The sequence below is a fragment of the Macaca mulatta genome, chromosome 12 (genome assembly GCF_049350105.2).
Source record: "Macaca mulatta isolate MMU2019108-1 chromosome 12, T2T-MMU8v2.0, whole genome shotgun sequence".
NCBI lineage: Eukaryota > Metazoa > Chordata > Mammalia > Primates > Cercopithecidae > Macaca > Macaca mulatta.
Genome location: NC_133417.1, coordinates 135603188 through 135891545, shown reverse-complemented (window position 1 = coordinate 135891545; position 288358 = coordinate 135603188). Strand labels below are relative to the sequence as shown.

The 288358-nt window shown below is 40.5% G+C and overlaps 3 protein-coding genes and 1 non-coding gene across 73 annotated transcripts; 1 reads left to right on the top strand and 3 right to left on the bottom strand.

Moving 5' to 3' along the window:
- The first annotated feature begins 33937 nt into the window (after positions 1 to 33937).
- Positions 33938 to 52042, top strand: LOC106992761 (nuclear body protein SP140-like protein). 10 transcript variants are annotated; one of them, XM_077957862.1, is made up of 9 exons: positions 33938 to 34036; positions 37174 to 37330; positions 38919 to 39087; positions 40274 to 40348; positions 43531 to 43671; positions 44326 to 44409; positions 48384 to 48464; positions 48740 to 48837; positions 51864 to 52042. In XM_077957862.1, exons 1-8 carry the CDS (start codon positions 34029 to 34031, stop codon positions 48796 to 48798), a joined length of 774 nt encoding a protein of 257 aa, XP_077813988.1. In that variant the 5' UTR covers positions 33938 to 34028; the 3' UTR covers positions 48799 to 48837; positions 51864 to 52042. The 10 variants fall into 10 exon arrangements, with proteins under 10 accessions (XP_077813988.1, XP_077813987.1, XP_077813986.1 ...); XM_077957861.1 differs by lacking the exon at positions 51864 to 52042 and adding an exon at positions 50550 to 50685; XM_077957860.1 differs by lacking the exon at positions 51864 to 52042 and adding an exon at positions 49405 to 49639.
- Positions 36667 to 36770, bottom strand: LOC114671558 (U6 spliceosomal RNA). Its single transcript, XR_003721599.2, has one exon. It is a non-coding gene; the product is annotated as a U6 spliceosomal RNA (small nuclear RNA).
- A 27144-nt stretch (positions 52043 to 79186) lies between the features above and the next one.
- SP100 (SP100 nuclear antigen) lies at positions 79187 to 208265 on the bottom strand. 50 transcript variants are annotated; one of them, XM_077957817.1, is made up of 30 exons: positions 208138 to 208265; positions 206788 to 206862; positions 185831 to 185975; positions 181433 to 181595; positions 180187 to 180355; positions 177645 to 177728; positions 175401 to 175463; positions 174849 to 174998; positions 174301 to 174384; positions 162791 to 162916; positions 161694 to 161777; positions 160074 to 160157; positions 157903 to 157956; positions 157063 to 157227; positions 155194 to 155247; positions 154429 to 154512; positions 151112 to 151228; positions 150105 to 150158; positions 129763 to 129807; positions 125704 to 125778; positions 121012 to 121056; positions 119856 to 119960; positions 117700 to 117842; positions 116120 to 116158; positions 112904 to 112945; positions 85437 to 85552; positions 83827 to 83947; positions 83451 to 83522; positions 82786 to 82929; positions 79187 to 81978 (listed from the first exon to the last, which is right to left on the bottom strand). In XM_077957817.1, the coding sequence occupies exons 4-30, from the start codon at positions 181592 to 181594 to the stop codon at positions 81868 to 81870; spliced, it is 2592 nt and encodes an 863-aa protein (XP_077813943.1). In that variant the 5' UTR covers position 181595; positions 185831 to 185975; positions 206788 to 206862; positions 208138 to 208265; the 3' UTR covers positions 79187 to 81867. The 50 variants fall into 50 exon arrangements, with proteins under 50 accessions (XP_077813943.1, XP_077813961.1, XP_077813971.1 ...); XM_077957835.1 differs by having other exon boundaries at positions 157063 to 157158; XM_077957845.1 differs by having other exon boundaries at positions 151112 to 151168; positions 157063 to 157158.
- A 12679-nt stretch (positions 208266 to 220944) lies between these two features.
- SP140L (SP140 nuclear body protein like) lies at positions 220945 to 286149 on the bottom strand. Of its 12 annotated transcripts, XR_013402222.1 has the most exons (21): positions 286041 to 286149; positions 284556 to 284630; positions 276345 to 276648; positions 259397 to 259559; positions 258230 to 258398; positions 255685 to 255768; positions 253785 to 253901; positions 253110 to 253163; positions 241226 to 241291; positions 239486 to 239566; positions 236095 to 236169; positions 234701 to 234805; positions 232492 to 232634; positions 231266 to 231313; positions 227885 to 227926; positions 224451 to 224566; positions 223632 to 223740; positions 223253 to 223330; positions 222890 to 223033; positions 222284 to 222539; positions 220945 to 221899 (listed from the first exon to the last, which is right to left on the bottom strand). XR_013402222.1 is itself a non-coding variant. In XM_077957808.1 (20 exons), the coding sequence occupies exons 3-20, from the start codon at positions 276353 to 276355 to the stop codon at positions 221801 to 221803; spliced, it is 1704 nt and encodes a 567-aa protein (XP_077813934.1). In that variant the 5' UTR covers positions 276356 to 276648; positions 284556 to 284630; positions 286041 to 286149; the 3' UTR covers positions 220945 to 221800. The 12 variants fall into 12 exon arrangements, 7 of the variants coding, with proteins under 7 accessions (XP_077813934.1, XP_077813933.1, XP_014966804.2 ...); XR_013402218.1 differs by lacking the exon at positions 276345 to 276648; XR_013402221.1 differs by lacking the exon at positions 284556 to 284630.
- Between the last annotated feature and the right edge of the window lie 2209 nt (positions 286150 to 288358).

Sequence of the window (288358 nt, the reverse complement as noted above, 5' to 3'; positions counted from 1 at the left end):
AGGCTGAGAAGTCCATGGTGAAGGGCTGCATCTGGTGAGGGCCTTCTTGCTGTGGGACTCTCCATACAGTCCCAAGGTGGTGCAGAGCATCACAAGGTGAGGGGCCTGAGTGTGCTAGATCAAGTCTCTCCTCTCCTTTTAAAGCCACTAGTCTCATTCTCATAGTAATCCATTCATCCATTAACCCTTTAATCCATTAATCCATAAATGGGTTAATTCATTCATGAGAGCAGAACCCTCATGACCCTATCACCTTTTAAAGGCCCTAATCATGCCACATTGGGGATTCAGTTTCAATAGGAATTTTGGAAGGGGCAAACGCCTAAATCATAGGCAGAAGTTTTATAGTGTTCCATTTTTCCATTTAGGGTTGTGATCTATTTCGAGCTAATTTTTGTGAAGGCTATAAGATCTGTGTCTGGATTCATTTTTTATAAGTGGATTGTATTATTCTGTTCTCACACTGCTATGAGGAAATACCTGAGACTGGGTAATTTATAAAGGAAAGAGGTTTAATTGACTCACAGTTTCTCATTGCTGGGGAAGCCTCAGGAAACTTATAATCATGGTGGAAGGCAAAGGAGAAGCAGGCACTTTCTTCACGGGGCAGCAGGATGGAGTGAGTGCCAGCAGGGGAAATGCCAGAGGCTTCTAAAACCATCAGATCTTGTGAGACTCACTCACTATCAGGAGAACAGCATGGAGGAAACCTTCCCCATCATTTGATTACCTCCACCTGCTCCCACCCTTGACACATGGGGATTATTACAATTCAAGGTGAGATTTGGGGGGGGGACACAGAGCCAAACTATATCATGGATATACTGTTGTTCCAGCACCATTTGTTAAAAAGACTATCTTTGCCTCACTGTATTGCCATTGGAGGATTTTAAGCAAAGGAGTGATGAGGTATAAATCACAGTTTAAAGGATCACTCTAGCTCCAGGTGGAGATGTGAAGTAAGCAGTGGGTGTTCAGGTGAGCGGTCTGGCTAGCTGACGTGGGTTTGAGACTCATCAGCATGGAGCTGGAACCTACAGCTGTGAGACTGGATGAGGTCCCTGAAAAAGAAGTATAGTCAGGAAAGGGAAGAGGTCCAAGAAGTGAGGCCGGGACACCTCCGCATTTAGAGGTCTGGGGTTTAGAGAAGAACCAGCAAAAGAGACTGAAGAAAAAAAAAGTCCAGCTGGTGAGATGGGAGGAATTCAGGAGGGGTGACATCCTGGAAGCCAAATGCAAACAATATGTGAGGAGGAGGGAGTGACTGGGTCTGTCAAATGCTGCCAAGAGCTTCAGTCAGATAAAGGATGAAAGCCAACCATGGGACTCAGCAGTATGAAGTTTGCTCATGACCTTGACAAGAGTGGTATTGGTGAGTGGTGGGAGCAAGCAAGGAGAAGAAGAATTGGAGGAAATAAACAGAGACCTCTCTTGCTCTCTTGGGAGCAGCTGGCTATAAAGGCAAGGAGAGAAAAGGGGGAGGGGCTAGAGAGGGCAAAGGAGCAGGGGAAGGTTTTGTTTTGTTTTGTGTGGTTTTTTTTTTTTTGAGACGGAGTCTTGCTCTGTCACCAAGCTGGACTGCAGTGGCACCATCTCGGCTCACTGCAAGCTCAGCCTCCTGGGTTCAAGCGATTCTCCTGCTTCAGCCTCCCAAGTAGCTGGGACTACAGGCACGTGCCACCACGCCCAGCTAATTTTTTTATTTTTAGTAAAGACGAAGTTTCACCATGTTGGCCAGGATGGTCTCGATCTCTTGACTTCTTGATCTGCCTGCCTCGGCCTCCCAAGGTGCTGGGATTATAGGCGTGAGCCACCTCACCCTGCCAGAAGGTGTTTTTAGGAGGGGAGACTATAATAGCCTGCCACACAGAGCTGCCTGCTCTACAGATGACCGCAAACTGCTGGAATGATTTTCTTTTAAAAATTCATTTCACTGCTCAAGTGTTGCTTACCTCTCTTATTTATCTATTTATTGAGATGGAGTCTCGCTCTGTTGTCCAGGGTAGAGTGCAGTGGCGCAGTTCTGGCTCACTGCAACCTCTGCCTCCCAGGTTCAAACTTTTCTCCTGCCTAAGCCTCCCAAGTAGCTGGGATTACAGGTGTGTGCCACCATGCCCAGCTAATGTTTTTTGTATTTTTAGTAGAGACAGGGTTTTACCATGTTGGCCAGGCTTGTCTTGAACTTCTGATTTCAGGTGATCCGCCCGCCTTGGCCTCCCAAAGTGCTGGGATTACAGGTGTGAGCCACTGCACCTATACTTACTATCTATCTATCTATCTATCTATCTATCTATCTATCTATCTATCTATCCTCACTCTGTCACTCAGGCTGGAGTGCAGTGGCACAATCATAGCTCACTGCAGCCTTGAATTCCTGGGCTTAAGCGATCCTCTTACCTTAGCCTCCTGAGTAACTGGAACTACAGGTGCAAACTACCATGCCTGGCTAATTGAAAAAAAATTTTTTTATAGAGATGGGGTCTCGCTATGTTACCCAGGCTGGTCTCACATTCCTGGACTGAAGTGATCCTCCCACCTTGGCCTCCCCAAGTGCTGGGATTACAGGTGTGAGCACTGCATCCAGCCATGTGTTACCTCGTTAAAGAGATCTTCCCAACCTCTGCAGACTATTAGTCACCCCTTTTTATTGTCTTCCTAGCCCTATTCACCATTTGAAAATAGCTTGTGAATCAATCAATCAATTCTTTGATCTTTCCCTTCTAGAACATATGCTCTCCTAAGGTTATCACCTTGTCTGTTTTGCTCATTGCTCTTTTCTCACTGTCCAAAACAGTGACTGGCCTGTGGTTAGTGGCAAACCAACTCTCTGAGGGGAAAAATGTCCTGATTTGTAACATTTGCCAATTACTATGGTGTCAATATTCCTACCATGGTTGATTTCAAACTGCCAACATGACATCACTAAACGTGGAGTTGGAAAGGAACGTGCACAATTGGTTTTCCTGCACTGGTGCACACTGGCTGGACTGTCCATAGCATGTAGGTGGTGCTCAGTTAATATTGGTTGAATTAAAGGGTGAATGAATAATCATTAACTTGAACCATTATTCCACTAACGGTAGGTCCCTGGATATTCTTGGAAGGTTTATATTTTCCCTGTTGCTCCTTAGCCCTCTATCTTTTCCTCCCCTGGGAAGTTCTGCCTGTCTCCCACACTGCCTTGTTGAAAACTGCCCACAATGCTGCATATACTAAACTTATGCTGAAGGTTCGAGGCAGTGGAGGGGAGTTCTGTCGGGTCCTGAGCCAGGGAGCATCTTCCCAGTTGTTTCTGGATAGAGTGCCAGCTGGCTGGCTGGGTTCCTTCTTTTACTTCTCCACCAGCTGCCTCATATGAAATGAAATGTTTCCTCCAGTTCATCTCTCTTCAGGCCCACCAGACTAAGTGTGGATACCTATCTTTCCATAACCAAAACCCCTTTAATATGTCCCTTCACCCTAAAGTGCATCTCTACTCAGTATCTTCTAGCATCGCAGTGCGTAGGAGAAACCCTGCAATTTTTCGTTTTCTCCTGGGTAAGGTTAAAATTGTCAGCAGGGCTGCTTTCCTGGTTTTCCTCTCCTCACTATTCCTCAGTAATTTTACACAGCTTAGATGACAAAAAGTCTTCAGTGAATTCCTTCCTTCCTTTCCTTTCCTTCCTTCCTTCCTTCCTTCCTTCCTTCCTTCCTTCCTTCCTTCCTTCCTTCCTTCCTTCCTTCCTTCCTTCCCTCCCTCCCTCCCTCCCTTCTTCCCTTCTCCCTCCCTTCCTCCCTCCCTTCTCTTTCTCTCTCTCTCTCTTTCTCTCCCTCTCTCTGTTCCTTCCCTCTTTCTCTTTCTTCCAGGCTTCACTCTTTTGATCAGACTGGAGTGCAGTGGCATGATCACAGCTCACTGAAACTTGCCTCCCAGCCTCAAGCAATCCTCCCACCTCAACCTCCCAAGTGACTACACATGTGAATCACCATGCCAAGCTAATTTTTGTATTTTTTGTAGAGATGGGGTTTCACCATGTTGCCCAGGCTGGTGTCAAGCAATCTGACTGCCTTGGCCTCCTAAAGTGCTGGGATGGCAGGTGTGAGCCACTGCACCCAGCCAAAAAATCTCCTCTTATAAGAAGAAAGAGTGTAAATGGGTTGAGAATGACAGATGCAAAAGCAGTCACTGGGTGTCATATTGAAATGACTTCACAGTTTGGCCTGCAAGTGTTTGATGGTGTCTCTGTCAATATGCCTGTCTTAGCCATTACCTGGAAAGTTTTCTAACTTAAGAGTTTAGAAAGATAACAGGGCCGGGTGCAGTGGCTCATGTCTGTAATCCCAGCACTTTGGGAGGCTGAGGTGGGTAGATCACTTGAGGTCAGGAGTTCAAGACCATCCTGGCCAACATGATGAAACCTTGTCTCTACTAAAAATACAAAAATTATCTGGGCATGGTGGCAGGTGCCTGTAGTCCCAGCTACTCAGGAGGCTGAGGTGGGAGGATCGTTTGAACCTGGGAGGCAGAGGTTGCTGTGAGCTGAGATCACGCACTTCAGCCTGGGTGACAGAGTGAGACTCTGTCTCAAAAAACAAACAAACAAACAAAACAAAAAACAAAAAACAAAAAGGACAACAGAAAATTAGTAGCTATAGGAAGTTCCAAGATGAATTTCTGATTTCTGATTCTTCTTGAGTCAAAACTCGCCTGAGCAGGGCTTTGGAATAGTTACTTCTCTGGTCCCACCTGGATTTCTCTTTCATTCTGTCCCAGTTCAGCCTATTTGGTTCCAGGTGTCCTACAGAGATGCTGCCCTGCCCTGTGTAGCTGCGAACTCCATAACTCAGTTATCAATGGCAGGAACATTTCAGTCTCTCTGCCTGCAGCTGTTCCAAGTGAAATCAAATCCTTTCTCAGCTGTGATGGAGAGTACTTTGTTCTAGTGATTTCTGCAAAAAGATTTGTTGCCAGTTATTTGTAAGCTTGGAAATGAAATGATTTTTTTTCTTTTTCTTTTTTTTCCAGACAGTATCTCTCTCTGTCACCCAGGCTGGAGTGCAGTGGCATGATCTTGGCTCACTGCAACCTCTGCCATCGGGCTCAAGTGATTCTCCTGCCTCAGCCTCCTTAGTACATGGGATTACAGACATGTGCCACCATGCCCAGCTAATTTTTGTATTTTTAGTAGAGACAGATTTCACCATATTAACCAGGCTGGTCTTGAACTCCTGACCTCAGGTGATCTACCCGCCTCTGTCTCCCAAAGTGCTGGGATTACAGGCGTGAGCCACCATGCCTGGCCACAGGCATTCCTTTCTTATGATGTGTGTTTATTACACACAAATATAAAGCCCATTAAACTTCCTGTGTAACTCCCTTAAGCTTCTTCCCTAAGGCTGGGAGATTTTCTGTTTTAGCATTTTCCTCTCATGAGCTGTTAAAGTCCCTTGGCAACTTTATGAACTGATTAAACACTCTCTTCAACTTTTCATTTCTTCTCCAAACAACAGTGAAAATGGAAATACTGGCAAAAATAGTTAACGTTTATAGAGTACTTACCACAGGCCAAGAATTCTGTTCTTTTCACATACTTTTTAAAATGTATCTTTCAGAACACGTTATAGTTATTTATATTCTCATATAAGGAAATAAGCACGTAGAAAGTAACGTGCCCTAGGCCAGGTGTGGTGACTCACATCTGTAATCCCAGCACTTTGGGAGGCCAAGGCGGGTGGATCACCTGAGGTCAGGAGTTTGAGAAACCCAGTCTCTACTAAAAATACAAAAATTAGCCAGGCATGGTCGTAGGGGCCTGTAATCCCAGTTACTTGGGAGGCTGAGGCAACAGAATCACTTGAACCCAGGAGGCAGAGGTTGCAGTGAGCTGAGGTAGCACCGTTGTACTCTAGCCTGGGCAACTGAGCGAGACTCCATTTCAAAACAACAACAACAACAACAACAACAAAAAAAAAAACAAAAACCACACAAACCACACACACACACAAATCAAGTAATGTGCCCTAGGCCACTCAAAGTAAATGACATTTTTAGAAATCTGACCGATGGCTGCCTGACTCTGAGGTGCTTTGCTTCTAACCTCAGTAAATTTTGAGATCTGTCTCTTCCAGGGCTCATTGCAGCCAGAATATTTTCTGGGTTGGAGCGACAGTGACCAGAGCTACATTCACCTTCACTGTAATGAAATTAAGTCAGGGGCTAGCGTTGCCCAGTGAATGGAGGATTGCCACCTTCAGATAGCTCGTGCTCTAGTGACTTCTGTTTCTCTGATCAGTGCCCATTGAGGTTGCCTCTTTAAAAATTATTTACAGGGGCCGGGCGTGGTGCCTCACTCCTGTAATCCCAGCACTTTGGGAGGCCGAGGCAGGCAGATCACCTGAGGTCAGGAGTTCGAGACCAGCCTGGCCAACGTGGTGAAACCCCATCTCTACTAAAAATTCCAAAAAAAATTAGCCAGACGTGGTGACTGGCGCTTGCAATCCCAGTTACTCGGGAGGCTGAGGCAAGAGAATTGCTTGAACCCGGGAGAGGGAGGTTGCAGTGAGTTGAGATCTCGCCATCGCACTCCAGCCTAGGCAACAGAGTGAAACTCCATCTCAAGAAGAAAAAAAAATTATTTACAGGGAGGTCCAAGAGATGTCCAACATCATGGAAAGAATTTATTGCTCTGCATTAGATAGTCTAAGATGACTAATGTCAGTGAAATGGATGCATCTCATGATGATGATGATTTTTTTTAGTTGGAGCTTATTTCTTCACCTTGCAACCAAAATGTCAGAATCTTGGACTTTTCTTAAAAGATGTTTTTATTCCTCTGGTGGGTGCAAGGAGCCGTCTTTCCTGGTTACGCTCTGCTTGTAATGAAAAGCCCTTTTCTCAAAACTTGACTAAACTCCAGATGTACCTTCTTCTTTGGGAACTTGAAAGAAATGCAAATTCTTTGGCCTCGAACCAGATGTACTGAATCTGAGCCTTCGAGGGCGAGGCCCCACAGTCTGTGTTTTGAGAAGCCCTGCAGGTGAGTGAGCTGCACGCTCAAGTTTGAGAAGCACAGGGTCTAGTCACTCACACAGCTCCTCTTACCCACTCACCCTCCCAGGCAACGTCAGCCACCCCCGAGGCTTCGGTGGCTTCCAGATCTGATCTGCAGCCCAGGCTGGCTTTCTTTCTTTTTTTTTTGAGACGGAGTCTCTCTCTGTTGCCCAGGCTGGAGTGCAATGGCATGATCTCGGCTCACTGCAACCTCCGCCTCCTAGGTTCAAGCAATTCTCCTGCCTCAGCCTCCAGAGTCGCTGGGATTACAGGTGTGTGCCACCACACCCGGCTAATTTTGTATTTTTAATAGAAACTGAGTTTCTCCATTTTGGTCAGGCCGGTCTCAAACTCCCTACCTCAGGTGATCCGCCCGCCTTGCCCTCCCAAAGTGCTGGAATTACAGGCGTGAGCCACCGCATCCGGCCCAGGCTGGCTTTCTGAGCTGTAGACGTATTATAAACACCTGTCCAATAACGTTGCTACTTGGATATGTCACAAGAACCTCAAATTCAGCGTCTTAATACGTATTTATGTTTCAACTTAAGTGGTGTTTTCTCATTGGACTAGGTTTGTCCGACTTGCCATCTCTGCCATTACATTTTATTAAAATTCCTTATTTAAACTATGTGTTCCACCATACCAGGAGCTCAGTAAGGGCAGGGATGGGATCGGTTTAGGGATGGCTCACTTAGAATCACAGCTAATATTAACTGTGTGAATGAATGAAAGCTCCTGTATTCTCCCTACCAGAGGTAGACAAATTGTGACCCATGTGCCAAATCCAGCCCATGGCCTGTTTTGTAAATAAAGTTTTATTGGAACACAGCCATGCCCATTTGTTCATATGTGCTCTAAGGCTGCTTTTGTGCTACAGTGGCAGAGTTGAGTAGTTGCTACAGAGACTTTACGGCCTGCAAAGTCTAAAATATTTACCATCTGGTCCAGTGTAGAAAAAGTTTGCTCCCAGGGCCTCCCTGATGTGTCTCCAGGAAGGCCAGGCTCAGGAACTCTTCTGCGTTGCAATTACACTGAACTCTCTCGAATGCCAGCCTGGCTTGCCAGGACTTCAGGCTGCCTCCCAGCTGGCAGAAATGCACCTGGGCAAAACCCAGTGTTACAGGGGAAAAACTACTGATGGGCTCAGAATTTATAAAGGAGTTTTGGCATTTACATAAACCACATTTTCAGAAAGGAGAAGGCTGGAGACCAATGGCCCAGTTTTCCTTAACACATCAAATCCACATACTTTATACATTTTCAAGAACAATTAAGAGATGACTGAGAGGCTGGGCGCGGTGACTCACGCCTGTAATCCCAGCACTTTGGGAGGCCGAGGCGGGTGGATCACCTGAGGTTAGGAGTTCGAGACCAGCCTGGCCAACATGGTGAAACCCTGTCTCTACCAAAAATACAAAGATCAGCCGGGTGTGATGGTGGGCACTTGTAATTCTAGCTACTCGGGAGGCTGAGGCAGGAAAATTGCTTGAACCCAGAAGACGGAGGTTGCAGTGAGCCGAGATTGTGCCACTACACTCCAGCCTGGGTGACAGAGTGAGACTCCATCTCAAAATAAAATAAAATAAAATAAATGACTGAGTATTCCTTCAATGCAGTGGTTGCTATGTAATCTTGATTAACTTTTTATTAGCCAGGGTATTTTACAACTCTAAGAGGTAGAGGTTAACTTGCAGAAAAGGAATAATAATATAAAGATTCTTATCTGAAAGTTTTGTAAATGATTCTAGCCTATAGCAATGAAAATGCATTTTGCATTGGAGAGATATAATTATTTACTGTCTTGTAGAAAAGATGATTTATATAGTTTATTGCCTAGTAGTATATTAACCAGTTTTGCATAGATTAGCAAATTCATTTCAGCATTCCTTTCACTGAACTGACAATGTAAATCTCAATTCTTCAAGTTCTCCTTTGAACTAGTTTTAGCGTATTTCGGCTTCCCTTGTTAATGAAAGATTTGAATCAAACCATTGACATGTTCATTTTACATTTGCATGTTTCTAAAGTTTTTGAAAATTATAAATATAACCTACTAATCCTTCTATGAATTGCTGTGAGGCAGCTGGGCAGGAAGGGCCTCACGGCAGGCAGGGAGGGAAGATGACGCCGTGTGACACTTAGCAGCGGTGGGACGGTGAAGCAATGTGGTCCACAGTCAACATTCTTCAAAAAGGCCAAATGAAAAGAGTACTGACCACAGACATTTGAAAGAGGTCACAGTCTTCATCTAGTAAACATGTCGGATTTATGAACGATTCTGTGTTGGTGCTGGGAAGATGTTAAGATTTCTTTGTCGCTTGTGATTTTTAACTTTCAGGATTTGTGGCATGAAGTTCTCTTGTTTATGGCGGCTGCTTCTCTTCCCATAAAACAGGGAAATGGGCAACTCCAGGTGCTGTTGTACTTGCTGCGAACGCTTAACTGCCCCTGGCAGACGCTATGGCTAGATATTTCCTGGGGCCGGAGCTGTGAGGCCATCTCAGCCATGGCTGTCAGTCTGAGAAGACACATCTTGTTCTGTATATGGGACCCCTCCCAAGTGTTTGAGGTGTTTGATTCTGTGTCTGCCAGAGGGAGCTCCCACTGACAAGGGGCCCTGTCAAAGCCAGCTCTGTCTGAGATCCATTTCCACATCCACCACCTCCAGAGCAACGATCAGATGGCATTAATTCACGCCGTGGGGATGAATCCCCTCCCCGAGATGGCATCCACTTACAACAACCCATTTCTCATCTCCCCTCAAAAAGACAACTGTCTGCCGTAGTTAAGCTCACTCCATAACCCAGTGTTTTCTTCTCTGCTCAGGCCGCCTCTGAGACTCCACTGAAAGAAAGCCCTCACAATGTGAGAGTCTACAGAGCAGGCCACGGAAGCTGACAGACCCTGTGCTCCAGTGGAGGCCGTACAGTTGGGTATCTAGGTGCCACTTTACTTCTCTGCAACTTCAGTGTCCCCTGCATCACTGCTGTGTGCCCTTAGAGTTGCTCTGGAGGCCGCGTTTCAGAGCATTCTAGCCTAGAGAGAAATCTAGGGTGGGCAGAAATACATTGTTCCTGGAGACTCCTAGGTCCCCAGGGACCTAGGAGGATGGAAAGATCATAAAGGGGACGGAAGAGCATCGAAGGCACAGTATCCACGTCACAATTTGAATTAAGTGTTCTCTATGTGGGCCATAATCCCATTTGTGGGCACATGAACTGCCACATATCAAAACCACCTCGTGCACCTATTCTTTATGTTATTCCACCTTCATTTGGAAGTAAATAATAGCACTGTGACCTTGATTTTGTGATCTTCGTTTAGAAGGTTGAGAAGAGTTCTATTTTTCCGGGATGGACAACAGCTTGACTTACAAGAAGAAACGTTACATGATGCTTTGAAAGGAGACTATGCAATAGCAACATTCTGCCACGAGAGGGCAGTGTAGACTTTCTGGAGAATCTGAACAGCGGCATCAGGTTGGGATGAGTATGGGAATTTTAGGGGAGAGAACCCGTGGTCAAACGCAAATTTCAAGTAGAGTTTTACTTGCTAAAATCAGAATAAAAAAACAACCTTTGCAGGAGAGCCCTGCCTTTCATTCTGTGTGCTCCTACTGATCAGAACTGACACATGCAGAAGTCAGAAGCAGGTTCCAGAAGGATTCCTGATGTCAGGTTGTTGACTGGGAAGGTCTAGGGAGGGTGTCCAGGGCAACAGAGGGTGGAGGGAGAACCTTGAAGGGTGTGTGTGGAGAAGAATTTCCCTCTACACTCTAAGGAGTTGGTAGCTGAGCCTATGAAATAAACTATCGGGCCCTGCACGGTGGCTCACGCCTGTAATCCCAGCACTTTGGGAGACTGAGGTGGAAGGATGGCTTGAGCCTAGCTGTTTGAGACCACTTGGGTAACATCGTGAGACACTGTCTCTACAAAAAACAAGAAAATGAGCTAGGCTAGTTGTGCATGCCTGTAGTCCCAGCTATTTGGGAGGCTGATGTGGGAGGATTGTTTGAGACCAGGAGTTCCAGGCTGTAGTGAGCTATGATGGCACCACTGCACTCCAGCCTCAGGAACAGAGCAAGACCCTGTCTCTAAAAAAATTTTAAAAATAGGTTGGAGGCAGTGGCTTGTACCTACAATCCCAGCACTTTGGGAGGCTGAGGTGGGAGGATCGCTTGAGCCCAGGAGTTTGAGACCAGCCTGCGGAACATAGTAAGATCGCTTTTTTAATAAAAAAATAAATAAAGTTATCTGGGCGTGGTGGTGGCGTGCTGTAGTCCCAGGTACTCAGGAGGCTGAGGCAGGAGGATCACCTGAGCCTGGGATGTTGAGGCTTCAGTGAGCTGTGATTGTGCCACTGCACTCCAGCCTGGGTGACAGAGCAAGACCCTGTCTCAAAAACAAAAGCAAACAAACACCAGCCAGGCTCACACCAGTAGTCCTAACACCTAACACTTTGGGAGGCTGAGGGTGGAAGATCGCTTGAGGCTGGGAATTTGAGACCAGCCTGGGCAACAAAGTGAAACCCCATTTACACACACACACACACACACACACACACACACACACACACAGCAGGCCAATTACATGAGCAAAGGCACACAAATTTATTATGTGCACTGGGGCATCACAGGAAAGAAAAGGGAACACTTTCAAACCAGTGAGACTGAGGAACTTGAATACCCTCTTCATAGTAGAGAGGGGCGGGGAGGTGCAGGCAGCTTAGAGGGGAATAAATGGTTTTGGGGAGAGATGAATGGGACCTCAGAAGCAGAGATAATGGTTTGTGACAAAGTTTGTCCAGCTCTGGGGTATTCTTGTCTCCTCTCCTGAGATAGAAGTTAATCCTCCCTAGTCCCTATTTATTTATTTATTATTCTTTAAGTTCTGGGATACATGTGCAGAACATGCAGGTTTGTTACATAGGTATACACGTGCCATGGTGGTTTGCTGCAGCCATCAACCCATCATCGACATTAGGTATTTCTCCTAATGCTATTCCTCCCCCAGCCCCCAGCCCCTAACAGGCCTTGGTGTGTGATGTTCCCCTCCCTGTGTCCATATGTTCTCATTGTACATCTCCCACTTATGAGTGAGAACATGTAGTGTTTGGTTTTCTGTTCCTGTGTTAGTTTGTTGAGAATGATGGTTTCCAGCTTCATTCATGTCCCTGCAAAGAACATGAACGCATCCTTTTTTATAACTGCATAGTATTCCATGGTGTATATGTGCCACATTTTCATTATCCGGTCTATCATTGATGAGCATTTGGATTGGTTCCAAGTCTTTGCTCTTGTGAATAGTGCTGCAATAAACATACATGTGCATGTGTCTTTTTTTTTTTTTTTTTTGAGACAAAGTTTCACTTTTGTTGCCCAGGCTGGAGTGCAGTGGCACGATCTCAGCTCATTGCAACCTCTGCCTCCTGGGTTCAAGCAATTCTGCCTCAGCCTCCTGAGTAGCTAGGATTACAGGGATCCACCACCATGCCCAGCTAATTTTTTATATTTTTAGTAGAGACGGGGTTTTACCATGTTGGCCAGGCTGGCCTTGAACTCCTAACCTCAGGTGATCCACCCGCCTCGGCCTCCCAAAGGTGCATGCGTCTTTTTAGTAGAATGATTTATAATCTTTGGGTACATACCCAGTAGTGGTATGACCCAGTAATGGCTGAGTCAAATGGTATTTCTGGTTCTGTATCCTTGAGGAATCGCCACACTGTCTTCCATAATGGCTAAACTAATTTACAGTCCCACCAACAGTGTAAAAGCGTTCCTATTTCTCTACATTCTCTCCAGCATCTGTTGTTTCCTGACTTTTTAATGATCACCATTCTAACTGACGTGAGATGGTATCTCATTGTGGTTTTGATTTGCATTTCTCTGATGACCAGTAATGATGAGCCTTTTTTCATATGTCTGTTGGCTGCATAAATGTCTCCTTTTGAGAAGTGTCTGTTCATATCCTTTGCCCACTTTTTGATGAGGTTGTTTTTTTCTTGTAAATTTGTTTACATTCTTTGTAGATTTTGGATATTAGCCCTTTGTCAGATGAGTAGATTGCAAAATTCTTCTCCCATTCTGTAGGTTGCCTGTTCACTCTGGTGGTAGTTTCTTTTGCTGTGCAGAAGCTCTTTAGTTTAATTAGATCCCATTCATCAATTTTGGCTTTTGTTGCCATTGCTTTTGGTGTTTTAGTCATGAAGTCTTTGCCCATGCCTATGTCCTGAATGGTATTGCCTATGTTTTCTTCTAGGGTTTTTATGGTTTTAGGTCTTACATTTAAATCTTTAATCTGTGTTGAGTTAATTTTTTTTTAAGGTGCAAGGAAGGGGTCCAATTTCAATTTTCTGCATATGGCTAGCCAGTTTTCCCAACACCATTTATTAAATAGAGAATCCTTTCCCCATTGCTTGCTTTTGTCAGGTTTGTCAAAGATCAGATGGTTGTAGGTGTGTGGTGTTATTTCTGAGGCCTCTGTTCTGTTGCATTGGTCTATATATCTGTTTTGGTACCAGTACCTTGCTCTTTTGGTTACTATAGCCTTGTAGTATTGTTTGAAGTCAGGTAGCGTGATGCCTCCAGCTTCGTTCTTTTTGCTTAGGATTGTCTTGGCTATATGGGCTCTTTTATGGTTCCACATGAGATTTAAAGTAGCTTTTTCTAATTCTGTGAAGAAAGTCAATGGTAGTTGGATGGGGATAGCATTGAATCTATAAATTACTTTGGGCAGTATGGCCATTTTTATGATATTGATTCTTCCTATCCATGAGCATGGAAGTTCTTCCATTTGTTTGTGTCTTCTCTTATTTTGTTGAGCAGTGGTTTGTAGTTCTCCTTGAAGAGGTCCTTCACATCCCTTGTAAATTGGATTCCTAGGTATTTTATTCTTTTTGTAGCAATTGCGAATGGGAATTCACTCATGATTTGGCTCGCTGTTTGTCTATTATTGGTGTACAGGAATGTTTGTGATTTTTGCACATTGGTTTTGTATCCTGAAACTTTGCTGAAGTTGCTTATCAGCTTAAGGAGATTTTGGGCTGAGACAATGGGGTTTTCTAAATATACAGTCATGTCATCTGCAAACAGAAAATTTGACTTCCCCTCTTTATTAGAATACACTTTCTTTCTTTTTTTTTTTTTTGAGATGGAGTTTCACTCTTGTTGCCCAGGCTGGAGTGCAATGGCATGATCTCGGCTCACTGCAACCTCCAACTCCTGGGTTCAAGTGATTCTCCTGCCTCAGCCTCCTGAGTAGCTGGGATTACAGGCATGCACCACCATGCCTGGCTAATTTTGTATTTTTTTTTTAGTAGAGACGGGGTTTCTTCATGTTGGTCAGACTGGTCTCAAACTCCCAACCTCAGGTGATCCGCCTGCCTTGGCCTCCCAAAGTGCTGGGATTACAGGTGTGAGCCACCGTGCCTAGCTGAGTACCCTCTATTTGTTTCTCTTGTCTGACTGCCATGGCCAGAACTTCCAATACTATGTTGAATAGGAGTGGTGAGAGAGGGCATCCTTGTCTTAGGTTGGTTTTCAAAGGGAATGCTTCCAGCTTTTGCCCGTTCAGTATGATATTGGCTGTGGGTTTGTCATAAATACTCTCATTGTTTTGAAATATGTCCCATCAATACCTATTTTATTGACAATTTTTAGCATGAAGCGGTGTTAAATTTTATCGAAGGCCTTTTCTGAATCTATTGAGATAGTCATGTGGTTTTTGTCATTGGTTCTGTTTATGTGATGGATTATGTTTATTAATTTGTATGTATTGAACCAGCCTTGCATCCCAGAGATGAAGCCAGCTTGAGTGTGGTGGATAAGCTTTCTGATGTGCTGCTGGATTCGGTTTGCCAGTATTTTATTGAGGATTTTTGCATCAATGTTCACCAGGGATATTGGCCTGAAATTTTCTTTTTTTTTTGTTGTGTCTCTGCCAGGTTTTGGTGTCAGGATGATGCTGCCCTCATAAAATGAGTTGGGGAGGAGTCCCTCTTTTTCTCTTGTTTGGAATAGTTTCAGAAAGAATGGTACCAGCTCCTCTTTGTACCTCTGGTAGAATTTGGCTATGAATACATCTGGTCCTGGGCTTTCTTGGTTGGTAGGCTATTAATTACTGCCTCAATTTCAGAACTTATTATTGCTCTATTCAGGGATTCGACTTCCTCCTGGTTTAGTCCTAGGAGAGTGTATGTGTCTAGGAATTTATCCATTTCTTTTCGATTTTCTATTTCATTTGTGTAGAGGTGTTTAGAGTATTCTCTGACGGTAGTTTGTATTTCTGTGGGATCAGTGGTTATATCCCCTTTATCGTTTTTTATTGTTTCTATTTGATTCTTCTCTGTTTTCTTCTTTATTATCTGGCTTGTGGTCTATCTGTTTGTTGATCTTTTAAAAAAATCAGCTCCTGGATTCACTGATTTTTTGAAGGATTCTTCGTGTCTCTCTCTCTTTCAGTTCTGCTGTGATCTTAGTTATATCTCGTCTTCTGCCAGCTTTTGAATTTGTTTGCTCTTCTTTAGTTCTTTTAACTGTGATGTTCGGGTGTCAATTTTAGATCTTTCCTGCTTTCTCCTGTGGGCATTTAATGCTATATATTTCCCTCTAAATACTGCTTTAGCTGTGTCCCAGAGATTCTGGTGCCTTCTGTCTTTTTTCTCATTGGTTTGAAATAACATTTATTTCTGCCTTAATATCGTTATTTACCCAGTAGTCATTCAGGAGCAGGTTGTTCAGTTTCCATGCCATTGTGTGGTTTTCAGTGAGTTTCTTAATCCTGAGTTCTAATTTGATTCCACTGTGGTCTGAGAGACTGTTTGTTATTATTTCCATTTTTTTTGCAGTTGCTGAGGAGTGTTTTACTTCCAATTATGTGATCAATTTTAGAATAAGTGTGATGTGGTGCTGAGAAGAATGTATATTCTGTTGATTTACAGGTGGAGAGTTCTGTAGATGTCTATTAGTTCTGCTTGGTCCAGAGCTGTGTTCAAGTCCTGAATATCATTGTTAATTTTCTGTCTTGTTGATCTGTCTAATATTGACAGTGGGGTGTTAAAATCTCCCACTGTCATTGTGTGGGAGTCTAAGTCTCTTTGTAGGTCTGTGAGAACTTGCTTTATGATTTTGGGTGCTCCTGTTTTGGGTGCATATATATTTAGGATAGCTAGCTCTTTTTGTTGCATTGATGCCTTTACCATTGTGCAATGCCCTTCTTTGTCTTTTTTGATCTTTGTTGGTTTAAAGTTTGTTTTATCAGAGACTAGGATTGCAACCCCTGCTGTGTTTTTTTTTTTTTTTTTTTTGCTTTCCATTTGCTTAGTAAATATTCCTTCATCCCTTTATTTAGAGCCTATGTGTGTCTCTGCACATGAGATGGGTCTCCTGAACACAGCACACCAATGGGTCTTGACTCTCTATCCAATTTGCCCATCTGTGTCTTTGAATTGGGGCATTTAGTCCATCTACATTTAAGGTTAATATTGTTATGTGTGAATTTGATTCTTTCATTATGATGCTAGTTGGTTATTTTGCCCATTAGTTGATGTAGTTTCTTCATAGTGTCGATGGTCTTTACAATTTGATATGTTTTTGCAGTGGCTGGTACCAGTTTTTTCTCTCCATATTTAGTGCTTCCTTCAGGAGCTCTTGTAAGGCTGGCCTGGTGGTGACAAAATCTCTCAGCATTTGCTTGTCTGTAAAGGATTTTATTTCTCCTTCACTTATGAAGCTTAGCTTGGCTGGATATGAGATTCTGGGTTGAAAATTCTTTTCTTTAAGAATGTTGAATAATGCCCCCCACTCTATTCTGGCTTGTTGGGTTTCTGCAGAGAGATCTGCTGTTAGTCTGATGGGCTTCTCTTTGTGGGTAACCTGACCTTTCTTTCTGACTGACCTTAACATTTTTTCCTTTATTTCAACCTTGGTGAATCTGACGATTATGTGTCTTGGGGTTGCTCTTCTTGAGGAGTATTTTTGTGGTGTTCTCTGTATTTCCTGAGTTTGAATATTAGCCTGTTTTGCTAGGTTGGGGGAAGTTCTCCTGGATAATATCTTGAAGAGTGTTTTCCAACTGGGTTCCATTTTCCCTGTCACTTTCAGGTACACTAATCAAACGTAGATTTGGTCTTTTCACATAGTCCCATATTTCTTTTCATTCTTTTTTCTCTAATCTTGTCTTCACGCTTTGTTTCATTAATTTGATCTTCAATCTCTGATATTCTCTCTTCCACTTGATCGATTTGGCTATTGATACTTGTGTATGCTTCTCGTGCTGTGTTTTTCAGCTCCATCAGGTCATTTTTGTTCTTCTCTAAACTGGTTATTCTAGTTAGCAATTCCTCTAACCTTTTTTCAAGGTTTTTAGCTTCCTTGCATTGGGTTAGAACATGCTCCTTTAGCTTGGAGGAGTTTGTTATTACCCACTTTCTGAAGCCTACTTCTGTCAATCTGTCATACTCCTTCTTTGTCTAGTTTTGTGCCTTTGCTGGTAAGGAGTTGTGATCCTTTGGAGGAGAAGAGGCATTCTGGTTTTTGGAATTTTCAGCCTTTTTGCTCTGGTTTTTCCTCATCTTTGTGGATTTATCTAGCTTTGGTCTTTGATGTTGGTGACCTTTCCATGGGGTTTCTGTGTGGTTGTCCTTTGTGTTGATGTTGATGCTATTGGTTTCTGTTTGTTAGTTTCCTTCTAACAGTCAGGTCCCTCTTCTGCAGGTCTGCTGGAATTTGCTAGAGGTCCACTCCAGACCCTGATTGCCTGGGTATCACCAGCAGAGGCTGCAGAACAGCAAAGATTGCTGCCTGCTCCTTCCTCTGGAAGCTTCGTCCCAGAGAGGCACCTGCCAATTGCTAGCCAGAGCTCTCCTGTATGAGGTGTCTGTCGACCCCTGCTGGGGGATATCTCCCAGTCAGGAGGCACAGGGGTCAGGGACTCACTAGAGGAGACTGTCTGTCCCTCAGCAGAGCTTGAGTGCTGTTCTGGGAGATCTGCTGGTTTCTTCAGAGCCAGCAGGCAGGAATATTTAAATCTGCTGAAGCTGCACCCACAACCGCCCCTTCCCCCGGGTGTCTATCCCAGGGAGGTGGGAGTTTTATCTATAAGCCTCTGACTGGGGCTGCTGCCTTTCTTTCAGAGATGCCCTGCCCAGAGAGGAGGACTCTAGAGAGGCAGTCTGGCTACAGTGGTTTTGCTGAGCTGTGGAGGGCTCCACCTATTCTGAACTTCCCAGTGGCTTTGTTTACACTGTGAGGGAAAATCCACCTACTCAAGCCTTAGTCATGGTGGACACCCCTCCCCCCACCAAGCTTGAGTGTCCCAGGTCAACTTCAGACTGCTGTGCTGCCAGCAAGAATTTCAAGCCAGTCAGTCTTAGCTTGCTGGGCTCTGTGGGGGTGGGATCTGCTGAGCTAGACCACGTGGCTCCCCGGCTTCAGCCCCCTTTCTGGAGGAGTGAATGGTTCTGTCTCACTGCTGCTCCAGGTGCCACTGGGTTATGGAAAGAAAACTCCTGCAGCTAGCTTGGTGTCTGCCCAAATGGCTGCCCAGTTTTGTGCTTGAAACCCAGGGTCCTTGTGGTGTAGGCACCTGAGGGAATCTTCTGGTCTGTGGGTTGCAAAGACCGTGGGAAAAGTGTAGTATCTGGGCTGGAGTGCACTGTTTCTCATGGCACAGTCCCTCATGGCTTCCCTTGGCTAGGGGAGGGAGTTTCCTGACCTCTTGGGCTTCCCAGTTGAGGCGACACCCCACCCTGTTTTGGCTCACCCTCTGTGGGCTGCACCCACTGTCTAACCAGTCCCAGTGAGGTGAGCCAGGTACCTCAGTTGGAAATGCAGAAATTACCTGCCTTCTGCGTTGATCTTGCTGGGAGCTGCAGACTGGAACCGTTCCTATTTGGCCATTTTGCCAGCCACCCCCACCTAGGCCCTATTTTTAATTTTTTGAGGAAACTTCACACTGTTTTACAGAATGGCAGCACCAATTTACATTCCCACCAACAACACATACGTATTTTCTCTACATCCTTGCCAACACCTCTTACCTTTCACCTTTTGATGCTAGCTGTCTAACAGGTGTGAGATGGTACGTCACTGTGGTTTTGATTTTCATTTCCCCAAAACTCCCTGGGAGGGGATTGGGGATCTGTCTTTAGGCAGATGGGGGAGTTCAGGGAAAACATCTCTCTGCCTTTGATCTTTCTCAAGTGTCTTCAGCTCGAAGTGATCAGCACACCAAAGCGGCATATTTTGGGGTGGCATTTCCTCAGTTCTTTCAAGGGGCTCAGGGCAGTGGCTTTTCCCCAACTGGGTTAAAAGCACGTTAATGCTTCAGTTCTGTGTAGGGCTTTAGTGCAGCACCCTAGCTGGACATCGGCCCCACCAGGTATGGGTGGGGTTCTGGGAAAGGGCCCGGGCTCTCAGGAGGCTGCACTTGTGACAGCAGCTGACTTCCTGTAAGTGCACTGGTGCAAGAAGAGTGAACCCTGCTTCCTGTGTTGCTGGGGGTTGGGGGTGGGGGAGAACAGAGGGGAAGCCAGGCCCTTGAACTTGACCTTTTGTCATGCAGGCACTGCAGCTGGGGGTTGGAGGCTTCCTGGAGGGTGCCTGAAATGGACTGTGACAGCGCAGCTCCTTCCTCCGGGCAAGAACCCCGAGCTGGGGCAGTGATTTCCCTCCCCTTGATTTCCTCACTTTTGTTTTGCTTTCTCTTTTTTTTTTTTTTTTTGAGATGGAGTTTTGCTCTTGTCACCCAGGCTGGAGTGCAGTGGCATGATCTTGGCTCACTGCAACCTCCGCCTCCTGGGTTCAAGCGATTTTCCTGCTTCAGCTGCCTGAGTAGCTGGGATTACAGGTGTGCACCACCACGCCTGGCTAATTTTTGTATTTTTAGAAGTGATGGGGTTTCACCATGTTGGTCAGGCTGGTCTTGAACTCCTGACCTCAAGTGATCCACCAGCCTTGGCCTCCCAAAGTGCTGGGATTACAGGTGTGAGCCACTGTGCCTGGCCTCATTTTCTCTTAAACCATTAAATTGGACAGGTGCGGTGGCTCACACCTGTAATCCCAGCACTTTGAGAGGCCGAGTCAGGAGGCTCACTTGAAGTTAGGAGTTTGAGACGGCCAACATGGTGAAACCCTCATCTCTCCTAAAATACAAAAATTAGCTGGACTTGGTGGCGGGGCCTGTAATCCCAGCTACTGGGAAGGCTGAGGCAGGAGAATCGTTTGAACCCGGGAGGTAGAGGTTGCAGTGAGCCAAGATCACATCACGGCACTCCAGCCTGGGAGACAGAGCGAGACTCGATCTCAAAACAAAAAACAAAAAACAAAAACCCCCAAACTCCCCAAACTATTAAGTTTTGCAGCCAAACGTCATTCACCCTGGGTGTGGCTGAATCCAGGGAGGAGGGGAAAGCTCCATTACGCGGGTTTCAGGCCCACACCTGTGCGACTGTTTTGCAGTCACCTGAAACCAGCAGAAAAAGCAGCTCAACTGTGGCTCTGAGAAACTTCTGATATTGGTCATGTTCATTCTCTACAAAATCTCACTCTCAACTAAGCTGAGTCCCCCCACCCCTGCCAATTTGTTTTTCTGTTCCCAGTTATGCTCAGCGCTATCGTCTGTCCCCACGCTCCAGAGAGCAGCACGTGATAGGTTAGTTGGACGAATTAACACGAAGCTCCACATTCAAATAACGTGAGTCCCCTCCCATTATCATTATTATTTATTGTAGCAAAGTATACATAGTAGTTATTTCATCGTTAATGTATCAATTATTTATCATTATCAATTTCTCATTTAGTCTGCCTGCCTTGGCCTCCCAAAGTGAGCCACCATGCCCGGCCTGTATTTTTAATTTTTTGAGGAACCTTCACACTGTTTTTCAGAATGGCTGCACCAATTTACATTCCCACCAACAACATTTAAGTGTTTTCTTTACATCCTTGCCAACACTTGTTATCTTTTGGCCTTTTGGTGGTAGCCATCTAACAGGTGTGAGATGATGTCTCATTGTGGTTTTGATTAGCATTTCCCTGATTAGTGATGTTGAGTACCTTTTCATATACACTTTAACCATTTGTATATCTTTTTTGGAAAAATGTCTATTCAGGTCCTTTGCCCATTTTTCAATTGGGTTATATATATTTTTTGCTATTGAGTTGCATGAATTCCATATATATTTTAGATATTTAATCCTTATCATATGCCATAAATACCCCTACTATGTACTCACAAAAATTAAAATAAATATATTTTAAAAAAGATATTAAAACTAAAGAAAAAAAAACACTTATCAGATACATGGTTTGCAAATATTTTCTCCATTCCATAGGTTGCTTTTTCATTTTGTTTTTTCCTTGACTGCTCAGAAGTGTTTTAGTTTGCGGTAATTCCCCTTGTCTATTTTTGCTTTTGCTGCCTGTGCTTTTGGTGTCATACTAAAAAAAACCTTTGCCAAGACCAATGACATGGAGCTTTTCTCCTCTCTTCTTCTAGAAGTTTACAGTTTTAGGTCTTACATTTAACTCTTTAATCTATTTTGAGTTAATTTCTATGTATTGTGTAAGGTAAAGATCCAGTTTCATTCTTCTGCATTTGGATATTTCATTTTTCCAACATGATTTATTGAAGATACTATCATTTTCTCATTGTGTATTCTTGGTGCCTTTGCTGAAGGCTAGTTGACCATGTATATATGGGTGTATTTCTGAACTTTCTATTGGGTTCAATTGGTCTATGTGCCTGTTTTTATTTATTTATTTATTTATTTGAGACAGAGTCTCACTCTGTTGTCCAGGGTGGAGTGCAATGGTGTAATCTTGGCTCACTGCGACCTCTGCCTCTCGGGTTCAAGTGATTCTCATGTCTCAGCCTTCCAAGTAGCTAGGATTACAGGTGCCCATCACCATGCTCAGCTAATTTTTGTACTTTTAGTAGAGATGGGGTTTCATCATGTTGGCCAGGCTGGTCTCAAACTTCTGACCTCAGGTGATCCACCTGCCTCAGCCTTCCAAAGTGCTGGGATTATAGGCATAAGCCACCATGCCTGGCCTATGTGTCTATTTTTAATACAAGTACTATACTGTTTTAATTACTGTATCTTTGTAATATACTTTGTATGAGCCACCATGCTTGGCCTATGTGTCTATTTTTAATACAAGTACAATACTGTTTTAATTACTGTATCTTTGTAATATACTTTGAGATCAGGATGTATGATGCCTCTATCTTTATTCTTCTTTCTCAAGATTGCCTAAGCTATTTGGGGTCTTTTTTGGCTCCACACAAATTTCAGGATTTAAAAAAAATTTCTGTGACATACATCATTGAATTTTCATAGGGATTGCCTGAATCTGCACATCACTTTGTATAGTATGAGCATTTTAATGGTATTAATTATTCTATTTGTATCTTCTACAATTTCTTTCATCCGTGTTTTATGGTTCTTATTGTACAGATCTTTTACCTCCTTGGTTAAACTTATTCTTAAGTTTATTCTTTTTGATGCCAGTTTAAATGGGAATGTTTTCTTAATTTCATTTTCAAGCAGTTTGTTGTTAGTATATATTATAGAAATGCAACTAATTTTTTATTTTATTTTTTCTTTTTCAAATTTTATTTTAGATTCGGGGGGGAGGTATAGATGTGCACATTTGTTTCAAAGGTCTGTTGTGTGATGCTGAAGTTTGCAGTATGATCATACCTGTCATCTAGGTAGTGAGCTTAGTATCCAATAGGTGGTTTTTTTAACCCTGGCCCTCCTCCCTCCCCTCTCTTTAGTCCCCAGTGTCTACTGTTCCCATCTTTATGTCCATGTGTATCCAATGTTTAGCTCCTACTTATAAGTGAGAATATGTAGCATTTGGTTTTCTGTGTCTGCATTAGTTTGCTTAGGATAATGACCTCCAGCTGCGCCATGTGGAGAATCATTTTTTTATTGCTGTGTAGTATTCCATGGTGTATGCATACTACAGTTTCTTTATCCACTCCATCACTGATGGGCACCTGGGTTGATTCCATGGCTTTGCTATTGTAAATAGTGCTGCAGTGAACACATGGGTGCATGTGTCTTTTTGGTAGAATGATTTATTTTCCTCTGGGTATGTACGCAGTAATGGGATTTCTGGGTTGAATGTTAATTCTGTTTTTAGCTTTTTGAGAAGTCTTCAAACCACTTTCCAGAGTGGCTGAAGTAATTAACATTCCCAAGAACAGTGTGTAAGCCTTCTCTTTTCTCTGTAGCCCTGGCTGACATCTCTTATTTTTCTTTTTTGTGTAATAGCCATTCTGACTGGTGTGAGATAGTATCTAATTGTGGTTTTAATTTGCATTTCTCTGATGATTAGGGATGATGAACATTTTTTCATATGTTTGTTGGCTGCTTGTATGTCTTTTTTTGAGAAGTGTCTGTTCATGTCCTTTACCCACTCTTTAATGGGATTATTATTATTTTAAAAATATATTTATTTATTTGAGACAGTGTCTTGCTCTTCACCCAGGCTGCTGTGCAGTGGCACAATCTCAGCTCACTGCAGCCTCAACTTCCCGGGCTCCAGCCATCCTCCTGCTTCAGCTTCCTAGTAGCTGGGACCACAGGCGCGTAATGTTATTTTTGTCATTTCTGATTGTGCTTATTTGAATCTTCTGTTTTTCTTTGTTAATCTAGCTAGCAGTCTATGTATCTTGTGTATCCTTTCAAAGAACCAATGTTTTGTTTCATCAATCCTTTGTATGCATTTTTGGATCTCAATTTTGTTTGATTTTGCCCTGATTTTAGTTATTTCTTTTCTTCCTCCAGCTTTGGGGTTTCGTTCTTGTTTTTCTAGTTCCTCTAGGTGCAATGTGAAATTGTTAATGTGAGCTCTTTTTAAATTCTTAATGTAGGTGTTTAGCATAATAAACCTTCTTAATGCTGCTTTTGCTGTATTCCAAAGATTTTGGTATGTTGTGTCTCTGTTTTGATTAATTTCAAATACTTTTTTGATTTCTGCCTTAGTTTTGTTGTTTACTCAAAAGTCATTCAAAAGCAAGTTGTTTACTTGCTATGTAATTGTGTGGTTTTGAGATATCTTCTTGGTATTGATGTATATTTTTGTTCCACTGTGATCTGAGAGTCTGCTTGGTATGATTTTAATTTTTTTGAATTTATTGAGACTGACTTTATGGCCAAACGTGGTTAATCTTTTTTTTTGTTTGTTTGTTTGAGACGAAGTCTCACTCTGTTGTCCAAGCTGGAGTGCAGTGGCACAATCTTGGCTCACTGCAACCTCCACCTCCCGGGTTCAAGCGATTCTCCTGCCTCAGCCTCCTGAGTAGCTGGGACTACAGGCGTGTGTGGCCATGCCCGGCTAATTTTTGTATTTTTAGTAGAGATGGGGTTTTACTATGTTGGCCAGGCTGGTCTTGAACTCCTGACCTTGTGATTCACCTGCCTTGGCCTCCCAAAGTGCTGGGATTACAGGCATGAGCCACTGCGCCCAGCCATGGTTAATCTTAGAGTATGTTCCCTGTGCAGATTAGAAGAATGTATACTCTGTGGTTGCTGGGTAGTGTATTCTGTAGAAGTCTGTTAGGTCCAATTGGTAAAGTGTCAAATTTAAGTCTAGAATTTCTTTGTTAGTTTTCTGTCTTGATGATCTGTATAAAGTTGTCAGTGGGGTGTTTAAGTACCTCACTGTTATTGTGTGACTGTCTACATCTTTTTGTAGGCTAGAAGTACTTGTTTTGTGAATCCTGGTGCTCCAATGTTGGGTGCATGTATATTTAGGACAATTAAGTCTTGTTGTTGAATTGAACCCTTTATCATTATGTAATGCCCTTCTTTGTTCTTTTTTACTTTGTTGCTTTAAAGTCTGTTTTGTCTGATATGTGATAGCAACCCTTGCTTTTTTGTTTTCTGTTTGCGTGATAGATCTTTCTCCATCCCTTTACTTGGAGCCCATGGCTGTTGTTGCACGTAATAGGGGTCTCATGGAAACAGCAGACAGTTGGGTCTTTTTTTTTTAATCCAAATTGCCACTCTGTGACTTCTTTCTTTCCTTTTTTTTTTTTTTTTTTGAGACAGAGTTTCACTCTTGTCGCCCAGGCTGGAGTGCAGTGGTGCGATCTTGGCTCACTGCAACCTCTGCCTCCCGGGTTCAAGTGATTCTCCTGCTTCAGCCTCCTAAGTAGCTGGGATTACAGGCACACGCCACCATGCCTGGCTAATTTTTGTATTTTTAGTAGAGACAAGGTTTTGCCATGTTGACCAGGCTGGTCTCGAACTCCTAACCTCAGGAGATCTGCCTGTCTTGGCCTCCCAAAGTACCGGGATTACAGGTGTGAGCCACCATGCCTGGCCCACTCTGTGACTTTTAAGGAGGGACATTTAGACTGTATACATCCAAGGTTAATATTGATATGTGAGATTTTGTTCCTGTCATGATATTGTTAGCTGGTTGCTTTATAGTCTTGATTGTGTAGTTGCTTTACAAGGCCTGTGGGCTAAGTATGCAAGGGTGTTTTTGTAGTAGGAGGTATTGTTCTTTCATTTCCGTGGTTAAAACTCCCTTAAGGATCTTTTGTAAGCTTAGTCTACTGGTAATGAATTCCCTTTGCAATTGCTTGTCTGCAAAGGATTTTATTTCTCCTTTGCTTATGAAGTTTAGTTTGATGGGATATGACATTCTTGGTTGGAATTTCTTTTCTTTAAGAATGCTGGGCCGGGCGCGGTGGCTCAAGCCTGTAATCCCAGCACTTTGGGAGGCCGAGATGGGCGGATCACGAGGTCAGGAGATCGAGACCATCCTGGCTAACACGGTGAAACCCCGTCTCTATTAAGAAATACAAAAAACTAGCCGGGCGAGGTGGCGGGCGCCTGTAGTCCCAGCTACTCGGGAGGCTGAGGCCGGAGAATGGCGTAAACCCGGGAGCTTGCAGTGAGCTGAGATCCGGCCACTGCACTCCAGCCTGGGTGACAGAGTGAGACTCCGTCTCAAAAAAAAAAAAAAAAAAAGAATGCTGAAAATAGGTCCCCACTCTTCTGGCTCGGAAGGTTTCTGCTGAGAAGCCTGCTGTTAGACTGATGGGGTTCCCTTTGTACATGATCTGACCCTTTCCTCTAGCTGCCTTGAAGGTGTTCATTTTTGCGTTGACCTTGGAAAGTCTGACGACTATGTGTCTTGGGTATGGTTGTCTTGTATAATATCTTGCAGGTGTTCTCTGAATTTCTTGAATTTGCATATTGACCTCTCTAGTGAGACTGGAGAACTTCTCATGAACAGTACACTGAAATATGTTTTCCAGGTTGCTTACTCTCTCTTCTCTCTGAGGAATGCCTATGAGTTATAGGTTTGGTCTCTTTATATAATCCCACATTTCTCAGAAGTTTTGTTCATTCAAAAAAATTTTTTTTTCTTTATTTTGTCTGACTGTGTTGATTCAAAGGGTCAGTCTTCAAACTCTGAAATTCCTTCCTCAGCTTGGTGTAGTCTATTGTTAATGCTTCCAATTGTATTTTGAAATTTCTGTAGGAAAATTTTCAATTCTACAAGTTCAGTTTCGTTCTTTCTTAAAATGACTGTTATTTTTCAATTCTTGGATTGTTTTACTGGCTTACATGGATTGGGTTTCAACTTTCTCTTGAATCTTGTTAAACTTCTTCGCCATCCAGATTCTGAACTCTATATCTGTTATTTCAGACATTTCAATCCATTGCTAGGGAGCTAGTGCAAACCTCTGGAGGCAAGGAAATACTCTGACTTTATGAATTGCCAGAGTTCTTGTGCTGATTCTTTCTCATTGGAGAAGGCTAGTGTTTCTTTATCTTTTTGAAGGTGCTGTCATCTGGATAGGGCTTTTGTTTAGATATTCTATTTTTCCCATGAGGGTTTGAGTGTGGTGTATGTTGTGTGCAGTTGATGGACTTTGTTTCTGGGTGCCTCCATGGGGCCAAAGCTCTGTACTCGTTTCTTAGTTGTGGCTAATTTTCTGTCTTGTGTTTCACAGGCGATGTGTGTTGAAGGAATTTATTTTTGTGTGGTGGTGTAATTCAGGCTGTGATCCAGTCAATGGTGTTTAAGAGTAAGGACCAGCAGACAGGTCTTACTCAGCTATGTGCTTTTTTTTGTTGTATTTCAGTGTGTTTGCTGCAGTGCTCTGGGGAAGGGGAGTTGGGGGGATGAGAAATGGTTCTCTCACCAAGTTTATTCCTGGGCCTTGGCCAAGTTTATTTCTGGGCCTTGGCTCCAAGGCCCAGGAGGGCTGTACTTCCCCCTTAGGGGCAGTCCAAGCTAAAGGTTAGGTCACCGGGAGACCTGGAAACTTCCTGGGGACCTGTTGGTTCTCTGTGCTTGGCAGAATCAGGATGGGTTGTAGGGTATGTCTGTGGGTCATCTGTTGGTGCACTGGGTCAGGGTGGAGGATTCCCTGGGCAGGGTGGTGGTGCTGTGGGTGGGCAGCTGGTTGGTACCTGTGGCCTGGGGTTTTTTACCCAGCAGACTGTTGTGGACCATGTAGCTCATTCTCCCCCAACTGGATCACCCACCACTGTCTGCCCCTGGGGTAGGCCTGACCAGCTAGTTTTACCCTTAGCCTTTTGTGCCTGGATCATTGGGCTATTAGGTGTTCTGGGCCATGGGGCTCCCTTGGGCAGAGGCTGCAGCTGACCTACACCCTACCTGGATGGGTCTTGTGAGGGATACATGCCAAGCTCCTGCACCAGCACATGAACCCGTGCCTTCCTCTTCTCAGTGTCTGAGAGTGGGGGCTCCTCTACTGCTTGAGCTCAGGCTACAGATCCCAGCTCAATACCCCTGAGCAGTGTACACAAACCCTGGGCAATTGGGACTAGGACCGTGGCTTTGTTCTCTAGTCCCTCTAGGTTGAGCACTGGCTGTGCTGGGGGCTGAATTGCTCCCAGGCCACCAGCCAAACCTTCAGACAGGGCAGTGGAGACCATACTCTTGGCGGGAGCAGTGAGGCAGGGGCCCTGGGAGGGGCTGGTGTACAGAGCGGCATGTAGATCAGATGCACCTCGGTCCTGCGGAAAAGGCCCTGCTCTCTCCCAGGCTGGCGGTCCTCAGGGGCTACAGTCATTCAGAGCAAGACCGAGAGCCTCGGGGGATAGGTGCCTATGGTTGTGTATCACTGCAGCTGCCCCACGAGCAAAACCTGGACTCCACAGAGGTTCCAACTCTGCCTCTGCCTGCTCTTCAGACATTCCCTCTGCCATTTCAAATGTCTGTGGGGGTCGCTGGGTTCTCCTGTAGCTGGGATCCCAGGGGCCTGCGACAGGAGAATGGTGCCTCACAGTTCCTCCCTTAGGTCCTGTTCAGGACTAGGATCTGGTCCTAGCACTCGACAATCCCGTGCAGGCTTCCCAGCTTCCTCCATCTTCAGCCTCAATGTCTGCGTTGCCTCTCTATCCAGTTTCAGTATTTTCTCTCAGAAGATCAATCCAAGGTGTGATGGTTTACTTGGTAGACTGGTTTCTCTCAGTGGGAGAAATGTTTCCCGGCTGCACCTAGTTGGCTGTCTTGTCCTGCCCCCGATAATGCACTTTTTAATGTTGATTTTGTATCCTGCAATTTTATGAAATTCGTTTATTAGTTCTAACAGGTTTTTGGTGGTGTCTTTAGGGCTTTCTATATGTAAGACCATGTCATTTACAAACAGACAATTTTTCTTCTTCCCAAGCCTGGTTCTTAAACGGATCCTATTTTTTCCTGTTTCTTTTTATTTCTTCCCAAACCTCTTCTGTTCACATAATAAATTCTGAAGATTTTTAAAGTTAGGATCTACAAGTTAACAAATATCTTGACTCAAATTGGCCTCAATAAAGAGAATATGTTCACCCTGAGGTTGGTGGTTCCTCTCATGGCCATAAGATGACTGCTGGCAGCAGCTGGGAGACGAGGCCTTGTTTAGAGCCACAGGGTGAGGAAGGCTGGCTGGTTTTGCACAGAAGCTCCAGGAAAACTGTCCTTGCATGTCATCGGTGCAAACTGGCTTAGTCCTGACCATCCATGAGCCAGTGACCAGAGAGGCAGAGACATGACCACAACTGGTTTGGGGGAGTCATCTGAGGCAGAGGGGATTTGCAGAGCCAACCAGAGTGTCCTCTCTCTTTAAGCCAAATGCTCTGACATAGGTTCTTTAATCACCTTACCACTTAGGTTTGTGTTTATTCTGAATCTTAACCAAGAAACTGATATGTTCCCCAGTGTAGAGATCCTCATTCCTTTTATTTTGAGATGGAGTCTTGCTCTTGTCGCCCAGGCTGGAGTGTAATGGCACGATCTTGGCTCACTGCAACCTCCACCTCCCGGGTTCAAGCGATTCTCCTGCCTTAGCCTCCCAAGTAGCTGGGACTGTAGGTCTGTGCCACCACACCTGGCTAATTTTTTTTTTTTTTTTGAGATGGAGTCTTACTCTGTCTCCCAGGCTGGAATATAGTGGCACAATCTCGGCTCCCTGCAACCTCCGCCTCCTGGGTTCCAGTGATTCTCCTGCCTCAGCCTCCTGAGTAGCTGGGATTACAGGCATGCATCACCATGCTTGGCTAATTTTTGTATTTTTAGTAGAGATGGGGTTTCAACGTGCTGGCCAGGCTGGTCTCGAACTCCTGACCTCGTGATCTGCCTTGGCCTCCCAAAGTGCTGGGATTACAGGAATGAGCTATCACACCCAGCCAAATTTTTATATTTTTAGTAGAGACAGGGTTTTGCTATGTTGGCCAGGCTGGTCTTGAACTCGACCTCAGGTGATCCGCCCATCTTGGCCTCCCAAAGTGCTGGACTTACAGGCGTGAGCCACCATACCCGGTCTCTGATTCCTTTTTTTTGAGACGAAGTCTCACTCTGTCCAGGGTGGTGTGGAGTTGCATAATCTCAGCTCACTGCACCCTCCACCTCCTGGATTCAAGCAATTCTCCTGCCTTACCCTTCCTAGTAGCTGGGATTACAGGCATGCACCACCAGGCCTGGCCAAGATCCTCGCTCCTTTCAATCTTCCCAGTAAGAAGTCCACTACACAGTTGGGTCTGAAATAAGGAAAAGTTCCTTGCAACTCACTACCACGGTGAGGCCTCCTTCAGTGGGGAGATATGATTTCAGCGGAAGAGGAGGGAAGATGGGGATTGAGATAAACTGCACCTACAGGAGGCCTGCCAAGGTTCACCTGGATGGAATTCCAAAGAAAAGAAAGACAAACAGGCTGGGCGTGGTGGCTCATGCCTTAATCCCAGCACTTTGGGAGACTGAGGCAGGCAGATCACGAGGTCAGGAGATCCAGACCATCCTGGCTAACGCAGTGAAACCTCGTCTCTACTAAAAATACAAAAAAAAAAAAAAAAAAAAAAAAAAAAAAGCCGGGCATGGTGGCGGGTGCCTGTAGTCTCAGCTGTTTGGAAGGCTGAGGCAGGAGAATGGTGTGAACCCGGGAGGCGGAGGTTGCAGTGAGCCGAGATCCTGCCACTGCACTCCAGCCTGGGCGACAGAGTGAGACTCTGTCTCAAAACAAAAACAAAACAAAACAAAACAAACAAAAAAAGAAAGACAAACAGAAGTTGAGACTGTTAGCTTTGAAGTATCTAACAGTTCCTGGCTCTAATAGCCCAAAGGTCAAAGGAAGAATGTTTCTCAAGGTGAGGTCTCCTGATCACTCTATTGGAGTCAGTCGGGTTGCACAAACACTGAGACACTTGGTCTGTTAAAAGAAAAACTTAAGCTGAATTAAATTTAAAGGAGTTATTTTATTTATTTATTTGAGATGGAGTCCTACTCTGTCGCTCAGGCTGGAGTATAGTGTGGTGCAAACTCAGCTCACTGCAACCTCCGCCTCTTGGGTTCAAGTGATTCTCCTCCCTCAGCCTCCCAAGTAGCTGGGATTACAGGTGCGCACCACTGCACCTGGCTAATTTTTGTATTTTTAGTAGAGACAGGGTTTCACCATGTTGGCCAGGCTGGTCTTGAATTCCTGACCTCAAGTGATCCACCCACCTCAGCCTCCCAAAGTGCTGTGCCTGGCCTGGAATGATTTTTTTTTTTTTTTTTGAGACAGAGTCTCGCTCTGTCACCCAGGCTGGAGTGCAGTGGCCGGATCTCAGCTCACTGCAAGCTCCGCCTCCCGGGTTCACGCCATTCTCCTGCCTCAGCCTCCCGAGTAGCTGGGACTACAGGTGAGACTCCAGGAAGGCCAGGTGCGGTGGCTCCTGCCTGTAATCTCAGCACTTTGGGAGGCCAAGGTGGATGGATCACCCGAGGTTAGGAGTTTGAGACCAGCCGCCAACATGACGAAACCCCATCTCTACTAAAAATACAAAACTTAGCTGGGCTGGTGGCACGCGCCGGTAGTCCCAGCTACTCAGGGGCTGAGGCAGAAGAATTGTTTAAACCCAGAAGGCAGAGGTTGCAGTGAGCTGAGATCATGCCAGTGTACTCCAGCCAGGGTGACGGAGTGAGACCTTGGTCTCAAAAAAAAAAACAAAAAAAAGACTGGGAGATGGGAACTCAGTTATGGTGTGTTATTAGCAGCTAGGGTACGACATTGCAATGCAGGTCTTTCTATTGACTAGGGCATGGGGTATAGAATCAAAGGGTTATTTCTGAACCACAATAGTTCTAATCCTCCCAACAACCATCCGAGGAACACCAAAGTGCTTTGTTCTTGCCAAGGGAGTCAGAGAAGTCAGCACATTTGGGCCACTCTCTTGCTCAGGTTAACTTGCCCCATAATGGTTGGGAGCAAAAGAGAGCAGCACTCTGGAGAGATGGCTCTGCTCAGAGGGAGCACATCCTGCCTCAGTGAAACGTGTGACACACAAGTGACAAGTCAGAGCCAGAGCGAGAGGGTGGGGGAAGGAGGGAGAGGGAGAGGGAGGGAGAAGGGAGAGAGAGGGAGAGACCCACGCATGTGCAGGACCTGCGTGTGCCTGTCCACCGGTGAAGATGTCCTCCATTGGGGTGCTAGGATGTATGCCCAATTTGTGTGGAGAGAAATGCAAACCAGGGTGGGGGGTGCAGGAGAAGAAGGACAGAAGCCTCGTTGACCCACATTTTTTATTACTTGGGCACAGAACCCTTATGTCCTGAGATTCTTCTTAAACAGTCAGCTGGGTGCAGTGGCTCACACCTGTAATCCCAGCACTTTGGGAGGCTGAGGTGGGCAGATTGCCTGAGGTCAGGAGTTCGAGACCAGTCTGGCCAACATGGTGAAACCCCATCTCTACTAAAAATATAAAAAAATTAGCGGGCGTGGTAGCGGGTGCCTGTAATCCTAGCTACTTAGGAGACTTAGGCAGGGGAATTGCTTGAACCAGGGAGGTGGAGGTTGCAGTGAGCCGAGATCATGCCACTGCACTCCAGCCTGGGCAACAGAGCGAGACTCCATCTCAAAAACAAAACAAAACAAAACCAAAAAACAAACCAAAAAACAGTCAGAAATCAGATTCAGTGGAACATGCTTTGGAAAGCATCGTTCTGGAGCACGGTCCCCCTGGGGCCCCTGAATCCTCCCCCCCTTTTGGGCTCTGCTCACCTCAAACCCTGGATTCCAGCATCCCTGGGGTTCCCAGCTGCCTCCCTGTCTCTGCTCCACAGTTCTGCTCAGAGTTCTGGTCCCCGGTTTTAGTTCATGTCCCACTTTCATTCTCTCTTTGCTCCAATTTATCTTTAACTTTGTACTGATACATTTTCAAAAGTATTTTAAAAAGTCACTTCAAATCTTTGTTGAATAATATCAGAGTATGAGTAAAAAAAATCACTGTGTACACACAAAAATGTAGCTGGATCTTCATCTCACCCCTTAAGACCTAGATAATCTTGGTTCTCATCCCCTTGGCCCATCCCATGAGAAACCTTTCTGAGCTCCACTGCCTGGACCTCTCTAGGTCATTGATTTTGCTGGGTACATTTTCTACTTCCCCATGACTGCCGGTGAGAGTTTCACAGAACTTTTACCACTACATAACAAGGGTCTCCTTCCTCCAGATTGCACTAGTGTTTCTTCCGCTTTCCCATACACTGCACTGACGTCTTCTGGAACACCTTTAGGTTTCCATCCACTGCTCTGTCCCACAGCCAAATGCCCCATGTTTTATGTTTTTGTTATAACTGCATCCTACTTCAAAATCTGTTCTAGTTATACTACTGTGAAATAAAAAACTACCCTACAGCAGTGATTTAAAACAATAAGTCTTATTTTATTTTGTGATACACCTGCAGTTTGGGCAGAGCTCAGTGGAGATGGTGTGTTTCTGCTCTAGATGGGTATCTCCTGGCAGCTTGACCAGGGCTGCAGCATCAACTACCAATATGGCGCACTATATGGCCGGCTGGCTGGGGCCCTCCTGTGGTTTAAGGCCTGGTCCTAAAATCAGCATAGCATTGCTTCTGCCATATTCAAACATTCTGTTGGTCAAGCAGTCACAGATCCCAGATTAAAGGAAAGGGGACATAGACTCCACCTCTCAATGGGAGGAGTGTCAAATTCCGGGGGTATTTTTTTTAAAGCCTCATATCTGTACTCTCTTTAAAAGGTTGGCTATTTTATCAACTTGACTCCTGCCTCTGGCCCCAGTGGTCCAGAGGTTTCTCTTTTTCCTCCCAGGCTGTTTTTTAGAAACTCTAAGGGCATTCCCCCAACTTTATGATGTAGAGCATTTCAGCTTCCTCCAACCTATATCCAAATGCTTGGGGTCTAACTTGTCCAGTCAAGGTCACAGTGTGCCCTGCCAACTCATAGGCCTGAGAGAGGCTTGGAAGTTTCTTTCTGTCTTTCCGTTTTGTTTTTTTTTTCCCCCCATGGCCATGTCTGCAAGGGGAGGAGGCAAACATAGAGGTTTATTTCTCTCTAACATAACTATGTTACTTCACCTAGAAATAACTTCAGTCAACTTTGGTCAAATAGACTTTTCCGCCCTCTTTCCTTTGCATAAACACATGGTTCCCTGACTTCCATGGACTCCTCGGAGTTGGCCTCCTGTTCCTCCTCCTTGGGCTGCACCCTCTTCTGGTCCTCCAGACATGATTCTGTAAGTCCTTCTTAATTCCCTGCTACCGTATTTTCACAAGAGTTGAGAAACTCCAAGTATCTGTGGCCTGGTTTTCACAAATACAGAGGCATTCATAAATATTAATACTTCCACTTCCCTTTTCTACTTTCTGGGTGAGACAGTTCAGACTTTTTGTTCTGGTCCCTGGGAGCCATGTTGGAAAGCCCAAATTGGGCCTGAAAGTGCATAGATGCTGGCAGATGGTGCATCAGCCCCCATGGGGCACTGCAGCCTAGAAAGTAGCAGGAACAGGAAGGCAGCAGGTGAACAGAAGATATGCGTCTTTTTCTCCCTTCCTTTGTCATCTTTCTCCATGTGGGTTTTTATATGTATTTACTTGTACTCAGTTTTATTCCAAAACTTCTTTGAACTGGGTCATAAAACCAACTGCATATTGTAAAGTAGAAGAAACTAAACTCTGAGAAATCAGGTAAAAAGTGGCAAGTGATAGCTGGTGATGGAATGCTACCTATCGTAACTTACCCTTTTGCAAATGTTACCTAGGTGAGACAAAGACATTTGAACCCTGACGTTTCTTTTATTGGTTTTGCTTTGTTTTTCTTGGTATAGACCTGGGAGTGTAATTGCCTGGTCATAGGGTGGCTTTAGTAGACACTGCCAGTTTTCCAACGTGGGTGTACTAATTTTCACTCCACTAGCAATGTATGAGTGTTTCAAATAGCATATTCCTCTCAACATTTGATGCTAGGTTTTTTTTTGTTTTGTTCTTTTTTTTTTTTTTTTTTTTTTTAAATCTTAGTCATTTTGGTGAATAGATAGTGATATCTTGGCATAGTGGTATCTCATTGAGCTTTTACTTTGCTTTTCCCTGAAAAACAATGCTTTTGAGCACTTTTTGATATGTTTATTGGTCATTCGAGTATTTTGTTATGAAATGCCTGTTATTTTGCCCATTTTTTAAAAAAATTGGGGATTTTTGTGTTCTTCTAATTACTAGACATTCTTTCTACATGTTCTACATAGAAGTCTTCTGTTAGATATGTGTTGTGAATATCTTCACATATTCTGTGGCTTTTTTTCACTCTGTTAATAGTGTCTTTTGATGAACAAAAGTTCTTAATTTTAAGTAAGTCTAATTTGTCAGTGGTTTTGTTCATAGTTAGTGTTTTGGGATCTTTTGCGAGAAATCTTTGCCTACCTTGAGCCAAGAAGATATTATACTACCTGCTCTAGAAGCTTTACTATTTTATCTTTCACGTTTAGGTCTATGATTCATTTGAAATAAAGTTTTGTGCATGGTATGAGGTAGGGTGTTCAATTGCTTCAACACCATTTCATGAAGAGACCATCCTTTTCCCCGCTGAAATGTGGCAGTGTCTTTGTTGTAAATTTGGTGACCTTATGTGTGTGTTTCTCTTTCTTGTAGTCTCTGTTGATTTATATGCTTGTCTTTATGCCCATATCATGTTGTCTTAGTTATTGTAACTTTATATGAAGTTAAAACATTGTGATTCTTTTTCAAGACTCTTTTGGTCTTTTGCATTTTCATTTATATTTTAAAATCAGTTTGTCTGTTTCCACAAACAATTCCACTTGAATTTTATTAAAATTATATTGAATCTGTGAATCAGTTGGGGAGAATTTACATATTAATATTTAGTCTTCAATCCACAGATATACCTTTCCATTTATTTTGGCTTTCTTTAATTTCTCTCAGCAAAAGTTCTATGATTTTCAGTGTAGTGTTCTTGAACATCTTTTGTTAGATTTACCTTTATTGTTAGTGGTTTTGATGCTTCTGAAAAGGATATTGTTTTTCTATTGTTATTTAAACTTGTAATTTGCTAGTATACAAAAACACAATTTATTTTTGCATATTAACCTTGAATCCAGATACTTTACTGAAATTACTAATTAATTCTAATAGTTTATTCATTCCTTTAGATTTTCCAAGTATATAGTCATCTGCAAAATATGGTAGTTATATTTCCTCCCTTTTGGGTTTATTCTTTTTATTTCTTTTTCTCACCTTATTGCATTGTCTAGGATTTCTAGTAAGTGTTAAATGGAAATGGTGACAGTAGACATTTTTGTCTGGTTCTCAAATTGAGTGGGAAAGTATTTAGTATTTCACATTTAAGTATAGTGTTAGTCATAGGGTTTTGTTTGTTTATATACTTCATTATATTAAAAAAGTTACTTTCTATTCTTAGTTTTCTGTGAGTTAAAAATCATGAACAGATATTTTATTATATTTTCACTTTTTCTGGATCTATTGAAATTATCATTTTTTTCCCTTTATTTTGTCAATCTGGTGATATTTAGTTCCTGATTTTTTTTTTTTTTTTTTTTTTGAGACAGAGTCTTGCTCTGTTGCCCAGGCTGGAGTGCAATGGCACAATCTTGGCTCACCACAACCTCTGCCTCGCAGGTTCAAGTGATTCTCCTGCCTCAGCCTCCTGAGTAGCTGGGATTACAGGTATATACCACCATGGCATGCCCGGCTAATTTTTGTATTTTTAGTAGAGATGGGGTTTCATCATATTGGCCAGGCTGGTCTCGAACTCCTGACCTCGTCATCTGCCCGCCTCAGCCTCCCAAAGTGCTGGGATTATAGGCGTGAGCCACAGTGCCCGGCCTCCTGATTTTTTTTAATGGTATGTTTTACAAATTTGTGTGTCATCCTAGTGCAGGGGCCATGCTAGTCTCTGTATTATTCTGATTTTAGTGTATGTGCTGCCGAAGGAAGCACCATTTCCTGATTTTTAAATGTTAAAAAATTCTTGCATTCCTGGAATAAGTCCCACTTAGTCATGATGTATTATTCTTTTTAACTATTGCTGGATTTGACTTGCTAATGTTTTGTTGCTGTTTTCCCATCTCTGTCCATGGGAGATAGTAACCTGTGCTTTTCATTTTTGTAATGTCTTTGTCAGGTTGTGTATCAGAATTATGCTATCCTTCTCTAGTGAGTTAGAGTGTGTTCCTTTTTTCTTTATTCACTGGAAGAGTTTGTGTAAGATTGGTTATATTCTATCTTAAATGTATGTTTTGAAGAACTTGCAAGTGAAGTCATCTGGGTCTGGAATGTTTTGGCTGGGAAAGGCATCTTGAAATCTTGATGTTTATTTTCTCATTGTACTTTTTTTCCTTAGGATGTTTGCAGTGGTCCAGAAGAAGGAGATTTCCTGTGAGATCTTTGTCAATCACTTCAAGGAAAATAAGGTGGAGATAGCAAATGCAATAACAAAGCCATTTCCTTTTCTTGAAAGCCTCAGAGACAATTCTTTTATCACTGAAAAGATGTATGCTGTAAGTGAAGTTTATTCCATCACCCACTGTGGTCTGGCCCCCACATTCATTTATATTTGGCATCCTGGATTCAAAGTTTAGTATATTGCTAACTGCCTGAAAGGCCTTTTATGCCTTTTGTGGGAAGGCCCTTTTCTGCTGGTTAATTATTGTATAAGGTAGAAGGTAATGGGGTAAACAGATGTCATTAAAGACATTTCTATTTCTTTTTCTTTTGTTTTCTTTTCTTTTTGTTTTGTTTTGTTTAGAGACAGCATCTCACTCTGTGGCCCAGGATGGAGTAAAGTAGCAAAATTATGGCTCACTGCAGCCTAGATCTCCTGGGCACAAGCAAACCTCTTGCTTCAGCCTGCTGGGTAGCTGGGAGATTACAGGTGCATGCCACCACACCTGGCTAATTTTTTTTTTTTTGGTAGAGATGGGGTCTTGCTGTGTTACTCAGGCTGGTCTCGAACTCCTGGCCTCAAGTGAACCTCCTAACTCAGCCTCCCAAAGTGTTGAGATTACAGGTGTGAGCCACCTTTCCTGGACAAGGCACTCTATTTCTAACTGAAGCCCCCCCGCCTTTTTTTTTTTGAGATGGCGTGTTGCTCTGTCACCCAGGCTGGAGTGCAGTGGCACAATCTCAGCTCTCTGCAGCCTCCACCTCCTGGGTTTAAGCAATTCTCCTGTCTCAGCCTCCCGAGTAGCTGGGACTACAGGCGCCCACCACCATGCCTGGCTAATTTTTGTATTTTCAGTAGAGACGGGGTTTCACCATATTGATTAGGCTGGTCTCGAACTCCTGACCTCAAGTGATCCACCCACCTTGGCCTCCCAAAGTGCTGGGATTACAGGCGTAAGCCACTGTGCCCGGCTGCCCTGTTCTTTTATAGCAAGTATTGGGGTGGGAGTGGACGGTAATGGTGACATGGATGGAGTGAAACTGATATGCTCTGCAAATATGTAGTGATTTATGCAACATACAAGAATAAAACAAAATTAAGATAACTAAGACAATGGAAGCAGTATTTCTTTGTCATGTCTACGTGTGTCAGATGAAACCCCCAGAGATTTTGTGCCATTATAATTGTTATCAAACAAATTTCTGCCTTGCTGTTGTCTCGTCTAAAGTGTTTAAATTTTGTTGGGTAGTTCTGGAGCCTTGGAATTCAGGTATTTTGAACAGTGCCCTGGAGGTACAGAGAAGGAAGCCATGTCTTCAGTGTGCGATTTTGCTCTTCCTGTTGTGTTCTTCTTGGCAAGGGAAGAACCATCTCCCTGTCTCCCGGAGCCTGTTCAGGACTTCTCATACCATAGCGGGAAGGTGGGGAGTGTGGGGGCAGTGATTACTGTGTAGTCAACAAAATCACCGTAAGATTTATTCCCAAGGCATCCTGGGCAGGATGAAAACTCAAAAGTCAAGAGGAAGGGTTGACTTGTTTTTCTAACACAGTGGATCAAATATTTAAGAAGTTCTAGAATATTACATGAAAAATAGTAACCTACACTGAGAACAATGGAAGTATTCTATGCAATTACATTGTCGATCTTTGTTTAACTTTAAAGCTATTATTTTGTTTACTTTTTCCATTGACTTTTTTAACAGGATTCTCAAGAAGCTTGTATAAACTTGATTCCTGTACAGAGAGTTGTGTACCACGTTCTCTGCCACCTGGAGAAGGTGTTTGATTGTTCAGTTCTGTCAGTCCTGTTCAGCAGGGTTAACTTGAAGGAGTATCCTGATTTAATTGAGATTCATAAAAGCTTCAAAAAGGGTAATCAATTCTTTCTCCTGTCTTTTGGGGTCTAGGTCTGCTTTTCTTTCTTTCATTTGGTCAGTCATTCATTGAACAAGTATTCATGAAATGCTCACATGCGGCCGCGGCGGTGGCTCACGCCTGTAATCCCAGCATTTTGGGAGGCCGAGGCAGGTGGATCACCTGAGGTCAGGAGTTCGAGACCAGCCTGACCAACATGGAGAAACCCCATCTCTACTAAAAATACAAAATTAGCCAGGCGTGGTGGCACATGCCTGTATAAATCCCAGTTACTCAGGAGGCTGAGACAGGAGAATTGCTTGAACCTGGAAGGTGGAGTTTGCAGTGAGCTGAGATCACGCCATTGCACTCCAGCCTGGGCAACAAAGAGTGAGACTCTGTCTAATAAATAAATAAATAAATAAATAAATAAATAACAAAAAAAATAAAGAAATGCTTACATGTCCCAGGCCCTGTGATAGGCGGTGTGAATATAACTAACCTATGCCCTGGCCTCCCTTTGTTGGCAGACTCCGGGGTCCTTGGTCCAGGCGTTTCAGGACATTTCCCAGTGTGGCAATATTTGCTCCCTGCTTGTAGCCTTCACGGAGTCCTCCCTTTGTTCCTTGGGTCTGGGTCACCCCTGAGGAACTCTGTCTAGTTCCTCCACCATGTTCTCTCTTTGGGAACCACTCATCTTTCCAGACCCAATTTAGCCAAAACTCTGCTGTTTTCTAGCCCCACATTTAAGGCTGTTGGGCTTCTCTTACCTACAGGCATCTCTCTAGGATCTTAGCTCTTCTCCTCAGGAAACCCCTTTGTTTCTTCCGGAAGATTTGCACAGGTCACGAGACATTCCACTTACGGAATTTGTATGAGATACGCTTTCGCTCCTCTCTGATCATCTTGTTGGATGATTAATTATGGTTTACAATTTTTCTACTGCTCCGTCATCCTTAAAACCTGAGAGGCTCATCACCTATAGGATTTCAGTGGTTATGTGTTGTGTTATTTTCTTTCGTGGCTGCCTCAGAGGAAGAAATAAGCAACACCAAGTCACAAGTCACTGAGATTCAGAGTGACTGAAGGCCTAGGAGTTTCCCACTGAATTGTAAGAACACACGGGTGCTGTATTCATGTGGTCACGAGTTGGGGTTCCTGGTCACTTGCTTGCAGACTCTAATTAATTCTTTTCTTTGTTCAGCGCTCCCCTTTTCCCAGAAAAGGGACGGAAAAAAGACACCCAAAATGCCCAGCTTTCAGCCAAGCTGTAAACAAGGTAATAATGTCTGGATGAAAACTTTGTTTTCTGGTCTACTAAGAAGAAGAGGAGACAGGAAACTGAGGTCTGAGGGAAGACTACACTGCTGGGGATGGTGGCAGAGCTGGTTGAGGGTCACTTTGTGTTGATTCCAAAGTGACCTGACTCCAGTTGGAATCCAAGAGCACTCTCAAGAGGTGGCAAAAACAGACTTTCTCCCCAATAACCTGGAGGGTAGAGTGAGGATCTGAGTGTGAATGACTAGTTTATAGGAGACTTTCAGTGAGAAGCCCTGAAGGGCTAAGAAGGATGTGCCTATGGCCACCAACGTCAAAGAAGATACTCTTGGTGATGCCAGAAGAAGGGGCCGATTTAAACGGGGGCATGTTGTTCAGCAGCAGGAATATTCAAAGAGAAAGGCAGTCACACAGAAAGACACAGAGAGGAAGTGATGCATGTGCTGAGAAGAGGATGAGGGTATTTTGAGAGAGAGAGGAAGAAGGAGGGGAATTGAAAGACGTTGAAGGTCAACAATAAAAATAACCGTGTTATGAACAGCTCACTGTGATTGAATGCCTGCTCTGTGGCAGCTCTGGGTTTAGTGTTCATGGATGCCTTTGGAGAGTAGTATTATTTATGTGCCCATTTTGCAGATTAGGAAACCGAAACCCAGAGGGACAATGTATGGGGTTGCCTAGATCAGGTGAGAAAAGATGAACCCAGAGCCTTTGTTATTTTTTGGGAGGGAAGGAGGTAAAATTCAGATGTTAACCATTTTAAAGTGTGGAATTCAGTGACATTTAGTATATTCACAATGTTGTACAACCATCACCTGTCTGTAGTTTCAAAATGGTTTAATCATCCCAAATGGAAACCCTATGCCCATTAACCAATCATCTAATTTCCCTCTGCCCCTAATCTCCGGCAATCAGTAATCTACTTTCCGCCTCTACAAATTTGCCTATTCCAGACAGTTCATGTAAATGGAATCACACAATACGTGGCCTTCTGTGTCTGGGCTTCCTTCACTTAATATGATGTTTCCAGGTTTTTTCCACGTGGTAACATGAATTATTATCTCAAGTCCTTTTGATGGCTGAGTAATATTCCATCATGTCTCTACCGCATTTTGTTTATTCATTCATCAGTTAATGATGGGCTGTTTCTGTCTTTCTGCTACTGTGACAGAAGTTACGTTCTTCCTGTTACCCAGGGAATCTAATGGAAAAGACAGAAACATGAAACAAAAGTGGGGAAACACATGCAGAAAAAAAGGTCCAGGGAAAAAAGAATACAAAGAGCTGGAGGGAGGGGAGGTGACCCAAACTCTGAGTCCTCATGGAAAGGCCAATGAGAAAGCATGAACAGATGTGGAGAGGGAGGGTGTGGTGTAAAAGGAGGTGGGCATGAGGCAACCAGGACTTCGCAGGAAATGAGCTAAGGGCCCTGGGCAGGGTAGCTGTGGGGACAAAGGCAGGTTCACTCTGCCATCGCCAGTTACCAGAATGTCTCATGGAGGATACTCAGCGGGGTTGTCTGGCCAAGACCCTCTCAGCCAAGGGTGCAGTGACCCAGTCCCCCACTCTCAGGGCTGGAGTCTGACTTCGAGAATCAGGTGGGGCTGGGCACAGTGGCTTACGCCTATAATCCTAGCACTTTGGGAGGCTGAGGTGGGCAGATCGCTTGAGGCCAGGAGTTCGAGACTAGCCTGGCTGACATGGCGAAAACCCATCTCTACAAAAAAAAAAAAAAAAAAAAAAAAAAATTAGCCAGGCATGGTGGCACATGCCTGAAGTCCCAGCTACTTGGGAGACTGAGGCATGAGAATTGCTTGAACCCAGGAGGTGGACGTTGCAGTGAGCTGAGATTGCGCCACTTCACTCCACCCTGGGCGACAGAGTGAGATTCTGTCTCAAAAAAAAAAAAAAAAAAAAAAAAAAAAGGATCAGGCGGCCAGCTCCAGATGGTGAAAACTCTCTCTCTCTCTATTTTTTAAAGGCAGAGCCTCCCTCTGTTGCCCAGGCTGGAGTGCAGCAGCACAGTCATAACTCACTGCAGCCTTGAATTCCTGGCCTGAAGCGATCCTCTCATCTCAGTCTCCCAGTAGCTGACACCATAGGCATGTACCACCACGCCCAGCTAATTTTTAATTGTTTGTAGAGATAGGGTCTCACTATATTGCCCAGGCTGGTCTGAACTCCTGGGATCAAGTGATCCTCCTGCCTCAGCCTCCCAAAGTGCTGGGATTACAGGTGTGAGCCACTGCACCTGGCTGTGAAGACCCTTTTCAAAGCCTGACCTGGTCACGCTCAGATTCCTCATCTCCTGTTGGTCTGTTCCTCTTGATTGTGCTGTGATCCTCTGCTGTTCTTGCCCCATTCTGGAATGTGCTGGGGGTAAGGGAAGAGAGGGTTGCCTCTGTTTATGATTGTCCCGAATTTTTAGTGTTTGCATCTACATTGTCTCCAAGTTCAGGATTTCAATAACAAGTCCTTATCCTCCAGGTTGCCTGGGAGGACTTCTTCCTCCTACACCCCTTAAGCACACTCGCTGCTGGTTCCTGCTGGTGCTGAGCCTGCTCATTTTACCCATGTGTCTGCTTCACTGTTTTTCTGCCTGCATCTGCTTGAATCTGGCTGCTGCCTTGGTACTTTGAGCTTACATCCAGTGATGGCCCGTGCTGTGGTGGCTGGAGGGAAATGATGGGCATGTTCCTTCTGTGGGACAGGCTATCTTCCCTGTTGGGTCTTTCACATAGGACCACGGCACCACTGTGCCTCCCATACAAACCCTCATCCATCATCCCTGGGGCATGCAGCTAGGAGCTACCTTTCAGATACCAGATGGGCCTTTTCAAAAACCCTTTAGTACTTTTGTGCTATAACTAGCCTCTGTTTCTAGATTCTTGGTCTTCTTCTTTTTTCTATTTTTCCTAATATCCCTCATCCTTAGACCGTAATGTCCATAACAAATTTTATTTCTTTGTTCAGCATTTCATGATCACTTTTTCTGATATGAATGACATAGAAGAAATATTAGAGAACTCTCAGAGCTGTGGAAGGTCATTCTGATGTCACTGATAATTGGGATACATGATAAAAAGGATATTTGATTAATTTATTAATGCATTTAAATAAAAACTTTAGGTTTTGATTTATGACATCACAGTGCCATATTTATGAAATCATAATGTCATCTAGGGGTCATCCATTCTGGAACCAGAACAGAAACCTCTGAGCCTGTCCGGGATGTGAAGTCAACATATATAAAGCCAGAACATTCTATCCTTGGCCCAGGTGATGCTCTTGGAACACAGCAAGCAAACACAAGCACCCAAGTAGGTAAGGCTGATGACGGCCAGGTGTTTGCATGGGTGACTAGTGGTAGATGTCTGTAGCACACACAGAAGGGGGAAGGCAGTGCTGTGTCAAATGATCATTATCTACAGGGAGACCCCAAGGAGTCCTGAATGACAGTAGAAGGATAGACCAGTGTCCACTGCAGGTAGACATTGACGTAACGGAAAGGTATGTCTTCTAGTTGAAGTGAGGAACGCAGAAAAAGACACGGAGAGACAGAGAGAACAGGACTGGGGCCTGATATGTAGCTTGGAAGAGATGTAGAAGAAGAGAGTTGGGAAAGGAAAACGGAGAATGAGGAATGCGTCCTCCTGCAGCATTGCTGGAGGAGAGAGACAGATGCACCGGGAGACAAGAGAGAAGCTGGCTAAGTCCACGATGCAGAGATGCCTTCCTAGGGCAGAAGCCTGGGGACTGGATCCTGGTGGGAGGCTGAGTAGGAGAGAGAGAACAAGGTCTGACAAGATGGGAAGAGGTAGAGCAGGACTTGGCTGGACAGCAGGGGTCCTCGGAGAGGGGCATCACCTCCCTAGGAGCAGTTCACTTCCGCTCCCAACTGCAGTGCTCAGTGTGGTCATATCTCAGTCCTTTTCCCGGCCACTGGATCTGGTCTCTCATTTTATATTCTCTCTTCAGAAACCAGGGAACTCAAGGATCTCCAAATAAAAAAGGAGAGAGGGTCAGAAGAGATGCCCAGTGGACGGCCACATGGTAGACAAGGTACTGCAATTGAATCCTGCCTTTTAAGTGACCAATTACCTGATTAGCTCGGTGTGGAGGGAGGAAGGGCTTTTCTTCCCACCTCCCTCTCTGACAGGAGCCCAACCTCCAGCCGCTTTCAAATTTGTGAGGGAAGCAAGCAGGATGAGGCATGTGATGTGCCTAGGCTGCAACACTGTGAGAGGCACTCACTGGCAGGACCCCTAGAGTATGCGCCCTAAGTCTTCCAGGCAGGAGAGAAAGGAGAGCTGAACGCCTCCCTGGAGCATGGCATCCTGGGTGGAGAAGCTGAGGAGCGTGAATATGGAAGAGGTGGACGATTGGGCCACAGAATAGCAAGTTTTAGGAGTGAGCCCAGTTTTACCTAAGTGGACATGATGTCTAAGCTTTCCTAGGTTGGTGGAGGATTGACAAGGAAATAATTTTGTCCTGCTTGCTGGAAGTTGCCACAAGATCAGGCAAACAAGGTGTGCGACCATCAGATTTGCAAGGAAGAAAGGTCATTGGAGACAACCTTCAGAATGGGGAGGGTGAGGGAAAAGGCCCTGGGGGTAGAGTTAAAGCCAAAAAAGGAATGAAGGGACATGACTTTTTGAGACAAGAACAAGACATAGGAAGAAAATGCTTGGAGGGGTCGAGGCAGACAGAGGATCAAGGGAAGCCCCGGAAACACAGAGACAGAGGGGAGGAAGTGAGAGACATGGCAGAGGAGAGATAAACTGAAAACTCAAATGAGGGACAGTGAGAAAAATCATATGGAGAGAGAAACATGAGGTCAATGTAAATACCAGGAACAGAGAAAGCGGGGGAGAGGCACGAAGAAGCCAGGAAGAGAGTGAATGTAAAGAGCAAATAAGAAATTGGTGGAGATCAGTGTGGCAGTGAGAGAGGAGACACATTCTTCCATGAAACCACATCCTCCTCCTTTTCCCCTTCCTCCTCCTCTTCCAGAACTCCCTTTTTGGTAAAGTGGCCATTACTGTCAAGTTTTCTCAAGCAAGAAATTCAGGAATCTTGCCAGGTACAGTGGCTCACGCCTGTAATCCCAGCACTTTGGGAGGCCGAGGTGGGCGGATCACCTGAGGTTGTGAGTTCGAGACCAGCCTGACCAACATGGAGAAACCCTGTCTCTACTAAAAATACAAAAACTAGCTGGGCGTGGTGGTGCATGCCTGTAATCCCAGCTACTTGGGCGGCTGAGGCAGGAGAATTGCTTGAACATGGGAGGCAGAGGTTGCGGTAAGGCGAGATAGAGCCATTGAACTCCAGCCTGGGCAATAAGAGCTAAACTCTGTCTCAAAAACAACAATAACAACAAAAAAACCAGAAAGGAATCCTCCTGAGTTCTTCCCTCCCTCAACCCCCATGCCCTATCAGCCATCCAGCCCCGTGCACTGTACCTGGTAACATTTGCCACCTGATCATTTTTCTCTATCCCTAATGCTGTGATGCTAATGAGATCTCTGATAACTCTCTCATGAACTTCAGCTGCCACATCATACCAAAGTTCGGGTGTGTTTGTGCTGTCTTCCTACCTAACCTTCAATGACTGGCATGACACCTGCGTTGAAGTTGATCTCTTTACTAGACTTTCAAAGCTGGGCAATGAGGACCCTTCCTATTTCTCCAGCCTCTATTCTCTCACTCCAAGAAGTCACGTTGGCTTCTTATAGTTATTCAAATTACTTTGCCCATGCTCTGTCTTCTATCAGGGTCTGTTTTCTTGGCCTCTATCCTTCTCATCTCCTCCCTAATCTGGCTACCTCCTGCTCACGTGATATTTCTTCCCATAAGCCTCTTCCTGTTTCCTGGACTGGCCTGTCTGTTCCAGAGCACTTCTTGCTTGCTGTGAGATAAAACTCCTGCCTTGTTGTGATCGTGTGCTTAGCACGTGCTCTCTCTGGACCACAGCTGCTTGTTCTCACTGTGTCCTTCGAACCTAGCATGACAGTGTCTGGCACATAATAAAGAGCATACTTCATATTGTCAGGAAATGAAAGTATTCGTATTTTTGTGCCCTAAAAACTAGACACATATTTTGGCAAACTATGACATCACTGATGTATTTGTATGGAAAGCATCACAAAAATAGTTCTAAGAATTGTATGTATTTATTTATTTATATTTATTTGTTTTTGAGACGGAGTCTTGCTCTGTCATCCAGGCTGGAGGGCGAAGGCAGTGGTGCGATCTCAGCTTACTGCAACCTCTGCCTCCTGGGCTCAAGCAATTCTACTGCCTCAGCCTCCTGAGTAGCTGAGATTACAGGCATGCACCCCCACACCTGGTAAGTTTTTGTATTTTTAGTAGAGATGGAGTTTTGCCACGTTGGCCAGGCTGGTCTCAAACTCCCTACCATGGGTGATCTGCCTGCCTTGGCTTCCCAAAGTGCTGGGATAACAGGTGTGCACTACCGCACCTAGCCTAAGAATTATATTTATATGTACATGTACATGTACATGTAATAAGCTACTTTTGTGGAAATAAGTATAAGAATTAAGTTAAGAACTTAAGGTCTTTATTTATTTATTTATTTATTTATTTTTATTTATTTTTATTTTTTTGAGAGGGAGTCTCACCCTGTCGCCCAGGCTGGAGTGCAGTGGTGCGATCTCAGCTCACTGCAAGCTCCGCCTCCCAGGTTCATGCCATTCTCCTGCCTCAGCCTCCCAAGTAGCTGGGACTACAGGTGCCCACCACCATGCCTGGCTAATTTGTTGTATTTTTACTAGAGACGGGGTTTCACCCTGTTAGCCAGGATGGTCTCAATCTCCTGACTTCATGATCCGCCTGCCTCGGCCTCCCAAAGTGCTGGGATTACAGGCGTGAGCCACCGTGCCTGGCCCTTAAGGTCTTTATTAATGATTAAGTTAATTAAGTGAAGAACACAAAATTCAGCCAAGACATTTATCAGTTAGTAAATAAGAATGACAGGTAAAGGGAAAAGAGAAAAACAAAATAGAGTTCAAGGTAAAAAGATAAACACAGAGAGAAAAACAGAAAGTAAGAAATGTATCTGCAGTGAGGCAGTATGGAAGAAGGTGAAATTTAGTGCTAGAGTGATCCTCTGAAGTCAACTGGGGAGAGAGAGAGGAAGAGGGGTACCATAAGGCTTTTTTGAGGGAAAAAGATGGAAATTCTTCAAAGATCACTATTTGTTCTAGGGGCAAAGCTATCTAGATCCCAAAATTGGGTGCAACCTAGTTTTGTGCTCCTGGAAGACATCCAGATGGCAAGGAAGGTGTGTAACCAAGCCCCTGAAATAATCTGTAAGGCTGGTGGAGGGTATAATAATCAGTAAGGTTGATGTGGTGACACTGTGTGAGTCACAGCAGAGGTGACAGGCTGGGTGTGTGGTCAGAGTCCCACATGGTGGCCCAGGGAGCTCGGATGAATGCTGGGAGACGTGGATTCTGGTGCTTAGTTCAGGGAGCTTCTGCATGACACAGGAAAGTCAGTGGGGAAATGGAAAAGTACAGAGAGACCTGGGAGTGGGAGAAGTGGCTCAGAGGAGACGTGGAGGGTAGGTATGTAGAGCAAGAAAGCCAGGGGAGAGTGATAGAGGTGCAAGGAAGTAAAAGAGGCAGAAACAGAAAATGCCAGAGTGAGGACAAACAGATTAAGAAACAAAGAGGGAGAAGCTGCAAGAAAGAAGCAGGAGTGGAGAAATGGACAGAGACAATGGGAAGGGGAAGGAGAGAGAGGGGGTAAGGAAATGGAGAGCAAGACACTCAAAGCTGGCCACTGTGGCCATTTGTCCCCAGCCTCAGGGTCTAGTTTCAGTGACTGGAGCACCAGGACCCTGCGTCTCAGCATTCCGCAGGAGCACTGTAACTGTGCTGGGTAGGGACATTCCTACCTGCAAGTCACACAAGCTCCCGGGTCTTTCCTGGTGTCCCTAATTGTGTGTTTCCTGCTGTGTTGGCTCCTGGGTCCCACACTGAGACCCTAAGGGATTTTGTTCCTTTGTGCAGTGATCAGCAGTGAAGACTCTGATTCCTGTGAGGGCGAAGAGACCCTGGAAGCCTCCAGCTCAGCATCAATGCCCAGGCCTGGTGAGAAGGACAAGGACCATTTGTGCGGGGCTCCAGGACCTCAGATGTCTGAGTTCAGAGCATCTGCTTCCTGATGCGTTTCAACTGGAGTACACTCTGTAGATCCAGTTATCTCTTTTTCAGCTCTCACCTCACCTGGCACTTTGGGAAATGGGGGAGGCAATCTTCATTGACTATGGGTGCTCTGGTATTGACATTAGGTTAGAAAGAAGCCAGGATATTTTGTTGTTTTTCCCTTTCACATTAATCTGGTTTGAATTTGTGTCCCCACTCAGGTCTCATGTGGAATTGTAATCCCCAGGGTTGGAGGAGGGACCTGGTGGGAGGTGATTGACTCATGGTGGTTGACTCCCCTCTTGCTGTTCTTGTGATGGTGAGTGAGTGCTCATGAAATCTGGTTGTTTAAAAGTGTGTGGCACTTCCCCCTTCACACCCTGTCTCCTGCTCCATCATGTGAAGATGTGCCTGCTTCCCCTTCACCTTCTGCCATGATTGTAAATTCCCAGAGGCCTCCCCGGCCATGCTTCCTGTATAGCCTATGGAACTATGAGTTAATCAAACCTCTTTTCTTCATAAATTACCTAGTCTCAGGTAGTTCTTTATAGCAATGGGAGAACAGACTAATACAGAAAATTGGTACTGGGAGAGGGGCATTGCTATAAAGATACCTGAAAATGTGGAAGCAGCTTTGGAACTGGGTAATGGGCAGAGGTTGGAACAGTTTGGAGAGCTTAAAAGAAGACAGGAAGATGAGGGAAAGTTTGGAACATGCTAGAGACTTGTTAAATTGTTGTGACCAAAATGCTGATTGTGATATGGACAGTGAAGTCCAGGCTGAAGTGGTCTCAGACGGAGATGAGGAACTTATTAGGAAATGGAGTAAAGGTCACTCTTGCTATGCTTTACCAAAGAGACTGGTGGCATTGTGCCCCTATTCTAGGAATCCGTGGAACTTTGAACTTGAGAGAGGTGATTTAAGGCATCTGGCGGAAGAAATTTCTAAGCAGCAAAGCATTCAACATGTGACCTGGCTGCTTCTAACAGCATATGGCCATATGTGTGAGCAAAAAGATGATCTGAAATGGGAACTTATATTTAAAAGGGAAGCAGAGCATAAAAGTTCGGAAATTTTGCAGCCTGACCACGTGGTAGAAAATAAAAACCCATTTTCTGCAGAGGATTTCAAGTTGGCTGCAGAAATTTGCGTAAGTAAAGAGGAGCCAAATGTTGATAGCTGAGATAATAGGGAAAATGCCTTGAAGGCATTTCAGAGACCTTTGCGGCAGCCCCTCCCATCACAGGCCTAGAGGCCCAAGAGGGAAGAATGGTTCTGTGGGCCAAGTCCAGGGCCCCACTGCTCTTTACAGCCTTGGGACATGGCATCCTGCATTGCCACTGCACAGTTCCAGCTGTGGCTAAAATGGGCCAAGGTACTGTTCAGGGCGTTGCTTCAGGGGGTACAAGCCCCAAGCCTTGGCAGCTTCCATGTGATATTAAGCCTGCGGGTATACAGAGTGCAAAAGTTGAGCCTTGGGTGCCTCCACCTAGATCTCAGAGGATGTATGGAAAATCTGGATGTCCAGGCAGAAGTCTGCTTCAGGGGGCAAAGCCATTATGTAGAACCTCTGCTAGGGCAGTGCAGAGGGGAATATGGGGTTGGAGCCCCCACAAAGATTTCCCACTGGAGCACTGCCTAGTGGAGCTGTGAGAAGAAGGCCACCATCCTCCAGACCCCAGAATGGTAGATCCACTGACAGTTTGCACCATGCACATGGAGAAACCACAGGCACCCAACATCAGCCTATGAAAGCAGCTGAGGGTGTTGTACTCTGCAGAGCCACAGGGGTGGAGATGTCCAAGGCCTTAGGAGCCTACCCCTTGTATCAGTGTGGCCTGGATGTGAGATATAGAGTCAAAGGAAATTATAGGTTTGAGATTGAATGACTTTCCTGCTGGGTTTCAGACTTGCACGGGGTCATAGTCCCTTGTTTTCACCAATTTCTCCCATGTAGAATGGGTGCATTTACCCAATGTGTGTACCCCCATTGTATCTTGAAAACGACTAACTTGTTTTTGATTTTACAGGTTCATAGGCTGAAGGATCTTACCTTGTCTCATGAGACTTTTGATTATGGACTTTTGTGTTAATGCTGAAATGAGTTAAGACGGGGGGTCTGTTGACTGTTGAGAAGGGATAATTTTATTTTGCAATGTGAGAAGGACATGAGATTTGGGAGGGGCCAGGGGAGGAATCATGTGGTTTGGATTTGTGTCCCTGCCCAAATCTCATATTGAATTGTAATCCCCCGCGCTGGAGGAGATGCTTGGAGGAAGGTGATTGGATCATGGGGGAGGACATCCCCCTTGGTGTTCTCTTGATAATGAGTGAGTTCTCATGAGATTTGGTTTTTCAAAAGTGTGTAGCATTTCCCCCTTCACTCTTTCTCTCCTGCTTCACCATGGTAAAATGTACTTGCTTTCCTTTTGCCATCTTCCATGATTGTAAGTTTCCTGAGGCTTCTTGGCTGTGCCTCCTTTAGAGCCTGTGGAACTGTGAGTCAATTAGACCTCTTTTCTTCATAAATTACCCAGTCTCAGGTAGTCCTTTATAGCAATGTGAGAACAGACTAATACACACGTGATCAGCCCTACTGTGGTATACTTTAAAAAATACATAGTTGATCTTTGTCCCCAGTTCCTGGCACAAAGTCCCTAAACTCTTGGAAATTCCAAAATGATGGGTGTTTTATAAGTACCAACCACGTGACTAGAAGATTAGAATTTTCAACCCCAAACCTTGACGTCTGGGGAGAAGAGAAGGGCAGAAGATTGAGGTCAATTGCCAGTGGCAAGTGATTTAATCAATCTTGCCAACATAATGAAACCTTGATAAAAACCCCTGAACGACAGGGTTCAGGGAGCTTCTGAATTGGTGAATGCATTTATGTGTTGGGAGGTAGGGTTGAGGCTCACCTGGAGAGGTCATGAAAGCTCTGTCCCTCCTTCCCCACCTTGCCCTATATTTGGTTCTTCCTGAGGTTTTATTTTTTTCCATGCAACAAAACCTTTATTAACATTTTGAGCAGGTTTAACTGTTTACTGAAACTGGTAATTTCCAAACTTAAGTTGGGGCAAATGGCTATAGTGCAGAGTAGTGCCATCATTGGGCACTGCGAATGCACGAGTGAAGAATTAATGTGGATCACTTGAAGTCAGGAGTTTGAGGCCAGCCTAGCCAACATGGTGAAACCCCATCTCTACCAAAAACAAAATACAAAAATTAGCCAGCTGTGGTGGTGCACGCCTGTAATCCCAGCTACTCAGGAGGCTGGGGATGCCTTCTTTATCCTGGATCTTGGCCTTCACATTTTTCATGGTGTCCCTGGGCTCCACCTCCAGGGTGATTGTCTTGCTGATCAAGGTCGTCATGAAGATTTTCATTTTGACCTGTGAATGGATATGAGGATGCTGCAAATTGCCAATCACAACCAGCCACCAGAATGCCTCCACACGCTCACTCAACAAAGCCAGTCATCCCTCAGTTGTGTTCTTTATAATAAAACTAATCATAAGTAGAATACTTTCTGAGTTCTGTGAATCATTCTAAGGAATTACCCAACCTGAGGGAAGTCCTGTGAACCCCCAAAGTTGTAGTCTTCTCCACAGAAATGTGGGTGGCCTGGTCACCCCATTCATGGCTGTTATCTACAGTAGGGCAGTCTTGTGGGACTGACATCTTAGCCTGTGGGGTCAATGCCAGCTCTGGCTAGTGCCAGAGTTGGCATTGATCCCAACTTTCAGAGATTTGGGTAGGCTGTGTTACATTAAATAGACTCTGAACATTTGTAATTGCTAAAATAAATAATTAAATTGAATTGTTGGATACTCAGTTGGTTTCAGAGAAGTTAAAGAACTGATTGGTTTCGGAAGAATACGTTTGTTGTTGGAAAAGATGCCACACATTTGGTGTCAGAAAAAAACACATACCTATTCATATTGAGGCACTTCTTTTATGTATTGATTTCCACCCCAAACAACCCTCATCATCTAAAGATCACAAAAAAGTAATTTTTGATTGCTTGATATATAATATTATCATCAAAAAATTGAAAAGACAGGCCAGGCGCGGTGGCTCAAGCCTGTAATCCCAGCACTTTGGGAGGCCGAGACGGGTGGATCACGAGGTCAGGAGATCGAGACCATCCTGGCTAACACGGTGAAACCCCGTCTCTACTAAAAAAAAAATACAAAAAAAAAATAGCCGGGCGAGGTGGTGGGCGCCTGTAGTCCCAGCTACTCGGGAGGCTGAGGCAGGAGAATGGCATGAACCCGGGAGGCGGAGCTTGCAGTGAGCTGAGATCCGGCCGCTGCACTCCAGCCTGGGTGACAGAGCGAGACTCCGTCTCAAAAAAAAAAAAAAAAAAAAAAAATTGAAAAGACCTGAAATACCCAAATAATAGTCTTTCTGATAGGTGTTCAGCATGCCATTGGCTTATCTACAAACTTTTTTCAAAACAATTTTGGAAATAACATCTTTTTGTATCTTTACAACACTCATAACGGGTAGGCAGAGTAACTTGTCATTATCCTTGTTTTATAGATGCGGAAACGTAAGCACATAAGTGTTTAAAGATCTTTTACAAAGTCACATGGAGAATTGAGGACAGAGCTAGTACCAGAAACAGATAGGCCTGAATCTCAATTCAGCGGATAACTGTTTTCTTTAGAAAGAAGAGAGGAAAATAGTAATCAAACATGTTTGCAGTGTTATTTGTTACAGGATTTATAACTTTATTTTTTATTTACTATTATTTTTTATTTTTTTTTAGATGGAGTTTCACTCTTGTTGCCCAGGCTGGAGTGTAGTGGTGCGGTCTTGGCTCCTTGCAACCTCCGCCTCCTGGGTTCAAGCGATTCTCCTGTCTCAGCCTCCCGAGCAGCTGGGATTACAGCTGCCTGCCACCACACCTGGCTAATTTTTGTATTTTTAGTAGAGATGGGGTTTCACCATGTTGGCCAGGCTGGTTTTGAACTCCTCACCTCAGGTGATCCACCCACCTCGGCCTCCCAAAGTGCGGGGATTACAGGTGTGAGCCACCGTGGCCAGCTGATTTATGACTTTATTAACCAGCAACTGTTTCTCTTCCATGGATTTTATGAACAAAATTAATTTGGAAATAAATACTAGGTATGATGTCAAATAAGGTACGTCAATGTAAAAATGTACATATTTTTCTTACAAAAGACTCATTTTAATTGTTTGCTACATTTTTGATAAGTAAAAAAAGCATTTTTTAAATGGGAGTTCCCACCATGTATTTTTGTTTTTGTTTTTGTTTTGAGACAAGGTCTTCTCTGTCACCCAGTCTGGAGTGCTGTAGAGTGAACATGGCTCACTGCAGTCTTGACCTTCTGGGCTCAAGTGATCCTCCCATCTCAGCCTCCTACATAGCTGGGACCGAAGGTGCACGCCACAACACCCAGCTAATTTTTCAAATTTTTGTAGATATGGGGTCTTGCTATGCTGCCCAGGCTAGTCTCAAACTTCTGGGCTCGAGGTATCCTCCCACCTTAGCCTCCCAAAGTGTTGGGATTATAGGCCTGAGCCACTGCCCCTGGCCTTTACCATCTAGTTTTAAGAGCTGTAGAATGTCTTAAACACTAGAAGTCTATTTGTTACATATGAAAACCATTCAAACAGGTTCTATTCTGGGTTAAGGGAGGTTGAGTGGGACTGGAGGCAAAGAGGGAGGAGGAGAGATCCCCATACCCATTCAGGGATCCATCTTCAAACATTGCCCCAGGCAAGAAATAGAAGCAGAAGAAATGTGTGTGATTTTTGACAGCAAGTTTCCTTAAAGAGTAAGAAAGTGTTCATTCATAAAAGAGGATTCTGGGTAAGCATATTTGATAAAAAAAAATAAAAAGGAGGATTGTTATGATTTTTTTTTCTTTGCCGCACAGTGTTTTATTTTCTGAAATCCCCACAGTGGGGGGTTGTGACTTTATATAGCTGAAGCAAGTTCTTTTTTTTTTTTGTTTTTTTTTTAGGTGGAGTCTCGCTCTGTAGCCCAGGCTGGAGTGCAGTGGTGCCATCTTGGCTCACTGCAACCTCTGCCTCCCGAGTCCTGGTTCAAGCAATTCTCCTGCCTCAGCCTCCTGAGTAGCTGGGATTACAGGCATATGCCACGATGCCCAGCTAATTTTTGTATTTTTAGTAAAGACGGGGTTTCACCATGTTGGCCAGGTTGGTCTTGAACTCCTGACCTCATGCTCCGCCTGCCTTGGCCTCCCAAAGTGCTGGGATTACAGGCAAGAGCTACCGTGTCCAGCTTAGCTACAGCAAGTTCTTAGGAGAAGTATTGTTTCCTGTTAACTTTGCAGCTGACTTTGTATCTATTAATCAAGTCTCATGAATAGCAGGGCAGATTTTTACTTTATATTTTCTCATTTTACTTTTCATTTGTCATTGAACACATGGTGGTTTATCAAAGCGTTTTGCAAAAAAACTCTGTAACTTTACAACAATCATGAAATGTAAGCAGAATGAATTACTGATTGCCCTGTTTTATACATGACAAAACCAAAGCCCACAGATGCTTAAGGTGACTTTTCCCTCCTCTTTTTACAATGCCAAATAGGAAATTAAAGGAAGAGCTGGAATTACCAGCTTTGATTGCTAGGATTCATTTTTATAGCTGTCATTTTCCTTAGAAAGGTAGAGATACACAGAGAGAAATGACCATCACATGATCTTGTTTCTGTTTTCCTCTCATTGCTTTGTAATTACCTGGCTATTGGGGAGAAATCTCTGAAAATGCATGTTAGGAAAAGAAGTATGTCCAAATCAGAATTCTTGGTATACAAATGAACTTAAAAAAATTTCTATGAAACATTAAATATGATTGTGAAATCATTCACAAGTAAAACAAAAAATTCTAAACAGTCTAGATTAATCTTTTTTGTTAGGGTATGCTATGTTATATTAAATAGACCCTGAACTTTTGTAATTGCTAAAATAAATAGGAATTAATTCTTGCTTTGTGGACAATCTACAGTGTTCCAGGTCATAAGTGGAGTTGTGGGGGGCATTGGGAGAGAGGTTAGGGGTCTGTGACCCCCATAGTCATTTAGACACCTAGGATGCTGGAGGCTCTGGCATTTTTGACATTTTAACACTTGTCTTCCAAGATGATCCAGGGAGAGAAAAAGAATAAGAGTCAGAAGAGGTGTGTAGAGACAAGTAGGAAGGGTAAGTAGCAGAATGGCAGTGAGGTGTAGGAACATGGCAAGCAGGATGACAAAGCGGAACTGCCCGTGGTAGGTAAAGTTTTCTCTGTCTCTCGCAATAGTGCTGCTGCCACATTAACCTCTGCTGGTGAGATGCGTCTGAGAGTCACACCAGAGTGGTATCAGGTGGGCCTGGTCCTACTCCTGAGCTCCTGGAGCTTCCCAGGTGTCCCTAGTCTTGTTACGTGATTTCCTTTTGTGTTGGCTCCTTGGGCACCACTTAAAACCTCCGAGGGGTTTTATTTCTCTGTTTAGAGTTTATTAGGGGTTACTCTGCAAGTGACTAATAGAGTAATAGGAAACCTCTAGCTCAGCACCAAGAAGTGGTCCAGGCAAGGAAGATGCCAAATGTCCACAAACAGGGCTTGAAATTAGAATTACTGTTTCCTGATTAAATTTACTCTGATTGCAATTCATTTTATCCGGGTATCTCAGTTTTTTTTTTTTTTTTTTTTTTTTTTTTTCTTTTTTTCCTGCTGCTATAAAAGAATACCTGAGACTAGGTAATTTGTAAAGAAAAGAAATTTATTTCTTAATTCTGGAGGCCAGGAAGTCCAATATCAAGGTGCTGGCATCTGGTGAGGGTCTTCTTGCTATGTCATTCTGTGGTGGAAGGCGGAAGGGGAAGAGAATGTGAAAGAGAAAGGGGACGTAAGCAGAAACTGTGCTATTAGGAACCCACTCTCAAAATAACTAACCCACTCCCAGGATAACAGAATTAATCCACTCATTAAAAACAGAGCCTCACGACCTAGTTACTTCTTAGAGATCCCAGTTCTCAGTGCTGTTGCATTGGGGTTAAGTTTCCAACACATGAACTTTGGGGAACACAGTCAAACCATAGTACTAGGTGTTTGGAGGAAATAATGATAAACAATCAATAACTTCAAACTCATGTTAACAGAATGATTTCTATTGTCATTTAGTCACAACCTTGAAAAGACCTCGAAAGACAGCTGAAATTACTACCTAGAATTTACAGAAAGAAATGTTTTAGATGAATCACTTTCAGACAGATATAATAGTTTTTATACATGTCATATAATAATTTTAATAATTTAAAAATTTGTTTTGCCTTTTAAAAAACACATTTTTTATTGAAGTATAACATACTTACAGAAAAGGTACAAACCATAAGCCTACAGAATAATTATCACACAATGAACATACCCATGCTACCACTATAGAAATCAAGATAGAAACTGATCACCCCAGAAACCACTTGGTGACCCCTCCCAACCACCAGACTCCCCCTCCTTTCCAAAGACAAAAACACTATCCTGATTCTCAACAACAGAAGCCTGCAACAATGTGGATGAATCTCACAAATGTTAAGTTCAAGTGAAAGAAGTCAGACATAGAGATTACTTTTTATAAATTCCACTTATATATTAAAATGTACCACAGTGTTTTTACCCATTCTACTGTTGATAGACTTTTGGATTAATTTCAGTGCTGAGGTATTATGAATAGTGTTGTTATGAATATTTGCAAACATGCCTGCCTTCCTGTTGACTATGTATGCCTGAGTGAAACTGCTGAATTATTGAGTATATACATGTCTGACTTTAAAAGAGTATGCCAGTTTTCCAGTGTGATTGCACCAACTACTGACACTACCACTATCAGTTTATAGAAGTTGCAATTTTTTCATATCCTTGCCAACATTTGGTGTTGGCAATTTTTTTTAGCCAATTTAGGTGTGTAGTGATATTTCATTGTGATTTGAATTTGCATTTCCCTAATTGCTAATGAGATAGAGCACTTTCATGTGTTTAGACTGACCTTGGGAATATCCACTTTTGTGAAGTGCCTATTCAAGTATCTTTACTTTTGGGGTTGACTGCGTTTCTCATATTGAAGTATAAGGGTCCTTTAGATACTCTGAATATGAGCCTTTGTTTGGATAAATAGGCTTCAAAAAATCTTTGTCTACTCTTCGATTTGCATTTTCATGGTCTTAATGGTATTTTTTAAGGACATTTTTTTCTTTTAGTGTAGTCCCGTATATAAATTATTTCCTTTATGGTTAAGTACTTTTTGCATTCTGTTTAAGAAATCTGGCCAGGTGCAGTGGCTCACACCTGCAATCCCAACACTTTGGGAGGCTGAGGTGGGCGGATCACCTGAGGTCAGGAGTTCAAGACCAGTCCGGCCAACATGGCAAAACCCCGTCCCTACTCAAAATACAAAAAAATTAGCTGGGCGTGGAGATGCACACCTGTAATCCCAGCTACCCGGGAGGCTGAGGCATGAGAATTGCTTGAACCCAGGAGGCAGAGGCTGCAGTGAGCCGAGATCGTACCACTGCAATCCATCCTGGGCAACAGCAGAGACTTCATCTCACAAACAACAACAACAACAACAACAACAAAAACAAAAAAAAAACCACTTTTCCTACCCACCCAGAGGTTATGAAGATATTATTTTAGATTATCTTCTCAAAATGCTATTGGTTTATTTTTTACATTTTTATCTAAAATCCATCAGTAATTGCTTGGTGTGGATTAGAGGGTCTGGATTTCTTTTTCCTCAAGATTTATTAGATGTAGGTATCCAAGTAACTGAGTACTGTCTTTGCCACACAGTTTTGCCCTGTCACCTTTGTAGTAAATCAACTGTCCAAATATGCATGAGTCTTTTCTTTCCACTGACTTATTTTCTATCTTTGAGACAATACCATTTAATTAGAGTAGCTTTATTTTTAAATCTTGATATTTTGTAGTGAAGTCCTTTAGTTTTGTTCACCTTTTTCAAATTGTCTGGGTTACTTCCAGTTCTTTGCATTCCCATATTACATGTTAGAATCAACTGGTCAATTTCCACAAAAATGCTGTTGATGTTCCAAATGGAAACAATATGTGTTGTTTCTATAGATCATTTTGAGGAGAATGGACAATATTCATTTTCCAGTCCCTGAACATAATATATCCTTCCATTTACTCAGGTCTTCTTTAATTTTTCTCAACAATGTTCTAGAACTTTCTGTATAGATATTTACACATCATTTATTAGATTTGTTTTCATATGTTCTTTTCAGTAGTATGGAAAATATATATTTCAACACTTTGTGTAGTAACTGTTCTTGGTTTGTAAAATGCATTTCATTTTGGTAACTTGACACAGATCTAGAAAACCTGCCAAACTATTTATTAATTTTAGTGATTTACTGATAGGTTCTTTTGTATTTTCAGTGTATTCAATTTCACCATCTGTGAAAAATAAGTTTCATATGTTTGTTTTTGGTCCTTTACCATATATTTCTTTTCTTTGAGTTTCTGCACCAGCAAAGACCTCCAGTACGATGCTGAATAAAAGGGGTAATAGGACACTGTGTCTTGGTCTCATCATCATCAGAAAGCTTTCAACTTTCCATCATTGAGTGTGAAGTATGCTGTGGGTATTTTTTTTTTTCTTTTTGAGACAGAGTTTCGCTCTGTCACCCAGGCTGGCGTGCAGTGGTGCGATCTCAGCTCACTGCAAACTCCACCTCCCGAGTTCAATTGATTCTCCTGCCTCAACCTCCTGAGTAGCTGGGATTACAGGTGCCACCATGCCTGGCTAATTTTTGTATTTTTAGTAGAGATGGGGTTTCACCATGTTGGTCAGGCTGGTCTCAGACTCCTGACCTCGTGATCTGCCCGCCTCAGCTTCCCAAAGTGCTGGGATTACAGGTGTGAGACACCATGCCCAGCCATGCTGTAAGTATTTTATGGATACCCTCTATTAAATTAGGGAAGTGTCCTTCAATTCCTAGTTTGCTAAGTTTTTCTTAAAAGAATCATGAATGGATATTGCCTTTTTTTTTTTTTTTTTTCCAGACAGGGTCTCACTCTGTCACCCAGGCTGGAGTGCGGTGACACCATCATGGCTCACTACAACCTCTGCCTCCCAGGCCCAGGTGATCCTCCTGCCTCAGCCTCCTGAGTAGCAGGAACCACAGGTGTGTGCCACCAATCCCAGCTAATTTTTTCTTTGTATTTTTTGTAGAGATGGGGTTTCGTCATGTTGCCCAGGCTGGTCTCAAACTCCTGGATTCAAGTGATCCACCTGCCTCTGCCTCCCAAAATGCTGGGAGTGCAGGTGTGAGCCATTGTGCCCATCTTGATTTTTATTGAATGTTTTTCTGGACCTATGAACATGATCAAATGGCTCTTCTCCTGTAATCTGTTAATGCATTTTATTACATTTATTTATTTATTTATTTGTTTGTTTCTTTGTTTGACAAGGTCTTGTTCTGTTGCCCAGGCTGAAGTGCAGTGGCATGATCTAGGTTGATTGTAACCTCCGCCTCCTGGGCTCGGGTGATCCTCTTACCTCAGCCTCCTGAGTAGCTGGGACTACAGGTGCACGCCACCACACCTGGCTAAGTTTTGTATTTTTAGTAGAGATGGAGTTTCACCATGTTGGCCAGGCTGGTCTCGAACTCCTGACCTCAAGTGATCGGCCCACCTTAGCCTCCCAAAGTGGTGGGATTACAGATGTAAGCCACGGCGCCCGGCCCACTGATTGATTTTTGAATGCTAAACCAATCTTGCATTTCTGAAATAAACCTAGCTTTGTTATAAGAATTATACTTTTTAATATATAACTGGCTTTATTTTTAATTTTGGGGAGTTTTACAACCATATTCATGAAAGAGATTCTTATTTGAAATCATTAGGTTCTTGTTTTGCCCTCCTCAGAGTTTGGAATCATGATTATACTGGTCTCACAAAACAATCAGTAAGTTATTTCTTCTGTTTCTATTCTATGGAAGTAGTTGATAAAGTTTGGTGTATTATCTTCCTTAAATGCTTGGTAAATACATCACTTAAGCCATCTGGCCTGAAAAATTTATTGAAGAGAGGTTTTAAATGATACATTCAATTTTTTAATAGTTACAGAACAATTGTAGAAAAAATAGAAAAAATTTCTATTTTTGCATTTGCCGATATTGTAAATTGTGTTTTTAATTTAAACTTTCCGATTGTTTGGCATACAGTTGATCATATTATCCTGAGATATTTTAATGTCTTTAGAATATGTATTGACATATTCTTTTTTCCCCCAATATTTGTTCTTGTGACCCTTGCCTTAAGAAAAGTCTAGTCTTATTAGGAGCTTATTAATTTTATAGCTATTTCAAAGAGCTAACTTTAGACTTTCACTTTGTTGAGCCCCTTTCTTGAATGCTTGTTTTCTAATCAGTTTCTTTCTTAACTTTTTTCATATCTCTACCTTTGGATGCTCAGATCGTTGATTTTTAGCTTTTCTTTTTTTTTTTTTTTTTCCGCAGACTTTGCAGGGATGGATCTTGTTTTCTAACAAATGCATTTAAGGCTATAATTTTTCTTTCTTAAGTTTTGCTTTTGGTGAATCTCATAAGTTTTGTGTTTTTTTTTTTTTTTTTTTTGAGACAGAGTCTCGCTCTGCCGCCCAGGCTGGAGTGCAGTGGCCGGATCTCAGCTCACTGCAAGCTCCGCCTCCCGGGTTCACGCCATTCTCCTGCCTCAGCCTCCCGAGTAGCTGGAACTACAGGCGCCCGCCACCTCGCCCGGCTAGTTTTTTTGTATTTTTTAGTAGAGACGGGGTTTCACCGTGTTAGCCAGGATGGTCTCGATCTCCTGACCTTGTGATCCGCCCGTCTCGGCCTCCCAAAGTGCTGGGATTACAGGCTTGAGCCACCGCGCCCGGCCAGTTTTGATATGTCATATTTTTATTATTCAGGAATTGTTTTCTGAATTCAATTATAATTTTTTCTTTGATCTATGAGGTGTTTATTAGTTTATTTGTTAATTTCCATTTACATGGGGAATTTTCTTTTTGTTATTGATTTTTAGCTTTGTTTCGTATTGTCAGAGAATGTACTTGGCACAATTTTAGTGTTTTGAAATTTGAGACTTACTATGTGTCCCAACATTTGTCATTTTTATATGTTCCATGTGTACTTAAAAAGAATGCACATTTGAAGTTGTTGGGTACATTGCTTTATCTATGTCAATTAAGTCAAGTTTGTTAATCACATGGTTCAGATTTTCTACATCCTTACTGATTTTTTGCTTGTGCCATCAGCGACTGAGGTGAGTTACAAGCTTCTACTTTGGTAGTGGATTTGTCTATTTCTCCTTTCAATCTTGTCAGTCACTGCTTCATATATTTTGTGATTTTTCTGTTAGGTATCAATAAATGTAGAATTATCTTTTGTGTGTGTTGAATCTCCTATCGTTATGTAATGTCCGTCTTTATCCCTAATGATTTTTTTGCTTAAAAGTCTACACCAGTGTAGAAAAAAATTTTTTTCTTTACTCTCTTAGGTTTAATGCCTGGGACCTATACATTAAACTGACAAAAGACAGATTAACAGGAGAAAAGGCACATAAATTTTATTTAATGTTAATATTTTTACATGGCAAAGGAAACCTCATAGCAGGAAATAAAAACCCCAAAGAAATGAATTGACTGGGGGCTTATATACTATTTTAACAATGAGCAATAACTTGTGGAGACGTAGCAATACAAAGGAAAAAGGGATTTGGGCTAAAAGTGGTAAATTATGGGAAAGCGACTAAGAAATATATGGAGAAAACTAATGGGAGATAAGGGTTATTTCAGTGGGGTTTGTTTGTACAGATTCATCATGACTTCCACTCCTTGAGTCTGGTGATAAGAATGTTCTATTCCTGGCAAGGGATGGCACCTTTCTTAGGCATAAAGGTGTAAGGAAGATACCCCTTTCTGCATCTGCTGTTTCTCAGTTGCCTTTAGCTCAAAATAATCAACATGGCAAAGTGGCATATTTTGGGGTGATATGTTCTGATACCATTCACCAGCTTTATATTTTTTTGAGACAACTTAGTGTTTGCATGTTATATCTTATTCCATCTTTTTATTTTTAGTTTATGTATCTTCATATATTTAATCATGTCTCTTGTAAGCAGCCTATAGGTTTTCTTTAATCCAGTATGACAATGTTTGCCTTTTTGTTTGTTTGTTTGTTTGTTTTTGAGACAGAGTCTTGCTCTGTCATCCAGGCTGGAGTGCAATGGCATGATCTCGGCTCACTGCAACCTCCACCTCCTGGGTTCAAGCAATTCTCATGCCTCGGCCTCCTGAGTAGCTGGGACTACAGGCACATGCCACCATGCCTAGCTAATTTTTTTTGTATTTTTAGTAGAGATGGGGTCTCACCATGTTGGCTGGGCTGGTCTCGAACTCCTGACCTTGTGATACACCTGCCTCAGCCTCCCAAAGTGTTGGGATTACAGGTGTGAGCCACTGCGCCTGGCCTATGTTTGCCTTTTAATTGGAGAAGTTGTTTCATTTACTTTCAGTGTAGCTACTGATATATTTAGGTTTAAATCTACCATCTTCCTACTTGTTTTCTATTTGTCTTACCTGTTTTATGTTCGTTTTATTCTTCTTCTTTATTGGATTAAATTAAAATTACATTATTATAGTCATTTTTGGTTTATCAATGCCTAATAAACATTAATGCTCTTATAATTTTCTAGACAACATAAGGGCTTTACACACTCCTATTTGAGATTTCTCCTGCCATTTTATAAATCTTACAGATATTAGAAGTAAATCTACTTTGGGAAAAGCCACTTGGAAAAGAGAAAAGCCAATAAAACTCTTAATACTCATATAAAAATATTTTTCTTTACAAAGGAATTATTCTAATTGTTTGCTGCATATGTTACAAATAGAAAATAATTCCTTTTGGTTTTGGAAGATTCATATAATAATAATACTTAACTTGCTTTGTAGTAGTTAGATTAGGCTATCTACTCCAACAAATAGACCCCAGTATATATAAAATGTTCAAACAAAATTTAAGTTTATTTCTTTTAAAACAGTCTAATGAGTTACAAGTTGGTGAGTTGGGAGGGTTGTTGGGTTATTGAGGGCTCTCTTCCATGTAATTATACATGGTCTCAGACTGATGGAGATTTTGACACTCATGGCTTCCAAGCGTGTCTTTACTTGGAGACTGCCATCCAGTTCATGGCAGAGGAAAGACTGTGGGGCAGTACATGTAAGAAGTTTTTATGGGTCAGCCTTGGAACTAGGCACATGTCATCCTCAGATGTTCCTTTATCTAGAACTTAGTCATAGGCCGCTCCTACCTGCAAGAATTCCTGGAAAATATAGTTTAACTGTGTGCCCTGGAAGAAGATGAAAACACGGTTTGAGTAAGCAGCTAACTGTCTCTCCTATACGCTTTCTATCTTGTCCTCAAGTGTCACCCTTCTTCCCATCTTCCCACATATAGAACCTCCTCTCCCTCTTTCTTCCTGACCCTCCCTTACAGGTGATAACACAAACTCCCACATAATTACTGCACACAGGCCAATATCCACTTACTTTGTGTGAAGTACAGTTCTTCCTATCAGGTCTGGATGATGTTCTTTATGTTTTGGTGACTTTTTAATAAGGTTGTCTTCCCTTACCCCACTTCCAATATACAGTGTTTGATCAGTGACAGAGTAACCCCAATACAACTACTATCCAGGAAATGGAAAAATGAGAGATATACAGTGGCCAATGGTCTATTTTCTAAATCTATTGGGCTGTGATTAAAGGGGTCCCTCTCCTCTAGCAGTGGAGGAAATTGGAAATTTCTTGACTTTGATTCTGCTCTCTTGAAATAATTCTCCTGACCCTGTCCTCTTTTTTTTTTTTTTTTTTTTTCATTTTCTCTTTTAATTTCCTTCTTGGCCACCTCTGAAGTATCCACTGGGGAACACACCCTTCTATAGCACTGTATATACTCACAGCTTTTTTTCTGCATGTTTCAGTTTGGATGCCTAAACGTTTTATTAAGCCTTGAACAGTCCTTGAAAAGTACTTTATGTTCAGGTTTATGGTTCTTTCAGTGATTTTATTAAAGCTTGGATGGCTTTTCACTGATTTCTTATCCATGAATTCCACATATTTATAACAACATCTAGAGTTCTTTTCTAAACTTAATCCGTAAGCCTGATTTATTTCTTAACTTTTCCCTCCCAAACCAGATTTCTCTCTTAGTTGAATGGTACTCCCTTGAGGCTATCTGATGCCAGGGGATTAAGTGTCAAGACTTTGCTTACTTTGAAATTTACCTCAGTGCTCAATTCCTCTGTTTAATCAAGAAACCCTAACTAGCTTTTTTTTGCTTAAAGCCTCTTTCAGTCTCATCTCTTACTCTTCAGAGTTCAGAATCTTTTGGCTTCTCCAACTCTTCGAGAACCCACTTCTCTATACTCTCTCGAGTCCCATTCACTTTTGTTTTCAAACGAGCCAATTATTGCTGGAACTGATCTCTTAACTGTAATAAGCCTTCAAACCCAGTGAGTAGTAACCAACAGACTCTGTTGATACTGTTTTCCAATTCTTTTTCCTATAGCTACAGGACTTAGAGGCATTAAAAAAAAATTTTCCTTTTGTGAAGTATCATGCAAGAAATCTATCATGTTTTCCGCTGCCTAAAAAAGGAAACCATTTTCCATGCTCTGATGTCAAATTGCTGATCACTAAGCCAATGGAACATATTTTAAGTTTTTATTATGGCAACACCTCACTTCCAGTACTAGTTTCTATTTATTTATTTATTTATTTATTTAGAGGCAGGGTTTTGCTTTGTCACCCAGGTTGAAGTACAATGGTGCCATCCTAGCTCACTGCAGCCTTGAACTCCTGGACTCAAGCAATCCTCCTGGGTCAGCTGGAATTACAAGCATGGGCTACGACATTCTCATCACCAGTACCAGTTTTCATTATAACTTCTATATTCAATGTTATAGGATAATAGCTGTTAAATAGACCAAAAGCTATGTAACAGCTCAAGCAAAATTGAGGCTTGTTTTACATTTTTTGTAAACAAGGGGGTTCCCTGTTAATAGAGGATGGGGTGGATGGGCAAGGCTCTATTCCACCTGTTTGAGGACCGTGGTTGGTGGAGGCTCTAGTGCCTTTAGCACATGGTTTCCAAGGCTTCCATGTATGAGGAAAAGAGCAGATGAAGAGGAAACGTGTAGAACAATTTGAAAGGGTAGGACATCAGAAGGGAACAAAGTGTAAGAAGAGTATTTCAAGACAATGCAAGGTTGCCTATTGTGGGTTAAGTTTTTCCCAGCCTCTCTGGTCATCCCTCAGATGAATCAAAAAGCAGACTAATTTGGCTTGTTGGTGGGTATATTCCAGCCCAGGACTTTTCCAGGTCTTTCCTAGGTTTCTTTTTTTTCTTCCTTTTTGTAATACGGCATTTTCTTCTGAGTTGGTTATCACCAAAACCCCGAAAGAATTCTATTCCTTTCTCCTATGATCAGCAGCTGTTATCCTTTAGGAAATAATAATAAAGAATAGGGTCAAGAAACAAAATTCCTCACCAAGAATTTGGCCAGGTAAAGAAGAAAAAGATTGTAATTAGGAGTCTGAACTTTCTCAGTGCATCCGCATAAAAGGAATCCAAACAACTCACCGAATCTATTCTCTGCATAATTATAAACTCCATGTTTAACAAATGGAAGCTTTGATTGAGTATGTATATTCATATATTTATGTTTTATTTTAAATATGCTAGCAAAATTATGAGACTTTTTCATTTTCATTTTAAGTTCCGGGTACATGTGTAGGATGTGCAGGTTTGTTACACAGGTAAACGTGTGCCATGGTGGTTTGCTGCACCTATCAACCCATAACCTAGGTCTTAAGCCCAGCATGCATTGGCTATTTTTCCTAATGCTCTCCTTCCCCTCAGTCCACTCCCAACAGGTCCCAGTGTGTGGTGTTCCCCTCCCTGTGTCCATGTGATCTCACTGTTCAGCTCCGACTTATAAGTGAGAACATGTGGTGTTTGGTTTTCTGTTCTTCCATTAATTTGCTGTGGGTAATGGCTTCCAGCTCCATGCCTGTTCCTGTGGAGGACATGATCGCATTCCTTTTTATGGCTGCATAGTATTCCATGGTGTATACATACCACATTTTCTTTGTCCAGTCTATCATTGATGGGCATTTGGGTTGATTCCATGTCTTTGCTATTGTGAATAGTGCTGCAATGAACATACATGTGCATGTGTCTTTGTAATAGAATGATTTATATTCCTTTGGGTATGTACCCAGTAATGAGATTGCTGGGTCAAATGGTATTTCTGGTTCTAGATCTTTGAGGAATCACCACACCATCTTCCACAATGGTTGAACTAATTTACATTTCCACCAACCTTGTAAAAGCATTCCTATTTCTCTGCAACCTTGCCAGCATCTGTTGTTTGTTGACTTTTTAATAATCGCCATTCTGATTGGCATGAGATGGCATCTCTCTGTGGTTTTGATTTACATTTCTCTTATGATCAGTGATGTTGAGCTTTTTTTTCATGTTTGTTGGCCACCTGAATGTCTTTTGAGAAGTGTCTATTCATGTCCTTTGGCCACTTTTTAATGGAGTTGATTTTTTTTTTTTGTAAATCTGTTTAAATTTCTTGTAGATTCTGGACATTAGACCTTTGTCAGATAGATAGATTGCAAAAATTTTCTCCCACTCTGTAGGTTGCCTGTTGGCTCTGGTGATAGTTTCTTTTGCTGTGCAGAAGCTCTTTAGTTTAATTGTGAAAATGTCAATTTTTGCTTTGGTTGCAATTGTTTTTGGTGATTTTGTCATGAAATCTTTGCCTGTGCCTATGTCCTGAGTGGTAAGGCCTAGATTTTCTTCTAGGGTTTTTATAGTTTTGAGTTTTACATTTAAGTCTTTAATCTATCTTGAGTTAATTTTTGTAAGGTATAAGGAAGGGATCCAGTTTCAATTATCTGCATATGGCTAGCCAGTTCTCCCAGCACAATGTATTAAATAGGAAATCCTTTCCCTATTGCTTGTTTTTGTCCGGTGTGTTGAAGATCAGATGGTTGTAGATGTGAGGCCTTATTCCTGAGTTCTCTATTCTGATCCATTGGTCTATGTGTCTGTTTTTGTGTCAGTACGTTGCTGTTTTGGTTACTATAGCCTTGTAGTATATTTTGAAGTTTGGTAGTGTAAGGCCTCCAACTTTGTTCTTTTTGCTTAGGATTGTTTTGGCTCTATGAGCTCTTTTTTTTGGTTCCATATGAATTGTAAAATACTTTCTTCTAATTTTGTGAAGAATGTCCACAGTAGTTTAATCGGGATAGTATTGAATCTATAAATTACTTTGGGCAGTAGCTATTTTCACAATATTGATTCTTCCTATCCATGAGTGTGAAATGTTTTTCCATTTGTTTGTGTCCTCTCTAATTTCCTTGAGCAGTGGTTTGCAGTTCTCCTTGAAGAGGTCCTTCACTTGCCTTATTAGCTGAATTCCTAGGTATTTTATTCTTTTTGTAGCAATTGTGAATGGGAGTTCATTCATGATTTGGCTCTCTGCTTGCCTGTTGTTTGTGTATAGGAATGCTTGTGACTTTTGCACATTGATTTTGTATCCTGATAATTTGCTGAAGTTGCTTATCAGCTTAAGAAGCTTTTGGGCTGAGACGATGGGGTTTTCTAGACATAGGATTATGTCATCTGCAAACAAAGACAATTTGACTTCCTCTCTTCATTTGAATACCCTTTCTTTCTTTCTCTTGCCTGATCGCCCTGGCTAGAACTTCCAACACTATGTTGAATAGGAGTAGTGAGAGAGGGCATCTTTGTCTTGTGCCAGTCTTCAAGGGGAATACTTCTAGTTTTGCCAATTCAGTTTGATATTGGCTGTAGATTTGTCATAAATAGCTCTTATTATTTTGAGATATGTTCCTTCAATGCTTAGTTTATTGAGAGTTTTAAACATGAAGGGATGTCAAATTTTATTCAGGGCCTTTTCTGTGTGTATTGAGATAATCATGTTGTTTTTGTCTTTAGATTTATTTATGTGATGAATTATGCTTATTGATTTGCATATATTGAACCAGCCTTGCATCTTGGGGATGAAGCCTACTTGATTGTGGTAGATAAGCTTTTTGATGTGCTGTTGTATAAATGACACATAGTCATGCCTCTTAATACTGAAGTTTTGACTTTATGGTGTGATTTCTACATCTGTTTGTGCCATGTCTTTTATACAGCACAGAAAGCTAAGAATTCTACTGGTTGATAATGTCCTTTGGGTGCAAATGTGGAAAAAGCCTCAAAAGACAACTGGGGCCGGGCACAGTGGCTCATGCCTATAATCCCAACACTTTGGGAGGCAGAGGCAACAGTATTGCTCAGCCCAGGAATTCAGGACCAGTCTAGGCAATATAGAAAGACTCTGTCTCTACGACAACAAAAATAAAAATTTAGCTGGGTGTGGTGGCATATGCCTGTAGTTGCAGCTACTAGGGAGGCTGAGGTGGGAGAATCGCTTGAGCCTGGGAGGTCAAGGCTGCAGTGAGTCATGACTGCATCATTGCACTTCAGCCTGGGCAACAGAGTGTGACTCTGTCTCAAAAAAAAAAAACAACAAAAACAAAACAATAAACAATAAACAACAACAAAGAAACGAGACAATTGCTGCATTATCTAATTAGTGCCAGAAACAAAAGCTACATATTAAACGATTTCTAACCCAAACAGTAGCTTTGAAAAATTTCCTCCAGCATGTCATTGGCTAATGTAATAATTTTACAGAGTAATTTTACAAACAATTAAGGTATTTTAAAAATACATTCAGAAGAATTAAGCAGGAAATTTGTTGTCTCTGCCTTTCCTTTCCTTTCCTTTCCTTTCCTTTCTTTTCCTTTCTTTTCCTTTCTTTTCCTTTCTTTTTTTTGAGATAGGATCTTACTCTGTTGCCCAGGCTGGAGTCCAGTGGCATGATCACAGCTCACTGCAGTCTTGACCTCCCAGGTTCAAGCTATCCTCCCACCTCAGCCTCCCGAATAGATGGGACTGTAGGTACACACCACCATGCCTGGCTAATTAAAAAAAAATTTTTTTTTTTTTAATAGAGTTGTGGGTCTCACTATGTTGCCCAGGATAGTCTTGAACTCCTGGGCTCAAGCAAACCTGCCTCAGCCTTCCAAAATGCTGGGATTAGGTGTGAACCACTGTACCCAGCAATCTCTCTGTTTTATAAGTGAGGAAATCATGGCATGTTACTGTTTAAGTCTATTTTTTTGAAGTCTCAATGAGATTTAAACAATGAGCCAGGATTAAAATCCTGGACACCCAGAACTCAATTCTTAAATAGAGAAATGGCTAGATAAGACCGAAAATGGTAATCAAAATGCCATTAGGATCTGAATACCCTTCAAAGTACAAATTGTTATAAAATGTATTGCTCTTTTTTACTTAATATATTTTTGCCTTTTTATTTCCTCTAGTATTTCTAGATTCTATGAATAGTTGAAACATATCTTCTATGGGAGGACATATTTGGAAAAAATGTAAGCAATTATAAACTCATGATGTTACTAGTGGTTTACAACAAGTTCATTCTAATTATTTTCTTTATTTTTCCCAATTGAAAAGTATTTAAACTATACGTGACCCATGTTTTATCTTCCTACTTAAATTCTATATAATATATATAGGATTTTTAAATTAGTTAGAGGAAGCTATCTGCTTTAACAAATAATCTCCTTCCCACTGTGGCTCAAACTTGTAGAACTTTATGCCTCACTTATATAAAAAGTCTAAGAAGGTTACAGGCCAGGTGTGATGACCCATGCCTGAAATCCCAGCACTTTGGGAGGCCAAGGCAGGCTAGTTGCTTGAATTCAGGAACTTGAGACCATCCTGGGCAACATGGTGAAACCCCATCTCTTTAAAAAATACAAAAATTAGCTGGGCCTGGTGGTGTGCGCCTATAGTCCCAGCTACTTGGGAAACTGAGGCGAGAGGATCACTTGAGCCCAGGAGGTGGAAGTTGCAGTGAGCTGTGATCGCACCACTGTACCCCAGCCTGGGCAACACAGCTAGACCCTGTCTCAAAAAAAAAAAAAAAAAAAATCTTGGAGGCAGAATACTGGGTGGTTTTTTCACGCACAGTCAGTTGGGGACCTAGGTGGGGACCTAGGTTGATAGAGGTTTTGGCATTCTCATCTCCTGGCTCACGAGGTCACCTGGGGTTTGGCATTGAATTTGTGAAAGAAATATAGGAAGCGCATCACTTTTGTGCATAGTTCTTTGGCTAGAACCGAGGCAAATGGTCCTACCTCACTGCAAAGAAGCCTTAAAACAAGTTCAGCTATGCGTTCTGGGAAAAGAGGGGAAACTGGGTTTTGGTGAGCAGCTTGCAATTTTCACCACATTTTCCCCTTCCCTTCCTGATTTGCTGCTGCATAATCTTTTCAGCCTCTGATATGTTTCCTCTGATATGGATTTGCTTCAACTTCGGATTCTATTTTCTACATTTTCTCTACTTTCACTGTCTGTTACTGAATCATGAAGCCAATGGCCAGTATTTCAGGTTTTTGTATGGCATCCTCTTCCAATACACATGTTTTTTTGGATGTCAAGTAGGATAACTGCTGTCAGAAATAGGTCCCAAAACGTTTATTGGCTCAAACACAAGAAGCGGATTATTTCTTGCGCACGTTATCAGGATAAGGTGGTTTCTGATTGTCAGGGGTCTTTGAGTCATGAAGCCATTTAGGGATTCTGGCTGATGGGAGTCCTGCTTTCTTGACATGTGGCTTCCAAAGTCTTCATGGTGAAACAGAGGCAGATGTATAATAAACATGTAAGGACAAGTGGGAAGGGAACACAGGAACAAGAGTAAGGTGTAAGAGGGGGAGCCAGAGTAAGTGAAGATGCTCCATGTGGATGAATTGCTTTTAATTTCTGGTAATAGTGACTGGAACACCATTAAGGCTGGATGAATTCAAAGGGCAGACCAGGATGACCTGGTAAGCTTCCCAGGTATTTGTTAGTTCTTCACGGATTTCTTTCTGGCTTACTCCATTATCACATGCCGAGACTACTAAGAAGCTTCATTCTTTTGTGCAGTGATAAGAAGGGATTCCCTTCAGATTCCATTAAAAAGGGAAGAGCCCCCGAAAACCTCAAGCTCAGTGCCAATAATTAGACAAGGTAGGAAGTTCGGACTGCAAACCATCAGCTGTGGATTATCAGTTTATACCCAGAGATACTGTTCTTGCAATGGAGTCACTTTAACTTGGGATTCTATTTGCTACATTTTCTTTACCTTCACTTTTAAAATGCAGGGAGACAAGAAATGTGAAGTTTTCACTTCATAGATGGGCTTTACGGACTGAATATATGTGGTCATGTATTTATCTTCTTGAGAAAAGATGAAGCAAAACATATTCTCTCTGCCTATAAATTGAATGTATATAATAATTTTTTTTTAATTTTTAAATTTTTGAGATGAGATCTCACTCTGTTGCCCAGGCTGGAGTGCAGTGGCGTGATCACAGGTCTCTGGAACCTCTGCCTCCTGGGCTCAAGAGATTCACCTGCCTCAGACTGCCAAGTAATGGGGACTACAAGCAAGCACCACCATGCCCAGATAATTCTTTGTATTTTTAGTATAGACGGGGTTTTGACATGTTGCCCAAGCTGGGTATGTAATGATTTCTACCATCTGCTATCTACAATGTTCTATAGAATACAGATAGCTACATTTTTTATTAATCAGAAACTTGAAGGAGCCTTTCTAGACAAAAAGGTTCACTAGTTACTGCTAGAAAGACAATCTTTCAATCAGCCACTCAAAAATTCAAAGTATAGCTGTTGAAAGATATCCTCTAGCATGATATTGGCTTACTATAAGTGATTTTCCAAAGCACTTTTGTAACTAAAATCTAACTCTATCACTCCAACAACCTGCTAATCGAGAAAAATGATGAGACAAGTTTCAATCATTTTAGGAGATTGACTTGCCAAAGTTAAGGATGTGTGCCTGGGAGACAGGTCTATGCCTTTCTCCAAAGATGATTTTGAGGGCTCCAAATTTAAAGGGGGAAAGGACGGGATATTGAGAAGTACACGGTTTCCATGTAAGAGAGGGTAGGAAAAAATAGAGTAGGAAAAAATTCGTGCCTTTTTCTGGCTCAGTGAATCTGCATTTTTTACATAAGATGACAGACAAAAGGGGACAGGGAAACAATCAGATATGCATTTGTGTCTGGTGGGCAGCGAGGTGACTGCACCTGTAAGGATAAGCTATCAATTTACATTGCCATGGTGAAATTTCTTTTTTTTTTTTTTTAGACGGAGTCTCACTTTGTCACCCGGGCTAGAGTGCAGTGGTATGATCTCCCTTCTGGGTTCAAGCTTTTCTCTTGCCTCAGCCTCTCAAATAGCTGGGATGACAGGCACCCACCACCACGCCCGACTAATTTTTGTATTTTTAGTAGAGACAGGGTTTCACCATGTTGGCCAGACTGGTCTCGAGCTATAGGCATGAGCCACCACGCCTGGCCTGCCATGGTGAAATTTTAACAGAGACACCTTAGGGTAAAGTTGTTGAAGCTCACTAGGAATTTCCTTGTGAGAAAAAATATGGGGGAGGCGTGTAGCTTTTCATCTTGTAGCCATTTTATTTAGGAATCAAAAGAGGAGGCAGGTTGCAAGACCCAGTTCTCAGCTTAACTTTTCCCTTTGGCTTTATGAGTTTGGGGTCCCAAGATTTATTTTCCTTTCACAAACCTGAAGGGGTAGGGCAAGAGAACTGTTGTTGTCCCTGCTTTTCACCAGATTCTTATTCCCTGAGAGATAAACAGAAACTAGCCCGGGAAAACGAAGAATGGAAGACCTCTCTGGTGGTTTCAACCCATGGCCTGACACTGTTGCCAGACTCCTTTCCCTTTACAAGATTTCAACATGACAGTTGACCAACTTACAAATCATTCCTTCCTGATAAATGACCTCTGTCCACAGACTGGTTCTGGCAAGGTTGTGGAGGCTGTGCACATAGCACCTTTATGTTGTGTTTCACCTTTTGACATATGGAGCCTAATTTTACTGCATTTTAATGTTGTCTCCACCCCAAAGTGAACATGGGCCATATGTAACATATGTATTTATTTAACCTGCACGCATGTGTGTGATCTCCCTTCAGGAATGTTCATAGAGCCTCCTGTAACCTGTTGAATACGTGTACTTGGCCAGCTCATTCATTTACCAAGTTGTCCAGCTCTTGATTTTTTTCTAGTTATATTGGTGAAGAAATACTCTTTATGGCTGCCTACCTATCTCACTTCTAGGAACATCATGGCATATTAGCTGTTGCCGTAGATCCCCACAAGACAAGGTGAAGTCACTTGTCCTTATCTGCACACCAGACCTGTACAGTGGAAAGTACGATGTTCTATGGGTTCTATGGAATGTCTCTGAGAACAAGGTCCTTGAGGAATAGATTGTAGCAGAAAACAACAGTTAACATAGCCCTGGGGATATGAATATGTATTCCTGTCTTTTCAATGTAAAAGTAAACTCTTTACTAATAGGGATTGAAAGAAATATTTTTGCATATCAGTAGCTGGAAACCAAGTGCCAAAACGTATGTTGTTGTGTTCTAGTAATACTATCATATTTGGCACACCAGTTGCAACTGGGCTATTATAGGGTTAAATGTTCCCTGTCATCTGTGTGACCCATCTGTTGGTTTTGTTTTGTTTTGTTTTGTTTTTAACAGAGGACATACAGGTGAATTGAATGGGGATATTACGGAGGCCAGTTAATATTTTTTAGGTTTTTGAGAGTGCTAATCCCGGCAATTGCATTATTTTTGCTTGGGGGATGGCAATTTCAAGGGTCTCCACTTTGCTTTTCCTACTACAATGAATATTATGTCACAGGCTAGTGAACCAATGAGGGTTCTGCTAGTTCCTAAGTGCAGTCATTCAAATTATGTACACAGGGACTAGAGAAAAAAATTGCAAGGTCTGTCTATGAAGCCAAGGGACCCACCATGAGACTGACTTAGGCTAGTTCTCTATTTCTCATCTGGCCTCCATAAGAATCTATTGTGATGATTATGGAGGTGATTTACATCTCTTTATATTAGTGTTAGCACAGACCCCGTGTTCAACCATCCTCAAATTGGCTGGTATTACCTTTTCACAAGTACACTGCTACTCTACTAAGAGGTTGCAGGCCCCTTTGGGAAAGGATTGGGTGTTATCTGTTGTACATACTTGTTGTGGCATGCAGAGTCTTTCAGTGAATGGGCTATGAGTTTGTGAACTAGCTTAGATATAAAAACTGGATGAATAATTTCAATTTTCCTTTGTGGTTGTGATGGTTAATTTTATGTATCAACTTGACTGGGCTAAGGGATGCCCAGATAGCTGGTAAACATTATTTCTGGGTGTGTCTGTCGGGGGTGTTTCTGAAAGAGATAGCTTTTGAATCAGTAGAATGAGTAAAGAAGATCTGCCCTCACCAATGTAGGCAGGCATCATCCAATCAATTGAGGGCCCAAATGGAACAAAAAGGCAGAGGAAGAGTGAATTGTCTCTCTCTTCTTGAGCTTGGACATCCTTCTTTGCCTGCCCTTGGACTTTGGAGCTACTGGTTCTTAGGCCTTCAAATTTTAGGATTTACACCAGTGGGTACCTGGTTCTCAGTCCTTTGGACTTGGACCATCAGCTTTCTTGGTTCTCCAGCTCATGATTGGCAGATGGTGGCTCTTCTTGGCTCCATTAATATATGCACGAGTCAATTTCCATAATAAAACTGTCCCTAGTCTCTTTCTCTCTATATAATCATGCACTGTATAAAGATATTTTGGTCAATGATATGGTTTGACTCTGTGTCCCCACCCAAATCTCACCTGGAATTGAAATCCCCAGGCATCAAGGGAGGGTGCTGGTGAGGGACGATTGAATCATGGGGTGGTTTCCCTCATGCTGTTCTCATGTTTAAAGTGAGGGAGTTCTCATAAGAGCTGATGGTTTTAAAAGTGTTTGAAAGTTTCCTCTTTGCACTTCTCTCTTTTCCTGCCACCTAGTGAAGAAGGTGCTTGCTTCTTCTTCACCTTCTCTCATGATTGTAGGTTTCCTGAGGCCTCCCAGCCATGCAGAACTGTGAGTCAATTAAACTTCTTATATTTATAAATTACCCAGTCTTGGGTATTTATTCATAGCAGCGTGAACACATACTAATACAGTCAATGATGGACCACATATATAAAGGTGGCCCCATAGGATTATAATACCATACTTTTACTGTATGTTTTCTATGTTTAGATACAAAATACTTATCAATGTGTTATAATTGCCTATAATATTTAGTACAGTGATATGCTGTGTAGGTTTGTAGCCTAGAAACAATAGGCTATATATATATGAAATAAATATAGGCTATATATAATACATAATAATATATATAATATATAATAAATATATATTATATATAATAAATAAAACAATAGGATATATATATATAATAAATATACACACACAGTTGATCCTTGAACAACACAGATTTGAACTGTGCAGATTCACTTACATGCAAATATTTTTCAGTAAATGTATTGGAAATTTTTTTTGAGATATGTAACAATTTGAAAAGACTCACAGACAAACCACAAAACCTACAAATATCAACAAAATTAAGAAGTTCAAAATTAAGAAGTTAACTGTGTCCTGAATCTGTAAAATACATGTACATCCTAGCCTATTTTATCATTTACTTCCACAAAATATATACAAACTGTTATAAAAAGTTAAATTTATCTGAACTTACACACACAGACACATACAGACTAAACATGGCACCATTTGCAGTGAAGAGAAATGTAAACAAATGTAAAGATACAGTATTAAATAACTGCATAAAATTAACTGTAGTACATACTGTACTACTGTAATAATTTGTATGTACTACAGTTAATTTTATAGCTACCTTCTGTTGCTATTGCTGTGAGCTCAAATATTGTGAGTACTCTCTTCAAATGCTGTGACACTAATCTTCTCTGCAGTTCATCTCTCTAGTAAATTGCATATTGCAGTAAAAAGTGATTTTCCAGGGTTCTCACATATTTTTCATCATGTTTACTATAGCTCCTTGAATGATACCAGGGGATCCATACAAAATACCACTAGTGATGCTGGAAACTGTCTCAAAAAGCAGAGAAAAGTCATGACATTACAAGAAAAAGCTGAATTGCTTGATATGTACCGTAGATTGAGGTCTGCAGCTGCAATTGCCTGCCATTTCAGACAGACCATCTTGTCAATAGATGATGTATACTTACTGTATTCATAAATATAGTATAGTACTATGAATGTACTTTTCTTTTCCTTATATTTTCTTAGTAACATTTTCTTTTCTCTAGCTTACTTTATTGTAAGAAGACAATACACAATATTTGTATTATATATATATATATCATACAAAATATGTGTCAATTGATGGTTTATGTTATTGGTAAGGCTTCTGGTCAGCAGCAGGCCATTAGTAGTTAAGTTTTTGGAGAGTCAAAAGTTATCTGTGGATTTTTGACTGTATGTGGGAGTGCTTGTGATATTTAGTGCATACTCTCTACGCCACAAATAAAAACGGTAGTTTGGAAAAGGACCAATCTTAGGTAATGGTGAAAGAATGAAGCCACACTACTGAATCTCCCCAATCCAACAAAGTAAATTAAAAGGAATTAGAAAGAAAAAAAAAAGGCCAAAATTTAAACCCTAAATCTAAATGAAAAATTTAACTTAGGAGCCAAAGGACTGGAAATAGAATCTGCTAAGAGAGAACTTCAAGGATAAAATATTTTTCTTGGTCTATGATGAAATTTATTCAGTTACTCTAGATAACTGTGGTCCCAAACAGTAATTTCTGAGGTTGGAGCACTTCCTGAAAGGATGCAGTGTAGGCTTGGAACCAGCTACCCGTATATGGCACTCTGTCTCCCATAACCAGAATCTATTGAATCTGGGAAACTGTCTAGCAAGGCTAATAGATCTGGATGGTAAAAACAAGTTGACACATTTTAGATTCAGATAGTCTATCACTTACACAGGCAACAAAAACAAAAAGAGCAAAAGTGCTAGCTCTCCATGTCCTTTGTTCCCCAGGATAGCACTGAAAGAAAAGGGGCTGAATGACATCTAATACAACGTGAGTGATGGCCCACATTCACGTTGTGGCTAGCAGTTTTACGGCCTGCAGTTGTACCTTAGTGGTGGTGAAACAGAAAGCCTCAGACCTCATCAGAACTTAGGAAATGATGAACGTCATGGTAGCCTCCAAAAGATGAGCAGGAGAGTGGGGAATGGCCTTCAAGCAGCTCCTCTCATGCCTTCCTTGTGCAAATGTTCTGGAAAGACCACAAGTATTCTGTCAAGACTTAGATCAGATCAGCTGCAGTTAAGCCCCGCCTCTGGGGTCTATGTGGAGACCTGTATGGGAGGCCAGAATATGCCACCCTAGAATGTGCCTCTTTGGCATAAGGATTATTTTGAGAAATAGGAGACATAGGAGAAGCTCTAAAAACACAGTAGAAGTTACTCCTTTGTTAGGGAACTTTACATTTACAAAGGAAATCTCCATTCATAAGGATATCTCCCTCTCTGTCCCAGGAAGAGAAGGATGATTCTAAATCACAAGGGACTCTTATCAATGGAGAAGACACCTCAGATCTGCACAGCAAACTTTACTCTTGTTTACCATGCGCTTCCTGGTCATCCCTGTAACTGGTTTTCCCATACTCTTCTTTCTTTGTCTTTAGCTGGAGATGGTATTTAAGTTTGAAGTCTCAGCCACCTCTTGGAGAGTTATTCATCTCTCTGAGTATCTCTCATATATACACACATATATATACACACATATAGATAACTATGGTCCCAAACAGTCATTTCTGAGGTTGGAGCACTTCCTGAAAGGATGTAGTATATGCTTGGAACTAGCTACCTGTATATGGTACTCTGTCTCCCATAACCAGAGTTGGATGTATATACATATGTATGTGTATATATATAGAGAGAGATATGTGTATATACATATATATCTCTCTATATATGCTAATAAACTTCTGTTTTTCTCTTGTTGATCTGTCTTTTGTTACAGGGGCCCCAGAGGATCGGGGTAGGGGAAACTTAGAAGGGTAGCAGAAAAATTACTTTTTCCTCCTTTACACATGCAAATACACCAGGGTGCCCTGGCAGAATCATTTTCCAACATAACCAAGAATTGTCAGAGGTTTTAGTGCTCAACTGAGGAATGCTTCCAACCCCTAAACCAATTACGATTCCATGAATTGAAAGTTGGAGATGCTATGGAACCACCACAGGCTTCCTGATGCCACTGGGTAAAAGGTGAAAATGATGCTATCTAATATTCAGTATGGTAATCAGTGACATAATTATACATAAATAACAGTAGCTTTCTGTAATAGGCAATAATCAGTAATAAAATTCAATGGGAAAAGATTACTTTCACAGTAACAACAAAAAGTATGAAACTGAATAATTGGGAATATATAATATGATCCTTTATAGAAAGACTTTATGTTATCAATGATAAGTTTCATTCCAAATTATTCAATAAGAGAACTTGATAAGAAAAGTTCATTATTAAATTTTTTTTATTAATGATCCATTTATTTACAATTAAAAAAACTTTTAGGTTCAAGGATACATGTGAAGGTTTGTTATATAGGGAAACTCTTGTCAAAGGGGTTTGTTGTACAGATTACTTCATCACCAATAGGTATTTTTTCCACTCCTCTCCCTCTTCTCATCTTCCACCCTCAAGTAGACCCTAGTGTCTGTTGTTCCCTTCATTGCGTTCATGAGTTCTCATCATTTAGCTCCCGCTTTTAAGTGAGAACACGTGGTATTTGATTTTCTGTTCCTGTATTAGTTTGCTAAGGATAATAACTTCCAGCTCTATCCATGTTCCTGTGATATGATCTCATTCTTTCTTATGGCTGCATACTATTCCATGGTGTATACATACCATATTTTCTTTATCCAGTCTGATATTGATGGGCACTTAGGTTGATTCCATATCTTTGCTATTGTGAATAGTGCTGCAATGAACATTTACATGCATGTGTTTTTATGGTAGATGATTTATATTCCTTTGGGTATGTACCCAGTAATGGGATTGCTGGGTGGAATGGCAGTTCTGCTTTTAGTACTTTGAGGAATTGCCACACTGCTTTCCATAATGGTTGAACTAATTTACACTCCCACCAACAGTGTATAAATGTTCCCTTTTCTCCACAACCTTACTAGCTGTTACTGACTTTTTAGCAAGAACCATTTTGACTGGTGTGAGATGGTGTCTCATTGTAGTTTTAATTTGCATTTCTTTAATGATCAGTGATATTGAGCTTTTAAAATATGCTTGTTGGCCGCATGTATGTCTTCTTTTGGAAAGTGTCTTTTCGTCTGGGCATGGTGGCTCATGCCTATAATCCCAGCACTTTGGGAGGCTGAGGCGGGTGGATCACCTCAGTTCAGGAGTTCGAGACCAGCCTGACCAATGTGGAGAAACCCCGTTTCTACTAAAATACAAAATTAATCGGGTTTGCATGCCTGTAATCCCAGCCACTCGGGAGGCTGAGGCAGGAGAATCGCTTGAACCTGGGAGGCAGAGGTTGCGGTGAGCCACGATCATACCACTGCACTCTGGCCTGGGCAACAAGAGTGAAACTCCATCTTAAAAAAAAAAAGTGTCTTTCACGTCCTTTGTCCATTTTTTAATGGGGTTGTTTCTTTTTCTCTTGTAAATTTGTTTAAGTTCCCTATAGAAGCTGGATATTAGACCTTTGTCAGATGCATAGTTTACAAGTATTTTCTCCCATTTTGTAGGTTGTCTGTTTACTCTGTTGATTGTTTCCTTTGCTGTGCAGAATCTCTTAAGTTTAATTAGATCTCATTTGTCAAATTTTGCTTTTGTTGCGGTTGCTTTTGTCTTTGTCATGAAATCTTTGCCTGTTCCTATGTCCAGGATGGTATTGCCTAGGTTGTCTTCCAGGGTTTTCATAGTTTTCAATTTTACATTTAAGTCTTTAATTGATCTTGAGTTGATTTTTGTATATGGCGTAAGGAAGGGGTCTAGCTTCAATCTTCTACATATGGCTAACCAGTTATCCCAGCACAATTTATACAATAGGTAGTCTTTTTTCCCATTGCTTGTTTTTGTCAACTTTGTCAAAGATCAGATGGTCATAGGCATGCGGTCTTATTCTGTGTTCTTCGTTCTGTTGCATTGGTCTATGTGCCTTTTCTCTTGGTACCAGTACCATGCTCTTTTGGTTACTGAAGCCCTGTACTATAGTTTGAAGTTGGGTAACGTGATGCCTTCAGCTTTGTTCTTTTTCCTTAGGATTGCCTTGGCTATTTGGGCTCTTCTTCCGTTCTGTATGAATTTTAAAATAGTTTTTTTCTAGTTCTGTGAAGAATGTCATTGGTGGTTTGATAGGAATAACACTGAACCTGTAAACTGCTTTGGGCAGTATGGTCATTTTAATGATATTGATTCTTTCTACCCATAAATGTGGGATGTTTTTCCATTTGTTTGTGTCGTCTCTGATTTCTTTGAGCAGTGTTTTGTAATTCTTATTGTAGAGATCTTTCACCTCCCTGGTTAGCTGTATTCCTAGGTATTTTATTCTTTTTGTGGCAATTGTGAATGGGATTGCCTTCCTGACTTGGCTTGGCTATTGTTGGTGTATAGGAATGCTAGTAATTTTTGTATACTGATTTTGTATTCTGAAACTTCTCTGAAGTTGTTTATCAGTGGAAGGAGCTTTTGGGCTGAGACTACGGGGTTTTCTAGATATGGAATCAATGTTGTCTGCAAACAGGAATAGTTTGACTTCCTCTTTGCCTATTTAGATACCCTTTACTTTTTTCTGCTTCTTGACTGCTCTGACTAGGACTTCCAATCCTTTGTTGAATAGGAGTGGTGAGAGAGGGAATCCTTGTCTTGTGCTTGTTTTCAAGGGGAATGCTTCTATCTTTTGCACATTTAGTATAACGTTGGCTGTGGATTTGTTGTAAATGGCTCTTATTATTTTGGGATATGTTCCTTCAATACCTAGCTTATTGAGAATTTTTAACATGAAGGAGTGTTGAATTTTATTGAAAGCTGATAAAGACAGTTTTAAAATGTTAATGAAAAATTTTGGAGAATTGTGATGTGGAGTTTCCACAGGAGCAGTCAGAGATTAGTGGGACCACGTGCACACTGTGTACCTAGCTGCCAGAGGATCTGAAGGGAAGAAATAAGAATGGGCTAAATGAACATTATAATGTTCTTGCTTGTTTCCTGAATTGCAAAAATGTTTCTGAAATTCTTCTCAAAGTTGTCCTCTACTTGAATTCCCAGTGTAATGAATTTATCTTCCTGAAAAAGCAAAGAAAAAAACATTAATAGCAACGATTATTCAATGAGCGGAGTCACCCAGTATTGCAGATAATCCAGGGCTTTGTTTTAGGTTATCCCAAATGTTAAATGAGAATTAATCTAGTTAAGAATTGCTTATGTTCCCTGACAATTTAATTATTTATCTTTATCTGGAAGGCAGACAAGTCGAAATATTACTACACTGAAATCTAATTCCTGATCAAAAGCTTATGGTTTAATTTAAGTTTTAAAAATTCTACTTGTGTGATTTTTATGCACAGCATTTTTTTTAGCAACGTTAATATAGTGCAGAAATGTTTAAGGCCATTTAATAATGTCTTCCTTTTCCCTTCACTCTCACCCCTTGACATAATCCTTGTTAATTTCTGAAATGGTGCCAGGAAATTCAGATGTAAAGAAATCCAATATTTTGACATTTGAGACCTTTGATTTGGTATATTCCTCCAGAGAAGAGAAACACTTTAAATGCCTTTAAAGTGCACTTCTATTTCTAGTAGAAACAAATGAGTCTGCAGCCTACTGTTCTCTATGGGTGAAAACAAACCATCTAGAAATGAGTCAACTCTGAGGTTATAGGACCATGTTTGCAAGGGCACCTTCCAGTTCGTTGTTATTTTCCCCACATGCACCACAGGGTTTTTAGGATACTTCCAAGATTTGTACTTGTATGGGCTTGTCATATGATAAGGGTGATTGTAACATTTACCTGATATGAAAAGATGAGAGGGGAAGTGACTTTAAAGTGATGTAATTGAAAAAGAAAAGGAAGCAGGGAGAGCCACTCACCCTGTAAAATTCCTTGTGGTTATGAAAGATGAGACGCATGTCCTGCACAAACCCTTCTACTCGGGAGTACGCCTGCTCATTCAGGTTTCTCTTGACTTTGTTTAACCACATGGGCTTCTGTGGGCCCTGAGACCTCTCTTTGTTCTGTTGAGAAAAAGACCAAAGTGAGGCTATCAGCCTGGTGCCATAGACTCCCACTATTGCGGAATAAAGGTTTGTGGGGTCCCCCAATCCATAGGTCAAAATCCTAACCCCCCTGTGAAGGTACTAGGAGGTGGGGCTTTTGGGAGGTCATGAGGTAAGAAGGGTGGAGCCCTCACAAATAGGATTAGGACTCTTATAAAAAAGACTCTGGAGAGTTCTCTCCTCTTTCTGCCACTTAAGAACACAGGGAGCAACCCTGTGTTGTCTCTGCAACCTAGAAGATAGCCCCTCTCCAGAACCCGACCCTGCTGACACCTTGATCTTGGACATGCAGCTTCCAGGACCGTGAGAAAAACATTTCTGCTGTTTAAGCCACCGAATCTATGATAAATTTTTATAGTAGCCTAAACTAAAAACTCATCAACAAGGCAAATAGAATGGCACCTTGTACCATGGGATTCAGATCACAGATTTGACAAATGCCAGTATAAGCATTTTTTTTTTTTTTGGCTGTTACTTACATAATATGGTTCTGAGGCAAAAAAGGGGCTTTTTGGATCACAGTAGACCTTCAAGAGGAGGAATTCACATTTCTGCAAAAGACGGAGGACATTTCAAGTTAAATGCAGTTTAGAGAGAAAGAGCTCATATGCATGCCCAAAGAGAACACACAACTCCCAAACCTGTGGACTCTTTGAAGCAAACATGGCATGGGGAGTTTCTTTGGACTAGGAATTTTCTTTGGAATATGAATTGTAGTGTTAGGTCATGGAGAAAAGCACACCATGGGCCAGCAGTTTGCTTTTGGGCTCCATTCCTTAAGCTTTTTGTAAGACTGTGCTTCTCCTGCCTAGGTGAACAGAAAGGAGGAGGCTTCAGGTTCACATTTTTACTCACCAACTGCTCCTCGGGCAGCATCTGCCTCATCAGGACTTCAGATTCCTGATGCCATGGTTGGCTTTCTGGACATCTTTCCTGAATAGCCTTTATCCTGCAGAAGATGCAACTCCACGGGTTCCTGAGAGATGGGGCATAAAGTGAACAATGGCAGGTTCTGTGAATCAGCCGCCATTCTTACAGTTGTTCAAGTCCTGTGCTCAAGAATGCCTGGTGGTTTCCACCTTGTATCTAACTTCTCTCTTGGAGGCCTCTGCACTAGAGCCCCATTAGGACTCAATAGCCAAAGGCATGCCCTTCCACCAATAGCAATAGCAGGGGTGATCATCTATTGGGTGAAGTGCCCTGTGAGTGACGGAGTCTCATTCACCTCAAAACTTAGGGTTCTCATCTGAGCCACTGGGAACTTGATAATGAGCACTGTTTGCCACGGTTATTGGAAATGAGTACCCTAAGCACAAAGTGTTGGGCCTCTGTGAGTCAATCAGGTCATAGAAAAATCAGAAAACAAGCTCTTGTTTCTCGACTTTGCTGAGTAAGCACAGAACACAGGCTATAGGCATCCTCTCCCTCGGCCCTGCCATATCTTACACCTCGAATCTGTGCTGCAGAAACTTCTTGAAAAGGAAATCTCTGGACACAGTGTCAGACATCTTCCATTTGCTCCTAGATTCATTCTCCAACCTTCTCTACTAGGCCATCTGTGCTAGGAGGCTGTTGATAATCAGGCAAGCACAATGAACCATCCTAGTGATGCCAGCATCTCCTTGGCCATGTAGTGCTTGCTCAAGGAGCCTGTTACAAAGTGCTCCTCTAAGAGTACTTTGCAACTCTGGTGCAGGGATGGGGGCTATACATGGGCTCAACCGAAAAGCTGATTTTTCTTCTGCCTCTGCAGATTGCCCAACTGGTCAAAAGCAGAGGTTTATGCTGATCCCCTGAGATGACACTCTGGGAGCAGGTGGGTCACATTAGCTTTCTCCATTATGGAAGGGCAATGCTCTGCCCTCATAGAGTCAGACACATTCCTGGTAGAGATCATCCTCTCAGCCTTAACAATTCTGTCCACACACCACTCACAGAGCACCTTATCAGTCTCCATGGTATCCTGCATACCATCACCTCTGTCCAAAGGCACATGTTTTAGCAAAGGAAGTGAGCCAGGGACTCACAGTTGCAGAATTCACAGGTCTCGACATGTGACCTGTGACCCAGAGTCAGTTGGCTTGATAGACAGCTGCAGCACTGGCTTTACCAGCTGTGTGATGGTCCCACAGCAGGTGGTATATGCTTTAAACCAGCAGGCAGTGTATGATGGCATCACCCCATCAGAGAGCATGGGTCTCGGAGCCAAGTAGGGGAGGCAGAGGTTGACACCTCTTTCTATTGCACTCAATAACCACTTAAAGAGTTTTTGCTTCCCATTAATCTGCTGCCAGCACTGTTCAACAGCTCTGGATAATACTTGTGGATCCTGATACTAAGGAGCCTGCCCCTTATGCATTAAGAAACACATAACCAGGTACAGAAACTGCAGAGTACTCATGAGTGGCAGGAGGAGCTGTACCACAAGAAGGAAGGGTTCAGGGAAGGGGAAACATCTTACTCACTTGTTAGCTTCCACGAGCGGGATGTGGCAGTGCTCATGAAAGGATCTTGGACAAGTGTCGCAGCAGAACAGCTGTCCCCATTTGTTGCACACTCCACATATGTTTGAGTTTTCCGGCTAGAAGGGGAGATGATGTAGACATCACTGGGATCAGTGGGACCCTAGAATTTGTGACCTTTTTATGTATCAAGGGCACACTTGTAAATTTCTCTCCACAAAATATTAAGGATCGCTGAGTGGAGATCTCAGAAGACATTTTGGCCTGCAGCAAAGTTCAGTAGATAGTGGCTATGTGTCAGGCCAGAAAAGTTTTCTTTATGAAAGCAGAGATTCTGACATGATGACTAGTGACAAAACTAGGATGCATTAGAGATGATTTGAGCAATTTTTTAAACAGCTGGCAAAACCTGGCCCAGAAATAGAGTCTTTTCTAGCTGTCTACATTGTATCCTTTAAACTGACTTGTCAAAGGGTGATTTACTGGGAATTTAATACAATGGAGTAAACTTCCGAGATATCACTTCAACCCACACTCTTGCCATAGCAAGAATGAGTTGAAGAAAGGGCTTGGGGAGGAGTTCCTGGATGGCAGTTCTCTGTCTGGAGGGCTCTGGGCCTATAGCAGTACCTCTGGGATGGAAAAACCATGGGCAAGATGATCAGGTGGGCACCAGAGAGTACAGGGCTTTTTGCTTTTTGCTCTGGGAACCTGGAGGAAGAGCCCCCATGACTTAGTCAACTTCGCATGTAAGGTGTTGTAATTTCTCTTCATCTACAAAGTCACTACACAAAGAAAAGACTAAAGTCACATATACGAAAAAAAATTCTAGGCTGCAAGATGTATCTTGCCCACGTATTCTCCTTCAATGGCAGAACTTGAGTGGCCTATTAGGAGCCACTTCTTGGGCACATCTCCACGTGGGGGCAGGGGGGTATCTGAGCTTCCCCTGGAGTGGGGCCTTGTAACTGTTTTTCCTTTTTGTTGTAATAGATGAGATTTATCGATGCTGACCACTATTTTTAGGCTGCTGGGTCAAGGTTTCTGATCCATCATCCTATCAAGTACACTGCAAGTGGGCCCCAGGAAAGAATAAATACCACAGGCAAATCCTATGTTTGAAGTTCCATTGTCTAGGAAGCCTGCAAACTTGGTGTATGTCTCTTTAATCTTTTTAGTAAGAATTTTTTTCTTTTGTTTAGAAGTGGTTCTTAACTTGCTCTACAGTAGAATCCCCTGGGAGGATTAAAAAACCATCTCTGGAGCCCCATTACCAGAGATTTTGATTCAGTTAGTCTGGGTTGGGGTATAGGCATCAGTACGTCTTAAATGTTGTCCAGATGGTTCTAATGTGCAGTCAATAGTTGAGAACTCTGGCCTCTAATGCAGTGGTCTCTGGACCAGCAGCAGCAGCGCCTGGAACTTGTTAGAAATGTACAACCTGGGGCGCTGCCTCTCACTCACTGAATCAGAAGCCTAGGGGTAGGTCCCAGCCAGCTGTGGTCTACCAAGTCCTTCAGGTGGTTCTGATGGAGCCTACGCAATTGTGGCAATTGTGACTGAACTGCATTGCACTACAGTGACTCACAACTTTGCTTGTGCTAGAAAAACACAAAACACTAGAGGAGCTTTGGAAACACCAATTCTCAGGCAGCATCTCAGACCAATAACATCGGAATCTTTGTGGGTGGTGGGGGCGGGATCCCCAGGTGATTGCAATGTGCAGCCAAGGTTGAAAACCCACATTACAAAGTGGTTTCTCCTCAGTAAGGGCTGGGAGGTCATAACTAGAGTCATTAATAGCCTACAAGTTTGCCTAGGAAAGTTTTTGAAAAGGGATGAGGACTTCCTTGCTGGAAGAGTTGCCTTTTCCTTTTCACAGAGGGCTTGGCTGTGGGCTGTAAGAAATGGCCTTATGGGTCTCCCTTAGTCATCAAACAAGTTGTGCAGACCCCAGAGATGAGAGCTGTTTGACTACTGAAGGTTCTCATCTCCAGCAGAGAAGTGGAAACAGTGTGGATCGATCTAGATCTTGCTAGGGAAGTGCATTGGCTAAGAAAACAGAGGGCATGGCAACCTCTTTTCTATCCCCTCTCAATTAGCGTCTTGTACCAGTCTAGCTGCATGGCATTTTTGTTTTGAGACAGGGTCTCACTCTGTCACCTAGGTTGGAGTGCAGTGGTGCAATCACAGCTCACAGCAGCCTCAACCTCCTGGACTCAAGTGATCCTCCCACCTCAGCCCCTGGAGTAGCGGGGACTACAGGTGTGTGCCACCATGCCTGGCTAATTTTTGGTATTTTTTTGTGGAGGTGGGGTTTTGCCATGTTGCCCAGGCTGGTCTCACACTCCTGGGTTCAAGTGATCCTTTTGCCTCAGCCTCCCAAAGTGCTAGGATTACAGGCATGAGTCACTGTGCCCAGCTTACATGGCATTCTTATAGTGAAACATGCTCCTTGCAGTTTTGCAGAAGGCTGATCCTGCCTAAAATGCTCATCTCATTGCAATGAAAGGAATCAAAATGTGACTTTGTTTAGACAGGGAAGTCACCCATGATTTTGTTACTGAAATACCAGGGGTTCAGTCTAGGTCCTGCTGCTTGCCACACAGAAAGCCAATCACTGAGACAATGAGTATTGCCAAGGAAGAAGGCTTTAATTGGGTACTGCAGCCAAGGAGATAAGAGATCAGTCTGATATCTGTCTCCCTGACTCACTAAAGTTAGGGGTTTATATAGCAGAAATGTATCTACATGCAGGGAAGCAGGAATTAGGGAGTGGTAAGGAGGAGGAGTCGGTTAACAGGAAGCAGATAGTTGGTTAGGCAGTCATAAGGGGTGAGGAGTCTGGCATCTCATTGTCCAAATACAGTGATCTGGTGAGTTTCAGTCCCTTGATATTACGTGGGAGGTCTGATGGTTGGTTTCCTGAGAAAGAACTCAGATAAGACAAATGCAACTCTCTCAAGTTTCAAGACTGAGAGGGTCAATTTCTATGTTTATTCAAAATAAACTGTAAAAATCAGATTTACGGGACAATTGGGTTCATTTCAGTGCCCCTTTTCTGTTTATCAATTCCTCAGTCATGGGGAACCTGGTCATCAATCTTTCTGGCTGCTTTATGCTAATGAGGAGTGTTGTGGGTAGCTCCATACCATGGGTGACCCACATAGCCACCCAGAAATCAAAAGTTAACTGAATACTATAGGTTTCTTCTGAAATACACTCTTTTTCTCTCCAGTCTCCCGCTTTCACTAAAGACAAATCACAGCAGGACCAACCTACCTGCCAAATAAGCTTCAGTCCCATATACTTGGCTTGTTTACCCACACAAAGTGCAGCAAGAACCATTGTCCATATAGGCTATCTTAAACTGGCTTTGCTGGAACCTCTCACAAGGCCGTTTCAGTCAAAGCCCTGGGAAAATGACCAGTTCTTCCAACTGTGTTTTATTATAAAAGAAAACATATTCTTTTTTTTTTTTTTTTGAGATAGAGTCTTGCTCTGTCACCCAGGCTGGAGTGCAGTGGCGTAATCTCGGCTCACTGCAAACTCTACCTCCCAGGTTCAAGTGATCCTCCTGCCTCAGCCTCCCGAGTAGCTGGGACTACAGGCATGCACCACCATTCCTGGCTAATTTTTGTATTTTTAGTAGAGACGGGGTTTCACCATGTTGGCAGGCTGGTCTCAAACTCCTGACCTCAAGTGATCTACCTGCCTTGGCCTCCCAAAGTGCTAGGATTACAAGCGTGAGCCAACGCGCCCAGCAGAAAACAGATTCTTATTAAACATATGCAAACACATTGCCATGAATTAATAATATTCACAATTAGCTTATGAATTCTGGAGAAATTAGGCACGGAGAGAAATATGCCTCAAATTTAGTTTTCAAGAGTAATGCTCTTCTCAATTGTTAAAGGCAGCAATGTTTCAAACAAAAAAAATCCATAAGAAATTATTTCTGGCCTCCATTTGTTCAGTGTATGCAACTAACTCCTGCTCTGCTTCATATTAGGTTAGTAAACTTTATGAACATATCAGTTTTTCAATTAGTTTCTTGGACGTTTTCTCTCTCTAATCTAATAGAACAACCTCCAAAGTCATCAGAAACCTTCATTAAAGAGTCCTTTTCATGAACTCCCCCAAAGAAGCAAACCATGGACTGTAGCTGATTACAAGTTACTTTTTGAGAAGAATCAGTGTAAAATAATAATTGTAGATGTCAAAAGTCTTAAGCAAGCCATAGTTAAAGACACAGTTGACGAGGAAATTTGATTATTTCTGTGACATATAACAATTCAACATAATAAGCATAATTATTACTGATGACATATATTAAAACATGAAAGAATTTTAGGAATCTCATACAATCCTGGAACATATATTAGCAACACATCTATATAAACATAAACCCAAAGAAGTTAAACACCACCTCAGATGTGACAATGCTTTCTGCATAATCCTAATGTAACAAATAAGCCAATAAGTCTAATATGTCTCTCTTGAACTTCAGGGAAACTAAGATGCAAAAAAGTTAGTTTGAGGTCAAAAAGACTGAATTTAGAACTTGAAATTTTTACTCTTGGAAAGTCTGTCAAATATCGAAGTTTTAAGACATTTGATATTACAAAATAGGATCCACAGGTCACTGTAAAGTAGTCATTGATTTAGCCAAGAACATGAAACAAAACCTTTACCCTTTTATAGAGAGTAGACTCAGTTTCCCAAACAATGAAACCTAATAAAGACAGCATGAGGCCAACTAAATGTCTCTCTTTCCTCCTGTTTTCACCCTTTAGTTATTCAAAAGGTAAATAAAGATCTTTCATTATCTCTCACATGAAAATTTTGTTCAAAAGAGAAAACCAAATTTCACCTTTGCATCGTGTATTATTAATATTAAAAGTCATTTTTAAAACCTTATAAACAATTTTAATTTTAATCAGTTTGATCCTAACATAAGATCTCCAGAAACATTTTACAATTTTCTATTAAAGATCAGATTAATGCTCCAAGAAAATGCTATTGTTCTGACACATGGTCCTAGACACCGGCCTCGTATCAGTGTGCTTTTGATATTAACATTTAATTTATAGAAAAACCTCAAATCTCACATGTCCACGTCTTCCATGACAGTCCCTTGGCCTAGACGGACTGAATAGTTTTAATTTCTGGCCCAGTGTCTCATGAAAGCAGTTCATTTTGACTGTCATTTTCTCCTAGGTCTGAAGATGAGGCTTTAACTAGGGTAATGTTTAAGATACAGCAGAAGTAGGTGCCTGTTTTAGACCCAGAAGTCAAAGCGCTGTAACTTAACAGCACGAGGATTAGTTAAGAGGACATTTATGCTGCAGAAAGTCCTATCATTCTCTGTGACATGTCACAAACACTGTGATTTAGTGTACAGTAGTTATTACTGCCTATAGCACTTCAAACCATTGTATTAAAGTATTTAGGTTACTCCTTGCATGTATCTAATTGCTAGCATTCTGGTGACAGAACTGTGACTAAAAGCATAAAAAATGGGATAGGTCCTATTTTAAACTTATCAAAGTAAGACAATTAACTTTTCTCTCCATCATTAAAAAATGGTAAATGTAAATATCAGTTTTGGAAATTTAGCATGAGGATAAATAATATCCTTTTATTTAGATACTATGCAACAAAACAGGGGCAAAGTGAGATTAAGCACATACACAGTAATTTCTTTTCAGCTATTTTAAAAGAGCTTCAGGGCCGGACACGGTGGCTCACACCTGTAATCCCAGCACTTTGGGAGGCCGAGGCAGGTGGATCACATGAGGTTAGTTGTTTGATATCAGCCTGGCCAACATGATGAAACCTCCTCTCCACTAAAAATACAAAAAAGAGCTGGGTGTGGTGGTGGGTGCCTATAATTCCAGCTACTCGGGTGGGTGAGGCAGGAGAATTGCTTGAACCCAGGAGGCAGAGGTTGCAGTAAGCCAAGATCGCGCCACTGCACTCCAGCCTGAGTGAAAGAGTGAGACTCCATCTCAAAAAAAAAAAAATAATAATAAGTAAAAGTAAAAATAAAAGAGCACTAGCATACATTTCCATGACTGGTAATATAGTACTGACAACTAATTAGGTAACTTTCTTATCAATTACGGTACTGACAACTGATTAGGTAACATTCACCACTACACTCTTCAAACCAGTGAAACACTTGTGGATATTTTGTTTTCAAGTACACACATGAAAGACTCAACAGTGATAGAAGGCTTGGGATCAAAACTCACTAGTCTCACATCTTTTTTTTTTGTTACTACTTAATCCAAGTGAATGTCACTTAATTTTAATAATGGTAAAGATAACTAAAGTAATTTGAGAGAAATCCCAATTAGTATAATTTCCTTAAGGATAGGCCAATATTTTGTGAACATTAACACTTTGTATCTGTATCACAGTTTTTCCTCATTAAAGGAAAAGATCTGAAACCAAGTCAAATTATTGATTGAATTAAATTACCTTGGAAATAAACACCATTTAAACATTTCTGTTCTCACCTACTTTTCAAATAACAAAATAAAAAATGTGCTATTACTTTTCAGAACTTATATGTCTTTTATTTATTTATTTATTTTGCTAGGAACCTTAAAGCTCTTATAGCCCTCTAGATCATTAGAAGTAAGCAAAACCATCAAATTTTAAATGGTTGGTGTCCTCTATTAATTTTTGGAGGCTTGACAAAGGTAGATTGGGAAGTTTGGATAAATAGAGAAAATAATGAATTGTTGGAAATGTATAGGAAAAAAAATGACTATTCATAGAACCAAATAAAAGCCTTCCATTAGAAACTAAAAAACATAAATTTATATATGTATATATAAGTAAAATCCAAAGGAGAACAAACAGAAAATACATGAAAATTAGGAGCAAAAACAAATAAATAGGAAACCAACCTCCAATTTTTCTTCTACTCAGTTTACCTTGGAGGCTATAGTATTACTCAGAGCCTAAAAACATATGATGAATATTTTGTTCCTGATATACAATTAAATGTCCTTAGGTCCACCACATGTACTATATGTTTTGTACAATTGAGAAACTCACTTTAGGTATGTAACTAGCAAGTACTTTAGTGCTAGTACCATCTATGCAGAATAGCCAATAGAATGTGAAGCAATGCAAGCATGTATGTGATATTTGGCTCCACACTACATCTGGCTTCATGCTTAATTATATTGAAAAAAGAACTGCCAAACTGCGAATGTATTTCTTTTTAAAAAAATTTATTTATTTTTCTTTTTTCTTTTTTTAATATACTTTAAGTTTTAGGGTACATGTGCACAAGGTGCACGTTTGTTACATAGGTATACATGTGCCATGTTGGTTTGCTGCACTCATCAACTCGTCATTTATGTTAGGTATTTCTCCTAATGCTATCCCTTCCCCAGTCTCCCATCCCCCTACAGCCCCTGGTGTGTGATGTTCCCTGCCCTGTGTCCATGTGTTCTTGCAGTGCATGTGTTCAACTCTCACCTATGAGTGAGAACATGTGGTGTTTGGTTTTCTATCCTTGTGATAGTTTGTTTAGAATGATGGTTTTCAGCTTCATCTGTGTCCCTGCAAAGGACATGAACTCATCCTTTTTTATGGCTGCATAGTATTCCATGGTGTATATGTGCCACATTTTCTTAATCCAGTCTATCACTGATGGACATTTGGGTTGGTTCCAGTCTTTGCTATTGTGAATAGTGCCACAATAAACATATGTGTGCATGTGTCTTTACAGTAGCATGATTTATAATCTGTTGGGTATATACCCAGTAATGGGATCGCTAGGTCAAATGGTATTTCTAGTCCTAGATCCTTGAGGAATTGCCACACTGTCTTCCACAATGGTTGAACTAATTTACACTCCTGCCAACAGTGTAAAAGGGTTCCTATTTCTCCCCATCCTCTCCAACATCTGTTGTTTCCTGACTTTTTAATGATTGCCATCCTAACTGGTGTGAGATGGTATCTCATTGTGGTTTTCATTTGCATTTTTCTGATGACTAATGGTGAGGAGCATTTTTTCATGTTTGTTGCCTGCATAAATGTCTTCTTTTAAGAAGTGTCTGTTCATATCCTTTGCCCACTTTTTGATGGGGTTGTTTTTTTCTTGTAAATTTGCTTAAGTTCTTTGTGGATTCTTGATATTAGCCCTTTGTCAGATGGGTAGATTGCAAAGATTTTCTTCATTACGTAGGTTGCGTGTTCACTCTGATGATAGTTTCTTTTACTCTGCAGAAACTCTTTAGTTTAATTAGATCCCATTTGTCTATTTCGGCTTTTGTTGCAATTGCTTTTGGTGTTTTAGTCATGAAGTCTTTGCCCATGCCTATGCACTGAATGATATTGCCTAGGTTTTCTTCTAGGGTTTTTATGGTGTTAGGTCTAATATTTAAGTCTCTAATCCATCTTGAATTAATTTTTATATAAGGAGTAGGGAAGGGATCCAGTTTCAGCTTTCTACATATGGTTAGCCAGTTTTCCCAGCAACATTTATTAAATAGGGAATCCTTTCCCCCATTTCTTGTTTTTGTCAGGTTTGTCAAAGATCAGATGGTTGTAGATGTGTGATGTTATTTCTGAGGCCTCTGTTCTGTTCCATTGGTCTAGATGTCTGTTTTGGTACCAGTACCATGCTGTTTTGGTTACTATAGTCTTGTAGTATAGTTTGAAGTCAAGTAGCATGATGCCTCTAGCTTTGTTCTTTTTGCTTAGGATTGTCGTGGCTATGTGGGCTCTTTTCTGGTTCCATATGAACTTTAAAGTAGTTTTTTCCAATTCTGTGAAGAAAGTCATTGGTAGCTTGATGGGGATAGCATTGAATCTCTAAATTAGCTTGGGCAGTATGGGCATTTTCGCGATATTGATTCTTCCTATCCATGAGCATGGAATGTTCTTCCTTTTGTTTGTGTCCTCTTTTATTTTGTTGAGCAGTGGTTTGTAGTTCTCCTTGAAGAGGTCCTTCACATCCCTTGCAAGTTGGATTCCTAGCTATTTTATTCTTTTTGTAGTAATTGCAAATGGGAGTTCACTCATGATTTGTCTCTCTGTTTGTCTGTTATTGGTGTATAGGAATGCTTGTGATTTTTGCACATTGATTTTATATCCTGAGACTTTGCTGAATTTGCTCATCAACTTAAGGAGATTTTGGGCTGAGACAATGGGATTTTCTAAATATACAATCATGTCATCTCCAAACAGAGACAATTTGACTTCCTCTTTTCCTAAATGAATGCCTTTTATTTCTTTCCCTTGCATGATTGCCCTGGCCAGAACTTCCAGCACTATGTTGAATAGGAGTGGTGACAGAGGGCATCCTTGTCTTGTGCCAGTTTTCAAAGGGAATGCTTCCAGTTTTTGACCATTCAGCATGATATTGGCTGTGGGTTTGTCATAAACAGCTCTTATTATTTTTGAGATATGTTCCATCAATACCTAGTTTATTGAGAGTTTTTGGCATGAAAGGCTGTTGAATATTGTCAAAGGCCTTTTCTGCATCTATTGAGATAATCATGTGGTTTTTGCCTTTGGTTCTGTTTATGTGATGGATTACATTTATTGATTTGTGTATGTTGAACCAGCCTTGAATCCCAGGGATGAAGCTGACTTGATCTTGGTGGATAAGCTTTTTGATGTGTTGCTGGATTCATTTTGCCAGTATTTTACTGAAGATTTCGCATCGATGTTCATCAGGGATATTGGCCTAAAATTCTTTTTTTTTTTTGGTTGTGTCTCTACCAGGCTTTGGTATAAGAATGATGATAGCCTCATAAAATGAGTTAGGGAGGATTCCCTCTTTTTCTATTGATTGAAATAGTTTCAGAAAGAATGGTACCAGGTTGTCTTTGTACTTCTGGTAGAATTCAGCTGTGAATCCATCTAGTTCTGGATTTTTTGGGTTGGCAGGCTATTAATTATTGCCTCAATTTCAGAACCTGTTATTGGTCTATTCAGAGATTCAACTTTTTCCTGGTTTGGTCTTGGGAGGGTGTATGTGTACAGGAATTTATCCATTTCTTCTAGATTTTCTAGTTTATTTGCATAGAGGCATTTATAGTATTCTCCGATGGTAGTTTGTATTTCTGTGGGGTTGGTGGTGATATCCCCTTTATCATTTTTTATTGCATCTGTTTGATTCTTCTTTCTTTTCTTCTTTACTAGTCTTGCTAGTGGTCTATCTAATTTGTTGATCTTTTCAAAAAACAAGCTCCAGGATTCATTGCTTTTTTGATTTTTTTTTTTGTGTGTGTCTCTATCTCCTTCAGTTCTGCTCTGATTTTAGTTATTTCTTGCTTTCTGCTAGCTTTTGAATTTCTTTGCTCATGCTTCTCTAGTTCTTTTAATTGTGATGTTAGGGTGTTGATTTTAGATCTTTCCTCCTTTCTCTTGTGGGCATTTAGGTCTACAGATTTCCCTCTACACACTGCTTTAAATGTGTCCCAGGCCGGGCGCGGTGGCTCACGCCTGTAATCCCAGCACTTTGGGAGGCTGAGGCGGGTGGATCACGAGGTCAGGAGATCAAGACCATCCTGGCTAACACAGTGAAACCCCGTCTCTACCAAAAATACAAAAAATTAGCCGGACGTGGTGGCAGCGCCTGTAGTCCCAGCTACCTGGGAGGCTGAGGCAGGAGAATGGCGTGAACCCGGGAGGTGGAGCTTGTAGTGAGCCAAGATCGCAGCACTGCACTCCAGCCTGGGCGACAGAGCAACACTCTGTCTCAAAAAAAAAAAAAAAAAAAAAAGTGTCCCAGAGATTCTGGTATGTTGTATGATTCTGGTATGTTGTATCTTTGTTCTCATTAGTTTCAAAGAATATCTTTATTTCTGCCTCCATTTCATTATTTACCCAGTAGTCAAGAGCAGGTGGTTCAGTTTCCATGTAGTTGTGCAGTTTTGAGTAGTTTATTAATACTGAGTTCTAATTTAATTGCACTGTGGTCTGAGAGACAGTTTGTTGCGATTTCTGTTCTTTTACATTTGCTAAGGAGCGTTTTACTACAAATTATGTGGTCATTTTTAGAATAAGTGCGATGTGGTGCTGAGAAGAATGCATATTCTGTTGATTTGGGGTGTAGAGTTCTGTAGATGTCTATTAGGTTCACTTGGCGCAGAGCTGAGTTCAATTCCTGGATATCCTTGTTAACCTTCTGTCTTGTTGATTTGTCTAATATTGACAGTGTGGTATTAAAGTCTCCCATTATTATTGTGTGGGAGTCTCAGTCTCTTTGTATGTCTCTAAGGACTTGCTTTCTGAATCTGGGTGCTCCTGTATTGTGTGCATATATTTAGGATAGCTAGCTCTTCTTGTTGCATTGATCCCTTTACCATTATATAGTGGCCTTCTTTGTCTCTTTTGGTCTTTGTTGGTTTAAAGCCTGTTTTATCAGAGACTAAGATTGCAACCCCTGCTTTTTTTTTTTTTTTTTTTTTTTTTGCTTTCCACTTGCTTGGTAGATCTTCCTCCATCCCTTTATTTTGAGCCTATGTATGACTTTGCATGTGAGATGGGTCTCCTGCATACAGCACACTGATGGGTCTTGACTCTTTATCCAATTTGCCAGTCTGTGTCTTTTAATTGGGACATTTAGCCCATTCACATTTAAGGTTAATATTGTTATGTTAGAATTTGATGCTGTCATTATGATGTTAGCTAGTTATTTTGCCTGTTAATTGATGCAGTTTCTTCATAGCGTCAATGGACTTTACCATTGGCATGTTTTTGCAGTAGCTGGTACCAGTTGTTCCTTTCCATGTTTAGTGCTTCCTTCAGGAGCTCCTGTAAGGCAGGCCTGGTGGTGACAAAATCTCTAAGCATTTGCTTGTCTGTAAAGGATTTTATTTCTCTTTCCCTTTGAAGCTTAGTTTGGCTGGATATGAGATTCTGGGTTGAAAATTTTTTTCTTTAAGAATGTTGAATATTGGCCCCCACTGTCTTCTGGCTTGTAGGGTTTCTGCTGCGAGATCTGCTGTTTGTCTCATGGGCTTCCCTTTGTGGGTAACTCGACTTTTCTCTCTGGCTGCCCTTAACATTTTTTCCTTCATTTGAACCTTGGTCAATCTGACAATTATGTGTCTTGTAGTTGCTCTTCTCGATGAGTATTTTTGTGGTGTTCTCTGTATTTCCTGAATTTGAATGTTGGCCTTTCTTGCTAGGTTAGGGAAGTTCTCCTGGATAATATCCCGAAGAGTGTTTTCTAACTTGGTTCCATTCTCCCCATCACTTTTAGGTACACCAATCAAATGTAGGTTTGGTCTTTTCACATAGTCCCATATTTCTTGGAGGCTTTGTTCATTTCTTTTCATTATTTTTTCTTTAATCTTGTCTTCTTGTTTTATTTCATTAATTTGATCTTCAATCACTGATATCCTTTCTTCCACTTGATTGAATCAGCTATTGAAGGTTGTGCATGCGTCACGAAGTTCTCATGCCATGGTTTACAGCTCCATCAGGTCATTTCATGTCTTCTCTACACTGTTTATTCAATTTATTCTAGTTAGCCATTCATCTAACCTTTTTTCAAAGTTTTTAGCTTCCTTGCATTGGGTTAGAACATGCTCCTTTAGCTTGGAGAAGTTTGTTATTACTGACCTTCTGAAGCCTACTTTTGTCAACTCATCAAACTCATTCTCCTTCCAGTTTTGTTTCCTTGCTGGCAAGGAGCTGCAATCCTTTGGAGGAGAAGAGGCACTCTATTTTTTGGAATTTTCAGCTTTTCTGCTCTGGTTTCTCCCCATCTTTGTGGTTTTATCTACCTTTGGTCTTTGATGTTGGTGACCTACAGATGGGGTTTTGGTGTGGATGCCCTTTTTGCTGTTGTTGCTATTTTTTTTCTGTTTGTTAGTTTTCCTTCTAACGATCAGACCCTTCAGATGCAGGTCTGTTGGAGTTTGCTGGAGGTCCACTCCAGATGCTGTTTGCCTGGGTATCACCAGCAGAGGCTGCAGAACAGCAAATATTACTGCCTGATCCTTCCTCTGGAAGATTCATCCCAGAAGGGCACCCGCCTGTTTGAAGTGTCTGTGAGCCCCTACTGGGAGGTGTTTCCCAGTCAGGCTACACGGGGGTCAGGGACCTGCTTGAGGATGCTCCATTCTCAGAGCTTGAACGTCTTGCTGAGGGAACCACTGCTCTCTTCAGGGTTGACAGACAGGGATGTTTAAGTCTGCAGAAGCTGTCTGCTGCCTTTTGTTCTACTATGCCCTGCCCCCAGAGGTGGAATGTATAGAGGCAGTAGGCCTTGCTGAGCTGTGGTGGGCTCCGCCAAGTTCGTGCTTCCATGCCTTTGTTTACATTGTGAGCTGCTCAAGCCTCAGCAATGGTGGACGCCCCTCCCCCCTCCAATCTGCAGCATCGCAGGTTGATCTCAGACTGCTGCGCAAGCACTGAACAAGGCTCTGTGGGCATGGGTCCTGCCAAGTCAGGCATGGGAGTGTATCTCCTGGTCTGCCAGTTGCTAAGACTTTGGGAAAAACACTGTATTTGGTCAGGAGCATGCTGTTTCTCCAGTATACCGTTAACCAGACTGATAGTCTGTCACGGCTTCCCTTGGCTAGGAAAGGGAAATCCCCCAACCCCTTGTGCTTCCCGGGTGAGGGGACACCCCACCCTGCTTCAGCTCACCCTCTGTGGTCTGCACCCAGTGTTCAACCAGTCCCAATAAGATGAACCAGGTACCTCAGTTGGAAATGCAGGAATTACCCATCTTCTGCTTCAATCTTGCTGGGAGCTCCAGACCAGAGCTGTTCCTATTTGGCCATCTTGGAGTGCCAATGTATTTCTTCACAACACTTCTTAATTTACTAATTCACCTTCATCAAGACTAAGAGCTTTAACTATGAGCAATGTTAATTAGTCAAGTTTCTCCAATTTTCTATCAGGTTTTAAATAATATTTTATTATGTAAACTTTTTCAACTTACTGTTTTTTTCTGTATGATCATGAAGACAGACACACAGAGAAATGGAAAAAAACTACCTATGGCTTACACAGACCATCTATGATGTGCTTGAACTGTCTGTTTTGTCCTAAATTTTCTTTTTCTTTCTTTTAAAAAAATAACAAGTCATTTTACTTTAGGACAAAAATTTAACATACAAGATCCTTTTTCATACAAAATTATTATCTTTTCTTTGTAACCTTCCTTACCCAAATTACATCTTGATATCCATAACTCTCTTTACATCTCTCTCCTCTACTTACTGGTTCCTTTTTACCTTGTTTCATAAATAATCTTTTCAAGCCCATAATTTGAAGTAACCTTCAGATAACCTCTGAATTAGACAAAATTATTCTTTTTCTCAATAAAAACACATCTTCTTTGGCACATTTCGTATAGAGAATTACATATTAACTATTTTAGTAATGTTAAATTTTAGTGAAAACCTAGGAAGCAAGAAATCCTGAGTTTTCTATCAGATACTAGCATTTTATAGATGAGAAACATTCCATAATTTTTAGAAACATGTTTCCCCATATCATAACCTTTTTTTAATTGGAAATTACCAGACATCCAATGAGCATCCAAAATGACTTTAAGATTTTAAATTACACAAAAACTTTATCTATAGCACTTACCCATTTATATTTTATTTATTTTTAGTAGTTTCTGAGATTATTTATGCATCATTTCCTTGTTAACCATTTTATAACCTGTGAATATCAAATGTTTACCTAAGTAAGAACTTTAACTACATGGGTATTTTCACCAATAACTCAGAAGATTCAACTGTTTTCATTAAATCAACAACATTAAATTAGTCTTGCTTATTAAAAGAAAGATCATTTTGTTTTGGCTGGGTTTATCCTTTTTTTTTTTTGAGATGGAATCTCACTCTTGTTGCCCAGGCTGAAGTGTAATGGTGTGATCTTTGCTAACTGCAACCTCTGCCCCCCAGGTTCAAGTGATTCTCCTGCCCCAGCCTCCTGAGTTGCTGGGATTATAGGCACCTGCCACCATGCCCAGCTAATTTTCTTTTTTGGTATTTTTAGTAGAGACAGGGTTTCACCATGTTGGTCAGGCTGGTCTCAAAATCCTGACCTCAGGTGATCCACACGCCTCAGCCTGTCAAAGTGTTGGGATTACAGGCATGAGTGACCATACTCACTGGTTTATAGTTTTATAACCTTCTGTGCCAAACTCTGTCACCTCAAAATATCTAGCAGAGACAAACATAAAACCCAGACAGAAATATATGCTGACAATTCTGAAGACATATCTATTTTTATTTTACTGATAATTATTTTTTGAGGTGGAGTCTCACTCATGTCACTCAGACTACATTGCAATGGCATGATCTCAGCTCACTGCAACCTCCACCACCCAGATTCAAGTGATTCTCCTGACTCAGCCTCCCGAGTAGCTGGGATTACAGGCACCTGCCACCATGCGTAGCTGATTTTTAAATTTTTAATAGAGACAAGCTTTCTCCATGTTGGCCAGGCTGGTCTCAAACTTCTGACCTCAGGTGATCCGCCTGCCTTGGCCTCCCAAAGTGCTGGGATAACAGGTGTGAGCAACCACATCTGGCCTATTTTACCAATAATTGTAAAGCCAGATTGTTTATTAAAGATTTTCTTAAGTCATATGAACTTGAAAAAAACTTTGAACTTAATTAATGAATATTCTTTTGTGTTTGTTTATTTATTTATTTATTTTATAGAGATTGAGTTTCACCATGTTGCCCAGGCTGGTCTCGAATGTCTAAACTCAAGTGATCCACCCGCCTTGGCCTTCCAAAGTGCTGGGATTATAGGCGTGAGTCACCATGTCTGGCCAGCACTTTTTTTCAATAAGCCAATTTGCTGGCATAATATATAACATAACAAAGGTACATATACATAAACACATCTAAACATGTATACACACAAACAAAGATCTAGTTGCTTTTACTTCAGAATTATAGCCGTGAGATAGCAATACAAACTCACCAGTCTACAAGCATGTTCACATAGCTAAACTTTGCCCTGATAGGTTATCCAGTGAAAGCTGTGAACCAAAATTTTGGGTGAAGCAGTTTTCATGGCAGTTTGATTTTTAAAGTCCAAATCTCCCCAGACTCCAAAGAAACACTGGGGCCAGCATTTTGGGAGGCTGAGGCAGGTGGATCATTTGAAGTTGGGAGTTTGAGACCAGCTTGGGCAACATGACGAAACTCTGTCTCTGCTAAAAATACAAAAATTAGCTGGGCATGGTGGCGGGTGCCTGTAATCCCAGCTACTTGGGAGGCTGAGGCAGGAGACTCCCTTGAACCCAGGAGGTGGAGGTTGCAGTGAGCCGAAATGGCACCACTGCTCTCCAACCTGGGCAACAGGGTGAGACTGTCTCAAAAAAATAAAGTAAAAAAAATTTTTTTTAAAAAGTAGAACACCGGGGCTGGGTGCCAGTGGCTCATGCTTGTAATCCCAGCACTTTGGGAGGCTGAGGTGGGCAGATCACGAGGTCAAGAGATCGAGACCATCGTGGCTAACATGGTGAAACTCCATCTCTACTAAAAAAAAAAAATACAAAAAATTAACCGGGAGTGGTGGCAGGCGCCTGTAGTCCCAGCTACTCAGTAGGCTGAAGCAGGAGAATGGCGTGAACCCGGGAGGCGGAGCTTGCAGTGAGCCGAGATGGTGCCACTGCACTCCAGCCTGGGTGACAGAGCGAGACTCCGCCTCAAAAAAAAAATACAAAAGTTAGCTGGGCGTGGTGGTGTGTGCCTGTAGTCCCAGCTACTCGGGAGGCTGAGGAGGGAGAATAGCTCGATCCTGGGAGGCAGAGGTTTCAGTTAGCTGAGATCATACCACTGCACTCCAGCCTGGGTGACAGTGTGAGACTCTGTTTCAAAAAAAAAAAAAAAAAAAAAAAATAGAACACTGGGGCCAAAAAGCACTAAAGGAGAACATCACACACTAAGCAGGACCAACTCTGCTTAGAATAGCAGCTTAAAAGCCTGGTTACATGGAACTCCATCCCACTTTCTCATTTAGGAATAAACTCCAGATTCCGAAGAATATTGGGGAAAACAGTATTATGAAAGAATATCAGTTTATCAAAATCTAATTTACCATGACTATATTGACACACACACAATCACCAAAACACAATGATCCATCTGCTGCCACAACAAACAAACCCCAAGACTGTCCCAACTAAAGTAGTCAGGGTGTTTTCCTCTCTGCATTGATTGGGCTTTTTCAAGCTGCAAACAGAAATTCCTTTGGAATTTCCCAAATCAAGAGGAGCCAATCCCACTCTCTGGTACCTGCAATGAACACTCAGTTGCTGGAACACACACACAATTACAAACAAGCCATCAAGAAAGTCCATATCAAAACAGTCAGGATGCTTCCCTTTCTCAGTCATTTGGGATTTTTCAACCTGCAAATGGAAATTCCTTTAAAATGTTCCCCAGTAGAGAAGAGCAGATATTGCTGTCTGGGCCCACAAAGGACACTCATCTATCCAGAGGCAGATGTAGAATTTCAAAGGCTATTCTTCCTAGGCAATCAGGAATGTGGTTTGGGCACATAGCAGCAGGGCCAGAGAGAATCCAAAACTCACCTCCGGTCAAAACTGGGTGGGCAGCTGCTTAGGAGGGCCTCTGAGACTTGTGGCCCATGGCAGCCAAGCCACAAACAACATGTTTACTGTCAGGAAACCAAAATCTGTTGTTGAAACACCCTGATCCATGTCCAGCTGCTCACTGCACAGAAAGCCAATCACTGAGACAACAAGTATTGCCAAGGAAGAAGGCTTTAATCAGGTGCTGCAGCTGAGGAGATGGGAGATCAGTCTCATATCCATCTCTGTAACTGACTAAAATTAGGGGTTTATAGGGAAGAAATATAACTACATGCAGCAAAGCAGGAATTAGGGGTAAAGAAGAGGAGTATGTCAACAAGAAGCAGGTAGTCAGTTAGGCAGCCATTGGGGGTGAGTTATCTGGGTTGCATTGTCCAGATGTGGTGACCTGGTGTATTTCAGTTCCTTGATACAGTTTGAGAGGCCTGATGGTTGGTTTCCTGAGAAAGGACCTCAGATAAGACAAATGAAACTTTCTGAGGTTTCAAAACGGGGGGGTCAAGTTTCACGTTTATTCAAAAGAAACTATAAACATCAGTTCTATAGGACAATTGGTTAAGTTTCAAGTATGGCTGACCCCCTTTTCTCTGCATCCACATGGCAAGCAGAGAAAGGATAGTGAAAACCTACAGGCCACTTTTGACAGTTTAATTTAAAAGTAAACAGGCTTCCAAATGAACCTACCTTGGGAAGGTCTTGTGATTCATGGTGAAATCCTGTTCCTGAATCTCATGATGAGATCCTCAAGTTGTTGACACACTGATTAATGCATACCCCACTGACCCTGAAAAGGGTGCTGACTTATTTCGGAATCATAAAATTTTACTGATTGTCTTGCATGAAGACATTTGAGCCTGTATGTTACAATCTGTATCCAACGATTGTAACCTCTTTATTGTATCCTTCAATGAGAAAGGACAATTCTGGTGTGAGGAGTCCCTCTTCCTTCTCCTGACTCTACCTATAAAATCATTCCAACTTGTAACAGACTCTGGAACACTCTCAACTTTGTTGGTGTGTTTTCTTGGATTGATCCTCACATTTGGCTTTCAATAAACCATTTTCAAATTCTTCCTTTCTCAACAGGCTTAATTTTGGTCAACATTCTAGTGTAGTTGGCAGAATTTTGGAGTGACCTCCCTGGACCACATAGAGTGGCTTCCAACCTTTGTGCAGGTACTGGTAATGAACACATAACACATTGTGTTCCTGAACTTGGATGCCCTGGCTGGGTGTTGCAGACGAGTTCCTCCCAAAATAAATGAACTTCTCATCGTGGTGGAAGTTCTGGTTTTTTGAAGCTGGTTTTCTCCTTGACTAGACAGGAGTTTTTGTTGAATCCTAGGGTAGCATAAAATAGGAGCTCTGTGAATTGTTTCTCTCAAGGTTTTGAATGGGACAACCTTTCCTTAGCTTTCTCCTTTTTGAGTGCATGAGGGAGGGCACTCTTGCTCTGAAGTTAAGAAACCTTCTCTGGGCCGGGCGCGGTGGCTCAAGCCTGTAATCCTAGCACTTTGGGAGGCCGAGACGGGCGGATCACGAGGTCAGGAGATCGAGACCATCCTGGCTAACACGGTGAAACCCCGTCTCTACTAAAAATACAAGAAAATTAGCCGGGCGAGGTGGCAGGCGCCTGTAGTCCCAGCTACTCGGGAGGCTGAGGCAGGAGAATGGCGTGAACCCGGGGGGGCGGAGCTTGCAGTCAGCCGAGATCGCGCCACTGCACTCCAGCCTGGGGCACAGAGCAAGACTCCGTCTCAAAAAAAAAAAAAAAAGAAACCTTCTCTGTCTACAACCAAGTGGTTTTTAGGAAACCCAAAACAGCAGAGGTGTCAGGGCATACCCCCACAACATGGAGCAGTCTCATAGGAAAATCCCCACACTGTTAACTTTTTGCTCAGCTGGCAGGCTTCATAAAAACTGATTATCTCTTGCCCATGAATACCCTGAAATTTCTTTGGAGGTGACTCTGGAATCAGAGACATGTAAGAGAATCTTTTCAGCCTATTGAGTGAAATTTTGGGGAACAAAAATTCAAAACCACCACACTTGATCCACTATATTACTTGTTTCATTCAAAACAACCAAGATGGGAAACAGCACCAGCTGATTTGATATGCAACACTTAGGGTCCTTCTTCTTGCAAGTACTTAGATAAGTGGACCCATGTAACCCAGGATGGTCATAAGCAGCACTGGCCAAAATGGGGATCTTTTGAAAATGCCTAAGCTGATGTATTGCCATGCACAATTGGAAAAAGCTGGTTTTAGAACCAGACAAATTGACTTACTTCCAAAAGCAGTGAGATGCTCCTAAAAGAAATCCTGGGGGAAAAAAATGGCCTTCATTGAAGAGATAAGCAAAAGGCTATCTCACACTATTTCTGATTTGAAAAAGACTTCAAAAGCTTTCTCCCTTTCATTCCAATTGCTTCTCCTCCTTCTACCCCTGTGCCTTCATATTCTTCCTTAAATGAATTTATTCCTTTCTACTTGTCCTCTTGGCTCCCATCTGTCTCTTAGGTAGAGATTTTTGCAATGTCACAATACACACATTTCCTTCTCTCAAAAGGGGGAAAACGTATTTACATTTGGAACAGAAGGAGCAAACAGAACAACTAAAGAATGAAAATGAAACAAAATGATCACAATTATCACCAACATTTTTTTCTGACCCAAGACTGACGAATGACACTGATGAGTTATTGCAAGTTTTGCTGGATCATTTATGCTCCCAATCTCCTGCTGACATTGGTAAAACGTATTCAACCACCCCCATTAAAGTGCAAGTAAACCCAATTAAACCCTTTATCCGATATCAGATAATACCCTTTAAATGCCCTGCTGGACTTCACAGTCCCTTGGAGATGTAAAACTTCATTAGCCTTATGGAAGGATTAAATTCTTTCTCTGTGCTTTAAGATACAAATTTGCTACACTCAGTAAGGGCTTCGGTCATGCAGGACAGATAACTTTAACTTGTACCATTTTGAAAGGCACAATTTAATTCAACCCTCCTTTTAAACTAGTGAAATTTACCTGATTCATGACCAGAATTTTAAAAGCAGAGCTATAAAATCTCTATGTAGTACCAGATTGACTTATAAATACATTAATGCTCAGGAATTAGTAGTCCCAAATATCTAAGTTCACATGACTTGAATAAATCTTTTGATAAGTATGACTGATTAAATATTTTTGCTTTAATAAAAACAACTATCTTCTGAGTTATCAGCAAAATACTCATATATTTAACTTTAAGGTTCTTTCTTAAGTGAACATCTGATATTCACAGGCTATAAAATTGGTTGACAGGAAAATAACTTGAAATGATGACTAGCTTTGTCTAATATATCAGTTTTCATAAGTAATCTAGGTAAACTGTTAAAAATAAAGTAAATGTAAATGGGATAAACATATATAAACTTTTAATGTAATTTAAAATCTTAAAGTTTTGCTAAATAAAACTCAAAAATAGATGCTTATTAAACATCTAGGTCAATTCCAATTAAGATAAAAAATGTTTTTGTTAAGAGAAAATGTTTCTAAAAATTATAAAAGAGTTCTCATTTGTAAGATACTGTCATGTGACAGACAATTCAAGATTTCTTGTTTCCTAGGTTTTCAATAAAATTTAAAGTTACTGAAAGTTTAAGCATTCTAATTAATATATATAATTCTACATTTAAAATGTGTCAAAAAAGTAAGATGTGTTTTTAATGACAGAAAATTATAAGAAGGCATAAAAATATGTTCTTTCTGAGAAAAAGTAATTGTGTTTAATTCAGGGGTTATTTAAGGTTGTTTTAAAGTAATGAGCAATATAGAAAGGAACCAGTAAGAAGGAGAGAGAAAAATGAAAAAATTTATGAATATTTTTGGTAAGATAGGTTAAAAGAGAATAATTTTACATGAGAAAAAAGTCTTGTATGGTAAATATTTTGTTCTAAAGTAAAATGTCTAGTTATTTAAGAAAGTACAGACAAAAGCAAAAAGTCCAAGCATTTCATAAACAGTCTAAGTCATAATAAGGTTTGTGAAAAGAAACCCTATGAAATAAATTTTGTATATGATCAAGTTAGCTACAATGAAAAGGAAATTATAAGTCTTTCTAAAGATTGAGATTTGATATTAAAACTACACTGATAAAAAACAAAAAATTTGGTCCCCTATGTTAGAACAAGATTTGCTTAAAATATTGCTTTGCTTTCAATAAAATTAAAAGAGATACTGATTTTTAATTCTAAAATCTCTTTCTTTTTAAAACTTTTTTTTTTTTTTTGAGATGGAGTCTCACTCTGTTGCCCAGGCTAGAGTACAGTGGTGCAGTCTTGGCTCACTGTAACCTCTGCCTTCTGGGCTCAAGCGATTCTCCTGCTTCATCCTCCCGAGTATCTGAGACTACGGGCACATGCCACCATGCCTGGTTAATTTTTTGTGTATTTTTAGTAGAGAGAGTTTCACCATGTTGACCAGACTAGTCTCAAATTTCTGACTTCAGGTGATCCGCCTGCCTTGGCCTCCCACAGTGCTGGGATTACAGGTGTTAGCCACCGCGCCTGGCCCAAAACTTATTTTTATTAAGATAATTCCTGTATTGTCTTTACTACGTTTTTGAGTACTCAAGAAAACATTCTTATGGCAATGGTTATTTGCACAAATTCAATAATAATCTGTTTATTTTGTAACAGGACAGATTGGAAACACTGATTATTTTACCAAGGCTTTGACTAGGGTGTCGTATTTTCAAGTATGACACCATTGTTTTGAGGGATTGAGATTGGCTTTGTAGAACCAATAGACATGGAAGAAGACCGACCTGATACCTTGTCTACACAGTTCCCTCATAGAGTTTTAAAAAAAATTTTATTTACTTAGAAGCATTCAGAATGTCAACAAAACAGCTGCAACTGTTTTTTTTTGTTTTTGTTTTTTTTTTCAATTACAGCGTGGTATTCAGTTAACAGAACAGCAATTATTTTATATAAGTGCATCAGAGACAACTGAAGATGAAAAAACTACCATCCTCATATAAAACTAATTTGTGCTGTGCACTAACAAGAATCTGCTTTAAATTTCCATGCCAATTTACAGCCCCCATACTGTATCAGGCAAGGTTAGCGGCTATTGAAAATACCACCAGGACAGGGCTCTCTAAAGACACATTCGGTAGTGGTTAACTATACAAAAAAAGACAGCGTACAGTTTAAAAACAAATGTTACACAGTCTTGCATTTAAGTTTTTTTCTTTAAAGGGAGTGAGTTGTGTACAGGTGGCTTAAATGCTTTGTAGATAAGAAAAAAATTGCGCTAGAACCAACTTATTCATCATCATCTTCTTCTTCATCTTCATCTTCTTCCTCTTCCTTCTTTTTCTTGCTTTTCTCAGCCTTGACAACTCCGTTTTTTGCTGAATTAGGCTTTCCTTTAGCTCGATATGCAGCAATATCCTTTTTGTATTTTTCCTTCAGCTTCGCAGCCACCTTTTTATAAAACTGCTTGTCAGCTACAGCAGTGTTATTCCACATCTCTGCTAGTTTCTTCACAACATCATCAATGGACAGGCCAGGATGTTCTCCTTTGATTTTTGGGCGATTCTTAGAGCAGAACATGAAAAAGGCCAAAGGAGGACGCCTGGGTGCACTGGGATCCTTGAACTTTTTTTTCTCCCCTTTAGGAGGGATACAGGTTTTCATTTCTCTTTCATAACGGGCCTTGTCCGCCTTTGCCATATCTTCAAATTTTCCTCTCTCTTTAGCAAAAATGGTCTTCCACATCTCTGAGCACTTCTTAACAAATTCTGAGAAGTCGACGGAAGCATCTGGGTTCTTCTTCTCATGCTCCTCCTGACAAGTTTGCACAAAAAATGCATATGATGACATTTCGCCTCCCAGCTTCTTAGGATCTCCTTTGCCCATGTTTAGTTATTTTTCCTCAGCAAGGTACAGAGTCGCCCAGTGCCTGTCCAGCTCTCACTTGCCCCAGCACTGTCTCTATGGAGCTCAATGTACTGCAATCCCTTGTAGGTGTTTTGACCTCGTGTTAAGTAATGTCCCTTCCTGACAGGCCCAGAAACTTTGAGGTATTTGGAGGACTTCAAGAAAGGAGGAATTTACCCAATTATTACAAGTAGTAGAGGCACGATCTGATGATAAATCCTTGACTTGGCTTTCTATCCTGGAGAAGCTTTTAAAAGTTTAATCTAGGCTGGGTGCGGTGGCTCACACCTGTAATCCTAGCACTTTGGGAGGCTGAGGCGGGTGGATCATGAGGTCAGGAGAATGAGACCATCCTGGCTAACACAGTGAAACCCCGTCTCTACTAAAACTACAAAAAAAATTAGCTGGGAGTGGTGGCGGCGCCTGTAGTCCCAGCTACTCGGGAGGCTGAGGCAGGAGAATGGCGTGAACCCAGGACGCGGAGCTTGCAGTGAGCAAAGATTGTGCCACTGCACTCTAGCCTGGGTGATGGAGCACGACTCCATCTCAAAAAAAAAAAAAGTCTAATCTAAAATGTGTAATAAAAAAAGGAGCCTATATGGACAATCACTATTCCTGCTGCCTTTTACATAAATAATCAGGTCAAACACAACAAGGCTAAAACTTATATTGCAAATAAAATTGACCTATGATTTTTCTTTGGCCGAAAAGGGAGATTGAAGAGAGAAAAATTATCTTTCAGAAGAAAATTATAGCGTAGTTGTTACTAGATTCTAGTCCGGACCATTGTTTTTGAGTTTCAAAAATTACTATTTACTTGCAATTTGGACTTAATTATTTCCTGGCTATAGTAAGTCTCTAAAGCAGAACCTGGATTTAATTTTCTTTCTTAGTTGGCTCCCTAATGGAATAGGGTTTTTTCCCCCCCACTCTAGTATACAAATTCTCTTTTTGATTTTAATTTTTGTGTGCATTATATTTCTACTATTCAAATTACTGATGCTATGAATCTCTCATTGTTTTACTTCTTCCAAGAAAAGTAAAATTATGAAATTCTGAAGACTAGAGATGATTCAGCAAGCAACAGCAACTATAAGTTGATGACTTGTTCGTTTGGTTACTCTTAGGACTAATTTCTTTATTCTATTGCGGTTTTCAAGTTGTTGTGATTATAATATTAGGTTGGTGCAAAAAAGTAATTGCGGTTTTCACCATTACTTCTGGTGGTAAAAACTGCAACTTCTTTTTTTGTGCCAACCCAATAATAAACATAGTTTATTTTCTTGGCTATTAAGTCACTCATGATTTGCATTTCTGCTTGCTTTAGATCAACGGCTAAGGCCAAAATACTGATTTCCCAGTGAGACGATTTATCATTCGGGAGAATAGCATGTAGCCTTGTGTTATGACCTACCTCATGTTGTCAGCAAACTGGCCTGGCTGCAGTAACAAGGTTTTTTTCCCCCACCGAGGGACATGACTCCCTGGAATAAGCCTTCCCATTGACAAGGAATGAAGAACATCTATCCCCCTAACCTAGCAGATTGATCAGCAGTGCTTCCATGGGAAGATTTTTTTTTTTTAATCAAAAGGGGAATGTGATAATCTACAGGTCACATTTGGCAGTTTAGTTTAAAAGTAAACAGGCTTTCCAATTAGCCCACCTTAGGAAGGTCTTGTGATTCATGGTGAAATCTTGTCCCTGAATCTTATCATGAGTCTCTCAAACTGTTGACACAGTGATTAATGCATAACCCAGTGACGCTGAAAAGGACACTGACTTATTTCTGAATCTTAGAGTTTTACTGATGGTCTTACATGGAGACATTTAAGCCTGTATGTTGCGATCTATATCCAATAATTGTAACTTCTGTATTGTACCCTTCAATGAGAAAGGAAAGCTCTGGTGTGAGGAGTCCCTCTCCCTTCTCCTAACCTCTTCTACAAAACAGGGGTTTCCAGCTCCTGGGGTAAGGACTCGTACCAATCCATGGCCTTTAAGGAAATGGGCCACACAGCAGAAGGTTAGTGGTGGGTGAGTGAGTGATGCTTCATCTGTATTTACAGCAGCTCCCCATTGCTCGCATTGCTGCCTGAGCTCCGCCTCCTGTCAGATCAGCAGCAGCATTAAATTCTCATAGGAGCACAAACCCTATCATAAACTCCACATGCAAGGGATCTAGGTTGTGTGCTTCTTTTGAGAATCTAATGCCTGATGATCTGTCCCTGTCTCCCATCGCCCCTAGATGGGAACGTTTAGTTGCAGAAAAACAAGCTCAGGGTTCCCACTGATTCTACTTGATGGTGAGGTGTATAATTATTTCATTATTTCATTATCTATTACAATGTGATAATAATAGAAATAAAGGGCAGGATAAATTTAATGTGCTTGAAACATCCTCAAATCACCTTGTCCCCAACCCCATCCTGGTCCGTGGAAAAACTGTCTTCCACGAAATTGGTCCCTGGCACCAAAAAGTTTGGGGACCTCTGCTATAAAAGCATTTCAACTTGTGACTGGTGTGGTGGCTCATGCCTGTAATGCCAGCACTTTGGGAGTCTGAGGTAGGTAGATCACAAGGTCAGGAGTTCAAGACCAGCCTGGCCAGCATGGTGAAATGCTGTCTCTACTAAAAATATAGAAAATTAGCCAGGCATGGTGGCTCACACCTGTAGTCCCAGCTACTTGGGAGGCTGAGGCAGGAGGATTGCCTGAACCCAGCAGGTGGAGGTTGCAGTGAGCCAAGATTGTGCCACTGGACTCCAGCCTGGGCAATGGAGCGAGACTCCATCTAAAAAAAAAAAAAAAAAAAGGCGTTTCAATTTGTAAAAAACTCCAAACACTCCCAACTTTGTTGGTGTGTTTTATTGAGTCACTGCTCACATTTGGCTTTCAATAAATCATTACCAAATTATTTTTTCCTGGCCAGCACTGTGGCTCATGCCTGTAATCCTAGCACTTTGGGAGGCTGAGAGGATCACTTGGGTTGGGAGCTGGGAGGTTCACTTGAGCTCAGGAGTTGAAGACAAGCCTGGGCAACATAGTGAGACCCTGGCTCTACAACAAATTTAAAAAATTAGCCGACGTGGTGGCATGCACCTGTAGTCCTGGCTATTTGGGAAGCTGAGGTGGGAGGTTCACTTAAGCCCAGCAGGTTGAGGCTGCAGTGAGCTGTGATTGTGTCACTGCATTCCAGCCTGGGTGACACAGCAAGATCTTGTCTCAAAGGAATTTATTTATTCCTAAACAGCCTTGATTTTGGTTGATAATGGAGCCCGTGGAATCAAGTTTGTACATCACTGAGCACCAGTCAAGAAATGAGAGTAAGCATGCCTCATCATTTGCCAAGTGGTGATGGTTTTTGTCCTAACCAGCTCAGCACACTGAGCCTAAACCTCCCTCAAGACGGGCAATAGGGGCTTCATAAGAGACTCACTTTTCCTGTGTGTGTTCCTCTGCAGAACTAATGACAGAGTCCACACCTCGAACTCGCCAGCTTGGCTCAGCCTGTTCCTTCTGGCTGAGTGAGCTCTGTCTGCACCTTGGAATGGATATTCGGGATTTTCCTGTCCATTCATGCCACCTACTTGAAAATGCTTTTATTTTCTGACATTTGATGCTTCTCCCTAATCAGCAGGCCAGCCCTGCCCATTACTACTTCAAGTTCTTGTCTCTGGAGATCTCGGTGATCTAGAGCTCAGTCTCCCGTACTCACTTTCTAAGGGAAATGAGGAAATTTGAAGATTTCTACTGAAAAAAAAAAAAGGATGCTTTTGCACTGAGATACCCAATCCCAGACCCAGGTACCTGGCTTGCATCTGCTCATCACACACAGCAACATACTCCAACTGAGACTGAGCATGATTCGGGGAAAGGCAGTCATGACATAGTGTGCCTGGAGAAAGACTTGACCTATTTTGGGGTCATAGTTGGAAATTTATACTTACACAAGGGTCAACTAAGGTATTGTTGTGAGACTCCAGTATTCTCTGTTGAAAAAAACAGAAAGATTGGTATAATATTGAGTGTGATTTTTCATTAACCCCCCATTCGAACAGACTTCTTTATTTTTAAGAGATTCATGCCACAGCCCTTCTTTTGTTTCATGTCTGCTTTCATGGGCCTGCACATCTAACTGAAGAATAAAAAAGCACTAAATTATGTGTCAGTGACAGTTTGGCCCAATGCAAGTGCAGTCTCCTGGCTCTCACACCCCAGGCAGGCCTTCGTGAAGCCATTCAGGGCGACTGAGCTGGAGCAACTCTGTTGGTCCTCCTACTTCAAGGGGCCTGCAGGCATGTGTGTCTACATTTGGAAGTGTCCAGGTGCAGTGGCTCACGCCTGTAATCCCAGCATTTTGGGAGGCTGAGGAGGGCAGATCACAAGGTCAAGAGATCGAGTCCATCCTGGCCAACATGGTGAAACCCCGTCTCTACTAAAAATACAAAAATTAGCTGGGTGTGGTGGTGCGCGCCAGTAGTCCCAGCTACTTGGGAGGCTGAGGGAGGAGAATCGAGAGGAGAATCGCTTGAATCCAGGAGGCAGAAGTTGCAGTGAGCTGAGATTGCACCACTGCACTCTAGTCTGGTGACAGAGCTAGACTCTGTTAAAAAAAAAAAAAAAAAGAAAGAAAAAAAAAAAAGAAAAAAAGGAAGTGTCATTCCATCCAGAGAGGCTGCAAAGGGAATCGGCTGACTCTTCCTCCACAGCTCCCAGTGACCACAGGGCCCAGAGTCCTGGACGCCATGCAGGTGTCCCAGGAAGAACTTCCCCCCCTTTCTGCGGCTCTCCAGGAACACATCTTTGAAGACAAAATGCCTCCAAGATCCCCAGTACTGTAGCTCTTCTCCTGAAGGTAAGCACCTCTCCACTTTCTCCTGAATCTTGAGAGCTTGCTTTGACCTAGGGTATCTGTGGGATGAAACAATGCCTGCTTCAGCTTTTACCTGTAGCTCAGGGCAGAGAGGCCTTAGACAAACCACTCAGTGTGATCAAAGGCACAATGATAGAAGAGGTGGCCATATTACCACCTGCCAGAAGCAATCTAGGCCTTTTGGCTAAGGTAAAGTATAGTATCTTAGTGGCCTAGAATCTCCCACTCCATCCCATTAGTTATTCACGCAGGTAAGACAATGAAGTTGACAGAATCCTTCAGGTTCATCCTTTTGGCCTCCTTTGTTTTGCATTATTTCATTGGTCAAGGCCTATCACCTGGAGCTTTGCAGTGGTTCCACAGTTGTTTGTTGAATGGATACATAAGTGCATGAACAAATGAACACAATTGTCACTTGGGACAAGAGGTTTCTCCCTCTTCCACAGCCAGTAAATGATTAGCTTGGACTTTTACATCTTATTATCCTGGAGTATCTCACCTATCGCCAGCAGGATGAACAAAAAACTTATCAGCAGGAAAGCTGGCAACAGTAGCACTTACCACGCGGTGCTGAGAGTGACACAAGTGTTAGAAACAAAGGAGAGAGGAAGGAAGATAGACCCTCCGGGGGGACCCTCTGAGAACTGAGGCAATTGCACCTCTAGAGCTGCGGGCCCTCAGGGAATGGAGAGAGGGTGCCTGTGATGAAGGCATGGGAGATGGCCAACTCAATGGATTAGCCCAGATTGCATCAGCCTTGACTGTCTGGCAGCTGGCAGACATGTTTGGTTTTAATAATTATATCAAATAATGTCTCTTTCTCCAGAAAACCCAGTGGATACAGAGCCTAGTCACCGAGTCTCTAGTCATAAAGCCAGTGGAGCAGGTGGCCCCAGGAGCCAGCTTTGTAAAGATTGTGACTTCCTGGTATGGCAGAAATATCCAAGGTCACTCATGTCAGAGCTTATGAAAATTGAAGTTCTTCCATCTCCTTCCTTTGCCAGGTTCTCTCTTATACCCAGCCTTGGAGAGGCCATGGAAGGCATCAGTGATCTCATCATTTTTCCTTACAATACACATAGCATGAAGACCACTGGTCTGTGAACTGCACATACTACCTCCATGGAGGGAGAATTCACCTTCACAGATGGAAGTGAGGTCTGCGCAGCCCCTTTGCTGGGGCCAAAGGGCGTCTCCACAAAGGAAAAGATTTTCCAGGTCAGCAGCCTCACAGGGCACTCTGCCTCCCACTCAGAAATTTTCACCTGAAGAACTGCGTGTGTGTGTGTGTGTGTGTTTGTGTGTGTGTGTGTTTGTGTGTGTGCGTGTGTGTGCGTGCGTGTGTGTGCGTGTTTGTGTGTGTGTGTGTGCGTGTGTGTGTGTACATGTGTGTGTGTGTGTTTGTGTGTGTGTGTGGTGGAAGTAAAAGATAAAAGAAAAGAAGAGAATGTTTTTTGTTGTTTGCTTCCCTGGGTGACATATGGCTATATATGCATTTTAGGGGGAATTTTCCATTAGATCATGTGTAGTGACCATGGGATGTTTCTAGGGGAACTTTTGCTTCATATTTATTTCTAAAATATAGAATCCAGAAAAACCAGTGAAAAACAACCAGCGTTTATGTTGAGGTTGCAAAGGCACATTGTTTTGTGCATTTCAAACTCATGCTTATTCTTCCAACGCCAGCCTTATCTTTTATATTTAAAGAAAGTATGGCGCTGGGCATGGTGGCTCATACCTGTAATCCCAGCACTTTGGGAGGCTGAGGAGGGCAAATCACATGAGGTCACGAGACAAGCCTGGCCAACATGGTGGAACCCCATTTCTACTAAAAATACAAAAAAATAGCCGGGCGTCATGCCACATGCCTGTAGTCCCAGCTACTGGGGAGGCTGAGGCACAAGAATTGCTGGAACCAGGGAGGTGAAGGTTGCAGTGAGCCTAGATCGCACCACTGCACTCCAGCCTGGGTGACAGAACGAGACTCTCTCTCTTAAAAAAAAAGAAAAAGTATGGCATTTAGCTCCTTTACTAAAAAACACATACAGTTCAGTTCTGTCTCTTAATCTATTTCTGAGGATTGCTTCTACCTCTATCTCAAATGTTTTGATGCTCAAATGAGCCCTGGACTTATACATTGAATAATGTTTGAAAGCAGCAACTGTAAAAGCATCGTATTATAAAATCAAAATTTACAATGATGGGTCAATTTAAAGATTGCAAGGCGACAGAGATAGAAAATCAACAACATAATAGATGAGACATTGGCAGAAGGTCACTTGATCATCACCTTTTTTCTTGTGCTTGTTGGTTCTGGCAGAAATTCTTTCTAAAAAAGAAAAGAGAGGAATGATTTGATGGGTTCTTGCTTTTATTTTGTGAGCTTAGTGTTTCTGACTGCCTTCCAAATACTCCTACCTGGATATCCCACTATTAACTCAAATTCAAGGTGTTTTCATGGAAATTACTTTTCATGATTCTCCAGGGATTAAAGGAAGCATTTCAATGCCTTGCTCTGGCCTCACGACTTCTACAATGAGTCCAGAGAATGCAGCCACCTCATTACTCCCAATTTCTTGACACACTGTGGAACAGATTTGCGTGCTGTCCTTTCTCTGTACGTAGAATGCCCCATTCTACATTTTTGCTAGTTGTTTGTCTTTTTAGGCCTACCTCAGTGCAAGAGTTCCACAAAATGGTCCTCAACCTCAAAACCAGAAATGACTTTCTCTTCTCCGAACGATTGTACCTCTTCCTGCAGGTGTCTCTTGTGAGAACACTGACACCCTGTCCAGGCCTGTAATTATGAAGGCACAGCCTTCCTTCTGGGAAGGGGCTCACACTTTGTATACCCTCCATAGCTTTAGATGTGGTTCAATAAGTATTTGCTGAGCAAAGATCTTTTACTTTGTGTATTAGTTATTTATTTATTTTTAGAGATGGGGTCTTACTATGTTGCTCAGGCTGGAGTGCAGTGCAGTGCCTACTCACAGCCACAATCCTACTACTGATCAGCAGGGAAGTATTGACCTGCTCTGTTTCCAACCTGGACTGTTTCACACCTCCTCAGGCACTCTGGTGATCCCCTATGTTGATGCTGAACTTAGCATGGACACCTGACTGGCATAGTACACTACAGCCCAGAACGCCTGGGCTCAAGTGATCCTCCTGGCTCTGTCTTCTGAGTAAGTGGGACTACAGACATATGCCACTGTGCCTGGCAGATCTTTTTTTTAATTGTCAGAGTGGCATGAGGAAGGACTGTCTGTGGGTGTGCAACAGAAAGCACTGTATTTGGAGTTGAAAGACACACGTTGATCTGCAGCAAAGACCCTGTCGCTGCTTTGTAACATCAAGGGGTTGATATGAGAAGCAATGTTACTTTGAAATGCAATTTATTTCTATTCTCTTATAAGAATAAGTTTGAGGTGGCCTATCCAAAGAAATCTTGTTGAAATGTTTTGTAATCCAGGAACTACATATATATATGTCTATATGTTAAATATATATGTTAAATATATGTGTGTGTGTGTATTTAACATTTACCTCCCCCCCACATTTAAGACCTCTACTCCAACTTAAGTTACTTTCATGTGACCAAATTCCACAGTTTATTAGTGGCAGAGTCAAGGCCACAATTTACTGTCCAACCTTCAAAAGGGTAAGAAATAAAGTACTTAGAGGATTACGCTGTAATATAAGCCAGCCAACGTAATGTTCAGGTGAGAATGTTAGTAATAACGTATGCATTGAGACCTTGGAAGAGGAAGTCATGATGAATTTCTGGACACTGAGAAATTCTGCTAAAGCTTGGTGTTAGTGAAGCGTGACAGCTAAATCCTTGATTTCAGCCATTTGTCACTAGAATACCTCCATCAGGAACTTCAGGGTGTATCCACCGCAGCGTATACTTAGCTTCCAGTTTTTGGATGCTTCGCGGCCTCCTTCAATTTCGAATTCCCTGGGAGTGAACCACCTTCCATCCTCACTCTGTATACACTTCTTTGAGATTCCTGTAAGACCAAGGCAAGGTGAGCTCCCCAACTGTGAAAACACCCGAACTTGGCCCCCGCCATGCTGGGGTCTGGAGTCTCCCACTTGGGCTCAGGATCGTAGCAGTAGAGTCTGAATTTTCCTGTCAGACATCAGGGGTGTCATACCCCGCCTGAAGGAAGAGAGATGAAGGGGACTCTCTTTCGTGTGTGTACATTTCTTTGCCCTTCATGCAATGAGAAGAAATATTACTACCAACATTTACCTTTTCAACGTATTTTGCTATACTCCAAAGGTCGGAGGTGGGTGCAAAGGATGGCCCTAAAGAATGAGCAGAATTCCTTCTCTTCCCTCTCTGAGACCTGATATAGAGTCAGCCTGAATTTCAGAGGTGGATGAAGGCACAAAGCCCTCTGCCATGCTCTTGGGTCCCCAGGTGGCCCTGGGGAAGCTGTTACTACAGCCACGTCTGCCTTGTCTTGTACCATGTTGTTCAACCAGCAAATGACAATTATGTTTCACATTTTGAACTCATGGCTATTTTGTATTAAAAATAATTATGGAAATGTTATATAGTGGGAGAAGTTAAATTACCCTTATGCAACATAGTCATGGGGCAAGCATTTATATTTGTTGGTGCTCAAAGAACTATGTCGTGGGGGAGGTGTCAGTCATGACAGATTACAGAACATTAGTTCTGTAATTTAACAACTGTAACTTGCAAAGTGTTTTATGTCTGTTATCTTATTTTTTCTCATAATAATACAGTGAGGCAAGTTATATTATTGTTCTGATTTTGTAGAGAAGGAAGTTCAAGGTTAGAGAGACCGAGCACCTGGCTGTACATGAATCAGACACTCTTGGTATAGCTGAAACTTGAATGCAGGTCTTCTGATTCTAAACCTTGTGATCTTATCATTTAGCAGCAGGCTGTACAGATGTTATGGGAATGGGGCTGTGAAAGTTAGTGCTGAGATTCTCAGATGTGTACATTTTCCACCCAAGTATTAAGGTGCTTGCCCTTGTAGTGGGTGGTAGTTGGATGTCTTGTGGGCCTTTCACATAGGGGAAAGGGGAGATGGCCTCATAGGCTAATGTTTTATGAATTTTAAAAGTGTGAAAATGTCATTGTTGTGCAAAACAGAGTTAACAGAGTGGGCCTGAGACTTTCCTTAGAGGGCCTATATGCAAGGTTGCCCATTGTCTATATGCAAGGTTGGCCACTGGCATTTAGGAATTTGGATTTTAGGAGAGTTCTATCATTTGCAGAACTCACTGTGGGCTAAACTGTTTGTAATAAACAATATGGATAGACATATTGTTTATCCATAAAGATAAAGCCCTTTAAAGATAAATCCCTCTTATTTATGGTTATAAACAAATGCAATTTATTTATATTCTCTTACAAGAATAAATTTGAGATAGCCTATCCAAAGAGATCTTGTTGGAATGTTGTGTAATCCGGGAACCACCTATCCTAATGTATTATTTTCAGACATATGTAAATAAATTGCATTTATCTATAAACGTAAACGAAGAAGAGGGCTCACTGTGCCTAAACTGTTTGCACAAATGATACGGTTTATGCTGAACACCCACTTTCCTTCTGGGAATCTGGAATTTTGGTATGTGCTAGGCAGAGGGCGCCTATGTGACTGGTAAAAACCCTGGACTCCTAAACTCAGGCTGGTTTCCCTGGTAGACAACATTTTACATGTGTTGTCACAGTTTGTTGCTGCAATAATTAAATGAGTCCTGCATGACTCCACGGGGAGAGGACTCCTGGAAGCTTGCTTTTGGTTGTCTCTGAACTTCACCCCAAGTGCCTTTTCCCTAGGGTATGTTTTGCATGCTTCACTCATAAACCCTAGTTGTAAATATGATGATGTCCCAAGTCCTAGGAAAGCTCCTAGCGAATCATCAAGCCTGAGGCTGGTTTTGCAGACCCTCAAAGCAGGTGTCTACTACTAAACAGTATGCTATCTGTGTGGATATTTTCCTGCTGAAAATCGTAGATGGACCAGTACACTCACCTTGTTTGAATCGCTCCTTATATAGAGTGCCCTTCACGTCACCACAGGTCACAGGAAGTGCAGGTTGTTTAAAATTAATATTTTTATCTCTGGGAATTCTTGGACCTGCAAGGAAGCATTTTTTTTTTCCATTCCATCTTATTTTACAACTGTGCGTTGTTCCTCCCCACCTGTCTTGAGAGCTTTCTTTTATAATTTAAAATGTATTGGAAGGATTTCCCCCATGATTCAGTTACATTTCAAAGTCTTTCTTTCATGGCACATTAGATAGCTGTAGATACTGTTGTCCTCCACTCCACCCTCTAAAATACTACACAACAGCCTGGCATGTGGTAGGATCTTAACTTTCAACCTGGTTGGTCATATCCACCTATTACACAATGATTTTCCTCCTGATGTTTTGAAGGGAGATTTCTACTCATATTATTGCTTTGACGTTATGTTAAAAAAAAACCCCTCAAATTTTAGTCTCATCTCCCCTATTCCAGGCATTGACGGAGGGGATAGAGGGCAGGATGGCAGAGCGGCACCTAATGGGGCACCTGCTTTGCTTCACTTCCCTTTCACTTGAGCTTTCTCTGCTGCTAAAAGGGAAGCTTGGTGTAGAGGGTTCTAGAAGAAACTGCACATTGAGAGAGGAGGGATAAAGAGAGATTGATGAAGGGTTCAAATATACCGTTAGATAGAAGAAATAAAGCCTGGTGTTTTCAATAGATCAATAGGGTGATTATAATTAACATGAATTGATTATACATCTCAAAATAGCTAAAAGAGAATAATCTGAATGTTCCTGGCATCAAAAAAGGTAAATATTTAAAGTGATGGATATCCCAATAACTCTGATTTGATTATATGAAAGTATCAAATTATCATGCGTACCCCCAAGTATTTTTATCTATTATGTATTAATCAAGCAATCAATAAAAAAGAAAGTGCACATTGCTCGGGGAACCCTGCATGAGCACATGACTGGGGCACTGGGGATCTGGTTCCACTGAAGCAGGTATTGAGGGTATTAAAATGAACTTCTGGTCAACGTTAAGTCTCCAGTACTAGCTCCATATGCAAATTAAGAAAACTGACTTATTGCTCACAGTACAGAATATTAAATATTAAATGTTTAATTATGAAAAACATATTGATCATTTCTTTTTACCTCTTTTTCTTCTTCTTTTCAAAGGTCTATTGTTGGTTTTTCTTCCTGAGAAAGTTGAAACACAACATAAATATTTCTTTGCATTGCAAATAGTAGTGTTTTACAAAACCACCATTCAAATGCAACTTTTCAGGATCCTGTCTAGAACTTAAAGAAAAACATTAAATGCCTAGATCAGGAGTTGGGAACTTTTTTTGTAAAGGGACGGATAATAAGTAGTTAAGGTTTTTCAGTTCATAACCTCTGTTGTGACTACTCAGTTCTGTAGTTGTGTCATCAGTGCATCAAAGGATGCGACTGTGGCTGTGTTCCAGTACAACTTTATTTACGGTCAGCCGGATAGATTTGCCCTGTAGGTCATAGCTTGCTGACCTCTGATCTAGACTTGATTACAACCATGATGCTTAACTGAGATGCATCCTATATTTCTCTATTAATATCTCCAAATCATTCCAAATAAATTTGAAACAGTATTTTACCTGCTTCCCAAGCAACAGGGGGAGAGCAAGAAAGAAGTTGAACATGTATTCAGTGCTTGTTGTAGGCCAGGAGCTATCCTTAGATCTTTGCCTCTATTAACCGACTTCATCTTTACAACAGAATCTATTAAATAGGCGCTAGTACTATCCTCACTTTACAGATGAGGAAACTGATGCTCAGAGATAAATATATAAATTAAAGTGTTGACAATTTTCTTTGGGAAAGAGTTAGAGATAAAAAGTAGCAACATAAGGTCTCAAGACAGACCTCATGGTAGACTCTACCAGTCAGATATGTAAACTTGGAAAGTTTTGTACTGAAAATGGTGAGGAAAATGACCAAGGACTTAAAAACTAACCCAATGAAGGCTATTCAAGAGGAATTTGTAGAAATTAAGGCACAAGGCCTAAGAGTTGTATTGTTAAGGATAGCACACAGGATTGACTTAAAAGATATCTTGGGGCCAGGTGCGGTGGCTCACGCCTGTAATCCCAACACTTTGAGAGGCTGAGGTGGGTGGAGTTCTGAGGCTGAGTTCTGAGGCTGAGGTCAGGAGTTCAAGACCAGCCTGGCGAAACTGTCTCTACTAAAAATTAAAAAAAAAAAAAAAAGTAGCTGGGCATGGTGGTGTGTGCCTATAATCCCAGCTACTCGGGAGGCTGAGGCAGGAGAATTGCTTGAACCCGGGAGGCAGAGATTGCAGTGAGCCGAGATCACGCCACTGTACTCCAGCCCGGGCGGCACAGCGAGACTCCATCTCAAAAAAGAAACAAACCTTGGAAGCATGTATCTATGTGTTGATTGATGTGTCCAAACCAAGAGCCAGTCATTCCAGATGTATGTTTAGATCTGCATCGTTCTAACGTGTTTGCTGAAGTCGGGGATGCAGAGTGGATGCTCTTTCTTTCTAAAGGTCTGTGCCCATTATTCTGTGCCCATGGCTGGTATCATAGGGTGTTGATTTGGGTCCTGCAAGACCCGGGAGAAAACCTCCTCCAGATACTCAATCATGCATGCTTCTTCCTTTGAGCAAATTATGACCAGATTAGGTTGGAAAGGCATCTTTCCTTCAATCTAGCATAAAGAAACCTTGGGATTGATGATACTGTATTTTCTGGGCCTCTGACATAACAATTACTTAGAGGTTTTTTGTTTTTTTGTTTTTTTGTTTTTTTGTTTTAAACTTCATCAAGATAAAAATGGTACCATCAGACATTTACTGATAATTCACATGCCAAGAGGAATCATATCCTGAGAGAAAGCACGCTCTACTGCACAAGATGTTGCCCTTAGGAAGTTTATTAAAATATTACAGAGACACATGGAGAGGAGAGATTACTAAACCTGCATAAAAGAATTATAAATTTGGCTATTGAACTAAAAGTGCCCCCCCTACTTTTTTTTTGAGACCGAGTCTTGCCCTCTTGCTCTGTTCCTCAGGCTGGAGTGCAGTGGCACAGATCTCGGCTCACTGCAACCTCCACCTCCCGGGTTCAAGTGATTTTCCTTCCTGAACCTCCTGAGTAGCTGGGATTATAGGTGTGCGCCACCACACCCAGCTAATTTTTGTATTTTTAGTAGAGATGGGGTTTTACCATGTTGCCCAGGCTGGTCTTAAATCCAGGGCTCAAGCAATCCACCTGCCTCAGCCTCCCAGAGTGCTGGGATTACAGGTGTGAGCCACCACACCCAGCCTGAACTAAAGGTTTAAAAGAAACATGTAAAATGTGGAAACATGGAGACCTCAAGGAAGTAGATGAAGCTTTCTTACCACTCCTTGTTTGTCTCTCAGAAAAATTTGCTCTAGATAGATCAGTTTCAAAGACCATGATTGTGCCAAGTGTGGTAGTTGATGCGGTTGCCACAGTAAAATGTCATCCACACAGGGGTGGCTCTGTGTGGGACTCTCCTGTCACTCATGATGATCAAGTTGCAGGTGCACCCAGGAAAACTGGCCACTTCTAACTCTTCTCTCCTCCTTCCCCCAACTCTCCCTTCTCCCCACAGTTCCATCAAAAGACACTTGTTCTCTGTCTGCTTTCTTCTTTCCCATAAAGTGGTCAAACTGGAGATCCAGCTCTGGCCATAATCTGGGTCTGTTCAGCCCTAGCCATTATTGGTCAATATATATTCTCTTGCTCTCAGTTTATCTCTGTTTAAATCCTTCTTGGACTGCAGGGATTTCCTTTCAATCAAAACCTATTGAGGGCAAACAACTTCAGGGCAAAACACCAGAAGCTAATTGCACTGCTTCCCCGCTCTTGGTATGGAGACATCTGGGCTGAGGAGGAGATCATGTGTAATAAAGTGCTGCAGAACTGTGCTTTCCAGGGGTTCTTTGTGTGTTCGCTGGCTCCAGCACCTCACTACAATTGTATATCCAGGCAGTCAAATGCCTGGACACAGTAGGATTTAATTGTTCTTGAGTCTATCAGTTTTAATTCTACATTAACCATGTAAAATAATAATATGGTCAGAAAAAATTAAAGGCTATTTTAAAATATATATTTTTTTCACAACAGGGACTAATCATTTTTGGCAAAAGAGTATATCACCATGTTTAGGTGATTCTTTGGTTATCTCAGAGTATTAGCAGAAGCCTCAACATCCAAGAATGCCACAATAGGAGCCCAGTACTTCTATATTCTAAGGCAAGATGCCAGTCTGTCTGCAAAGAACATGGTAGGGGATTGGGAGCCTGGTTCTGCCAGCATCAGCCTTTCCCACCTTCAGGCCTTATGAGAGAGGCCACATTTCTCTGGAGAGAATTGTCAGACACCTTCTCTCAAGCCAAATGAGAAGGTTTAAAGACGTCTAAGCAGGAGATGGACCTCTGTCCCTGGGAATGTCAGGGAATGAGAGACTCTCAGACTCACTGCTGAGAAGCGCAAAGGTGAAGGTCATGGCTAGTTGGGTCAAGGGTGCCAGAGGGCTGAGCTGGGAGCCAGCAGGGAAATAATGAAGAAGCACGATCCCCATGGTCTGCTGCAGACCTCGTGGATGGGAGCTGGACTGGGTGTTTTTAAGAGATACTCTCACTGAGGGAACAGCAGTGGATTGTGTATCTTCTAGAAGGACCATCCAGTGTCTTAATTCCCAAGCAGGTTGGCCACCACCAACTATGGAGAGGCAGTTGCATACACTGCTTCTGCCATTCTAGTGGGGGAACTCACAGCCAAAGGAGATATATATATATATATATATATATATATATATATATATATATATATATATATATATATATCACACACACACATATATATGTATATATGTATATAGAGAGTCTATATGAAGTTATGTGGCCAGAGAAAGAGTTTTAGGTGTCAAAACTCTTTTAGATGACAAATTTGTCTGTAAATTTGAGCAGGATAACAACAGGCAGTCTGGCAGGAGATGGTGTCTGTCTTCTCTGTTTGCCTTCTCCTTCATGCACCTTTCTCCTGGCTGAAGGAGCAGCTCAGCAGAGTTCCAGAATCATCTGCAAATTGCACAGGGAGGATGCTTTGCATTTCAGAGCCTCTATGTGGTAGAGGTGGGGACTGAAGAGCTGACTTAGTAGAAACAGGTGTAAAGGTCTTAAAATGAACTTGAGGATGCTGAGCTGCTGTTCCAACCCTTCCAGTCAGTGACATTGGGGAAGAGGCACAGTCTACAAGGGCTCTGTGCTGATGATGCAGTAGAGGGGGCTGTCTATGGTTTTTACTGAGTCCTGTAGGAGATCCACGGAATGAGAAGCCACATGGGAAGCTGGGATGGGCCTTGGAGGGCAGCCAGTCTAGCCTAACTGACCTAATTTCACTTTACAGGTAAGTAAACTGTAATTTACTTGGGGCAGACCCAAGTCCAGGCAATTACCACATGGTGATAAGCAAGAGGAGGGACAGCTACATCACTTTCGAATTACACGGGTTTTGTCTGTTTTGTTTTTGTTTCTATGCCAACAACTATTTCTGGCCTTGAAAGTTATCAGTTCAGCAGAGGAAGCACTGCAGGCAGCTCCTGGGCCCTGGGGTCAGGTTGCAGATTCATCACCTAGCTACTTGTTTGTGGTGTTATCATCTTTTTCTCCCTGACATATCTTAGAACTTGACTAAATCTGATATATTTCTCAACAGTAAGTACAGCGACAAAAAGCAATTAGGAAAAAATGTTTTTTACTAAGAGCATGAACATTTACGCATTATTTATTTAAAATGTATTATTTTTTTTTACCTCTTGGTTGCCGTCTTTCCTTTGGGACTTTGTTATTCCGAGTTAAGTGTTTTCTATGTCTGTGTTTCTTTCTCCCTGAGAAAATAGGAAAATATAAATACGGATGGTGTAAAAAACTCACATTATATATAATAGTGCTTTCAAAAATTTTCTTCAGCTATAACTTTTCCAGAGCTTAACACACAAAGAAAAATACGTAACACATAGCCTTGCAATGACCAAGCCTTTGGTGGTTAACCTGGGTTCATCCTAGATTTTCTTTTCCTTACCGTGACATTAATCCAAATTCATTTGTCCCCCTACATTAATTTTAAAAAGAACTTAAGACAGTTTCATTTACATCCCAAAGAATACTGTAAGAATAATAACAATGATGAGGGCTAAGACTTGAGTGCTTATTATGTGCTAGACATGAACACAAGATATGTACATCTACTAATTCATTTATGAGATAGAGACTTTTACTCCTCCTATTACCAATGAAGAAACTTCAGCATACAGATATTGCAAAATGAAGTGAAGCATTGCAGATTTCCTCTGGTTGTGAGGAAATCAATGGCAGCAACGCAAGAATTTGGATTGTCCCACTCATTTTGATGGTGAGACACCAGCCACCATCTTAGCCCTCAGTGAAGGCGTTGAGGCTGAAAATACAGTGAAAATGACCAAAGACCTTATTCACATAGGTTTGGCCAAAAAATTAGGATCTAAGGAACGAACCAAGAGACTATTGCCCAAGGGGAATTTGTATAGAGATTCAAATCCCAGAAAGCCTCGTGGTTAGGACTAACAAAGGGTTGATTGAAACCCTATCTCGGGAGTATGCTGTTAGATTCAGGAGGTGATGGGGGTAGGTAGAAAGACAGTGAGGTATGTGCAGGAGCACCTCTTGAGTGCCATGTTTAAAGGTGCTGATCTCTCAGGCAAGGCCATAAAGTTCCTCTCCTCTCCTCTCCTCTCCTCTCCTCTCCTCTCCTCTCCTCAAGGTGCTGATCTCTCAGGCAAGGCCATAAAGTTCCTCTCCTCTCCTCTCCTCTCCTCTCCTCCCCACCCTCCCCTCCTCTCCTTCCCTTCATCCTTCCCTCCCTCCCTCTTTCCCTTCCCATGCTGTCTCCCTGTATTTTTCTTTCCTTTCTTTCTTTCTATGACCTGGCCACAATTTGAACTTGTCCAGCCATAGATATCTTAGACAAACAAGACTCTTTTCCTGTCCCTCTATGTCTTTGGTCCTGTTGTAGTCGCCTGTCATCAAAGTCCATTGAGGACAAACAAATTAGAGGTGTACAAGTAGTTTAGTTCAGTTTACTTGAGTTCTACTTACAAGGAGATTTGGAGCTTAAGATCTGCTAATACTATGGAGCTCTTGGGACTTCCTTTGTAATTATTCTATGCAAATTGTCTTGCTCAAATACCCCACAGGAAGTAGTGTGGCAATTCTTGGATTTCCTATCCAAGTGCTAACAGTTAACACCATGTTCTTGCTATAGAAGTTGAGTAACTTGCTCCTGCCTCCTTAAGGCAACTGAGAAGACTACAACTTCAAGGTAACTGATCTTCACCTTCAGGAGTTTGAGGAAGGCAGAGACATTTATAGACTCAATCCTAGAATGTCGAGAGGGTCTGAAGAGTCATAATTCCTATAGGTCTCCCTGGGGAAAGGAGGAGCTCACTTAGTTCTTCTTGAGAGATATTCTGTCTGGGAGAATCACTTGGGTGGATGAGTTGACCCCAGCAGGAGTGTCGTGTGGACCTCCCAGAGCTGGGAGACTGAGGGAATTGGTAAGCGGCCAGTTGAAGTTCCTGAATTAGGGGAACTTCAGTTGAGAGGTTCTCTCTAAGTTGAGTGTCTCTGAAGAACTCACAAATGAATATGGCTCATGCATCCACCAATATCTCGGAGACACAAAAATCTGTAAGGTTGGTGCAAAAGTAATTGCAGTTTTTGCTATTCCTTTTTTTTTTTTTTTAAGGCAAAACCCACAATTACTTTTGCACCAAGCTATATAGTATGAGGGCCATTCCTGCTCCTGTCCACTTCTTTCTCCCCCTCCTCCTAGACCCAAATTAGTTGAAAGCAATAGACACTCAGTGGAGGTGGAGAGGAAGTGTGGATGAAAGGAAATGCTGACTTCACCCAGCTTCCCTACCACATGGTTTCCAGTTTTAATATTATATCAGCTCAGGCTTTTAAATATTAAATGAGATATTACTGCTAAAAGGGACTAGCATAGCTCTAGGGCTTACCTAAGACTTCATTCATGGGCAAGAAAATAACTATTTGAGAGAACAGGTTTGAAAAGTAAGTAGAAGGAATAAATGTGATTTCTGCTTAGACTTAACAAATCCAAGTATTTTAATAAAATAGTTAAGGTAGGGAGGCTTCCATAGAAACCAGTAAAAACATGAAGGAAGAAACATCTCAGACCTGGGTAAGTACAAACTAGAATATAACCAAGATGACAGATAGGTATAGAAATAAAAATGACAGAGATGCTGGAAATATTACATGTATATACTTACTTATAGTAGAGTTATATTTAAAGTTATATTTGAAAATAGTTATATCATATATAAACATATGTATATATGTGTATGAGTGACAGAAATAATTAGAAATCATGGGAAAAAATATATCCAAATATGCTTTAGCTCTAGAGGAAAAAGTGCTGCCATCTCTACAGTGCCATATCAACTTGCCAGAAATATTTTACAAGATGTAAAACAAAAAAATTAAATAAGGTATGCAAGAGAAACATAAGTAGAATGGGAGAGGAAAGGAAATAAAGGAGAGACAAAGAAGAGGAAGAAAAGGAGGAATGCAATAAACATAAAATCCACAAGATCTGATGAAGAGAATGGAGTGTCACATCTTTTTTATCTTCAAGTGCCCAGTGTGGCATATGCTCTGATTGAGTTTGGTTCACTGCCTGTAATCCCAGCATTTTGGGAGGCCGAGGCAGGTGGATCACCTGAGATCAGGAGTTCAAGACCAGTCTGGCCAACATGGCAAAACCCTGTCTTTACTAAAAATACAAAAATTAGCCTGTAATCCCAGCTACTTGGGAGGCTGAGGCAGGAGAACTGCTTGAACCTGGGAGGCGGAGGTTGCAGTGAGCTGAGATTGTAGCACTGTACTCCAGCCTGGGTGACAGAGAAAGACTCCATCTCAAAAAAGAAAATAAATAAATAAATAAAATAAAATAACCCCGTGTTTCTCAGGCTTCAATCTGATGTGGCACCAGTACTCTGGCTTCCATGTAATTGATTCAAGTTATCTCTGTCTATTTCTTCATGTTCTGTCCCGGACTGTATTAGTTACAACACACCTTTCTAACACTTCCTCCTGTTGCCTCATTTCCTAATCAGGACTGGCATGTCTCTGCTCACATAGCTCTGTAATGCCTCTCAGCTTCCGGCTCCTGTGCTTGCCAAAGAGTCTCAGGTGACAAAAAGGCTGGATCTGAATCAATGGAGAGTCTGAGTTTTCCTCTTTATTTAAGGGAATCAGTGACTTTGGAGCCAAACATGAAGGGCAAGTAGGCATATTGCTATTTGTCACCCATAATCATTCCTTCTTCCATAAGAATAGACTTACAGCTGAACCAAAGACTGCCTGGCCAGCGTTACATTTCTCAGCCTCACTTTGCAGCTAGCTCTGGCCATGTAACCAAGTTTTGGCCAATGGGATGTTGGCAGAAGACTTCTGAGTCTTTCTATTAAAATAAACAAATGGCTGGTTCTTTTGTCAGTTTTTTTTTTCTTTCCCACTGGTTGGGAGACAATGTCAACCAGATCAGCTCTTGTGGACCCACTGTTGGAAACCTCATGTCAAGGAAGGCAGACTGCCTACCACTTCTGGGCTCTTAGATTATTTGTTTTAAGCCACTGTATTTTGGGATCTGTTTGTTACAATGACTTAGCTGGTACTCTGAATAATCCATTGGGTCTGAAGCTACCACGGCCCATAGGAGATTTTGAGGCTGCAGCAAGGATGGAGTCTGGCAGGAAGAACAGGACCACAGCGAGTTCAAAGGAGTAAATTCCCACATTTCTTCTTACCTCTTTGGAGACCATTTACTTTAAGTATGTGTTTTCTCTTTTTTCCTGCACACAGAAAAGAAAGAAAATAATCCTCTATAACTGTAAACAAAGATTTGCACACTTTTTATGTCAATAGTTTCCAAGTATTTAATTTTGTTTTCCTTCCACTTTTGTGGGGCTAAGTCCTCGGCTACCAACATCCCATCTTGGTTGTTGTCACAGAGAAACCAATAACCACAAAGCAACCTGTTTTCACACAGTGTTAGTCATTTACACTATGCTTGTACATATCCATATGTGGTCTTATCATTCACAATAAAGAAAGATTTTAAAGTAGCTGAAATCAAGCAGGAGGTGACAGGAGCAGCAGAAGAGTACCAGGAGGGTCAAACAATAGTAGGTCTAAGAAATCACCAGTGATGGCCAGGCACAGTGGCTTGTGCCTGGAATCCCAGCACTTTGGGAGGCCAAGGTGGGTGGATCACTTGTAGGCCAGGAGTTTGAGACCAGCCTGACCAACATGGCAAAATCCTACCTCTACTAAAAATACAAAAATTAGCCTGGAGTGGTGTCATGCACCTGTAGCCCCAGCTACTTGGGAGGCTGAGGCAGGACAATTGCTTGAACCTGGAAGGAGGAGATTGCAGTGAACTGTGATTGTGCCACTGCACTTCAGTCTAGGCGTTAGAGTAAGACTCAGTCTCAATAAATAAATAAATAAATAAAATAAAAAAAGAAAGAAATTACCAGTGAAGTACACTTCATGGAATTCAGAGGCATGCTTTGAATAGCTAAGGCTGTAATTGTGTTTATAATAGCCAGAACTTAAGAAATAAGTAGAAAAAAAATCAGAGAAATGAAGATAAATTTAGAAGAAAAATAAAGGAGATGAGGCATTTCAGAAATTAAAGTGAAGGACATATATTACAGAAATAGGAAAAGGAAACAAGAAATTTTAAGAATGATTAAACAAATTAGAAATCAAGCTGGGTGCAGTGGCTCACCCCTGTAATCTTAGCACTTTGGGAGGCTGAGGCAGGTGGATCACCTGAGCTCAGGAGTTTGAGACCAGCCTGGCCAACATGGCGAAACCCTGTCTCTCCTACAAATAAAAAAATTAGCTGGCATGGCAGCACATGCCTGTAGTCCCAGCTACTCAGAAGGCTGAGGCAGGAGAATCACTTGAACCTGGGAGGCAGAGGTTGCAGTGATCTGAGATGACTCCACTGCACTCCAGCCCGGGTGACAGAGTGAGACACTCTTTCAAAAATAAAATAACATAAAATAAAAATTAGAGAGAAAATAATCAATGTAAGTGAACAAATTATTGGAGTTCCCAAAGCAGAAAATCAAAATAATAGAAGAAATACTTAATGAAAAAAGTTTGTGCAATTATAATGTAAATTGAAATGTTTACATCAAAAGTACCTATCTCTTCACCCTGTCACAGAGAAATTGACCCAAAATAGCCAACACTGAGATATATTTTCAACACATTTATTGGACTTTAAAGATAAAGAAATAATTGAATGGGCAGTGTAGGCAAAAAGTTATTTTCAAGGGAGACTTATTGGCCACAAAATTTTCCACAGCAACATTTAATGCCACAGGAAAGTGGAGAAAAACCTGTAAGATATTTCTAGAAATAAAGAATGAGCAAACTATTTTTCAGGTATAAATAACACAAACAAATTTGAACAGAAAAATTCTTGGAATGTAGTTTCTGAGTCCTCATTACTTCAGCAAACTAAGGTAGAGCTGAAAATTCTGGCAAAAGGATCAAAATAAAAGTGGGCAGTAGGGTGACAGATGAGAATATGAAGTGCATATGCTCTGACAATAAAGAAATAGTATAATAACAAAAAATATGAGGAGAAGGGTTAGGTGCAGTGGCTCATGCCTGTAATCCCAGCACTTTGGGAAGCATAGGTGGAAAGATCACTTGAAGCCAGAAGTTTGAGACCAGCTTGGGCAACCTAGCAAGACCTCGTCTCTACAAAAACTTTGAAAGCATTAGCAAGCTATGGTGGTGCATACCTGCAGTCCTAACTACTCAGGAGGCTGAGGTAAGAGGATCACTGGAGCCCAGGAGTTAGAGGTTGCAGCTAATATTGCACCACTGCCCTCTAGCATGGGTGACAGAGTGAGACCCTGTCTCAAACAAAACAAAACAAAACAAACAAACAAACAAAAAACAGGGAGGAGAAAGCAAAAATAGGCTGTAGAGCAAGTTCTTTGTTTATTTTAAAGGTAGGAGTCCAAAGGTATTGTGTTGATGTAATGCAAGGTTAATGGCTGAAAGGTAAACATGGTGATGTCATGGCCTAAAATTGGGTGGGAGAGGAAAAAGACTGGACAATGGAATGGCACACAGGCTGATTTTATAAATCTTCTGGGTGGGAAACTAAAGGGTACTGTCTAAAATAGAGCACCAAAGGAATCATATAAAGGTAATCCTAAAAGTAATCACTAGAACAAAATGCAAACCTTCTTTAAATTGGAAGTATACGCTCCTAACCACTGAGAAAATACGAAATGAGTGTGGGCTGCTTACCCATTCATTTATTTCAAGGGAAAGACTCAGAGGTGGCTCACATATCTTCTGCTCATATGCCGTTGGCTAGAACCTAATGACGTGGTCACAGTGAACTGCAAGGAAGGCTGAAAGTATAATGATATGGTCTGGCTCTGTGTCTCCAAACCTCATGTCGAATTGTAATCCCCATGTGTTGGGGGAGGGGCCTGGTGGAAGGTGATTGGATCACAGGGGCAGATTTTCCCCTTGCTGATCTTATGATAGTGAGTTCTCACAAGATCTGGTGGTTTAAAAATGTGGCACTTCAGCAGCCAGCACTGAAACTCACAACTGCCTAAAATGCTAAGTTCCCTTGGCAGGGGAAGGGTGGCATCCATCTCCACAGCTCCAGGCCATGCTTTTCCTCAGCTGGAGCAAGGGAGACTGGACGGCTTGGTCCCAAGATGTGTCCCCCAAAGCCCAACACGCTGGCTGTGGCCTACTGCAGCCAGAGTGCCTCTTCAGGCCTGACCCTGACTCATCCTTCCTCACTGGATGGGGCTTCCCTGCAGGAACTCCAATAACTCCAGCCAGAGGCTCAGGGACAGAACCCATATCTCCTTGGGCCTGAGCCCATAGAGAAAAGGCCACAGTCTCCATGAACCAGCAGACTAGCCTTTCCTCCTGGTAGTTCTGAGGAATCCAGGCAGCCCAGACAACTTGGTTTCCCCCCAGCAAAGCACACCTCCTACACCAAGGGACAGTCATTGTGCTTCATTGAATAAAGCCTCCAAGAAATATGGGACTTTATAAAAAGACCAAACCTACGATTGATTGGAGTACCTGAAAGAGATGGGAAAAATGGAAACAAGCTGGAAAACATACTTCAGGATATTATCTAGGAGAACTTCCCCAACCTAGCAAGGCAGGCCAACATGCAAATTCAGGAAATACAGAGAACACCACCTAGATACTCCACGAGAAGGTCAATTCCAAGACACATGATCATCAGATTCTCCAAGGTCCAAATGAAGGAAAGACCAGAGAGAAAGGCCAGGTCACCTACAAAGGGAAGCCCATCAGACTAAACAGTAGACCTCTCAACAGAAACTCTACAAGCCAGAAGAGATGGGGTGCCAATATTCATTATTCTTAAAGAAAAGAATTTTCAATACAGAATTTCATATCCAGCCAAACTAAGCTCCATAAGTGAAGGAGAAATAAAATCCTTTTCAGACAAGCAAATGCTGAGGGATTTTGTTACTACTAGGCCTGCCTTGCAAGAGTTCCTGAAAGATGTGCTAAATAAATAAAGAAAAAGCCAGTACCAGCCGCTGCAAAACACACTAAAATATAAAGACCAATGACACTATGAAAAATCTGCATCAACTAGTGTGCAAAATAACCAGATAGCATCTTGATGACAAGATCAAATTCATGCATAACAATACTAACCTTAAATGTAAATGGGCTAAATGCCCCAATTAAAAGACACAGACTGGCAAATTGGATAAAGAGTTAAGACCCATTGGTGTGCTGTATTCAGGAGACCCATCTCACCTGCAAAGACATGCATAGGCTCAAAATAAGGGAATGGAGGAAAATTTACCAAGCAAATAGAAAGAAAAAAAAAAAAAAGCAGATGTTGCAATCTTAGTCTCTGACAAAACAGACTTTAAACCAACAAAGATCAAAAAAGACAAAGAAGGGCATTACATAATGGTAAAGGGAAAAATTCAACAAGAAGAGCTAACTATTCTAAATATATATGCACCCAATACGGGAGTACCCAGATTCATAAAACAAGTCCTTAGACTCCCACATAATAATAGTGGGAGACTGTAACACCCCACTGTCAATATTAGACAGATCAATGAGACAGAAAATTAAGGATATTCAGGACTTGAACTCAGTTGTGGATCAAGTGGACCTAATAGACATCTACAGAACTCTCCACCCTAAATCAACAGAATATATATTCTTTTCAGTGTCACATGGTACTTATTCTAAAATCGACCACATAATTGGAAGTAAAACACTCCTCAGCAAGTGCAAAGAACTGAAATTGTAACAGACAGTCTCTCAGACCACAGCACAATCAAATTAGAACTCAGGACTAAGAAACTCACTCAAAACCACTCAATTACATGGAAATTGAACAACCTGCTCCTCAATGACTCCTGAGTAAATAAAGAAATTAAGGCAGAAATCAGGAAGTTCTTTGAAACTAATGAGAACAAAAAGACAGTGTACCAAAATCTCTGGGACACAGCTAAAGCAATATTAAGAGGGAAATTTATAGCACTAAATGCCCACATCGGAAAGCTAGAAAGATCTAAAATCAATACCCTAGTATCACAATTAAAAGAGCCAGAGAGACAAGAGCAAACTAATCCAAAAAACCAGGAGCTGGTTATTTGAAAAAATTCCCAAAATAGATAGACTGCTAGATAGGCTAATAAAGAAGAAAAGAGAGAAGAATCAAATAGACACAATAAAAAATGATAAAGGGGATATCACCACTGACCTCACAGAAGTACAAACTACCATCAGAGAATACTACAAACACCTCTACACAAACTAGAAAATCTAGAAGAAACGGATAAATTCCTGGAAACATACACCCTCCCAAGACTAAACCAGGAAGAAATTGAATCCCTGAATAGACCAATAACAAGTTCTGAAATTGAGGCAGTAATTAACAGTCCACCAACCAAATAAAGCCCAGGACCAGACTGATTCACAGCTGAATTCTACCAGAGGTACAAGGAGTAGCTGGTACCTTTCCTTCTGAAACTATTCCAAACAATTGAAAATGAGTGACTCCTCCCTAACTCATTTTATGAAGCCAGCATCATCCTGATACCAAAACCTGGCAGAGACACAATAAAAAAAGGAAACTTCCATCCAATATCCCTGATGAACATTGATGCAAGAATTCTCAATAAAATACTATCAAACTGAATCCAGCAGCACATTAAAAAACTTATCCATCATGATCAAGTCGGCTTCATCCCTGGGATGCAAGGCTGGTTCAACATATGTAGATCAATAAATGCAATCCATCACATAAACAGAACCAAAGACAAAAACCACATGATTATCTCAATAGATGCAGAAAAGGTCTTTGAAAAAATTCAACATCCCTTCCTGTTAAAAACCCTTGGCCAGGCATGGTGGCTCACACCTGTAATCCCAGCACTTTGGGAGGCCAAGGCAGGTAGATCATGAGGTCAGGAGATTGAGACCATCCTGGCTAACATGGTGAAACACTGTTTCTACTAAAAATACAAAAATGAGCCAGGCGTGATGGCGGGTGCCTGTAGTCCCAGCTACTTGGGAGGCTGAGGTGGGAGAATGGTGTGAACCTGGGAGGTGGAGACTGCAGTGAGCTGAGATCATGCCACTGCACTCCAGTCTGGGCAACAGAGTGAGACTCCGTCTCAAACAACAACAACAAAAACCCAAACAAACAAACCAAAAAACTCTCAATACACTAGGTATTGATGAGACATACCTCCAAATAAAAAGAGCTATTTATGACAAACCCACAGCCAATATCATACTGAATGGGCAAAAGCTGGAAGCATTCCCTTTGAAAACCGGCCCAGGACAAGGATGCCCTCCTCTCACCACTCCCATTCAACATAGTATTGGAAGTTCTGGCAAGAGAAAGAAATAAAGAGTATTCAAATAGGGAGAGAGGAAGTCAGATTGTCTATACTTGCAGATGACATGACTTCATATTCAGAAAACCCCATCATCTGAGCCTCAAAATTCCTTAAACTGATAAGGAATGTCAGCAAAATCTCAGGATACAAAATCAACGTGCAAAAATCACAAGCATTCCTTTACGCCATCAATAGGCAAGCAGAGAGCCAAATCATGAATGAACTCCCATTCACAATCACTACAAAAAGAATAAAATACCTAGGAATATAGCTAACAAAGGATGTGAAGGACCTCTTCAAGCAGAACTACAAACCACTGCTCAAGGAAATAAAAGAGGACACAAACAAACGAAAAAACATTCCAACCTCATGGATAGGAAGAATCAATATAATGAAAATGACCATACTGCCCACAGTAATTTATAGATTAAATGCCATTCCCATCAAACTACCATTGACATTCTTCACAGAATTAGAAAAGTCTACTTTGAATTTCATATGGAATCAAGGAAGACCCCGTACAGCCAAGACAATCCTAAGCAAAAAGAACAAAGCTGGAGGCATCACCCTAGCTGACTTCAAATTATACTACAGGGCTACAGTAACCAAAACACCAAGGTACTGGTACCAAAACAGACACATAGACCAATGGAACAGAACAGAGACCTCAGAAATAACACTACACATCTATAATCATCTGATCTTTGACAAACCTGACAAAGACAAGTAATGGGGAAGGGATCTCCTATTTGATAAATGGTGCTGGGAAAACTGGCTAGCCATATGTAGAAAACTGAAACTGGACCCTTTCCTTATGCCTTATACAAAAATTAACTCAGGATGGATTAAAGACTTAAAATGTATAACCCAAAGTCATAAAAACCCTAGAAGGAAACATAGGCAAAACATTGAGGATACAGGCATGGGCAAAGTCTTCAGGACGAAACCGCCCAAAGCAATTGCAACAAAAACCACAATTGACAAATGGGATCTAATTAAACTAAAGAGCTTCTGCACAGCAAAAGAAACGATCATCAGAACGAACAGGCAGTCTACAGAATGTAAGAAAATTTTTGCAATCTATCCATCTGACAAAGGTCTAATATCTAGAATTTACAAGGAGCTTAAACAAATTTACAAGAAAAAAACAAACACCGCCATGAAAAAGTGGGCAAAGGATATGAAAAGACATTTCTCAAAAGAAGACATTTATGTGGCCAACAAACATATGAAAATATGCTCAACACCACTGAACCTAAAATTAGAGAAATGCAAATCAAAACCACAATGAGTTGCCATCTCACACCAGTAAGAATGGTAATTATTAAAAAGTCAAGAAACAACAGCTGCTGGTGAGGTTGTGAATAAATAGGAACACTTTTACACTGTTGGTGGGAATGTAAATTAGTTCAACCATTGTGGAAGACAGTATGGCGATTCCTCAAGGATCTGGAACCAGAAATACCATTTGACCTAGCAATCCCATTACTGGGTATATACCCAAAGGAATATAAATCATCCTACTATAAAGACATGCACACGTATGTTTATTGCAGCACTATTTGCAATAGCATAGCCATGGATCCAAACCAGATGCCCATCAATGATAGACTGGAAAAAGAAAATGTGGTACATATACACCATGGAATACTATGCAGCCATAAAAAGGAATGAGATCATGTGCTTTGCAGGGACATGGATGAAGCTGGAAGCAATCATCCTTAGCAAACTGACCAGGAACAGAAAACCAAACACTGTATGTTCGCACTCACAAGTGGGAGTTGAACAATGAGAACACATGGACACAGGGAGAGGAACACACTAGGGCCTGTTGTGGGGTGGGAGGTGAGGGGAGCGAACTTAGAGGACCGGTCAATAAGTACAGCAAACCGCCATGACACATGTATACCTATGTAACAAACCTGCACATTCCACACATGTACCCCAGAACTTAAAAAACAAACAAACAAACAAACAAAAACGCCTGTAATCCCAGCACTTTGGGAGGCTGAGTGGGCGGATCACGAGGTCAGGAGATCGAGATCATCTTGGCTAACACGGTGAAACCTTGTCTCTACTAAAACTATAAAAAATGAGCCGAGCATGGTGGTGCACGCCTGTAGTCCCAGCTACTCGGGAAGCTGAGGCAGGAGAATGGCGTGAACCCGGGAGGCAGAGCTTGCAGTGAGCCGCGATAGCGCCACTGCACTCCAGCCTGTGACAGAGCGAGACTCTGTCTCAAAAAACAAAACAAAAACAACCAACCAACAAACAAAAAAAAAAACTGTGGCACTTCCCTTTAGCTTACCCTCTCTCCTGGGTTGCCATGGTAAGATGTGCTTGCTTCCCCTTCACCTTCTGCTGTGATTCTAAGTTTCCTGAGGCCTCCCAGCCGTGTGGAACTGTGAGTCAATTAAATCTCTTTATTAAAATAAATTACCCAGTCTCAGGTAGTTCTTTATAACAGTGTGAGAATAGACTAATACAGATAGTCTCAGCTAGGTAGCCACTAGTTAGTTGTAACCACTAGAAGAAAAGTGCAAATATTCCTTAGTATCGGAAGTACACACATGCACATAAAATGCATAGAAGACAGAATGCAGAGTGTTGACTTAAAAAAAATCCAAATCCCTAGAATATATAATATAAACCAATGTGACTAAACCAAAATCAAACACCTTGGTTCTATCAATAAAAGTAAATGGGGTTAACTCACTTATTTAAAAAAGAAATTTTGAGACATTTAACTACAAAGTAAAAACCAAGATTTTATCATGCATGAAAGACTCATTTAAAAACATATAAAACATTGAAAATAAATATATAGGCAAACATATATTCAGTATACATCAGTAAAAGAAATCAGGGACCATGTAATTCAGACCAAAAAGTTTTAAGAAAGTAGAAATTATAGGAGATGCAATAAGAAATGGGTAGAAACACACTATTGATAGAAGACTTTATTTTTGCTTCTTTTAGCCCATAAGAGATCAGTGTAGAAAACAGAAAAGGAGGGAAGACCCAAGTGATTTGTTTAACAGGATCAATATGATTGATACATGTTGAACTCCATAGCCAGAAAATAGAGTATACACATTTTCCCCACCCTCTCTTAAATAACTGTGTCAAAGAGGAAATACAAATCCAAATTGCGGGCTATTTAGCAAATAACAATAATAAAAAACATTGCCTATGAGAAGCTATGGAAGATTGTTAATACAGTGCCCAAAGGGAGGGGAAAAGTCTCAGCTGGGCATGCTAGCTCATGCCTGTCCTCCAGCTACTTGGGAGGCTAAGATGGGTGTATCATTTGAGGCCAGGAGTTCAAGACTAGCCTAGGCAACATAGTGATACCCCATCTCTAAAATAAAATAAAATAAGATAAAATAGTGAGACCTGATGCCATGTGCCTCTAACCCAGCTACTTGGGAGGTTGAAGCGGGAAGATCACTTAAGCTGAGGAGTTCAAGGCTGTAGTGAGCTATGATTACACCACTGCACTCCAGCCTGAGTGACAGACCAGGATCTCTATCTCTAAAAACAACCAAACCAAACCAATAAATAGCCTTAAATAATGAACCAGTGGGGAAAAAAAAAGACACCAGTTGAATTAAACATCTGCCTTAGAAAAGTACAAAAAAGTAAAGCAGATTATATGATTATATACCTGGAAAACCCAAGAGAAGCAATTAAAAATATACTATCATAATAGGAAAAGTTAGCAAGTTTCAAAATTAAGATATACAAATGAGTAGCTTTCCTATATGGGAGTAAAAACCAGTTAAAAGATATAATGCAAGGGAAGACCTAATTTATAATAGCAGCGAAAGCACACTGCCACCAAAGCTCAGACTAAACGTAAAGAAAGTCTGCATCACCCACCCACATGCAGGAAATAAATATAAAAGCTCCACTGAAGGCCCAGAGGACTCTTGAACAAATGGATCATCATGGCATGTTCTTGGAGAGGCAGTCCAGCATCATAAAGATGGGAGTTCTCCCTATGTCTATTTATAAATTTAACACAATCCCACCAATCGATTTTTAAAAAGTGGAGTAAAGCTAATTGACACACAATCTTCATTATTTGCAGATTCCATATCTGCAAATTTGTCTATTAGTTCATATTTATGTGAACCCTCAAATCAATACTCATGGCACTTCCCTGGTCATTGGCAGACATGCAGTGTGGCAAATTATTTGAGTCACCTATGCATGCTCTTAGCTGAGGTCAAACAAGGTGATGCTTTGCCTTCTTGTTTCAGCTTTCACACTGTAAACAAGAGTCCGTTTGTGATCTATTTAGTGCCACTTTTTTGTGTGTGTTTTTGTGCTTTTTGTTGGTAATTTCACGATATTAAGTGACACCCAAGTGTAATGCTGAAGAGTTGTCTAGTGTTCCTAAGTACAAGAAGGCTGTGACGCCGGAGAGAAAGTACATGTGTTAGATAAACTTTGTTCAGGCATGAGTTATAGTGCTATTGGATATGACTTCAATAGTAATGAATCAATGTGATATTACATAAGGTGTCTTTATACAGAAACATATATAAAACAAGGTTATGTATTGATCAGTTGATGAAAATATGACTAGAGGCTTCCAAAAACCTTATTCTGTATTTCTACTAGAAGCAATGGTCCAATATTTGCTAAGTCTGTGTTCATGGTGACTTTATAGAATAGAACTACCAGGAATAATGAGAATTGACTGTATATGTGTATATGAATACATACACACACATATCTGTATTTTCAGAATCTACCCACTTTTGAATGCTTCCACTGCTACCAACTTAGTCCAACTCACCGTCACCCTTCTGAGATCATTGCAACAGCCTCCTTACTCCTGTCCCATTCTTGCCCTCCTAAAGTCTATTATCCATGTAGAATCCAGAGCATGTCCTCAAAACATAATTCAGATTATATTCCCCAGCTCAAAACTCTCTGATGTCTCCTCTTACTTAAGAATTCAAAGTCTTTGCCATGGCCTATAAGTTCTATATACCTCTGAGAAACCACTTTCCACCCAACCCCTCTCTACCTCTCCAGCCAGTGGCCTCCTTGCCATTCCCTAAAGGACCATAGTTCTCTCTCAGGCCTTTGCAACTGAGGTTTTCTCTGCCTCAGCTCCATGGCTTAGTCCCTCATTGCATTTAGATTTTCAGTTACATGCAGCTTGTTAGCAAGGCTCTCCTTGAACACCCTACATAAAGTGGCACATTTCTGTCACTCTACAACTCCATTATTCTTTATTTTTCTTTATAACATTGTCACTATCTGAAATATTATGCACTTATTTGTGTATTGTCTGTATACCCTAAGTTGAATGTAAGCTTGATGAGATTTTTCTCACTTCTTTATCCCTATCGAGCAGCATTGGAAATAAGGATTTGCTGAATAAATGAATAAAGGGTCAAAAAAGGAAAGAACAAATAGTGAGATATCTCTATGTTCGTGAATAGAAATGGTTTATATTTTAGAGACGTCAGTTCTCTCCACATTTATTCTATGCAATTTCAATAAAAATACAACAGGGTTTTCAAGGGTTGACAAAATGATATTAAAAGTTATAAGAATGATAAAATGGCTATAACAGCCAAGACAATTTTGAAAGAGAAAAATGTTGAGAGAACTTATCCTACCTGATATTAATGTTATAAAATTATAGTACTTAGTAGAGTGTGATATATATTGATGCAGAATAGATAGGGCAATGGATACATATATATATGTATATATGTTTCTGGGCTTTCTTGCATCAAGCTGCCATTTACATATACAAATATATATGCATGCTATGTGTGACATGCGATGTGTGACATTACACATCAGTGGAGAAGCTAGGACAATTGGTTATCCATGTTGGAAAAAATCAGACCCTTACATTATGCCACACTAAAAAAAAATCAATTCCAAAAGAATTAAATATCCAAATGAGAAAAGAAATAAGAATGTCTCCACCTAATATTCCCAAAAGCAAATCTTGAGATAGGGTTTTGTTTTCAGTAGGTTTATTTTTGAAGTAATCACAAGGATTAGGAGTGAGGAACTAGGAAGAGGGAAAGGGTGAGAAGGGAAGCCAATTGGGCTGGTCACCAGTGTGGTCAACTGAGCCTCACTCTTACTGGGGACTCTCTGAAGAACTATAATGAATGGTCCTCAGGCTGCCCATCTTAGGAATGGAAGTGAGAGTATTTATTCACTGGATCTGACTTTATTGGTCAAGATGTTCAATGAAGTAAGAAAAGTATGAAAATATCTTGGTAACCTGAGATTAGGCCAAGATTTCTTAAACAAGATTAGAAAACATAATTATAAATGATAATACAGACCAATTACACAAGGATAAAATATTCTGTACATCAAAAACTTACAATCAAGTGAAAAGACAGTTCAAAAGGTGATATCAAAGAAGCTGGGGGAGTTTTTAAGAAATGGAGATCAGGTAAGGCCTCTCCATGGAGGAGACACTTGAACTGAAACATGAATAAGAAGAAACCATTCCTACCAGGTGAAAGCATCTTACGTAGAGTCAATATGAAGTGCAAGGGTTCTGAGGCTGAACACTACTTGGTTTATTCAAGGAAGGCCAGAGTAGCAAGTGATGGGGGAATCATAAAGGATGAGATTTAAGAGCTGATCGGGACAGCCTGTGTAATGCTTCATAGGCATGGCAAGAAGTTTACTTTTTTTTTCTAGGTTCAACTGGAAAGTTTTCTAGGTTAAACTGGAAACCACTGAAAGGGTATAGGAGTTGGGTGGCCAGCTGTTGAATGGAGAATAGATTCTAGTGGGCAAGAATGAAAGCAGAGAGACCAGTTAGGAGGACTCTGCGGTATTCCACATGCAAGACAATAGGGCTTGGGCCGGGGCAGTGGCAGGGGAGATAAAGAATGGACAAATCTGATATATAGTCTTGGAACTTGATGATGGAGAGAGTGCGAGAGGTTAGGATAGGGGGAAATCAAGCACATCTTCTACATTTTTGGCTCAAACTTAGTAAATATAGTGCCATTTACTGAGATGAGGATTACTGATGAGGATGACAAGTTTGGGAATGAGAATCAAGAAATGTGTTTGACACATCCGATTTAAGACGCCTGTTAGACTTCAAGTAGAAGTTTGGAGTATGAAGTTGAATTTATGACTTGGCAGTTGAGGAGAGAGAAAAGAAGAGAAATATAGTTGGTAGTCATTCACATACTGATAAAATTCAAAGAACAGGACTGGATGCAATTCCTAGGGAGAGAGTATAGAGACAAGGAAAGCACTCAGGTCCAATCCATGGGGCACTCCAATTTGTAGACATGAGGAAACCACGAAGGGGCCACTACCACCACCACCACCACCGCTACCACCACCACCACCACCACCACCACCACCACCAGCACCAATACCACCAATAATACTACCACTATCCACACTACCACCAACATCACCAGCAAGGAGCTCTTAGCCAGTAGGAGATTGGGGTCTTCTAGAAGACAAGAGAAGAGAATGCATCCATCCACATGGCCCAAAGGAGACCACCTTCTCCCAGTTCACTCACCTGATCACGGTCATGCCAATACCTGCCAGGTGTTAGGAGGCAAAGGGCAGCCAACAACTCCCAGTCGGAAAGGCCATGAGCAGGCAATCACTGCAGGCCATTCTCAGACAAGCCACACCAGCTCGATCTCTTTGACTGGAGGAACCAGCTCTTTGGGAACAGATCTTTTCAGGCCTGAGGCCTGAGGCTCCTAGCAGGAGATTTGCCTCCCCTTTCACCATTGCTCTCTACACCTGCTGTCTACCCCCTGCCTCACCTGTGAAGCCAGCAGGACATTCACCCTTGGCCAATCTGTATAGTCCTCCTAGGGAGAAGCCCAGCTGCCTACTGAGAGCATGTAGTCTAAAAGCAGTCTGGCCCCCATAAATGAGATCCACAGAGAACCTGAATTAGCTGACAATATTGATTACTATGTGATTACCTATGACAAAAAGCAAGCAGTGAAAATCCCTGATCTTCTAATTTATAGTTTCTCAACATTTCTTTACCCATCATTTTATTTTTAATATTTTTTCTTTGCTTGCTCTAAGTACATATTTTGTACAATCATATATTTGGATTAAATTTTCACAAGCTGTTAGAATTAATTTATTCATGCAAATTACTCATCCAATAACTATGAATTGGGCACTTACTGTGAAGCGACCCACTATCCTAGATGGTGAGGATACAGTTGTGAATGAAACAAAGTCCTTGCTGGCGTAGAGCTTACAGTCTAGTGGGGAGACAGCAATGAAGAAACAAACACAGAAGGTGGTAGAGTGTTTTGTGGAAAAGTAAACCAGAATAAGGACTTCAGGGAGTGGTGAATGGGGCTAGAAGTGTGTGTGGGAGGAGGATGTGTAATTTTATGTAGAAGAACCAGGAAGGACTTCTCATAAGTCAGCATTTGAGGAGAGGTCTGACAAAAGGTCAGAGAGTAAGCCATGAATCCTGTCCTTCATTGGTCAAGATGCCCAAATCATGCTCTAGAAAGACTATTGCAGGCTCTGAGCACACTGCCTTATCCTGTGGAACTGGGGGTCACTGTGAATTGTCTTGCCATGTCCTATAGACTGAGCTATGGTCACTTCCTCTCCAACCAAAGAAATTCCACCGTCTTCACCGTGAGCATGGGCTTGGCCAAAATCTCTCAAAATCTTGGCGTCTGTGCTGAAACCTTCCACACTCTTGGTTGGGGGATCCCTTTAAATCTGGCTGTTTCTTCCATTTCACTGGATTTCCTATTTTACTCCAATAGTGATGGACAGTTTTGAAGCCCATTTGTACGTCCTAACCCAAAACATGCACCCTGAAGGAAGACTGAGTCTTTAGTACAGCTGTGGTCTAATTTACAAGGAAAGAAAGGTTGTGGGAGGGTTCGGAGCGTGAAATAGATAAGTAGAACAGTAAAAAGGAAAGCGTGATGAGATCCATAGGATGAGGTCTGGTAAATGGAAGTGGTATAAAGAAAGGCCATCCGTATTTTGAGATAAAAGAAAATAAAATGCAGAAAGTATTTTAATGATGCTGGGAATAATAATTAGCCTATAAACAGAAGCAATGCCTGTAAAATATTATACAAGATGCAGTGTTAAAAGAAAGACACCATCAGCATCGTCACCTAAATACTGAACTGACTTCACTTTATATATTTAGGTGAAGACAAGACGAAAGGAAATCTTAAAATAAAACGATATGGGATCTGGAGCTCATTCAGAATGGAGAATAGGAGAGCTGTAGTTGAAAAATCTATATGCATCCTAGACCGGGCACGGTGGCTCACGCCTGTAATCCCAGCACTTTGGAAAGTCAAAGTGGGTGGATCGCCTGAGGTCAGGAGTTCGAGAACAGCCTAACCAATATGGTGAAACCACATCTCTACTAAAAATACAAAAATTAGCCGGGTATGGTGATGGACATCCACCTGTAATCGTAGCTACTCAGGAGGCTGAGATGGGAGAATTGCTTGAACCCAGGAGGCAGGGGTTGCAGTGAGCCGAGGTTGCACCTCTGCACTCTGGCCTGGGTAACAGAGCTGGACTCCATCTCAAACAAAAAAACAACAAAAAAAGTCTCTATGCATCCTATTTCACTGTTTTTAGGTGAAATTCATTTCAGGCACCTCTATTTTTCCCAGTAACATTGAGCTCCATGGGCTTACATTTCTTATAAGGCTAACTAATGAATTCCACAGACTAGATTTTAAACATGTAAGACTTCATTACTAACAAAAGAAATTGCTGAAGGAGATGAAAGGAAAGGCCCCTCGACCCATAGTTGTGGAAGGAGAGAGAACATTCTGCACCACAACACTAACATAAAGAATCTGATTTGACAAAGTGTTAAATTGAGAAATTTCAAAAGAAGATCAGTCTTACTCTCTTGCAAAATATGGAAGTGTGTCTTTTCATAACCGTTACTGATTTGTTCTGTTCTATGTTAACATGAACTTGTCCTTAGGAGAGCTATTTGAAGAGGTCTTGTAATAATCCCACAAAATAGAAAATTATTGCCACTTCTCATGAAACCAATTTCCAAAGAAACCTGTAATTCTGATTGATTGTTTTATTTGATAATTTTTGGGCCTGGCTATAATATTTTAAGTGGTATCTGGATCCGTAAACTGTATAAATGCTTGTAAAATTTTATATTAACTCAGTGGCATTCTGATTCTCTCATATGCAAGTAGGTAATAAATTGACTACAGGTTTCCTTTTAAATAAAGATTTTGAGAATCTTGTCTCATTTAAATTCACTCCAGTTATTATGTAATAGAAAAAAAGATATTCATAGTAATACATAAATTTATACAATGTATAAAACTTTTTTAAAATGCCAGAATTGTATAAAAAATTTTTTTAGTGGAAGAACATTACATAAGACATGAATAAAAGAGTAAAAGTCTCTGTTCTTCCCGAATTAACCTTCAATGCTTTTTTTTTTTTTTTTGAGACAGGGTCTTGTTCTGTCACCCAAGCTGGGGTGCAGTGGTGCAGTCTTGGCTCACTGCAACCTCTGCCTCCCGGGTTCAAGCGATCCTCCTGCCTCAGCCTCCTGAGAAACTGGGATTACAGGCGTAAGCCACTATGCCTAGCCAGTTCAATGTATTTCTAATCAGAGCTTTCAGTGGATTTGGGAAGGAGTTGGGAGAGATCTTCTTGAGCTCATTCTAAAATTCACCCCCAATGAGGCATCAGGATGGTTCTACCTCTGAGCTCTTCTTTCTCTTCTGTAGTCCCTTCAATTACAAAAGAAGAACACAGAATACAGGCAGGTAAAGGCACTGTGTGTGTAATCACAGTGGTGATTCAAATCACCTTGCATTATGTGGAGAATATTTTTAAAATTCCCACCTCAGTTACACAGAAAGGCAATTCCCATGTAGATTATATATGTAAACATTAAAAATGATCAGTTGTATCAAACTTCTAGAATCAAATATAGAACAATATTTTTAAAATATTGAGGAAGAAATAGTTGTAAATAAGATATGGAACCCAAGAACCAGTTAGAAAAAGGCTGACAAATTTGACTACATAAAAATTTAAAACTACTCTAGGACAAAAGATTCCCTTAACAAATCTAAAAGAAAAACAATAAATGGACAAAATACTGGCAATGCATATGACCAAGATTTAATATATGTAACATATAAGATTTCTATATTCATTCAAAATAATAAGAAAAACACCATGACATGAAACACTGAGAGGGCCGGGCGCAGTGGCTCACGTCTGTAATCCCAGCACTTTGGGAGGCTGAGGCGGGTGGATCACAAGGTCAGGAGATCGAGACTATCCTGGCTAACACGGTGAAACCTCTACTCTACTAAAAATACAAAAAATTAGCCGGGCATGGTGGTGGGCACCTGTAGTCCCAGCTACTTTGGAGGCTGAGACAGGAGAATGGCGTGAACCCAGGAGGTGGAGCTTGCAGTGAGCCGAGATCGCACCACTCCACTCCAGCCCGAGCAACAGTGCAAGACTCCATCTCAAACACACACACACACACACACACACACACACACACACACACACACACACACAAACACTGAGAGCATTCTCTGACAAAGAGTTCTACGAAGAAGAAACAGAAATCATCAATAATAAATGAAAAATTCCTGACCACACTAAAAATGAAAACCATGCTCATTAAAGCAGTCCTGACATAAGACTTTTTATATTTCAATTAAATATGTTTTTATTGTCCAGGTATATTAGTTTAAAAAGCAAGAAAGGACAAGTATGTACAGAATTACTCATTTAAATAAATAAAACTATATTCCAAAATCTGTTAATACATGCATAGTAAAATTCTGGAAAGATAGACACCAATGTTCACAAGAACGTCTATTTTAAAATCAGAATAAAAAGCAAGATGAAGACAGAATAAAAAGCAACATGAGCATTAAAAAAAAAAATAAATTGCTACCTTAAAAGGCATTCAGGTTTTATCTTATGAAAGGTGTAGAAAAAATGCTCCTGGAACTGACAAACAAATTTAGTAAAGTTTCAGAATATAAAATCAATGCATAAAAATCAGTGGCATCTTTATACACTAAAAACGTTCTAGCTGAGAATCAAATGAAGAACACAGTCCCATTTACGACAGCCACAAAGAAAATGAGATCCCTAGGAATTCATCCAGCCAAGGAGGTGAAAGATGTCTACAAGAAGAACTACAAAACACTGCTGAAATAAATCAGAGATGACACAAATAAATAGAAAATTTTTCCATGCTCATGGATTGGAAGAATCAATATAGTTTGAATGACTATACTGTTTAAATCAATTTACAGATTCAACACCATCCTTATCAAAATAAAAGTGTCATTCTTACAGAATTAGAAAAATCTATTCTAAAACTCAGTTGGAACCATAAAAGAGCCTGAATAGACAAAGCAATTGTAAGCAAAAAGAACAAAGCTAGAGGCATCACATTGCTTGACTTCTAACTATACTATAAGGCTACAGAAATCAAAATAGCATGGTACTGGTACAAAAACAGACACATAGACCAGTGGAACAGAACAGAGAACTCAGAAACAAACCTGCTCACCTACAACCATCTGATCTTCAACAAAAATAAGCAATGGGAAATGGATTGTCTATTCAATAAATGATGCTGGAATAACTGGCTAGACATATGAAGAAAAATGAAACTGGACCCATACTTCTCATCCTATACAAAAATTAACTCAAGATGGATTAAAGATTTAAATATAAGACCTAAAACTATGAAAATCCTAGAATAAACCTAGGAAATACCCTTCCTGATATAGGCTTTGGCAAAGAATTTATGGCTAAGTCTCCAAAAGCAATTGCAACTAAAACAAAAATTGACAAGTGGGACCTAATTAAACTAAATAGCTTCTGCACAACAAAAGAAATTACCAAAAGAGCAAACAGACAGCCTTCAGAATGGGAGAAAATTTTTGCAAACTGTGCATATAACAAAGATCTGATATCCAGAATCTATAAGGAACTTAAACAAATCAACAAGCAAAAAACAAAAAAATCCAATTAAAAAATGGGCAAAGGACATGAACAGACACTTCTTAAAAGAAGGCATGCAAGTGGTCAACAAACATGAAATAATACCCAACATCACTAATCATCAGATAAAAGCAAATCAAAGCCACAGTGAGATACCATTTCACACTACTCAGAGTGGCTATTATTTAAAAAATCAAGAAAATTACAGATGCTGGTGAGGTTGTGGACGAAAAGGAATGCTTATACACTGTTGGTGGGGGTGTAAAATTAGTTCAACCACTGTGGAAGACAGTGTGGAGACTCCTCAAAGACCTGCAGACAGAAATGCCATTCTACTCAGCAATCCCACCACCTTTAGGTATATTCCTAAAGGAAAATAATTTGTTCTATCAAAAAGATACATGCACTCATATGTTCCTTATAGTGCTATTCACAACAACAAAGACATAGAACCAATCTAGCTGCCCATCAACAGTGAACTGGATAAACAAAATGTGGCACACATATACACCATGAAATACTATGCAGCCATAAAAAGAATGGACACAGGAAGGGGAACATCACACACTGGGGCCTGTTGTGGGGTGGAGGGAGTGGAGAGGGATAGCATTAGGAGATAGAGTTAATGGGTGCAGCACACCAACATGGCACATGTATACATATGTAACAAACCTGCACGTTGTGCACATGTACCCTAGAACTTAAAGTATAATTTGAAAAAAAAAAAAGAATAACATCATGCCCTTTGCAGCAACATGGATGGAGCTGGAGGCATTATCCTAAGCAACTTAATGCAATAACAGAAAACCAAATACTGCATGTTCTTACTTATAAGTGGGAGCTAAACACTGAATACACATAAATGTGAAGATGGGAACAAGAGACACTGGGGACCACTAGATGGGGGAGGGGAGAGGGTGGCATGGGCTGAAGAACCATCTCTTGGGTACTATGCTTACTGTCTGGGTGATGGGATTTTTGGGACCCCAAGCCTCAGCATCACACAATTTACCCATGTAACAAACCTGCACATGTACCCTTTAATCTATAATAAAAGGTGAAAAAAGAAAATAATGATAATAAACCTTAGCATTAAAAAATAGTTCATTTGTAATATACAAATTAAGTAAATTCTTATTTATTCTTACTTCTTTTCCCACTGTGTTTTTCCAAAGTAGAATTGTTTTCAACATCCATGGTATCTAGAAAGTGACAAGTAGTGGTCAGAGAACTGTAATTTATAAGTAAAATTTATAAATCTTATGACAATTCACACGGCATGGAAGGCTTGTGTTTATAACAATATTCTGAGTATAATTTATCTGTCTTCCTTCCAAAGGAAACAGACATTTTATTGATGTCTAAGGTCTTCCTGTAGTTCTCTGAGACTTTGAAACAGCTCTTCATTACTTTTATGCACCAATTTCCTCATTTATGAAACAGGGATAGCAGCAGTTATCTTGTTCAACTTTAAAATTTTTATGAATATTAAATATGATCTTATTTGCAAAAGTTAATAGCAAATCACTATATAAATCAATAACAGACAAGAAGATATCTTTCAAAACTATGTATTTTTAGATTAAAAGTAGGTATCTGAGTTTTTTTTTTTTCTGACAGGTAGCAGGACTATTTGTCTTTTTAGGCTTTCCAAAGTTATGACAGTGACACTATTACCTGTGAGTGGAAGAACGAGTTTTTTTTTTTTCAAGAACAAGGGTGGAACTCACTTTATAAACTCAACACTTTACTATTGATACGCTAATATAGTGACATACTGCTATGTTTACCAGTGTATTTTCTTTTACCTCCTAACCAAGAGAGCCCATTCTGTTAAATATGACTTTATAATGATCTCTTGCCTCCCTGCAGTTCCCAAAAGGGTCAGGTTAAGCAAATGCAGAGAACAGGATTCTGGCATGCACTAAACCTGTTCTTTGTCACAGTCGTCTCACAGTCAAGAGCAGGAAGAAACGGGGGCTATGATTTCAGACTTCTGAAATTCTGAAGCTTGAGGCCTGTGGGCCCACTTCCTGCTGGTGATCCAGAGACTGCCTGATGCTTTGCTTCAACTCTGATCACTTCCCACATCCCTACCCAGTGTCTGTGATACCCACTGAGCCACTTCCATCCCAAGACCTCAGGGTAGCCTTACCCATCATATCAGATGCTTGACTATTTTCAGTCCTTGCTTCTTGGCTTCTTGGCACACCTTTTGGAAAACACATGACACAGGGACACTTCTCATTTTCAGGTCCTTGTAGCTCTGATCCTAAATTGTGATTTGTAAACATTTTTATTTGTGCCCACTCTCCTCCAAGATTCTCCTTTCCCCCAACATTAGTGACTACCCACTCCCCACAGCTAAATTAAGGGATGGGCTCTACCTCCAAAATCTCTTTTTCTTTTGTGGTTTCTCACTGTGTTTGTCCCTTCTATTCATGAATAACCCTGAGAATTTCATCTTGACATAAAGGGTCATTTAATAGTTTGTTTCAGTGATGGAGAACACTGGAGGAGCAAAGGCTGCTTTTAGGGAAAAAGGTGATGTGCTCAGTTTTGGAGGTGTTGACTTTGAAGGTCTTGAGTAACATTCAAGTGGTGAAGTCTAAGGCCTTCAGGACCTCCAACAGGAGCCTTCTGACACTTGGATAAAGAGTTTAGAAGACAGGGCTGGCTGGAGATACACATGAAGGAATCATGAGGTTGTGGGTGGTGACCGAAATCATAGGAGTGGATGAAATGCCTGGGTGAGGGCTTTTGTAATCTGGGTGAGTCAGAGGGGTAAGGGGACACTTTATTCTGAAAACTTACTGCTATTATGAATCATGCCTTGTGCTAAAATTGCTTTTATCTCATGGTCATTTCAGATCCTACAATTTCTCCATCATTCTTTTCTCTCCCTTTTACACTTCCCCCTTCTCACCTCTATTTTTCTCTCATCTTTTAATTCTTTCTCTACATACTTCTCGTAGTACCTAATATTTTACACCACTCCATTTATAACCCTTTGTATGTATCTCATTCCACCTGTTTTCCTGTTTATATTTCTAGATCTATTTTTATTATTGAGGTGAACTTCTTTCTACTATCACCTCCTCCTTCTGTTCTCTCTTCTAGCTTTGTTTCTCTGAATGTTATCTTGATCTTTTTTTTTTTGAGGCGGAGTCTCACTCTGTCACCCAGGCTGGAGTGCAGTGGTGTAATCTCGGTTCACTGCAAGACCCATCTCCCAGGTTCATGCCATTCTCCTGCCTCAGCCTCCCAAGTACCTGTAGCTACAGGCGCCCACCACCATGCCTGGTTAATTTTTTGTGTTTTTAGTAGAAACAGGGTTTCACTGTGCTAGCCAGGATGGTCTCGATCTCCTGACCTCGTGATCCATCCGCCTCGGCCTCCCAAAGTGCTAGGATTACAGGCGTGAGCCACCGCGCCTGGCCCTTATCTTGATCTTGACTGTTTTTGCAATTTCAATCTTTGTGTTTATCCCCATTTTCTTCATCTATATTCGTCTTTATCTCACAGGTTATTACTTCCATCACCAAATGCCTGCAGTTTGGACACTGACCACATAGCCATCTCTATTACCTTTGTCTGTTCCTTATGAGCTTTCTAACTTGCAAGGCTGTCAATCAATCACCAATTTTATTTTCACGTTTCTGGTACAATTTCTGAGAAGTATCTTGAAAATTATCCCCCTTCCCCCACAAAACCTGGAATATTTGAATTCCTTGTCCACTTAGAAAAACCTGAAGCTGACTCTTACATCTTTCCATTTGGTGACTCTTGCCTACCTTTCTCCACTCTTTCTCCTTACTTTATCCACCCAGTGTCTCCTCCCTCCATTCAGGAGCCCAGCTCTTCTTTTTCTTTTGGTTCCCTCAAACCTGTTGAAAGCAGCCAGAGTCTGTGCACAAGTCTTTGTGTGTGTAGTGTGTATGCGTGTGTGCATATGTTTTGGGGGAGAGGTAAGGAAAAGAAAAAAGAGCTTTTCCTCCATGCAAGGAGGAAAACAAAGGTAATTAATAATTAACATCATAATTGGCTTCTCCATCACAAGCTAATGGGCTGCATCTCTTCTGACTCTCTTTGTATTCATTGGAGGAGCTTTCAATTCACAGGACAATGAAGATAAGCAAGGAAATAATAGACTATAGACAGTGACCAGGAAACCAGGGAACCTGTCTCAATGTGGTCATGCTGAACTATTTTCAGAGCTTAGATGAACTGACAAAAAAATACACCTACATCAATGAGTACACCTCATAGCCCTACTCTATCTAGCCACACCTCATTCTCCTCCTTACTTCTCATTTTTCTGCCCATTGCCCTGCTGCTATACATTTTTGTCGCTAGCTCTTTGATTAGGTGAGCTCATCTCCCTTTGATTTTTCTTGTCTCCTGTGTTGCTTTTTCTGTTTCATTCAATGATGTTCTGTTCTCCTTTATTTCTATGTTTATCCATTTTGCTTCTATCTTTCTAGGTATTTTGTATATTATATAGCTGGTTCCATTCCTATTCTGTCTCTTTGCGATTTTAATTTTTCCTTCCCCATAAAGATTATATTATTAACCTATATATATATACACACACACACACGTGTGTGTTTATGTATGTATACATGTTATATGTAACAAATATATGCATGTGTACACACACACACACACACACGCTCACACACGCTCACAGTTGTTGCTAAATAAGCTTTCTGGCATCAGGCACTGGTATAGTCTCCTGTGAATATTCTGAGTTCCTTGTGCATCTTCTTTGGACTTTGGCTTAAATGACACAGCTCTTATCCTCCTGTCTGTTATATACAACAGTCACCCACCATGAGACACCTGGGTTGCTAGTTTCTATTGTTTCTTTAGTTTTTTGGCCCTAATACTTCTGTACTTCTATTTCCTCACCCCAAAATGGGTATAGTAAGAGTTAGCCTATGTCTTAAAAATTTTGTAATGATAAAATAAGATCTTATTTGCCAAAATACATTGAAATAACACAATATAATCCAATTACATGATGAAGGACATCTGCCAAAAACTATACTAACGTTTGAGAGTGTTCGATCTGAAGTTTTTATTTCTGTCTATAATTACATAGTAGGAGGCTTTACAATTACAAACGACATTGATGTCAACCCATTTATCACTGTAAAAATCTAAGATCTTAGTGTTAACAGGAATGAGAGCAGGTTTTTAAAAAAAGGATCCACAAATTTGCTATTTATTTCTTCGACAACAGCAAAATATAATTACATACATTTAGTCAGTGAGACTCATTCTGTTAAACATGAGTTTATCATAATTTCCTGCCTCTTTCCATTTTCTAAAATGCAAAAAGGAGTTCCCAGATGAACTGGATACAAGGCAGTCAAGGTGCTCAGAATAAAAAGTATCTGGAAACAGCAGCTTTTAATTCAGATTCCTGACATTCTGCAGGCCAAGTCTTGGCATCCTAATCTTCTTTACCTGACCCACGTCTTAGGGATGAGCTGCAGGTTTCCTGAAGCTCTTCTCCATTACTCAGCTCTGAAAAGTCACTGCTGCTGAAACCTGCAGAAAAAAAAAAATTCCTTAACAGTCTTAGTCTGAGTCTTAGGGAATTTTTTAAAAGAAAATTCTTTAAAGAAGTCGGCAGGGAATTCTTTAAAAGAAAAACTGAACAAGAGAAGCTTGTGTAGGAGGGGGAGAAATATTCCTACTACTAGGCCACTCTTTGGCTTTGATCATCTGACCTGTTGGTCAAGATTGCTCTAGGAGCCCTCTCTGAGGCTGGGGCTGGGGATGACGTTGTTTCTTAAACTTCTTATCCTTTCATTATTAGTTTGCACATACTTCTGCTTCCATCTCAGTTTCTTATCCAAGGGAACCATGGAAGCAACATCTTAAAGATGTCAGAGCCTCCATCAGCTGGGCCCTGAATGACTGTGTGGGCACCCCTTCCACTCAGGAACTACTTTACCCTATTTATGTGAGTGAAAAATAAACTTATGTTGAGCTTGTACCTTTGAACATTTTGAGGTTTATGTTTTATACTAGCCCAACTCATCTAGTTGAAAATGTAAAATGCCTCCGTCTCAAAAAAAAAAAAAAAAAAAGAAAATGTAAAATTCAAATCATCTAAAATCCCAACAAATTAATTTTTTATTTTAAAGGATATAACAAAAAAACTGAATGTAGCTTTTGTAGCAGAGAAAGACATTTGTTACATCAAGAGTTTTTAATTGCTCTTACGTCTCTTCCTGTTGGGTATTCCCCAAGTAGATGTACTTCTAGAAGTCACAGGATCTAGAAAGTAAAGGAAAACCAAATCAATAATATCTAACTAAAAGATCTATAAGTCTTATGGCTGCTTACAGTGTTGACAGAATTTGGACTACAAATATTCTCTGAGGATCATTTCTGTCTCTTCCCATCTAAGGGAAAGGGATTACTATGAAATGGAGCACAGATCCACAATCCTTTAGTGTAATTGCAAAATCAGTGACTTTTTTTTTTTTTTTTTTTTAAATTTGAGACAGGGTCTCACTCTGTCAGCCAAGTTGGAGGGCAGTGGTGTAATCTTGGCTCACTACAGTCTTGACCTTCCAGGCTCAAATGATCCTTCCACCTCAGCTTCCCAAGTTATTGGGACTACAGGCGTGCACCACCATGCCCAGCTAATTTTTGGTATTTTTTTGTAGAAATGGGGTTTGCCATGTTGCCCAGGCTGGTCTTGAACTCCTGGGCTCAAAAGATCCACCTGCCTCAGCCTCCCAAAGTGTTGGGATTACAGGCGTGAGTCACCACACCTGGTCTCAAAGATATTTTAATAACCAATATTGTTTTCATAGGTTTGCAGTTAACAAATTTGGCAGTGAATCTGGACTTGAGTTGCCATGAGTCTATGTAAAATCTTATCATATTTCGTGTGAATATTTATATAATTTGCTGTATAAACATTAGTATATTTGAGAATGGGATTCTTCCTGGATCCTACTGGGGTATTTTGTTGTATATAGAATATAAATCACATTGTCTTTCTAAAATAATGAAACATTTTTTGAACTTTGAAGTACATCTAGCTTTGAAGGTTTTATAGAGGATTATGAATATTTATTAAGAATTTGGGCTGTTAGTCTTGTCTCTTCCCATAACTTTTCATATATGATGTGCAAAGAAAAAAGATCCTTAAGTGTGCCTGAGTTTCCCCATCTGTCAAATGGGAGGAACAATAGTTATCTTGCCCACATTTTAGGTTGTTGTAAAGATGCAAGAAGATCTTATTTGCAAATATATTTTCAAATATCACTATTTGGCCAATTTCATTTTGGGGGCCATCTGTCAAAAGCTATGAATTGAATTTGATGGTAAGAACCAGGAGCCTGTCTTTCTGTCAATAACTAGAGAGTATGACCAGAAGCTTTGGAATTTTGAACAAGTTTGTGACAAAATCAAGCAATAACAGACTAATGTACTTTCTCTTCTCTATAAAACAGGGAATGGGCAGAAGTAGAAATCACTCCATAAATCTAATACTTTGGAGTTAATAGGTCTGGCAGTGATATGGTTTGACTGTGTCCCCACCCAAATCTCATCTTGAATTCCCATGTGTTGGGGGAGGGACCTGGTGGCAGGTAATTGAATCATGGAGGCAGGTCTTTCCTGTGCTGTTCTCGTGATAGTGAATAAGTCTCACAAGATCTGAATGATTATATAAGGGGAAGTTTCTCAGCACAAGCTCTCTTCTCTTGTCTGCCGCCATGTGAGACGTGCCTTTCACCTTCTGCCATGATTGTGAGGCCTCCCCAGTCATGTGGAACTGTAAGTCCATTAAACCTCTTTCTTTTGTAAATTACCCAGTCTCAGGTATGTCTTTATCAGCAACATGAAAAAGGACTAATACAAGCAGTATGTAGTAAACAGGGCACTGCCACTCAACCACAACCATCTTGTTAAGTCTGAATTTAGAGTCACTTCTTTCTTTGCATTTTTCAAAATGACCAGATGAGTTAGATGCAGAGAACTGGCTCCTGGATAGCTGTTGTGCATGCCTAGAGCACAGTGTACCAGGGAAGAGATGCTCTGAAGTCAGAGCCCTGGAGTCAAGGGGGCTGTTCTTACCCTTCTCACCATGCTTGCTTCTCAGTGCCTTGCTTAAGACTTCTGGGAGCGCCTCCTCCTCGCTGGAGTCTGAAAAGTTGCAGTCTTGTCCTATCACTGCAGAAAGGAGCAAATGTCCTTTGGAGGTCTCAATGTATGATAAGGGAACCAAGCCAGAAGAATATTCTATGAAAAGGAAACTAGGAAAGATTTGCGATGCTCTGAAACTTCAGGGCAAGAATGTCCGTGCCCTCAAACCTCCATGATCTGCCTTTTGATTCAGATTTTTGTAGCTCAAGGTTAGTATTTTATCCCTCACTGTCACCTGAGCCTGAGGCTGAGAAAATTTTAGCCCTAGTGGGCATCTCTGCTTTGTCTTGGCCCTCTGTCTTCTTACACTACATTATCTTTCTTTCTTTACTTGTCTCTTTATGGATTTGTTGTGGTTTTTGGATATGGATTTGTATTTATTTGTACATTTGCTTCTCTCTCAGGGCAACCATGGAAGTCTAGGATCAAAGAAGGCAGATCTTCTACTTGCCTGCTTGCTTGAAGAACTGCTTGAAACAGAGCCCAACCTCTCCCCCATCTAAAAATCTTTGAAATATTCAGTTGAAAAAAATATAAACTTCTACTAAAAAAAAATAAAAAACCTTTTGTTATGTTGGAGTCATTGACTTCTTTGGGTTCATATGTTATAGCAGTTAGCCAACCTAACTAATACAAAAGTTAAAATAGGAACCATTGAAATTTAAAGCAAATTTATATTTTACTTTGAAGGATATAGCAAGGAATTAGACTGACTCTTTTGTAGAAAATATTGTTCATTTATAACCATGAAGAGTTGTTATTTTCTTTTACCTCTTTTCCTAAACCCTTCTCTGAATATAAATGATTTTCTGGAATCCATGGGCTCTGTAAAGTAAAAGGGAGAAACCCGTTATTTGTATGCAAGAGACTTATAAATTCTACGACAACTGACACGGCAAATGGGCTTGGGTTAATAAGAAAGTTTTTTTTTTTTTTTTGGAGATGGAGTCTTGCTCTATCACCCAGGCTGGAGTGCAGTGGCGTGATCTTGGCACACTGCAGCCTCTGCCTCCCGGGTTCAAGTGATTCTCCTGCCTCAACCTCCTGAGTAGCAGGGATTATAGGCACACGCCACCATGCCCAGCTAATTTTTGTATTTTTAGTAAAAATGGGGTTTCACCATGTTGGTCAGACTGGTCTCGAACTCCTGACCTCAGGTGATCTGCCCGCCTTGGCGTCCCAAAATGCTGGGATTACAGGCGTGAGCCGTCACACCCCGCCAATAACGAAATTTTGATGAGCATTTTTCTCTCTCTCCTTCTAGTGAATCCAGTTCTGGAGGTTCAGGGTCATAATGTTGGGATCCTGCCCAGCAATCCCTGTCATCCTCTGTGTGTATTATTTGGAAATGCCTCTTTTTTATTAAATTTTTTCAACTTTTATTTCAGGTTTGGGGATATATGTGAAGGTTTGTCACATGGGTAAACGTGTGTCACAGGAGTTTGTTGTACAGATGATTTCGTCACCCAGGGATTAAGCCCAGTACTCAATAGTTATCTTTTCTGCTCCTCTCCCTCCTCCAACCATCCATCCTCAGGTAGACCCGAGTGTCTGCTGTTTCCTTCTTTGTGTTCATAAGTTCTTATTATTTAGATCCCACTTACAAGTGAAAACATGTGGTATTTGGTTTTCCCTTCCTGCATTAGTTTGCTAAGGATAATAGCCTCCAGCTCCATTTATGTTCTCTCAAAATACATGATCTTGTTCTTTTTCATTATTTATTTTTTGAGATAGGGTCTCACTCTGTCACCCCGGCTGGAGTGCAGCGGCACAATCGTAACTTACTGCAGCCTCAATTTCCCAGCCTCCAGTGACTCTCTCACCTCAGCCTCCCGAGCTTTCTTTTTTTTTTTTTTTAATGGAGTCTCGCTCTGTCACCCAAGTTGTAGTGCAGTGGCATGATCTCGGCTCACTGCAACATCCCTCTCCCGGGTTCAAGTGATTCTTCTGCCTCAGCCTCCTGAGTAGCTGGGACTACAGGCGAGTGCCACCACGCCCAGCTAATTTTTGTATTTTTAGTAGAGGCAGGGTTTCACCATATTGGCCAGGATGGTCTCGAACTCCTAATCTCGTGATCTGCCCATCTCGGCCTCCCAAAGTGCTGGGATTACAGGAGTGAGCCACCGCACCCAGCCCATGCCCAGCTAATTTTTATATTTTTGGTAGAGATTGAGTTTCTCCATGTTGTCCAGGCTGATCTCAAACTCCTGAGTTCAAGCAACCCACCTGCCTCAGCCTCCCAAAGTGCTGGCACTGTAGGTGTGAGCCACCGTGCCTGATTGTAAATGACTCTTAAACACCACTAGCTCCCATTTTCTCACATATAAAGCAGGGATAAACTAGTTATCCTACCTCCCTGTTAAGGTTTTTGTGATGGGGAAATGAAGGTACATTTACAAAAGCCCTGTGAAAAATCACAATGTAAGCCAATGAGTGAACTATAATTTGGGTTTGGGTGTAGCTGAAGTCCCCCCTTTTTTGTTTTTCCATTAATAATTAAATAGCAGCACAAATTATTCTTTGAAGACTTTTGGAGTTTGTGATTAAGACAATATTATCAATGAATAAAGGAAGACTGTGCTTATCATGCTCTATCAAATACAAAGGGTAGTAGTAGAGAATAAGTACATTATTTCGACCCTTAAAATAATAACTCTTGATAGTTTGTTGTTAAAAAAGACTGTTATTTTACTAGAATATTTTTGCTACATTTTCAATGTGTCAGTCGATTGAACCAATCCAGTTCAACCAGAGTTTATAATGTCTTCCTAATGTCTTCTGTTTCTCAACAGGGCAAGAGAGGTTAAATGTAGAAAGTGGTATTCTAGAATTTACAGAATCAAGGAATAAGGAGACCACTCGGAATGAAACTAATCAAGAAAACAGAGTTCTGGATTTGTACTCTGGATATTCTGCAGCCTCGGGTTGCAAAATATTCTTACCTGGTACAGTCTGGGGTCGTGAGCAAGTGGCTTCTTGGCCCTCCTTTTCCTCATTTGATTCTAAAGAGTTGTCATTATTGATCACTGCACAAAAGAATGGGATTCTTTAGAGGTCTCAGTGTGTGACCAAGGAATCAATTCAGTAGGAAATTCCCTAATAAGAAAACCTAGAAAACCTTGAAAATGCGTGCAAGTCCTCGCCTGTACACAGGCCACGCTTGTCTCGATCCTTTCAAGTTACCTGCATTGTGGGTTAGCGATACTCCATTCTTGTCCCCAGAGGGAAATTTTGGTTTGCTTGGCCTTTGCTTTCCCACACTTCTTTTACTTCTTATCCCTTCTACTTGCCACTCCACATTTCCTTTGCTTCTGCTTCTATTTTTCATGCAGAGAGACCTTGAAGATCTTCTGTTAAAGATGTGAGCCTCTTCTATCTCCCACCAACACAGTGCCTTCCTGAATTGTTTATAAGGCTGAGAAATAACTTCCTCTTGTGTTTGAGCCAAAGACATATTTTGGGACTAATTTTTAGAGCAGTTTACTTACACCAAGATCAAAGTTAGAGTACGTACTGTCCAAAAACTAATGCAAATTTACATTTTACTTTGAAAGATGCATTGAGCAATTAGAATGAATGTATTACTACATTGTTATTTTATAACATCAAGATGAGGTTCTTCTTTGCTCTTAGGTCTTTCCCTAGTGTATTTTCCCTAAAGTGGCATGTTTCTAATATCCCCTGGATCTAGAAAGTAAAGGGCAAAACAAATCAACCAATTTGAACACTAAAAAGTTATAAATCTTATGACAACTCATGCTGCAAATAGGATTGAGATAATACAAGATTTTAATAATGTTTCTGTCTTTCATTTCACAAAGGAAGTAACTCAGAATCCAGGATACTAGCCTTGTCTTTCTTTTAATTTACCATGAGATTGTGGAGATGACTTTGAAACATCTATGCAATTGTGTTCTCTCTTCTAGGAAACAAGGATGAGAATCTCTATTCTGTTTACCCTTTTAAGGTTATCGTAAATTTAAAAGTAAGACAATCTGCAAAAGTCTTTTGAAAAATCACTAAATGTGCCATGACTTGCTGAAGAATGCTGTCAGAAACAATACTTCAGGTTTCAGAATACTTTATCTCAGGTGTTTATTTTTGCCAACACCAGACAGTTGGATTCTCATCCTATTTTGATCCTATTCAAAGTTCGTGATCAGATGACAATAAGATCTTCCCATAAAGGAATATTTAGCTTTCTATTCTCTATAAAAGTCACTATATAAATCTAACATTATATAGACGTAGCAACTAGTTAGTTTTAAAAACAAACTCATCACTTTGCTAGCCTATTCCTGCTATATAATCAATGTATGGGTATGAATATTGATTAATAGACTCCATCAAGAAAGAAGGCTAATTCTCAAAAATAAGTTTCCAACAATTTCTTGTCTCTCTGCATTTTCCAAAAAGGTCAAGTAAAATTAATGCAAAGAATGGGATCCCAGGATAAAATGGACCCATTTTACAGAATGAGCTCAGAATAAAATGCATCAGGAAACAGTAGCTCTTAAATCAGATTCCCACAGCCCAAGTCTTGCTCTCCCAAACTTCCTTACCAGGCTTACTTCTCACTGGTGAGATGAAGACTTCTAGGGGCTCATCAACATCGGTGAATCCTTCAGAGTCGTCACTGCTGATGACTGCACAAAGGAGCAAAAACCATTAAGAGTCTCAGGGTGTGACCAACGAGTCCACGCACCAGGAAATTCCACAATAAGAGCACTAGGAAGACCTGGAAAGCTAAGTTAACTCAAGACCCTGGAGTGTTCCTGGAATGCATGCCACCTGCAGTTTGTTCCAGGTTCTTAACCAAAAGCTGATAAAATCGACACACAGAAGGCAGTTGTGCCCATCCACTGACACTGTTCTTACCCCAACCCTCATTCTACTTTTCTCTTTCACTCTCATTTTACTTCTCATCTTTCCTCTTTGTTCTGCCATCTCCCCTGCTTCTGCCTCTGTTTCTGGTGATGGTGTCTCTTTGTCTGCTGTGTTTCTTCCCCCATCTCCTCTTGTGAATATCTTGGCTCCCTGATCATTTTTTTTTTTTAAACTCCTCTCCCATGACTTCCTCTCTTACTTTATTTTTATTTTTATTTATTTTTTATTTTTTCCTTTTTTATTTTATTTGAGACAGAGTCTTGCTCTGTTGCCCAATCTGGAGTGCAGTGGCAGAATCTTGGCTTACTGCAACTTCCGCGTCCCTGGCTCAAACGATGCTCCTGTCTCAGCTTCCTAAGTTGCTGGGACTACAGACATTGTCATCTTGTCTGGCTAATTTTCATATTTTTTGTAGAGATGGGGTTTCGTCATGTTGCCCAGGCTGATCTTGAGCTCCTGGACTCAAGTGATCTGCCTGCCTTAGCCTCCCAAAGTTCTGGGGTTACAGGCATGAGCCAGCCCTCTCTGACTTCAGAAATAGCCTCTCTGACATTCTTACTGATTACCTCCATTTCTGTCTTCTGGTATTTTCCCAGCTCCCAAGGACTTTCTTCTGTCAAGCTGAAGACTCACCGCATCAGGTACCAGCCCCTTTCCCTTCCTGCCTCCATCCCAGGTACCTGCACTGCCCCGATGGGCCCTGATGAAGTCCCCGAGCCCCTTACCTGGTAACCTGTGGCTCACAGTTACAACTTCTCCCGGGCAGCCTTACCTATTATGTCAGATGCCTGGGCTCGGCATTCAGCATTTGAAGTACGATATGGTTTTTCCTTTTTTATATCCACCAGTCGCACAGAACAGGAATTAATTTGGATTCCATGGTTGTGTGGCTCTGCCCCTGGGCCAAATTATAATAAATGAAGAATTTTCATTTGTCTCCCCAGTGGACCTCCTTCACTATCATTAATAACTCCTCCTCTCTGCAATATCACTGCTGGGGCTAGACCTTCACCTCACCTCCCTGTTTTTCCTTTTGCTCAACTCTGTCCCTTCCTTTGTGCCTCTCTTGGCTCTGTTTTGTTTTTTACCTTTCCCTTTACCTGCTCTTCTCATCCTTTGATGGTTAATATTTTGCTTTTTTTAAAAAAATAAAAATTATAATGGTAGTATAAGACAGATGAATAAAAGTGGGTTTTGAATGATCACAAAGGAAGTAAATCACTTTGATCAAAAAACAGATTACCAATACCCCAGATACCTCCTAGTGACACTTCCCACTGTTTCCACTAACTTGCTCAAAGCCAACTATCATTGAGGTTTCAAACACCGAGATTAAGTTTGCTTGCTGTGTAATTTATATAAATTGAATCATCTCTTTTCTCTCGCTCTTTCTCTCTCCCCCACCTCTCTCTCAATATATATAGATCTCCCCAAAGAAGCCAAATCCCCCAAAATTATATGTATATTTTACTCAACATGCTTGTGAAAGTCATCTGTATTCATTTTGAATAATTATTTTCACTACTAGATAGTATTCCATTATAAAAATAAGCCATGAATTATTTATTCATTTGTGCAATTTCAAGCATTTGGCTTCCATGAATAAGGCTGCCCTGAGCATTCTTTTCTATGTGTTTTGGTGACATAACACACATTTTTGTTGGTTTCTGTTGAGGAATGTAATTGTTGAGTTATAGGGCATGTATATTTTCAGCTTTGAAAGATTACCCCCAACTATTTTCCCAAAAGCATATATAAAGGCAGAGATGAAAGAAAGAGAGCTTGGCAAATTCCAGTAAGTAAAGGAAGCTTAGTGTGGTGGGAATGTGGCATGAAGGGGTGAGAAGAGGGTGATGGGGAATGTGCAGGTGTGTGGTAGGCATCCTTCAATTCACCACTCCAAGCAGTGCTGACCTACTGCTAAGGGCCACATGAAGGCACTGGGTTTCAAACAGGAGAGTCATATCAACTGGTTTCTATTTTGGAAAAGTCCATTCAGCTGAGGTGCAGACTTGAGAGGAGTAAGGTTGGGGGCCAGACAGGAGACTGTTCCTCTAATTTTAGTGAGAGTGACAGGGATCTAGATTAGGATGTTTGTGCTGGAGATGAAGAGAAATGGACAAGTTAGAGATATTTTAAAGTTGGGATTGACAGAAGTGGCAAATGAAATGATGATTGTTTTGAGCCACTAAGTTTCAGGATGGTTTGTTTCATTACACAGCAATAGATGACAGATGCAGCTTCTGAAGAGAGATGTTCTTCAGGTCTTTAAATAAAGGTCTTCAGGCAATTGGGGAAAGGAGTCAAGAGGACAGGTCTGAGCTGGAGACGTATGTTTAGAAATCAACAGATCCTAGATGGTGATTGAGCCATGGAGAGGAAGTGATGCCTGAGGAGAGGCCTATTATAATCTGGGGGTGGAGGTGGAGTCACAGGGGCCATTTCGATAAGGAGGCAGCTGGTCCCCCATAGTAATAGGACAAACCCTGTGCCTCCTTTCCAGTTCTTGTCTCCTCAGATCAGAGAATGTCTTGATTTGTCTTCTCTCTTCCCTTCTTTGCGTGATCCACTCTCTACCAATTTTTCATTCATTGTCCTTTAACTCATTTTCTGCATACTTTTCTTTGTGCCTCCCTCCATTTTTCCTATTTCTTGGTATTTTTTTCCCTCTCTATATTTTTTCTATTCGTACTCTTTTTATCTACACTTTTAAAAAATTACTGTCTCTTAGAGTCAGAACTAGGGTGAGATGAAGGTGATGACTTAGGTGCCTTGAAATTTAAGGAAGCTCAGTCTCACATGCCAAGTGAGATCTCCTTACAAGCTGTGCCCTGGGGGCTTTCCTGCCTCACCTCGTGCCAGGCCTGTTGTCCCCTATGTAATGTTGCATCTCTGTTACATTTCCTACCTGCTTCGAGTCAGCCTTTATTTCTTAATTATTAATGTTACCTCTGCAAGCTTCTTCTATGTCACTTTTTTTCTCCAAAAACACTTTTGCATCTGCGTGAGCGCTACATCACTTTTTGTCTTTCTGTATCTTCCTCATCTCAAACATTCCAGTCATTACCAAAGGTCTCTTCTAGTGCCATTGTCTACCACACCAGAGTCCCCCCACTTGCCATTCCTTCCTGAAGGTCTTTCACCTGGGCTTCCTTCCTTTGAAAATCTGACAAGCAGCATCATGCATAATTTCTATGTTTTCATGATAACTTTTGAAAAGTAACTTGCAACATATTTCTATTCATCAACTCCACAACATGGCAATGTATGGATACCATGTCGCTTTATCTAAAATCTGTTTTACTCATATACAGTTGGTCCTTGAACAACAGGGGCTTGAACTACATGAGTCCACTTGTATGCAGATTTTCTTCCACCTCTGCCACCCCTGAGACAGCAAGACCAGCCCGTCCTCTCCTTCCTCCTCCTCAAACTACTCAATGATGAGGATGAAGATCTTTATGATTATCTATTGCTACTTAATGAATAGTAAATATATTTTCTCTTCCTTATGATTTTCTTAATAACATTTTACTTTGGAGATCTTACTTCATTGTGAGAATACAGCACATAATACATAGGGAAAATATGTGTTATCATCTGTTTATGTCAGCAGTAAGGCTTCTGGTCAACAGCAGTTAAGTTTTGGGGTAGGTAAAAGTTATGTGCAAATTTTTGACTGTATAGGGCATTGGTACCCTCCCCACAGTGTCCAGGGGTCAACTGTATTTTGTTATTTAATATTCCCTAGTTAACCTCTTTCGTATTCTTTCTTCTTGCATTCTCTAACCAGGGACAGGCCCTCCGTTAAAAAGATTTACTCTCTTTTTCCCTTCCATCTCATACCTGTTAAAAGCAGCCAGAGGCTGTGAACAAAGTCTGTGTGTCTTGGGTGGGAGTAGGCAGTTAGTATAAGAAAACAAAGGAAAGTTTTGCGCTTATAGAAAAATAAAGATATAATTAGAAAATTGGGGAGAAGCAGAGCAGAATATGACTCTCTGCTCTGAAAATTGGGGAGAAGCAGAAGATGGCAGAATAGGACTCTCCAGCCTTCCTTCCCCTGCAGAAACACTGATGTGAACAACTACCTATGCATGAAAACACCTTTGCAAGAGCTGAGGAAACCAGATGAAAGATCACAGCACCTGGGTGTAACACAGAAATAAGAAGGAGCACATTGAAAAGGGCAGGAAGAAAAGTTTCACTGTGTCACCTTCTCCAACTCCAGGAAGCACAGCACTGAGAGAGATACCATATGCTTGGGGAAAGGAGAAGGAAGTGAGTGCAAGACTTTGCCTTAGACTCAAACCACAGAACCGTCTTCAATAAAATCTGGCTCCCAAAGCCCCAGACTCTAGCCAGTACCCATGGTCGGAACCTCCAAGCTCACCCTGATCCCAACCTAAATCCTGCAGCCCCAGGATTCAGTCCAGCCCTGCAAACTCAGTCTCCAGCCTCCTATAGCTCTATTTCAGCCTCAGTGACCCCACGATCCAGACCAGACTGAGTGACAAACTGCACCCAGTGGCACTGGGCTTTAGGCCCATCCCAGCAGCAAGCTGGCTTCAATAGCACTGGGCTTCAGGCCTACTGAAGTGCCTAAAGAAGCCTGCACCAGTGCTGTAGAACCCTGCAGATTCTGGTTCAAGGTTCCCCCCAGCACAGACCTGCCCACTGGTCGTCCTAGGCACCAGACTAGCCTGCTTGAGGACTCTAGCAGCAAATCTGCCCTGGCACCATGCCAGATGGCCTTCCTAGAATCTTTAAATAGGGTGAAAGGCTTCCCCAGACAAAGTCAGACTGCAAAGACTAAAATAATTCCTACTTTCTCAAATGCACAGACATAAATGTAAGGCAACAAGAAACATCAAAACCAAAGAGACATAACATGACCGAAAGAACACAATAATCTCCCCACAGCAGACCCTAAAGCAATGGAGACAACAAACTGCCTTACACAGAAAATTCAAAATAATTGTTTTAAGTAATCTCAGCAAACCTTAAGAATATATAGAAAAACAATTCACTAAAATCAGGAAGACAATAAATGACCAAAACGAGAAATTTAACAGAGATATTGAAATTATTTAAAAAATCAAACAGAAATTCTGAAGCTGAAAAATACAATGAATGAAATTTAAAAAGGCATCGGAGAGCATCAACAGCAGAATTGATCATGCAGAAGAAAGAATATGAATTCAAAGACAGGTTATTTGAAATACAGTCAGAGAATAAAAAGAAAAAAGAATGAAAAGTCATGAAGAAAGTTTACAGGATTTATGAAACACATCAAAAGAGCAAATATTTGAATCACAGGAATTCATAAGAGGGAAGAGAAAGACAAAAGTAGAAAGTTAATTTAAAGAGATAATAGTATAAAACTTTGCCAATCTGGTGAAAGACATAAATTTCCAGGCACAAGAAGGTCAATGGTCTCCAATCAGATTCAATGCAAACAAGACTACACCAAAACATACTATAATAAGCTGTTCAGATTCAAGGACAAAGAGAGAATCCTGAAAGCAATAGAAGAAAAGAAACAACTAACATATGAGGGAGTTTTAATAAATGTAGCAGTGAACTTTTTAGCAGAAACCTTATAGATCAGGAGAGAATGAGATGAAATATTCAAAGTGCCCCCAAAAACCTGACAACCAAGAATACTTTTCTTGGCAAAGCTGTCTTTCAGAAATAAAGGAGAGGTAAAGACTCTGCTAGGAAAACAAAAGATGAATACATTCATCACCACCAGACCTGTCTTACAAGAAATGCTAAAGCTGAAAGAAATAAATGTTAACTAATAATATAAAAATATAAGAAAGTATAAAACTCACTGGTAAAGTAAATGTACAGTCAAAATATAGAATAATACTGTAATGGTGGTGTGTAAATCACTTCTACCTCTAGTATGAAGGTTAAAAGACAATTTTTTAAAAAAAGTAGCTACAATAATTTGTTAAGGTATACACTATAAAAAATATGTAAACTCTGACATCAAACATTTTAAATGAGGGAGTAAAGTAAAAGTGCAATTTTTGTAGGTAATCAAAATTAAGTTGTTATCAGCTTAAAATAGCCTGTTATAAGATGTTTTGTGTAAACTTCATGTTAACCACAAAGCAAAAACTTACAGTGAATACACAAAAGATAAAGAGGAATCAAAGCGTTATCACTAGAGAAAAATCACCTAATCACAAAGGAAGGCAGTAAGAGAGAAAGAAAAGAATAAAGAATCTACAGACAAGCAGAAAACAATAAACAAAATGTTTGGGAGGCCGAGGTGGGTGGATCACGAGGTCAGGAGATCGAGACCATCCTGGCTAACATGGTGAAACCTCGTCTCTACTAAAAATGCAAAACATTAGCCAGGCGTGGTGGCGGGCACCTGTAGTCCCAGCTACTTGGGAGGCTGAGGCAGGATAATGGCATGAACCCGGGAGGCAGAGCTTGCAGTGAACCGAGATCATGCCACTGCACTCCAGCCTGGGTGACTGAGCGAGACTCTGACTCAAAAAAAAAAAAAAAAAAAAAAAAAGAAAGTACTCACCTATCAGTAATTATATTAAATGTAAATAGATTAAATTCTCCAATCAAAAGATATAGAGTGGCTGAATGAATTTATAAAACATGAACCAAGTATACGTGGCCTACAAGACACTCACTTCACTTTTAAGGACACACATAGACTTAAAGTGAAAAGATAGAAAAATATATTTTGTGCAAATGGAAATCAAAGAAAGAAGGCATAGGTATATTTACATCAGATGAGATACAGTTTGAATCAAATAATATAAAACAAGGCAAAAAAGGTCATGATAAAACCAGGCACGATGGCTTACATCTGTAATTCCAGCACTTTGGGAGGCTGAGGTGAAAGTATTGCTTGAGCCCGGAAGTTTGAGACCTGCCTGGGCAACATAGGGCAATCCTGTCTCTATAAATAATGAGAAAAAAAAAAAAAGAGACAGATGTGGTGGTACATGCCTGTCATCTCAGCTACTTGGGGGGATTGCCTGAGCCCAGGAAGTTGAGGCTGCAGTGAGCCATGATTGCACTAGTGCACTCCAGCCTGGGTGACAGAGCAAGAACCTATCTCCAAAAGAAAAACAAAAACAAAAGAAACAAAAAGAAAGAAAAAAAGAAGGTCATTATGTAATGATGAAGGAGTCAATTTATCAAGATGGTATAACAATTGTAAACATATGCACCCAATATTTGAGCAACTAAATATATAAAACAAATATTAATAGACCTGAAGGAAAGAGAGACTAATACAATAATACTAGGGGACTTCAACATCCTACCTTCAGCAATGGACAGATTGTCCAGGGAGAAAATCAATGAGAACACATCAAACTTAAACTATACTTTAGACTAAGGGGACCTAATAGGCATATATAGAATATTTTATCTACAAGCAGAAAACTACCACTCTTCTCAACTGTACATGGGACATTCTACAGGATATATCATATGTTAGGCTACAAAACAAGTTTTAACAAAGTAAAGAAGGCTGAAATTATATCAGATATATTTTTTGACCACAATGATATGAAATTAGAAATCAATAATGAGGAATTTTGAAAAATCTGCAAATACATGGACTCCCAAACAACCAATGGGTCATTGAAGAAATTAAAAAGAAAAAAGTTTTAAATCTTGAGGCAAATGAAGATAGAAATATAACATATCAAAACTTATGGGATACAGCAAAAGCAGTTATAAGAGGGGAAGTTTATAGCAATAAACACAAGAATACATCAAGAAAGAAGAAAGATCTCAAACAACCTAATGTTATACCTCAAGAAACCAGACAAAGAAGTAGAACTAAGGCAAAAATTAGCAGAAAGAAGGAAACAATAAATATCAGACCAGAAATAAATGAGTTTAAAACTAGAAAAAAATAAGATCAACAAAACAAAGCATAGGCTTTTTGAAAAAATAAATAAAATTGACAAACCTTTAGCTAGACTAAGAAAAAAGAGAAAACATTCAAATGAATAAATCAGAAATGAAAGAGGAGACACTACCTTTCTCATACCACATATATACAAAGAATCATAAGACCCTACTATAAACAATTTAATGCCAACAAATTGGATAACCTAGAAGAAATAGATAAATTCCTAAACACATAAAGCCTACCAAGACTGAATAATAAAGAAACAGGAAAATCTGAACAGACCAATAATGAGTAAGATTTAATCCATAATAAAACACCACCCACCAAACAAAAGCTCAGGACCAGATGCTTTCACTGTTGAATTCTACCAAATATTTAAAGAACAAATAGCAATCCTTTTCAAACTCTTCTCAAAAATTGAATAAGAGGGACTACTTCCAAACTCATTTTATGAAACCAGCATTACCCTGATACCAAAGCTAGACATGAGCACTACAAGAAAAGAAAATTATAGGCCACTATCCTTGATAAACGTATATGAAAAATCCTCAACAAAATACTATCAAATCAAATTCAATAGCACATTAAACACCATGATCAAATAAGATTTATCATTGGGATGCAATAATGGTTAAACATACACACATCTAAAAAGGTCATACACCACATTAATAGAATGAAGGACAAAAACCATATGATCATCTCAATAGATGTAGAAAAAGCATTTGACAAAATTCAACATTTTTTCATGATAAAAACTCTCAGCAAAATAGATACAGAAGGAATGTATCTCAGCACAATAGTGGCCATACATGACAAGCCCACAGCTAGTATCATACTTAATGACAAAAAACTGAAAGATTTCCCTCTAAGGTTAGAAACAAGAGTATAATGCTGATATGGTTTGGCTGTGTCCCCACCCAAATCTCATCTTGAATTGTAGTAACCCCCACATGTCATGGGAAGGACTTAGTGGGAGGTAATTGAGTCATGGGGGCAGTTACTTCAATGCTGTTCTTGAGTGAGTTCTCACAAGATCTGATGGTTTTATAAGGAACTTGTCCCCTCTTTGCACTGCACTTCTCCTTGCTGCTGCCATGTAAAGAAGGACGTGTTTGCTTCCCCTTTTCTGCCATGATTGTAAGATCCTGAGGCCTCTCCAGCCATGCTGAACTATCAGTCAATTAAACCTCTTTCCTTTATAAATTATCCAGTCTTTGGTGTGTCTTTATTAGCAGTGTGAGAATGGACTGATACAGATTGCCCATTCTCACTGCTATTCAACATGTTACTGCAAGTCCTAGCCAGAACAATTAGGCAGGCAAAAGAAATAAAAGCCATTCAAATTGGAAAGGAAGAAGTTTTAAATTGTCCTTATTTGCAGATGACCCGATCTTATCTATAGAAAATCCCGCCCTAAGACTCCACCAAAAAAACTGCTAGAACTAATAAACAACTTCAGTAAAGTGGTAGGATATAAATACAGCATACAAAAATCAGTTGCATTTCTATGCACTAACAATAAACTCTGAAAAAGATATCAAGAAAACAATCCAATTTATAATAACTACAACAAAACACTTAAGAAGAAATTTAACTAAGGAGGTGAAATATGTGTACAATGAAAAATCTAAGACATTGATGAAAGAAACTGAAGAACAAAGAAATGAAAAGATACCCCATGTTCATGGATTGGAGGAATTAATATTGTTAAAATGTCCAGACTACTCAAAGTCCTCTAAAGAATCAGTGCAATTCCTATAAAAATTCCAATGGCGGCCGGGTGCAGTGGCTCATGCCTGTAATCCCAGCACCTAGGAGTTTCAGATGGGAGGATCGCCTGAAGTCAGGAGTTCAAGACCAGCCCGACCAACATGATGAAACCTTGTCTCTACTAAATACAAAAAATTAGCTGGGCATGGTGGCGTATGCCTGTAATCCCAGCTACTCTGGAGGCTGAGGCAGGATAATCACTTGAATCCGTGAAGTGGAGGTTGCAGTGAGTTGAGACTGTGCCATTACACTCCAGCCTGGGCAACAAGAGCAAAACTCTGTCTCAAAAAAATAAATAAATAAATAAATAAAATCCAAATAGCATTTTTTGACATAGAAAAACAATTTAAAAATTTGTATGGAACCACAAAAGACTCCAACTAGCCAAAGCAATTTTAAACAAAAAGAACAAAGCAGAAAGCATCACACTACCTGATTCAATATACACAACAAAGCTATATTAATCAAAAGAGCATGGTGCTTGCATAAAATAGACACGTAGAAAAATGGAACAAAATAGAGAGTTTGGATCCATGCATTTATGGTCAATTGATTTTCAACAAAGGTGCCAAGAATATGCAATGGGTAAAGGACATCTTTCTCTTTAATAAATGGTGTTGGGACAACTGGATATCCACATGCAGAAGAATTAAAATTGACCCCATCTCATGCCATATTAAAAAACTAACTCAAAATGGACTTAATACTGAAATTTAATAACCAAGGTTGTAAAACTACTAGAAGAAAATACAGAGGAAAAGCTTCACGACATTGGTCTGAGCAAGTATTTTTTGGGTATAACACCAGAAGCACAATCACAAAAGCAAAAAGGACTGGGATTACATCAAACTAAAAAGCTTCTGCATAGGCAAGGAAACAATCAACAGAGTGAAGAGACAACCTACAGAATGGGAGAAAATACTTGCAAACCATGTATCTGATAAAGGTTATTATCCAAAATACTTAAGGAGCTCAAACAACTCAATATTAAAAACAAACAAACAGATTTTTAAATGGGCAAAGGACCTGAATAAACATTTCTTAAGGGAACACAAGCAAATGACTAACAGATATGTGAAAAAATGCCCTGCCTTTGAAATCACCAAGAAAATGCAAATTAAAACCACAATGAACATCACCACATACTGGTTAGGATGGCTATTATAAAAAACACTAAAGATAACAAACATTGGTGGGGATGTGCAGAAAAGGGAACCTTTGTACACTGTTGCTGGGAATGTAAATTGCTACGATCACTAAGAAAAACAATATGGAGTGTCCTCAAATAAATAAAAAGTAGAACTACCCATACAATCCATGAATTCCACCACTGAATATATATTCGAGGGATATGAAATCAGTACAGATGCTCCTAGAGTTACGATGGGACCACATTTCCATAAACCTACCATACACTGAACATATCATAAGTCAAAAATGCATTCAATACTTTAATAAACCCATTGTAAAGTTGAAAATCGTAAGTCTAACCATCATAAATCAGGGGTCATCTGTATACGGAAGAGAGATCTGCACTCCCATGTTCATTGCAGCAGTATTCACAATGGCCAAGATATAGTATCTGTAACAACCTAAGTATCTGTCAATGGGTGAATGGATAAAGAAAATATATACACAATGAAATACATCTATACACTGAAATACTATCTAGCCTTTGAAAAGGAAGAAATCCTGTTATTTGTAACAACCGCCACGAACCTGGAGGATATTACGTTATGTCAAATAAGACAGGCACAGAAAGACATGTATGACATCTCACTTATATGTAGAGTGTAATAAAGTTGAATTTATAGAAGTTGAGAGTATACGGTGGTAACAGAGGCTGGGGATATGAGGATGAGGACTGGGGAGATGTTAGTCCGGGGATACAAAATTTCAGTTAGATAGGAGAAATACATTAAGAGATCTATTATACAACACGATTAATATAGTTAATAATGTATTGTATTCTTAAAAATTACTGAGAGAATAGATTTTGCATTATCACCACAAAAACGATAAGTACCTGAGGTAATATTTATGCTAATTAGACCTACGGTAATTATCTATGCTAATTATTTATGCTAATTAGCTAGTTAGCCTTTTCACAATGTGTACATATTTCAAAACAATATGTAATGCTAAATACATCCAGTTTTTAATTTAATTTAATTTTATTTTATTTTATTTATTTATTTATTTTTGAGACGGAGTCTCGCTCTGTCACCCAGGCTGGAGTGCAGTGGCCTGATCTCAGCTCACTGCAAGCTCCGCCTCCCGGGTTCACGCCATTCTCCTGCCTCAGCCTCCCGAGTAGCTGGGACTACAGGCGCCTGCCACCTCGCCCGGCTAAGTTTTTGTATTTTTAGTAGAGACGGGGTTTCACTGTGTTACCCAGGATGGTCTCGATCTCCTGACCTCGTGATCCGCCCGTCTCGGCCTCCCAAAGTGCTGGGATTACAGGCTTGAGCCACCACGCCCGGCCAGTTTTTAATTTTAAAAAGTGGTTACAATGGTAAAACAACAACCAACCAACCAACCAACCAACAAACGTATAGCGTCTGAATAAGAAAGGAAAGAAAATAGGCAAGGTAAGCAATAATTACCTTCTTCATCACAGGGCAATGGGCAGGGCGTCTCCCTTCCAGCATCCCCATTACTCACTTGGACAGCGACTTGTTCACAGGATTCTGGAGATAAATGAGATCACAGCTGAGAATCTAGTGGAGCCTTGCTCTGTCCTATTTCCATTTGGTTAGACCTCACCTTGCTTCTCCTTTCTTCTCCTGTTTCTACCTATACCCTGTGTCTGCATATACTGCTGCATGAAGGTGTTTGTGCTTTATTGATTCCTGGCCAATCTCTCTCTACTTTCTCCTTTTGCCTCTTGTTTCTGTCTCTCTTCTTTGGTGAGACTCTGCACATCTTCCCCTTTCTCTCTCAGTTTTTTGCTTCTAGCTTTCTTCCTCCAGGTCTTTGTCATCAGTATGTCAGTGTATCAGGCTCATCCGTATATCAGGCCCCTTCTGTGTCTGTGTGATTTTCCCCTGCTTGTTAAACAGGTATCTCCTTGCATTGTGCATTAGACTCTTCCTCTGCCACCAGCCAGGGCCCCTTGGCTCGTCCCCATTCACGTGAACCCAGTCAGTCTTACCTGTTGGCTCAGTCTTTTGGGCACTTTGTTCATTTGTTTGTTGGCTTCCTAGCGAACCATTTTTGTCACTGGTTGTATCTTTTCTGTCTGCATTTATCTCTTCTGTTTCACAGGGGTGCTCTGAGAGTCCATTTTCAGGTGGGGTTGTACCTAAACCATGGTTTGATTCACAGATATTTTATTTGCCCCCTGCTGCCCGTCACTCCCTTCCAACCACTACAGCATGGGCCACTGATGGACGTAAGATCAAGGCACCAAGCAACAGCCAGACTCAAGCAGATGCAGGCAGAAAATGGTGAAGCAGGCACATGGGTAAAACGGCCAGGCTCAGCGGCAGCAGGAACAAGCAGCAAGTGTGCTTAAGGGGTGTGGGAGGAAGAGACCCTCCTAGGCAAGATAAGGACTTGTTACTTAAATCCCAGAAATGGAAAAACTGTAGATGTAAAAACTGAAAATTCTGGGCAATCATTAACACAAAGAGGCAACCCCACAGCACGTTTCAGAATGGGGCAAGGATAGCAGAGGCTCAAAGAGTAGTAAACAGGAACAAACCATCATGAGATGGGGAATCCCAACGGGGCCAAGTCAGGCTTTGAAAAGAGTTTTCACCAGTTCCTGGCAGGAAGAAATTAGAAGTTCATTTCAGAAATTGAGGTATGGATCTTGCCATTCTCTTTTAATCCCTTTTTGGTCTCTGTAATGTAGGAGTTAAAGACCCCTTCTAAGTCTCAGTGCACAGGCCATCTGGAGCTGGCAGATGCCACCTAATTATTGAAGTCAGACTCCAGCCTCGAGAGTAGGGGACTGGGTCAGCTGCACCCCTGGCTGACAGGGGCCTTGACCAGACAACCCTGCTGAGTGTCCTCTGTGATACACTCCAGTAACTGACTATGGCAGAGTGATCCTGCCTTTGTCCCCAGAGCTACCCTGCCCGGGGCCCTTAGCTCAGTTTCTTCGAAGTCCTGGTTGCCTCATGCCCACCCCCTTTTACGCAACACCCTCCCACTCCACATCTGTTTATGCTTTCTCACTGGCTTTTCCATGAGGACTCAGTGTCTAAGTAGCCTTTGCTTCCTCCAGCTCTTGGTATTCTTTTTTTCTGGATCTTTTTGTCTGCAAACATTTCCTCATTTTTCTGTGTTTATTTTTTCTAGATTCCCTGGATAGCACAGAGTTAGGAATGCAGGCTCTGGGGTAGAACACCTGGGTTTTTCCTTGTTCATCTGACCCTAGGTAAACTCCATTTGTGGTATCTCTGAATTTCAGTTACCTTATCTGCAAAATAGGCATATAAGTAATATTAATCTCCAATGGCTGTCATGAGCATTAAACCAACTGCCACAGAGTAGATGTTCAATCAAAGTGAGCTGTTAATGGCACGGTGATTTTTGTTGTCTTTTACCCCTTTTTACAGTTTCATTTCCCTTCCTTCGTCCTCTAGGTATCTACACCCTCTTCCATGTGCACCACTTCCTTTCTGAGTCTCTCTACAAGACCGCCTTTCTCTTTGAATGTTCCTGCTCTTAAACAACATCCTCACATTTAAATTTTTCCCCTATTCTGCCACCTCCAAGTAGCCCCCGTGATATCATAAGAAATATACATTTCAGTCTTCATTCCCTGCTCCTGGTCAGAGCTTCCAAAACCCTTGAAGCATCCTAAGTCATGACAAGTGAAAAGAGCACTTTCTGTTATTCATAACAAGCCCCTTTCGACCACATCTGGGTTCATGTTAATGAGGTAACTTTTGGAAAGCCCCTAAGGATTGGGGGGTGGTTGCCAGGGGAGCCGAACGTGAGATTAGACGGTTGGAACTTTCAGCTCCACCTCTTGACCTCCAGGGAGGGGAGAGGAGGAATGGAGGTTAACTTAATAATCAGGTAGCAATGATTTAATCAATTCAGACTGTATAATGGAATGTCCATAAAGAACCCTAAGTGACTGGGTTCAGAAATCTTCTGGGTTGGCAAACACATGGAAGTGCCAGGAGAGTCGTGTCCCAGAGAGGGCAGAAGCTCTGTGCCCTTCCCCACGCTTTGCCCTATGCATTTCTTCCACTTGGCTGTTCTTGAGTTGTATCCTTTATAATAAATGTCAGACATTTCCATGCGCTCTGTGTGATCTACTAGGAAAGTATCGAAGCCAATGAAGGGCGTGTGGGAACCTCCAATTTACAGGAAGTTGGTCGGAAGCACAGGCCACAACCTGAGACTTGCAACTGGCATCTGAAGTGGGGGGCATTCTTATGGGAATGAGCTAGTAACCTGTGGAGTCTGTGCCAAGTCTGGGCAATTAGTGGCAGAATTCAATTAAATTATAAGATATCAGGTGGTATCTGCAGAGAATTGGAGAACTGATTGGTGTGGGGAGACCACCGACATGTTTGGTGTCAGAAGTGTTGTGAATATGACAGTACAGGTAAAACAGGAGCCTTTCTTTCTCCAAGGGTCTCCTTTTTGATGTTGACCATGGACCATGGGCTGTGGTTCTTAACCCTTCACAACTTCACACAGATCCCCTACAGGGAACTTTCTAAATCACAATTACTTCTAGGTAGCTGGCATCTGTAAATCTGGCCTAGTGACACACTTGGCTCTGATTCCCTTATGGTTATTGAGCCAACTATGTCTTGTCATGGCCACTTCTCCAGAACCCTGCATCTGGTTAGGAGCTCATATAACCCCCTCCTTGACTTCTCCATTGTCCTTCCGTACGTCTTCCCTGATTCACAATCTCCACTCAGAACCTTGGATCCCTAACCTCTCTTAGAGATAGTTTTTATTCTGTCATTTTTACCTTGTTCAAGACTTAGTTGGATGCCAGGCCTCTCCTCCCTCTCTTCTCCATCACTTTCTCGGAGAGGCAATTTGTCTTGGATTACTGAAGAGCGGGAGAAAGAAGACGCAATTAGAGATCTACAGGGACCAGGGACAATGTCTGGAAATCATGCTTTTAGGAATTTCCAATCCTTGGGTGACTCAGAGCTCAGAGGGTTCCTCATGACCTAAAGTTCTCCTGTTATCCCTTGGAACAGAGAAGAGAAGACCCCAACAATGAAGGCTTTATTGTCCTACACAGAAAGGAGACACTCAAGATTTAAGGATAAAGGAGTAATGGAAACATTGTGAGCTATGTTACCCTCAAAATTGTCAGATGGCAGGGTAGGCATATATCAAGTGTAAGGAAGAAACTGGGGAATTTCCTGGGGAGAAGGTCTCAAGTCCTAGAAAGATTCCATTTTTTAATAATCAGCCAGGTGCAGTGGCTCACACCTGTAATCACAACACTTTGGGAGGCCAAGGCAGGAGGATTGCTTGAGCCCAGGATTTTGAGACCAGCCTGGGCCACATAGCTAGACCTCATATCTGAAAAAAAAAAAACAAAATTAGATGGATGTGGTATTGCACACCTGTGGTCCCAGCTACTCAAGAGGCTGAGATGGGAGGAACACTAGAGCCCAGGAAGTTGGGGCTGCAGTGAGCCGAGATTATGCCACTACACTCCAGCCTGGGCAACAACAAATTGAAACTCTGTCTCAAAAAAACATAAATAGAAAAAAAGTGAGAAAACCTCAATATCTTTAAAGATGAGGCTAGAAAACAGGAGAACGTTGTCTTAATTGGGTCAGGGAGGATGAACAGTTCTCAAATAAACATAACAGAGGACACAGGGGCAGCTTGTGTGAACTTCAGGGTCCGAGAGTCAGCAGCATCTCCCTGAGGGTGGGTGGGCTGCTGTGCTGGACGGGGTGGTGTGTGGTGCTGTCTCAGGTCAGTGACAGTGATCCTCAGGGCAGGTCACCCAAGCACCAGGAGCGCCAGAAACTAAGACATGAGTTGAGGGCACTGGAGCTAGGAAGGGGGATCCCTGCAGTCCATGGAGAGGAACAGAGCCCCTGAGAATGTGGGCAGTAAAGATAGCACCATTCCCTTCCATCCCCACAGCCTGGACCATCCTGGTTACAAACATTGACTTGAAATTTGTGCCCAGGTATTTGATTTCCTTTTATTCCTTTTCTGACTTGAATATTTGCTATAGAAATTATTTTATTATTAATCTAGATAAGGTTAGTATTGATACAAATCAATAAGCCATATGCAACTACTGCTTAAATTTCTTTCCTTGTTCATAAACCTGTAGTATTTCTTGATTGCCTAGTAAGTAAACTTCAAATTCCTTAGCTTTAAATTCCAGACCATTCAATATCTTCCTCCAGTTGATCTAAGTCAGCTCCTATGTTGCTTCTCACTCTCAGATTTAGCCAAATCTAATTTGTCCTGTTTTGCAGACATGCTTTCAAACTTTTATTCCAGTTCCCATAGCATCCACCCTCTTCAGGGCATGTGCCAGTTTCTCTTGTGATGTCTCTATCTCTTATTTGGAGAACTGGATTGAGATCAAACTGTGTGGGAATAAAAAGTTTTCCAGGCAAGTAAAAAAATTGTAGGACATCTTTAATGTGTACCATTTTAACAGTATAAATTACGCATTCTTAGGAAAAAGGTCAAGAATGAAACCTTTAGTTTGGTATAGCACCAAAAATAGTCCCTGGCAGAGTAACTGGTTTTGTCATTGCTTAATTAATCTTTGTTTCATCCCTTGTGGATAAAGGGTTAGCAAAACCACTTCTACTTCACTGAAGGCAAACTTGACCCAGGGTTAACTTTCTTGCTCATATTCTGAAAACCTAATAAAGATAGCCTTTTTTTGCAGTGTTACTGGGCAAACAGAGGTTAGAAATGACCCATGACTGGTTGACTGGGACTATGTATGGACAACAAATACCTGTGGGGAAGCCATAGTTGTGGTCTTCCTTCAATTGATAACTCTTGTAACTCAGTTTGCTCCTGTAACTCAGCTTGCCCATATGGGGTCCTGAAAGCTGTTACTATGGAGTTGTTACAAGAGACATACACTCCCATAGGCATGTGGTGCTGAGCCAAGGTGGATCCTGCACCCACAGCTAAGTTGTCACTCAGGGCAGGTAGTAGTCAATTTGGTGGACTGCTATGTAGACCACTGCAAGGGCTCCCACTGAAGAGAAGAAGCTGCCCTGTTGGGATTCTGTTTCTTACTCTATGCTCTTCTAAGTAAATCTGATGCCAGTGTTGCTCTGGTTGTCCTGTGAGTCCAAGTTGCCAGCGAAGCCGACATCCAGGTGCTTGTTTTACCATGACCATAAGCCATGAGCTTTGAGAAGACTCATGACATGTCTATTTTGTTAACTACTCTATCCCCACTGCCCAACAAAATGTGTCACACATGGTAGGAGCTCAGTATACACTTATTGAAAAAAATCGACCCTGGAAATCAAAAGGTAGATAATAAATCTAATTACCATTTTTGAAGCTTTCATAAATGTGAATTAAATCGGGGTATTCCTGCAGGTTGACCTCGCTGAACAGTGCTTCCAGAACTGGCAGGCTAAACATCTTCTCCAGTTCACTGAGAACATTGTACACTACTCTCTGTACAGGGACCAGGTTTCTACAAGAATCTTGAGAATCCTTAAAAAATATTGAATAGAGAAAATATAAATACAGACTTCCAAGTTACAGAAGAGCTCTAGAAAGGAATTCTATGGTTACTGTATTCTAATTTCTCTACATAAGTATTTTCATGTGAAGTTCTATAATTTTTACTTATTGGTATAGCCAGTAATGAAAGAAGTAAATCCCTTCTCCTTAAAAATACCCACTGATGAGCCTGATTGCCTCACCCTCATTTACATTAGATGCAAAAAGGGGCAACTTGGAAGGATAAAAGTGGCCTCAAAGTCCTTTAACAGCCTGATCCATATGTTTTTGGGATAGACGTAGCAGGCAATTGATGAATGGCTGTTTTGTTGGCTGGACAACCCCCGCTCTTCCCCCAAGACTGATTTGGCCTGAAGGGCTCAAGGAAACCAGGCGACCATTCTCCCCTTGCTGTGAACTTGGCCACAGAGGAAGCACATTCATAGCCGGAGATGACTCGCTGCTCTGTATCTCCAACAGGGCCTATGGGTGGAATTTACCCATAGTCCAAGACTCCAGAAATGCACAAAAAAAGGAAAGAAAAAGAAAACACATGTGTTGGAGAAAGAATAACAAGCATTTACCTCCAAATTTGTCCTCTCTGGACACCAATTCCCTGTGGGTTTTAATGTTCTCAGATCTAGGTATTTTAAATTGATGTTAACTGGAAGAAAATGCGGTGCCAATTGCTATTTCAAGTAAATCAGTTCATTAAAATTATTTTTAAGTTCTAGTTTATGTTATAGTGTATGAATTCTACAAAACACTGTACATTTATGGAGAACACCTGTTTCTATTCCAGTTTCTCCAGTACCATTCACTCCAACTCCAGAGGGCACCATGGAACACCATTCCCTCAGCTGGAAGCAGGACCATCTCCGGTGACCTCTGCTTCTCCCCTCCTTTTCTACTTTACAGGAACACTTACAGAAATACTTGAAAAAGTTCCCCACTCATAGGAAACCTGTCAGTTAGCAAGTTGTACCCTGAAGTTTTGGTCTAGGATATCAAAGCATAACTTACTTTGGGGCTGGCTTACCAGATTGTGACATAATAAACTTTACTCACGTCAAACATTTTATTTGTGATGAGTTCACGGTCACGGAGGCCCTCAAGGAATGGAAATGTCTTTTTTATTGCATTTGAAATCTCCACCTTATGTCTTTTGAAGTGCTTGAATACAGCGTCACAGAGAAGTCCCTCATCTACATCCTGGTCTTCTGTGAACATCCTAGGGAAAAAGGACACCATGTGAAAATGGTCGTCAAGATTCTGAGATGTTTGTGGAGATTGTAAGACTTTACATATAAAGGACAAGCTACAAAGAACGAACACATATAAAATAGGTGATACTCAGTAGAGGCCAGAATAAATGGAATTTAAGCAACAAAAAAGATGTAATAGAAGAAATGGAGGTTGTGAAAAACTAATATAGAGGACTGAAAAAGTTCTGCCTAAACTGAACAAAGCCATTGTAAAGATACCTTCACCTAACCATATATGAAATATTTTTGAAATAAAAATTAAATTCCTACAGAATCTAGATGGAATAAGCAGGTCATCCACAGAGAAATGAAAAACAATGGAATAAAAATAAAATCTAACCTTGAATATGCATCTTAATTAACAACTGAGAGAAAACAAACCTGAGAAAGATAAAAATAAGATGTCCTTGTCTAATCTGTAGCTGTTAAGAAATATAATCCTGTATCATATCATTAATTTATTAATAATACAATGCAGTTTAATAATAATAATGATACCACATTATTGAGAATTTCATGAGAATATCAATGATATCTCCTAGAATGTCTGATTCTACTTTCTGTTAATATAAATATATCTGTATTATTGTTATATATGGTGAACAATTTTAGGCATCTGAATTTCAGAAATTGCTGTTGTTTCCTGTGAAAGTAATTTTAAAGTTGAATCTCTAATTCTAGTTCTTAGTTGATTACTTTATTGCTCTGATAATGTTTTAGTCAACGTCTCAGTATTCCTTAATATTATGAAAACTTATGAGCCCTTCCTTCCCAACCAGAAGAGAATTACTGGCACTTTCCAGTATCTAACATGAGGCAGGAAACAATAATGTTACATTTTTGTTTTGAATTTCTGTAAAAAAAAGTTTCTGGTTAAAGATCACTAAAATAATAACAAAGGAATTAGATTCACAATGACAAAAAGAATGGCAGAGAACAATAAGCAGATAAGAGATTTCAAATAAAATCTTGAAGGTGAAAAGTGGTCAGAAAAGTGCTAGTTGCAATAGTAGGTAGGGGATGGATGCTTTCAGAGGTTAGGAATCATGGTGCCCTACAGAATTTGTAAGAAACAATGGAGATTTGAAGGGAGACACAGAGCCAAAAACTGATGTGTTATTTGAGAAATGAACAGAACAGTGTATGCCCTGCCTGTCAACCCACATGCTGACCACATGCAGCCAGGTAGCCTCTCAGGGGCAACCAATGCTGTCATTTTTTCCATCATATGTTGATACTGCCTGCTACTGGATTTCGTACAAATGGAATAAAAGATATATATGCTTTTGTGTCTGCCTTCTTTTGCTTATCATTTGTGTTGATGTGTTGAACAGTATTTTGTTCATTTTTGTTGTTGAGTGGTATTCTATTGTGTGAATCTATCACAATCTGCTTATTCAATTTTCAGTTCATGGTCATCAGAGTTGATTCCATTTTGAGACTACTAGAAATAAAATTGCTGCTCTTGTACAAGTCTTTTCGTGGCAAGATGTTTTCACTTCTCTTGGGTAAATATGTAGGAGTGGAATTGCTGGGTCATTGTGTAAGAGTACTGTTAATCATTTTAGAACCTGCCAAACTGTTTTTCAAAGACTAACAGAGAGAGCCTTTCTAGTTTTAGCCATTCCAGTGTGTGTGATGTGATATCTCATTTTAGTTTTAATTCATATTTCTTTAATGATAAAATGATGTCAAGCACATTTTCATGTGCTAATTGGCAATTTTTTTTTTTTTTTTTTTTTGTAAAGTGTCTGTTCAAGTCTTTGGCTCATTTACATTATTCAGTTTTACTTACTGATGGGTAGGAGTTTTTAAAATATATTATGGATAGAAGTGTTTTGTCTGATGTATATATTGTGAATATTTTCACCCAGTCTGTAGCTTCTCTTTTATTTTCTTAATCATGTCTTTTGATGGGAAGAAATCTAATTTTGACAAAGTCCAATTTGTTATTTTTTCTTTTATGATTAATGACTTTAGTGTACTATCTAAGAAATACTTGCCTACTCAAAGGTCATGAAAATATTCAAAAAACAATTTACAATATAAGCATGGGTTTATATATGTACTTTCCATGCTATACCATTGATATATTTGTCTACCCTTATGCTGATAAGAATTTGCCTTAAATATCATGGCTTAACAAAAGTCTTGAAGTCAATTAGAAAAGATTGTCTTGGATTTTCTAGATTCTTTGCTTTTGTACATATCTTCTCAAATCAATTTGTCAATTTCTACAAGAAAAGACTTAAGGATTTTTTTTGGATTTGAATTGAAGCTACAGATCAATTTGAGGAAGCTGACAACAATATTGAGCTTCCAATCTGTTAACATTGTATATCTCTCCATTTACTTAGATGTCTTTAATTTTACCCAACAGTGCTCATAGTTTTTAGAAGTCATGTACATCTTTCATTAAATGTATTCTTCTCCAAAAACCTATTGAAATAAAAAATTAAATTTAATTAAATTTATAAAATAATAAATTTATTCCTAGTTATTTTATTGTTTCGGTGTCACTTTAAATGATAATGCTTTTCAAATTTCTCTTTTACTGTTATATGAAAATATAATTGGTTTGAAATGTATTAACCATGAATTTATGGCATTACTAAATTCATGTATTATTTCTAGTAAATTATTTATAGATTTCCTTTGTATTTTAAAGAAAATATCTATATCATCAACAAATAGACTGATTTACTGTTTCTTCCCAAACAATTATTTTCTTTTTTTGGTCTTATTTCACTGGTTAGGAGTTTGAATACAATGTTGAAGAGAAGTGGTGAGAGTGGACTTCCTTGCCTTATTTCCAATTTCAGGGACGAAGCACTTAGCAGCACCATTAAGTGTGATGTTTGCTATACCTTTATACATATTCCTGCTTCCTTCTTTCCTTCCTTCCTTCTTTCCTTTCTAAAAGATTTGAAAATAACTACTGATTGAGTGAAATCAGACCTTATAAAACTTTATGTAACACTGAAAATAAAAATAAAAAGCAGACATAGTTTGCATTTTTAGAGAGATAAAACAAGGAAAACAATGAGTTGTAAAAGATAAAACAGAAAGTCCTAGCCCAAGCAGTCAGACAAAAGAAAGAAATAAAGGGCATCCTAATCGGTAAAAAGGAAGTCAAACTGTCACTGTTCACCAATGATATGATTGTATCCTAGGATATAGATCTGATAAATGAATTTAGTAAAGTTTCAGGATACAAAATCATCAGTAGCACTGCTATACACCAACAATGATCAAGCTGAAAATAAAATCAAATCCCTTTTACAACAGCTGCAAAAAAAAAAAAAAAAAAAAAAAAAGCAAAACAACAACAACAACATCAACGACAAAAAAACAAAACACCTTAGGATATACCTAACCAAGGAGGTGAAAGATCTCTGTGAGGAGAACTACAAAACACTGCTGAAAGAAATCACAGATGACACAAACAAATGGAAACACATTCCATGCTCATGGATGGGTAGAATCAATATTGTGAAAATGATCATACTGCCCAAAAGCAATCTACAGATTCAATGGAATTCCCATCAAAATGTCACCATCATTATTCTCAGAACTAGAAAAAGAACCCTAAAATTCATATAGAATCAAAAAAGGGCCCACATTGCCAAAGTAAGACTAAGCAAAAATTCCAGAATCTATAAATAACTTAAACAAATCAGCAAGAAAAAAATTCAGATAATCTTATCAAAAAATGGGCAAAGGATATGAATAGACAATTCTCAAAAGAAGATATGCAAATGGCCAAGAAATACATGAAAAAATTCTCAACATCACTAATTATCAGGGAAATGCAAGTCAAAACCACAATGCGATACCACCTTACTCCTGCAAGAAAAAACATAATTAAAAAATAAAAACATGATGGATGTTGGTGTGGATGTGGCGAAAAGGGAACACTTTACACTGCAGGTGGGAATGTAAACTATTGCAACTGCTATGGAAAACAGTATGAAGATTCCTTAAAGAACTATCATTTGATCCAGCAATCCCACTACTGGGTCTCTACCTAGAGGAAAATAAGTCATGATATGAAAAAGACATTCGTACACACATGTTTATAGCAGCACAATTAGCAATTGAGAAAATGTGGAACAAGTCTAAATGCCCACCAACCAATGAATGGATAAAGAAAATGTTATATATAAATATATATATATATATCACATATATACATACATACCATGGAGTACTCCTCAGTCATAAAAAGGAATGCAATAACGGCGTTCTCAGCATCCTGGATGGAGTTGGAGACCATTATTCTAAGTGAAGTAACTTAGGAATGGAACCAAGAATCATTATCTTCTCACTTATCAGTGGGAGCTAAGCTATGAGAATGCAAAGGCATAAGAATGAGATAATGGACTTTGGGGATTCAGAAGAAAGGGTGGGAGGGGAGTGAGAGAGAAAAGAATACACACTGAGTTCAGTGTACACTGCTTGGGTGATGGATGCACCAAAATCTCAGAAATCACCACTAATGAATTTATCCATGTAACCAAAACCACCTGTTCTCCCCAAAAACTATTGAAATAAAATAAAGATAAAATGGAAAAAGTATGAAAAATTATTTAAACAGAATGTAAAGGAAAAATGATATTGAAAGGCAATATTAATAATATTGAAAAAGAATCATCAATATTGATGATATCAATGTTGATTGTAATCGAAGAGAATCCAACTAAGGACACAACTAGGACAAAATGACACAAAAAATGTCAAAATCGAAAATCAGCAAGTTATGGTATGCAATTGTCAATAAAACAAAAAGCAAGACTGTTCCCATTTAATGTCAAATCAAAATTCAAGAAACAAGTCATGAGACAAATGTTTTACGGACATTGAAAAACAATTCACCTCCGGTTTTTGACTCTTTACATAAAAATGGACAAAGTATACAGGCTCTGGATAAATTAATAAGAATGATTTAATATTTAATCTTATGACTTAAAAACAGAGAACACTGCTAGGCATGGTGCCTCATCCTGGTACTCCCAGCACTTCAGGAGGCTGAGGTGGGCGTATCACGAGGTCAGGAGTTCGAGACCAGCGTTACCAACATAGTGAAACCCCATCTCACTAAAAACACAAAAATTAGCCAGGCGTGGTGGTGCATGCCTGTAATCCCAGCTTCTCGGGAGGCTGAGGCAGGAGAATTGCTTGAACCTGGGAGGCAGAGGAGGCAGTGAGCCGAGATCGCGTCTCTGTACTCCAGCCTGGGTGACAGAGCGAGACTCTGTCCCAAACAACAACAACAACAACAACAACAACAACAACAACAAAAACAGGAAAACACATATTTCTCAATATCCTTGAAATATATATCAATATTCAGCATAATCTTAGCCACAAAAGAAGTCTCAAAAAGTTATGATCACTAGAGGTGAAACAGACTTCATAAAGAAAATAAATTACTTAAGATTTTAGAAAACAAAAGAAAGCACACTGTGTTGGATCAAAGATGAAATAAAACTTGTAGTTAGAGGTTATTTAGAACCAAGAAGAAAGAGAAAACTAATGACAATGAGATTGAATGAAACAAAAAATAGTTCAACTTTAGAAAGTCTCTATAATATTCACGAATGGGTTTAAAAGGGAATTTTATAAGTCCTAGCAGCTATTTTTTTTTAAATTAAAACTCTTTCTGAAATAAAAACGAACACAACATGAAGTCTCTAAAATCAGCAAATGTTTTAGTAAACATTAATGGTGAAGTCATTTAAATAGAAAACAATATGGGGATGTCTACCATTACCACTATCTTTTACATATATATGTGTGTGTGTATACACGTATACATATGTGTTCACATATACATATTTTAGAAGCTTTAGTTAATGCAATAGGATATGAAAATAAAATAATTGATAGAAATACTAAAATAGTGTACAATATGTTCTATAATTATATATGTAGGAAACCTAGAGACCTAATAAAATTCATAAGAACTAGAAAAAAAATTTACTGAGGAGTATATGTTAGTCTGTTTTCACACTGCTATAAAGAACTGCTCGAGACTGGGTAATTTATAAAGGAAAGAGGTTTAATTGACTTAGTTCAGTGTGGTTGGATAGGCTGCAAGAAACTTACAATCATGGTGGAAGGGGAAGGAGAAACAAGGCACCTTCTTCACAAGGCAACAGGAAGGAGAAGTGCCAGGTGAAGGCGGAAGAGCCCCTTATACCATCAGATCTCATGAGAACTTACTCATTATCATGAGAATAGAATGGGCGAAATTGCCCCATGATTCAATTACCTCCACCTAGTCTCTCCCTTGACACCTGGAGATTATGGGGATTACAATTCAAGATGAGATTTTGGGTGGGGACACAGCCAAACCATATGAGAGTATGAATAGAAAATAGATATATAAAACTTATATTTTTTATTTGGAATGACATACATTGAAAAAAACATTCAGACTCAATAGCAAATACAAATGTATATATTTATAAACATCTGAAAGGTATGAGACCTATATGAAGAAAACTATAAAAATCTTATTGAAGAAAATTAAATAAGATCTAAATAAACAGAGATTATGAAAGGCCTCCAATTACAAAAAAGGTAGTAATTTTAAAACATCCATTATTCTGAAATTATTATGTAAGTATGGTGCACTTGCAACCCGGAACCCCATTAAAACTGGATAAAATATTCCTGCATTAGTTTGCTAAGGATAATAGCCTGCAACTCCATCCATGTCCCTGCAAAGGACATGATCTCATTCCTTTTTTATAGCTGCATAGTATTTCATAGTGTATATGTACCATATTTTCTTCCTCTAGTCTATCACTGATGGCCATTTAGGTTGACTCCATGTCTTTGCTATTGTGAATAGTGCTGACTGCATGTCCTCACTTATAAGTGGGAGCTAAATGACGAGAACACATGGACACATGAGGAGGAACAACACACACTTGGGTCTGTCGGAGGGCGGGGGCTGGGAGGAGGGAGAGGATCAGGAAGAAGAGCTAGTGAATGCTGGTCTTAACACCTGTGTGATGGAATGAATCACACAGCGAATCACCATGGCACACTTTTGGCTATGTAGAACATCTGCACATCCTGCACATGTACCCCCGAACTTAAATAAAAGTTGGAAAAAAACCTGAATCAAATAATGTAAATATTTAAATGACAGAACAAATATCTGAGTCAGACAAGAAAAATTTGAGAAGAGAGTAGTTAAAGGAAGATTTCTCTTAATAGGTTAAAATGTTTTTTAAAAGCAATACACATATAAAAGAGTATAGAAAAGCATTTTCAATATATACAACAAAGGATTAATATATCTGATATTAATGGGCAAAGACTACAGTCTATTAATAAAATGCAACAAATAGCCCCTCCAAAATGGACCTGAATAGGCAGCTTAAATATGAGGAAATGAAAATGTCTAATAAAGATGTGAATACATAAAAATTAAAACATCAATGAGAAACTATTGCTTACCCATTAGACTGGCAAACAGAATTTCATTAGCGACACTGTGTCACACGGGAGAAGATTCAGAGAAACAGACACTTACTCATCCCTGGTGTGAGCATGAATTACTACAGCCTTTTCAGAAAAGATTTGGCAACATCCACTAAATTTTAAGATATACTACAGACTGACCCAGCAGATCCACTTTTGGAATCTATCCTATAGAAATAAAAAGGCAACATCCATCTTATAAAAACAAGAACTGCAGAACTTTCAATGCTCCCAATTTCTTCAAGAGTGAAAGACAGATCCTTACACTGTTCAAAGGGTCTGAAATGATACATCCTTTGCTCCTCTCCTTTTGCTCATGTCTGTTGGGCCACACTCACCTCTGCTGTTTCTTGACTACACCAGAGATTCTCCACCATTAGGGACTTGATACTGGCTATTTTCTCTGCTTAGCACAGACACATATATCTATGTAGTGAACTAACTCCCTTGTCTCGTTTAGATCCTTGCTTCACTATCACCTTCCCAATGAGGTCTGCTTTGACCAACTTATCTAAAAATCACAATCACAATCCCCCTAGCATGCCCCCATACTCCCAAGCCCCTAATCTGACTCTATTTCTTTTTCTCATGCCCTCACTACTCCCTAATATGCCAAATGAATTACTTATTTACTTATTGTTTATCATATTCTTTATTGTCTCTTTTCTCCTCAAAAATATATATGCCATGAGGGCAGAGGTTTTGTCTGTTTTGTCCACTGATTTTTCTTGAGTATCTGATATATACAAGGTGTTCCGTAAGTATTTGTTGACTAGATGCTCATAAATGCAAAATTTTTGTTGAAGCATTTGTTTTTACCAGGAAAAATCCCTCAACAATAACATATACTCCTAAACCTGAAAACAACCTAATTGTCTATTCAGCTGGCTGGTTAAGTACATTACTGTAAATATACACTGTTGAACTATTACATAGCTATTTAATTCTAGTAATTTGGATAGATGGTCTTAGTTTTGTTGTTCAATGAAAACATCATGTTTAGATCAATATATTATGATCACATTTTTATATAAATTAAAAAAGTCTTTCATTTGTATATAAAATGCAGAATAAATGTTAGGGAAGACATGGAACCACTACACCCCAGGTGTTAACACTGGCTTAGTGGGCAGTTTCAGAGTTCTAACCAGGTCCCTTCAGATCTTTCTTTTACCATTTTTTAGGTAATATCCAAGAATAGAAATAATAGAGTAAACAGAATAAGACTTTTGAGTAAGTATATTTAATAACCCCATAACTTATTATAAGTTATAATAATAATATTGAATAAGTTATGAATAACATTCAACCAACTAGGAAACTTAGAAATTTAAAAGTTGAGTTTGTAAATTCAAAAATAAAGGTAGGCAAAATAATAAAACATTTAAAAATAAATTGAACAAACAGAATGCAAGACTTGTAGGCTGAAAATGGCAAAATGTTGCTGAGAGAAATTAAAGATCAAAATAAATAGAGATGCCCATGTTCATGGATTGAAAGACTCAATATGTTTAACATGGCAATTCTCTCCAAACTGATCTAGAGACTCAATATGATTCCTATCAAAATCCCAAATGGCCTTTTGCAGGAATTGAGAAGCTGATCCTAAAATTTACATGGAATTGCAAAGAACCCAGAATATCCAAAACAGTCTTGAAAAAGAAGAAAAAAGTTGGAAGACTTATACTTTGTGATTTCAACACTTCTTATAAAGCTGCATGAATCAAGACAGTACTGGCATAAATATATATAAAGATCAATACAACAGAACTGAGAATGCTGAAATAAATCCTTAGGTTTTTGGTCAATTGATTTTCCACAAAAGTGACAAGGCAATTAAATGAGGAAAAGATAGTCTTTTCAATCAAATAGTACTAGTACAACTGGATAGACACATGCAAAAATATGAAATTAGACCCTTACCTCACACCATATGCATAAATCAACTCAAAATGGATCATGGATCTAAATGTAAAAGCAGGGATGGCTTTATGGACATGCATCCTGTGCAGTCACAAAAGACTCTGTGCTTAGTTTAGTGTCTGCTTTCACTGTTTTGAAATCCTTAATAATTTTTGAACAAGGATTCTCCCCGCCATTTTCATTTTTCACTGGGTTCCCCAAATTATGCAGTAGTCTTGTAAAACAGCAAAAATGATAAGACTTTTGGAAGAAAACACAGGCAAAAATCTTTGTGACTTTAGGTAAGACAAAGAATTAGCTACAACAAAAGTATAATCCTTAAAAGAATAAATAAGTTAAAATTTAACAAAATTTAAATATTTTGTGCCTCAAATATACCATAAAGAGAAAGAAAAGATTAGTCACAGTCTGAGAGAAAACATTAGCCAATCATATTTTTAATAAACTACTTGTATTCAGATATGTAAAGAATTCTGACAACTCAATATGAAGACAAGCCAATTAAAAATGGACAAATGATTTGAATAGATATTTCTCCAAAAGACATGTGAAAAATAAAAACATGTGAAAAGATGTTCAGTATCATTAGTTATTAGAGAAAAGCAAAATCAAACCACAACAAAATACCAAAACACATCCACTGGAATGACTACAAAGACAGAAAATAACAAGTTTTAGCAAAGATGTGGAAAAACTGGAACCTTATACATTGCTGTAAAATGGTCTTTTGGAAACAATGTAAGACATATTTTTAAAAAGTGATACATAATGCTACTATAGAACCCAATAATTTCACTCCTAAATATCTACCTAGAAATGAAAATGTATATCCACACAAAGGCTTGTATGCAAATACTCAAGACAGCATTATTCATAATAGTCAAAAAATAAAAACAATCCAAATTTCCATTGACTGGCAAATGAAAAAAATACCATTGATAGAGCCATATAAAGGAATACAATTCATCAATAAAAAGGAATGAAATATAAATACATGCTAAAACATGGATGAACTTCAAAAATATTACATTCAATGAAATAACCCAGATGTAAAAGACCGTATATGATCCATTTACATGAAATGTCCAGGAAAGGGAAAACTACAGAGATAGAAAGTATATTGGTGGTTGCCTAGGGCTGGAGAATAGGAGCAGGAATTGATCCCAAATAGTCATGAAGAAGCTTTTAAGGGTAGTGAAAATATTCTACACTTGGATTGTGATGACGGTTGCAGAACTCTGTAATTCCGTTAAAAATCATTGAGATACACACTTAAAATGGGAGAATTTTACAGTATATAAATTATACCTCATTAAAGCTGTTAAAAAATAAAGTTGGGTGTTCAGAATAGACTCAGTTGAAGAGTAACTTAGTGAGTCAGATTTTTCTTCCTGGAATATAGCTGGGGGGAAAGATATGGAAAATGTGAAGAAAGAAGGTTTTTCTTTTGCATAAGATGTTTCAACATTCTGCCAAAGGGAATTCCAGAAGAGAATAGAAAGAATGAGAATAGGGAAATCAAATTTAAAAAAAGTTTTCCAGAGCTGAAACTAGAACCTTAGATTTAAAAGGCACATCCAGGATGGGATGTCACTAAGATGGCAGAATAGGAGGTTTCTGGCTTTAGTCTCTCTCCCAGAAAGACTCATTAGCAACTATCCATAGACAAGGATGCCTTTGTGAAAATTTCAGAACCCAAGAGAGGCTGAACTACCTCCCTTGGACCACAAAACCTGAGAAAAACCACATTAGAAGGGTAAGAGGAATGGGTCCTCCCCCAGGCTGGCACAGTGCCACACAAAGAGGTTTTCCCTGAGCCTAAGGTTTCTCTAGTGGGGAGCCTAAGGAGGACACCCAGCTTCCCTGGCATTCTGGGCTGCTTCTTAGGAGGCCCAATTCTGTCTTGCCTCATGGGAAACAAACGGGCAATCAGTGGGACTGGACCACCTGGGTTTGATTAGAAATGAAGAAGTGAGGGCAGGGCTCACAGTGGCCAATGCATAGATCATCATGCTGGTACTGTGCTCCTGACATCAGCACCCTATCAGAGAGCTCAGCCAGCAGCTCTGTCCACCTGCAGAGGCAACCTGGTGGCCCTATTTGGCCAGGCAGCATGGTCAGCAGTTCTAACTAGCTTGGGTGCCTAGCCAGCAGCCCAGTCCATCTAAGGTGTTTAGGTTTCTGTCTTGCCTGACCAGGGAACCCCCCAAAGAGATTCTGCCCAGCCTCAAATCCTAGCATATGTCTTTTTCCAGGCAGGAAATCAAGCCAGCCACCCTGCCTAACTACAGAGTATGGTCTCTAGCCCTGCTATGGTCTCTAGCCCTGCTAACAAATTGAGACCCTGCCCAGGTGCAAAGCCCAGCCAATGACCTGCATGGGCAGGAAACCAAGCCAATGACCTCTCTCAATGGTGGGCACAGCTTTGGGGCCCCAAGCAACCAGAGATCCCAGCCTGTGGCCATGCCCAGGCAGGGAGCAGAACCAGTCACCCTGTCCAAATGTAGAACATAGCCTGTGGTCCTACCCGATCACACAGCCCAGCCAGTGACACTTCTGAACTGTCGGGCACAACTTGCAGCCTTGCCTGACCAGGGATTCAAGAAATTTCTGCTACCTGACTTATGAGCCCAGCTTGCAGCAAGTACCTAAAGGTGGGGCATATTCTGTGGTCCCACTGAACCTGGGCACCTGGTAGCAACTCTGATAAACTTTGAAGCACAGCAAGTGGCCCTATTCTGGAGAATAACTAATACAGTGGCACCACCCAACTGTGGAACACAGCCTTCAACTCTGCCTAATCACAGAGCCCAGCCTGTGATCACACCTAGCAGTAGGTTAAGGCCTTGTCCCATCTTAGAGCCTGGCCATTAGCTGCTGCCCAGCAAAAGGGTCCAGTCAAAACATCCAAACAACCATAGAGACCAGCAGTAGCCTTATCCAATCTCAGAGCACAGGCAATGATCTTGCCCAGCAAGAGATCTCAACAGAAAGCTCTGCCTGTCCATGTATACTACCAGCTGACCTGTCCAGAACTCCAGGCTGGACTGACTAGTGAAGGGCTTTCCCTGCCAAAACAAACTTATAAAGACTGGAAGAGGTTATTGTTTCCTCAAATGTGCAGACACCAATGATAGGATGCAAGGATCATAAAGAATCAGGAAAAAATAATACCACTAAAATAAACTAACATGCTCTAATAACTGACTCTAAAGAAATAATGATCTATGAACTTACTGACAAAGAATTCAGAATAATTCTCTTTAAAAAGTTCAGTGAACTATAAGTAAACACTGATAGACAACTCAACAAAATTAGAAAACAATATATAAACAAAGTTATAATGCCAGAAAGGAGCAGGAACCATATTTTAAAAGCCAGAAATCCTAGATCTGAAAAATACAATGACTGGATGGAAAAATTTAATAGAGAGCTTTAACAGCTGACTTATTCAAGCAGAAGAAAGACTAAATGAACTCAAAGATAGGTCATTTGATATTATTTACTCAGAGGAGCAAAAATAGCAAAGAATAAAAATGAGTTTTAAAAAGCCTATGGGATTTATTGGACACCATTAAGTAAAACAACATGCAAATTATGGGAATTACTGAAGGAGAAGAGAGAGAGAAAATGAACAGAAAGTACATTTAGAGAAGTAATGGCTGGAAACGTCCCACATTTGGGGAGAGAAATGAACATCTAGATTCATTGGGCCCAAAGGTGTCCAAACAGATTGAACAAGAAAATTTGACATCAAAATATTATAATTAAATTATCAAAAGATAAAGACAGAATATTTTGAAAGCAGCAAGGAAAGTATAACTCATTATGTATAACAGAGCCCTCATAAGACTAGCAGTGAATTTCTCAGCAGAAACGTCCTCTCAGCCCAGGAGAGATTAGGGTGATATATTCAAAATGCTGAAAGAATAGAAACTCTACTGACCAAGAATGTTATACCTGGTAAAGCTGTCCTTCAGAAGCGAGATAAAAACCTTCCCAAACAAGCAAAAGCTGAAGGAGTCCAACATCACTAGACCTGTCTTACAAGAAGTGCTAGAGGGAGTTCTTCAAGCTGAAATGATATGGTACTAATTCACAACATAACAATATATAAATATACAAAACTTCACCAGTAAAGGTAAATATATAGTGAAAATCAGAAATCTCTAATATTATAATGATTGTGCATAAGTCATTTTCAATTCTGGTATAAAAGTTAAAAAACAAACTATTAAAAATAATTATATCTATAGCAATTAATATAGTTGGCTCCATGTCACCACTCAAATCTCATATTGAATTGCAATCCCCAGTGTTGGAGGAGGGCCCTGGTGGGAGGAATTGGATCATAGGGGTGGATTTTCCCCTTGCTGTTCTTGTGACAGTGCGTGAGCTCTTATGAGATCTAGTTTAAAAGTGTGTAGCACTTCTCCCTTCACTCTCTTTCTCTCCTGCAGCCATGTGAAGATGTGCTTGCTTCCCCTTCGCCCTTCCACCATGATTGTAAGTTTTCTGAGGCCTCCCCAGCCATGCCTCCTGTAGAGTCTGTGGAACTATGAGTCAACTAAACCTCTTTTCTTTATAAATTACACAGTCTCAGGTAGTTCTATTTTTTTTTTTTTTTTTGAGGCAGAGTCTTGCTTTTGCTCTGTCAACCAGGCTGAAGTGCAATGGTGCTATCCTGGCTCACTGCCTCCTGGGTTTAAGTGATTCTCCTGCCTCAGCCTCCCAAGTAGCTGGGACTACAGGCACATGCCACCACACCTGGCTAATTATTGTATTTTTAGTAGAGACAGGGTTTCATTATGTTGACCAGGTTGGTCTCAAACTCCTGACCTCAGGTGATCCACCCACCTCGGCCTCCCAAAGTGCTGGGATTAGAGGCGTGAGCCACTGCACCTGGCCTCAGGTAGTTCTTTAAAGCAGTGTGAGAATGCACTAATACAGTAATTTGTTATTGGAGACAAAATATTAAAAAAAATGTAAATTGTAACATCAATTGACTGAAATGTGAGGGAGGGGAGAAGTAAAAGTATAGAGTTCTGCATGTGATTGAAGTTGTTGGCTTAAAATAGGATGGTATAGCTATAAAATATCTTATGTAAGCCTCATATAACCACTAAGTAGAAACCTGTAGTAGATAAACAAGATTAAGTGAAAGGAATCAAAGTAGATCATTTCAAAAGTGATTAAATCACAAAGGAGGGCAATGAGAAAAAAAGAAAGAAAAAAGGTACTACAAAGCCGTCAGAACACAATTAACAAAGTGGCAATAGTAAGTTCTTACCTATCAATAAATGGATTAAATTATCTAATCAAAAGAAATAGAGTGACTGAATGGATTGAAAAAAACCCCCACAAGATCAAACAATCTGCTGCATATTAGAGTCTCATTTTAGGCCAGGTGCAGTGGCTCACACATGTAATCCCAGCACTTTGGGAGGCCCAGGCGGATGATCACTTGAGGTAGGGAGCTCAAGACGAGCCTGGCCAACATAGTGAAACCCCGTCTCTACCCAAAATATAAAAATTAGTTGGGTGTTGTGGCAGGTACCTGTAATCCCAGCTACTTGGGAGGCTGAGGCAGGAGAATCGCTTGAACCTGGGAGGCAGTGTTTGCAGTGAGCCAAGAGAGCACCACTGCACTCCAACCTGGGTGACAGAGTGAGACTCTGCCAAAGGAAAAAAAGAGAGAGAGAGAGAGACAGACAGACAGACTTGTTTTAGCCCTAAGAACACAAGTAGGCTGAAGGTGAAGGTATGAAAAAAGATATTCCATGCACAAAGTGACCAAAAGAAAGCAGAGGTGAATATATTTATACCAAATGAAATATACGTTAAGTAAAAAATGGCCACAAGAGATAGAGAAGATCAATATATAAAGATAAAGGTGACAGCTCATCAAAGGGATACAACAACTGTAAATATTTTTGCATACAGCACTGGAACTTCTAAATAACTAAAGCAAATACTAACAGAACTGAAAAAAGAAAGAAACAGCAATACAATGTTAGTAGGAGACTTTAATACTCTACCCTCAATAATCATAGATCAATCAGACAGAAAAATATAGGGAAACATTGATCTTGAACCAGACTTTAGATCAAATAGACCTAATGAACATATACAGAACATTTCATTCAACAGCAGCAGAATACACATTCTGCTTCAGTGTACATGAAACATTCTCCAGTAAAAAAAAATCATGCGTTAGGCCACAAAAGAAGTCTTAACAAATTCAAAAGTGAAATCATATCAAGTGTCTTTCCTGGCCACAATAATATGAAACTAGAAATCCATAATAGGAGGAAATTTGAAGAATTTATAACTTCTGTACAGAATATATAAATAATGTAAGGTGTTAAACAACACATTCCTGAATAACCAATAGGTCAAAGAAGAAGCCAAAAAGGTAACTTATAAATATCTTGAGGCAAACAAAAATGAAAACACAACATAGCAAAACTATGGAATGCAGTAAGAGCAGTTCTAAGAGGCAAGTTTATAGCTATAAATGCCTACATTAGGAAAAATATCTTAAATCATTTAACTTTACAGTTGATGAAGAAAGATAAGGTAAACCCAAAGTTAGCAGCAGAAGGGAGAAAATAATGTAGATTAGAGCAGAAATAAATAGGGAATAGGAAAACAATACAAAAGATAAACAAAACTCAGAATTGGTTCTTTGAAAAGATAAACAAAATTAGCAAATCTTTCACTAAACTAACCAAGTTAAAAAAGAGACAAGACTCAAATAAACTTATAAATGACAGAGGAAACATTACAGCTGATAACATGATAATACAAAGAATCATGAGACTACTGTGAACAATTATACATCAACAAATCGGATAACCTAGAAGAAATAGACAAATTCCTAGAAATACACACTCTATCAAAACTGAATCCTGAAAAAACAGATAATCTAAACAGATCAATAATGAGTAAAAAGATTGAAAAAGTAAACAACTTTCCATTAAAGAAAAACCAGTTGGCTATGCTAGTGAATTCTACCAAACATTTAAGAAGAAACTAATACCAATCCTTCTAAAACTCTTCCAAAAAACATTAAGAGCAAGGAACACTTCCAAACTCATTTTATGAGCATTACCTTGATACCTAAGCCAGATTAGAACACTACAAGAAAAAAAATTGCAGGCCATTCCCCCCCTGATATACATAGATGGAACAATTATCTACAAAACACTACCAAACCAAACCAAATTCAACAGTACGCTAAAATGATCACTTATCACCATCAAGTGGGATTTATCCCTGGGATGCAAGGATGATGCAACATGTAAATCAATAAAGGTGTTGTGCAACATTAACAGAATGAAGTACAAAAATCATATGAACATTTTCATAGATGCAGAAAAAGGATTTGAAAACTTCAACATCCTTTCATGATATAAAAAAAAAAAGTTTAACAAATTGGGTATAAATGAAATATACCATAAAGGCCATGTATGACAAGCCCATTGCTAGATTAGACTCAGATTGAGAAATCTAAAAAAGGTGAATCATAGAAACTAGAAACAGAGTCAAACAGCAGTTGCCAAGGGCTGGGAAATGGGAGGAATGGGCAAATGTTGGTTAAAGGGCACAGACTTTCAGTTATAAGATGGATAAGTTCTGGGAATTTAATGTGTAGTATGGAAACTATAGTTAACAATAATACGGCCGGGCGCGGTGGCTCAAGCCTGTAATCCCAGCACTTTGGGAGGCCGAGACAGGCGGATCACGAGGTCAGTAGATCGAGACCATCCTGGCTAACACGGTGAAACCCCGTCTCTAGTAAAAAAATACAAAAAACTAGCCGGGCGAGGTGTCGGGCGCCTGTAGTCCCAGCTACTCGGGAGGCTGAGGCAGGAGAATGCGTGAACCCGGGGAGGCGGAGCTTGCAGTGAGCTGAGATCACACCACTGCACTCCAGCCTGGGCGACAGAGCAAGACTCCATCTCAAAAAAACAAACAAACAAACAATAATGTATTACATACTTGAAATTTGCTAAGAGAGTAGATCTTAAATGTTCTCATCACACACACACAGTGGTAACTATGTGACATGATGGATATGTTAACTAACTTGATTGTGGCAATCATTTCACAATATAAACATGAAATCATTATGTTGTACACCTTCAATGTATACAATTATACCTCAATAACACCAAAAAAAAAAAAAAGGTAATCACAGCTAAATATTTTAACCTTAGGAGACTTTTAATTCAAGCAATTATATCATGGTCTGTGTTCCTAAAGCACTGGATTGTCTTTACACATTTAGATGATTTCTGTAGGATGACAAATGTGGCTGCATTATGCCCCTACAGCCATAAAACTTCCCTGGGGAAACCTCCCACTCCCATCATGGACCTGACACCACAGCAGTTCCAAATTAACCATATTTAAAGAAAATGCTGGCACCCCAACTGGGAATTGCTCACTGATTACCCAGAAAATCCCCCCCCTTTTTTTTTTTGAGATGGAGTCTCACTCTCTTGCCCAGCCTGGAGTGCAGTGGTGCGATCTCGGCTCACTACAACCTCCACCTCCCATTTTCAAGCAATTCTCCCTGCCTCAGACTCCTGAGTAGCTGGGATTACAGGTGCCTGCCACCATGCCCAGCTAATTTTTGTATTTTTCAGTAGAAATGTGGTTTCACCATGTTGGCCAGGCTGGTCTTGAACTCCTGACCTCAGGTGATCCATCTGCCTCGGCCTCCCAAAGTACTGGGATTACAGGTGTGAGCCACTGCACCCAGTCAATCCCTCCCCTTGTGATGGAATATTCCATGCTTTCATTATGCTTATCCATATAGCATGTGAGCTCTGGCCAGGTTGGGCATAGCTCATTCTTTTGAGCACACTTGCATTCCTCTCTTGAGTGTGTATTTGCTTTTGCTCTGCAATCTTCCTTACTTTCATTTTGGTCTGGCCTTCATATTCTTTTCTGGGGCAAAGACAAGAACCTGTACAGGCCTGCTGACAGCACCATTATTAATACCGTCATTTTACAGGGAAGAAACAAGGCTTGCCCCATCTCTACATGCATGCAGTGGTAGAGCTGGACTTCACACCACCCTTCCCCAATCATCCTAGTGTTGATCCTCCCTGCTCCTACCCTCTCTACTATCTGGCTTTAGTTACTACACTCTTAATCATTGCACTATATTGCCTTTCAAATGTGGTGAAGCCTCAAAACTGAGTATGTACTAGGCCACAAGAGAAACAACAATAGACTCTCACAAATGGAAATCTTAAGGAGCACATTTTCTAACCACAATGTGATAGGATCAGAGGGAGCAACCGAAGGACAGGGGACGACTTCCCCAACTCATTCCACTGAGAAATTTTAAAAGCTGCTTCCAAACACTTCTTAAGTTAACCAGGAAATCAAAATCAAAATAACAAATGGCTAAGAAATAAACTCCAATGAAAACACCATATATTATAAAGGCCAAACATTTCCAAGGTGCCACAGAGGTGAACATTCATGGCCTAAAATGCATTTATTAGAAAATAGGAAACACTGACAAGTAAGTTAAGTTTTAAACCAATGTATTAGAAACAGAACACAAGGTAATCCCCTCAACAAAGGAGAAGTAAAGAATTAGGAAAGAAAATATACAGAAAAATATAATAAAGAAAAGCAAGATTTAATTAAACCTCAAACAGAAAATAAGAGTAGTGGATCAATAAAACCAAAAGGTGGTTCATTGAAAAGACCAACAAAATGGAAAGATTGATCAAAAAATCAAGGAAAAAACAATAATAAACAATGGGAGGAATAGGAAAAAGGAAACGTCTTCAGAGAAGGAAAGGATGAAAACTTTATACAAGAAATTCCTATACAACTTTCTATCAATAAGGAGAGAATCTAGGAAAATAGTTACTTTTTAGGACAATATAAATGATCAAAACTGGCTCAAAGGTCAGCATAAGAACTAAAAATAATAGGAGAAAAGCGTAATATACTTCCAGAGCTTGGAAATGCATAATATACTTCCACAGACATCAGTTTAAAATAATTTAATGGACAATTTTCTGCAATCTTTCAAGGAACAGACGATGTCTGTATTAAACAAACCATTCTAACACATATATGTGCATATATATATATATATTCAAAATTTCAGTCACCCCAGTTATTTCATGAGGCTGCTATAGTTCTGCTATCGATCCCAGACAAATACAAAATAAGAAATGAAAATTGTAGGTCACAAAGTTGCTTATAAACACATGAGGTAAAATCCCACGATAAAATATAAATAAATCCAACCCGGGAGTGGATGAAAGAGTCATATGGCATGACCATGTAGATGTTATCTCAGGGATTCCAGGAAAGGTCACATTAGAGAACGAATCTATGCATTTGGTTAAGCCTGGCAGGTTGAACACACCTGCATTCATCTGTGTTCCTTCTGAAATCCCATGAAACCACCTATGAGGGAGAGTTAGAGGTAGAAAAGAAGCAAAGATCGGGGAACAGGAAAGGGCATCAAATAAGAGATAACCAAACATTTTGGAAGATAGGTGCATATATGGTAGCTAATTTCACAGAATGAAAGAATAAAAATTCTGATTACTTGCTTAGGGGAAGCTGACAAGGAGTAAGCCAGTGTATACTTTTGAACTCTGGAAGTTGTCAGGAATTAGTGGCACCATTCCTTCAGAAGGTGAGTTGGAAAATGAAAAATCGAAATGAGGTACAGTCAATGAGAGGCATTCCTTGCACAGAGCTCCTAATCAAATTTTTAGTGTCTGATTCTTAAATGTGAATGGTTACCCAATGGACACTTGATGAATTCTTTCAGAACAAGCAAATAATGGAGCAGGAGCTGGGAAGGAAACCTGGAAGGAACTAACTTAAAACAATCTTGGAAGAAACATGAAATTTAAAAAATTATCATCCTCATTATTAGAGAGAAAATTTTTGATTTCTTGAAACAACAACAAGATGCTATAAAAGACAACCAACTTTTCAAAAGAGCTTTTGGAAATTAAAGATATAATGGCAGAAATTTTGTAATCACTAGAAGGAATGAAGGTCCTCAGAAAATGTCATAGAAGGTAGATTCAAGAAAAGAAGACATACAATATTTTCAAGAAAAAAACAGGGAGTCTCCAGAGGATCAATCTAGGAAACCTAACATCCAACTAACAGGAATTCCAAAAGATAAAAGAGAGAGATAAAGCAGAAGGGAGAAAAATAATCAAATAATATCACAAGCAAAATGATCAGAATTGAAATAAAGTTGTCCATTTGAAAAGGCCCTGAGGAGCAAAGCACAACAAATGAATTTAACACTCATATTAAGGCAAACCATCATGAAATTTTAGAATCAAGGGATTAAAGAGAAGAGCCAGAAAGTTTCAGAGAGGCAAAATAGGTGACATAAAAAGACAGGATCAAGAATCACAATGGCATCAGGCTTCCTATTAGCAATGCCAGAAGTTGCAAGACAGTGAACTAAATTAATTTCCAAACTCTGCATTTATACTTAACAAATATTTATGCAGTTGTGAGGATTAAGGATAAAATTTTTTCCAGACATGTACAATTTACACACACACACACACACACACACACATACATAGTGTCTCTCAATTAAATCCCAGTAAGGTAGGTTTTCTCTCTCTCTCTCTCTATATATATATATATAACAAAATATACTATATATATATATAAAATATACATATCTATAAAACAAAATATACAATATACAAAATATTATATATATATATACACAGAGAGAGAGAGAGAGAGATAAATCTTCTATGAGCTCTTAGTCAGGAGGCTACTGGATAATGTGGTAAACCAAAATGAGATAGTAAAGCAAGAAAGAGGTATACGTGTAATCCACAAAACAAGACCCAACACAGGAGAGCTGTCAAGCTTCAGAAGGTCAGCCTTGGAAACTGAAACTAACCAGAACTGATGGAATCAGGAGAATGGATAATTCCAGGAGGGAATTATCCAGAGGGCTTCCCCAAGAAAGTAAAATGGAATTGATAAATAACCCAATGTGTCTCACTGTACTGAGAATAATTTTAGAATTCTGCAGAGTGCTTGGGAAGAATTCATAGTGACGATGCACAAAATCCAAGCATATATATAAGAGGGCAATAGTTATTTGCGGGGGTTGGGGGGATGTTGCACAGGAAAGGAAATGTAATTATAATACATTTATAGATTTATATATTTATATATTATAAATATATTTATATATTTATATATATTTATATATTATAAAATATATAATACATTTATATATTTTATGCAGTTTATATATTTTATAATATATAAAACCTAGATAACTTGGTTGTGAACAACATTTAAATAGTCATCATAATGGTAACACTGATTACTGATGAACCTCCAACTGTGATGTATTATGAGAATGGACAGGGAATGAAAAGGAGTGTTACAGAAAAAGTCTTCATCTTCTGTCCTATTATGTGAACAATTTAATGTCTGAAACTCGAAAAATTACAAAGAGCTGTATCAGCATATCATTTCAAATTACAGAAGTAAATACAAAAGGAAGAGCCAAAAAGCTAAAGATAATCCATTTGGGAAGATGGCAGAAAGAACTAGTTGTGTTTGTGAAGGCCTTATCGACTGATACTTTAGGCTACATATATGTTTTACTTTGGTGAAATTAATAACTGAATTCATAAAATGTTTCAATATAATTTACTCTGGACGAAACAGATTAAAAGAGAAAAAATGATACAATTCTCAAAGATTCTTTAGTAGGCATTTTGATAAATATCCTATACACAGGCCTGATTAAAAAAAATAACTTTTAGTAAACCAGAGCCAGCAGAAAATGTCCTTAACTTGAAAAAAGGTGTCTATCAGAAAGCCTCAATGTAAACATTGTAAGTATTCCCCTCGAACTCAGGAACAAAGCTAAAATGCTCAGTTTTACTGTTACTATTCAGTATTACACTGGCAGTCCTGGCTAATGCACTAAGGCAAAAGAGAAAGAAAAAAGTAAGATAGAAAAAGAAAAGTATACGGTAAAAGTATAAATTCTGAAAAAGAGAAGACAAAGCTTCTACTATTTTTGAAGATGTAATTATTTCTCCAGAAAGACACGAGACAATATTAAGAGGGAGAAGACCACTTAGTAAGACTCCTAAGCACAAGATCTGGGAACTCAAATCAATAGATTTCCCTTATGCCTACAAGAAATAACTAGAAAATGTAACAGGAAAATGAATTCCTATTTACAAATACAATTTTAAAATGCCTAGCACTAAAATGACTCAACAGGGTCCCAAGTTCAAAGAATCATGAATAGATGGAGAGAGATGCTATGTTTCCAACTGGGGTCATTCAGGATTTTTTTAAAAACATAAATTCTTCCTAAATTTATCTGTTCATTTAGTGTCTCTCAATTGAATCCCAATAAGGTAGGTTACAGAACACTACCTATAAAATCATAGTAACTAAAACATTTCAGTATTGAAACAAGAATGAAAAATAGAACCATGGATCAGAACATGGGTCACCAATGCAAATTCATACATAAAATTTAGTACACTAGTTCCCTTGTACCCACAGGGGATGCTTCCAGGAGCCCCAGTGGATGCTTGAAACTGCAGATAGTACCAAACTCTGGGTATACTATGTTTTACCCTATCTATACATAAATAAGGCACAATAAAAGATTAATAACAATATCTAATAATAAAGTAGATCAACTATAACAATGTATTATACTAAAAATTATGTAAATGTGGTTTCTTTTCCTTTCTCAAAATATCATACTGTAGATATTAACAACCTCAGCATATTATCTTTTTCTTTCAGGAAATTTCACATTTTCACCTAAAGGAAACACTTGACGGCTTCTCTTTGGCATATCTGAATTGCCAGCATCAATCTTCTCGTGCTTTGGGGCCATTATTGACTAAAATAAGGGTTCCTTGAACACGAGCTCTGTTATACCAGGACAGTCGATCTGATCACCAGGACAGCTACTCAGGGACTCATGGGCTGGTAGTGTCAACATTGTGGATACCCTGGATAAATGGATGGTTCACATCCTGGGCAGGATGGAGAGGGACAGCATGAGATTTCATCACTCTCCTCGGAATGCGAAGTATCTTAAAACTCATGAATTATTTTCTGGAATTTTGCATTTAATGTTTTTGGACCAAGTTTTACTGCAGGTAACTGAAATTTCAGAAAGTAAAACTGTTGATAAGGGAGGAGTACTTTAGTTAATAATGGCATAAAAATATCAAATACCTACAAAGGAATCTAGCAGAAAGGCAAAACCTTCAGAGAGAAACATACAAATTTTAATAGGAAATATGTTTAAAGTAATAATATACATAAACCATATTCACGAGATGGAAGTCATAATATTATAAAGATGTCCGTTCTCTTCAAACTGATTCATAGATTGAGTGCAGTTCCACACAAAATCTCAAGATTTTGACAGGCGAATTTGGGAGTCTAAGACATTCCGGAGGAAGAGGAAGAGATTTGCTTCCTCAGATGTCAAGAGTTCCTGGGAAGCTGCCATCACTGTGGCAGCGTGGTACTGGCACAAGGAGGGGCTGTCACAGGCCAAGGACAGAGAAGAGAGAACACAGAAGCATACCCTACCTCTATACTCCCAAAAAGGGTAGCACTGCGAATCAAGAGGGAAAAGGATAATTTCATCAATTCATGGTGTCCTCAGAAAAACTGATAAGAATCAAAACAAAGACTTCAAACTGTAGCTCAGACAAAAACCAATTTGATCTCAGATAAAACAGGAAATGTAAAAAAAAAAAAAAAAAAAAAACAAGTTCATTCAGATTGTGACTAAGCAAGAGGGAAGTTTGGGGTGACATGCCTGGGCTGAGCGTGGCTAGAGGAGCTGTAAAGCCACCACAGGCACACGGAACACAAGATCAGACAGAATCAGTCTGGAAAAACAACTAAGAGACAATAAGGAGAATATCCCAAAGTTCTTAACAGCACAGGCAAACCTAAATAAAGCAAGACTGTGAAGATTGAATGGCAAGAGGTTATGGAGCTTGCAGAGGTCTAGAAACAAATTAAGATCCCTCCTCAAAAATAAACACTCAATTTTTAAAAAACTGGAAATGACAAGAAACAAGAAACCTATTCAAAGGTAATTGTCATGGAGGAAAAGTTCGAGAAAACTATTATGAACACAAAGTAAAAAACTGAAAAGATGAAAGCATAGGGGCAAATAAAAGCTGTGAAGGCTACAGTGGCTCCAATGTAAGAATATTTCTGTTTAAAAATCCAAAAAAATTTTCAGAGATCTTAGAGGAGGAGCTCTTCCTGGAATAACGGTAGTAGCGAATCTGCCACCTTCACACAGAAACAACTGTCAAAACTGACAGTGCTCACGGAAGTTGTCAGCATCACCTCATTTATAACAAGGGTGCATCTATCTTAACAAATCCATATCACAAGAGGCTTATATGTTAAATTTTAAGCTTTAATAAGATAAAAGTCACCATATACAAAGGTCATGGACAAGAAAACTATATTTATACTTACAGAATATTTAGTGAATTCTCCCATATCATGAAAAAAAAAAAAAAGGACAAACACCTCAATGGAATCATACTGGCAAAAAATAAGCAATTTATAGAAGAGGGAATTTAAATGGCCAAGAAAGATGAAAAGCTGTTCAATTTTCCACATCGTAAGAAAAATACAAATTAAAACAAGATGTAACTCTTCATTCACCTTTGCAAACCGTGGCTGTGTGCAGGAAGATGGTTCGTCTCATTCGCTATTGGTGAAATACATTCATTCAGACTCCTAGAAAGACAATTTGGCAGGACCAAGAAAATAACTGGACCCTGTGCCTCAATAATTCCATTTTTAAGGTTTAGAGATAAGATAAATATTTGTATAGATGTAAAACCTCCCCCCCGACAAAAATCATTGTTATGATAGCTTATTGGTAAATGTGAACAGTTTAAAAACAACCTAAATGTCCTTCAACTGGAGAATAGTTAAATAATTATCATATATCAATTCTATGGAATAGCATGTATAAAAAGAATGAGGCAGATCTATATGTATTAAGGTTAAAAGATCTCTTAAGTTTTCCACTATTAAAATAAGTAAACATGCAAAATGCAGACTAGCACATGCAATGTAATTTATTACAAAACAAGAACATAAATTATGTATTTACAAAAAATGCATTAGATACATAAATGCATAGAAAAATATAAGAAAAGCTGTGCCCAAGACTCTTCACAGGACTGGGAAGGGAAGCTACAAGAATGGGTGAGTAGTAAAGATGACTTTTTCCTTAATATACTTCTCCACTGTTTTAAATTTAATGAACAATAATGTATAGTGTATTTCTTTTGTATTAAAAAATTTAAAAGATTAAGTAATGTTATTTCTGAATTCATTACTAGAGAAAAGATAGGATTTCCTTCTCTCTTCTGGTCAGAGGTATCCCCCATCTTGGGACAGGAAATTGAAGTAAAAATGAAAATATTTAGCCTTTTGTCACCTTGGGCCTTTTTCTTCCCTTTCCTTCTTTTGATCAAGGTTGATGGTATAAGAACTCAGACCCTGAGCCAGTCATGGGAACAGCCGACAGATGCCCCTTGCCAGGACAGGTGAGATCACAGCATCTAATGTTTAAAAGTAAGCCAGGTGTTCACCCTCGAGTGCTTATTTTCTAAACCACCTTTTTGGACGTGACATATGTGAAGGTAGAGGAAGGCTGAGGGATGTGAAAGGGTTCAGAGATCATGAGGAAACAGTTAATCCCAGCCACTAACGACTGCTATGTTCAGAGTGTCCTGGTCAGCTGAGCAGTAGATCCAAAACAAGAAAGTCACGTGTGTTATGGCAAGTTGGACTAACACCAACAGCTGTCCTGCTCCCGTTTAAAAAAAATCTGATTTCCCCATTACATGCTCTTTCATTTCATTATATTACATCGCATACCTATGTTCTTGCAAAGAAGGATTAAACTAAAGTGAAGCCTTAGGCACAAACTGAACTAAAGGCATGAAAGCTCCAATACTGCCACAGATAAAGGTTAGAGGAAGAGAGGTAAAGACTTACCTGGTGCTCAGGTCGCCGCCACCATCTGCCATCTTCTCACCCTAGGCCCTGCCTGGGCCTCAGAGCCTGGCCTCTGAGCCCCTTCGTGGGCCCAGCCTGTGTGCAGTGTGGCTGCCCAGGCCCTAAGCAGGAAGTCGGCCGACAGACTGACTCAGAAAGGGCTCCGCCCAAATGGGGAAAAGAGAAGTGAAAGTATTTATTTAACCTCCTGCTGGCTATGAACACTGTGTTTCTCCTCCTTTTTCACTCCAAGGGGTTCTCAGCTTTTCTGAAATGTGGCAGAGGGTTGGAGGAGAGGCCTGACAAGCAGCAAGACCTGCAGGACCAGAGAAGGAGGGCCCAGGGGACAAGCAGGGCCAGCTCCCAGAAGTCCACTTGTTTATGCAATGAACAACAAACAAATTTCCTTGAACCAAAATTGTCCTTAGCTGCTCTGTCCTCTAAGAGGGGGCATAGTTTACATGGGAGCTGGGGGGAGTCTCCATGTTTGCCCCTTCCCCTTGCTGAGATGGCTGGGGGTGGGGGATGGAAGGTTGGAGGGTTAGAGGGTAAAGCCAGAAACTTTTAAATCTTCTCTCAGGCCCATCGGAGAGCCTGAACTGGACTAAGGTAGGTCTCAACATTGGGACCCAGGGCTGGAGAGAACCAAAATGCTCAGCATTGTAACCTGGGGAGAGTGTTCTTAGCCTTCCTGGAAATCAACCAGACGTAAGAGAGAACTGTCCGCACCCCTGGGACCAGAGGCTGGAGCCAGCATGGTAAGAAAGGCAAACATTTTACGTGCAAGGGCTTAAGGAATCTTGACTATGGGGCCACCTCGCAACAGCCAGGGGTGAAGAGAACTTCGGAGAAGTAACTGGAATCTTGAGAAGACAAAAGCTTTTCATTGGAGGCGGATGGAGGTTGGAACCCAGATGATCTAGACATGGAAGGGCAGGGTGGCTCCTGCTGGGGGTTCTATCTCTGCCCAGATTTTCCATTTAGATTCTGATTCATCATTCCTCAGAGAACAAGAAGTGACCGAGAAGACTTGCTCTACATCAGTATAAAGTCATAGGTAAAGAAACAGAAGCAAAGGGCGCATGAGAATGGGGCCACAGGACACAACCAGGGACCAGAACTCCACGCAGAACCATGGGGCAGGGACAGGGAGGCAGCTGGGAGCCTGGGGGCACTGGAATCCGAGGCCCAAAGTCAGCAGAGGGTGGAAGCCAGTGAGGATTCAGGGGCGAGAGGGGTTAGCGCTTCAGAACGATGTTTTCAAAATGGCATTCTACTGAATCCAACTTTTTCCAGCTGTGAATAAGGATGCTTGTCCAGGTACATTTGAAAATGTCGGGGAGGGAGTTTTCTACCCTCACTCTACTTCTGCCCTTCTTTTCCCCATGAGTGAATGACCAGGCATCAGGACACTGGTGAGGACAGCTTTTCCGGTGCGCAAGGTCACTGTTTCTATCAGGCACTGCACACCTGTAGGTCTCTCTCTCTTTCTCTTACTCTTGCTACCCCTCATGACTCCCCAACTTTATGGGGCTGAAGGGCTGGTAAGCTGAGCCTCTGTCTGGCACAGCTGTCCTTTGATCCCAGTCTCTATGAGGCACACTGGCCCCAAGAAAGCCTGGCATGGACCACACCAGTATGCTCTGGTATGGTTCACATTCTCCCCTCTCGCTGCCTCTGGGCAGCAGGCAGGCCCAGGCCACTGAGCGGCACTGACATAAAGGTGCCAGCTTTTCCCTGGATGTGCTTAGGTGCTGCTAAGAGCAGCACCTGGAATTCCAGACCAAGGAGCCACAGGTTGGCAGGGGATTCCTTAAGGGTTGAACTTCGCGGGCAGACACGCCCATGCTGGGGCACCTCCTGGCAGCAGGAAAGGAGACGTTCTTATCGGATGAGGTTGGAGACAGATGAGCATGCACCATGCTCTGCTGGTATATGGAGAATCTGTAGGCCTCTGTGAAGAAAGCAAAGCTTCTTTGATCCAGAAAACAATGTCAGACACATCTGGGTTGGGAAAGGGACAGGACCAAATTAAGAAGTCGTGTGAACTTCTAAAAATCCTGCTGGATTATTTAGAAGGAAATAATGGAACTCCTGGGGCATTGTCCATGGCTGCAAGGAGCACAGGCAATAGGGAATGTTTCTGCTGTCACAGAAGTAGTTCCAGTTACTGGAGCCTGGAAAACTCAAAAGCAGGAGAGGCAGTGATTGAGGAAGGACCACAGGCAGGGCACCCAGCCAGGTCATGGGCCTCATACATTTCACCAAGAGCAGCTTCAGTTCAGACTTCAGTGTGGCTGAGGCAGGAGAATAGGGTCTGGAGGCAGGGAACCTAAGGCCATTTCATGCTAACTTCATAGAACTAAATTGAAAGGAAAACCCTAACTTTCCATGCCTAAGTAACAAAAGGTCCAGAGACTACTCCCTTTGCAAACCTCCACCTTTTCTGTAGGGCAATGGGAAATTGAAAGTACCTATGTATAGTTGTTTCTTTTGCACCCAATCAGATGTTTTCCTAGGGGTGTAACTTTGTAATTTTACTTCAAAGTTAAGATAAAAGCTTTTCATTGGAGGCCAATGGAGGTTGGAACCCAGATGATCTAGACATGGAAGGGCAGGGTGGCTCCCACTGGGGGTTCTATCTCTGCCCAGATTTTCCATTTAGATTCTAATTCATCATTCCTCAAAGAACAAGAAGTGACCGAGAAGACTTGCTCCAAGTCTTCCTTTGCATAGAAGTGCAACTTTGTAACTTCGCTTTAGCCTGTGATTTGCACAGGAGTGTGACCTTTATAACTTCACTTCAGCCTTTGATTGGTTGCTTTCCGCAACCAATGAGACTGATTGCAGGCCACCACTTCATTTACATGAGGTGAGCACCAAGTGGTCAATGGGAAACCTCTAGCGGGTATTTGGACCAGAGAAGATTCTGTATCCAAGACCACTGAACACGGCTCGTGCTTGGTCCCACACTGTGGAGTGTACTTCCATTTTCAATAAATCCCTGCTTTCGTTCTTTTGTTGCTTCATTCTTTTCTTGCTTTGCTGTGCGCTTTGTCCAATTCTTTGTTCAAAACTCCAAGAACCTGGACAATTTGCAGTCAAGACCCTCTACTGGTGGGGGTGATTCTTGAACCTGGGACCCCCGTGTGGGAACCAGAAGTCTATCCCTGAGATGAGGTCACTGGCATCATGGACCAGAGAGTTTCAGGACAGGAGGCAGCTGCAGCAACAGCACCACTGCGACATGAGAATAGAGAACCTGGCCACCCTCCAAGGGACGTAGAAGTGATAAGTGAAGAGCAGGCACCTGGGATATTTAGTGGGAGCACCCAGTCCTGCCGAACTGTCTCCTTCTAGGAGGTGGAACATCAATCAATCAAGGCCCGGTCCTTGCCCATCTTCTAGGGGACTCTTCTCTAACTGGGAGTGGGAGTGAGCCTGCTCCTTGCTGGGCCTCCCTGGAGTCATCCTGCCTGCAGAGACCAAGACTCTATTGGCTCCTCCAAGCTCAAGTGCACAAGGACAGGGGCCTGCATAGTGTGGGAGAGGGCTGGAGCAGCCTGAGGCCATGCGACTAAGCCCAGTTCTGGAGTTCAGTGTTGGGGGTCCCTTTATTGCCACATATCTAAGCCACATCCCCAATCCAGCTTTTATCAGGAATAAAGTTGGTATTTCGATCCCCATCTGTCTCTCCATTTTGCCTATATCTCAAAGGGTTCAAGCACATGGGTATGCATCTCTCTTCTCAGGTTCTCTTCTATCTGTGCCCCAGATGGCTAGAGGCTGGGGTCATAGCTCCTTGCAATTGCATGATTGTGATGCAATTATCCCCTGGGCTCAGCAGGCATTTGGTGGCAATATTTCAACTTTTAGGAAGTTGGGTGAGACCAGGCTGGTCTGATCCTCCCCGGCCCACTCACCAGGGTCCCCTGCTCAGCAGAGCCTCAGTGACTGGCCTAAAGATGGAGCTTTGGACACCTGAGCCTGCAACACTGTAAGATGCCAGTGGGATTGTTGGAGGTGGAAATGTGATTACTGCTGTTGAATGGAGTGAATCCTTGGAAAATGGGCGAATGGGAAGAGGTACCCTGGCAGGGGAGGAAGAGGCTATGGGTGAAGGGTTGTAGGGAGTCAGAAAGACAAGGGGAGCATGGACAACACAGGAGCCCCTCTGGACACCTTCTGAAGGTGGGGACCATTCATGAGAAATCCCGAGGATGCCCTCAGTCCTTGTGCAGCACCAGGAAGAAACAGACTGGCCCAGGGCCGCCCCTGAGTCCGCATCACCACGCAGGGTCCTTCAGCTGAGCCCCTGTCGTATCTGTTGTTGAACATCCTCAGATCCCTGTCCCCTGGTAACTGACGGACAGCACAGGCTCCTGGTGGCCCATGGGCGCCACCTCATGCCTCCTTTCTGAGGCCACCCAGCCGGCGAGGCCCGCCACGGACACACCGTGAGCACGCGCAAAGAGCAAGGGGTCGGTGACGGCCATTCCGCGTGTGCGCCTCCCGCCTTCCCGTCCCCGCTGCCGCCCAGCGCTGCTCCGGGCTCCGCCCCCGCCGGGCCTGCGCCCCCTCTCCCCGCCGCGCATAGCGCTGCAGCCGCTTTAGGGCTGGGCGGAAACAGAAACCGAAAATCCTCTTATCGGGATTCTAGCTCACCAAACCCTTCGAAGTGTGTGGTAGAAGGGCCGTAGTTCCTTCTAAATAAAGTCGAACCCATGTAAGGACTGGGTTCTGAGATCATTTGGCCCTCTGGCAGCTCACGAGCACCACCGGGTCGCCGCCTGCCCTCTGTTCAGCCCGTGAGGGGCGGGGGACTCTGCCCTTAGCTCCTCCTGGTTCCTGTCCTCTTCCCTAAGAGTTTCATTCCTTCCGGAGCCACGAGCGGTGCTGCCTTCTGCACCTCCCTGGAGGCTGAAGCCCTCAAGCCTGCCCCGCACCCTAAGGCCCTGCAGGACACTCCTGCTGTCCTTGCGGGGCACACTGATGTGACTCGATGCTGAGCAGTTGAAAGCATTCAAAAATAGTGGGCAAACGGCAACAACGGGTGGCGTGGAGTGAATTAGAAGATACGAGACTTCAAAGAAGTGCGTTTCATGCAGAGACGTTTGGCAATGCCCCAAAACCCAGTCTCCCTGGGTGAGGGGAAGGGGGCTTCACTTTCCCTTTAGTTTCACTTTGAGCCCCAACTGCTGGACTGCAGAGGAACGACCCTACAGGCTCACTGTGTTTCACATTCTGGGGATTCCTGGTGACATCTTCGTGTGTTCACCAGTGTGTCCCCGTTAGCACTTGAGGCTGTCACCTGACATATGGAACCAGGCAGCTCCATGTTGGATGCCTCCACCAGCATGGAACTAAGGCTTCAGGGTCAGACCTACCCTCAGAAAGGAGGAGGAAGGTCTTTCGAGCTGTGGTCGGCCTGGGGTCTCTTTGTGAGCCTCAGGGTGCCAATGAGGCCGGGCTGGACACCACCAGGAGTGGAGGGAGCCTGGTGGCTAGGGCTGGAGCCAGGAAAGGCTTCAATGAACAATGCAGCCTTTTACCAAGTCTGCACTCCTAATATTTCCGCAAACCTCCATATGTCTATTACTTTCATCATGGTGAGATGGAATGGCCCCCAGACTGTCCTAGATCTTAGGACTGCTAGGTGATGCGTGTGTGGCGAGGGAAGGAGATACATGGTGGCCCCTCCAGATGGTCTCCACCAGCACCTGCTTCTTTCGGTTTGCAAGTGGGTGCCTCTATGAAGAGGGTCCCTGGCAGGTTCCTCAGTATTGCTGAACAGAATGAAAGAAGGGCAGGGTTGGAAAGTGTAGCTTCATGAAGATTTAGTGGTTACCGGACAGGTTATGAGACAGGAAGTACAGTTTTAGCACAGGCCACTGCCCATCTGCCAACCATTGCCTGGCGGAGATGTGCGGGGGGGTGGGGGGGTGGAATCCGCGTCTCCACAGGTGCTCCTCATGGGAATGTGGGTGGGAGACAGCTGACCAGAGCACTGGGGGGCTCTCCCAGGGCACCCTTGCCTAGCAAGGGCTGAGAAGACCCTGTTTTGAGGATGAGGTGGGTCTTGTTAGACTGTCAGTCGTAACAGATCTGCTGTAGGGGAAATCCAAAATAAAGTCTACTGAGCTCTCCCCAGGGCCAAACACATCTTCAGAGCTGGTGGGACAGTCCTGTGCATTTCTCCTAGCTGGTGCACATGTTTCTCATGGGTACAAATGCTGTGCTCAGGGAACAGGTTGACATTCTACAGGGCCCCAGCCCACTAACACAAGAGGACCACCTGGTCTGGCTAGGTCATGAAGTGGCCCTGGGAACCAGGTTTTGCTGGATATCCCGTGTCTCACCTTGGGATAAGGCTCTCAGGGTAGGTGGGCTGTAAAACTGCCAGGTGGAATATAGTTCTTCGGGGAGCAGGTGGCCTCCAGGGTGTTCTGGTCCAATGTCTTTCTGGGCAACATACTGACAAGTTGTGCTGGTTTCCAAAACAACGACACTGAAGTTGGAAACTCATTCATCTCATCTGCTACTGATCCATTTTCTTGGTGTATAAGGGAATAGAATAAAGTGTAAGTTCCCTGACAGATCCACTTCTGCAGCTACTAGCCAGTTGAGAATGGCCAGTGGACTCAGTCTAGTAGGTGATACTCTCCTTTCCAGAGAGAATTGGAGACCCCTCTGCACATACCATCTATGGCCTATTACACCCTCTCTCATGAATAATTCTAGAGGGTGTTCAGCCCATTGAATGTGGAGGCATGGAAGTGAGGGGCTCACATTTATCCCAGAGCCTGGATTCCAGGCTCAGCTATGATGACAATAATGATATTCTTGAGTTGTGCTTGTAAGAATCCAGAATTGGAAATTGGGTCCTTCCCCACTGGGGACATGAGGAAGTGGGGCCAGGATTTACCATTTGTCATTCAGACAATGGCACATGCAGGAACCCACGAGTCATTTCTTGTATTTCCTGAATAAGCACAAAACAAAAAGCACCAGCCAGCTCCTGTGCAGCACTCTGGGCCACATGTACTGACACAGACGTTACAAAAACATCTAAGAGCAGACATGTCCACTGGCATGCAGGGTGCACCAGCCATGGACACAATCCCATTCTCTGAGACCCAGAAGAGTGAACACAGACACCAGAGAGAGTCAGAAGTGGTGGCCACATCATTATATGGCCAAGACTCGAGGTCCTGAGATCTCAAGGCTGGGGTCCTGCATCCTCCTCCCCACCCAGACTCAGCCAACTGTGGATGAACCCTCTGGAGGATGAGGTGAACAGGAGATGGAAAGTGGTCCTACCCACCTTTCTGGCAGCTCTGGCAGGATGCAGTTAAAAATGTAACCAAGTGTCTCAGCAGAGAAGTCACCCCCTTCCTTGAACAGGCCACACCCTCGTTTCCTGCTTAATATTGGTGGGGACACAATACACAACTCAAGACTGTGCTGTCCTTGTATGAACCAGTGTAGACTCTTTCAGTCGCACACACCATGCAGTTCAGGGAAAAATGTGAATAAATATTTCAGGAGAGAAGTATATCGGTGTTGATGTAATGTAGTAAGGGGTAGTGTAGCTTCATGTCAGATGAACAGTGACCATCTCAGTCTTTGCCTCCGCAGCACAGGGCAATGGGGAAACAGTTACCTGCTCCCGTGGACCCAAGGAACTTGGCAGCCCCCAGCTCTTTGGCCTCTCTGACTGGCCTGGAGTTGCCCCTATTCCTCCATTAGACAGCAGTGGTCCAGGCTGTGAGTGTCCCAGGTGGGTTTCTTCAGTCAGCTGTGATTTCCTTGGCTGTCCAGCCTGCTCCATCCCCCTTTCCTAACAGTCCCCTGTTCCTTTGGGTGAAGGAGGGCTCCCTTCTGGGCGCAGGAGTGAGGGACTTTAATCACAGTGCTGGCCCCTGAGCAGGCCAGGCCAACCAGATGCTGTTTGGGGGGAGCTGAGCTTCAGTGAAGTATTGTGAGGAGTTGAAGAAATCAACAATAATTGGTAAAATCTTAACATCCTTGAGGGGATGGCTGCGTCATTCCTGGTGCATGATTGCCTGGAAATGCTCTGATTCCTGCCCTTTCCCAGGGCCATTTGCCAACTCTGTAACCCTGCTTTCTGACCCTTTCTGTGAGGCACTGTGTATTTCATCATCGGAGTAACTTTTGTCTAGCCTAGATAAATTGAGTCTCTGTTTTTTAAATGTTTTTATTTTTTTAACAGCTTTATTGAGATACAATTAACATACCATATGATTTACCCATTTAAATAGTATAATTCAAAGTCATATAGTATGTTCACAGGGCTTTTTAACCATCACCACGATCAATTTCAGAACATTTTTGTCACTGTAAAAAGAAACTACATACCCATTTCCCCTCAACCTCCCAGCATTAGGCAACCACCAATTAATCTACCTTCTGTCTCTATGGATTTACCTATTCTAAACATTTCACATAAATGGAATAATAAATTATGTGGTCTTTTGTGATTGGATTCTTTCACAATGGATTCTTTTTTTTTCTAAATTTAATTTAATTTCAAGCTCTGGGATACATGTGCAGGACATGCAGGTTTGTTCCATAGGTAAATGTATGCCATGGTGGTTTGCTCCACCTATCAACCCATCACCAAGGTATTAAGCCCTGCATGCATTAGCTATTTATCCTGATGCTCTCCCTTCCCCTGCCCCCAACAACAGGCCCCAGTGTGTTGTTCCCCTCCCTGTGTCCATGTGTTCTGAACATGTGTTCTCATTGTTCAGCTCCCACTTATAAGTGAGAACCTGTGGTGCTTGGTTTTCTGTTCCTGCATTAGTTTGCTAAGGATAATGGCTTTGAGCTCCATCCATGCCCCTGCAAAGGACATGATCTAATTTCTTTATATGACTGTATAGTATTCCATGGTGTATATGTACCACATTTTCTTTATCCAGTCTATTATTGCTGGGCATTTGGGTTGACTGAATGTTTTTGCTATTGTGAATAGTGCTGCAATGAATATACACGTGCATGTATCTTTATCATAGGATGATTTCTATTCTTTTGGGTATATATTGGGTTTCTCTTGATAGCAAAGAGCCTGAATTGATACAAGGGTGTTTATGTTAATCTTTTAAGTTTGCTTGTTTATTACATATGTATTGCATGGAGGGCCACTTTCTAAGTGCATAATAAATATTAATTCATTAATCCTCACAATAATCCAGTGAGCAATTTACTACTAGTATCTCCATTTTACAGATGAAACAGTACAGGGGAGGATGAGTAGCTTGCCCAAGGACACACTGTCAGCAAGTGGAGAAGTGCAGGAACTGGGCTTCCACTTACAGAGGCTGTGCTCCTGAATGCCAGCCTGTGCTGCCTCGCAGTACAAATCACTATGCTTACCAGACCAAAAATAACTGAAGAGCTAACTGTCGTTCAGTTTTGAGGATGAATGAAAGGTATGGCAATGATGATGTAGAGCTGTATCTACTGATGTGACGATGTCCATTGTATATTATTAAGTGAAAAAAATTGATAAGCATTTTTTATTTATTAAGATGGTATACCCACTGCCTCCCTACTCCCTGACTCCCAAACACACACACATTACAAAGCCTAGAATCACATTCATCAGAATGTCAACATAGTGATTCTCCTAACCTGGGGAGGCCCACCAAGCTCTGGGTTTCTTAGTGCTGGAAATACGAGCTACAATAGCATGGAGCTTTGAAGGGGATGCTCTGACATGCTCCAGACCATTGAACCCCTGAAAGCTTACCTATATGGCATATCTCTGAATCTTTGCAGCGTTTCTCTCCCACCACCTGCAGTGTTTGTGACTTACTAAGTCATTCAGAATAGTCAACCTTTCTCGCTTATCAGGCCCATGAACATACTGTCATCAATATGGTAGGCCAATGTAATGTATTGCAGTGTCCAGAAAGGCTATATTGTAACACAGAGCAGGATTCACCTTGCCTTGGAGCAAGACTGTAAAGATACACTGTTGTCCAATCCTTGAGACTGTGAATTGCTTCTCAACCTACATCCTGCTGGATCCTTTAAAAGTGTCATTTCCATATTAATAGTTGCATATCACTTACTAAGTCTGTGCTAACCTGTTATAATAAAGATATCACATTTGCCATGGCAACTGTAATTGGGGCTACTCCTTGGTTAAGTTAAGTTTTAGTAGTCATTTAGCAGCATGAACCATCAGGAGATGCCAGAGGGCAGACTGCTGAATTAAAATGGAGGTGTAACTGGGATAACAACCCCTGACTCCCTCACGTCTTTGTAAGTGGCACTAATCTCTATCATTCCCCAAGAATGTGATAATTGCTTTTGACTTACTTTTTTTCCACCATGAAACTTCAGTTTCAGAGGCTTTTGCTTGGCCTTCTCTAAGATAGTCATTGTTATTTTGTAGTTTAGGAAACCAGAGGTTAAGGAACCAGGACAGGAAATTGCTATATTTTATGATGTATGTATGAATGTATATCCTGATTATACATTCAGGAACTGGGGAAATGATTGCTGGGTGGCTCTGTGGATCCAGAGGGCCCATTGTGAGATGGACATTACCTCACCTCCACATACTCTAACAGGGGCTACGATAGGGCTTTGGGTCCCCAGGGATTAGCATCAACTCTGACATTGTACTCAACATCCCTTGAAAGATCTGTGTATTTTCCTTTCCCCAGCATGTGAGTTACTCGAACAAATGACCATAGAGCCCTCCCATGAAAACTTGAGGAAATCAGTGCTGTGCACATTAACAAGGTTCTTCCTTATGAGAAACTGCCCTCATTTCCAACAGTGGGTTCTGGATTCCATTGAGAACTGGCTGAGGTTTGGAAGCTGGGCAAGGGATCTAAGACTTTACCTTTAGATAGCTGACATCAGTCTGCTGCTCATTTACTTTCAATCTCTTTTGATTATGTGTCTAAAGCAATATGTGTCTTGCCTAGAGGAACAGCATGTCCTACTGGCCACCTTCATAGACACCTACAAGCCAGGCCTCCCAGCTGTCACTCTAACATTGATGACCCTTAGGGAAATTACTTTATCTTGTCCTCACAGTTAAATGCTGCCACTTGGCCTCTGTTATTCTGGAATTCTATCATTTTGCTCACTACTGGGGGATCCAGTTCTATAAAACATCCCTAGCATTATTCCAGCCTGCAGGGGACAGTCACCATTGAGCTTGTCAAGGATGTGCTGCCCCCTCAGCAGTGCATTCCTTCTCACCTTAGTTAGTGTCTGAGACACCTTAGTAGTGTCGCCCTTTGGAGGAACTCGGTCGCCTGATGGATGGATTCTCCAGTTGTAGAGCACAGAGTCATTCTAGCACACCAACTTCTATATCCTTGGGACCCCTTTTCCCAGACTCTGCCACTATAGTCCTGGTATCTCTGCTTCCACTTGATTTAATGTATAGCATAGCTTATACTAAGTCTCTGGGAGCCACCCAGGAGTATATCAGAATTGTTACCTTTGGCCCATGCCAGGCTAGTTAAACTCTGTGGTAGAGAAGCTTGCCCTTTTGTCAATAATTCTCACTTATCTGGTTTCACATTTCGCCCTTCCTGGACCAGGATCCACTCCCAGACACAATCTCCTCGCTCCTGCTGATGCAGCTGGCCAGTCCTACAGCTCCTTCGGAGGATGAGCGCTCTCTTCACTTTGTCACCTTGCCCATGACTGTGGACTTGCATTGTCCTGAGCAGTCTCTACATAGTCTTCATTCTAGAAAAATCGGGAGTTGGGTGGGGGTGGTAGCTCTCTCTTCCAACAAGGGGCAGAAAGACTTTTCTGCAAACCCAGGAGGTTCAGGGGGCATCTGGAGTTCAAAGTTCTCATGTACATCTACCTAGATAGCCCCATACTGAGTTTTAAGGCCTTGACTTTGGCATAAGAGACCACCCGGAGCTTAGAATTCAGTCTTCTCTGAAGTTCTGCGATTTGTAAAATCAGGGCCTGTACCAGACCTTCCTTGCTGTCTGCCTTCCAGCTGCAGGTATGAGGATCTCTTCTCTTTAGGCTTGTGATGAATAGATCTAAGCCTGTCATTTACTCTTTTCAAGACATTAACAGCACTTAGTAATAACCCATACTTCTTATAGTTACTTTTCCTCACTTCTTAAATGCCAGACAATTGTACCAGCTACTTTAGTACATAGCTTGACCTGTAGCTCATCCAATTTACTACAGGTAAAAATTTGGGCAACTGCTCAGTGATAGCACTTCTGGGACTATCCATATTCCACCCAGCACCATTGGGCTAGACAGTGATCCAACTCCAGAATCCTGTCCTCAGAGCTCACTTCCTGGGGCCATTACCTTAGGTTGCATTCCCCAGAAGCACATTCTGGGATGAAGTCCCTTAAGCAAGAGATTGATGGTGAGCGTTCGCTCAGAAAGGAGCAGGGGAAGCAAAAGCTGGGCAAAAGCTGTGGGCAAAAGCTGAGCCAGGATGTGGCAACAGCTGGAGACTATCTCCAGCCTGATTCCTGGGAGCACAGAGTAGCTGCACACCACATCCTTGGTCCTGCTTTGAGGCAAGGGGGCCGACCTCAGGCCACAGGGTGTCACTTCCAGGTAAAGCTGATTCCATTCAATCAAGGGTAATACTCTGGGGACTGCTGACATTAGCAGCCACCACTCAGCAGCTGGGGATGAAAAGACCTGGCCAGAAGAGGAGATGGTGCCAGGATGCCAACAGCTTTCCAGGGGAGTGAAAAATGGCTTCCCTCTAACCTGCTAGGTTCTTTGGCTGAGCTACGAGTGAATTAAATTGACGTAAGTAGATTAACAGGAGGAAAAAATTTTTAATAATACATGTTTGCACAGGAGTCCCACGAAATTTAACACTTCAAGAAGGGTCAGATGATTGACATTCATACACCATCATGAGCTATCTTTATCGAAAAGAACGGGGGTTTGGGCGTTCTGCAGGGAGCTGGCCACAGAAGTGGGAGAGGAAAGGGAAGAAGTGTGTCGTGAATAAAGCTTGGCTGGTTTTCAGGTAAAAGGTCTTGCAAGTGGCCGGGCGCGGTGGCTCACTCTTGTCACATCCCAGCACTTTGGGAGGCCGAGGCAGGTGGATCATGAGGTCAGGAATTTGAGACCAGCCTGGTCAACATAGTGAAACCCTGTCTCCATTAAAAATACAAACAATAGCTGGGTGTGGTGGCAGGCACCTGTAATCCCAGCTACTCGGGAGGCTGAGGCAGGAGAATCGCTTGAACCTGGGAGGCAGAGGTTGCAGTGAGCCGAGATCGCGCCATTGCACTCCGATCCCGGGTGACAATGTGAGACTCCGTCTCAAAAAAAAAACAGAGGAGAAAGGTCTTGTGAGTAATAAATGTTATCTGGAGCCGACCTCAGGAGAAGAGGTAAGAGTCTGTCTGTGCTGGTGTCACCTCCAATCTCCTTCCCTGTGATCTCAGTTACTCTTCCCTGGTTGGTGAGATTCTTGGGGATGTGATTCATGATGATCGAATTTCTTTTGAGGATTTGTCTTTGGGCAGATGAGGGAGGCTCAGAGAAAAGCCCCTCCCTGCTTGTGCTATTTCCCAAGTGCTCTCAGTTTGAAGTCAGTGGCAAGGCAGTGGCATATTTTGGGGTACCATTTCCTGAAGGCCTTCAGCATCCACTAAACCAGTCAACTGTTCCCATTTGTTTCCTGAATAGCAAACACTTCCTTGAAATCCTTCTCAAATTCAGCCTCCAGTCTAAGTCCCATTTGGCCAAAATCGTTATACTGGAAAAAAACAATAAAGACAAAAACGATGTTCCTTATCATTAGTGTCATTAGACACCTTTCAACTGAGAATGATCAGGACTCTTGTCTTTAAAAAATAAAAACTGTAAGTTGACAATTTATAATGGTATGTATTTTGGAGTACAAGGTAGTGTTGTGATTTATGACTGCTATGTGGAATAATTAAGTCAAACTAATTAACATACCCATCACCTCAAAGAGCTATCATTTTGTGGTGAGAACATTTGATATTTACTCTCTGAACAATGTTGAAGTGTGAAATATACTATTATTAAGTAGAACTCTTATCTTAAACACCCTAAGTTACATTAACCAGGTTAAACTTGAAAACTAACGCAGCTAACAGTAACTTCTGTTTCTTACCAGCATGATGCTTTCTTATTAACAGGGCAGAAAAGTGAAATCATTTCCACAGTTGGGATTATTACTTCTTTGGCTTTGGTTGCTTATTTCAGTGGGTTAGAAAAGTAACCCACTGAATTTCAACAATTCAGATAGTGGAAGGGTATAAGGTAAGATCACTGATCTGTTCCTTTCTCGGTCACTTCTACTCCTTGCTGGAAATCCGTGTTAACCATACGGTCTCTTCACATGCAAAGGAATCTGGAGTTTGGGATTTCTGGGATTGGGGGCAGATAAGAAGCACAATATCACTTTAAGATGAAATTCTCTTCTCTTTATATGCTGCAGCAGGCAGGACTCAATTGCTCTCTCTGAGCTCCTGTCTCCTCTGGGGCAGGTCGGGGAGGAGCTCTCAGGGACCTGGGGTTCTGGTTGCAGGGACACCTTTTGACTCACCGTTTCTTTGCTAAGAAGAGCTTAAGTTCTGAACTGAAAACAATCAATCACTTCCAGAACCCTTGCTTGTGCAAGCTTATTACAGGATGAGGGAAACTAAATTTTTCTAGGCACCAGAAAATGAGGGGAAGGATGGAAAGAAATGAAATGGAAGCAGGAAGAGCCACCTACCTTGTAAGAGGCCCTGTGGTTCTGGAAGATGAGGCGCATGTCTCGTATAAACCCCTCCACTTGGGGGTAACTGTGCTCATTCAGCCTTTTCTTGATTTTATCCAACCACATGGGCTCCTTCAGGCCTTGACACGCCTCTCTAATCTGGTGACAAAAATACCAATGGAAAAGCTACCAGCATAGTTCAATGTCTGCCTTCTGTGGATTCCCATAAAATCCAGTAGAAATACAACAAGGTGAAGGTTGTAACAACAGCGTGTGCTCTTGCCCCGTGGGATTAAGATCACAAATCTCACGAGGGCTCATTTCAGGGTCAGGTAATGTCATGGCAGCCTGTAATCATGGGTTGCTGTTTTTACTTACATAATAATAGTATGGAATCTTGGCAAAAAAGGAGCTCTCAGAACAGCAATAGACTTTCAAGAGGAGGAACTCACATTTCTGCAAAAGAAAGAGGCTGTAAATGAAAAGCAGCTTGGAGAGAATGAGCCCACATGCATGAGACGGAGCACACGACTCATACCCTTCTTCCACAAGTTTCTCTAACATGTGTGGCTCTTGGAAACAGACATGTCATGGCTGAGTTATTTTTTGTGCAAACAAATTGGGGTGTTCTATCAGCGCGATTGAAGTGTGGCTCGGAAGAGCAGGCTCCTTTTGTGAATTCCCCTGACCCTGCGCTTGTTCATGGTGCTCACGTGTGAGGGGAAAGGAGAAGGCTTGGGGTTTGCATCTGACTTACCAACTGTTCCTGCGGACACATCTGCCTCTCCAGGACCTCAGATTCCTGACAACACTGTTGGCTTCCTGAAGACTCCTTCATCCTGCAGAAGATGCAACTCCACGGGGTCCTGAGAGATTGGACATGGGTGAGCAGAGGGCAGGGACCCTGGAAACGGCCACTATTCCTGTGGCTGCCACTGTCTTCCTTCAGGAATGGCTGATGGGCTCAGTCATGGGAGGGAGGGGAACACCTCCCAGAGTGTCCTAGAACTGCACATGGGATCTCCAGCCATTGGCCTTTCCCTCGCATCAGCGGTAGCAGCAGGCAGGAAGCCCGAGGAAGGTGGTGTCACCATGAGTGTGGACTCTCCTTTTCCTGTCTGAGCTGCTGGGAGCACAAGCAGCCCTGCCTGCCAGGCCTGAGTTTCAGAAACTGGGCTTTCAGCTCCAGGGACCTCGGGCCTCCATCAGCCCAAGACCGTGCTTCCTGTCTTGTATGAATAAGCACAAAATACAAACAACTGGTGTTTCTTTTCCTCAATCCCTTGGGACAGGAGACTCTCCTGCCAAATTGAAGGAAAGGACAAAACCAGTATGTGGGCAAAAGGTCCCCAGCACTGGCCTCAGCATATCAGAGGCGGGTCCTTGAGAGCACAGAGAACATGAACCTCCTGCTGCCAGCCTCTCCCGCTGCTCTCTGAACACACTGCTGCGTCCCAGTACCTGACGAACCTGCCCCTTCCCCATCTAGACACAAGTGGGCGCTCTGCTGGAGAGTGCGCATGGCAGGCGGAAGGTCCCTTAAAGCAGGAAGGAGAGGCCCCTGCATGTCACTCACCTCTCAGTTTCCACAGGCGCGATGTGACAGTCTTCATGGAAGACTCTTGAACAAGTGTCACAACAGAACAGCTCCCCTCCGTCCCGGCACACCTCACACTCATCCAAGTTTCTCATCTAGAAGGTAAAAGAGTTTCCGCAAGATTCAGGAAGGCCACCCCTCTGGGCATCTAGAACACACTGCCTTGTGTGAGTCTGTGTGGACAGGCGTATGCTTCTCCCTGGGATATGAAGGAAAAGCATGGCATGGAGATTTCAGAACAAATCCTGGTCTGCAGTGAAGTTCAGGAGGCGGGGGTATGTGTCAGAATAAAAACGTTTTCCTTATAAAACCAGAGATTATAACGCAGAAAGACGAGCAACGAAGCAAGAGGATGATCTTATAGGAATCTGAATAATTGTATTATGCTGCAGATAAAACCAGGTTTTAAAGTAACGTGTTAAATCCATTTGCTTATACTACAAATCAACTCATGAAAGGGAGACCCAGAGAATTACATATAACGGAATAAGCTTCTGAGATATCATCATCTTGGCCATAAGTTCCTCATGAGTTGAAGAGAGGGCCTAGTTAGGGGTTTCTAGGCTGTGGGTTTTGTGCCTGGAGGGCTCTACACCGACCTCTGAGGGGGAAGGACCATGAGTACAGATGACCAGGTGGGTCACAGGGGGCACATAGAGCTCTTCGGCTCTGGGGAGCCTGGCAGAAGATCTCCCATGACTTAGCTAATTTGGATTGTAAGGTGCAAAGATGTCATCTCTAATGACCAAGGACCATGGTAACAGCATCATACAGTGTTGAAGATGGAGGCCCTCTCCTCATTTCCTGGGCCCATAAAAGAGCTGGTGCTTTGTTCTATAAAAAGAATGGGAAATCAACTAATTCTCCATTTCTCACCAGTCTCAACATATGAGACCTTTAGCTAGATTTAATTTGATTTAGTGAAGTTAAAATATGATAGTATTTGCATCCACGTGTTGTGGAGCAAATCCCAGTCATTAAAAACCAACAGAATTTATAGAACAAATATAGAGACCAATATGTAGAGGCTGTATTGTAGACAAATGCATGTGTATTTATGACAAAGAACCGGTCTGTGACTGAGCCCTTTGTCGTTCAAGGGAAAAGTGCTGTGAGGACTAAAATTAGAGTTCAATATTATGTGCAGCCTGGACATCTGGTAACACTGGGAGGGCCTAGAATGGTCTATCTACAAGTTCTCCCCTGGCTCTGCTCCTGCAGATAAGGTTTCCTACCAACACTTCTGATCAAGAGGACGGCTTGTACCTTCTGCTTATTTTTGATTAGCTGATTTCGTTTCCCTGCCAGCCATGGAATTATTCAAACCAGCCAATCACACTCTCCCTCTGGAAGCAGGGGACAGCCCACCCTCCACAGCCACTGACTGTTTCCACTGTTCCTGAGCGCAGCCCCCATGTGGCCCTGTGTGGAGTGCCTACAGGGCTCTGTCTGCTGCTACTTCTACTTTTATATTTTGCCCAGCTCTCTAAATTCATTTCAGCTCTAGGTTAGGTGAAATCCTTCTCCCGTGATCTGGATTTTCAGGTTCCCCAGTGAGGATATATGTTCAGAGGTGGACTTTTTCCCTCTCACACGTTGAGAACTGTGTTTTGGCTGTCTCACAGAGTTTGCAGTGGCAAGCCACTTCTTTCAAAGGGTCTGTGAATTCCTTATTTTGCTGGAATGTTCCTGTGGTGGCTCTTGTAGCAAAAGTTCACGATGTGAGTCTCAACATGCTCTTCTGTCTGTCTGAGTCGGAGGTGGAAGTTGGTCCTGCCTCCGATCTGCCATTTTTTTCCTCCAAATCTATATCTTTTCAAGAAGAGATTTGATTTCTCTGGTTCTTTGGTTGTTAGTCTGGCTGTACATTAGACTCATCTCAGGAGAGTACATAAAATGCTAATGTCCTGAACCCAGCACCAGGGATTCTGAATCACTGGGTCAGAGCTGAGGTGCAGGCACTGGTATTCTTCTTAAGGTGACAGAATAGGTAATTCTATGTATCAGCATCATCTGGGGACCTTAAAAAAATTCTCATGTTCAAGTCATACATAGTCCAGATTGATTAATTTAGAATTTCCCTAGAAGTGGAATCCAGGCAACAATATTTTTTAAAGCACTTCAGGTGACTCCAGGATGTGGGATAATTTGAGATTCAACCTGAGCAAAGTCTGGTTATGGAGGCATGGGTATATTATAAGTCAATGTTGTTATTGGCCTTGGAAAAATTATTAATAGTGGTGACCATACCTTTGCTGGAACTGTTTTCCTCTTTTTCCCACAAACATCTGGCTGTGGGCTGTGAGACATAAACCTCCATGTCAAGCTTATACAAAATCAGCCACACAAGCACTGACCTCCAGGACCGTTTTAACTGTTCATGAGTCCCTGAGTTGGCTGGGCGTCAAAATCAGTGTGGATAAGAACTAAATCTTGTTGGAGGATTGCTTTGGAGGTAAGGTGTGTATAAAACTATTTGAGCATCCCTCCTCAGTTAAGTATTATGTGTCAGTATTATTGCATGATATTCTATGTGAGTGCTGCCTCCTGGAGTTCTGCGAGAAAGTGACCTTACCTAAAATTGACATCTCACTGCAATGAAAAGGAGCAAACCAGAATTTCATTTAGAGAAAGAACTCATCCATGATTTCGGTAGAACCCAAAGCAGGCAGCCATATAGCAAGTAGAGAATGGATGGGGCCCATGGGATCAGAAAGTTTGCATAGTACTGAGCACCAGATAAGCAGTTGAGTTAAAATGCCTCAGGATTTACTAGGTCATGATGGTTTCAGTCCTAACCAGCTCATCAGCCTAATGGCTTCCCTGAGACTGGTCATAGGGGCTCTGTAAAGGACCTCTTGTCCTGTATGTACTCCTTCACAGGACTAATGACAGACTCCACACCTTAAACATAAGAGCTTGGCATGCTCTGTTTCTTCTGCCTGATGCTTAAGACGATCTTCAGCTCTACCTGCACCTTGGAGTGCACTTTTGGGACTTTCCCTTTCATCCATACCCCCTACTTGAGAATTCTGTTATCCTCTCACCTTTACTCCTTCCCCCTAGTCACCAGGCCAGCCCTACCCATTACCACTTCAAGCTCTGTCTCAAGAGACCTCAGTGGTCTAGAGCTCAGCCTCCCATACTCACTATCCAAGGGAATAAGGAAATAAGAACATTGGAAGGTTTCTACTGAAACACATGGGAAGGGTGCTTTCACACTGAGACATCCAAGACCCAGGCACATCTACCTGGCTTGGGTGATGCAACTGGTATTCTTTGCTCATCACACACAGCAACATACTCCAACTGAGACTGAACATGCTTCAGGGAATAGTAGTCATGGCACAGAACATATCACTGGAGAAAGGAGTGGAATACTCTGGGGGTCATAGCTCAGAATTTGTACTTACACAAGGGTCCACTGAGCTATTGTTGTGAGACTTCAGTATTCTCTGTTGAAAAAACAGAAAGATTGATTTACGATACTGAATGCATTGTTTCCATCTATCACTTACTTAAATTTAAGTAGTCATCTTTGAAGGGATTCAGGAACCAGTTGTAAAAAAATAGTTGGGAGGAGAAGGCCAGTAGGCTGGGGTGACTCCAGTACTTTAATTTCCTATGTAAGTAAACTGAAACCTGATGTAAACAGTAAAATGAAACTAGAGACTTTACCGACTAGAATCCGCCATCTACCTCTAATTAGCATCTTTCTGTGATAACCCATTAAATATAGTTTCTCTGACTTATTCCTGTGTTGGCCTCACTGTCTGGGCTGCTGCAGCAGAGTTCTCTGAACCTCTTCTTGTTCTGAGTGCTGCCCAATTCATGAATTGCTCTTTGCTCCAATAAATGCTATTAAATTTATTTTGTCTAAAATTTTATTTTTTAAACAGTCTTCCCTTTACCTCATATCTGATTTTTTGGACCTATATATCTACTGAGGGAAGAAAAAGTCCCCAAGTACTACTGTTTAGCCCAATGCAAATCCCATTCCCTGCAGGGAGTCTGGACCTAGTTCGCACAGGCCAAGTCAGAGAAGCTCTACTTGTCCTTTTACTCCAAGGGGCCCTCAGGCATATTTCCTAAACTTGGCCTTTGTGTCATCCCACCCAGAAGAGCTGCAATAATAATCAGGCTGAGAACTTATCCCCCACATCCTCCAAGTACCCCAGGGCCCAGAGTCCTGGAGGCCATGCAACTATCCCAGAGAAGAATAACACTGCCTTCTACAGCTCCCCTAGGGACAAAGCCCTGGTGATAAAATGCCTCCAAGGTCCTCTGTGCTGCAGCTCTTCTTCCTGAGCGTCTCCCACTCTCCCTTCTATCCAAAGCACAAGAAGATGTCAGGTTGACTGACTGTCTTTTAAGAGGTAACCCACTAGATTTATTTAGATTGTTTTTGGATATCCATTGCAGGAGTTGGCACCTTTTCCTTCTGGGATACAGGCAGCCTCAGCTTTTGTCTCTAGCCCAGGGTACAGAGGCTATAAACAAGTGTGATCCAAAGCACAAGCACCTGAGAAGTGACCTTGTCACTGACTGCCTCTCTGACTAGCCTAGAATCTCCTACCCCACCCACTTGTAATTCATCCATGTTTACAATAAAATTGAAACAATCTTTTCCTTTTTTTCTTTTTTTTTGAGACAGAGTTTCACTCTGTCACCCAGGCTGGAGTGCCACGATGAAATCACAGCTTACTACAGCCTCGACCTCCCAGGCTCAAGTGATCCTCCCATATCAGCCTCCCAAGTAGCTACTGCATGACTACAGGTGTGCACCACAATGCCTGGGTATTTTTTTTTTTTTTTTTTTTTGGTAGAGGTGGTATCTCACGATGTGTCCAGGTTGGTCTTAAATTCCTGAGCTCAAGTCATCCTCCCATCTCAGCCTTTCAAATTGCTGGCATTATAGGCTTGAGTCACCATGCCTGGCCTGAAATGATTTTTCAGGTCAATCTTTTGTAATGGCCTCTGGAATTTAGTATGTGCTTGATAAGTATATGTTGAATGGGTGAATAAATGAATATTGTTTCAAGAGTTCAAGATCAGCCCAACATGGCAAAACCCCGTCTCCACTAAAAATACAAATAATTAGCCAGGTGTGGTGGTGGGCACCTGTAATCCCAGCTACTTGGGAGGCTGAGGCAGGAGAATCGCTTGAACCCCGGAGGTGGAGGGTGCAGTGAGCTGAGATCGCACCACTGCACTCCAGCCTGAATGACAAGAGTGAAACTCTGTCTCCAAAAAAAAAAAAAAAAAAAATACTAGAGTCTCTTAAGCAAGCATTAGCATACAACAATTATTCTGGGTGAGTATATCAGATTGTTTTACACCTCAGCTGCCACCAAAAGGTTTATGTGGCCCTTGTCATGAGCCTGAGCAGAGACACTATCATGTGGCACTGATAGTGACACTGAAGTTTCCAGAAGCCAAATGGCTTTGCCAGCAAGAGAAGCTCTGAGAGGCACAGAGGACCCACGGAGTTTGTAATGGATCCTGGATCTGCCACTTAGGGGACCTCTGTTCTCCCCATGAGGAGACACAACACATAGAGGCAACTGCAGCTTGTTGCTGCTAAGTGTTGCACCTCAGAAGAGGGGGAGAGTCGGTTAGTTGGAAATGTCCAGTTCATTTGGGTCATCCAGACTGAGTTACTCTCGGCACCTGGGGAAAGGTAGAGATGCTGGTCTTTAGTGTACTCACTGAAAAGGTGATGTAATAGTTTCCCTTCAGGAAACCCAGTGGATGAAATATCTCAGTGGCTGAGAATTCAAATCAGCCAGTATATCAGATAAGGTAAAGGCCTGGATCTCAGGTTCCCAATGGAATATGAAGCCCAGTGGCGAGCTATGTGTGAGCTGTTTTAGAAGTCTGTCAATGTCTTGAATGCGCATTTCTACCTGAAGTGCACAAGGATGACATTTTTCTCTTCCCTCTCCTCAGGTTCTCATTCATACTCAGTCTTGAAAAACCATCACCTTGTCCTGAATCTACACTGCACTTAACCTATTTATTTGTCACGTTCTTTAAGTGAAGGGAAAATCACTTTCACAGATAAAAAGCAGGTCTGCACAGTCTTTCTGGTAGAGCTAAAGAGGTGGCATCAACATAAAAGGTTTTCCTGGTCAGCCCCTCCTATAAAATACATTTGCCTCTGGAGATCTTCCTCCCCAATGGCACCATCTTGACGAAGGGAAATAATTTCCTGTTGAGAAAGAATTCTGTGTATCTGTGTGTACATTTTTTTTGGAAGGTGAAAGAGGATGTGAAAGATCGGAAAAGAAATATTCTTTTTATTACCTATTTCATGAAATAATATATGGTTTTATACACGTCTCAAGTGACTGGGAGGAAACGTTGGCTCTATCAATTTCACAAAAGTTAGAAAACAATAACATCAATGGAAAAAATCTGATTTTGAGTCGGAGATGATATTCTCATCTTATTATGAAATATTTTTATGTATTCCATGACCGTGTTGGATTTTCCAACTTTGACACTCTTAGAACATCTGCATCTGTTGCTAAAACACATTCAGGGGGTTTGTTTTGATGGCTCCTCAGCATCTCCATCTGATACAGTTTAATCCAAAGAGGACCTAGCTTTATATACACATAGTATTCAAAGTAGCAACTCTGAAGGCATATATAAAAAAAATTTAAACGTGGGTAGTGGAGAAGGTGAAAGCTTAATTATAATTACCCAATTGGAGACTCCATAGAATAAGATGTCGTACATGTTAAATCAGTTATGTGACAAGAATCTGTAGAAAATTATGTAATAATCACCTTTTGGTTCCTGTAATGTATTTTTGGAGGATTAGGTAGAGATCCTTCCTGAAACATAAAAAGACCAAGATTCATAGTCAGCCTGTGTTTCTGTTTTGTGAGTCTGGCATTTCCAACCTCTTCCCAAATACTTCTACCTGAGTGTTCCACTGCCAGCTCAAACCCAAGGTGTCTAATGAGAAACCATCTCCCTCTCTTCACCTGTGCTTCTAGACTCCAATCAACAGAAAATCATTTTCAGGATCATTTTCCCTTCTCTTGTGCTTCTTTCCTAAGTCCTAAGAGGTTTTCATTCATAATCTCATACCATCTATCACCTCTTTTCCAGTTCCACCAGTGCCACTCCCAGCTGGAGTCCCTACACCAGAGCTATCCAAGCAACACCCACTTATTGCATGCTACTGGGTGTCAGTCACTCTGATCAATCTTGGGTACATGGAGATGGGAAAACCTAAAGAGATCTACAGACAAAAAGCACTCACAGAAGGATAAATATAAACAGTGAAAAAAGGGCATTAGTAGGGGGCTCAGGAACCCTGGGAAGGGAGGACCCATGGCTAGGTCAGTGAATATTTAAGGAAGAGGGTAACATTTGAGCCAAGCATTCCAGACTGAGTATAGGTTTGCTAGCAGGGGAAACAGTGAAGACATTTCAAAACCCCATTGCTGTCTAAAATACTGTGTTAAATGTCATTTCCAATCTCAGAAGATTTCGCCGATTCCTTGTTATCTCAATTACAGATTTGAATTACTTAGCCTGGCATTAAAGCGCTCCACAGACAACCTCAGTTGCTGAATTGTGCCTTATTGTATGCAATCTATCTACCTAAATCCACAGACCTGTTAATAGTTTTACTATGGTTCTTGTTTTAATGCCATTCTGGTTTTCAGGTCATTCTTTCTCTGAAGTATCTTCTTGCCCTGCCTGACTATCAACTCTCTTCTTTTTCTCAGTGCACAAAATTGTCTGCATCCACCCTAGTCAGAATGACCCTTTCTTCCTCCAAGCTGCTGCATCTATCCTGATGGAGCCCCTGTACAACATCAATGTGTTGCACTGTAGTGTGGTTATGGATATGGGGTCCCTCTCTCCTGAATGAGAGGATAAACTCACTGGCATCAAGGATTTAGCTATAACCTAACAAATATTTGGTGAATAAACAGTCTCTTCATTATTGGGGAACAACAGGAAGGGGTACAGGTCTGGCGCCTTGTCATTGGAATACCTTCATCAGCCTTTGTAGGGGCCACCCGCCACAGCGCACACTCAGCTTCCAGTTCTTTGATCTTGCGTAGCCTCCTTTGGTTTCAAATTCTCCGGGGGTGAACCAATTTCCATCCTCAGTCTGTATACACTTCAAGAAGCTTCCTGTAAGACCAGGGTAAGTTGATCCTGAGCCCTCTTTGTTCCTAGTGCTCAGACTGTGGCCACTCACCACATTGTATCTAGAACCACCCAATTTCTGATCAAGATCAATAGCGGGAGGGTCTGGCCTTCCCTCTCAGACTTCAGAGGCCTCAAATCCAGCCTGAAAGTCCCCTCTAAGGATATTTCCTGGTGGGGGTGCACATTTCTTTGACCTTCATCCATGAAGAAAGTGATGGTTGTCAACAAGAGCAACCTTTTAAGCATTTCAAAAGCACTTGCAGAATGAAAAGCAAATAATTCTGAAAGATGAGAGGATTCCAACTTGTTTTTTAATTCTGGGGGTAGAGACCAGGCCTGAGTCTGCAGATGGCTCTGGGGGCAACGTGGAGGCAGAATCCATAGGTAGGGGTACAGTCTGAGATGAGTGCCCTGTGGCTCAGGAGGCCGCCCCAGCAACATGTGCACCTTCTATTACAACATTTTTCATTCAGTTTTAGGGCATTATTGAACAGAGATTTTCTCATCTGTGCAATCACGGGTAGCTGATATTAAAAAATAATTGTGAAATGTTACCTAATAGAAAATTTAAGTTATATATAAAAGATAGTCAACCCCATCAGCTATTAGGGAAATGCAAAGCAAAATCACAATGAGATACCACGTTACACCCACTAGTATCTTAATAAAAAGACAGACAATAACAAGTGTTGGTGAGTGTGTAGAGAAATGGGAGCCTTCACACATTTCTCGTGGGAATATAGAATAATGCAGCCACTGTGGAAGACACTTTGGTGTTTCCTCAATAAGTTAAGAATAGAATGACCATTGGACTCAGCAATTCCTCTCTTGAATATACACTTCAAAGAACCGAAATATGTTCACACCAAATTTGTTACACAAATGTTCAAAATAGCATTATTTATAACAGCCAAAGAGTGAAAATAACCCAAGTTGATGAATGGATAAACAAAATGTGGTATATCTATACAATGAAATATATGATTTATCAATAAAAGAAATGAAGTACCAATACATTCAATATGAATGAACTTTGAAAACATCATGCTTATTAAAAGCAGCCAGTCATAAAAGGAGATGTATTACAGGATTCCATTTGTAGAAAATGCCTAGAATAAGCAAATCTATAGAGCAGAAAATAGATGAGCAGCTGCTTAGGGCTGGGCATTGGGGCGAGGTGGGAATGGGCATTGACTGCTAATTGACATGAGGTTTCCTTTAGTGAAGGACAAATTGTTCTAAAATGAGATGATAATAATGGCTGTACAATCCTGTGAAAATACAAAAAAAAAATCATTGATTGGTATATTCTAAGTGGTGAGTTACATGATATGTGAACTTTATTTCAGTTAAGCTGTTTAAAAAAAGTCCCAATGAAAACATTTATATTAATTGGTGCTCAAAGAGCCAAGTTAAGAGAGGTCTGAGATGAAGGCCATTCTGATAGATGATTTTGACAAAGTTTTATAATTTTCAATTGCAAAATATTTTACGTTAATATGTAAATTAATTCTCACAGCTACATCATGAGGCAGGTTTTTCATTATTGTTCCCTCTCTTAGATGAGAACTTTCACATTCAGAAAGGTCCCCTTCTCTATTCAGAATGGAACAGTCACCCCTGCACAGCCAAAGCTGGAGCTCAGGCTTCCTAATGTTAAAGCCTGTGATCATCACCCTAAGCCAAGCACCCTGCCCTGGTGATGGCACTCCAGAAGGGGGAGAGAATATGAAGGTCGAGGTTGAGGGCCTCTTCCCTTTTCTGTCTGATTCAAAGTAAAATATGTGACATTTTCCATCTGCGAATTGACGTTCCTGCACTTCTCTTTGGTTCTTTGGGCAACCCCTGGACACTCCGTGTGCGAGTGAGCATCTAATGGGTGTGATTTCTTAAAGTCTGAAAATGTCATCTTAGAAATCCCTTCCTCCTTCCCTCAAGCCAAACTGGGGCCAAACTCCTTGAATGATGTGTAATTCACACGATAATTCCCCACTACTTGTGATGCCTTCAGATAGGAGCTGCAATTTAAAGAAGACCATGAAACCCACCTTGTTTCAATTTCTCCTTATGTAAAATTCCCTTCACCCCACCACAGGTCACCGGAAGTAAAGGAGCCTTAAAATCCACAGTTTCATCTTTGTGCTTTCTTGAAGCTGAAAGAGAGGATTTCTTCATTGTGTCTCACTTTGCAAAGGCACATCCCCCTTCCCCACTGAGGTAAATCCTACAAAGGCACAAAGACTACTTAAGAAATTCTATTGCATAAATCTCTAGAGTTTCAAAGTCTTTCTTCCAAGTGGCATTTTTTATACAATACTACACAATGTGGGCCCCAATTTCACCTTTCAAATGTCACACAAAATATTGGAGAAATTAGACTTCAGTAAAACTGTTTTAACTTCCAATGTAGTAAGCTCCACTGATTCTTATATGACAATGAAACATACAGTTGTTGTCATTGGTTTGATGGGCGCTCTCCAGCTATGCTGTTTTGCTGCAGTTAGGTAGCCAGAGATGAAGCTGGAGACCATAATCAGTCTCCCATTTGAGCACTGACTGGTCAAGGAGGGAGAGGCTAATGATGAGATAACCTAATGGAGATGGCGCCTGCCTTCTGCTTTTATTCTCTGCTTTGCTCCATTTTCCCCTCCTATCAGCTTTCTCCACAGCTGAGAAAGGAGCTTAGGGAGCTCTAGAATAATCTGAAAATTGTACTGAGCAGGGAGTGGGGAACTGGGAACCTGACACCACAGAAGTAGGTGGGAAAGTTTTTCAAAGAAAAACTCCAGGAGGATGAGCAGCGAATCCTGCCCTTCTAAACAGAGGAGTGGAGGCCATGACGGGCAGGGGGAGTGGCCCTTGGTCCTGAGACTGGTTTTGAAAAGGGCAGACTATTTAGACTGAGATGGACTAATAAGAATGGTGGTTGGCCTAATTCACCCTCTAGCTTCCCAGATGAGGAAACCAAGGCAAAGAAGGTCAAGTGGTCAGCACAAGACCACACAGTCAAAGATGAAAAAAAAAAAAAAAAAAAAAAAAGCCAAAAAGCCTTAGGACACAGATCTCTAACCACAACTCTGGTTCAACCTTAGTGTGCAACCTGTGGCATTCTGTGTAGCCAGAGGAAGGTCAGCTAAATCACTTATGGGTTATACCCTTTATACAGCAATGGGCTATCTCCAGCCTTGAAATTTATCATTTCAGTGGAAGTAGCACTTTAGTGGCCCCTGAGCCCCCGGGGTCTGATTGTAGATCAATCACCAACTTACTTCCTTCTTTCCTTGACACATTTTGGAAAATGACTTAATAGGATACATTTCTCAATAGTTAGTACAGTTTCATAAAACAATTAAGGAAATAGGTTTATTACTGAAAATACAGCATAAAGCACAGGAAATTAGATGTTTAGTTATTGAAAGTGCATTCCTCTTTTCTTTTTTACCTCTCGATCGGACCCTTTTCTGTGGAGCTCTGTCACTCTGAGTGAAGCAGGTTCCAGGTTTGCTTCTCTTACTCCCTGAGAAAATAGAATAATATAATCACAGTCACAAACGAGCAACTGTATTAAACATATTGCTGCTTTCCAAAAATTCCATTTAAATGTAACTTTCCAAAAGCCAGTTTAATGTATAAATAAAAAGATTTAAACCTTAGCCTTTAAGGTATGAATAATTAGATAGCTAATATTAGGTTTACTTTATATTTCATTTTCCTATTCTTATATTAGGAAAAAAACTAATTGAAATCAGTATTCCACATATATGTCAAGCAACAGTATAAATACTTCATTCCATGTTTTGAAGGTTCATTTCATGTTTTAAAGGTTCATTTCATATTTTGAAGGTTCTTTTCATATTTCATTTCAAATATATATCTTTGAAAAATATATATGGCATATAATGCATGTTAAACACTTACACATCCACTAATTTATTTAATCTTTGCAAGATCAAAATGATGATTACTGTCATTACAGAGACTAAAATATTCAGAGAAAATTGAGACAAAACTACAAAATTAAGTGAAGGCATTTGGGTTTCTCTTAGCAGAGACAAAAATGAATGACAGTTCTGTGAATTAAGGGAAACCCTATTAGGTGTTCCATAGGTGAGATGTATGCTGCACATATCACATGGAGGGAAGATATTCGTACCTTTGTGCTGAAAGTAATAGTAAATGTGACCAGGGCTTTGTCCACATGGCTTTGGAAAAAAGAAATATTAGAATCTAAGAAACTAATCAGAAGAAAGTTAACCATGAGGAATGGGTAGAATTGAGACTTCTACAGCCTTCATTCCAAATGGTAATTAAGGATTGACATGGCAGATGCTGCGGCCGATGAGGTTCTCCCGTGTGCATGTTAATTGGCTGTGGGTGGGCATCTCAAGGTTTACTATCATTCAAATGTGTTTTATTTTCCAAGGCAGGAAAGCAAAATGTTCCTTCCTTCTTGTGCTGAATGTCCACCATCCAGTGACCACCATCTGGGGGTGCTGGTCAGGGTCATGTAGACCCCGTGGAGAAATATTTTCCAACCTACTTATTCCTAAGTACTCTAAACTCTAAGCATATTATGAGCATATTAGGCCAGCAAAGTGGAAAAGACCAATCAGACCCAAAGTGGACCTATGGCTTAGTAATATGATTCCACTTTCTGGTCTTTAGACTACACACTTACTGATCAGGTTTTTACCCATTTAAGACCCAAATGGCCCAAGGGACCAATACTGATAATTACAGACATCTTATCCCAAGATCAAACAAGTTTCATATTTACAAGTTGTCATCCTGTCAATATTTAACCAAGATAATAGGTGCTCAAAGAAGAGCTTTAGGAGAGTTTAATAAACTTGTATAGGGAGGTATGAGTCTTCTATAGTAACAGCCAAGGGCTAAGAAAAACTACTAAAGAGGTGGAAATGTGGTTCTCCATGAGGCATATTAATCTTTTTGCTCCATCTTGCTGCCTGCCTCTGGAAGATGAGGTTTCCAGGCAATAGAACATCAGCCACACAGGTGTGGCTCTCTGAGAAGCTCTCCTCCCCTCTTCTCCCACGAAAGATGCCAAGGGGACTCTGGAAGGCCAGGACATCTCCAGGTCTCTCCTCTTCACTGCTTCATCCCTCCCTCCTCTCTGAGGGTCCACGCTCACCGTACAGTGAGAATAGATCCAGATGTTATACTCTTGCTGCTCTTTTCCCTCCTATACTCCAGCCAGTCTTGGCACTAGAGCTCTGGCCACAACCTTGGACAGTCCAGCTAATACAGAGTTATTTCTTCCTTTCTATCTGCTTCTGTCTGGTTACATCTTTTCTGGGACTAGTGGGTGTGTCAGATTTAGCTTTCATTACATTTGTTGAGGCCTCATATTTTTAGGGAGAAAAAGGAAACACCATGAAGTCTACTCTAGTCTATGGAGCTTTTGGTACAGAACAATCTGGAGCTTAAATACAGCAAATTCATAATACAGCACTACTGTGTTTTACTCTCAGAATCGAGTGGCTGAACAAGGCAGGATTCAAATATTATTGTGTCAAATATTATTGTGTTAAATGGCTGTAATACCCATTTAACAACACTGAAACCCTATCACAAGCCCTAATAAATACTATGGTGGCCAGAATATAATTTAAAGTTATTTTAAAATAATTGTTATGGTTGGTGTTAATTAGCCTCTAGAAAGAAGTGTGACAGAGTTTTCAATTTCCTCCTGCTTTCTCAAAATTTCACTTCAAGTCCCAACGGTTGGGAACAATCCAGTAAGTACCAAGTAGAATGACCAATTGTCCCGGTCTGTCCAGGACAAAGGGGGTGCCCAGGACATGAGAGTTTCACTGGCAAAACTAAGAAAGTCCCAAGCAAGTAGGTTGAGTTGATCACCCAAGTTTCAAGCACCCACATCCTAAGACAATGCACCAGTCCACCTACGCGACCATAGAAAGAGTTGGTGGAACTGATGATGCTAGGTTCAGCCCTTCACTCACATCCAGGTTGTAGAAGTAAACCTCTATTTCTTTCAAAATAAGTCAAGCTGTGATGCCTGACCCCTCCCCTTCCCTTGCAGGAGAGTTGATGAAAGCATCTCGTGGAAGAAAGAGCTAGTGATTGCGCATCAACCACTTGTAATGTCATTTCACGGCTGCACCTGTCAGGCAAGACACCTCCACACTCTGATCTCACCCCTCTCTCTCACCTCCCCAGTCCTGGATGGGACCAAGCCAACAGCTATGGAGTGGGGATAGGGCCAAGAGAGAATAAGAGAAGACACTGACTATGTCACCCCCAACTATATGTGTTCCAGACTAAGGCTTGCCCAGGCTACAGGAGGGAAGGTGCTTTAAATGCTTTAAATTGGGGAGGACATTGGAGTTTTAATACTTGGTCAGAAAGACTCTCAACTACTGAAAGGAGACTCTTATTGTTGTGAAAAGGGAGTAGGAAAGTGATAGGGGTTGCTCAGGACAGGAAATAACTCATCTAGGAAGAGGACTTGAAAGGGCAGTGAGAGAATAAACCTGTATTCTGCTTACAATTTACCAGGTCTAGCCTTTTTCATTAGCGAATGATTTAAGGCAAAGGAATTTCCAGGAAAATCAGATAAAACAGAGAGGAAAACAACTTTAGAACCTAGAGAGATAAGATCTATGATATGAATACAATCAACTTACAACCCTGGCTTCTAATGGGTTTGCTTTTTTTTTTTTTAGATTTCACAGCTCTGAAATTGACTAAGTTTGACTAGTAAACAATAAAGGTTCTAGGCTCCTCAAAACGTCAACAACATTTGCATTGACCTGAAGGGCAAATGAAAAGTGGTACAAACTTTATCTTACCGCTGATCTTGGAAAGGCCTTGCAGATTCACTTTTGCCTTCTCTTCATTAGGGACCAGCTGGCCACCGGGTTTGCTGTTATCTGGGGATAGGCAGGGGAAAATGTATTAATAGAACTGAGCAGAACAACAGCTGTCAGGCTGGACCAAACTCAAGTGAGGGAGTCCTGGGTTTCTTCAGACACTCAGACAAGGAACCTCAAGCAGGTGTCCAGAGCATCTTCTGCTTTTGGGAGTGTCGACTTCTAAATTACACACAGGATTTAATTGTACATTGAAGTCTCTTAGAATTTATTAGGATAATACACAGAGACTTAAATGAAAACGTTATAATGACTCAGTCCAAATAATTTTTTAATTTGAAAACACTCATTCTTGTTTTTTGTTTGTTTGTTTGTTTTGTTTTTTAGAGACAGTCTTTCTCTGTCTCCCAGACTGGAGTGCAGTGGCACAATTTTGACTCACTGCAACCTCTGCCTTTCAGGTTCAAGTGATTCTCATGCCTCAGCCTCCTGAGTAGCTGGGATTACAGGTGCCTGCCACAACATCCAGCAAATTTTGGTATTTTTAGTAGAGATGGAGTTTCACCGTGTTGACCAGGCTGGTCTCAAACTCCAACCTCAAGTGATCCATCCACCTCAGCCTCCCAAAGTGTTGGGATTACAGGCGTGAGCCACCGTGCCCGGCTAAAAACACCCATTCTTAAAATAAATGCAACCACTTGTTTTTCTTTCCAAACAAAAATGTACATCCACAAACCGGGCAGACACTTAAACTGGCAAGAACAGAACAGAAGATATATAGATTGGTGAAAATGAACAATTTTCAATAGGACTCTAAAATCTTACTATATAGATCCACTGATTCAAAACTGAGCATCATTTGGAAAATAAGACTTAGCCTTCATTGACTAGGAGGAGGGAAATCCTTAGACCATGACTAAAATAAATAATATGTATAATTATGGAAAATTCAGAAAATAAAATGGTCTAAAACATCATCATCTGGAGATAGCCACAGATGAGGATGGCTATCTCCAGATGGTGATTTGTTCAAAAATATTCCCTTAGGTTTTTCTTTTGGCATCTGTTACCTTTAAAGAACCCTTTTTCATTATGAAGTTTGAATATTTTAAAAATTTTAATACACACTGGTACATTTAAATACCACAAATAAAAATATAAACATCACCTCTATTATACTGACTAAATGTAACCACTGCTTATATCTTTATAAATGAACTGCCATTGATTTTTCTATAGCTTTATATCTCTTTATACACACAGATAAATAATTACACATATCTACGTAAGGATTGATAGATACATAAAAACACACTTTCACAAGTATAAATTTCACATAAAATATGGTTGCATATATATGTATATATATATTTTACAGGTGCACACACATACACATACACCTTGTTTTCTTCATTTAGCCCTCTTAAGGACATTTTTCCAGATTAATAAAAATTTCTTGAGCTACTAAAAAAAGCCATGCTGAGGATGATAAGACCTGCCTATTAACTGTGGGCCTCTGGACTATTACATGCATGAGAAACCATTTTGTTGAAGCCATTGCATTCTCAGGCCTCTTGTCACAGCCTGTTAGTCTACATCCTAACTGATACAGGAGGTACAGAACTCTCCTGGCCCTCGAGAACTGCAGGCTTTCAAGAATACAGTGGGCAGTGCCCTAATAAACTCAAAAGCTGTAACGACCTCACTTTGCCTGCTTACCATGTTGTTGGATTTTTTTCTGCGTTCTGCTTTTTATTCTGGTCCAGGAATGCCCCTTCTTTTTTTCTTCAAATAAAAGAGAATAAATTTAATTATGCAGAGGTATAAATATAATTCTCTGAGCTTTATGTGCTAGTAGTATACAAGATTTTTTTTCATACTTTGGTCCACAGGAATGAGGCAAAATTCTTTATAATCTGTGTAGTAGTGTGGAAGTTGAGTACAGAGTTCTATTTTAATTCTGCATGAGCTTTGTGGATCATAGGCTTGGGAGACTATAGGAGATGACCTTCCTTTGAAACAAAATTTTTAATGGAAAATTAACTCTTGCTGGCACCTTAGAGTGAATAATAACTGCTACTCCATGTTCCTTTTTCAAATGTTTGTTGAGTAAATGCAAATGTGCAATGAGAAGGCATCCTCCTTGAAGCTGATGATGTTATAGATAATATTTTGTATTGGAAGTTGGGAGATATTGTGAACTCTGATGTAGTGAGTTTTCATTATGTAATTACATAATCATTATAGAATTCCCATACAACTTCATTAAATAATCTCAGCAGTGCCTCCACACTGTCAGCCCTCCTTCAGGCTGCAGAACAACTGACTCCAGGAATGCTATTGTGATCCTAGAAACTCATTAGTGTCATGAATCTGACTGTCTGGACCATTTGCAGTCTGATGTGCCCTTTATCAGAAAAGTGACTCCACAGTGCACTGACTTTCTGACTGTCCCTCATCTCCTCCTGTCCACACACCATGGGAGGTTCACTGAAGGAAGCAGCCCCCAGAAAGGGATCATCTCCTTCCTGGACAGTGACCAGGACAAAAGTGTGGGGTATTGCAAGTGTTCTGTAGACCTATCTTGAAGATTCAGGATTCTGTTGTGACCATTCCTAGGGATGACGCTTCATTCTTTTCCCTAGAGGCCTGGTGGGCACAGCCTTCTGAGTGCCCAGGGGATTCAGATTTCACTCCAGACACAGCTAATGAAAATGCTTTTGCTCTACTTGTATCTGATATTGTGGATGGAAGGTCTAAGTGAGAAAAGGAGATGATTAGGGGAGAAAGATGAAGGTGCAGCCACCTGAATGGTACAGAGGAATTTTGCAGCAGTGAAGCAAGAGCAAAAATCCCGACATCTAAGGCAGGAACACCTGCAACCCCAGGAGGCAGGGAGGAAGCAGGAGCATTGGTGATATCTGTCTTTCAGAACTACCCTGAATCCTTTGTCCAGAAGGAAAACCCCTGCTCCAGTGCTCCTGCCTCTGAGAATGCTGAGTCAGCCTCTCCGCACCAGTCATGAGACAGCAGAGGCTGGGCCCAGGTTCTGAGGTCCAATATAGAATCCTCCAGACATTGTCCCTACCCCTGTTTTCAGTCATTTGTTGGGGTGGGTCGGGGGGCGACTGTTACCTGGTTGGTGTCATGGACAAAAAGGATAGATTGGAAAGACTGTCCTCAAACAGTACCTCCACATGCCCACCCTCTCCCCGCCCCCCACACACAAACAAATCAAGGACTGGACACAATGAACAGAACTGGGATCCCCAAGGCTTACAGTCATCCAGGAGTCACGTAGGAGGCACTGTTTCCCTTCCCCCTGACAAAAGTACATCCCGCTCAGGGAAGCTCAACAATTGTAAACACTTCCCTTCTTCGAGCACCTTGTGTGCTCTGGGGACTGTGCTTCTTGTATGGAAGCCAGGCATTAACTTGCTTCCCTCATGTAAGGTGACTTGTACCTTAGAGGTGGTCAGCTGGTCATAAGAGACCTAAAGACCTAAAACATTCACTGTTTATGAAGTGTGTGTGTGTGTGTGTGTGTGTGTGTGTGTGTGTGTATGTGTAGAGACAGGGTTCCACTATCTTGCCCAGGCTTGTTTTTGGTTGTTTTGCTTGTTTTTGGACTCCTGGCCTCAAGTGATCCTTCTGCCTTGGTGTCCCAAAGTGCTGAGATAACACGAGTGAGCCAGTGCACCTACATTTGCAATTTGCTCCTACAACATTTAGCAAATCAAATGTATCTGGACCCATGGGTCAAATTAATTAAAGTGGCTGATGGGTCAGTGTCTTCATGAGGAAAATTACCAGAAGCAAAAATGTGGGAAGAATTTGTTGAGAAGCTATTCTCATTGGCATTTCTGTACTCATGGTGTCAGGGTATAACTTCAAGGATGTTAGAATAGCAAGCAGCCTTGGAAGCTAGAGATCATGTAGCCTCCAGATTATAGGGCAAATTTATTCCCTCACCAGTATAAAGTGGAGAACATCTCCCTCCTTAGAAATTTTCCAGAGGAGATATCCCAGAGGAGAGTTGCTTAAATTCCAGCTAAAAAGATAATATCTCCTTCAGAGGTAAGGTTTGGGCAGGCTTGCTAGCAGTCCCTGAGCTAGCAAACCCCATGGGTTTCCTCAGTGAAACATTCCATCACTGCAGCACATACTTGTGAGTGCAGCATCCACCTGCACCATCCTTTTCATGGGTCCTGAGGGAAAAGAACTGATACATCTACTCTATATCCCAGCAATTTTACTCCTAGGTATTTAGATAAGTGATATGAAAAAACAGAAAGACTTCTACAAGAATGTACTGAGGAGAATTTTTATAAAAGCAAAAAACCGAAAATACTCGAGGTGACGATCATTAGGAGAATTATAAACAAAATTCAGTATATTCAGACAATGGACACTGCTTAGCAATGAAAAGGAACAAATTACTGATACATCCAATGATACAGATGGATCTCAAAAACATGCTGAGTGAAATAAATCTCACAATAAAGAGAACATGCTGTAAAACCTTATTTATATAAAGTTTTTTTAAAAACCCAAATTAAGTTATCATGGTAAAACAAAGAGTAGTGATTGCCCTGATGGGTAGCGAGTAGAGATATAACAGAAAGGACATAAGGAACCTTTCCATGGTGATGATCATGTTATGTATCTTGGTAAACATTTTGATGGTGCAGAAAAATGTGGTTATAAGAACTCATCAAATGGTACTTTTCATACTTGCGCATTTCATTGTAAATTTTATCTTATAAAAGAACTTTAGTTAATAATATGCAGGCAGAAGTATTTGAGGGGGAAGGGTGCAGATGACTGCAACCTTGAAATGTTTCAAACTTGACCATGGGTTATGGAGTGGATAAAAAAATGTATATATGGATAGTGATACGGTTTGTCTGTGTCCCCACCCAGATCTCATCTTGAATTGTAGCTCCCATAATTCCCACGTGTTGTGGGTGGGACCTAGTGGGAGATAATTGAATCATGGGGGTGATTTCCTCCATACTGTTCTCATGGTAGTGAACAAATCTCACAAGATCTGATGGTTTTATAAAGGAAACCCCTTTCACTTGGTTTTCACTCTCTCTTTGTCTGCTGCCATGTAAGATGTGCCTTTCACCTTCCGCCATGATTGTGAAGCCTCCCCAGTCACATGGAACTGTGAGTCCATTAAACTTCCTTTATTTTTCCTTATAAATTACCCAGTCTTGGGTATGTCTTTATTAGCAGTGTGAAAATGGACTAATACAGATAGAAAAGTGATAAAGCAGGAATGATACAATGTTAATTGTGAATCTATATGAAAGTATATTGATGTTTAGTATACAATTCTCCCAAGTCTTCTGCATGCTTAAAATTTTCATGATTAAATATTGGGGTAAAAAGCTTTTAGAGAGGAAGGACAGGGTATTAAACAAGAAGTTACAGTTACGATAAAAGAATGATTTTTTTATTAGCCATACTATAGATTTCAGAAGACAATGTAGTGATTACTTTTCTATACTGAGAATAAATAAATATCAACCCAGAATTTTTAACCTAGCTAAAAATTTCTATCAAAAAAAAAAAGACAAATTTGTACATACAACACTTAGAGAATTTACCACTTAGAGATCACTCACTGGAAAAAATAAATAATTTACTTCAGCTAGACAAAAAGTGAAACCAAAGAAAAAGAACAATGGTGAGTGTGTAAAATGATTTTAAAAAATTGATTTAAGTAAATATCAACTGCAAAAATAATAGTTTCAAAATTTATAGTTAAACATTAAATATTAAACAACAATAGGCAAATGGTAGAGATAAGGTATTAAATTTGTAGTGAAACCATTACAAGATCCTTGTCATCTTTGGTGACTGGGGCATGATTAATAAGATTACAGAAGTTTTGTCTTTAATTTCCAAACCAGCAGGGAGAAAAGGGAGAATATAGAATGTTATATCAATCCATCGGAAAGCAGGAAAGAGACACAAAAAACACAAACTAAGAATGGTCAACACTACCACAGAAGATATAGGTCCATATATATCTGGAATCACAATAAATGAAAATGAATAAAAAATCATTAAAGAGCTAAGATTATCAGATAAAATTGCAAAAGCTAAGAGCTGTTACAAGAGACATAAAACAAAGCTGCACAAGATGGCTTAACATAGAGTGAAAAATATGAAAAAAGCAAAAAAGTTTGTATAACAACATTAGCACTTGGCAAAAGAGATTTTAAGGCAAAAGCATTAATAAGGATAAAGCAGAATGCTGTATAATGATAAAAGAAATCCATTAAGAAGTTATAAAGTCATTAATAGCCTCAGAATATTTAAAGTAAAGGAACAAAATAAGGAGGAATTGGCAAATATACAACCATGTGTGAGAATTTAACATGTTTCTATACAAATTTGATGGAGGAAATAAATTACTATGAACCCAAATTTAAACAACAAAGTTGTGCTTGATAAAGATGTGCATGGAGTGAAGCCAGAACCAACAGATAGTTCAAATGTACATTATTCTCAAGTGGCATAGAACATTTACAAATAATGACCGCACATTAGGATGCAAAGGAACATTCAACAAATTTTAAATAATTGACAAACTCAATTCTTCATATGGTTTTTCAGATATCTACTTTCCACTCCTGATCTACTAATAGAATACCTCAAAGACTGCAGACATCAATATTTCCAGAGAAAAACCATAGTTCATAACCTCCCTTACACCTGACAGGGCCACCAGTTTAAGATCTGACTACTAAGATGAGAGCAGAATATTGTTGTGGGAGGAGAGGAGTTCTGGGGAAAACTTCTTGCAAAAGTAATAAGCCTCTAGGGAAGACAATTTTGCTCTTCACTCTTTCTCCTTCTGATGGCCTAGAACATGGACATTATGGCTGGAGCTTAGCAAGCACTTTGGACAATGATGTAATCTTGAGAGTAGCTGAGCTGCAAGATAGAAGAATCTTCAAAACCCACAGGCCTGAAATAGTCAAAACAATTCTGAAAAAGAAAAACAAAACTGGAGGCCTTACACTACCTGATTTCAGGATTTGTAAAACTGTAGTAATCAAGATGGTGTATTGGCATAAAAATAGACATACAGATAAATGGAACAGAAAAAAGTCAAGTAATAGACCTAAACGTATATGGCCAACTGACTTTCAACAAAGATGTCAAAGTAACTAATTCAATGCAGAAAGGATACTCTTTTCAACAAATTATGCCGGAATGATTAAATATCTATATGCAAAGAAAGAAAAGAAATCAATCTTTAGCTCAAACTATAAGCAAAAACTAACCCAAAATGGGTATAGACCTAAACGTAGGTGCTAACATCATAAAACTTGAAGAAAACATAGGTTCTTGAGTTAGGAAAAGATTCCTTAAATAGGACCTCACAATCACAGATTATAAAGGAAAAAACGGTAAATGTAAACTTTATAAAAAATTTAAAGTTTTACTAACACTATCAAGTATTGGTGAGTATGTGGAGCAATGAGAAGTTTCACGCATTACTGGTGGGAATGCAAGCGGGCATCATCATTTTGAAAAACATTTTGGCAGAGTCTTAAAATACTGAACATATATGTATGTTCATATGACCCAAGAGCACCACTCCTGGGCATTCACCCCACAAAATAAAACATGCCCAACCCGAAGATTTGTGTTCAGATGTTCCTATCAGCTTTATCTGTAATAGCTGAAACAGGAAACACCTCAATGGCTATCAACAGGTGAATAAACCATCTGTAATGTATTCACATAAAGAAACACTTCTCAGTGATGAAAAATAGAGTAACTATGAATACACAGAATAACACGGATGTATCTCAAAAGCATCACGTTAAGTGAAAGGGGCTAAACGTAAGTAAATTCAATACTGTATGAATTCATTTATATGAAACTCCAGAAAAGACAAAACTAGAGTGATGTAAACAGATCAGCACTTTAAAAAAACAACCTGGGTCGAGGGGTTGTACATGCCTGTATTCCCACTTACTCTGGAATCTGAGGCATGAGGATCACTTGAGCCCAGGAGTTTGAGGCCATCCTGGACAACGTAGTGAGGACTCATTTCATAGAAAACAAACGAACAGAAAACAGATCAGCTGTTGTCAAGAATCAGAGAGAGGTGAGAAGAACACAAGTGGACTTTTACATGTCATGATTGTGTAGGTATTTATATAACTGCACACATTTGTTAAAACAAATTCAGTTATACCTTAAGGTGATGAATTTGTTTTATATATAGCTCCATAAAGCAGATAAGAAAAATGAAAATGTGGCACATTTACATAAAGAAAATCCTATTGTTGGTGCCCTTATCAAAGATTACTTGAACATACATTCATGAGTTTATTTCTGGGTTCCCCATTCTATTCCATTGGTTTATGTATGTTTTTATGCCAGTACTGTTTTGATTACTCTTGCTTTGTAATGTAGTTTAAAGTACAGTGTGATGCCTCCAGCTTTGCTCTTTTTTTTCAAGATTACTTTCACCATTTGGGTCTTTTATGGTTCTATACAAATTTTAGGATTCCTTTTAACTATTTCTGTGAAAAATGTCATTGAAATTTTGATAGAGATTTCATCAACTATCCAGATCACTTTGGGTAGTATGGACGTTTTAACAATATTCTTCCAGTTTATGAACATGAGATGTCTTTCCATTTATTTGTATCTTTTTCAGTTTCTTTCATCAGTGTCATAGTTGTCAGTGTGCAAATATTTCACCTCTGGTTAAATTTGTTCCCATTTTATTCTTTTTGTTGCTATTGTAAATGGGATTGCTTTCTTAATTTCTTTTTTGGATAGTTCATCGTTAGTGCGTAGAAACACAACTGATCTTTAAATCTTGCAACTGTACCGAATTCATGTATTAGTTCCAACAGTTTTTTGGTGGAGTCTATAGGGTTTTCTACATAGAAGATAATGTCACCTGGAAACAGAGAAAATTTAACTTCTTTCCAATTTGGACGACTTTTTTTGCTTGCCTAATTGCTTTGACTAGGACTTCCAGCAGTATGATAAATACAAATGTCAAGAAGGGGCACTTAATTTTGACAAGGATGCCAAGAATAAATAATGGAGAAAAGATAGCCTCTTCAATAAATGGTGCTAAGAAAACTGAATATCCACAAGCAAAAGAATGAAATTAGATATTTGGCTTACATCATATACAACAATTAACTCCAAATAGATTAAAGGCTTAAATGTCACACATGGAACCATAAAATTCAAAGAAGAAAACAGGGAAAAAGCTCCTTGATATTGGTCTGGGCAATTATTTTTTAGATAAGACACCAGAAACACAGGCAACAAAAGCAAAAATAAGCAAGTGGAACTACATCAAACTGAAAAACTTTTGTACAGCAAAGGAAATAATTTTAAAAATGAAAAGGCAACCTATGGAATAGGAGAAAATATTTGCAAACCATGTGTTTGATAAGGGTTGCTGTCCAGAATATATCAGGAACTCACATAACTCAATAGCAAAACCAAAACAAAACCATGTCATAACCTGATTTTAAAATGGGGAAAAAAGACGTAAATAGCCAATGGGTTATAAAAAAGTACTCAATATCACTAACCATCCATGAGAGAAATGTGACTTAAAACCATAATGAAACATCACCTCACACCTATTAGGATAGCTATTAACAAAACAGCAAGAGATAACAAGTATTGGTGAGGGTGTGGGGAAAAGGAACCCTTGTATGCTGTAAGTGGGAATGTAAATTGGTATAGCCATTATGGAAAAGAGTATGGAGGTTCCTCAAAAAATTAAAACTAGAAAAACATACCATTCAGAAATCTCACTTTGGGGTATGTATCCAAAGGAAATGAAACCAGTATCTCAAAGAGATATCTGCACTCCTGTGTTCATTGCAGCATAATTCACAGTAGTTAAGACATAGAAACAACCTAAGTCTCCATCAATAGATGAATGGATAAAGAAATGTGATAAGACACAGATCTGTGTATACTGGAAAACATATATAAAATCGTATTTCAAATCATGAAGGAAAAGGTATTGGGGTTATATCTCTTAATCACCATCTCACATCAAACACCAATAAATGAATTCCATATGTGTTATAGATTTAAACATTAAAAAGTATTTCAAATATTCTATAAGCAAGTAAAAATGTTTTCAAATTATGAGGAGGATAATATATTTGTAAATTGTACATAAAACTTGGAAACCATAAATGAAAAGACTGACAGATATGATCAGATAAAAATTTCAAACGTCTTTGGGATAAAACATATAAGTATATCTTACAAATATTGCACGTTTGGTTTCAGAACACTGCAATGAAGTGAATATTGCAATAAAGCAAGACACTCAATTTTTTGGTTTCCCAGTGCATATGAAAATCATGTTTATACTTTACTGTAGTCTATTAAGTATGCAATAGCATTATGTCTTAAAAAATCAATAGACAAACCTTAATTAAAAATACTTTATAGCTCAAAAAATGCTCACAATCATTTGAGCCTTCAGTGAGTCATAATTTCTTTGCTGGTAAAGGGTCTTGCCTGGGTGTTGATGGCTGCTGACTGATCAGGGTGGTGGTTGATAAAAGTTGAGGTGGATGTGACAATTTCTTAAAATAGGACAGTAATGAAGTTTGCTATGTTGATGGACTTCATGAAACATTTCTCTGTAACATGTAAAGTTATTGATGCATTTTAGCACAGTAGATTCTCTGAAAACCTGTTGCTGCTTTATCAACTAATATGTTCTAAATCCTTTGTTGTCATTTCAACAATGTTTACAGCATCTTTCCCAGGAGCAGATTCCATCTCAAGAAACCACTTTCTTTACTCATCCATAATAAGCAACTCCTTATCCACTCAGTTTTTTTTTTTCTTTTTTTTTTTTTTTGAGACGGAGTCTTGCTCTGTCGCCCAGGCTGGAGTGCAGTGGCACGATCTCGGCTCACTGCAACCTCTGCCTCCCAGGTTCACGCCATTCTCCTGCCTCAGCCTCCCGAGTAGCTGGGACTACAGGCGCCCGCCACCTCGCCCGGCTAATTTTTTGTATTTTTAGTAGAGACGGGGTTTCACCGTGTTAGCCAGGATGGTCTCGATCTCCTGACCTCATGATCCGCCCGCCTCGGCCTCCCAAGTGCTGGGATTACAGGCTTGAGCCACCGCACCTGGCCTATCCATTCAGTTTTATGATGAGATCGCAACAATTCAGTCACATCATCAGACTCCACTTCTTTTTTTTTTTTTTTTTTTGAGATGGAGTCTCACTCTATCGCCAGGCTGGAGTGTAGTGGTGCAATCTCTGCTCAGGGTAACCCCCTCCTCCCAGATTCAAGCAATTCTCCTGCCTCAGCCTCCCGACTAGCTGGGACTACAAGCACAAGTCACCACGCCCAGCTAATTTTTGTATTTTTAGTAGAGACAGGGTTTCACCATGTTGGCCAGGCTGGTCTTGAACTCCTGACTTCAGGTGATCTGCCCGCTTTGGCCTCCCAAAGTGCTGGGATTACAGGTGTGAGCCACTGCAGCCTCCACTTCTAATTCTAGTTTTTTTGATATTTCCATTACATCTACAGTGACTTCCTCCACTGAAGTCTTAAACCCATCAAAGTCATCAATAAGGGTTGTAATCAACTTCTTCCAAATTCCTGCTAATGTTGATATTTTGACCTCCTCTCATGAATCATGAATGTTCTTAATCGCATGTGAAATGGTGAATCCTTTCCAGAAGGTTTCCAATCGACTTTGCCCAGATTCATCAGAGGAATCACTATGTATAGAGACAGCTATAGCATTACAACATGTATTTCTTAAATATTTAGACTTGCTAGTTGAAATTACTCTTTGATTCATGGGCTTGCAGAATGGATGTTGTGTTAGCAGACATGGAAATAACATTAATCACCTTGTACATCTCCATCAGAGCTCCTGGATGGCTATGTGCACTGTCAATGAACAGTGATATTTTGAAAGGAATCTTTTTTTCTGAGGAGTATGTCTCAACGGTGGGTTTAAAATATTCAGTAAACCATGCTGTAAACAGATGTAATGTCATCTGGGCTTTATTCCAATTATATAGCACAGGCAGAGTAAACTTAGAATAATTCTTAAGGGCCCAAGGACTTTCAGAATGGTAAATGAGCATTGGCTTGAAGTGAAAGTCACCTGCTCCATTAGCCTCTAAAAAGAGACTTAGCCTGTCCCGTGAAGCTTTGAAGCCAGGCATTGACTTCTCCTCTCTAGCTATGACAGTTCTAGATAGAATCTTCTTTCAGTGGAAGGCTGTTTAGTCTACACTGTAAATCTGTGGTTTAGTGTAGCCAACTCCATCGATGACCTTAGCTAGAGCTTCTGGACAACCTGCTGAAGCTTCTACATCAGCATTTGCTGCTTCGCCTTGCACTTTAATGTTATGAGACAGCTTCTCTCCTTCAACCTCAGGAACTAACCTCTGTTACCTTCAAACTTTTCTTATGAAGCTTCCTACATCTCACAACCTTCAGAGAAGTGAAGAGAGTTAAGACCTTACTCTGGATTAGGCTTTGGCTTAAGGGAATCTGATTTGATCTTCTATCCAGACCACTCAAACTTTCTCCACATTAGCAATAAGACTGCTCTGCTTTGTCATTAAAGTGTTCACTGGAGTAGCACTTTTAATTTCCTTCAAGAACTTTTCCTTTGCAGTCATAATTTGGCCAATTATTTGCTGCAAGAGGCCTAATTTTCAGTCTATCTCAACTTTTGACATAGCTTCCTCACTAAGCTTCATCATTTCTAGATTTTTATTTAAAGGGAGTACACGTGACTCTTCCTTTAACGTGAGCACTTAGAGACCATTGTAGGGTTATTAATTGACTTAACTTCCATTTTTTTTCGTCTAGGATTTTCCAATCACACTATTTAAAATTCTTCCAACCTCTTTCCACTGCCCAATCTCAAAGACATCCCAACACTTTCAGGAATATGTGATAGCCACACCCCATGGCCAAGTACCAACATCTATATTACTCTTAATTGCTGCCGTAACAAATTACCACAAATTTAGTGGTTTAAAACAACACAAATATATTATCTTCCAGTTATGTCAGTGAGAAGTGTGACATGGTCTTACTGCCTAAAGTCAAGGTGTCAGTAGATCTTCATTCCTTTCTGGGGGCTGGAAAGGACAACCTATTCCCTTGTTTTTTCAGCTTCTAGAGGTCACCCACATTCCTTGGTTCCCTCTTCCATCTTCAAAGCCTGCAACATTACATATTTCTGATGATTCTTCCATAGTCACATTTTCCTTTCTCCATAGCCAGGAAAAGTTCTCCACTCTTTAAAGCCTACAAGTTTAGTTTGGACCCACCCACATAACCTAGGATAATCTCCTCACTTCAAGGCCCCTAGCTTAATTGTATCTGTAAAGTCCCATTTGCCATGTAAGATAGCAGATGACAGTCCAGGGATTAGGAGGTGGACATTTTTTGGGGAGGCCACCAGTGTGTCTACTATAGTATTGCAAATAATAACAGAAATAGTAACAATGACAATAAGAAAACTCTGGCATTAAAAACATATTTGTAACACTGAAAGCAAGTAAATTCTTGTTTATTCTTACTTCTCTTCCTCTTGGGTTTTTCCAAAGTAGAGTTGTTTCCAATACCCACAGTATCTAGAAAATAACAAGTGGTGGTGAGGAAACAGAAATTAATAAATAAAAGTTACAGATTTTAGGACAATTCATACTATGGAAGGCTGGAGTTTATAAAGATGTTTGGATAGTCATTCCTCTCTTTCTTCTAGAGGAACCACTAAACTGAGAACTATGAGTCTAGGATGGGCCCTGGGTCTTCTATCAAAAGTATGGTTTGGGGTAAGAGTAGATCTGCAGTCTTCCCTCCTGACAATTAAGTACCTGGATTAGTTGTCTTTTGGGTGAGGCCTTTCTAAGGTGTAGCAAAATGACACTATTATCTACCAGCAGAAGTTCACTGGGTTGTCTTGGGTTCCATGGAATATTGAGGGTAACTTAACATATTAATGCAATAAACAGGATAACTGCCACTTTAAAGAGCACCGTTCTATGACGTCACCTATATGTAATCAACAGAGCCCATCCTGATAAGTAAAACTTTATAACGATCTCTTGCCTCCCTGTAGTTCCCCAAAAGCTTGGGTGAAGCAAATGCAGAGAACAGGATTCTGGGCGGACTGGAGCACCTGCCTCCACCCTTCCCAGGGTCTGTGGGGCCCCCTGAGCCATCCCCATCCCACAGCTCTCAGGCAGCCTTACCCATTTTGCCACATGCTTGGCCATTTTCCATCTCTGCTTCTGGGCTTTCTGGCACTTCTTCGGAGAAACCCATGACATAGGAGCACTTCTCATTTTCACATGCTGGTTGCTCTGCTCCTGGGCCGAAATTGTAATTTATGAACTTTTAATTTGCCCCAATAACCCTCTTTTCTGCACCCTGGTTGCTACCTACTTCTCTACTTTCTCCTCTGAAATCTTCTTTCACTGCTCCTCCCTATATTTGACTCTTCCTTCAAGTCTCCCTTTTTACCCTCTTCTGTCTTTTTTTTCATTATCAGAACTCTGTTTCTGTTTTTGTTATTATTATTATTTTTTTATTTTTATTTTATTTTATTTTTATTTTATTTTATTTTATTTTATTTTTTTTGAGACAGAGTCTCGCTCTGTCACCCAGGCTGGAGTGCAGTGGCCGGATCTCAGTTCACTGCAAGCTCCGCCTCCCGGGTTCACGCCATTCTCCTGCCTCAGCCTCCCGAGTAGCTGGGACTACAGGCGCCCGCCACCATGCCCGGCTAATTTTTTGTATTTTTAGTAGAGACAGGGTTTCACCGTATTAGCCAGGATGGTCTCGATCTCCTGACCTCATGATCCGCCCGTCTTGGCCTCCCAAAGTGCTGGGATTACAGGCTTGAGCCACCACGCCTGGCCTGTTTTTATTATTTTTAAGTTATAATTACTTGGTACATCACATCATAGCAAGCTAGAAGCAAGCTCTTCTGATTCTCCTTCTTTGGTCATTTGGTAATCTTCTAGTTCACCAGAAACTAATGAGAAACAAAAGAGTTATTTTATTTTTATTATTGTATTTTATTATCTTTCAGTTATGTCAGGGAGAAGTGTGACATGGGTCTCACTGCCTAAAGCCGTTATGTTAGTAGGCCTTTATTCCTTTCTGGGGTCTGGAGAGGACAACCTATTTCCTTGTCTTTTCAGCTTCTCGAGGTCACACACATTCCTTGGGTGACCTCTAGACAGTGACCAGAGAAGAGTTCCCAGTGCTGTGATGCTGCACACTAATATTCTGAGCTAAGATGAAGTGCTCTCTGGAAAAAAATATGCCTGCTCCTATAATCACGCCTCACACATAACAGAGTCATGCTCTCCCCATGTTTTGCACCTCCTCATCCTTTTCTCTACTTTTATTTTTCTACCTGTAGTCCTGAGTAAAATAGAAAAAAATTAAAAAGCTCTTATCATTCCAGAAACTACTAATGTTCTTTGAAAACAGTAAGAAGTGGCGGAGGCTGCAGTGAGTGAGCCAAGATGATGCCACTGCACTCCAGTCTGGGTGACAGAGAGAGACTCAGTCGCACTTCCTGTTATGCATAACAACCCCATTTCAACCAAGCCTGTTTATGTTAATGAGGTGACCTTTGGAAATCCCTTTAGGATGGGGTTCACAGTTCTGCAGGGAATTGGAGATGGTTGGTGTGGGGAGATTTTCCACGTTTGGCGTCAAAAGTGTTGAGAATGTGAAAGTACAGATAAAACAGGAGCTTTTCTTCCCCCAAGGGTCTCCTCTTTGATGTTGACCATGGGCCATGAGCTGTGGTTCTCAACACTTCACAGCTTCATACTGACCTCCTACAGGGACATTTCTAAATCACAGTTACTTCTAGGTAGTTAGCATCTGTAAATCTGGCCTACTGACACACTTGGCTCTGATTCCTTTATGGTTGTTGAGCCAACTATGTCTTGTTTTGGCCACTTCTCCAGACCCGACATCTGGGTAGGAGCTCATACAACCCCCTCCTTGACTTCTCCATGGTCCTTCCACGTCTTCCCTGATTCACAATTTCCCCTCAGAACCTTGGGCCCTCACCTCCCTTGTCTCCTTTTCCTCTTAGCAATGAGAAAATTTTTATTCTGTCATTTTTACCTTGTTCAAGACTTAGTTGGATGTCAGGCCTCTCTTCCCTTTCTTTTCGATCGCTTTCTTGGAAAGACAATTTGTCTTGGATTGCTGAAGAGTGGGAGAGAGAAGAAAGCAATTGAAGATCTGTGAGAACCAGGGACAACATCTGGAAATTGGCTTTTAGGAATTTCCAGCATTCGGGTGACTCAGAAGTCAGAGGGTTACACATGACTTAAACTTCTCCCATCATCTTCTGGGACAGAGAAGAGACGACCTCAACAATGAGCTTTTATGTGTCCTACACAGAAAGAGGATACTCAAAATTTAACGATAAAGAAGTAATGGAAACACAGTGAGTTGTGTTACCTGCAAAATTGTCATTTGGCAGGGTAGGCATATATCAAGTGTAAGGAAGAAACAGAGGGATTCCCTGGAAGGATAGTCTCAGGTCCTAGAGAGATTCCATCATAAAAGAGAAAACTGGCCAGGTGAAGTGGCTCACACTTGTAATCATAGAACTGTGGGATGGTGATGCAGGAGCATCGCCTAAGCCTAGGATTTTGAGACCAGCTTAGACCACACAGCAAGACCTTGTGTCAGAAAAAAAAAAAAAACTAACAAAATCAGCCTGATGTGGTTGTGTGCACCTGTGGTCCCAGCTACTAAGAAGGCTGAAGCGGGAGAACTACTTGAGTCCAGGAAGTCAAGGTTGTAGTGAGCAGAGATAGCTCACTAGCCTGCCATCTAACCTGGGCAGAGTGAGATCCTATCTCCAAAAACATACATATATAAAAAATAAAGGAGAAAACTCCAACAGCTTTAAAGATGAGGCTAGAAAACAGGAAAACGTTGGCTTAATTGGGTCAGGGAGGATGAACAGTTCCCAAATAAACATAACAGGGGACACAGGGGCAGCTTGTGTGGACTTTAGGGTTTGAGAGTCAGCAGCATCTCCCTGAGGGTGGGTGGACTGCTGTGCTGGCTGGGGCAGTGGGCAGTGCTGGCCCAGGAAGGGGACAGTGAGCCTCAGTGCAGGTCACCCAAGCATAAGGAGTGCCAGAAACTAACACATGAGTTGTGGACACTGGGGTTAGGAAGGGAATCCCTGCAGTCCATGGAGAGGAACAGAGCCCCTGTGAATGTGGGCAGTAAATGTAACACTATTCCCTTCATCCCCACAGCCTGGGCCATCCTGCTTACAAACATAACATTGACTTGAAATTTGTGCCCAGATATGTGATTTCCTTTTATTCACTTTTTGACTTGAATGACTTGTTACAACAATTATTTTAATCTAGATAATGTTAGTATTAATACAAATCAATAAGCCATACCATATATAACTGCCTAAACTTTTTTCCTTGTTTATAAATTTGTAGTATTTCTTTATTGCCTAATAAATAAACTTCAAATTCCTTAGCTTTGGATTCCAGACCATTTACTATCTTCCTCCAATTGATCTCTCTTAGGTCAGCTCCTATACTGCTTCTCACTCTTGGATTTAGTCAGATCCAGTTTGTCCTGTTTTGCAGACATGCTTTCACACTTTTATTCCAGTCCCCATAGCATCCACCCTCTTCAGGGCATGTGCTCATTTTTCTTGTGATGTCTCTATCTCTCATTTGGAGAACTGGGTTGAGATCAAACTGTGAGGGGAATAAAATTTTGCCAGGCAAGTGAAACAAAATAGAGGGCATCTTTACTGTGTACCATTATAATAGTATAAATTATGCCTTCTCAGGAAAAAAGTCAAGAATCAAAACTTCAGTTTGATACAGCACCAAAAATAGTCCCTGTCAGAGCAATCAGTTTTGTGATTATTTGATTAACGTTTCTTTTAACCCTTGTGGGTAAAGGGTTAACAAAACTATTTATCCTTCAGTAAAGTCAAACTTGACCCGGGGTTAATTTTCTTGCTCATCATTCTAGAAATTTAATAAAGGTAGCCTTTTCCTGGTCTTAGTGGGCAAACCCTGGGCTTAGAAATGACCCATAACTGGTTGCCTGAAACTCTACATGAACTATAAATACCTGTAGGGAAGGAATAAGTGTGGTCTTCCTTCAATTGATAACTCTTACGACTCAGATTGTCCCTATGGCACCCTGAAAGCTATGACTATGGAGTTGTTACAAGAGATATTGACTCCCACAGACATGTGGTGCTATGCCAAAGTGGATCCCGCACCCACAGCTAAGCTGTCACTCAAGGCAGGTAGTAGTCAATTTAGTGGGCTGCTATGTAGGCCACTGCAAGGACTCCCACTAAAGAGAAGAAACAACTGATGCTGCCCCGTTGGGGTTCTGTGTTTCTTATCTTCTAAGTCAATCTGATGCCAGCGTGGCTCTGGTTGTCCTGTGAGTCTAAGTGGCCAGTGAACCAGACCTCCAGGTATCTGTTTTACCATAATCATATACCACGGGCTTCAAGATGATGCATGACACGTCTATTTTGTTAACTACTCTATCCCCACTGCCCAACACAATGTGTCACACATGGTAGGAGCTCTATTTATGCTTATTGAAAAAAATTGGCCCTGGAACTCAAAAGGTAGATAATAAACCTAATTACCATTGTTGAAGCTTTTACGAATGTGAATTAAATCGGGGTATTCCTGCATGTTGACCTCGCTGAACAGTGCTTCCAAAACTGGCAGGTTAAATGTCTTCTCCAGCTCACTGAGAACATTGTACACCACTCTTTGTACAGGGACCAGGTTTCTACAAGAATCTTGAGAATCCTTTAAAAATATTGAATGGAAAAAATACAAATACAGACTTTCAAGTTACAGAAGAGCCATAAAAAGAAATTTTATGTTTACTGAATTTCAATTTCTCTTCACAGGTATCTTCGCATGTAAAGTTTCATAATTTTTACATATTTGTATAGCCAGTAATGAAAGAAGTAAATTCCATCTCCTTAAAAATACCCACTGATTGAGCGTGATCGCCTCACCCTTATTTACATTAGATGTAAAAAGGAACAACTTTGAAGGATAAAAGTGGGCTCAAAGTTCTTTAAGCACCTGACTGATATGTTTTTGGGATAGACGTAGCAGGCAATAAATGAGTGGCTGTTTTGTTGACTGGACAACCTCTGCTTTTCCCCCAAGACTGATTTGGCCTGAAGGGCTCAAGGAAACCAGGCGACCATTCTCCCCTTGCTGTGAACTTGGCCACAGAGGAAGCACATTCATAGCCGGAGATGACTCGCTGCTCTGTATCTCCAGCAGGGCCTATGGATGGAATTTACCCATATTCCAAGACTCCAGAAATGCACAAATAAAGGAAAGACAAAGAAAACGAATGTGTTGGAGAAAGAATAACAAGCATCTACTTCCAAATTTGTCCCCTCTAGACACCAGTTCCCTGTGGGTTTTAATGTTCTCAGATCTAGGTATTTTAAATTGATGTTAATTGAAATAAAATGCTCTGTTAATTATGATTTCAGTAAATCAATTCATTAAAATTATTTTAAAATTTTGGTTTATGTTATAGTGTATGAATTCTACAAAACATTGTACATTTATGGAGAACACCTGTTTCTATTCCAGTTTCTCCAGTACCATTGACCCCAACTCCAGAGGGTGCCATGGAACACCACTTCCTTAGCTGGAAGTAGGGCCATCTCTGGTGACCTCTGCTTCTCCTCTTCTTTTCTGCCTTACAGGAGCACTTACAGAAATACTTGTAAAATATGAAAGCATATCTGCCAGGCTGTGAAATAAACTTCACTTACTTCAAACATTTTATCTGTGATGAGTTCACGGTCGCGGAGGCCCTCAAGGAATGGAAATGTCTTTTTTATTGCATTTGAAATCTCCAGCTTATGTCTTTTGAAGTGCTTGAACATAGTGTCATAGAGAAGCCCCTCATCTACATCCTGGTCTTCCGTGAATATCCTAGGGAAAAAGGACACCATGTGAAAATGGTCGTCAAGATTCTGAGATGTTTGTGGAGACTGTAAGACCTTACATATAAAGGACAAGCTACAAAGAACGAACACCTATAAAATAGGTGATACTCAGTAGAGCCCAGAATAAATGGAATTGAAGCAACAAACAAAGATGTAATAGAAGATATCATGGAGCCTATGCAAGACTAATATAGAGGGTACTGAAAAAGCCCAGTCTAAACTGAACGAAGTCATTGTAAAGATATCTTCACCTAACCATATCTGGAATATTTTTCAAAATAAAAGTATTAAATTCCTACAGAATCTAGATGGAGTAAGCAGGTCATCCATAGAGAAATGAAAGTCAATGGAATGTAAATAAAAATCTAACCTTGAAAATGCATCTTAATCAACAACTGAGAGAAAACAAATTTGGCAAAATAAAAATAAGATGTTCCTCCCTAATCTATAGCTGCTAGGAAGGAAATACCATCATATATCATAAAATTAATTCATAAATAATACAGTGTGGTTTAATAATGATAATAATACCATATTATTGAGAATTTCATGAGAATATCAGTGATATCTCCTGGAACATCTGGCTCTGCTTTGTGTTAATATCAATCTGTCTGTACTATTGCTATATACCGTTAATCATTTTAGGCATCTGAATTTCAGAAATTGCTGCTGTTTCCTGTTAAAGCAATTTTAAAGCTGAGTCTCTAATTCTAGTTCTTAGTTGATCATGTTATTGCTCTGATAATGTTTTAATCAACATCTCAGTATTCCTAAATGTTATGAAAACTTGGGAGATCTTTTTATCCAACCAGAAGAGAATTATTGGCACTTCCCATTACGCAGCATAAAGCAGGACACAATCATGTCACATTATTGGTTTGAATTCCTGTAAAAAAAAACGTTTCTGGTTAAAGATCATTAAAATAATAACAAAGGAATTAGATTTACGATGACAAAGGGAATGGTGGAGGACAATGAGCACATAAGAGATTTCAAATAAAATCTCGAAGACAAAAAGTGGGCAGAAAAGTGCTAGTTGCAATAATAGGTAGGGGATGCTCCCAGAGGTTAAGAAAGCAATCGTGGTGCTCTACAGAATTCTGAAGAAACAGTGGCGATGTGAAGGGAGACACACAGCTAAAAACTGATTTGTTATTTGTAAAATGAACAGAGCAATGCATACACTGCTTGTCACCCTGCATGCTGACCAAATGCGGCAAGACAGCCTCTCAGGGGCAACCATTGCTGTCATTTATTCTGTCATATGTTCATATTGCCTGTTCTTGGATTTCATATAAATGGGTAAAACATATACATGCTTTTGTGTCTGTCTTATTTTGCTTATCATCTATGTTGCTGTGTTGAACAGTTAGTTTGTTCATTTCTACTGTTGAGCGGTATTCCATTATGTGAATCTACCACAATCTGCTTACTCATTTTTCTGTTGATGGACATTGGAGTGGATTCCAGTTTGAGACTAGTATAAATAAAACTGTTGTTCTTGTGCAAGTCTTTTTGTAGTAAAATGTTTTCATTTCTCTTGGGTAAATATGTGGGAGTGGAATTACTGGATTGTTGTGTAAGAGTACATTTAACCATTTTAAAACCTGACAAACTGTTTTTTTTAAGACTACCAGTGATGGCCTTTCTAGTTTTAGCCATTCCAGTGTGTACGATGTGATATCTAATTTTAGTTTTAATTTGTATTTCTTTAATGAGGAAATTATGTCAAGCACGTTTTCAAGTGTTTACTGGCAACTTATTTATTTTTTGGTGAAGTGTCTGTTCAAATGTTTGACCCATTTATATTATTGAATTTTATTTTATTTATTGATGGGTAGGAGTTTTTTATAGATTATGGATGAAGTGTTTTGTCTGATTTATGTATTGTAAATATTTTCACCCAGTCTGTAGCTTCTGTTTTATTTTCTTAATTATGTCTTTTGATAGGAAAAAATCTTTAACTTGGATGAAGTCCAATTTTTTATTTTTTCTTTTATAATTAATGACTTCAGTGTACTCTCTAAGAAGAATTTGCCACTCCAAGGTCATGAAAATATTCAAAAAGCAATTTACAATATAAGCATGGGTTTATATCTCTACTTTCTATGCCATACCATTGATCTGTTTGTCTACCCTTATGCTGATATGATTTTGTGTTAAATACCATGGCTTAAAGAAAGTCTTGAAGTCAATTAGAAAAGATTGTCTTGGACTTTCTAGATTCTTTGATTTTCCACATATCTTTTCAAATCAATTTGTCAATTTCTACAAGAAAAGGCTTTTGGATTTTTCTTGGGTTTGATTTGAAACTATAGATAAATTTGGGGGAGCTGACAACAATATTGAGCTAGCAGTCTGTTAGCATCGTATATTTCTCCATTTATTTAGATAAATTTTAAAAATCAGGCACATCTTTCATTAAATTTATTTCTAGTTACTTTATTCTCTCTGGTACTACTTTAAATGATATTGCTTTTCAAATTCCTTATTACCATTGTAGGAAATATAATTGGTTTGAGAAACATTAACCATGTATTTATGGCATTGCTAAATTCATGTATTAGTTCTAGTAAAGTATTTATAGATTTCCTTTATATTTTAAAGAAAATAATGTCATCAGCAAAAAAAGACTGATTCACTGTTTCTTTCCCCAAAATAACAATTATTTCCTTTTTCGGATCTTATTTCACTACTCAGGAGTTTAAATACAATGTTGCAGAGAAGTGAGAGACAACTTCCTTGTCTTATTTCCAATTTTAGGGAAAAAGCAACTAGCAGTATCACTAAGTGTGATGTTTGTTATGCCTTTATACATATTTTTACCTCTTTCCCTTTCTTTCCCTTCCTTTCTTTTCTCTTTCTTTCTCTTTCTCTCTTTCTTTCTTTCTCTCTCTCTCTCTTTCTTTTTTTCTTTCTTTCCTTCTTTCCTTCCTTCCTCTTTCTTTCTTTCTTTCTTTCTTTCTTTCTTTCTTTCTTTCTTTCTTTCTTTCCTTCTTTCTTTTCTTTCTCTTCTCTCTTTCTTTTTCTCTCTCTCTCCCCCGCCGCTCCCCTCCCCTCCGCTCCCCTCCAGTACCCTTCCTTCTTTGAAGGTTTTACTCTGTTGCCCAGGCTGGAGTGCAGTAACGCAATCATAGCTCATGGCAGCCTCAAACTCCCGGGCTAAAGTCATACTCCCACCTCAGCTTCCTGAATAGCTGGGACTATAGACGTTACCATGCCCAGCTAATTTTTTTTCCACTCCCTTTTTTTAAAATTTTTATTTAATTTTTATTGTTTTTTTATTTTTTTTATTATACTTTAAGTTCTAGGGTACATGTGCATAACGTGCAGGTTTGTTACATATGTATACTTGTGCCATGTTGGTGTGCTGCACCCATCAACTCGTCAGCACCCATCAACTCGTCATTTACATCAGGCATAACTCCCAATGCAATCCCTCCCCCCTCCCCTCTCCCCGTGATAGGTCCCGGTGTGTAATGTTCCCCTTCCCGAGTCCAAGTGATCTCATTGTTCAGTTCCCACCTATGAGTGAGAACATGCGGTGTTTGGTTTTCTGTTCTTGCGATAGTTTGCTGAGAATGATGGTTTCCAGCTGCATCCATGTCCCTACAAAGGACACAAACTCATCCTTTCTTATGGCTGCATAGTATTACATGGTGTATATGTGCCACATTTTCTTAATCCAGTCTGTCACTGATGGACATTTGGGTTGATTCCAAGTCTTTGCTATTGTGAATAGTGCCGCAATAAACATACGTGTGCATGTGTCTTTATAGCAGCATGATTTATAATCCCTTGGGTATATACCCAGTAATGGGATGGCTGGGTCATATGGTACATCTAGTTCTAGATCCTTGAGGAATCGCCATACTGTTTTCCATAATGGTTGAACTAGTTTACAATTCCACCAACAGTAGCTAATTTTTTATTTTATTTTTATATTTTGTAGAGAGAGGGTCTTGCTTTGTGGCCTAGGCTGGTCTTGAACTGCTGGCTTCAAGTGATCCTCCCACCTTGGCCTCCCAAAGAGTTGGGATCACAGCTGTCAGCCACTGTGCTTTGCATTCCTCACTATTTCTAACTTGCTGAGAATTTTATCATGAACTACTAATTTTATCAAATGCATCTACCAAGATATTCATATGACTTTCCTCCCTATCTATTCCTAATTTGCTGAGTTCCTATTCCTAATATGCTGGAAGTTTTATCATGAACAGATGTTAAATTTTATCAAATGCATTAATGAGATATTCATATGATTTTCCTTCTTTATTTTTTAATTGGGGAATCACATTGATTGATTTCCAAAGCCTTCTCTTACGTAGAAACAAATAACCACAGATCAATAGACATTTGAGGAAATACTTCAATATTAGAAAGACTAGCGTAAAAAAAAAAAAAAGAGAGAGAGAAAAGTTACCTCAGGAGAAACAGATATTATGGGAAATGTGGGGAAATTCCAAATAGTAACTATTTGAATTAAAGCTTCAAATTATATCAACAAACTTAAAATGTTGAACAGGGTTGGTGAAGAAAAACTGAGTTAAGGAATTTGTTTCAAGTATGACAACAATATGGTAGAAAAATATGGCTTCAGAGTCAACTGTAACAATTACAGAAATACAGATTAAACAATGAACTTGAAAAGTTGAAGGTAACTACTGATTGAGTGAAATCAGATCTTATAAGACTTATGAAACTCTGAAAATAAAAATAAAGAGCAAACATAGTTTGCATTTTTAGAGAGATAAAACAAGAAAAACAATGAATTATAAAAGGTAAAACAGAAGAAAGGTTGAAAAATTATAACACTGAATATACCTGAAGAAATGATACTGAAAGGCAATATTAATGATATTGGAAGCATCATCAATATTGATGAGATTGATACTGATTGGAATCAAAGATAGAATCCAACTAAAGATGCAGCGACACAAAATATACTGAAATCAAAAATAGGCAATTTATGGTATGCAACTTCAAATAAAACAAAAAGCAGAACAGTTCTCATTAATGTCAATTCAAAATTCAAGAAACAAATAATGGGACAAATGTTTTATGGGCATTGCAAAACAATTCACCCCTAAGTTTTTACTCTTTCCATATACTCAAATGGACAAAATATACAGGTTCTAGATAAGTTAATAAGAATGAGTTATTATTTAATCTTGTAACTTAAAAACAGAGAACACATCATCAATATTTAGCATAATCTTGGCCACAAAAGAAGTCTCAATAAGTTACAATCAATAGAATTGAAACATATTGCATAAGGAAAATAAATTTCTTAAGATTTTAGAAAGCAAAAGAAAACACACTGTGTTGGGTTAAAGATGAAATAAAACTTGTAGTTACAGGCCATTTAGAAACAGAAAGAAAGAGAAAGGTAATGACAATGAGACTGAATAAGAGAAAAAACAGTTCAAAATTCGAAAATCTGTCTGTAATTTTACATCAGTAAATAAAAGGAGAAGTATTTGAGTATATTCACAAATGATTTTAAAAGGGAATTTGGTAAGTCCTAACAGCTATTTTTAAAAATAAAAACTGTATATGAAATAAAAACTAACATAACATGAACTCTCTAAAATCAACAAATGTTATGGTAAACATGAATGGTGAAGTCATTTAAATAGAAAACCATATAGGAATGTCTACTATTACCACCATTATACATATATACACACATATATATGTGTGTGTGTGTATGTGTGTATACAAATATATATATACACACATACACATATGCCTATTTTGGAAGCTTTAGTTAATATGATAGGCTATGAAAATAAAACAATTAGTATAAATACTAAAATAAGGTACAGTATTGTATGTTCTATAATTATATACATAGAAAAACTAGAGAGAGACCTAATAAAATTCATGAGAAGTAGAAAATTAATTTGTCAAATGATATGGTTTGACCCTGTGTCCCTACCCAAATCTCATGGCAAATTGTAATCCCTACGTGTTGGAAAGGGACCTGGTGGGAGGTGATTGGATCATGCAGGTGGATTTCTCCCATACTGTTCTCATGATTGTGAGTGAGTTCTCACGAGATCTGATTATTTAAAAGTGTGGCACTTCCTTCCTTGCTCTCTCTCACTCCCTCTCTCTTGCTTTGACTTGTGAAGAGGTGACAGCTTCCCTTCACCCTCTACCATAATTGTAAGTTTCCTGAGACCTCCTAGTCATGATTTCTGTTAAGGTTGTGGAACTGTGAGTCAATTAAACCTCTTTTCTTTTTCAATTACCCAGTCTCATGTAGTTTTTTACAGCAGTATGAGAACGAACTAATACACCAACGAGTATGAATAAAAAATAGATATATAAAACTTACTAGTTCTTATTTGGAACAACGTAAGTTAAAAAAATACTCAGACTCAATAGCAAATACACATGTATATATTTATAAACATCTTAAAAGTATAGGAACTATAAAAATTTTATTGAAGAAAATTAAATAAGATCTAAATAAATGGAGATATATAAAATGCTCCCAAGTAGAAAAAAAGTAATAATTTTAAAGCATCAATTTTTCTGAAATTATTATGTAAGTATGGTGTATTTGCAACCAGAAACCCCATTAAAACTGAATAAAGTCCAGGTGTGGTGGCTAATGCCTGTAGTCCCAGCACTCTGGGAGGCTGGCGTGGGCAGATCCCTTGAGATCAGGAGTTCAAGACAAGCCTGGGTAACGTCAAAATGCTGTCTCTACAAAAAATACAAAAATTAGCTGGATGTGGTGATGTGCACCTGTAGATCTAGCTACTTGAGTGACTGAGGCAGGAGGATCACTTCAGCTGGTGAGGTTGGGGTTACAGTGAGCCAAGGTCACACTGCTGCACTCTGGGCTGGGTGACAGTGAGACTCCGTCTCGAAAAAAAAAAGAAAAAAAAACCTGGATAAAATAATCTAAATATTGAAATGACAGAATGTCTGAGTCAATAAAGAACACTTTGAGACAAGAATAGTTAAAGGAAGATTTCTCTTAATAGATTTAAATGTTCTTAAAAAGCAATACAGATATAAAAGACAGTGTAGAAAAACATTTTCAATATGTATGACAAAGGGTTAATATATCTGCCATTAATAGGCAAAGACTAAAGTCTACTAATAAAAAATAACAACCTCTCCAAAATGGACCTGAACAGGCAGCTTAAAGAAAAGAAAATTAAAATGTCCAATACACATATGAATACGTTCAAACTAAAACATCAATGAGAAACCATTTCTCACTCATTAGATTGGCAAACACAATTTCATTAGTGACACTATGCCATGTGGGAGAAGATTCAGAGAAACAGGCACTCATGACTGATGTGAGCATGAATTACTACAGCCTTTTCAGAAAAGATTCGGCAACATCCGCTAAATTTTAAAATATACTACAGACTGACCCAGCAAATCCAATTTTGGAATCTATCCCATATAAATAAAAAGATCAACATGTATCCTATAGAAACAAGAACTTCAGAACTTTCAATGCTCCCCATTTCTTCAAGAGTGAAACCCAGATCCTTACACTGTTCAAAGGGTCTGTAATGATCCAACCTTCTCTCCTCTCCCCTTGATCACTTCTGTCTGGTCACACTCACCTCTTTGTTGTTTCCTAACTAACCAGACATACTGTAGCCTTAGGGAATTGATATTGGCTGTTTCTTCTGCCTAGCATGGATACATATATCTATGCCGTGGACTAATTTCCTTGTCTCTTTTTGATCCTTGATTCACTGTCACCTTCTCAATGAGACTTGCTTTGACCAACCTATCAAAAATCACAACCACAATCCCCCAGCCTGCCCCCATACTCCCAATCCCCTCATCTGTCTCTATTTCTTTTTCCCGTGCTCTTATCACTCCCTAACATATTAAATAAATTACACATTTGTTTGTTTATTGTTTATCATCTTCTTCATTGCCTCTCTTCTCCCAAAAATATGTATGCCATAAGGGCAGTGGTGTCTGTTTTGTCCATTAATTTTTCTTGAGTACCTGATATATACAAGGTGTTTAATAAATATTTGTTGACTACATGCTCATAAATACAAAAGTATTTATTGAAGCATTGTTTTTAGTAGTAAAACAACAACAACAACAACAACAACTCAACAATAACACATGTCTCTAAACCTGAAAATAACCTAATTGTCCATTTGGCTGAATGGTTGAGTGCATTATCATAAATGTACACTGTTGAAATATTACATAGCTATTTAATTGTAGCAATTTAGGTTGAAGGTAATGGTTTTGTTGTTCAATGAAAACATCATGTTCAGATTAATATATTATGATCCCATTTTTATATAAATTAAACAAAAAGTCTCTCATTTGTATGTAAAATTCAGAATAAATGTTAGGGAAGACATGGAACCACTACGCCCCAGGTGTTAACACTGGCTTAGTGGACAGTTTCAGGTTCTAACCAGGTCCCTTCAGATCTTTCTTTTTACCATTTTTTTGGTTAACATCAGAGGAAAGAGAAATAATAAATAAATAGAATAAGACTTCAGAGTACGTCTATTTATTTTATTTTATGTTTGAGATGGAGTTTCTCTCTGTCCCCCAGGCTGGAGTGCAGTAGCTTGATCTCAGCTCACTGCAACCTCTGCCCACGGGTTCAAGCAATTCTCCTGCCTCAGCCTTCCTAATAGCTGGAATTACAGGCGTGTGCTACCACTCCTGGCTAATTTTTGTACTTTTAGTAGAGATGGGGTTTTGCCATGTTGGCCAGGCTGATCTCAAACTCCTGACCTCGAGTGATCTGCCCACCTTGGCCTCCCAAAATGCTGGGTTTACAGACATGAGCCACCCTGCCCAGCCTAGAGTAAGTATATTTAACACCCCCAAAACTTATTCAGTGATATTGTTTCTATAAAACAACCAACTAGTAAACTTAGAAATGTCAAAAATTGAGTTCTCAAATTCAAAATTAATGGTAGGCAAAATAATAAAACATGTGGGAATGAACTGAACAAACAGAATGCAAGACTTGTATGCTGAAAATGACAAAACATTACTAGACAAATGAACAATCTAAATAAATAGATATACCCATGTTCATGGATTGGAAGACTCAATATATTTAACCTGGCAATTCTCTCCAAATTGACCTATAAACTCAATGTGATTCCTATCAAAATCCCAAATGGCTTTTTTGAAGAAATTGAGAAGCTAATCCTAAAATTTATATGGAATTACAAGAACCCAGAATAGCCAAAACAATCTCTGAAAAGAAGAAAAAAGTTGGAAGATGTATACTTTCTTATTTCAACACTTATTATAAAGCTACCCATATCAAGACAGTTATTGCATCGGCATAAAGATATATAAAGGTCAACAAAACAGAGTTGAGAGTGCAGAAATAAATCCTTGTGGTTTCGGCAATTGATTTTCAACAAAAGTGCCAAGGCAATTAAATGAGGAAAAGATAGTCTTTTCAACAAATACTACATGTACAAAAATACGAATGTAGACCCTTACCTCACATCATATACATGAATCAACTCAAAATGGATCATGGATCTAAATGTAAGAGCAGGACTGGCTTCATGAGCATGTATCCTGTGCAGTCACAAACAACTCTGTGCTTAGTTTAGCGTTCTGCTTTCGCTGTTCTGAAATCCTTAATAATTTGTGAACAAGGATCCCCCCATTTTTATTTTTCACTGGGTTCCCCAAATTGTGTAGTAATCTTCTAAAAGAGCAAAAATGGTAAGACTTTTGTAAGAAAATAAAGGCAAAAATCTTTGTGACTTTTGGTTAAATGAAGAGTTAGCTACAACATCAAAAGCATGATCCTTAAAAGAATAAATTGATAAGCTGAAATTTAACAAAACTGAAATCTTTTGTGCTTCAAGTATACTATTAAGAAAAAGAAAAGAATAGTTACAGTCTGGGAGAAAATATTAACCAATTGTATTTTCAGTAAACTACTTATATTCACATATGTAAAGAATTCTGACAACTCAGCAAGAAGATAACCCAATTTAAAAATGAGCAAATGATTTGAATAGATATTTCTCCAAAAGACACATGGAAGATAATAAAGACAAGAAGAGATGCTCAGTATCATTAGTCATTAGAGAAAAGCAAATTGAAACCACAACAAAATACTAATATGCATTCATTGGAATGGCTATAAACACATACAATAATGAGTTTTAGCAAAGATGTGGAAAAACTGGAACCCTTACATATTGCTATAAAATGGCCTTTTGGAAACAGTGTAAGATAGATTTTGTGAAAGTTAACTATAACGTTACTGTTACTATAATGTTACTATATTTGCATTCAAGTCATTGTGTGGATATATGTTTTCATTTCTAGGTAGATGTTTAGCAGTTAAATTATTGAATCTTATAGTTTCACTTTGACTGTGTTGCTCCTCCCCAAGTCTGGCAAAGTGCCACATCAAGAGGGTTTTCCTGAGCTCAAAGTTTCTCCAGTGGAGGACATCCTGCTTCTGTAGCATTCTGTGCTACATCTTAGGAGGCCCACTTCTGTCTTGTCTCATGGGAAACAAAGGGGAAATCACTGCGGCTAGACCACCTGTGTTTGACTAGAAATGAAGAAGTGAGGGCAGGGCTCACAGTGGCCAGTGCGTGGATCACCATGCTGGTAACTGTGTTCCTGCCATCTGCACCCTAGCAGAGAGCTCAGCTAGCAGCTCTGCCCAACTGCAGAGGCAAGCTGGTGACCTTATTTGGCCAGGGAGCATAGTCAGCAATTCTAACTGGCTTGGGTGCCTAGTCAGCAATCCAGGCCAGCTACAGGGTTTAGCTTTCTGTCTTGTTGGACCAGGGAACCCCCAAAGAGATTCTGCCCAGCTTCAAAGCCTAACATATGTCCTTGACCAGGCAGGTAATCAAGCCAGCCACTCTGCCTAACTACAGAGTATGGCCTCTAGCCTTGCTAACCAGGAAGCCCAAATAGTAACCCTGCCCAGCCTCAACAGCCAGCCAATGACCGGCATGGACAGTAAACCAAGCCAAGGACACCTCCCAACTGAGGGGCACAGCTTTGTGGCTCCAGCCAACCAGAAATCCCAGCCTATGGTCTGCAGCCATTTCCAGGCAGGGAGTATAGCCAGTCACCCTGTCCAATTGTAGAGCATATCCTATGGCCCCACTTAATCACACAGCTCAGCCGGTGATGCTGCCAAACTATGGGGTGCAGCCTGCAGCTCTGCCTAACCAGGGATTCCAAAGAATGATCCCATCTGACAGAAGAGCCCAGCTTGCCGCAAGCACCTAATTGTGGGGCATAGCCTGTGGCCCCACCAAACCCAGGCACCTGATAACAACACTGATTGACATTGAAGCACAACCAGTGGTTCTGCTCTGGAGGAGAACTCAGACAGTGACTCAACCCAACTGCAAAACACAGCCTGCAACCCTGTCTAATCACAGAGCCTAGCCTGTGGTCCCATTGAACAGTAGCTTGAGGCCTTGTTCAATCTCAGAGGCCAGCCAGTAGCCCTGCCCAACAAAAGAGTCTAACCGAAACACTCAACAAACCATACAGGCCAGCCAGCGTCCCCAGCAAACACCAGAGAACAGGCAATAATCCTGCGCAACTAGAGATCCCAAAAGCAAACTGTGCCTATTCATGGATGCTACCAGCTGACCTGTCCAGAACTCCAGGGTATACTAACTATTAAAGGACTTTCCATGCCAAAGCAAACCTATAAAGGCTGGAAGAGGTTAGTGCTTCCTCAAATGTACAGACACTAATGTGAGGATACAAGGATCATAAGAAATCAGCCAAAATAAAACCCCTAAAAGAAATTAATAAGCTGTAATAACTGACTCTAAAGAAATGAAGGTCTATGAGCTAACTGACATTCAGAATAATCCTCTTTAAAAAGTTCAGGGAACTACAAGAAAACACAGATGGACAACTCAACAAAATCAGAAAACAATATATAAACAAAATATAATGCCAATAAAAAATAGGAACCATTAACAACAAAAAAAACACAGAAATCCTAGATCTGAAAAATACAATGACTGAACTGAACAATCTAACAGAAAATTCCAACAGCTTACTTAAGCAGAAGAAAGAATCAGTGAACTGAAAGAGAGTTCATTTGAAATTATCTACTTAGAGGAGCAAAAAGAACAAAGAATGAAAATGAGTGAAAAAAGCCTATTGCATTTATGGGACACCATCAAGTGAAACAACATACAAACTATGGAAATTACAGAAGAAGAGAGAGAGAAAAATGAGCAGAAAGTCAATTTCATGAAGTAATGACTAAAAACTTCCCAAATTTGAGGAGAAAAATAGACATTTAGGTTCATGAGGTCTAAAGTTCCCCAGACAGGTTTAACAGTACAATTCTACACCAATAAGTATTATAATTAAATTATCAAAAGACAAAGAGATAATTTTGAAAGCAAGGAAAGCATAACTTATCACATAAAACAGAGCCCTCATAAGACTAACAGTAAATTTTTCAGTGGAAACCTCCTCTTCTCAGCCCAGGAGGGATTAGGGTGACACATTCAAAATATTGAAAGAAAAAAAACCTGCCAACCTAGAGTGTTATACTTGGTACATCTGTCTATCTTAAATGAAGATGTGATAAAGGTTTTTCCAAAAAAACAAAAGTTGAAGGAGTTCATCATCAGTAGACTTGTCTTACAAGAAATGCTAAAGTGAGTTCTAGTTCTTCAAGCTGCAATGAGATGATATTAGTTAACAACATAACAATATATAAATATAAAAAACTCACCAGTAAAGGTAAATATTTAGTTAAAATCAGAAATCTCTTATATTGTAATGATTGTGCATAAATCACTTTCAATTCTAGCTTAAAAATTAAAAATCAAACATATTTAAATAAATATAACTGTAGTAATTTGGTTTTAGATACCCAATATAAAATATATGTAAATTGTAACATTAATCAATTAAAATGTGAAGGAGGAGAGAAACAAAAGTGTAGAGTTTTATATGTGGTTAAAGTTGTTAGCTTGAAATCAGATGATATAGCTATAAGATATTTTATGTAAGCTTCATAGTAACCACAAAGGAGAAACCTGCAGTAAAGAAATAAAATTAAGAGAAAGGAGTCAAAGCATATCACTTTAAAATTCATCAAATCACAAAGGAGTGCCACAAGGAAAAAAGAAAGGGAAAAAAAAAAAAAAAAAAAAGAACTACAAAACAGCCAGAACACAAATAACAAAACAGCAATAGTAAGTTCTTACCTATCAATAAATGGATTAAATTCTTCAATCAAAAGAAATAGAGTGCCTGAATGGATTATGAAAACCCCACAAAATCCAACAATTTGCTGCATGTAAGAGATTCATTGTAGATTTAAGAATACATGTAGGCTGAAGGGGAAGGTATGGAAAAGATATTCAATGCAAAAAGTGACCAAAAGAAAGCAGTGATAACTATCTTTATGTTAGGCAAAATACACATTAAGTAAAAAGTGGCCACATAAGACAAAGAAGGTCAATATATAAGGATAAAGGGGCCCATTCATCAAGAGGATATAACATTTATAAATATTTTGACATATAGCATTGGAACACCTAAATAGCTAAAGCAAATACTAACCAATCTGAAAAGAGAAAGAAACAGCAATACAATAATAGTAAAGAACTTTAATACTTCACCCTTAACAATGACAGATCAATCAGACAGAAAATCATAGGGATTTTGATCTCGAACCAGACTTTAGATCAAGTGGACCTAAAAGATATATACAGAACATTTCATTGAAAAGCAGCAGAATACGCATTCTACTCAAGTGTACATATGTTAGGCCACAAAAGAAGTCTTAACAAATTCAAGAAGACTAAAATCATATCAAGTGTCTTTTCTTACAGCAATGGTATGTTTTTTCTTACAACATTACATAATGGTAAAGGGTGCAATTCAACAAGAAGAGCTAACTATCTGAAATATACATGCACCCAATACAGGAGCACCCAGATTCATAATGCAAGTTCTTAGAAACCTACAAAGAGACTTAGACTCTGACACAGTAATAGTGGGAGACTTCAACACCCCACTGACAGTATTAGACACATCACTGAGTCAGAAAATAAACAAAGATATTCAGGGCCTGATTCAGCTCTGGATCAAGTAGACCTGATAGATACCTACAGAACTCTCCACTCAAAAACAACAGAATACACATTCTTCCTATCACCACACAGCAGTGAAAAATTGATCACATAATCAGAAGTAAAACCTACCAAGTCTGAATCATGAAAAAACAGATAATCTGAAGGGATCAATAATAAGTAAACTGATTGAATAAGTAGGAAAAAAACCTTTCCACTAAAGAAAAACCCAGGACCAGATGGCTATGCTGGTGAACTCTACCAAACATTTAAGAATAAATTAATACAAATTCTTCCAAAACAAATGAAGAGCAGGGAACACTTCCAAACTCATTTTGTGAGCATTGCCTTAATACCTAAGATTAGGGCACTATAAGAAAAGAAATTTACAGGCCAATATCTCTAATATACATAGAAACAAAAATTCTCAACAAAATACAACCAAACCAAACCAAATTTAACAATGCACTAAAATGATCACTCACTATGATCAAGTGGGATTTATCCCTGAGATGCAAGGATAATGCAACATGTAAATCAATAAGTGTGATATTCAACATTAACAGAATGCAGGAAGAAAATTATATGCACATTTTAATAAATACAGAAAAAGCATTTGAAAACTTCAGCATCATTTCATGATAAAGAAAACTTTGACAAATTGGGTATAAATGATATATACCTCAACACAATAAAGGCCATGTATGACAAGCCCATGGTTAATATCATAGTCAATAATAAAAAGCTGAAAGCTTTTTTTCTAAGATGAAGAACAAGACAGCAACGACCACTCTTGCCATTTCTATTCAACACAGTACTGAAAGTCCTAGGCAGATTAATGGGGCAAGAAAAAGAATTTAAAGGTATCCACATCAGAAAGGAAGAAGTAAAATTGTCTCTGTTTTCAGATGACATGATCTTATACATAGAAACTTTATAAGACTCTATTAGTCTTAGATTTAGATTATGGAGGCTAGGCATGGTGACTCACACCTGTAATCCCAGCACTTTGGGAGGCCAAGACTGGCGGATCACTTGAGGTCAGGAGCTCGAGACCAGGTTGGCTAACATGGTGAAACCCTGTCTCTACTAAAAATACAAAACTTAGCTGGGTGTAGTGGCCCGTGCCTGTAATCCCAGCTACTCAGGAGGCTGAGGCAGGAGAATCACTTGAATCCAGGAGGTGGAGGTTGCAGTGAGCCAAGATCACACCACTGCACTCCAGCCTGAGCCATAGAGTGAGACTCTAAAAATTTTATATATATAAATATATATATTACATATATATTATATATATTATGAAATCTAAAAAGGTTGAATCATAGAAACAGACAGTCAAATGGCAATTGCCATGGGCTGGGAAGAATGGGGAAATACTGGTCAAAGGGCACAAAATTTCTGTTATAAAATTTCTTGGTATTTTAATGTGTAGTATAGGGACCATAGTTAACAATAATGTAATATACAATTGAAATTTGCTAAGAGAGTAGATCTTAAACATTATCACACACACAATCGTAACTCTGTGAGATGAATATTTTAACTAACTTGATTGTGGTAATTATTTCACAATATAAACATATATGAAATCATCATGTTGTACACCTTAAATTTATACAATTTGTCAACTATAACTCAGTATCACTGAACAAAAGAAAAGAAAAATGTAATCACAACTAAATATTTTCACTTTAGGTAATTTTTTCATTCAAGCAATTTATATCATGTTCTGTGTTCCTAAAGTATTGATTATATTTACACATTTAGATGATTTCTGCAGGGTGACAAATGTGTTCTTAAGCTTCAGTTACGATTTTAACTGAAATATGTACATTCTCCACACCCCCATAAATAAATAAGTAAACAGTCTTACATGCATTTTTTTAAAAAGCTTGTCAGTGTAGAGAGTGAATATTTAACACTTTTACCTAGATATATTTTCACCAAAATCTAGCACATCAAGGACCAAAATAATAAATCATAAAGATTTTAGAAAGTAAAAGCAGCTTAACCACAAAGGAATGAAAACCTGATTAAAGTTGGAATTTTCATAAAGGTCGCTGAATGCAAGAATACAATGAAGAAAAATGGCCAAATTTTTAAATGAAAACTCATTTTGAACCTTCCCAAGTACTCACCCAAGTATGAAAGTGAAATAAAGATATTTTTAGACTACAAGGACTCAAAAAGTTTATGGATGGGATAGGATGAGGGAGGAGGGAAATAAAATCAAGTTACAGTTTTTAGTTTAGGAAAAGATACTAAGTGACTCCAGACATTTATAGAACAACAGTCTTTTAATTGTTCACTAAAAATTAACTTTTAACCAAAAAAAAGGATGTATTGGAGGAAAAAATATGGATCAAAGGAAAAGCAATCAATCCAAAGACAGGCAAGAAAGATGACAGAAAAAAATAGAAATTCTTATAAATATTCATTAAAAAATAAGATAGCAAGAATATATACAGAGTGGTGATAAAAATAAATGCTAATAAAATAAAAGTGATTCATAAAACATAGAGATACCTAAATTGAATGAACAGAATTCAGCTATATGAAAAATATGAAAAATAAAACAACTCATGAAAAATAAAACAACACATGAAAAATAAAACAACTCAATAAGATTAAAAATGAAGGAATTAGAAGACATATGATATGGTTTGGATCTGTGTCCTCACCCAAATCTCATGTTGCATTGTAATCTCAAATGTGGGAGTGAGGTCTGGTGGAGGTCATTGGATCATGGAGGTGTTTCTCATGAATGGTTTAGCACCATCCACTTGGTGCTGTTCTCCTGATACTGAGTGAGTTCTTGCAATTCTTGCTGCTTGTTTAAAAGAGTGTAGCACCCCCCATCTTGCTCTTGCTCCTGCCGTGTAAGACGTGTCTGCTCCCCCTTCATCTTCTGCCAGCCATGATTGTAAGATTCCCAAGGTCTCCCCAGAAGCCAAGCAGATGCCAGCATTATGCTTCCTGTACAGCCTGTGAAACCATGAGCCAATTAAACCTCTTTTCTTTATAAATTACCTAGTCTCAGGTGTTTCTGTAGAGCAGTGCAAGAACAGACTAATACAACATACCAGGCAAATGCAAAATAAAAGAGAGCTTTGTGGCAAAACTGACATCAGAAACAAATAGAATTTAGACTGAAAAGTAATACAAATGGCACAGAAGGTTATTTCATACTGATAAAAGGTATATTCTACCAGTCTATGTAGTAGAAGTCATGATCTGTAAGAAAATTGCTTTAAAATATTGAAAGGAAAGTCTGACAGTGATATAGGAAAACTGAAAAACTCCCAATTGTAGTAAAAAAAAGTTAAGTCATCTCTGTTAGAAGTTGACAAGTCCAGTAAGCCAAAATTAAATCAAGTAAAATATTTGAATAAAATAATGAGCATTCTGGGTTATTATAAAATAATCTTGACTGCATTATGCCCCTATTACCATAAAACTTCCATGGGGAAACCTCCCAATCCCATCATGCATCTGATGCCATGGCAATTCTGGATTAACCACATTTAGTAAAGAAAAAAGTGGTAATCCAATTCTGGGAACTGCCTGCCCATTTCCCAGAAAATCCCTCCCCTTATGATGGAATATTCCACACCTTCATTATGCTTATCTGTATAGTATGTGAGTCCTGGCAATGTTGGGTGCAGCTCATTCTTTTGAGCACACTCACAATCCTCTCTTGAGTATGCACTTACTTTCACTCTGTGATAAATCTTATGTAATTTCAGTTTGGTCTGGCCTTCAAATTTTTTTCTGGGGTGAAGACAAGAACCTGTATCAGCCCACTGGTAACACCATTATTGATACCATCGTTTTGTAGGGAAGAAACAAGGCTTGCCCCACCTCCATATCTATGCAGTGGCAGAGCTGGACTTCACACCACCCCTCTCCAATCATCCTAGTGTCGATCGATCCTCCCCCCTCCTCTACTAACTCTCCCATATGGCATTAGTCAATACACTCTTAATCATTACATTATATTGCCTTTCAAATGTGGCAAAGCCTCAAAACTGACTATGCACTAGGCCACAAAAGAAACAACAGACTCTCACAAATGGAAATTCTAAAAAACACGTTTTCTAACCACAATGTGATAGGATCAGAGTAAACAACCAAAGGACAGAGGACGACTTCCCCAACTCGCTCCATTGAGAAATTTTAAAAACTGCTTCCAAACACTTCTTAGGTTAACCAGGAAATCAAAATAAAAATAACAAATGGCTAAGAAATAAACTCCAATGAAAACATTATTCATTATAAAGGCCAAATGTTTCCAAAGTGGCACAGAGGTGAACATCCGTGGCCTAAAATGCATTTATTAGAAAATAAGAAACACTGACAAGTAAATTAAGTTTTAAAGCCAGGTATCAGAAACAGAACACAAGGTAATCCCCTCAACAAAGTTGAAGTAAAGAATTGGGAAAGAAAATATATAGAAAAATATAAAAAGGTTAAGCAAGATTTAATTATACCTCAAGCAAAAAATAAAAGTAATGGACCAATAAAATCAAAAAGTGGTTCATTGAAAAGACCAACAAAATGGAAAGACTGATCAAAAGAACAAAGGAAAAGACAATCATAAACAATGGTAGGAGTTTAATAAATGATATGTCTTCAGAGAAGGAAAGAATTAAAACTTTATAAAAGAAGTTCCAACACAACTTTCTACCAATAAATAAGAGAATCTAGGGAAAATGTTATGTTTTAGGACAATATAAATGATAAAAACTGCCTCAAAGGTCAGCATAAGAACTAAAAATAATAGAAGAAATGCATAATACGCTTACAGACCTACCCTAAACTACATTCCCCCCACACCTACACACAGACATAGGTTTCAAACCATTTAATGGACAATTTTTAGCAATCCTTCAAGGAACAGGTAATGTCTGTAGTAAACAAACTATTCATATATACATATAAATTTAATCACTCTCAATTATTTCATAAGGCTGTTATAGTTTCGATACCAACGTCAGACAAATATAAAATAAAAACTGCTGCTTAAAAACACATAAGGTAAAATCCCACAATAAAATAAATGTAAATCCAACACAGGAATGGATGAAAAAATCATGTGACATGACCCCGTAGGTGTTATCTCAGGAATTCCAGGACAAATCACATTAGGGAATTGATCTATGTATTTCATTAAGCCTGGCGGGTTGAACACACCTGCATTCATCTTTGTTCCTTGTGAAATCCCGTGAAACCACCTGTAATAGAGAGTTACATACAGAAAAGCAACAAGAACCAGGGAACAGGGGAGGAAAAGGACATCAAATAAGAGATAACCAAACATTTCAGAAGATAGGTGCATACATGGCAGCTAATTTCACAAAGTGAAAGAATAAATACCAGATTCTTTGCTGAGGAGATGCTGACAAGGAGTAAGCCCATGTATGCTTTTGAACTCTGGAAGTGGTTAGGAATTAGAGGCACTGTTCCTTCAGAAGATAAATTGGGAGATGAAAATCAAAATGGGACACAGTCAATGAGAGGCATTCCTTACACATAGCTTCTAATCAGATTTCTAGTGTCTCGTTCCAAAATGTGAATGGACACTTAATGGACACTTGATGAATTCTTTCAGAACAAGCAAATAATGGAGCAGGAGCAGGGGAAAGAAACTTGGAAGAAACAGATGCAATTCTAAAAATCATCATCCTCATTAGTAGAGAGAAAATATTGGATTTCTTGAAACAACAACAACAAGATGCTATAAATGAGAAAAAACTTTTTAAAAGGGCTTTTGGAAATTAAAAATATGATGGCAGAAATTTTTAAATCACTAGTAGAAATGAAGGTCCTAAGAAAATGTCATAGAAGGTAGATTCAAAAGAAGAAGACATACAAGATTGTCAAGGAAAAAAAACAAGAAGTCTCTAGAGGATCAACCTAGGAAACCTAATATCCAACGAACAGGAATTCCAAACCATAAAAGAGAGAGACAAGGCAGAAGGGAGAAAACAATTAAATAATATCACAAGCAAAATGATGAGAATTGAAATAAACTGTTCTCCATTTGAAAGGGCCCTGGAGAACTAAGCACAACAGCCACATCAAGGCAAACCATCATGAGAATTTAGAATCAAAAGATTAAAGAGAAGAGCCAGAAAGTTTCAGAGAGGCAAAACAGGTGACATAGAAAGACAGGATCAAGAATCAGAATGGGGGTCGGGCGCGGTGGTTCATGTCTGTAATCCTAGCACTTTGAGAGGGCGAGGAGGGTGGATCATGAGGTCAAGAGATCGAGACCTTCCTGGCAAACACGGTGAAACCCTGTCTCTACTAAAAATACAAAAAATTAGCCGGACGTGGTGGCAGGTGCCTACAGTCCCAGCTACTTGGGAGGCTGAGGCAGGAGAATCACTTGAACCTGGGAGGTGGAGGTTGCAGTGAGCTGAGATAGTGTCACTGCACTCCAGGCTGGCAACAGAGTGAGACTCCGTCAAAAAAAAAAAAAAAAATCAGAATGGCATCCGACTTCTTATTAGCAATGCTGAAAACTGCAAGGCAGTTAACCAAATTAATTTCCAAACTATACCTTTAGACTTACCAAATTTTCATACAGTTGTGAGGTTTAAGAATACATTTTTTTCCAGATATGAATGATCTTAAGATATATACCTTCTATGAACTCTTAGTCAGGAGGCTACTGGATAATGTGGTAAGCCAAAATGAGATAGTAAAGCAAGAAAGAAGATACATGTAATCCATAAAACAAGACCCAGCACAGGAGAGATGTCAACCTTCAGAAGGTCAGTCTTGGAAGCTGAAACTAACCAGAGCTAATTGGATCAGGAGAATGGGTGGCTCCAGAAGGGCTCTCCCAAGAAAATAAAATGGAATTGATAAATTACACAATGTGCCTCACTGTCTTGAGAAGAATTTTAGAATTCTGCAGGGTGCCTGGGAAGAATTCATAAAGAAGGCACACAAAATCCAAGCAAATATGTAAGAGGGCAATAGTTATTTTTGGGAAAGATGTTGCACAGGAAAGGAAATGTGATCATAACATAGTGTATGACTTGGTTATGAACATCATTTAAATAACTATCATAATGATAACACTGATTACTGATGAACCTCAAACTGTGATGTATTACGAGAATGGATGGGGAATGAAAAAGAGTGTCAGGGGAGAAGTCTTCATCTTATGCCTTATTATGTGAACAGGAGAATGAAAAAGAGTGTTAGGGGAGAAATTTTCATCTTCTGTCCTATTATGTGAACAGATTAATGACTGGAACTTGAAAAATTACAAAGAGCTGTATCCGCATGTCATTTCAAACTACAGAAATAAGTACAGAAGGAAGAGCTAAAAGGTTAAAGATAATCCATCTGGGAAACTGAACACAGACTGGGGAAGATGGCCAAAAGAGCTACTTCTGTTTTTTAAGGTCTTGTGGACTGTTTGATATTTTAATCTCTTTTTGCATGCTTTACTTTGGAAAAATTATCAAAATTAATAGAAGTAAAATGATATGATTGCCTCAAAGATTCTTTGGCAAGCATTTTGATAAATATCCTATACATGGTCTTGATTTAAAAAAAATAACTTTAGTAAACCAGAGCAGATAATGTCCTTAACTTGATAAAAGGCATCTGTCAGAAAGTCTCAAGTTAAACATTGTAAGTGTTCCTCGAGCACTGGAACAAAACTAGAATGCTCATTTTTGTGTTACCATTCAGTATTAAACTGACAATCCTGCCTAATATACTAAGGAAAAAAGAAAGAAAAAAAAGTAAGATAAAGAAAAATCTACAGGCATAAATTCTGAAAAAGAGCAGACAAAGCTGCTATTTTGAGGATGTGATTATTTCACCGGAAAATACAAGACAATAATAGGAGGGAGAAGACCACTTGGAAAGTCTGCTTGCACAAGGTCATCAAACTAAAACAAATAGATTTCCCCTGTGCCCGTAAGAAATAACTAGAAAATGTAAAAGGGAAACGAGTTCCTGATTACAAATATAATTTTAAAATGCCTAGCACTAAAGTGACCCAATAAGGACCCAAGTTCAAAAAATTATAAATAAGTGGAGAGATATACTGTGTTTCTAGCTAGGATCATTGGAAATTTTTAAAAATGTAAATTCTTGTTAAATTTATCTATTCATTTAGTGTCTCTCAGTTGGATCCCAGCAAGACAGGTTATAGAACACTACCTAGAAAATCATAGCAACTAAAACAGTTCAGTATTAAAACAAGAATAAAAAATATAACCATGGATTAGAACATGGGTCACCTATACAAATGTATACGTAAGAGAGAATTTAGTACCCTCGTTCCCTTTTATCCACAGGGGATGCTTCCAAGATCCCCAGTGGATGCCTGAAACTGCAGATAGTACCAAACTCTGTATATACTATGTTTTCCCCCATCTATACATAAATGAGGCACAATAAGAGATTAAAAATAATATTTAATAATAAAGTAGAACTATAACAATATACTGTAATAAAATTTATGTAAATGTGGTCTCTTTCTCTCTCTCAAAATATTGTACTGTAGATATTAGCAACCTTAGCATGTGATTTTTTTTTCTTTCAGGAAATTTCACATTTTCACTTAAAGGAAGCACTTGACGGCTTCTCTTTGGCATATCTGAATTGCCAGCATCAGTCCTCATGTGCTTTGGGGCCATTATTGACTAAAATCAGAGTTCTCTGAACACAAGCACTGTGATACCATGACAGCCGATCCAATTACCAGGATGGCTACTCAGTGATTCATGGACTGGTGGTGTCCACATTGTGGATTGTGGATACGCTAGATAAAGGGATAGTTTGCATTCTGGGCATGATGGAGAGGGACAGCATGAGATTTCATCACACTACTCAGAACAGCAAGTAACTTAAAATTCATGAATTGTTTATTTCTGGATATTTCTGGAATTTTCCATTTAATGTTTTTGGACCATGGTCGACTATGACTAACTGAAATCTCAGAAAGTGAAACCGTGCAGAAAGGAGGACTACTATAGTTAATAATGGCATAAAGATATCAAATATCTAGCAGAAGTACAAAACATTCAAAGAGAAAAAATATATTTTAATAGAAAATATTTCTAAATTAATCTTATACTTGAGGCATATTCATGAGAACGGAAGCCATAATATTGTAAATATGTCGGCTCTCTTCGAACTGATCTATAGAGTCAGTGCAATTCCACACAAAATGCCAAGATTTTGACAGGCTAATTTGGGAACCCAAAGTTTAAGACTTTTGGAGGAAGAGGAAGAGATTTTGCCCTGTCAGATGTCAAGAGTTCCTGGGAAGCCTCCATCGCTATGGCAGTGTGGTTGGTACTGGCATAAGGAGAGGCTCTCACAGGCCGGGGGCAGAGAAAAGAGAACACAGAAACACACCCTGCCTCTATGGCCACTTGGTTCACAGTAAGTGGGGAAAAGGATAATATAATTAATGGTGTCATCAGAAAAATTGATAAGAATAAAAACAGAGTCTTCGAACTGCAGCTCAGACAAAAACAATTTGGTCTCAGACAAAATAGGAACCCTGAAAAAAAATTAAAAAGTGACTCTCCCAGGTTATGACTGAGCAAATGGAATATTTAGGGTGAGCTGCTCTGGTCAAGCCTGCCCAGAGGCGCTGTAAAGCCACAGCAGGCACATGGAACACAAGATCAGATAGAATCAGTCTGGAAGAATATCTCAAAGATGCTAATAAGAATATCCCAAAGTTCTTAACAGTGCACAAAAACCTAAATAAAGCAAAACCATGAAGATTGAATGAGAAATTAACAAAATGTGGAATACAGGGGAGCTTGCAGAGCTATAGAAACAAATTAAGATCCCTCCTCATAAATAAACACAATCAATTTTTTTAAGTTGGAAATTACAAGAAACAAGAAATATACTAAAATATAGATGGCTTAGTCCTTTTTCACACTGCTCTAAAGGAATACCACAGACTGGGTAATTTATAAAGGAAAGAGGTTTAATTGGCACACAGTTCCACATGACTGGGGAGGCCTCAGGAAACTCAAAATCATGGTGGAAGGTGAAGGAGAAGCAAGTATGTTCTTCACAAGCCGGCAAGAGAGAGAGAGCACAGGGGAAACTATCATTTACAAAACCATCAGATCTTGTAGAATTCACTCACTGTCATGAGAACAGCATGGGAGAAACTGCCCCCATGATCCAATCACCTCCCACCAGGTCCCTCTCTCAACACCTGGAATTTACAATTCTGATTACAATTCAAGATGAGATTTTGGTGGGGACACAGAGCCAAACCATATCACTAGATAATTGTCATGGAGGAAAAGTCTGAGACAACTATTATGAACTCAAAGTAAAAAACTGAAAAGATGAAAGCACCAGGGGGAATATAAAAGCTGTGAAGACTGAAGTTGCCCCAATGTAAGAATAATTTTGCCTAAAAATTGAAAAAGAAAATATCAGAGATTTTAGAGAAGGAACTTTTCCTGGAACAAAGGCAGAATCGAATCTGCCACCTTAATACAAGAAAGACTTTAAAAACTGACATTGCTCATAGAGTGCCTCAGCAACTCTCCGTATCACTATATATAATGAGGGTGCATCTGTCTCATAAAATCTACGTCATAAGATGTTTATACATGAAATTTTAAGCTGTTAATAAGATAAAAGTCACCATATACAAATGTAAGGGAGAAGAAAAGTATATTCATACTTTGCAGACTATTTAGTGAACTCTCCCATATCATGAAAAAAAGACAAACACCTCAACTGAATCACACCGGCAAAAAATAAACAAAAAAAATGATAGAAGAGGAAATTTAATTGGCCAAGAAACATGAAAAACTGTTCAGCTTTCCACATTACCAGGAAAATACAAATTAAAACAAAATGCAATTCTTTATCACCTTTGCAAACTTTGGCTGTGTGCAGGAAGATAGTTCATCTCATTTGCTACTCGTGAAACAACTCCATTCAGCCTCCTAAAAAGACAATTTGGCAGGATCTATAAACAAGTAAACAACAGCACCCTTTGCTTCAACAATTCCACCTTTTAAGCTTTAGACGCAAGATAGATACTTGTATACGTGCAAAAAAAAAAAAAAAAAGAAATATATAATCATTATTATAGCTTATTGACAAACGTGAACAATTTAAAACAATATAAATGCCCTTCAATTGGAGAATGGTTAAAAAATTATGCTACGTAAATTCTATGGAATAGTATGTGTAAAAAGAATGAGATAGATCTGCATGTATTAAGGTGAAAGATCTCTAAGATTTCCACCATTAAAATGAGTAAAAATGCAAAATGCAGAATAACATGTGCAATGTAATCCCATGTGTTACAAAACAAGAACACAAATTATGTATTTGCAAAAACATACTTCATACACATAAATGCATCGAAAAATATAAGAAAAGCTATGCCCAAGACTCTTCGACAGGACTGTGAAAGGAAGCTACAAGGTGAGGTAAGTGGTGAAGGAGATTTTTTCCTTTACATACTCCTCCACTGTTTGAAATTTTATGAGCAAGAATGTAATGTATTTCTTTTGCATTAAAAAATTTAAAAGATTAAAATTGCTTGAACCCAGGAGGCAGGGGTTGCAGTGAGCCAGGATTATGCCACTGCACTCCAGCCTGGGTGACAGAGTGAGACCCTGTCTAAACAAACAAACAAAAAAGATTAAGTAATGTTTTTTATGAACTCATTACTAGAGAAAAGATAGGATTTCCACGTCTTTTCTGGTCAGAGGCATCCCCCATCTTGGGACAGGAAATTGAAGTAAAAATAAAAAATATTTAGTTTCTGTCATCCTGGGCCTTTTTCTTCTTTTTCCTTCTTCGGATCTAGGTCAATTGTATCAGAACTCACACCCTGAGTCAGTCAAGGAAATAGCCCCAAAGCTGACTGAGGCCCCTTGCCAGGACAGGTGAAACCACAGTTTCCAGTGTTTAAAAGTAAGCCAGCTGTTTACCCTGGAGTGTCTATTTTCTAAACTACCTTCTTTGACATGACATATGTGAAGGCAGAGAGGGCAGAGGGATGTGAAAGTGTTCAGAGATCATGAGGAAATAATAACTCTCTGTCACAAATGACTGAAACGACTGTTCAGAATGTCCCAGCCAGTGGAGCAGTAGTTTCAAAACAAGAAAAGTCATCTGTGTTACGGCAAGCTGGACTCACACAAACAGTTGTCCTGCTGCACTTGTAAAAATCTGATTTCCTCATTACGTTCTCTTTTATTTCATTATATTACACTACCTACCTATGTTCTTGCAAAGCAGGACTAAACTAAAGTGAAGCTTTAGACAGAAACTGAACGAAATGCATGAAAGCTCCAATACTGCCAGAGATAAAGGTTGAAGGAAGAGAGAGAAAGACTCACCTGGTACTCAGGTCGCTGCCCCCACCTGCCATCTTCCCAACCTAGGCCCTGCCTGGGTCTCAGAGCCTGGCTTATGAGCTCCCCCGTCAGCCCAGCCTGCATGCAGTGTGGCTGCCCAGACCCAGAACAGGAAGTCGGCCGACAGACTGACTCATCCTCACAGGTTTCTGCCCAAATGGGGAAAAGAGAAGTGAAAGTATTTTTTTAATCTCCTGCTCAGCTACAGGCACTGTGTTTTCCCCCTTTTTTCACTCCAAGGGGTTCTCAGCTTTTCTGAAATGTGGCAGAGGGTTGGAGGAGAAGCCTGACAAGCAGCAAGACCTGCAGGACCAGGGAAGGAGGGCCCAGGGAACGAGCAGGGCCAGCTCCCGGAAGTCCACTTGTTTGTGCAATAGACAGCAAAAAAAAAAAAAAAAGTCCATGAACCAAAATTGTCCTTGGGAGCTCTGCCCTCTAAGAGGGGGCACAGTTTTACATGGGAGCTGTGGGGAGACTCCATGTTTGCCCCTTCCCCTTGCTGAGATGGCTGGGGCCGTGGGGGTTGGAGGGTTGGAGGGTAAAGCCAGAAACTTTGAATCTTCTCTCAAGCCCATTGGAGAGCCTGAACTGGACTAAGGTAGATCTCAACATTGGGACCCAGGGCTGGAGAGAACCAAAATGCTCAGCATTGTAACCTGGGGAGAGTGTTCTTAGCCTTCCTGGAAATCAGCCAGAGGTAAGAGAGAACTGTCCACACCCCTGGGACCAGAGGCTGGAGCCAGCATGATAAGAAAGGCAAACCTTTTAGGTGCAAGGGTTTAAGGAATCTTGACTATGGGGCCACCTTGGAACAGCCAGGGCTGAAGAGGCATCTGAACTTCGGAGAATTCACTGGAATCTTGAGAGGACAGAAGCTTCTCGCTGGAGGAGGATGGAGGTTGGAACCCAGATGATGTAGACTTGGAAAGGCAGGGTGGCTCCTGCTGGGGATTCTACCTCTGCCCAGATTTTCCATTTAGATTCTGATGCCAGTGGGATTGTTGGAGGTGGAAATGTAATTACTGCTGTTGGAAGGGAGTGAAACCTTGGAAAATGGGCTTATGGGAAGAGGTACCCTGATAGGGGAGGAAGAGGCTATGGGTGAAAGATTGTAGGGAGTCAGAAAGACAAGGTTAGCAATGGATAACACAGGAAATCCCTCTAACGACCTTCTGAAGGTGAGGACCATTCATGAGAAACCCCGAGGAAGCCCTCAGTCCTTGTGCAGCATCAGGAGGAAACAGACTGGCCCAGGGCCACCCCTGAGTCCACATCATCACGCAGAGTCCTTCAGTTTGATCCCCTGTTGTATCCACAGCTGGACATGCGCAGATCCCTGTCCCCTGGTAACTGATGGGCACCACAGGCTCCTGGTGGCCCATGGACGCCACCTCATGCCTCCTTCCGAAGGCCACCCAGCCAGCAAGGCCTGCCACGGACACACCGTGAGCACGCACAGCGAGCAAGGGGCCAGTGACCGCAATGAACACAGTCATCTTCCTGTGTTCCCGTCCATGCGGCCACCCCATGCTCCTCCGGGCTCTGCCCCTGCCAGGCCAGCGTCCCCTCTCTCAGCCTTGTATAGTGCTGCAGCCTCTTTAGGGCTGGGTGGAAACAGAAGCTGAAAATCCTCCTCTTACCGGGATTCTAGCTCACCAAACACTTCAAAATGTGTGGTAGAAGCACCATAGTTGCTTCTAAATAAAGTTGAACTCATGTAAGGACTAGATTCTAAGATCATTTTGCCATTTGGCAGCTCATGAGCCCCAACAGGGCACCGCCCACCCTCTGTTCACCCTGCCAGAGGTGGGGGACTCTGCCCTTCACTCCTCCTGATCCCTGTCCTCTTCCCGTGAGCTTCATTCCATCTAGACTCCCAAGGTGGTCCTGCCTTCTGTACTTCTCCCTGCACCCTGAGGCCCTGCAGGTGTGGTCCTTGTGGGGCACAGGGATGTGACTCGATGCTAAGCAGTTGAAAGCATTCAAAAATAGTGGGCAAATGGCAAAAGCAGGTGGCATGGAGTGAATTAGAAGACACGAGATTTCATGCAATGTGTTTCATACAGACAAGTGTGGCAATGTGCCCCACCCCAAAATCCAGTCTCCCTGAATGAGGGGAGGGAGCTTCATCTTCCTCTACCCCCAAGGTGTAAGAGTTAAAGAAAGGGGAAAGAAATATGAAAAGTGGCTCAACAGTTAAAGACAGGTTTATTTTGGAGAATAAACCTGAGAAGGGATTCTGGATGATTTCAGTCAGGAGCATTTTCTTTTACAGACTGAGGGTATTTAAGGGTTTAGGA

Excerpts from the sequence above, each read along its gene's own strand:
- LOC106992761 (XM_077957856.1), top strand. Across the intron at positions 37,331-38,918 it reads TCACTGAAAAGATGTATGCT|GATTCTCAAGAAGCTTGTAT; the intron begins GTAAGTGAAGTT and ends CTTTTTTAACAG. Across the intron at positions 44,410-48,383 it reads ACGGCCACATGGTAGACAAG|TGATCAGCAGTGAAGACTCT; the intron begins GTACTGCAATTG and ends TCCTTTGTGCAG.
- SP100 (XM_015111303.3), bottom strand. The coding sequence starts at position 208,169 with ATGGCAGATGGTGGCGGCGACCTGAGCACCAG. Across the intron at positions 162,917-174,300 it reads ATTGCCCTGTGATGAAGAAG|GGGCAGAGCCACACAACCAT; the intron begins GTAATTATTGCT and ends AATTTGGCCCAG. Across the intron at positions 160,158-161,693 it reads ACCAGTGAGAAGTAAGCCTG|TGATCAATAATGACAACTCT; the intron begins GTAAGGAAGTTT and ends TCTTTTGTGCAG.
- SP140L (XM_015111318.3), bottom strand. The coding sequence starts at position 286,072 with ATGGCAGGTGGGGGCAGCGACCTGAGTACCAG. Across the intron at positions 239,567-241,225 it reads GAAAAAAATCCAACAACATG|ATAACAGCAAACCCGGTGGC; the intron begins GTAAGCAGGCAA and ends GCCTATCCCCAG. Across the intron at positions 232,635-234,700 it reads TAAGGAGAAATTGAAACAAG|GAAGCTTCTTGAAGTGTATA; the intron begins GTGGGTTTCATG and ends CTGGTCTTACAG.